This window comes from Apodemus sylvaticus, chromosome X, assembly GCF_947179515.1.
Source record: "Apodemus sylvaticus chromosome X, mApoSyl1.1, whole genome shotgun sequence".
Taxonomy (NCBI): domain Eukaryota; kingdom Metazoa; phylum Chordata; class Mammalia; order Rodentia; family Muridae; genus Apodemus; species Apodemus sylvaticus.
The window spans coordinates 39,170,214-39,458,571 of record NC_067495.1 but is presented as its reverse complement, the minus strand read 5'-3'; the positions used below and the strand labels follow the sequence as shown (position 1 = coordinate 39,458,571).

At 38.2% G+C, this 288,358-nt stretch overlaps 2 protein-coding genes and 1 pseudogene across 3 annotated transcripts; all 3 read left to right on the top strand.

Moving 5' to 3' along the window:
• The first annotated feature begins 29,352 nt into the window (after nt 1-29,352).
• On the top strand, nt 29,353-30,364 carry LOC127675379 (actin, cytoplasmic 2-like; annotated as a pseudogene).
• Nucleotides 30,365-61,975: 31,611 nt separating this feature from the next.
• On the top strand, nt 61,976-62,905 carry LOC127675673 (E3 ubiquitin-protein ligase NRDP1-like). The gene is made up of 2 exons (XM_052171731.1): nt 61,976-62,065; nt 62,126-62,905. The coding sequence occupies exons 1-2, from the start codon at nt 61,976-61,978 to the stop codon at nt 62,903-62,905; spliced, it is 870 nt and encodes a 289-aa protein (XP_052027691.1).
• A 71,748-nt stretch (nt 62,906-134,653) lies between these two features.
• On the top strand, nt 134,654-259,415 carry Prrg1 (proline rich and Gla domain 1). Of its 2 annotated transcripts, none has more exons than XM_052171488.1 (4): nt 134,654-134,829; nt 195,267-195,317; nt 223,242-223,402; nt 255,797-259,415. In XM_052171488.1, the coding sequence occupies exons 2-4, from the start codon at nt 195,308-195,310 to the stop codon at nt 256,280-256,282; spliced, it is 657 nt and encodes a 218-aa protein (XP_052027448.1). In that variant the 5' UTR covers nt 134,654-134,829; nt 195,267-195,307; the 3' UTR covers nt 256,283-259,415. The 2 variants fall into 2 exon arrangements, with proteins under 2 accessions (XP_052027448.1, XP_052027449.1); XM_052171489.1 differs by having other exon boundaries at nt 134,654-134,853.
• Nucleotides 259,416-288,358: the final 28,943 nt, after the last annotated feature.

Below are 288,358 nucleotides of genomic sequence, written 5' to 3'. Positions count from 1 at the left end.
AAAAATACATTAAAATGTAATAATATTTTTAGAAATTATAAAAAAGAAAATTCTAGGATCATTTAAAGATAACTCACAGAACTCTCAGAGATTGACAGAAAGTAGTCATCTATTTTTCCCTCTTGGTCTACAGAATTTAAGTCATCCTCGTGTAACTATTTGATAGCTGGTCTTTTACTGAATTTTTATTGAATACTGCTATCATTTACCTTTCACTGGATGCTGAATGCCTTACAGCAAGGACTGTGTCTCAACCATCTTCAAGTGCCTTATTATACCTAGCAAGAAACATCTGATGAAACTCTACAGTAAAAATACAGCAGAAATGCTATGCAAGAGTAGTGCCAGGGACATGCTAGTGAAGCCCCAAAACCAGACAAGAGCAGATATGATGCAAATCACAACAGGGCCTTTATTTATAAGCTCCAGCTAGGACTCCCCACCTGCCAGCCCTGACACAGCAGAATGGTTTTGATGGAGAGAAGCCAGGAATATCTATGTGGTAAGCTACAAGTGGGGATGGGGGGCTGACAAGCATTTAATTGGAGAGCTACTATGGCCTTTAACATAATTGGCTGGTGTTTGAGTCAAAACTTAAACTTTAATTTCCGTTTCCCTCTACATTGGTAGTAGTTAGGCAGGGGTCAGGTTTGTTAGCAATTAACGAGGAAATGTTGGATTTGTTGGGGTTAGCCTAGAAACTGGAGCTTCGCTCAGGTTTTGTTCTGGGATAACTTTGAAACCAATGTTAGCTACCTCAGTAAGTTTTTAGAACGGAGTCTTAATTTTAAAGGTTTGATCTCTTCCTGCAGTGGCCAACCTCTGGAAGGGATGGCATGCATGAGTGGTGGAGCTTTCGCAGTTAGCAAACATGAAATCTGACTGAGTGCCTAGAAACACATGAAGTCATGGGCAAGAAACAACAGAGACAATGAAGAATGATCATTAGGATCTTATGAAAACTGGAGCCAATGGGGAAATAACATTAGCTGTTTTGGTTACCCTCCAATTGGAATAAACTAGCTTACTTGCCTACTGCCATAGTGAATCTCTTGGAGTCTGTGTTATTGCCTCCATGCCTGGTATTCCCTTCCGCAAAGTGTGGTGGGTCACTGCTACATCCAGTGTGATCTTGTTGGTGCTTTGGGTATTTTTTAATTTTGTACTTTGGCTACTTGTTTTTCTTTTCTGTTGCTGCAACTGTACCTACTGACCACTCTTCTGCAGTGTAGACTCTTTTTGGTGAGTATGCCTTTATGTGTTCTTTGCATCCATGGTGTAAGTATCTGAGGCTGTCTCTCCCTTTTCTCACTGTTTGTCTCCCTGTAGGAACATTATCCATTGACAGGTTCATCCAGTGCCTTCACATAAAGGTTGGCCACCTAGAAGGAAGAAAAGAGAACCTCACTAAGGTTCTCTCTTCTCTGAGCTGTGGCTTAGCAAACTGTGGAAGTCACACACTAAGCATTTACACTGGGTTCCTAAACACTCCTTCTTTTCTATTTCCATTCTATAGCTTGTCTTCTTCTCATGGAGCTCCACTCCACTCCATTTCACTCCACTCCAGAGAAACTACAATCTCTTGCTTGGGACAACTCTCCAAGATTGGCTAAAGGCCCTGTCACTTAAGGTGGAGTCCCTACAGCCCTTTAGAGTGTCTATTCTGATTTACTTCCCTGTAACAAGCCAGTTATGTGATCACCTCATAAGAGCCATTAAAGCAGTGGCCGGTCTCTCAAACTTTCTGCAAGGCTTGTTGTGCTTTCATTTCTTGGAGTCCCAACCCCTGTCACTGGCCCAACCCCTGTCATCTTAAGCAATATTTCTTCACATGAGGCCACTTTTCCTTGAGTTTCACTTTACCCCCTGCCTGGTCATTATGTGATCATGGGAGCCTTCCCTTACACCACTAAAGAACCCCAAATTTGAGCCCTTAAGGCCCTCCACCAGTCTAGAGTCATTAAAGTTAAAACCCCACCAACTAGAAAGATTTTGGCATCTGCAATGATGACAGCCACAAATGGGTTCTCACTAAATGCTATATCAACCTGACTACTGATCCCTCTGTGGCTCTGACTGCCTCCATTTCTGCACTTTTATCTGAGCATGAAAGGGCTTTGCCTGCCACCTCACCCCCTGATAGAACCATGTTAGGGATGCAGAAAAGCTGGGTATCTCAGAAGGGATAGCCATAAGGCCAGGCATAAGATTAAATCCCCCAAATGTCAGAAGGGCTTCCACTGAGCTCATGTTTGACTCAGCCCGCACCCCCTCCCCCTGCTCCTTTAAACTCCCACGGGGCAACCCTCAACCCTGCCAGTAAGAGGGAGCAGGGGAAAGCCCAAAATGTATTCAGACACTGCCCATCTTCCCACACTTTCCCATGATGACTATGTGGATTCTAGACCCATTAAGGGGCTTGTTGACACTGGAGCAGATGCTACCATGATCTCCAGTATAGAAACCTTGAATTTTTCTCATTAAAAAGTTCAAGCCATGTGTCCAATTATATGGTTGATTTTGGAGAAGGTACCATGAGGTGCTGAGAAAAAGGTATATTCTTTTGCTTTAGGGTGAAATGTTCTATAAATATCAGTCAAATCCAATTGGTCCAAAGCTTCAATTATTTTTACTGTGTCCCTGTTTAGTTTCTGTTTTCCTGATCGGTCCATTGAGGAAAGTGGAGTGTTGAAGTCCCCCACAATTATTGTGTTAGGTGCAATGTGTGCTTTGAGCTTTAGTAAGGTTTCTTTTTCGAATGAGGGTGCCCTTGCATTTGGCGCATAGATGTTCAGAATTGAAAGTTCTTCTTGGTGGATTTTTCCTTTGACCAGCAAGAAATGTCCTTCTGTGTCTCTTTTGATGACTTTAGGTTGAAAGTCAATTTTATCTGATATTAGAATAACTACTCCTGCTCATTTCCTGTGACCATTGGCTTGTAAGATTGTCTTCCAGCCTTTTACTCTAAGGTAGTTTTTATCTTTGACACTGAGGTGTGTCTCCTGTATACAGCAAATTGTAGGGTCCTGTTTCCTTATCCAGTCTGTTAGTCTATGTCTTTTTATTGGGGAATTGAGACCATTGATGTTAAGAGATATTAGGGAATATTGATTATTACTTCCTGTCATTTTTGATGTTCTTTTTATATTTGAGTGGTTATCTTCTTTTGGGTTTGATGAAGGAAGGTAACTATCTTGCTTTTTCCAGGGTGTAGTTTCCCTCCTTGTATTGGAGTTTTCCTCGTATTATTCTTTGCAGAGCTGGGTTTGTGGAAAGATATTGTGTGAATTTGGTTTTGTCATGGAATATCTTGGTTTCTCCATCTATGGTAAATGAGAGTTTTGCTGGGTATAGTAGTCTTGGCTGACATTTGTGTTCTCTTAGAGTCTGTATGAGATCTGCCTAGGATCTTCTAGCTTTCATGGTCTCTGGTGAGAAGTCTGGTGTGAATTCATGAAATTCTTAGGCAAATGGATGGAGCTAGAGAACATCATTGTAAGTGAGGTAACCCAGACTCAAAAGGTGAATCATGGTATGCACTCACTAATAAGTGGATATTAACCTAGAAAACTGGAATACCCAAAACATAATCCACACATCAAATGAGGTACAAGAAGAAAGGAGGAGTGGCCCCTGGTTCTGGAAAGACTCAGTGAAGCAGTATTCAACAAAACCAGAACGGGGAAGTGGGAAGGGGTGGGTGGGAGGACAGGGGAAGAGAAGGGGGCTTACGGGACTTTCAGGGAGTGGGGGGCTAGAAAAGGGGAAATCATTTGAAATGTAAATAAATTATATCGAATAAAAAAATTTAAAAAAATAAATAAAACATGAATAAAAAAAAAAGTTCAAGCCAGGACCCACAACCACAGGTGTTGGTGGAGATAAATCTACAAAGATGACCCTTTACCTCATTCACTGGAAGGATTTAGATGGCAGTCGGGGTCGGCTCCACCTCTTTGTGGCTGAAGTGCCACAAACCCTATTGGGGTGCAATATTCTGGATAATATGGGAGCTGTTATCATATCAGACAAAGCCTTTTACAAGAATTTCACCACTCATGAATCCTTAGGCCTTTCAGGTAGGATGATCCAAGAAAAGCAACAACCTCAATCCTAAGGGCCATTGTATTCCCAACCCTATACCACTCACTTGGCTCTCTCATGATCCAGTTTAGGTGGAACAGTAACCTATCACACAACCTAACTGTGAAGCCCTACACTCTCTTGTTCGGGAACAATTGAGATTTGGTCATATTGAAGCTTCTGAATGTATACACAATATTCCTATTTTTGTTATCAAGAAAAATCAGGAAAATATAGATTTCTTCAGGATCTCTGAATAGTCAATGCCCACAGGAAAAACCTGGGATCCTTTCAGTCTGGGCTCCCACATCTGGAGGCCATTCCCCTTAACTATAATGTTACTATCATTGATATTAAAACTTGCTTTTTCATTATTCCACTAGCCCCTCAGGATAGGGAACACTATGCATTCATCATATGGGTGCCTAACCTTCAGAAGGTGGTAGCTTGTTTCCAATGGAGAGTTCTGCAGAAGGGGATGAGTTACTTCCCTCAGGGTGACATTTTCTAGTTCCATCCATTTGTTTGTAAAATTCATGATGTCTTTGTTTTGATAATGTCTTTGTTTTTTGTATTCCATTGTGTAGAGGTACAACATTATCCATTCATCAGCTGAGGAACATCTAGGTTGTTTCCCATTTCGGGCTATTACTAATAAAGCTGCCACGAACAGAATTGAGCAAGTATCTTTGTGGGATGTTGGAGCATCTTCTGGGTATATTCCCCTGAGTGGGTTAGCTGGGTCTGGATGTAGAACTATTTCAAGTTTTCTGAGAAACCATCATATTGATTATCAAAGTGGTTGTACAAGTTTGCTCTTCCAGCAGCCATGGAAGAGTGTTCTCCTTCTTCCATATCCTTGCCAGCATATGCTTGTCCTTGAGGTTTTTATCTCAGCAATTCTGATAAGCATAAGATGGAATCTCAGAGTCATTTTGATTTGCATTTATGTGATAATTAAGGACTTTGAATATTTCATTAATTGTTTTGTGGCCATTCAGGAAACCTCTGTTGAGAATTCTGTTTAGCTCTGTATACCATTTGAGTATTTGAGTTGTTGGTGTTTAAATTGTTGAGTTCTTAATAAATTTTGAATATTAGCCCTCTGCCATATGGGCTAGGAATTGTTGGTGAAGATCTTTTTCCAATCAGTAGGCTGACATTTTGTCCTAATGACAGTATCTGTTGCCTTACAAGAAGCTTTTCATGTTTCATGAGGTCCCATTTATGAATAGTTGATCTTAGAGCTGGAACCATTCCTGTCCTGTTCAGGAAACTGTTTCCTGTATCAATAAGTTCAAAGCTATTCACCACTTTCTGTTCTATTACATTTAGTGTATCTGGTTTTACTTTGAAATCTTTAATCCACTTCTAATTGAGTTTTGTGCAGGGGATATATGTGGATCTATTTGCATTCTTCTACATGCAGACATCCAGTTGGACCAGCACCATTTGTTGAAGATGTTTCCTTTTTTCATTTGTGTGGTTTTGCCTTCTTTGACAAAAATCAAGTGTCTGTTGATGTGTGGGTTTAATTCTGTGACCTTGAATCGATTCTATTATCAACCTGTCTCTTTCTATACAAATGGCATGTAAGTTTTATCACTATTGCTCTATAGTAGAGATTGAAATCAGAAAGAGTGAGGACAGAACAATTTTGGGGGATCAGATTCCATCTTAGAAAACTTGATCTACATTTAAACTCAAGTCACCTAACAGGCCAGTACCTAGCCCCAGTTTCCAGGCTTCCCCCAACAAATCAATCATGTAGCACTGGTTTCCAGGTTATTCCCTAACAAATCCGTAACTCCAGGTTACAAGCCCAGCCCTGCCTAATAACCACCAATTAAAAGGAAAGCAGAAGTTACGAATATTATTTGGCTCCCAGCATGAGCTAATTATGCTAAAGGCCACAGTAGCACACCAATTAGATGTTCGCCAGGCTAGAAACAAACATTCACCCCTTTGCTTGCAATTTTCTATAAAACTTTGTCCCAATGAGTGTTTGGGACTTTTTCTCCACCAGACCCATCCTGAAGTGTGGTGGTGAGTTAAGCCCCAAACTTGAGCTTATAAATAAAGACCGTGTGGTGATTGTATCAGCTTTAGCTCCTTGATGGCCTTTTTTGGGGTTCATGAAAATTTCAGCACAACATTGAAAACTACAGAAGTTCTACTATCGTACAGCATGTTTTAGCTATTCTGGGTTTTTCTGATTCTCCATATGAGGTTGAGAATCGTTCTGTCAAGGTGAGTAAAGTATTGTGTTGGAATTTTGATGGGAATTGCACTAAATCTGTAGATTGCTTTTGGTAAGATGGCCATTTTCACTATGCTAATCCTAATGATTCATGAGCATGGGAGATCATTCCATCTTCTGATATCTCCTTCAATTTATTTCTTTAGCAACTTGAAGTTCTCGTCATATAGGTCTTTGACTTGCCTAGTTAGATTTACAAAAAGATATCTGATATTGTTTGGTACTATTTTAAAGAGTATTGTTTCCCTAATTTCTTTCTCGACCCATTTATCATTTGTACAAAGAAGGAGTACTGATTTCTGTAGTCCTTGAAGTAAGACTCAATTTCATATCTAGCCATGTTCTGAAGGTATTTATCAGCTGGAGGAGTTCTATGGTAGGATTTTAGGGGTCACTTATTTATAGTATAATATCACCTTCAAATAGCAATACTTTGACTTCTTCATTTCATATTAGTATCCCCTTGATCTTCTTTAGTCATCTTAGTGCTATAGCTAGAACTTTGGGTACTATATTAAATACATAAGGAGATAGTGGGAAGCCTTCTCTGATTTTAGTGGAATTGTTTTAAGTTTTTCTTCATTTAGTTTGAGGTTGGCTATCAGTTTGCTGTATATTGCACTGATTATGTTTAGGTATGTGACTTGTATGTCTGATCTCTCCAAGATTTTTAACATGAAGGGGTGTTATATTTTGTAAAAGGCCCTTTTCAGCATCTAATGAAATGAACATGTGAATTTTTTCTTTATGTTTATTTATACGGTGGATGGATTTTCATATATTCAACCATCCCTGAATCATTAGGATGAAGCCTACTTGATCATGGTGGATGATGTATTTGATGTTTTCCAGGATTCGGTTTGAGAGTATTTTATTGAATGTTTTTGCATCAATGTTCACAAGAGAAATTAATCTGAAATTCACTTTTTTGTTGAACCTTGTTTGGTTTAGCTATCAGGGTAACTGTGGCTTCATAGAAAAGGTTTGACAGTGTTTCTTCTGCCTCTGTGTTGTGGAATAGTTTGAGTAGTATTGGTATTAGCTCTTCTTTGAAAGTCTGGTAAAATTCTCCATTAAACCCATCTGGCCCTGGGCATTTTTGGTTGGGAGACTTTTAATAATTCCTTCTATTTTCTTGGAGTTAGAGGGCTATTTAAATAGTTTACCTGATCTTGATTTAAGTGTGTTAAGTAGTATCTAGAAAATCATCCATTTCATTTGCAATTTCCTTTTATTTGGAGTGAAGGCTTTTGAAGTAAGACTTAATGATTTTTTTTTAATTTCCTCAGTTTCTGTGTTATGTCTACCCTTTCATTTCTGATTTGGTTAATTTAGGTTCCTTCTCAGACTTTTGGTTAGTTTGATTGAAGGTTTGTCTATCTTGTTAATTTTCTCAGAACTGGCTCTTGATTTTATTGTTTGTATTGTGTCTTTGTTTCTAATTGATTGATTCAGCCCCCGTATTGATTATTTCCTGCAGTCTACTCCACTTCTGTTTTCTTCTGTCCTTCCTTCCTTCCTTCCTTCCTTCCTTCCTTCCTTCCTTCCTTCTTTCCTTTTTCCTAGAAATTTCAGGTGTACTTTTAAATGTTCATATGATAACTTCTTAATTTCTTTATGAAGGCACTTAATGCTATGAACTTTCCTCTTAACAGTGCTTTCCTTGTGTCCCATAAATTTGAGTATGTTTTGCCTTCATTTTCATTGAATTCTAGAAAGTCTTTAATTTCTTTATTTCTTTTCTGTTACAGAGATCATTGAGTAGTTATTCAATTTCTATCAGTGTGTAGTTTCTGTTGTTTCTGTTTAGAAACTATTGTTTCTGTTGTTGTTAAAGACCACCTTTAATCCTTGATGTCCTGATAGAATACAAGGTGTTATTGCAATCTGCTTTTATCTGTTGACACTAGCTTTATGGCCCACTCTTATGGTGAATTTTGGAGTAGTTTCCATGAAGTGTTGAAGTGTTGAGAAGAAGGTGAAACCTTTTGTGTTTGGGTGAAATGTTCTGTAGATATCTGTTAGGCCTATTTGATTTTATAACCTCTGTTAGTTTCATCATTTCTCTGTTTAGTGCCTGTCTCGATGAACTTTTGATTGGTGAGAGTGTGATATTGAATTCTCCTACTATTGATGTCTAGGGTTTGACATGCAATTTAACTTTAGCAATGTTTCTTTTACAAATGTGGGTACTCTTGTGCCTGGGACATAGTTATTCAGAATTGAGATATCATCTTGGTGGATTTTTCGTTTGATGAGTATTTCTTTTGATTAGTTTTAATTTTTTTACCTGTTGCCTGTATCTTTCAATTGATTTCAATGGAAAGAGAATTTTATTATTTATTATAATGTCTACTCCATCTTGCTTCTTGGATCAGTTTGCTTGGAACCTTTTTCCATCCCTTTACTCTGAAGTAATATCTATCTTTACTGCTGATATGTGTTTCTTATATGCAGGATAGTGTTTGCTTTTTTTTTTTCAATTGTATTCTTTTCTTAAGCTTTCTTTTTTTTATTCCATATATTTTTTATTTGCATTTCAAATGATTTCCCCTTTTCTGCCCCCCTTTTTTGGGAAAAAAGTCACATTAGCCCCCCTTCCCTCCCCCTGTTCTCCCATCCACCCCTTCCCACTTCCCTGTTCTCGGTTTTTCTTATACTGCTACACCGAGTTTCCAGAACCAGGGGCCACTCCTCCGTTCTTCTTGGACATCATTTGATGTGTGGATTTGGTTTTGGGTATTCCATTTTCCAGGCTAATATCCACTTATTAGTGAGTGCATACCATGGGTGATCTTTTGAGACTGGGTTACCTCACTTAGTATGATGTTCACCAGCTCCATCTGGTGAATCCATTTCATGAATTCATTTTTTTCTAATGGCTGAATAGTACTCCATTGTGTAGATATACCACATTTTTTTGCATCCATTCTTCTGTTGAGGGACACCTGGATTCTTTCCAGCTTCTGGCTATTATAAATAAGGCTTCTATGAACATAGTGGAGCATATATCCTTATTACATGCTGGGGAATCCTCTGGGTATATGCCCAGGAGTGGTATAGCAGGATCTTTCAGAAGTGGCATGCCCAGTTTTCTGAGGAACTGCAAGACTGATTTCCAGAGTGGTTGTAACAATTTGCAACACCACCAGCAGTGGAGGAGTGTTCCTATTTCTCCACATCCTCACCAACACCTGCTGTCTCCTGAGTTTTTAATCTTAGCCATTCTGACTGGTGTAAGGTGAAATCTCAGGGTTGTTTTGATTTGCATTTCCCTAATGACTAATGAAGTTGAGCATTTTTTAAGATGTTTCTCTGCCATCTGAAGTTCTTCAGGTGTGAATTCTTTGTTTAACTTTGTACCCCATTTTTAATAGGGTTATTTGGTTTTCTGGGGCCTACCTTCTTCAGTTCTTTGTATATATTGGATATTAGCCCTCTATCTGATGTAGGGTTGCTGAAGATCTTTTCCCAATTTGTTGGTTGCCGGTTTGTCCTTTTGATGGTGTCCTTTGCTTTACAGAAACTTTGTAATTTTATGAGGCCCCATTTGTCAATTCTTAATCTTAGAGCATAAGCTATTGGTATTCTGTTCAGGAAATTCCCCCCTGTACCGATGTCCTCACAGGTCTTCCCCAGTTTCTTTTCTATTAGCTTCAGAGTGTCTGGCTTTATGTGGAGGTCCTTGATCCATTTGGAGTTGAGCTTAGTACAAGAAGACAAGGATGGATCAATTCGCATTCTTCTGCATGCTGACCTCCAGTTGAACAAGCACCATTTGTTGAAAAGGCTATCTTTTTTCCATTGGATGTTTTCAGCCCCATTGTCAAGGATCAAGTGGCCATAAGTGTATGGGTTCATTTCTGGATATTCGATCATCTTCCATTGATCCGCCTGCCTGTCACTTTATCAAAACCATGCAGTTTTTAACAGGATTGCACGGTAGTATTGCTTGAGGTCAGGGATACTGATTCCCCCAGAATTTCTTTTGTTGTTGAGGATAGTTTTAGGTATCCTGGGTTTTTTGTTATTCCAGATGAATTTGAGAATTGCTCTTTCTAAGTCTATGAAGAATTGAGTTTGGATTTTGATGGGTATTGCATTGAATCTGTATATTGCTTTTGGCAAAATGGCCATTTTAACTATATTAATCCTGCCGATCCATGAGCATGGGAGGTTTTTCCATTTTTTGAGGTCTTCTTCTATTTCCTTCTTCAGAGTCTTGAAGTTCTTGTCATACACGTCCCTCACATGTTTGGTAAAAGTAAGTCACCCCAAGGTACTTTATATTGTTTGTGGCTATTGTGAAGGGTTTCACTTCCCTAATTTCTTTCTCGGCCTGCTTATCCTTTGAGTATAGGAAGGCCACTGATTTGCTTGAGTTGATTTTATAACCTGCCACTTTGCTGAAGTTGTTTATCAGATGTAGGAATTCTCTAGTGGAGTTTATTCAGTCACTTAAGTAGACTATCATATCATCTGCAAATAATTGTAGTTTGACTTCTTCCTTTCCAATTTGTATCCCTCTGACCTCCTTATGTTGTCTAATAGCCCTAGCTAGTACATCAAGTACAATATTGAAAAGATAAGGAGAAAGGGGGCAGCCCTGTCTAGACCCTGATTTTAGTGGGATTGCTTCAAGTTTCTCTCCATTTAGTTTGATGCTTGCTACCGGTTTGCTGTATATGGCTTTTACTATGTTCAGGCATGGGCCTTGAATTCCTGTTCTTTCCAAGATTTTAAGCATGAAAGGATGCTGAATTTTGTCAAATGCTATTTTCAGCATCCAAAGAAATGACCATGTGGTTTTTTTCTTTGAGTTTGTATATGTAGTGGATTGCATTGATGGATTTCTGTATATTGAACCAACCCTGCATCCCTGGAATAAAGCCTACTTTGACCATGGTAGATGATCGTTTTTATGTGTTCTTGGATTCAGTTGGCAAGAATTTTATTGAGTATTTTTGCATCGATGTTCATGCAAGAGAAATTGGTCTGAAGTTCTCTTTATTTGTTGGATCTTTGTGTGGTTTTGGTATCAGCGTAACTGTGGCTTTGTAGAAGGAATTGGGTGGAGTTCCTTCTGTTTCTATTTGGTGGAATAGTTTGAAGAGTATTGGTGTTAGGTCTTCTTTGAAGGTCTGATAGAATTCTGCACTGAAGCCATCTGGTTCTGTGCTTTTTTTGGTCGGAGGGCTTTCTATGAGCCCTTCTATTTCTTTAGGGGTTATGGGACTGTTTAGATGATATATTTGGTTGCGATTTAATTTTGGTATTTGGTATCTGTCTAGGAAATTGTCCATTTCCTCCAGATTCTAGAGTTGTGTTGAGTATAGGCTTTTGTAGTAGGATCTGCTGAGTTTTTGAATTTCCTCAGTTTCTGTTGTTATATCCCCTTTTCATTTCTAATTGTGTTAATTTGGATATTTTCTCTGTGCCCTTTGGTCAGTCTGGCTAAGGGTTTATCAATCTTGTTGATTTTCTCAAAAAACCAGCTCCTGGATTCGTTGATTCTTGTTTTGTTCTCTTTGTTTCCACTTGACTAATTTCAGCCCTGAGTTTGATGATTTCCTGTCTTCTACTCCTCCTGTGTGAATTGGCTTCTTTTTGTTCCAGAGTTTTCAGGTGTGTCATTAAGCTGCTAGTGTATGCACTCTCCATTTTCTTTTTGGTGACACTCCGGGCTATGAGTTTTCCTCTTAGCACTGCTTTCATTGTGTCACAAAGGTTTGGGTATGTTATGCCTTCATTTTCATTAAATTCTAAAAAGTCTCTGATTTCTTTCTTTATTTCTTCTTTGACCAAGGTGTCATTGAGTAGAGTATTGTTCAGCCTCCATGTGTATGTGGGCTTTCTGTTGTTTTTGTTGCTATTGAAGACCACTCTTACTCCATAGTGATCGGATAGGAGGTATGGGATTAGTTCGATCTTTTTATATTTGTTGTGGTCTGTCTTGTGTCCAATTATATGGTCGATTTTAGAGAAGATACCATGAGGTACTGAGAAAACGATATATTCTTTTGCTTTAGGGTGAAGTCAAAGTCCAATTGGTCCAAAGCTTCAATTAGTTTTATTGTGTCCCTGTTAATTTCTGTTTTCCTGATCCGTCCATTGAGGAGAGTGGAGTATTGAAGTCACCCACAATTATTGTGTTAGGTGCAATGCGTGCTTTGAGCTTTAGTAAAGTTTCTTTTATGAATGAGGGTGCCCTTGCATTTGGCGCATAGATGTTCAGAATTGAAAGTACTTCTTGGTGGATTTTTCCTTTGACAAGCAAGAAGTGTCCTTCTGTATCTCTTTTGATGACTTTAGGTTGAAAGTCAATTTTATATGATATTAGAATGGCTACTCTGGCTCATTTCCTGAGACCATTGGCTTGTAAAATTGTCTTCCAGCCTTTTACTCTAAGATAGTTTTTGTCTTTGACATTGAGGTGTGTTTCCTGTATGCAGCAAAATGTGGGGTCCTGTTTTCTTATTCAGTCTGTTAGTCTATGTCTTTTTATTGGGGAGTTGAGTCCATTGATATTAAGAGATATTGAGGAATAGTGATTATTACTTCCTGTCATTTTCGATGTTATTTTTTTTTTTTTATTATTCGATATAATTTATTTACATTTCAAATGATTTCCCCTTTTCTAGCCCCCCCCACTCCCCGAAAGTCCCGCAAGCCCCCTTCTCTTCCCCTGTCCTCCCTCCTACCCCTTCCCACTTCCCCGTTCTGGTTTTGCTGAATACTGTTTCACTGAGTCTTTCCAGAACCAGGGGCCACTCCTCCTTTCTTCTTGTACCTCATTTGATGTGTGGATTATGTTTTGGGTATTCCAGTTTTCTAGGTTAATATCCACTTATTAGTGAGTGCATACCATGATTCACCTTTTGAGTCTGGGTTACCTCACTTAGTATGATATTCTCTAGCTCCATCCATTTGCCTAAGAATTTCATGAATTCATTGTTTCTAATGGCTGAATAGTACTCCATTGTGTAGATATACCACATTTTTTGCATCCACTCTTCTGTTGAGGGATACCTGGGTTCTTTCCAGCATCTGGCAATTACAAATAGGGCTGCTATGAACATAGTAGAACATGTATCCTTATTACATGGTGGGGAGTCTTCTGGGTATATGCCCAGGAGTGGTATAGCAGGATCTTCTGGAAGTAAGGTGCCCAGTTTTCGGAGGAACCGCCAGACTGATTTCCAGAGTGGTTGTACCAATTTGCAACCCCACCAGCAGTGGAGGAGTGTTCCTCTTTCTCCACACCCTCTCCAACACCTGCTGTCTCCTGAATTTTTAATCTTAGCCATTCTGACTGGTGTAAGATGAAATCTTAGGGTTGTTTTGATTTGCATTTCCCTAATGACTAATGAAGTTGAGCATTTTTTAAGATGCTTCTCCGCCATCCGAAGTTCTTCAGGTGAGAATTCTTTGTTTAACTCTGTACCCCATTTTTTAATAGGGTTGTTTGGTTTTCTGGAGTCTAACTTCTTGAGTTCTTTATATATATTGGATATTAGCCCTCTATCTGATGTAGGATTGGTGAAGATCTTTTCCCAATTTGTTGGTTGCCGATTTGTCCTCTTGATGGTGTCCTTTGCCTTACAGAAACTTTGTAATTTTATGAGGTCCCATTTGTCAATTCTTGCTCTTAGAGCATACGCTATTGGTGTTCTGTTCAGAAACTTTCTCCCTGTACCGATGTCCTCAAGGGTCTTCCCCAGTTTCTTTTCTATTAGCTTGAGAGTGTCTGGCTTTATGTGGAGGTCCTTGATCCATTTGGATTTGAGCTTAGTACAAGGAGACAAGGATGGATCAATTCGCATTCTTCTGCATGCTGACCTCCAGTTGAACCAGCACCATTTGTTGAAAAGGCTATCTTTTTTCCATTGGATGTTTTCAGCCTCTTTGTCGAGGATCAAGTGGCCATAGGTGTGTGGGTTCATTTCTGGATCTTCAATCCTGTTCCATTGATCCTCCTGTCTGTCACTGTACCAATACCATGCAGTTTTTAACACTATTGCTCTGTAGTATTGCTTGAGGTCAGGGATACTGATTCCCCCAGATTTCCTTTTGTTGCTGAGAATAGTTTTAGCTATCCTGGGTTTTTTGTTGTTCCAGATGAATTTGATAATTGCTCTTTCTAGCTCTGTGAAGAATTGAGTTGGGATTTTGATGGGTATTGCATTGAATCTGTATAGTGCTTTAGGCAAAATGGCCATTTTAACTATATTGATTCTGCCGATCCATGAGCATGGGAGGTTTTCCCATTTTTTGAGGTCTTCTTCCATTTCCTTCTTCAGAGTCTTGAAGTTCTTGTCATACAGATCTTTCACATGTTTGGTGAGAGTCACCCCAAGATACTTTATACTGTTTGTGGCTATTGTGAAGGGGGTCATTTCCCTAATTTCTTTCTCAGCCTGCTTATCCTTTGAGTATAGGAAGGCCACTGATTTGCTTGAGTTGACTTTATAACCTGCCACTTTGCTGAAGTTGTTTATCAGCTGTAGGAGTTCTCTAGTGGAGTTCTTTGGGTCACTTAGGTAGACGATCATGTCGTCTGCAAATAATGATAGTTTGACTTCTTCCTTTCCAATTTGTATCCCTTTGACCTCCTTATGTTGTCGAATTGCCCGAGCTAGTACCTCAAGTACAATATTGAAAAGATAAGGAGAAAGGGGGCAGCCTTGTCTGGTCCCTGATTTCAGTGGGATTGCTTCAAGTTTCTCTCCATTTAGTTTGATACTGGCTACCGGTTTGCTGTATATTGCTTTTACTATGTTTAGGTATGGGCCTTGAATTCCTGTTCTCTCCAAGACTTTAAGCATGAAGGGATGCTGAATTTTGTCAAATGCTTTTTCAGCATCCAATGAAATGACCATGTGGTTTTGTTCTTTGAGTTTGTTTATGTAGTGGATTGTATTGATGGATTTCCGTATATTGAACCAACCCTGCATTCCTGGGATAAAGCCTACTTGATCATGGTGGATGATCGTTTTGATGTGTTCTTGGATTCGGTTGGCAAGAATTTTATTGAGTATTTTTGCATCGATGTTCATAAGGGAAATTGGTCTGAAGTTCTCTTTCTTTGTTGGATCTTTGTGTGGCTTTGGTATCAGCGTAATTGTGGCTTCGTAGAAGGAATTGGGTAGTGTTCCTTCTGTTTCTATTTTGTGGAATAGTTTGAAGAGTATTGGTGTTAACTCTTCTTTGAAGGTCTGGTAGAATTCTGCACTGAAGCCATCTGGTCCTGTGCTTTTTTTGGTTGGAAGACTTTCTATGACTCCTTCTATTTCTTTAGGCATTATGGGACTGTTTAGATGGTCTAGTTGGTCCTGATTTAATTTTGGTATTTGGTATCTGTCAAGGAAATTGTCCATTTCCTCCAGATTCTCCAGTTGTGTTGAGTATAGGCTCTTGTAGTAGGATCTGATGATTTTTTGGATTTCCTCAGTTTCCGTTGTTATATCTCCCTTTTCATTTCTAAGTTTGTTAATTTGGATACTTTCTCTGTGCCCTTTGGTCATTCTGGCTAAGGGTTTATCTATCTTGTTGATTTTCTCAAAGAACCAGCTCCTGGTATTGTTGATTTTTTGTATGGTTCTCTTTGTTTCTACTTGATTGATTTCGGCCCTGAGTTTGATGATTTCCTGCCTTCTACTCCTCCTGGGCGAAATAGCTTCTTTTTGTTCTAGGGCTTTCAGGTGTGTCATTAAGCTGGTAATGTATGCTCTCTCCATTTTCTTTTTGGAGGCACTCAGGGCTATGAGTTTTCCTCTTAGCACTGCTTTCATTGTGTCCCATAGATTTGGGTATGTTGTGTTTTCATTTTCATTGTGTTCTAAAAAGTCTTTAATTTCTTTCTTTATTTCTTCCTTGACCAAGGTATCATTGAGTAGAGTATTGTTCAGTTTCCACGTGTATGTGGGCTTTCTGTTGTTTCTGTTGCTATTGAAGACCACTTTTACTCCATAGTGATCAGATAGGAGGCATGGGATTAGTTCGATCTTCTTATATTTGTTGAGGTCTGTCTTGTGACCAATTATATGGTCGATTTTGGAGAAGGTACCATGAGGTGCTGAGAAAAAGGTATATTCTTTTGTTTTAGGATAGAATGTTCTATATATATCTGTTAAATCTAATTGGTCCAAAGCTTCAATTAGTTTCATTGTGTCCCTGTTTAGTTTCTGTTTTCCTGATCGGTCCATTGAGGAAAGTGCAGTGTTGAAGTCACCCACAATTATTGTGTTAGGTGCAATGTGTGCTTTTAGTTTTAATAAAGTTTCTTTTACAAAAGAGGGTGCCCTTACATTTGGGGCATAGATGTTCAGGATTGTCAGTTCTTCTTTTTGTATTTTTCCTTTGACCAGCAAGAAGTGTCCCTCAGGGTCTCTTTTGATGACTTTGGGTTGAAAGTCAATTTTATCTGATATTAAAATGGCTACTCCAGCTTGTTTCCTGAGACCATTTGCTTGTAAAATTGTCTTCCAGCCTTTTACTCTAAGGTAGTGTTTGTCTTTGACCCTGAGGTGTGTTTCCTGTAAGCAGCAAAATGTAGGGTCCTGTTTACGTATCCATTCAGTTAGTCTGTGTCTTTTTATTGGGGCATTAAGTCCATTGATGTTAAGAGATATTAAGGAATAGTGATTGTTACTTCCTATCATTTTTGACGTTATTTTTTAAATTTGAATGCTTAACTTCTTTTGGGTTTGATGAAAGGTTACTATCTTGCTTTTTCCAGGGTGAAGTTTCCCTCCTTGTATTGGTGTTGTCCTCCTATTATCCTTTTTAGGGCCGGGTTTGTGGATAGATATTGGGTAAACTTGGTTTTGTCATGAAATATCTTAGTTTCTCCATCTATGGTGATTGAGAGTTTTGCTGGATATAGTAGTTTTGGTTGGCATTTGTGTTCTCTTAGAGTCTGCATGAGATCTGCCCAGGACCTTCTAGCCTTCATAGTCTCAGGTGAAAAGTCTGCTGTGATTCTGATAGGTCTTCCTTTATATGTTACTTGGCCTTTTTCTCTTACTGCCTTTAGTATTCTTTCTTTGTTTAGAACATTTGGTGTTTTGATTATTATGTGACGGGAAGTATTTCTGTTCTGGTCCAGTCTGTTTGGAGTTCTGTAGGCTTCTTGTATATTCATGGGCATCTCTCTCTTTAGGTTAGGGAAGTTTTCTTCCATAATTTTATTGAAGATATTTGCTGGCCCTTTAAGTTGTAAATCTTCACTCTCCTCTATGCCTATAATCCTTAGGTTTGGTCTTCTCATTGTGTCCTGGATTTCCTGGATATTTTGGGTTACAAGCTTTTTGCATTTTGCATTTTCTTTAACTGTTGAGTCCATGGTTTCTATGGAATCTTCAGCATCTGAGATTCTTTCTTCTATCTCTTGTATTCTGTTGTTGATATTTGTATCTCTGTCCCCTGATTTCTTCCCAAGGCTTTCTATCTCCAAAGTTGTCTCCCTTTGAGTTTTCTTAGTTGTTTCTACTTCTGATTTTAGATCCTGGATGGTTTTGCTTAGCTCCTTCACTTGCATGTTTGTGTTTTCCTGTAATTCTTTAAGAGATTTTTGTGTTTTCTCATTCATGAGCTCAGCCTGTTGACCAAAGTTCTCCTGTATTTCTTTAAGAGATTTTTGTGTTTCGTCTTTCGTGACCTCAGCCTGTTGAGCAAAGTTCTCCTGTATTTCTTTAAGTGTTTTTTGCATTTCCTCCTTGTTGGCTTTTGTATTCTCCTGGATTTCTTTCAATGATTTTTGTGTTTCCCTTGCAAGGGCTTCTACCTTTTGATCCATTGTCTCCTGAATTTCTTTACGTATGACCTTCATGTGTTCCTGTACCAGCATCATGACCAGTGATTTTAAATCCAAATCTTGTTTTACTGGTGTGATGGGGTATCCAGGACATGTTGGTAGAGGAGAATTGGGTTCAGATGTTGCCATATTGCCTTGATTTCTGTTAGTGACGTTCCTGCGTTTGCCTTTTGCCATCTAGATCTCACTGGTGTTAGTTTATCTTGTCAGTGCTGGACTCACCAGTGCAAGCTGCCCCTTCCCAGTTGGCCTCTGGTGCACAGCTTACCTCCTGCACTGCTTGTAGACAGTGTGCTGCTGCCCAGGCTGTTCAGATCCCAAAGCAGGCACCCGAAGGCTCCCGCTGGGGCCCGCTGGATTCACTGGAGCACACTGACTTCTCCCAGCTGGCCGCCCGGAAGCCCAGCTAGCCACTTGCAGGACTTGGAGATGTAATGCTGCCGCCCAGGCTGATCTGGATCCGGAAGCGGAGAGAGTAGAGCTAAGGCCTTCTGCCTGAGGCCTTGCCCCAGATTGTGTCTGTGGAGCAGATGGAGCCCGTGTGCACTCCCCGGGAGTGCCGACGGTGTATGCTACTGTGACCTCCCCTGAGTTCCGCTCACTCCGCTGGGCAGCCGATCTGCCAACCGGGCTATCGCACACAAGGTTAGCCTGGCCGCCCAGTCCCTGAGTCCAGGCAAAAGCCTGTGAGGCCAAGGTCCGAGCAAAGTTCCCCTATGGCTTTGACTGTTAATTGGGTTTGCCAGGTGACTAGGATGGCGGGCGTGTGCGCCCGCGCTCCCTGAAAGCGCCGGGAGAGTCTGCTTTGCTAACAAACACCTGGGCGGGTTGACTCACAGATGGCCCACCAAGCCGCCCAGTTCTTGGGGTCAGTCCTGTGCCTTTTGGGGCCTGGACCCCCGCTTTGTTAGCCTTAGGCTATGCCTGTTACAGGTCTGCCCGCCTGAGCTCTCTGTCGTCCTGCAGGCAAAATGGCGGCGGCGCGCTCGCAGGCCTGGGCAAAAAACCTCCTGGTTGGGTTGGCACCCCGATGGCCCCCCGACCCGCCCAGGGCCTGGGTGCAGGCCAACGCCCGTCGGGCTCAGACCACCGCGGTGTTGGCCTCGGATTATGTTTGTGTACCTCAGTCTGTCCGATTCCTGGAGTACGGAACCAAGATGGATCCTCCTCTCCTGACTCGATGTTATTTTTATATTTGAATGGTTAATTTCTTTTGGGTTTGATGAAAGAAGGTAACTATCTTGCTTTTTCCAGGGTGTCATTTCCCTCCTTGTATTGGAGTTTTCCTCGTATTATTCTTTGTAGAGCTGGGTTTGTAGAAAGATATTGTGTAAATTTGGTTTTGTCATGGAATATCTTGTTTTCTCCATCTATTTTGATTGAGAGTTTTGCTGGGTATAGTAGTCTTGGCTGATATTTGTGTTCTCTTAGACTCTTCATGAGATCTGCCCAGGATCTTCTAGCTTTTATGGTCTCTGGTGAGAAGTCTGGTGTGATTCTGATAGGTCTTCCTTTATATGGTACTTGGCCTTTTCCTCTTGCTACCTTTAATATTTTTCTTTGTTTAGTACATTTGGGGTTTTGATTATTATGTGATGAGAGGTATTTCTGCTCAGGTCCAGTCTGTTTGGAGTTCTGTAGGCTTCTTGTATATTCATGTGCATCTCTCTCTTTAGGTTGGGAAAGTTTTCTTCAATAATTTTGTTGAAGATATTTGCTGGCCCTTTCAGCTGTAAATCTTCACTCTCATCTATACCTATAATCCTTAGCTTTGGTCTTCTCATTTTGTCCTGGGTTTCCTGGATGTTCTGGGATACAAGCTTTTTGCATTTTGCATTTTCTTTGACTGTTGAGTCAATGGTTTCTATGGTATCTTCAGCATCTGAGATTCTTTCTTCCATCTCTTGTATTCTGTTGTTGATATTTGCATTTGTGGCCCCTGATTTATTCTCAAGGTTTTCTATCTCCAAAATTGTCTCCCTTTGTGCTTTCTTAGTTGTTTCTACTTCTGATTTTAGATCCTGGATGGTTTTGCTTAGCTCCTTCACTTGTTTGTTTGTGTTTTCCTGTAATTCTTTAAGAGATTTTTGTGTTTCCTCTTTCATGACTTCTCCTGTCTGACTCACTTTCTCCTCCATTTCTTAGGTTTTTTTTTTTTTTTTTTTTTTTTTTTTTTTTTTTTTTTTGCATTTCTTCTTTATTGGCTTCTATCTCTTGAGCTTTATTCTTCTGAATTTCTTTAAGTGATTTTTGTGTTTCCATTATATGGGTTTCTAGCTTATTCATGTTCCCCTGTATTTCTTAAGAGATTCATTTATGTCCTTTTTGTGTTCTTCTAGCAGCATCATGAACAGTGATTTTAGATCCAAATCTTGTTTTTCTGGTGTGTTTATGTAACCAGGACTTGCTGATGTTGGAGAGTGTGGTTCAGATGCTGCCATGTTGCCTAAATTTCTGTTATTAGCATTTCTGTGTTTGCCCTTTACCATCTTGTTATCTCTGGAATTAGTTGGTCTTGTTTCTGGCTGGTGTTTGTACCTTCTGTGAGGCTGTAGGGGCTATTTCTGCAACATTGGATGGCTGGGTTTCCCCTGTTACAGATTGCTGATGTGCTGTCCTCCTCTTGGGTGTCCTTGGAGCCCTAGTGTGCCTTGTCCCAGATTGTCTGTGTGAACCAGGTGGTGCCCATTTGCTCCTTCAGGGAGTGTTGATGGTGTATGCTGCTGGACATTTTCCGAGTGATGGTCACTCTGCTGGATAGCCAATCTCCCAACCATGTTGGTGCACACAAGGCTAGCCTAGCTGCTGAGGCCCTGAATCTAGGCAAAAGCCTGGCCAAAGCAAAGTTCCCCTCAGGCTATGACTGTTAATTGGTTCTGTCAGGTGGCCAGGATGGTGGAGTGTGTGCACGCTCCCTGAAAGTGCTGGGAGAGTCTGCCAGGCTAACAACCTCCTGGCTGGGTTGGCACACAGATGGCCCACCAAGCAGCCGAGGGCCTGGGAGCAGTCCAAGGTCTGTCTGCCTTAGACCCCTGCTATGTTAGCCTCGGGCTATGACTCTTAGGTGACTTTGCCTGCTAGAACTCTCTGGTGTCCCTTAGTCAAAATGGAGGCGCGTGCGCACACTCTGGGCCGGGCAAACAACCTCGTGGCCGGGTTGGCACACAGATGGCCCCCGAACAGCCCAGGGCCTGGGTGCAGGCCAATGCCCGTTGGGCTTAGACCCCTGTGATGTTGGCCTAGGGTTATATTTGCGTACCTCAGTCTGATTTCTCTGGCACCCAAGATCCAAGACCCGAGTCTCTAGTAACTGACTGGTGGGAGGTAGAGTTCTGATGTAGCTTCTATGGGGTGAAAGGCACTGTAAATCTGCCACCAATGGTGCTGTAAATCTGCCACTGCTTGCAGCATGGCTGGCCAGCGAAGGTCAGTGGTAGGGGGCACAAGGCCTGCCTGGACCCTGTCACCTTGGTTCCACTGCTGATGGCCCTTCTGCTGGACCAGCTGCTGCTACTGCTGCTGCTGCCACTGCCACCGCCCCCGCCACAGGGTCCAGATACTGCTTTCACATCCATTCTGTTAACCTTTGTCTTTTGGGGGGAATTGAGTCCTTTGATGTTGAGAGATATTAATAACCAGTGATTGTTATTTCCTGTTATTTTGATGTTGGTGATGCTAGTATTTGTGTTTGTGTGTGCTTCTCTTGGTTTTGTTCATATGACATTACTTATTTCCTGTGTTTCCATAAATGTAGTGTTATCCTCTTGCATTGGTGTTTTCCTTCTAGTATTTTTTGTAGGGCTGGATTTGTGTCTAGATAGTGTTTAAATTTGGATTTGTCTTGAAATCTCTTGTTTTCTCTATCTGTGGTGATTGAGAGTTTTGCTGAGTATAGTTGTCTATGTTAGCATCTGTGGTTTTGTAGAGGTTTCATGATATCTATCTAGGCCTTTCTAGCTTTTGGAATTTCTGTTGAGAAGTTGTGTGTAATTCTGATAGGTCCCCCTTTGTATGTCACCTGGACATTTTACCTTGCAGCTTTGAATATTTTTGTTCTGTAGTTTTTGTGTTTGGATTATTATGTGGTGGGAGAATTTTCTTTTCCAGTCCAGTGTAATTGATGTTCTTTAAGCTTCTTGTATGTTTATGGGCATCTCTCTTCGGGTTAATAAAGTTTTCTTCTATGATTTTGTTGATGTTTTCTGTCCCTTTGAGTTGAAAATCTTTTTCTTCTATTCCTGTTATTATTGGGTTTGGTCTTTTGAAAGTGTGCCAGATTTCCTGGATTTTTTGTCATGAATGTTTTAGATTTGTATTTTCTTTGGCTGATATATTGATTTTTTTCTACTGTATCTTCTTCACCTGAGATTCTTTCTTCCATCCCCTATTCTATTGGTGATGATTATGTCTATAGTTCCTGCTCTCCTTCCTAGGTTTTCCATCTCCATGATTGCCTAAGTTTGTGTTTTCTTTATTGCTCCCATTTCACTTTCATGTCTTAGACAGATTTATTCATATCCTTCACCTGTTTGATTTTTTTCTATATTTCTTTATATTTATTTGCTCCTTCTTTTAATACCTCTACATGTTTGAATGCATTTCCTGTATTACCTTAAAGGATTTATTTATTCATATCCTCTTTAAAGTCCTCTATTATCTTTATAAGATTGGATTTAAGATCCTCTACTTGTGCTTCAGTTTCTTTAGGGAATCCAGGGTTTGTATCAAGATATTTGGGCTCTGAGGGCACCTTATTACCTTGGCTCTTATTGATTTTCTTATGCTATCTTTCTGGCTTCTGGTTTTCCCTAATATTGACTGGATAATCCGGATGGCTGGAGGACATCTCAGAAAGGTTGGGTAAGCCATGGGCCAGAAAATGGAGATCAGGGTACACTATTCTGTTGTCTGTGTCTCAAGCTGACCACACTCTGCAGACTATGTCCCACTGAGACCCAGTTGGAGTGGCAGGGAGGTCCAGTGAGGATAGGTGGTCAGGAAGGGTTACAAGCTGTTTAGTTTTGGAGCCCTGGAAGGTTGTCTGGGGGCCAAGATGCTCTTGGGGACCCACAAGGCTCCTTCAGACCATCGATTCAGGCCAGAGTTAGACAATGGGGCTCCAGGTATTGTGTGTGCCACCCACCTCTGTCAGATGTACTAGGTGGGCCAGCTGGGGTGGTAAATAGATCCAACTAGGATGGATGGTTGAGCAGGATTCTAAGCTGGTTAGTTTTGAAGCCCCAGAAGGTTTTCATAGGGGGACAAGATGCTCTTTAGGTCCCAAAACTCTCCTCCAGAACAGGAAGCAAGGCCAGAACTAGACAAAGGGGCTCCAGGGAATGTGTTTGCCTCTATTCACCTTTGCTAGCTGTCATAGATAGACTAGCTGGGGTGGGGATCCAACTAGCCTCTTTTTAACCCTCTAAGTCCACATAATGTTGCCAGTATGTGCATGAGCATGGGGCCACCTCCTAGAACATCGGCAATCTACCAGGGACCAAAATCAGTCTTCGTATGTTTATGATGTTCCTATGTTTTATATTAGATTTTGGCATACCATTCTATAAAAAGCTTTCAACAATAAACACATATTAAGATATATTTCATATGTAGCAAGTTTATTAAAACTACTACATTTAAATGCATTTTCCCCATGATCAGATTTTATTTCAAGAAATTATTTTATAAATTCAACTAGGTTACCAGTATACTATACATACATTTTATAGAATACATATTTGGCCTATATCAGAAATAGTTTTATGTAAAATAAAACTTTCTAACCAGATTATTTTAAATTGTAAAGATTTTTGTCCCCCCTTCTGACAGTAAAGTACAGTTTAATATAAGATCCATTTGTTTTTAACTGTGTGCATAAATATGTATGCCTTGGGGGGAGCAGTATCTTAATCACTCTTTTCTATTTCTCTGGAAAGACACCATAAACACAGAAATGCTTATAAAGGAAAATATTTAACTAGAGCTGGCTTACAGTTCCATCATGACAGGAAGCATAGTGGCACACAGGCAGACATGGTCCTGGATAGGTAGCTAAGAGTTCTATGTCTGGATCAACAGGATGCTGGAAGATAGAAAGAGATACTGGGCCTGGCTTGAGAATATGAAACCCTAAAGCTCACCCCCAATGACACACTTCTTTCAACAAGGCCACAGGTACTCCAGCAAGGCCACATCTCCTAATCTCTGTTAAGTAGTACCACTTTCTCATGACCAAGCATTCAATTATATGAGTCTATGGCATTTGTATTTAAAGTATCAAATTAAACTCCCTGGCCCTAGGCTTGTAGCCCTATCATAATGCAAAATTGCAGTCAGTCCAACTTCAAAAACCCTCATGTATAGTCTATCACTGTCTCAATACTTGTTAAAAGTCTGTTTTGTTTTTTTTTTCTGAGACTCGTGGCAACTTCTTAACTGTAATCTCTTTCAAATTAAAATCAAAGAGTAGATCACCTATTTCCAACATCTAATGGCCCAGAATATCAGAATATATACTACCATTCCAAAAGGCAGGAAAAGGAGGATAGTGAGGAAATAGTGAATGAAAACAAGACCCAAAATTGGTAGGAAAAACTCCAAATTCCTCATCTCCATGTCTGATGTCAAAAGTTTTCAGATCTCCAACTCCTTTCAGCTTTGTCGCCTGCAATCACTTTCATTTGTGCTAGTTCTACATTCAGTCCATAGCTATCTCTGGCAGGTATCCCATGGCTCTGAAATCTCCAACATTTGGGGGACTTCAAGGCAATCCAGGCTTCACCTTCACAGCTTCATACATTGGTCTCCCTGGACCTCCATGTAGAAACACCCCTGACATGCCTTGCCTCAGTGGCTTTCCTTAATCATGGAAGGAGATTCTATAACCACATTCTTCTCACCTTGACTTTCAAACTAGAGCCATGAGGCCAATGTTGCCAAGTTATGCTGATTGTTGGAGCTGGAATATGGCCTTCTTGTTTACTACATCTGCATCAGATGTAATTCTGTTTTCAATTGGTTCCTTCATTGCTTAAGCTTTTCTTTAGTTACTTTTAACAAATTCAAAGTTTAGCGGGGTTGGGATCTTGTCCAGAAGTTACTACTTCCTTTATTCAATTAAGTATCAAGATTTCTTTAAGGTTTTTATTTCCTTGAGCACAGAAGAAATATTACATCCAAAAACTGAGTAAAGAATCAACAAGAATGATAGCAATTTTAAGAATTCTGGGACATGATTAAGAATCCAAACCTAAGAATTTTTGGTACAAAGGAGAAAACTGAACTACACTAACCAACAACAAATAAAATGTAACCAATAAAATTATGAGGAAAATACTCCCAAATGTAGAGACATGAATATCTAAGGACAAAAAAGTATTGGACATGACCAGAGAAGAACTTCCCTATTACACATAGTCAGAATGTCAAAAATGCAAAACAAAATATAGGAAAAACCATGTGAGAAAAGTGATATTTCACATACAAAGCAAAACATCAGTGTAACAGCAGGCCTCTCAGCAAAATTTTTAAAAAGCAAGAAAGTCAAGTTCTGGAACTAAATAACTGCCAACTGTATCTAGAAAGTTAACTTTTAAGACCAATGGAAACAGAGAGACATTCCAAGATAAATATGAATTGAAGGAAGCCATTTCTGTTAAACCATCTCAGTAAAACAGATATTGTATATTTTTCTCATGAAGAGAAATGTTTCTTTGGGAAGAGGAAGGGCCACAGTATAAGAAAGGAAGTAGACAAAAGAGGGTAATGAAGGAAAATAAAAGCAAAATACATGATGTAACTTTAAGAAACATTACCAAAAATTTATTACTTGTACAACCGATATACTTTAATATAATAACATACAGAAAATTATAATTCTAATAATTGAATAATCGCCTAATTTTACTTTAAACATATACAAACACAATCCTTCCAGTTTAGAATAGATTAAGTAAGGGCTGAAGAGTCAACTCAATAGTTAGGAGCACTTGTTTTCTTGCAGAGTACTAAGTTTTCATTCTCCAGCACCTACATGGAGGCTCAGAGCCATCTGTAATTCCAGTTCTAGGAGGTCTTTTGCCTTCTACTAACTTCTAAGGTCACCCACCAGGCATGTATGTGGTACACATACATACATATATATATGCAGACAAACATCTCACAATAAAATAAAATGAATAGCAGAAAATGGTAACACTTGCCTTTAATTCCAACACTGGAGACACAGAGGAAGACAGATCTCTGAGATCAACGGTAATCAGGACAGCCAGTTTAGCTACCAAGAGAAACAAATACTATCTTAAAATTGATTAATTAAGTGAATAAACCTAATTTTAAAAATGACAAAGTTAAAACAAAACAAAAGGACTAATTACACACACACACATACACACACACACACAAACACACACACACACACACCACACTCTTACTCTAGATCAGGGTTGAAAAGTTTTAGACACTAAATATTTTAGTCTTTACAGGACAATAATCTTATCATTACTAAAAGCTCCTGTGGGCAGAAATAATCCTAGAGAATATTTTTTTTTAAAAAAATCAATGTGTTTTAATTCTAGTGAATTTTTTTCTGTGAACATAAATATCTGTTGTTACATTTTCAAGAAAGAATAAGTTCAAATGTTTCTTATAAATAAACCATTAGATTTAGCCAAATACTTTCATACTTAGTCAAAATTGCCAAATCAATAAAACCCTTGTTTCTGAACTTTTAAAATATTCTTATTCTGTGATAAATTCATACTTGCAAAGAATTTTAATCATATTCACTTATTTATTTCCAAACTTTGTAATTTTTATTATCTGTGTTGCTGAAGTGAACATTTGTTTCTAAACTTCAAATTTTTCCCAATTTAATATCAAAATCCTACAGATATTTTCAATTGTTTTAAGAAAACAAGTCAGTTCAATATGTAATGTCTATACTAGATTTATCTGAATCTTCAGTTGCAACTGCTATGAATGCCCTTAAGTAACCCTGGTCAGTTGTCCTTGCATACTTTTCCAGTATAGTATAAATAAACAAAACCATTAGCGTGTTCTGTGAAGTTTTACAACCAGACGTCCAGCACCTCCTGAAATCTTTCAGATTAGATTGAGTAAAACCAGGTACAAGCTGGCAAGCATGAAGCCTGTCCATTCTATAGACATTGTTCTTCTAAGATAAATTGTGGAGATTCACAACTCTGGCTTCTACCATTGACCATGCTTCTGTATGCATGTCTCCAGTAAGTTGAATTATGTGCAAGCCTTGATCTAGCTGCCTTTCTTTGGTCTCTTATCCATCTATAGTGACCAGTTCTTAAACATACTGATACCGTATCCCAGTCCCAAGAAATTTTGATTTATGAAATATAGTACTTGGCCTATTAAAACATTCCTCAGCATGTATTTACTAAACCATGCATGGAGACACTTGCTAATGCTGGAAAACAGTGAAAAGAATGCTATTACTGTGTGCACAAGTTGGATGACTCAACATAATAATGATAGTTTTCTGAAACTGATCTTCAGACTCAATTTCATCCCTAATAAAATCCAGTTAACAACAAAAAAGGTATTTGTATAGTTTGACATTGCATAAATCAAAGAAAATATATATGCTTAAGTTTCATTATTTACATGGAAAAATACTCGATTACTAAAGTACAGGATATACAACAGTAAAGATATAGAAAACAACTATATTGTAACACAACAACACTTCAGTAAAGATTAAACACACTCCAAACAATTCTACATTAAATGAATGCTGAAAGATTGATAATCAGATATGTTTAAAGGTCTTGATCACTGCAGAGGAGGAAGCAATTTGGATGTCACTGAAGAATATACATAAAAATGCTTTTAACCTGAAATATGTAATTTCATATTCCATTTTTATTTTCAATGACAAGGAGAAATCAAGGATCTTCAAGATACTTGGCTAAAGTACAGCCTCCACCACTGTTGTGTTTTTGCTGTTTTGGGCTTTTTTTTTTTTTTTTGTATCTTTAGTATGATTTTCTTAAATTTGCAAACCAGATTACATTGCTCATTCACACATTCAAGGTGTGAAGCTCTAATGTTTTATACAGCATAAACTAATGGTGGTAAATACTTAATTTTTAAGTGTACATTTCCAAAATTAGAATGTATTCACAATGGAAAATAATGGAATTCATTGTGACACATGAATATTATATATCATGTACTTCTCATGTTCACTCCAATCTCCTCTTGTTACTCTCTCTGACTGTTCCTCTTTCCAACTCATCCACTACTGACTTTAATATTTTATGGGGCTAAATACATAGTGGTTCAGTGGTACAGTGCTTCTCATCAGTCTAAGCCTGGAGACCCTGGATTCTAGCCATAGAAATCATGTGGTATAGTGATAGAATCGACTCTCATAGGTTGCCTTCTGATATACACACAAAGGAAGACACACTAAATAGATGAATGCAATACAAACATACATATTCATATAGCATCTGCATATGATAAAATATGCACTATTTACCTTTGTATGATTGGCATATTTTAATTACTATGGTGATTACCAGCTCTGTCTATTTTCCTGCAAATAATGTAAATTTTCCTTTATGTCTGAAAAAAAAATCCATTGTGTGTCTGTGGCATTTTTTTCTGTATCTGGTTTTCTTTTGATGTACATATAGGCTGATTCCATAACAAGGTTAATTATTGTAAATAGTGCCAACAAATTTGTTCTTTCAGGGACCTCAACTTTATGCTGATTTAGATGTCTAAGGCATCTTTTGTATTGAAAATTCTACAACATATTTTACTTAAGACCTTTTCTTTCCTTTGTTCTTTTTAACCTTGTATAATATATGCATGGGAGGAGTTCTATACATGAATTTGGTGCTCAAGGAGTCCAGATAAGAAGTCAAATTTTCTGGAGCTAGAGTTACAGATGATTGTGTTGTCTGATGAGGGTTCTGAAACTAGAACTCAGATTGATCCTCTGGAAGGGCAATACCTACCCTTATCCACCAAGACATCTCTCCAACCCCAAAATGCTTCCTTTTCAAGTAGAGACTGAGTAATGTGCACCCTAAAAACAAAAATGTGCTCACACTCTGCCACTGGCTTACACTGCAATTCTTTCTGTTGCTCTGTCATTGACAATGGCTCTGGCATGTGAAAAGCTGGTTTTGCTGACAACAGGTGCCCCCAATACCAGGGAATCATGGTAGGCATGGGCCAGAAAGACTCCTACATTGAGTTATGAGGCCCAGAGCAAGAGGGGAATCCTGATTCTGAAGTATCTCATCAAGCACAGCACTGTCACCAGCTGAGATGACATGGAGAAGATTTGGCACCACACCATCTACAATGAGCTATGTGTGGCCCCTGAGAAGCACCTGGTGCTTCTGACTGATGCCCCTCTGAACCCCAAAGCTAACAGAGAGAGAAGATGATGTAGATGATGTTTGAAACTTCCAATAACCGAGCCATGTATGTGGCCATTCAGGCAGTGCTGTCCTTGTATGCATCTGGGCACACCACTGGCATTGTCATGGACTCTGGTGACGGGGTCACACACACAGTGCCCATCTACTAGGGCTATGTCCTTTTCCACACCATCTTACACCTAGACCTGGCTGGCCGGGACCTGACTATCTCATAAAGATCGTGACTAAATGGGGCTACAGGTTTACTACCACTGCTGACAGGAACATTGTTCGTGACATAAGGAGAAGCTGTGCTATGTTGCCCTGGATTTTGAGCAAAAAAATTGCTAATTCTGCATCATCTTCCTCATCGGAGAAGAGTAATGAACTGCCTAATGGGCAGGTGATCACCATAAGCAATGAGCAGTTTCGGTGCAATGAGCACTCTTCCAGCTTTCCTTCCTGTCCATGCAGTCCTGTAACATCCATGAGACCACCATCAACTCCATCATGAAGTGTGATGTAAACATCTGAAAACACCTGTATGACAATACAGTGCTGTTTGGTAGTAACACCATGTATCCAGGCATAGCTGACAGGATGCAGAAGGAGATAACAGCCCTAGCACCCGGTACAATAAGAATTAAGATCATTGCTTCCCCTGAATGCACGTACTCAGTCAGGATTGGAGGCTACATCCTGGCCTCACTGTCCAACTTCCAGCAGATGCAGATCCGCAAGCAGGAGTATGATGAGTCGGGTCCCTCCATCATCAACCAAAAATGCTTCTAGATGGACTGAGCAGGTGCCAGGCATCTGCTGAATGAGTTGATTCTGAAGTATCCATTTGCCCTGGCAAATGTACACACCTCATTCTAGCCTCCTGAAACTGGAATAAATATTTGAAAATAAGTTTGTCCTTGAAGCTTGTATCAGATATCAGATATCAGCACTGGATCGTAGAACTTGTTGCTCGTTTTTGACCTTGGTTAACTGTTCCCTTGGTATATGTTTAATATCCTGTGCATATCTTGATTTAGTCCAAAATTCATGTGGCTCTGTCACTTGGTAGCTGGAAAGAACATGCTGTGGAAGAGCCTAGCCTAGTAGATCTCTGTGAGCACCACATAGTGATCTGTGCAGGGTATTAACTGACAGCAGTCTTTCAGGATTTCCTGAGGCTAGCAAGTGTTCCTGAACCAGTTATGACTTCTTTCTTGCCAGTCTAACAGAGTGGGAAAGTCTGAGCCTTAGGACCCAGTGTCTGTTCTGGTTATTTCCCTCCTGACTGCCATGGGTTGTTACTTGCCCTGAGTTGGCAACGTTTGCATTGACAGATATAATTATATTCATACTTATAATTTATGTATTTTTTTTTACTCAATTATTTAAGAAATGACAAATTTTCGTTTTCAGCTGTTCAGTGATAACATTAGGCACCAGCAACACATCATTGTGTAAAGAAAAATAAAAGTGCTTCAGTTAAAAAAAATGTGAAGTATTTCTTTAAAGAATAGTGGAAACCATGAACAAACATGTACAGTGCCTATTAGTCATATTACATAAGTGAAAACCTTTAAGCTTATAAAGACTAGAATCACAATCATTCTTAAACTAAAACACATGATTGGTACCTGGAATAGCTAATTTAAATCTATAGGTGTTAAAGTTGGGATGTGTGTCTGGGATCCTTAATGCCATGACAATATTTGGAGATTAACAAAAATACTAATAGAAGGGATTCATGAGACATCAGGTCCTTGAAAAATTAACAAAAAAAAGAAATTGTGGAGAAAACCCCCAGTAAAGAAATTCTTAACTACAACTCAAAAAAAAAAAAAGATTTATTACATTTTTAAAATTTCTAAATCATAAGGGGAGAAGAGAAAAGGGAGTCTCTTATAATCCATGGTCAGACTTCCTTATACTTGCAGTGTCTCAAAAGCAAGATATAGAACATCGTTTTCCCCACCAACAAAAATGCAGCTATATGCATACAGTATTACTGACCCTGAAGCCCCTTTAGAATTCAATTTAGTATTGTTTGTTTTGGGCAATCCGCACTGACCACCAGCTCATTACATAGCCAAGGATGGTTTGCATTCCTGATGCTCCTGCACCATCAAGCTCTCCTCATCTTAGGTTTTTGCTTTTTAATAGATTTGGTAGCATAACAACTTCCACCTATTATATGCCAAACAGCTCAGACTCACAGAAAGATAACACATTCCAATAGTTTGAGGATATTAACACTTTAATCAACTAAAAAATATGTTAAAATTTTTGCAGGCTTTCCAAGAACCAAGTTTGAATGTTAGCTATCATTCCCAAGAATAGCAGTTTGAAACCTGCTACATTAACTGGTTTTTTCCACATAAACTTTGATTAAGAATTAAGAAAATCTAAACCTTTAGCCAGACTAACCAAAGGGCACAGAGACAGTATCCAAATTAACAGAATCATAAACGAAAAGGGAGAAATAACAACAAAAACTGAGGAAATTAAAAAAATTATAAGATCCTACTTCAAAAGCCTATACTCAGCTGGAAAATGTGGAGGAAATGGACAATTTCCTAGACAGATACCAACTACCAAAATTTAATCAGGATCAGATAGACCATATAAATGGTCCCATAACCCCTAAAGAAATAAAAGTAGTCATTGACAATCTCCCAACCAAGAAAAGTGTAGGACCAGATGGTTTTAGTGCAGAATTTTATCAGACTTTCAAAGGAGAAATAATACCAATAATCTTCAAACTATTCCACAAAATAGAAACAGAAGGAACATTACCCAACTCTTTCTATGAAGCCACAATTTTACTGATACCAAAAGCACAAAGATCCAACAAAAAGGAAACAACAGACCAATTTCCCTTATGAATATCAATGCAAAAATCCTCAATAAAATTCTTGCCAACTGAATCCAAGAATACATCAAAACAATCATTTACCATGATTAAGTATGCTTCATCACAGGGATGCAGGGATGGTTCAATATGCAGAAATCCATCAATGTAATCCACTACCTAAACAAATTCAAAGAAAAAATCCACATGGTCATTTCATGAGATGCTGAAAAACATTTGACAAAATTCAGAATCCTTTGATGCTAAAAGTCTTGGAAAGAAAAGGAATTCAAGGTCCATACCTAACCATAATAAAAGCAATATACAGCAAACCAGTAGCCAACATCAAACTAAATGGAGAAAAACTTGAAGCAATCCCACTAAAATCAGGGACTAGACAAGGCTACCCTCTCTCTCCATATTTATTCAATATAGTACTTGAAGTTCTAGATAGAGCAATTAGACAACATATGGAGGTCAAAGGGATACATATTGGAAAGGAAGAAGTCAAATTATTACTATTTGCAGATGTCATGATGGAATACTTAAGGGACCCAAAAACCTTCACCAGAGAATGCCTACAGCTGATAAACAACTTCAGCAGTGTGGCTGAATATAAAATTAACTCAAGCAAATTAGTAGCCTTCCTATACTCAAAAGATAAGCAGGCTAAAAAAGAAATTAGGGAAATGACACCCTTCACAATAGCCACAAACAATGTAATGTATCTTGGTGTGACTCTAACCAAACAAGTGAAAAATCTGTATGACAGGAAGTTCAAGTCTTTGAAGAAAGAAATCCAAGAAGACCTCAGAAGATGGAAAAATCTTCCATGCTCTTGGATTGGCAGGATTAATATAGTAAAAATGGCCATCCTGCCAAAAACAATATACAGATTCTAAGCAATCCCCATCAAAATCCCAACTCAATTCTTCATAGAGTTAGAAAGAGCAATTCTCAAATTAATCTGGAATAACAAAAAATCCAGGATAGCTAAAACTATCCTCAACAGTAAAAGAATTTCTGTGGGACAGTATCCCTGACCTCAAGCAGTACTACATAGCAATTATTTTAAAAACTGCATGGTGTATCTGCTCTCCACCATCTTCACTCCCAGACGGACCAGACAGGCAACACCAGGTACACAGAGATAGCCTGAGTTTAACATTGCTCAGGACACAGCCTGCCAGGCTTCTGCCGGCACCCAAGGAATGGGCAGCTCTGTGGGTTGTCTTTGTGCCAGCCCTGTTGTGGAATGTTTGCCCTGCAGGGGGACCTGCACTTGGAGGGGGTCCCCGCAGCCTCCATTATCTTGACTCCTGGATGGGCAAGGTGAGCAACACCAGGTACACAGAGACAACCCTAGTATAACATTGCTTGGGACAAGGCACACCAGGGCTACAACAGCACCCAAGAGTAAGGCAGCCCATCAGCAATCTGTGTCAGGGGAAACCCAGTCATCCAGTAGTATGGAAACAGCCTTATAGTCTCACAGGAGGTTCAAACACCAGCAAGTGTCAACAGGATCAACTAACTACAGAGATAACTAGATGGCAAAATGCAAACACAGGAATGTTACTAACAGAAATCAAGACAATATGGCAGCATCTGAACCCAATTCTCTGACAACAGCAACTCCTGGATACCCCGACACACCAGAAAAAGATTGGATTTAAAATCATATCTCATGTTGCTATTAGAGGATTATAAGAAGGACATAAATAAATCTCTTAAAGAAATACAGGAGAACATGAATAAGGAAACGCATAAATCACTTAAAGAAATTCAGGAGAATATGGGTCAATAGATAGAAGCCAAAAAGCAGGAAACAAAAAAAATCACTTAAAGACATGCAGGAGAACTTGGGTCAACATACAGAAGTCATGAAAGAGAAAACACTAAAATCTCTTAAAGAATTATAGGAAAACACAAACAAACAAGTGAAGGAACTGAGCAAAACCATCCAGGATCTAAAAACAAAAGTAGAAATGTAAGACCCAAAAAAAACCAAGGGCACCCCAGCGCCCCACACCGTGGAAGGTGACACCCAAATCACTCTCGAAAAACAGTCTTGATGCAATGGCAAGAGGATTTTTATTCCAGAGCTCTGGGGTCCACAGTCATACTCCATGAAGGGGTAGAGGACTGTGGGACCCCGAGCAACTGATGTCAGGGGTATTTAAAGGGGAAAAATCACAAGGCAGGGGGTGGAGGACAAATCATGCATGGAGCAGAGAAGTACAGAATGAGGAAGTCAGGCAATTGTTTATGAAGGTTAGAGATTATCTGGAGCACACATCCTTGGGGCATTGTATAGTTAAACACTGAGCAGGACACCAGATATGTAAAGAATGTGGTGAGCTAGTTCTTTCTCAAGCTGAAATCAGAAAAACAAGATCTAAAAACATTGAGTTGGGGTCTCTCAGAAACAACTAAGAAATCACAAGCATAAACAACACAGGAGATAGAAAACCTTGGGAAGAAATCAGGGGTAAAAGATGCAAATATCAACAACAGAATACAAGAGATAGAAGTAAGAATCTCAGATGCAGAAGATACCATAGAAATCATGGACACAACAGTCAAAGAAAATGCAAAATGCAAAAAGCTTGTAACCCAAAACATCCAGGAAATCCAGTACACAATGAGAAGACCAAACCTAAGGATAATATGTATATAGGAGAGTGAAGATTTACAACATAAAATGCCAGCAAATATCTTCAACAAAATTGTGAAAGAAAACTTCCCTAACCTAAAGAGAGAGATACCCATGAATATAAAAGAAGCCTATAGAACTCTAAGCAGACTGGACCAGAACAGAAATACCTCCTGTCACATAATAATTAAAACCCCAAATGTACTAAATAAAGAAAGACTATTAAAAGCAGTAAGAGAAAAAGGCCAATAACATATGAAGGAAGACCTATCAGAATTAGACCATACTTCTCACCAGAGGCCATGAAAGCTAGAAGATTCTGGGTAGATCTCATACAGACTCTAAGACAACACAAATGCCAGCCAAGAATACTATACCTAGAAATACTCTCAAAAACCACAGATTGAGAAACCAAGATATTCCATGAGAAAACCAAGTTTACCCAGTAGCTTTCCACAAACCAAGCCCAACAAAGGATAATATGTAGAAAATGCCAATACAAAGATACAATATAATACACCCTGGAAAAAGCAAGATAGTAACCTCTTTCATCAAACGCAAAAGAAGATAACCACTCAAACATAAAAATAACATCAAAAACGACAGGAAGTAATTATCACCATTCCTTAATATTTGTCAACATCAGTGGACTCAATTCCCCCAACAAAACGATATAGACTAACAGACTGGATACATAAAAAGGACCCTACATTTTGCTGCATATAGGAAACACACCTCAGTGTCAAACACAAACACTACCTCAGAGTAAAAGGCTGGAAAACAATTTTACAAGCAAATGGTCTCAGGAAACAAGCCATAGAAGCCATTCTAATATCAGATAAAATTGACTTCAACCTAAAGTCATCAAAAGAGACATGGAAGGACACTTCTTACTGGTCAAAGGAAAAATACACCAAGAAGAACTCTCAATTCTGAACATCTGTGCTCCAAATACAAGGGCACCCTCATTCATAAAAGAAACATTACTAAAGCTCAAAGCACATATTGCACCTAACAAATAATTGTGGGTGACTTCAACAATCCACTCTCCTCAATGGATGATCAGGAAAACAGAAACTATACAGGGACACAGTGAAACTAATTGAAGCTTTGGACAAATTGAATTTAACAAATATATAGAGAACATTTTATGCTAAAGCAAAAGAATATACCTTTTTCTCAGCACCTCATGGTACCTTCTCCAAAATCAATCATATAGTAGGTCACAAGACAGACCTCAACAATTATAAGAAGATTGAACTAATCCCATGCCTCCTATCAGATTACTATGGAGTAAGAGTGGTCTTCATTAGCAGCAGAAACAACAGAAATCCCACATACACACTGAACAATGCTCTACTCAATGATACCTGGGTCAAGGAAGAAATAAAGAATTCAAAGACTTTTTAGAATTTAATGAAAATGAAGGCACAACATACCCAAATTTATGGGACACAGTGAAAGCAGTGCTAAGAGGAAAACTCATAGCCCAGAGTGCCTCCAAACTGGAGAGAGCATACACTAGCAGCTTAGCAGCACACCTGAAATCCCTGGAAGAAAAAGAAGCTATTTGTGCAAGAGGAGTAGAAGACAGGAAATCATCAAACTCAGGGCTGAAATCAACCAAGTAGAAACAAGGAGAACCACACAAAGAATCAACAAAAGCAGGAGTTGTTTTTTTTCAGAAAATCAACAAGATAGAAAAACACTTAGCCAGACTAACCAGAGGGCACAGAGACAGTATCCAAATTAACCAAATTAGAAATGAAAAAGGAGGTATAACAACAGAAACTGAGGAAATTAAAAAAATCATCAGATCCTACTACAAAAGCCTCTACTCAACACAACTAGAGAATCTGGAGGAAATGTACAATTTTGTAGACAGATACCAAATACCAAATTTGAATCAGGATCAAATAGGTCATCTAAACAGTCCCATAACCCCTAAAGAAATAGAAGGGGTCATAGAAAGTCTTTCGACCACAAAAAAAAAAAAAAAAAAAAAAAAAAGCACAGGACCAGATGATTTTAGTGCAGAATTCTATCAGACCTTCAAAGAAAACCTAACTCCAATGCTCTTCAAACTATTCCACAAAAAAAAAAAAAACAAAACAAAACAGAAGGAACACTACCCAATTCGTTCTATGAAGCCACAATTACACTGATACCAAAACCACACAAAGATCCAAGAAAGAGAGAACATCAGACCTATTTCTATTATCAATATTGGTGCAAAAATACTCAATAAAGTTCTTGCCAACTGAATCCAAGAACACATCAATACAATCATTCGCCATGATCAAGTAGGCTTCATCCCAGGGATGCAGGAAAGGGTACAATATATGGAAATCCATCAATGCAATCCACTACATAAACAAACTCAAAGAAAAGAAACCACATGGTCATTTCATTAGATGCTGAAAAAGCATTTGACAAAATTCAGTATTCTTTCATGCTAAAAGTCTTATAAAGAACAGGAATTTAAGGCCTGTACTGAAACATAGTGAAAGCAATATACAGCAAACCAGTAGCCAACATCAAACTAAATCGAGAGAAAAGTAACGCAATTCCACTAAAATCAGGGAATAGACAAGGCTGTCCCTCTCTCCTTATCTTTTCATAATAGTACTTGAAGTTCTTGCTAGAGCAATTAGACAACATAAGGAGGTCAAAGGGATACAAATTGGAAAGGAAGAAGTCAAACTATCACTATTTGCAGATGATATGATAGTATAATTAAGTGACCCAAAAAACTCCACCAGAGAACTACAGCTGATAAACAACTTCAGCAAAGTGTCTGGTTATAAAATCAACTCAAGCATGTCAGTAGCCTTCCTATACTCAAAGGATAAGCAGGCTGAGAAAGAAATTAGGGAAATGACACCCTTCATAATAGCAGCAAACAATATAAAGTATCTTGGTGTGACTCTAACCAAAGAAGTGAAAAATCTATATGACAAGAACTTCAGGTCTCTGAAGAAGAAAATTGAAGAAGACCTCAGAAAATGGAAAAAAAAAAAACTTCCATGTTTTTGGATTGGCAGGATTAATATAGTAAAAATGGCCATCCTGCCAGAAGTAATATACAGATTCACTGTCATCCCCATTAAAATCCCCACTCAGTTCTTCATAGAGTTAGAAAGAGCAATTCTCAAATTCATCTGGAATAAAAAAAATCCCAGGTTATCTAAAACTATTCTCAACAGTAAATGAATTTCTGGGGGAATCAGTATCCTAGACCTCAAGTTGTACTACAGAGCAATAGTGTTAAAAACTGCATGGTATTGGTACAGTGACCAGCAGGTAGATCAATGGAACAGAATTCAAGACCTAGAAATGAACCCACACACCTATGGTCACTTGATCTTCGACAAAGGAGCTAAAACTATCCACTGGAAAAAAAGATAGCCTTTTCAACAAATGGTGCTGGTTCAACTGGAGGTCAGCATGCAGAAGAATGCAAATCAGTCCATGCTTATCTCCTTGTACTAAGCTCAAGTCCATATGGATCAAGACTTTAACATACTACTAGACATTCTGAAAATAATAGAAAAGAAAATGGGGAAGAGCATTCATCACATGGACACAGGGGAAAATTTTCCACAGTGAACACCAATAGCTTATGCTTTAAGATCAAGAATTGACAAATGGGACCTCATAAAATTACAAGGTTTCTGTAAGGTAAAGGACACTGTCAAATGGACAAAATGGCAAGCACAAAATTGGGAGAAGATCTTCACCAACCCTACATCTGACAAAGGGCTAATATCCAATATATACAAAGAACTCAAGAAGTTAGACTCCAGAGAGCCAAATAAAAATGGGGTACAGTGCTAAACAAAGAATTCTCACCTGAAGAATTTCGAATGGTTGAGAAGCATCTTAAGAAATATTCAATATCATTAGTCATTAGGGAAATGCAAATCAAAACAACCCTGAGATTTCACCTTACACCAGTCAGAATGGCTAAGATCAAAAACACAGGAGTAAACAGGTGCTGGCAGGGATGTGGAGAAAGAGGAACACTCCTCCACTGCTGGTGGGGTTGCAAGCTGGTACAACTACTCTGGAAATCAGTCTGGCGGTTCCTCAGAAAACTGGGAGTGACACTTCCAGAGGACCCTGCTATACCACTCCTGGGCATATATCCAGAGGATTCTTCAGCATGCAATAAGAACACATGCTCTACTATGTTTATAGCAGCCCTATTTATAATAGCCAGAAGCTGGAAAGAACCCAGATGTCCCTCAACTGAGGAATAGATACAGAAAAGGTGGTATATATACACAATGGAGTATTGTTCAGCCATTAAAAACAATGAATTCATGAAATTCTTAGACAAATGGATGGAACTGGATAATGTCATCCTAAGTGAGGTAACCCAGTCTCAAAAGAACACTCATGGTATGCATTCACTGATAAGCGGATTTTAGCCTAGAAGCTTGGGATACCCAGGACACAATTCACATATCAAATGGTGCCCAAGAAGAAGGAAGGAGTGGCCCCTGATCCTGGAAAGGCTCAGTGCAGCAGTGTAGGGGAATACCAAGGCAGCGAAGTCGGAAGCGGTGGATTGGGGAACAGGGTTAGGGATGAGGGCTTATCGGACTTTCGGGGAGGGGCGGGTTCCAGGATATGGGAAATCATTTGAAATGTAAATAAAGACTATATCGAATAAAAAAATAAAGAAAGTCAAATCAAAAATGTTAATGAATCCAGGAGGATAAAAAGACTAGGTGAAACCCCCAAGGTGAGTTCTGTTAAGGCAAAGCAGGAGTTTTGCATTAAAGTCCAAAAGACTGATTACTAGCACATGGTTCAATAGACTTAGCTTGACAGCAATTAATGTGAAAAACCCTCAAGGAGTTTATTGCTCAATATCAATTAATAGTGTTAACTGAGCCATCACAAAAGACTAATAAAATCTTACTCTGAATTGAAAGAAGGAAGGAGTGGCCCCTGATCCTGGAAAGGTTCAGTGCAGCAGTATAGGGGAATACCAAGGTGGTATTCATGGGTGGTATGAATACCATTTCCTACCCAAATGAAGTGCCCAATGATTTGCTCCAAAGTTAGGTCAAGGCCAAGCTCAGACTATAGAAGTAGAAAGATTACTGATGGTTAAAGTTCCCTCAGGAACTTGTGAAATGGAATTTCCGCCAGCTGCCCCCTCCTCCAACAAAGGAGTCATTTCTGTTCCCTCCAGCAAAAGGGGACATTTGACTTTTCATTGACATATATCTATGGCAGCTATCAGTACTGTATATAGATCAATAGTGTTAAAACTCTCAATGTAGTATGAAATGCTCAAACATCTTTGGGCAAATATTTGTCTATATAAGGTCATCATTCTGATATAAATAGGAATACATAGTTTATGTAACGTAAGTGGCAAGCGAGGCTGGTCCTGACATCTAACATGTATTTACATTTGTTGAATAAGATTTTAAAGTTTGTCAGTAAATTGTGGTTATTTATTTATTTGGGCTTGATTTGGAAGATTAGGGACCAATACTGAAAGATTTAGAGAAACAACATCAAGACCAATCACTACAGAAACAAATAAAAAAGACCCACTATGAAATTAGCTGATTTGAAGTGGGAAGTTATTTCCCAGTAGTGGACATATATACAAGACTGCATTTATCCTTAGACTGGAAAAGCAAATGAGCACAAACAACTCCAGATTCTCTGTTACTGAAGTTAGAGAAAGCACTCTTTATCGCAAGCCATGTCTGAACACCTGTCCTCAATAAGCCAGTTATCAAAAAAGCCAAAGACGTTCAGTAACACCCCCTAAGTCTGTCTTGTCCTTCTTTCAAATGGATACTCCATTTCCTACCCAAATGACATGCCCAATGGTTTGCTCCAAAGTTAGGTCAAGGCCAAGCTCAGACCATAGAAGTAGAAAGATTACTGATGGTTAAATAATAGTTACCATCCCTCAGAAACTTGTGAAAAGGAATTTCCTCCAGCTGCCCCCTCCTCTAACAAAGGAGTCATTTCTGTTCCCTCCAGCAAAAGGGGACATTTGACTTTTCATTGCCCTATATCTATGGCAGCTATCAGAATATCAAAGTTCATATGAGCCTCCAGGCTTCCTTGATCCCTCTTCACAAGTGCATTTTATGCATTTCAAACTCTGTCCTGGTCTCTTTCCTTACCTCTACCCTAAAACTCCCAGACTGGTTCAGTTCACACCCCTCCCTCCTGATATATCCTTTCTCTTTATAACTCTGGAGATTTTTTTTTCTCATCTCACTTCTCTGCTTTCTCCAAGAGACAACTTTGGCTGTTAGGAATAAACTTTCTCTTTACCACCCATGAAGTACCCATTTCCATTACTTACTGTGCCCTGATCACACATTTCCACAGTGACAAAATTCAATAAATCTCCTTTTTTTGATTTCTACTTTTAATTTGGTTCTTTCAATTCACTTATTAAGGATGGACAGACTTGACTCGGGACACAGGTTGCAAACCAAAGTTTGATAACATAACTTCACAACCCGAAAATCACAAACCTATAAATGTATTAATTTGAGACTTTTTCATTACACCTATCTTCTCTATTGTATCTTATGTATTAATACTCAAAGCAAGAGTGACCTTGGATCAATGTTTCAAAATTTATTGTGAATGTCACATCATGTACTGTAAGAAAGATCACAAATACTGTGAACTTGTTTCACTATATTTCTTCATAAGAAGGGCTCTAGATTTGGACACAAATCTTTTACATTGGTAATAGTCACTCTTGAAGTTCCTAGTAGAATTAAATCTTTAACATTTATTTGTTATGAACATCAAGAACTTCAAGGAAGTTCTTTTTTACATATCTCTTAAAAGGACACCAAGTAGTTCTACAAAATCATTATGTTTTGCAAATATGCTGACTTTCAGGAAACACTATTAAAAGTACATACCATCTCAGAATAGAACTACTTTAGTTACAATCACATAAACTAGGCATCTCTCAAGTTTGTGTGCGGTGTGTATATCAGTGAAATGGTATTTAAATGTGTATCTCCAGTATGTGCCTCTGAATTTATTTACATGTATTTTCAACTTCTTGGACTAATTATCATTAAAATAACTTCAACTACCAGTCACATCCTTCTTTTTGCTTATTTTGCAGGTTTTCTTACTGTAAATTTGAGTTAAAAAAACTAAAACTAAAAACTATGCTGATAACTCTCTTTAAATTCTTGCTATAAACTTCAAATGGGCCAGTTTCCTGTTGCTCGCAACTTTCCTATTTCAATTGCACTGAGATACCCTTAGATTTTGAAAAAGCAATTAACTAGTTCTTAGCACTTCATCTATATACCATAAGCCTCTGGACCACTTATTCTATCACCTAGTCTGTTAATAAATGTTGAAAATACACTTTCCTAAAAGTGAATTCCTGATATTGTCATCAAAATCTCTTCCACCATGTCCTGTTTCCATTTCCACCTATGTTCCTATTGCTGACATCAGAAGCTTTGGAACAGTCCTCACATTTCTTTCTGTATATCCAATAGAGAATTCAACTTGTATTATCTTATAAGCACAGTCTGATCTCCTTTTTTATGATATGGTATTCATATGTTATCACACAGTAATATGATCCAAGATGACTAGGTCATATTAATCATCTATTTGATGTCCTTGTTTCTGTCCTTGTTTCTGGACGTCTATTTTCAACCTACCATTAATAGCAGGGGAATACCAGGTCAGGAAAGTGAGGGAGAGGGGTAAGCAGGGGGAGGTGGAATGTGATAGGGGATTTTCGGAGGGGTAATGAGGAAAGGGGATAACATTGAAATGTAAATAAAGCAAATATCTAATAAAAAAAGAAAGAAAAAGTACCATATATTACTGAACCTAAAAGGTCACCAATTACAAGAAGATCTTGCTATATGCATAATTTATGTTACTGAATTTGGTGTGCCACACCCTGTATCTCAAACCAAGTTCAGGCAGCTATCCTCAGGAAACCAATAAAAATTTGATAAGTCACATCATTTCAACCAAATTATTAGAGGAAAGTAGAAGAGATTTATTCAATGTGACCACAGTAGGAAGAGGGACAAAGAGATTCCCCAAGTCTATCCTCAGGGTCTTAAAGGGAAATTAAGGTTAACTAGGGGCTAAGGATATGCACATCTAAGGGGTCTTGCCTTAAGTGTGTTCCCACACACCACTGACACATCACAGTCTGTGGTTCAGTCTCAGCCTATAAGGTGACCTGACAAATTGTTAGAACTCTGTGAAATCTCCAGGAGAGAAATTCTCTCTTTTGCTGTCAGATTTTCTTTCTCCAAGTCTGAAATTCCTGGAAAAATTCTCATTTTTTTTTTTGGAACCCATTGTTTCCAATAGTCTGATAGTCACTCTGAGATACTTAAGAGTCTCCTTAGATGCTGAGACTGCTTCATTGAATACAAGTGGCTTCCTACGTGGTGAAGGGCATACAATAAATCAGTGTTGGTCCTTTGGACATTCTTGTGAGAAGTGAGGAGAAAAAGGAGAAAAGAACTTTTTAGGATATTTTTTATTCATTGACAATTTCGTATACCTATACAGCTTATCTTTATTATATCCAATCCAATTTGAAACATGTCATTCATGTATGTATATATGTATTATGTAACCTGTTGTGTTCAGTTAGTGCTGCGTGTGCATGAGTCTGGGAGAATGAAAACTTACTAAAAAGCTATTTCAAGTCAGTCAAGATGTCAGGACAGGCTATTTTCCAAAAAGTTAGTTAACTTCAAATCATGTATGAAGCTAAATTATCTACATATTAAAGACTGTGACTGTGAAAAAATAAAATCATAAGGGCATCATAGTAAATTTTTGTGTTTAATAACATAATTGAGAATCATCCCCCCTCTGCCCCATATAAAGTCTGAAATCAGAAACAATAAAGCAAAACTTGATGAAAAGTGATTTAAAGTCTAGAAAGCCAGAGTTAGACACTTAGAACCTGAAACAGTGTATGTCCTAAGTACACAGTGGTCTCTCACAAGTCAGTAAAAGCAGAGACAGAGAGCAAAGCCAGATACCACATATCAAGGCAACCAGAAGATATGGGAGGGGAATTAGTGGGTGTGAGTCAGGGCTTTGTGTCCCTGTCATCCTCAGAGGAGACTGGCTGATTTTCACTGAGTCTTTTATTGGCCAATGTATATATATGTACTCATGTATGTATGTATGTAACCTGTTGAGTCCAGTTAGTGTTTCCAGTCCTCACAACATGCAAACCCTTCACAGATTGTAAACTTCATATTTGTGTATATTGTTGTATGGCAGTTATGCTTTTTAAAAAGTCTCTTGAGTAGTTTTCTTTGCACTCTAGAAAGTGAATCAGAAAACAGGGTTTAAATATCTTGTATTCAAAATTGTCATGCTAAATGAATCTATTTGTGTGTTTAATTGTATTGCCTATGGTAATTATAACCAGCTTGTGAATTGCCATGTACTGTTGTATTGCAGTGTGTTGCTGTATATCCACTGCTCTGTGTGAGTCCCTCAGTGCCTGGCACAGGGCCTTACTTGGAATGGAATATATAGTGTCAATAAATTCTTTTCTTTGAAAAACAAGAATATTTTCATTTCTGCCTTGCAAGTCATGGTAATGTTATCATGAACTAAACTATATTTAATTTGATAACATCCTGTGCAAAACATCATTTCATCACATCAGACTCTGTCTGCGCTCAAAAATACTTCCATCAGAATCAGAATATTTGACAGATTTTACATTGTCAAATTGCATTGTCTGATAGATTTTTTTCATCTATGTATTTGCACATCTGTATTCAGAAGTAAAGAGAAGTTAAGTGCATTTGTTCCAGGTTCTTCTCTTTCTGTCTTTTAAACACTACATTTTTTTTCTTTACATAAAATAATTGACAATGGACAACTCATTTCAGGATTATCACATTTATAATGTTTTGTTGCCTTAAAAACTTTCAATTTAACTTTTAAGTACCAAATAATTTTATATATTTTCAGAAGACCTTAAAAAATGAATTATCCTGGAAAGTAGGGAGCTCGAATTAATCCAAGGAATGAAGAACACCTTTTGTCAAGTTTCTGTATGGTGAAGCAAAACACCTATGTGTAAATCGACACCTAGCAGACAATTATTATAAGGAGGTTTTATGAAGAGATCCTGATAACTAAGATGATATAAAATGTGCAACTTGAAACAGGCAAATTTTGATAAGTCACACCATCTCACTTCTATAATAAAAGCTACCTACTGTCCTTATCATGTTTTATAAGATGCTGTTTGCAACAAGAAGAGTTTTATCATATATTTGGAAGAAGTTAGATTTGGAATCTAGATACAGACACATATTTTGTTGGATTTCTAAGATAGTTTTGTGCTTCATAGTCCTACATGGAGATAAGTTATAAGTTTTCCAAATATATGGAATTATTTCTAAAAATTCTCTCATCCATACTGGTCATGTAATTAGGAAAACAAGGTAGAAAAACCAGCAATGATAGGAATATGTGCTAAGTATTCAGTACCTGTAACTATACAGTTAGAAAGGAAGAAAGAGTTATTGAAATGTGTGATGCCAGAAGCTAGACTGTGAGGAAAGTCTTCTAATCATTAGACATAAATCCTTAAACAGAGTCGTTGGTTCACATCAATTTCTAACTTGAAGTCCTTTCTTATAAGTTAAAGGAACTGAATAATGAGAAAGAGATAATATCTGAGTTGGTAAAAGGTTTGCCTAATATCCAAAAAGCACTGAATTTGTTCTCTAGCATGGTATAAAGTGTTACCCAAATTTATGGGACAAAATGAAAGCAGGGCTAAGAGGAAAACTCATAACCCTGAGTGCCTCCAAAAAGAAACTGGAGAGAGCACACGCTAGCAGCTTAATGGCACAACTGAAAGCTCTGGAACAAAGAGAAGCTAATTCACCCAGGAGGAGTAGAAGACAGGAAATCATCAAACTCAGGGCTGAAATCAATCAAGTAGAAACTAAGAGAACCATACAAAGAATCAACAAAATCAGGAGCTGGTTCTTTGAGAAAATCAACAAGATAGATAAACCCTTACTGAGACTAACCAGAGGGCACAGAGATAGTATCCAAATTAACAAAATTAGAAATGAAAAGGGAGATATAACAACAGAAACTGAGGAAATTCAAAAATCATCAGATCCTACTATAAAAATCTATACTTTACACAACTGGAAAACCTGGAAAAAATGGACAAGTTCCTAGACAGATACCAAATACTAAAATTGAATCAGGATCAAATAGATCATCTAAACAGTCCCATAACCCCTAAAGAAATGGAAGTGTTCATTGAAAGTCTTCCAACCAAAAAAAGCATAGGACCAGATGGATTTAGAACAGAATTCTATCAGACCTTCAAAGAAGACCTAATACCAATACTCTTCAAGTTATTCCACAAAATAGAAACAGAAGGAATACTACCCAACTCATTCTATGAAGCAACAATTGCACTGATACCACAACCACACAAATATCCAACAAAGAAAGAGAACTTCAGGCCAATTTCCCTTATGAATATTGATTCAAAAATACTCAATAAAATTCTTGCCAACCGAATCCAAGAACACATCAAAATGATCATCCACCATGATCATGTAGGCTTTATTCCAGGGATGCAGGGTTGGTTCAATATACATCAATGCAATCCACTACACAAACACACTCAAAGAAAAAAAAAACACATGGTCATTTCATTGGATGCTGAAAAAACATTTGACAAAATTCAGCATCTTTTCATGCTTAAAGTCTTGGAAAGAACAGGAATTCAAGGCCCATACCTAAACATAGTAAAAGCAATATACAACAAACAGGTAGCCAGCCTCAAACTAAATGGAGAGAAACTTGAAGCAATCCCACTAAAATCAGGGACTAGACAGGGCTGCCACCTTTCTCCTTAGCTTTTCAATATTGTACTTGAGGTACTAGCTCTGGCAATTAGACAACATAAGGAGGTCAAAGGGATACAAATTGGAAAGGAAGAAGTCAAACTATCATTATTTGCAGATGATATGATAGTCTACCTCAGTGACCCAAAAAACTCCACTAGAGAAATCCTACAGCTGATAAACAACTTCAGCAAAGTGGCAGGTTATAAAATCAACTCAAGCAAATCAGTGGCCTTCCTATACTCAAAGGATAAGCAAGCTGAGAAAGAAATTAGGGAACTGACACCCTTCACGAGAGCCACAAACAATATAAAGTATCTTGGTGTGACTCTAACCAAATAAGTGAAAGATCTGTATGACAAAAAACTTCAAGTCTCTGAAGAAGGAAATTGAAGAAGACCTCAGATAATGGAAAAACTTTGATGCTCATTGATTGGCAGGATTAATATAGTTAAAATGGCCATCTTGCCAAACGCAATATACAAATTCAATGTGATCCCCATCAAAATCCCAACTCAGTTCTTCATAGAGGTAGAAAGAGCAATTTTCAAATTCATCTGGAATAACAAAATCCAAGGATAGCTAAAACTATTATCAACAGTAAAAGAACTTCTGGGGGAATCAGTATCCCTGACCTCAAGCAATACTTCAGAGCAATAGTGTTAAGAACTTCATGGTATTGGTACAGTGACAGACAGGTAGATCAATGGAATAGAATTGAAGACCCAGAAATGAACCCACACACCTATGGTCACTTGATCTTCGACAAAGGATCTAAAACAATCCAGTTGGGAAAAGATAGCCTTTTCAACAGATGATGCTATTTCAACTGGGGGTTGGCATGCAGAAGAATGCAAATCAATCCATTCTTATATCCTTGTACTACACTCAACTCCAAATGGATCAAGGACCTCCACATAAAACCATACACACTGAAACTATTATAACAGAAACTGGAGAAGAGCATTGAGCATATGGACACGGGAAATTTTCCTGCAGTGAACACCAACAGCTTATGCTTTAAGATCAAGAATTGATAAATGGGAACTCATAAAATTACAAAGTTTCTGTAAGGCAAAGGACACCATCAAAAGGACAATATGGCAACCAACAATTTGGGAAAAGGTCTTCTCCAACCCTACATCCAACAGAGGGCTAATATCCAATATATACAAAGAACTCAAGAAGTTAGACTCTAGAGAGCCAAAAAACCCTATTAAAATTGGGGTACAAAGCTAAACAAAGAATTTTCACCTGAAGAATTTCAAATGGCTAAGAAGCACTTTAAGAAATGTTCAATATCATTAGCCATTAGGGAAATGTCAATCAAAACAACCCTGAAATTTCACCTCACACCAGTCAGAATGGCTAAGATTAAAAATTCAGGAGACAGCAGGTGTTGAAGAGGGTGTGGAGAAAGAGGAACACTCCTCCACTGCTGGTGGGATTATAAACTAGTACAACCACTCTGGAAATCAGTCTGGAGCTTCCTCAGAAAACTGGGCATGACTCTTCCAGAGGACCCTGCTATACCACTCCTGGACATATACCCAGAGGATATCCAGGCATGGAATAAGGACACATGCTCCACTCTGTCCATAGCAACCTTATTTATAATAGCCAGAACCTGGAAAAAACCCAGATGTCCCTGAATGGAGGTCTGGATACAGAAAATGTGGTATATATACACAATGGAATACTACCCGGCAATTAAAAACAATGAATTCATGAAATTCTTAGGCAAAGGATTGGATCTGGAAAATATCATCCTAAGTGAGGTAACCCAGTCACAAAAGAACACACGTGGAACACAATCACTGATAAGTGGATATTAATTAGCCCAGAAGCTCTGAATACTCAAAACACAATTAGCATTTCAAATGATTCCCGTGAAGCAGGAAGGAGTGGGCCCTGGTCCTGGAAAGGCTTGATCCAGCATTGTAGGGAAATACTAGGACAGAGAAATGGGAGGGGCGGTGATTGGGGAATGGATGGAGAGAAGAGGGCTTATGGGACATATGGGGATGGTGGAAATGGGAAAGGGGAAATAATTTGGAATGCAAACAAAGAATATAGAAATTTTTTTAAAAATCAATATCATTTATGATATCCCTTACAAGGACCCACAAGCATGGTGGTTGTCCATATTCTATGAGTTTCTTAGGGGTATCAGGGATGGAAATAATGAGCTATCTCTGTCAGCAGCTTAAGAAGTTCCTTTCTTCTCTGGGGACTTTCACTAAGGAAAGCCTTTGATTCCTACCTTTACTACAAAAAAGAATTTCAGAATGAACCACTATGATTCTGAATTGGAATTTTAAAAAGGCATTTTCAACATGAATTTTAAGTGCAGGGTAAAAATAAAAGTGGTGCTGTCAGGGAACACATAAGATACACCCAACCATAGTTATTGATTTTTTAAGGGAGGATATTAAGACACAGTTAAGTGTCTTTACAATGGATCTGTCTATGTCTATATATATATATATATATATATATATATATATATATATATATATATATATATATATATATATGTATATATATATATACACATACATACATGTTTGTATGTGTGTTTTAATTTTAGTAGACTTTAATTCCATCCTTAAAGGTTTCCAGAAGCCCGTTTATGAAACACTGTTTAATGAGTGTAGTATATATAAATTTAGAAGGTCAGTTTTCCTTTGTAGACAGTTGACAGTGCTATCTAAATTGACAGATGTTAAATGAGTGCCAAAATTTGAGATCGCATGTCATTCTGGCCCTAAGTAAGCAAAGACTGGTTTTCTATGTCACATCTTCTCTTTGGCATTTTCCCTATCAATGTTGTTTGAAGTGATTAGAGGTTCATTACTCTGAGACATAAGCTAAATCAATGTAAAGATCTTGTTACAAATACAACCTTGAAGCTTCTGTATCACAGAAATAAAGAAAATTGATCCAAACTAATCAATCAGATTAAAAAAATAATTAAGCAAAAAAGGAGGTCTATAACAAACCATTTTCAATGTCTGGCCTCTGTTCAATGTTAACAGTATCAGGGCTCTCTGTTGTACTTATTTTTAAAAACTCATCAAAATAATGACCAAAATACTGTACTCTGCTTTTATGTAGTAAGAGGTAAACTTTCGAGAAGCTTCATTGAAAGTCATCTTCTGAGTTTTGCCATGCAGCCATTCAAGTAGAAAAATCTTCCTGTTTTCTATAGTAGGAACCCACAACTGTAGATGTCAATGGAGTATGTCATAGTTGGGGTTTTATTGTTATGAAGAGACACCATGACCAAGGCAACTCTGTTGGATTATGTTTTTCATTCTTTTTCTGTAAATATCAATTTCTTTTATTTCTTTATTTTATTTGATATATTTTTTATTTACATTTCAAATGATTTCCCATTTTCTGGCTTCCCACTCCCCGAAAGTCCCATAAGCCCTCTTCCCTCCCGCTATTCCCCCATTCACCCCTTCCCACTTCCCTGTTCTGGTATTGCCCTATACTGCTACACAGAGTCTTTCTATAACCAGGGGTCACTCCTCCATTCTTCTTGTACATCATTTGATGTGTGGATTATGTTTTGGGTATTCCAATTTTCTAGGCTAATATCCACTTATTAGAGAGTGCATACCATGATTGATCTTTTGAGAATGGGTTACCTCACTTAGTATGATGTTCTCCAACTCTATCCATTTGTCTAAGAATTTCATGAATTCATTGTTTCTAATGGCTGAATAGTATTCCATTGTGTATATATACCACATTGTTTGTATCCATTCCTCCATTGAGGCATACCTAGGTTCTTTTCAGCTTCTGGCTATTATAAATAGGGCTGCTATGAACATAGTGGAGCATGTATCCTCATTACCTGCTGGGGAATCCTCTGGGTATGTGCCCAGTTTTCTGATTTCCAGAGTGGTTGTACCAATTTGCAACCCCACCAGCAGTAGAGGAGTGTTCCTCTTTCTCCACATCCTAGCCAGTACTTGTTTTCTCCTGAGTTTTTAATCTTAGCCATTCTGACTGGTGTAAGCAGTGTTGTTTTGATTTGCATTTCCCTAATGACTAATGATGTTGAGCAATTTTTAAGATGCTTCTCAGTCATCTGAAGGTCATTGGGTGAAAATTCTTTGTTTAGCTCTGTACCCCATTTTTAAAAGGGTTATTTGGTTTTCTGGGGTCTAACTTCTTGAGTTCTTTGTATATATTGGATATTAGCTCTATGTCGGATGTAGGGTTGGTGAAGAACTTTTCCCAATTTGTTGGTTGCTGGTTTGTCCTTTTGATGGTGTTCTTTGCCTTACAGAAACTTTGTAATTTTATGAGGTCCCATTTGTCAATTCTTGATCTTAGAGCATAAGCTATTCTTCTGTTCAGGAACTTTCCCCCTGTACCGATGTCCTCAAGGTTTTTCCCCAGTTTCTTTTCTATTAGCTTCAGAGTGTCTGGCTTTATGTGGAGGTCCTTGATCCATTTGGAGTTGAGCTTAGTCCAAGGAGATAAGAATGGATTAATTCGAATTCTTCTGCATGTTGACCTCCAGTTGAACCAGCATCATTTGTTGAAAAGGCTATCTTTTTTCCACTGGATGTTTTCAGCCCTTTTGTCGAGGATCAAGTGGCCATAGGTGTGTGTAAACCTACTTTAGTAAGGGATCTTAAGTGATTTAACCTCCCTTCTAATCCACCACCCGCCAGAGAGAGTGGAAAAGAAAAGTTATTAGGACATGGGGGAAGTGGACGTATTTAAAAACCATTCCTTTGGGCAATTCTAATATTTGTTGTCAGGATATCAGCAGTTGGGTCTACAAGAAAGCCACCAAATATGAATCAGCAGCTTCAGCCCAGTCCACTTAGGGAACACTGTAGACAAATCAGCAGCAACTCTATGAGAATAAACCACAATGCCAGCATGAGTCCATGGAAGCAGTAAGAAGTCACCAGAATATCACAAGAGTTCTTTGATGAGGTACTCTCTACAAAGTCATGAAAAGGAAAGATCAACAATGCAGTACAAGGCCAAGTAGTGTCAGAATGTCATCTGTCAGCAGAGACGAGCAAGGCAGTGCAAGGCAAATCAAAGCATGAGCTTTGTCCTACTGTCTGTGGTCATATTTACATTTTTTCTAAACATCACATATCATTTCACGTGTCTGTTTTAAGGAAAGATACTCTCACCCGTGTCTGTTTCAGCAAAACATGCTTTCACCTGTCTGCCCCAGAAAAACATCATTTTGAGCTAACTGAGTCTCCAAAGGAACCAGAAATTTCCACTTTAAAACTCTTATAAAGACAAGTAATTGGGGCTGACTTATAGTTTCAGACGTTCAGTCCATTATCATCATGGTGGGAAGCATGGCAGCATACAGGCAGACATAGTGCTGAAGGAGCCAAGATATTTACACGTTGATCTGAAGGTAGCCAGGAAGAGACTGGATTCCACACTGGGCAGCACCTGAGCATATGTATATGTGTCCTCAAAGCCTGCCTCTACTGACACTTCCAACAAGTCCATAACTACTCCAACAAGGCCACACCTCCTAATAGTGTCACTAACTATGGGCCAAGAATTCAAATACATGAATCTATTGGAGGGGGAAGTATATATTAAATCTACCACAGAATAATGGCTTTATCTCACCACCATAAATCTTCCTATAGACTAGGTTGAGCTAATTTTTGGATATTTGAACACTCTGAGCCCTAACAGGCTTTAGGTTTTAAAGTGAATATATTGTGTGTGTGTTTGTGTGTGTGTGTGTGTGTGTGTGTATGTGTGTGTGTATATGTATATGTATATATATACATACATATATATGTAGGTGCAAGTATGAATTTAGGTAGAAATTTAAAATTTTAAACAGAATGGCAACAGTAACTGCAAATTAAGAAACTTCTCCCCCCTCCAGCAATGTGCAGAGATGACTTGTTTTTTTATTGGATATTTTCTTTATTTACATTTCAAGTGTTGTCCCCTTTCCTTGTCCCCCCACAAAGCCTCCCTATCCCTTCCCCCCTCCATCCTCTGCTTCTATGAGGGTGTCTACCCACTCACTCCTGCCTTCCAGCCCTCACATTCCCCTACACTGGGGCATTGAGCCTTCACGGGACCAAGGACCTCTCTTCCCATTGATGCCTGACAAGGTTATCCTCTGCTGCATATGCAGCTGGTGCCATGGGTCACTCCACGTGTACTCTTTGGTTGGTGAGTTTAGCTCCTGGGAGCTCTAGGGGTTCTGGTCGGTTGATATTGTTCTTCCCATGGGGTTGCAAAAACCCTTCAGCTCCTTCTGTTCTTTATTTATCTGCTCCACTGGGGACCCAGTGCTCATCCCAATGTTTGGCTGTGAGCAACCACCTCTGCTTTTGTCAGGCTCTGGCATGTTCTTTCAGGTGATAGTTATATCAGACTCCTGTCAGCCTGTACTTCCTGTCATCCACAATAGTGTCTATGTTTGATGACTGTATATGGGATGGATCCACAGGTGGGGCAGTCTCTGGATGGCCTTTCCTTCATACTCTGCTCCAAACTTTGTCTATTTGCTCCCTTGAGTATTTTGTTCCCCCTCCTAAGAAGGACTGAAGCACTCACACCTTGTTATTCCTTCTTCTTGAGCTTCATGTGGTCTGTGAATTGTGTCTTGGGTATTCAGAACTTCTGGGCTAATAGCCACTTATCAGTGGCTGCATTCCATGTGTGTTCTTTTATGAATGAGTTACCTCACTTAGGATGATATTTTCCAGTTCCAACCATTTGCCTAAGAATTTCACGAATTCATTGTTTTTAATAGCTGAGTACTATTCCATTGTACCACATTTTCTGAATCCACTCCTCCATTGAAGGACATCTGGGTTCTTTCCAGCTTCTGGCTATTATAAATAAGGCTGCTATGAACACTGTAGAGCATGTATCCTTATCACTATCACACACTGGGGAATCCTCTTGGTATATGCCCAGGAGTGGTATATCTGAGTCCTCAGGTAGTACTATGTCCAGTTTTCTGAGGAATCACCAAACTGATTTCCAGAGTAGTTGTACGAGCTTGCAATCCCACCTGCAATAGAGAGTTTTCATTAAATTCTAAAGTCTTTGAATTCTTTATTTCTTCCTTGACCAAGGTATCATTGAGTAGAGCATTGTTCAGCTTCCACGTGTATGTGGGCTTTCTGTTGTTTCTGCTGCTATTGAAGACCACTCTTACTCCATAGTGATCTGATAGGAGGTGTGGAATTAGTTTGATCTTCTATCTGTTGAGGTCTGTCTTGTTACCATTATATGGTCAATTTTGGAGAAGTTACCATGAGGTGCTAAGAAAAAGGTATATTCTTTTGCTTTAGGATGAAATGTTTATATACATATAAATATACATATACATCATATACATATACATCATATACATATATATCATATACACATACACACACATACACATACACATACACATACTCATATACATATACAATGTTAAATCCAATTGGTCCAAAGCTTCAATTAGTTTCACTGTGTCCCCGTTTAGTTTCTGTTTTCCTGATCAGTCCATGAGGAGAGTGGAGCATTAAAGTCACCCACAATTATTGTGTTAGGTGCAATGTGTGCTTTGAGCTTTAGTAGTTTCTATTACGAATGAGGGTGTCTTTGTATTTGGAGACTACATGTTCTGAATTGAGAGTTCTTCTTGGTGGAATTTTCCTTTGACCAATAAGAAGTGTCCTTCTGTGTCTCTTTTGATGACTTTAGGTTGAAAGTCAATTTTTTCTGATATAAGAATGGCTTCTCCGGCTTGTTTCCTGATACAATTTGCTTATAAAATTGTTTTCCAGCCTTTTCTTCTGAGGACGTTTGTCTTTGACACTGAGGTGTGTTTCCAGCATGCAACAAAATAGGTCTGTTTATGTATCCATTCTGTTAGTCTATGTCTTTTTGTTGGGGAATTAAGTCCTTTGATATTAAGAGATATTAAGGAAGTGATTATTACTTCCTGTTATTTCTGATGTTATTTTTATGTTTGAGTGGATATCTTCTTTTGGGTTTGATGAAAGAAGGTTACTATCTTGCTTTTTTCCAGGGTGTAGTTTCCCTTTTGTTTTGGCGTTTTCCACCTATTATCCTTTCTTGGACTTGGTTTGTGGAAGATATTGTGTAAATTTGGTTTTACCGTAGAATATTTTGGTTTTTCTATCTATGGTTATTGAGAGTTTTGCTTGGTATAGTAGTAGTCTTGGCTGGCATTTGTGTTCTCTTAGAGTCTGCATGAAATCTGCCCAGGATCTTCTAGCTTTCATGGTCTCTGGTGAGAAGTCTTCTGTAATTCTGATAGGTTTTCCCTTATATGTCACTTGGCCTTTTTCTCTTACTGCTTTTAATATTCTTTGTTTAGTACAACTGGAGGTTTGATTATTTATGTGGGGAGAGGAGTTTCTGTTCTGGTCCAGTCTGTTTGGAGTTCTGTAGGCTTCTTGTTTATTCATGGGCATCTCTCTCTTTAGGTTAAGGAAGTTTGCTTCCATAATTTTGTTGAAGATATTTGCTGGCCATTTAAGTTGTAAATCTTTACTCTCATCTTTACCTATAATCCTTAGGTTTTGTCTTCTCATTGTGTCCTGGATTTCCTGGATGTTTTGGGTTACAAACTTTTGGCATTTTGCATTATCTTTGACTGTTGAGTCAATGGTTTCTATGGTATCTTCGGCATCTGGGATTCTTTCTTCTATCTCTTGTATTCTGTTGTTGATATTTGCATCTATGACCCCTGATTTCTTCCTAAGGTTTTCTATCTCCAAAGTTGTCTCCCTTTGTGATTTGTTAGTTGCTTCTACTTCTTTTAGATAATGGATTGTTATGCTCAGTTCCTTCACTTTTTTGTGTTTTCCTGTAATTTTTTAAAGAGATTTTTGTGTTTCCTCTTTCACGACTTCTGCCTATTGATCCAAGTTCTCCTGCATTTCTTTAAGTGATTTTTGTGTTTCCTTTGTAAGGGCTTCTACCTTATTCATGTTTTCCTGGATTTCTTTAGGAGATTTATTTATGTCCTTCTTGTAATCCTCTAATAGCTTCATGAGATGTGATTTTAAATCCACTTTTTTTTTTCTGGTGTGTTAGTGTATCCAGGAGTTGCTGTTGTCAGAGAATTGTGTTCAGATGCTGCCATATTGCCTTTATTTCTGTTAGTAATGGTACTAAGTTTGCCTTTTGCCATCTGGTTATCTCTGGAGTTAGTTGGTACTGTTGTCACTTGCTGTTACTTGAACCACTTGTGAGTCTGTAAGGCTATTTCCGCATCTCTGCATGACTGCGTTTCCCCTGGCACAGATTGCTGATGGGCTTTCCTACTCTTGAGTGTTGTTGGAGCCCTTGTATGCCTTGCCCCAAGAAAAGTTATACTCTAGTTGTCTCTGTGTACCTGGTGCTTCCTGCCTGGTCCTTCCAGGAGCAAAGATGGCGGAGGCTGTGTAGACCCCCTCCAAATGCTGATCACTCTGCTGGTCAAACGTCCCATGACAGGGCTGGCACACAGTTGACCCGCAGACCTGCCCAGGCCTTGGGTGCAGGCAGAAGCCTAGCGGCTGTCCTCAGTGATGTTAAACTTGTAATATCTCTAGCGTTGCCTGTCTGGACAGTCCAGGAGCGAATATGGCAGAGCATGATATTGATATTTAAAAAATCATTTTAAAAATGTGATGTGTATGTCGTCTGTCTGTCTGTATATATGTATGTATGTATGTATGTATAAGCAGAGTTTGATACTTCACCTTTCTAGTGCCTTTGTATGCTTAGGAAACCAAAAACTCATGAAAATTCCCAGGTATTCTTTTTTTTAATATTTTTATTTTCTATATTCTTTGTTTACATTCCACATGATTTGCCCTTTACCAGATCCTCCCTCCCCATATGTCCCATACACCTTCTTCTCTCCATCCATTCTCCAATCACCTCCCTCCTTTTTCTCTGTCCTTATATTCCTCTCCAATGCCAGATAAATCCTTTCCAGGATCAGGACCCTCTCCATACTTCTTCATGGGAGTCATTTGTTATGTGATTTGTGCCTTGGGTATTCAGAGCTTCTGGGCTAATTAATATCCACTTATCAGAGATTGCATTCCATGTGTATTCTTTTGTGATTGGGTTACCTCACTTAGAATGATATTTTCCAGATCAAATGATTTGCCTAAAAATTTTGTGAATTCATTGTTTCTAATTGCTGAGTAGTATTCCATTGTGTAAATATACCACATTTTCTGTATCCATTCCTCCTTTGAGGGGCATCTGGGTTCTTTCCAGCTTCTGGCTATTATAAATAAGGCTGCTATGAACATAACAGAGCATGTGTCTTTATTGCATGCCAGGGAATCCTTTGGGTATATGCCCAGGAGAGGTATAGCAGGGTCCTGCGGAAGTGTCATGTCCAGTTTTCTGAGGAACTGCCAGACTGATTTCCAAAGTGGTTGTACCATCTTACAGCTCCACCAGCAGTGGAGGAGTGTTCCTCTTTCTCCACATCCTCGCCAACACCTGCTGTCTCCTGAGTTTTTGACCTTAGCCATTCTGACTGGTGTAAGGTGAAATCTCAGGGTTGTTTTGATTTGCATTTCCCTAATGACTAATGATGTTGAGCACTTAAGGTGCCTCTCGGCTATCCAAATTTCTTCAGGTGAAAATTTGTTGTTTAGATCTGTACCCCATTTTTTAATAGGGTTATTTGGTTCCCTGGGGTCTAACTTCTTGAGTTCTTTGCATATATTGGATATTAGCCCTCTATCAGATGTAGGGTTGGTGAATATCCTTTCCCAAATTGATGGTTGCTGTTTTGTCCTTTTAACAATGTCCTTTGCCTTACAGAAACTTTGCAATTTTATGAGGCCCCATTTGTCAATTCTTGATCTTAGAGCATAAGCTATTGGTGTTCTGTTAATTTATTTACATCCTGTTAACAGCTTCCCTCCACCTTTTCTTTCCAGTCTCACCCTCTTCCCCCACTTCTGCCCTCCTCCCTTTCTCTTCAGTAAAGTTGAGTTCTCCCATGGATGTCAACAAGCCTTAGAATATCAAGTTGCAGTAGACTAGGCACATGTTCTCCTATTAATGCCAGACAAGGCAGCCCAAAGGCTAGGAGAAAGGGATTTAAAGGCAGGCAACAAAGTTAAGGACATTCCCTGCTCTTGGTCTTAGGGGTCCCATGTGAACACCAAGCTGCCTATCTGTTACATATGGCCAAAGGCCTAGATCCATTACAAACAGGATCCCTGTTTGGTGGTTCAGCTTTGCAAGACCCTGTAGACTCAGATTAATAGATTCTGTAGGTTTTCTTGTAGTGTCCTTGTCCTCTCTGGCTCATTCAATCCAATAGATTTCCTGAGCTCTGCCTGATGTTTAGCTGTGGGTCTCTGGATCTGTTTCTATCAGGTGCTAAGTAAAGCCTCTCAGATGACAGTTATGCTAGGCTCCCTTCTGCAAGTATTGCAGAATATAATCAATAGTGTCAGATCTGGGGTTTCTCTCATGGCATGAGTCTTATGTTGGGCCAATAATTGTTTGGCCATTCCCTCAATTTCCATTCCATCTTTATCCCTGCACATCTTATATGCAGGACAGATTTTGAGTCTAAAATTTTGAGGCTTGGTTATTTTCACCATCCATCCATTGAAAGTCTTTTATGTTAGAGGAGGTTGGCATTTCAGGTTCTATATCCCTCACTGCTAGAAATCTTCGCTGATGTCACTCTCATAGATTCCAAAGAGTTTTCATTGTCCTAGGTTTCTAGCTCATCTCAGAAATGCCCCACTAGCACTGATTTCAGTTCTTTCTCACAGTTCTTTCTCCCTTTCTTCTCTCCACAAAGTGACATCATCTAGTGTTAATTCAAATTCCAGTCCTTCTCCTTATCCTAGAGGATAAGTGAGTGAAGCTGAAACCTTCAAACCTTCTAATCATGGGTGACCAATCTCAGTTCATAAGCCAGGCAAAATTCACTTCATTAGAAAAGGATACTCCTCAAAGAATATAGAAAATAAAAATATTTTTAAAAAAGAAAATGATACTCCTTAAATCCAGGAGATTTTAAGAGATTAATAGAGCTAACTTGGGGAATACTATCACAGATCATGTATCAAAACAAGTATAAATGAACTCTAGAGGAGATTTAATTGTTGGAACTACTTGTAACTCTTCCAGAAGACATGACATCTTTTCAAAGAACATAAGGAAGCTTACAACCAGTTATATGTCCAGGCTTCTGTGGATACCACATATTTACATGGTACATATACATGCATGCACTCAAACTTTTTATACTTAGAAAATAAAATGAATAAATCTTTTGTTGATCGAAAACAAAAACAAAAGTGAAACATAAGCTATATATCCAATACACCTATCAGTCAAGAAATGACACATGTTTTAGGAGCTCTAAGATAGGAACTGGAAATATAGAACATATATAGATTTTATTATCAGATAACATCCAACAAAGATCAGTTTTAATGTGAAATGCTCATGATGGCATGATAAGATATTATGCTTTTACATAACATCTATTCATAGGATTGCTTCCTATTTAACTCTGACCATTGATATCAATGAACTATAACTATTTTTTCACAGCATTTTAGATTGGTGAAAATAGTCCTCCAATGAATACAAGATTCATGTAATGTCTTATAGGGTCACAGGAAAACATATATGTACCATATTTCATGGGGCTTCTCTTTAGAGTTTTTTTACTCTGTTCCTCCAAGAGAACAAGATACAACTCTCCCTGATTGCATCCATATACCAAAAGTCTACTGTCAACAGAGCAGTTGCAATGCATCCTAATGAATCCAGAGGCAAATTATGACCACCACAGTGATCCACATACTTCTTACAGTCTGTCTCTCAAAGAAAAAAAGTATTCAAAATGCCCCCATAAAACTCTCGTTGAACTTACTCCTGCCTTTCTCTTACTTGGGGCACACTAGGTTTGTAACTATCCTGTAATAAAAGAAGATATTAAGAGAAAAACATATGCTCTTCCCCTTGGCTATCAGACTATTGAAACAATGGTCCCAAGAATGGAATTTGGGGCTAGAGAAATGTTTCAGTGGTTAAGAGCTTTGCTGCAATCTTTCCCCTTCCCCCTTTGCCCCTTCCCCTTCTTCTCCTACTTCCTCTTCCTCCCCTTCTCCCCCTTCTTCCCTTTCTTCCCCTCTTCTCCTTCGTCCCCTTCTTCCCCTTCCCTTTCTTTTCCTTCTTCCCCTTTCCCCTCCCCCTTCTTCCCTCTTCCCCTTCTTATGCCTTCTCCCTTTTCCACCTTTTCCACCTTTTCCCCTTCTTCCCCTTCTTCCCCTTCTTCCCCTTCTTCCCCTTCTTCCCCTTCTTCCCCTTCTTCCCCTTCTTCCCCTTCTTCCTGTGTCCCCTTTCCCCCTTCTTACCACTTCCCCTTCTTCCCACGTCCCCCTTTTCCACCTTTTCCCCTTCTTCCACTTCTTCCCCTTCCCACTTTTTCCCTTCTTCCCCTTCTTTTCTTCCCCTTCTTCTGCTTCTTCCCCTTCTTCCACTTATTTCCCTTCCCCTTCTTCCCCTTCCCATTCTTCCCCTTCTACTTCTTCCCCTTCTTCCACCTTCCCCTTCTTCCCCTTCCCCTTCTTCCCCTTCCCATTCTTCCCCTTCCCCTCGTTCCCCTTTTCCTTCCTCTTCTTCCCCTCCTTCCCCTCCTTCCTCTCCTTCCCCTCCTTCCCCTCCTTCCCCTTCTTCCCCTTCTTCCCTTCTTCTCCTTCTACTTCCATTTCTCCTCCTTCCACTTCCCTTTCTTTCCCTTCTTCCCCTTCTTCCCCTGCCCCCTTTCCCCTTCTTCCCACTTCCTCTTCTTCCCACTTCCCCCTTTTCCACCTTTTCCCTTTCTTCCACTTCTTCCCCTTCCCCCTTTCCCCCTTCTTTTCTTCCCATTATTCCCCTTTCCCCTTCCCCTTCTTCCCCTTCTTCCCCATTCCCTTCCCCCCTCTCCCCTTCTTCCCCTTCTCCCTTCCCCCTCCTTCCCCTCCTTCCCCTTCTTCCCCTTCTCCCTTCCCCCTCCTTCCCCTCCTTCCCCTTCTTCCCCTTCTTCCCCTTCCTCCCCTTCCTCCCTTTTCCCCTTCCTCCCCTTCTTCCCCCTTTTTCCCCTTCTTCCCCTTATTCACCTTCTTCCCTTTCTCCTTCTTCCCCTTTCCTTCCTTTCCCCTCTTCCCCTTCTTCTCCTTCTTCCCCTTCCCTTCCTTCCCCTTCCACCTTTCCCCTTCTTTCCCCTTCCCCTTCTTCCCTTCTTTCCCTTCCTCCTTTACCACCTTTCCTCCTTCTTACACTCTTCCCCCTTCCCCTTCCCCTTCTTCCCCTTCTTTTCTTTTACATTTTTTTTTCTTTTTTGTTTTTTTCGAGACAGGGTTTCTCTGTGGCATCCTGGCTGTCCTGGAACACACTCTGTGGATCAGGCTGGCCTCGAACTCAGAAATCCACCTGCCTCTGCCTCCCAGGTGCTGAGATCACAGGCGTGTGTCACCACCACCTGGCTCTTCCCCTTCTTTTCTTCCCCTTCATCTGCTTCTTCTCCTTCATCCTTCATCCCCTTCTTCCATGTCCCCTTCTTCCCCTTCCCTTTTCTATTCTTCCCCCTTTCCCCTTTTCTCCTTCCCCTTCCCCTTTTCCCTTTCCCCTTCCCCTTCCTTCCCTTATAGCGAAACACTGAGACCTGGCGCAGGCTGCACTGTAACATCTGTGGTCTCAGCTGCAGTTAGGCCCCATGTTGAGAGAAGCCAGGCCACCAGTCCTGAACTAGCATTCCTGATTATGACATCACACTGCCCCTGAGCATTGAAACTTGTCACTAGGAAGCAAGACTCAGTTGGAGAATAGCCAACAAGATGAGTACTCGTAGCATCTCCTGAGTAGGACTGAGCAGAGGCATCAGAAGGTTGGACCTTTGTAAACAGGGAACCTGCCCCCATCACTTAGAAGAAGCTGGTTTTCAGTGATGAGACATGGGGTATGATGTAACCCGTTTCCAGGGGCACATTGATGAGGACCTTATTTGCCCTATCTGCAATGGAGTCTTGGAGGAGCCAGTGCAGGTGCTTCATTGTGAGCATGCCTTCTGCAAGGCCTGCATCATCCAATGGTTCTCTCGGCAGCAGACATGTCCTGTAGACCATAGCGTTGTCACAGTTGCCCATCTGCGTCCTGTACCTCGGATCATGCGGAACATGTTGTCAAAGCTACAGATTGCCTGTGACAATACTGTATTTGGCTGCAGTGCTCGTGTCAGGCTTGACAGCCTCATGTCCCACCTCAGTGACTGTGAGCACAACCCAAAGCAGCCTGTGACCTGTGAGCAGCACTGTGCCCTGGAGGTGCCCAAAGATGAACTGCCAAACCACAGTTCCATTAAGTACCTGTGCTCCATGGTCCAGCAGCAGCAGACACGCATCTCAGAGCTGGAGAAAACATCTGCTGAACACAAGCACCAGCTGGCAGAACAGAATCAAGACATTCAGCTGATGAAGGTGTATATGCAAGCCATCCACAGTGGCAAACCCAACGTTCAGAACCTGGAGGAGATAATTGAGTACAATGAACCGCCTGCAGGAGTGATCTGCTGTGAAGGGATGATCTCCACTCCTGGCACTGTGCTCCAAACTGTAATCAAGCACTCTCTCGTAGAAAGTGGCTGCCCAGCCTCTACTGTCAATGAGCTGATCGAAAGTACCCATGAATACAGTGGGCCTCAAGGCCTGACCACACTAGAGACAAGACAGATGAACCGGCATAACTATGAGAACTATGTGGCCAAGAGCATCCTTGGCAAGCAGGCTGTATTGGGATTGTCCTCCAAGAACCATCACATGGGTAACTACGTGGTGCAGGACCCAGGGCTCCTCATGATATTTGCACATGGTACAGAGGAGATATAAGAGCGTAACTGGCTATCAGGAAGATGGAGAGTTGGAAAAACCCATTGCTCCAGCAGCTGAACCCTGACTTTTCCCACAACCCCTTATGCCACAGCTTGTACTTGATTCACTTACACCCTGCTTTTCTAGAATGAAGGACCTGGGGCACATTGCTCAGCCTTTCAACAGGGAACCCTTTTGTTGTATTCTTTCCCCCCACAATATAAAATTTTCAGTCAGGGTGGAAAAATCCCCACTTCTGTATTTTTCTGACTATTTTTTCCTTCCTGGTTTTCCTAAGGTCTTTCTCTTGTTCCCAAATATTTTCAAAAAGCACAAAGAAATTTGTTTTCCCTAGAGGATCAGGGAAAACAGATTCCCAAACCAGGGAATCTGAGCAGGCTCACTTACTGACTCCATGCGGCATTGAGAGAGTAGCTCTGGGTCTGAGGATCTAGTTAGCATCCAGCAGAAGGACTAAGGGTGTGACCAAATCCCTCTAACTAGTGAGGCCAGGCCTTGGTCCTCTTTAACAGACCTCGGGGAAGACATTTGTGCCAAGCACATCCCTGTCTAGGCCCCCGGTGAAGGTGCAGGACTTGCTGGGTATACAGGGTGGGTTGCTGAAATGTCTGAACTTTTTCATAATTAGGGAAGGGAAGGAAGGAGTAGGCATTAGACCATTGGTGTTCATACGCTCAGCAGGAAGCTGCTGTCTGGCTCTGCTGAATTAGGATAGGTACTGTCTATTGAGACAAGTCTATATTTCTTCGGTAGGCCCCTCTTCAGCCATGTAATTGTAATTAGTTTGATTTCTTTTGGTGGTGTTTGTTTATATTTCCTGAGTCACAAACCTCATCTATTACGCAGTCTTGGTTGTGTCTGTCCTCTTCTCCAGGTCAGCCACATTGTTGGCAATTTAATATCATTTTTTTTTAAAGAAAGGATAAAAGAAAATAATCTACAAAACTGAAAACCTTTCTTTTGCCCTATCTTTTGCTGTTTCTACTGTGGGATTCTGGGGACATGGGGCTGGGTAACATCTGTTTTATATGTTTCCTTTTCAGCAGGACCTTTAGTCTGATACCTGCACTGACCTTCCCCTCTATTACTCTGTCTTAGCAGGAGCTTTGGCTGTGGCTGTCCAGCATTGATGCCTATGCCCCATGAAGAAATGTATTCCCTACCCCCTCAGGTCTTCTTGTGAAACCCTAGAATTAATTGGCACATGTGTTTTGAAGGTGACTCTTCTATGTTTCCCCGAGGAAAGCTCCTGTTTATCTGGGCTCTAACCTTCACCAGACAAATGGGATACAAATTAGATTTGTCTCCAAAACCAGGCTGAATACACCATCTAACTCAAGTTCACCTAAGGACTTTGGGTTCATTTAAGGTTCTTTGGGTCATTGCTGGGTTCCCTGTGGTGGCTGGTAGAGTGAGCAAGGAGGAATAATAGGTGTGATTACTTTAAAAGCACAGATGGGAGTATGATTGGAGAGGTCTGAGGGCTCTCCCTCACCATATACTAGTTTCTCTCTGGGAGTTCCATTCCAGGCTAGCTTGCTGTTGGTCTCAGTAGTTGAGTCGAGGCTCCTATGTGTTGAATGAAATAATAAAATGGAACTATCATGTTCCTGCACTTGTCAGGTAACTCTGTGCCCTGGCAGCCTGGCTGGCCATGCCCTGGAGATTAGTGGAGATTCACTGGCCTGGAGATCTTGAAACTTCTCCACCCAGCTTGCTAGGTTCACACTGGTGAATCACTACCATGCCAACCCATTGCTTCAAATCCCCCACAGACTTTGTGGAGCACCTGAGGCAAGCCCATGCTTTGCTGTCACACCCTTCTTTCTTGAACCCAGACAAGCTGTTGCATGAAGGAAAATACAACACAAACTTAGTTCAGAAAAAATGGTTACTCAGTCTCTGGGCATAACACCTAAAAACCTAATCTTGTAAGCCTTATTAAAATCTGATCCCTCCAGTAATAAATCCTTGCTGATCTGCCATGATACTAGAAAACTCTAGCAGCTACATCTTACCCCTTTGCTGTCCCAGTTCTAAGAAGAACAAATTCTCTCCTTCCTTCCAACCCAGAAGTCCCACCTACTCGCCCAGTGATTTTCTCATTTATTCATTAGGGGCTTGGTTCATAAGAACAGCACTAGGCTCATCCACAACACCTTTGGGATTAAGATAGAGTGATATAGCTTGAGGATCATAAGAACAGGTTGGGTGTTCCCGCTCCAGGGCATTGTGCTCAGGAATTTGAAAAGGGCTACTTATACTTACTTGGGTTACTGCATTTATTGTTCCTCTTTGCCCCATTTGCCTTGCCTGAGCTCACAATGTCCCAACCTTACTCTGAGAAGATCGATGAGGCAGAAGCTTCCATGCCCTTTGCACTGGTGTCTGCAACTCCCGGATGTGTTTTATGCTGTACATGGTGTTCATTTCACTAATAAATATCTCACTCGACTCTTAAAAAAAGAGCTTTGATGTTCTTGCAGAAGACCCAGGATTAGCTTCCAGCACCCACATGGTAGTTCACAGTCATTAATAACGCCAGTTTCAGAAGAATAGAGGCCCTTTTTGGAGGCTTCTGTGAGCACAGAACACATGGGTGGTGCACAGATGCATGTAAACAAATATTCACACATAGAATACAATTAAATCTAAAAAGGAAAGAATAGAATTTCTCCTTCAATCCCATACTGGGAGAAGGAAAAGTCTGATACCTGATACCAGGCCAAGAAAAGCTTTTTTTTCCTGAAAAAAGATTTCTCATAGTTTTCACAACCTATCATGCCACCTTACATTAGAGTCTGGAGCCAAGACAATGATGGGTCAGCAATGGCCAGGACCATACTTAGACCAGGACTACTTAGTGATGAGTATCTCTTGCCTTGTACTTGAACACAAACTTCATGTCAGTAATCTGAAGATGGACTTGAGGAGGTCTGGTCACTGATCTTTGTTCCTTCTTCTAGTGTGGGCACATTGAAAGAAGTATCTGTTTTCTGCTCCTTGCTATTGTTTATATCTCTAATTGGCCTATCAAAGTTGGGTGGCAGCCTCTGAATCTAACAATTCTGACAACAGATACACTCCCTCTTGTAATACTGTGGATTTTCTCTTCTCTGTTTCTCAAACTTTCTTTTCAAGATTTTCCTGTGTTGTTCTACCATACCATCTACATATCTCTGCTCAGATATGGAGCAACCCACAACTTCTACTCAGTGTGTTGGTATTCCCTATTTTCTTGGCTACTTTGGACTCTGAAGTAAGAGGGCACCTTGAGCCTAAATGTTCCAGTTCTAGTAGGAAAACATGCTGAAAGAACATCTCAATAAAAGAGTAAATTTAGAGACTTTTTAAAATGAGCATATTTTAATTTCACACACACACACACACACACACACAAACACACATACACACAGACAGACAGACATGGGGAAGGGAATCTTTCTCCTTTATGTTTTGTTTTTTTCCATAGCCCTTTAACAGTATTTTAACATTACACGATAGTGTTCTTCATTACCTGTTGACTGTCTGAAATTCCAATGTATTATAAGCTCAAGGGGGGGGGGGTGTCCTGTTTTGTGCATTGCATATGTTTTTTCAGCTCTTACTCAACCTACTGGATTATCATTTGAAATAGAGCCAAGATGGAAATTCTTGCAAACCTGGTAGAACTGTATACTGTATGCTTATTGTCCTGGTGGGATAGTCAGTTACACCATTTAACTATCCAGAGTGTTGGATGATTTATGCTCACCATACAACAACAAAGCCATTCTCAATAAATGTTTTTTTTTTTTTCAGTTGAAAGGCTGTTCCTGCCACAGTAGAGCATTCTTCAGTTTGGTTCAGTCATTGCTAGGAGAGAAACAAAATACTTACCCATATCACACAACCAAGGCTTGGAAGTGTTAGCAAAGAACAGATGTATCTGCAAAGTCAGTCTTTGGACTGTATTTCTGCAATATCCAATAGTCACGTAACAGTTCAAATCTCTAACACAGAGTATAGTAGAGTGACAATCCTGCAAGGAGAATTAAGAGATAGTTAGAATAGTAAAGAAATTCTGAATTAAATTCAAGATATAAATCCAGTTTTATTAGATGATGCTAAAGGAAGAAACAGGTAATCACAAGTTTCATTTGAAATTGAAAGAGAAAGGGGATGAAATCAGGTGGGTGGCTTTCTGAGAGAAGAAAATATGATTACAATATGTGGCATAAACTTTAAAATATAACTTATTTTTCAAAAAATCCTTCTAACAAAATGGATTATTGTACAGCTGTACATATTGCTCAGGAGAATGCTTGGTTAACATACACAAAATCCTAGCCTTGAACTCTAGCACCAAATATAGTTGGACATGCTGACATACACCTATATTCCCAGCATTTGGGAAGTGGAAGCAGGATGGCCAGAACTTTTCAGCTACATAAGGCCATCTTCAGCTACATAATGACTCCAAGTCCAGCTTGGGATATACAAGACCATGCCTAAAATCAGTAAAGTATTAGAAAGGATTCATACTTCTTACTGTCTTGAAAAAATGATTTGAACCTTTTACTTCTTTTCAAAAGCACCCTCTTTTTAAAAATGTCGTGTGTGTGTGTGTGTGTGTGTGTGTGTGTGTGTGTGTGTGGTGCATGCGCGTGCACATGAGCACTCGTGCATCACATGTGTACAAGTGCCCATTGATGACAAAAAAATGACATGATCTCCTGTAGCTGGAGTTAACAGATGGCTATGAGATGCAAACTAAACTTGAGTTATTTGGAAGAACTCTTAACAGATAAGCTATATCTCTCCCCCTTTGGTTCCTTATGCAGCCTAGGACATGTTACCTTGAAATATGAGATTTGGTAATTATAGAAAGCAGCAGAAGTAAGCAATAAATGTTAGAAACTAGAAAGATTTTTTTCTTTCCTACTGTAATCTGAAGGAATCCATAAAACTAGTTGACTTTCTCCTGAATATAAGTTATGAGACTCTCATTCCAAAGAGAATTTACTCTATACCCAGAGGAAAGGAATATCACACAGGGAAGTCAAGAAGAATCACAAGGGCTTTTGCTAACTTAACCATGCTCCACTGTATATCCACTTGACCATTCTCTTATTACACTCAGTCATGTTTTGCCACAATTTTTCATGTCTTCAACAGAAAAGCAGAAAAGGCACAGTTCTCCTTGGGGGTTCTAGGTCTTCAGTTCTGAACACTCTCATGCAACATAACACATTACATACAGTTGGGAACATGGTTTAGTGATGAAGCACTTGCTTAGCATTTATATGATTCTAGATCCAAATACAGTGAGGCACATTATATTAAACAAATGTGCATGCTTTCCTTTTATTTTTTTGTTATAGCACTCTAATTCATGAAAATTGTGAGGTTTTGTTCTTCTTTATACTTCTACTTACCTTGTTAATGTTCCTCAACATATATAAATACAAATATCTTTTGAAATAAGTGTTTCATTTCATTTCTATTTTGGTTTCTATGACTATCTTAAGGAAGTGCTACAAAAGTTGCTGCTACAAACACAAACTGGATATATTACAGTTCTGTAAATCAAAAGCGTAAGATGAGGCTAAAGATACAAAGTCAGTTCATAGAATGCTGGCCTGACATTAACAACCCTGGGTTTGATCCATAGTACTGAAGAGAAAGAGAAAAAGAAAAAGAAAAGAAAAAAGAAAAAGAAAAAAAGAAAAAGGAAACAATTGTACATTAGGTCAGCATGTTTCTCTGGAGCGATACAAAAAAAAAAAAAAAAAATTACCCGTATTGGCTGTCTTGTATATTTCTCTGGATATTTGGGGAATTATTCTCCATCCCAATTTAATCAGATTTTCAACTAAATTCAGTTCTATGTTGTTGTAGGCTTGAGAGCCTTATTTTTATTTATGCTGAGTGTTATCCAGAAATCATTCTCCAATTTTGGAGGCTGCTTGAACCTCATGGTCTGTGGTCCCCTTCATATTTAAAGTCAGTGGGAGTAGGTTGTATTTGTCTAGAACTTTGAATTTCCCCAACTTCCCTCTCTACCATAACTCTCCTCAGCCAGATGTGTATCCTGGCTATGTTTCATGCTTGGCATCTTCCTACCAGACTTTTCTGCTTTCTCTTCTGTTTTTCTGGGGTCATCTTATTCCACCGGACTTGAAGAATATTTTTCTAAAATTAATCAGTTTCTCATTGTAACTATACCTTTGAAGTCCCTTCACAGAAGTACCTATGTGAATATTTGATTGACTAACCAGAAAAAGATATGTTGGAGCTGTGAGGTACCTTTAGATTAGTCTCTACAATATTTCCCTATTTTATAGGATATATACTTTTCAAAATTGCCTTTCAAAATTTTTATAGTCAGATACTTGTTTCTTTCTTTGCTTTTGAGTCTTAAAGTTTTACTGTCTTGCAGCAACCAAATTTAGCATATAAAAGTGAGGGATGGTTGATCAAAGTATTTGGGCTTACTTAAAGAATAAAAGAAGATAAAATATCATAGGATGAAAACTGAGGTATGATTCGTGCTACCAAAAGATCTAATAAATATCAAAATCGTACAGTGGAAAAACAATATCCTAGTCTCTCATTTGTAAGATAGGATAAATTGTTGCATTAGGAGAATCATGCTAAGGAAATGCCAGCACAAGAATATTGCTATCAAATATGTATCAAAACTGTACATCCAAGAAATGAAGCAGGAAAATTCTATGAAGATAAGATCCAATAGGTAAAAATTGCATGAAGGTGAATAAGGATGATCCTCTTGCAGCAACATCTGCATGGAACTAGAAAAGAAGCAGTTCTTCAAGTGAGATTCTTAAAGTATCAGCACCTGAATTACCTGGCCAGTTGTTAAAAAAGAAAAAGCTAGAGCTCCAACATCTGTTAATCGATTCAGAATCTGTCATGTAACCAAGCACACTGTTTCAAGATGCTGTCTAGATTGTCATAATGCAGGTTAATGGGATTACAAAATCATTTCTTTTTGTATATTAGTTATGGAAGAAAAGGGAAACAGATATAATTTGTTTTAGAGTATCTATTAAATCACTATTACACAATAAATTGAGACACCTACACTGAAGAAGATAAAGTTATAATATAAATATATAACATTTCTAGTTCCCTTTTATATATGGACACTATGTGAGTGATTTTTCATGTGTGCCTGTGTATGTATGTCTGTATGTCTCTTTGTGTGTGTATTGTATATGTGTCTGTTTACATATACATATGTATGTGTATATGAAGCCCAGGATAGAATATTGTGTGTCTCTCTACTTTATTACCTTGAGGGAATCTCACTGTGAATCATAGTCTCTTTTTGAATCTTCCTGAAGCCAGTAAGCTTCAGCAATCCCTGTCTCTGCTCCTTCTGTTTCCCTACACCCTAGAACTAGAGTTACAGAATATTTTTTATTTACAGTACAATTTTTTTGTGCGGGTTCTAGAGATTTCAATTGAGGTCCTTATAGTTATTCAATGAGCACACTTACCTGCTGAGCCATATCCCCACCCTTCATTAGTGATTTTTTTTGTTGTTGTTTTGAGGTCTGGATACAGCACTTAAACAAGACATAGTCTTCTTGTATTAAGTGACAATATTTCCTCTAAAACAGGAATGTTTACTACGCAAAAGCCCTGTAAACGTTTTCAAACTACAATGAATTAAGGCTACACTTTATGCCTTGCAGCAGGAACATTTATATTTTAAACCTATCCCTCAAAAGATTCTAATTGAGTTTATCCTTCCACTGTTCTTTGTGAAATGGGCTAGAGTGTTGCCTTTGTCATTCTGTTCTGATTTCCAGTAACATCATTCAACTTCTGAAGTCCTTGAAATTGAAGGAACCCCAGTCTTCTAACTGACTCCAGGTTTGTCTTCCTTTGAGTTCTTTCTTCAGTTTTTCTGACAGTCCAGGAACCTGAGTCTGAGAGATAAACAGTCTGCAAAACACAGATTTTCTTCTTTCATGATCACAGGACTAGGGGATAAACAGTTTGTGAAGCAAATGAAGATTTCAACTTAAACTGCAATAACTTCCTTGGCACCCATAAGACTGTGCCACTCAAGCCTCCTCAATTCTTACCATTTTGTTTTCCTTTTCCACAGACCTCAAATCCACTATTTTTTTTTTATCCATTACTACCCTTAAACTTATACTCTAATGTCACACTGAAACGAAACAATTTTTTTTCCTGTTTATCCTTCACCTTCTATTTCTCTGCTCTCCTCTTCTCTTTTGAAGAGTCTGTGGGCTTAAGCCATTGAGACTTAGAGCTTTTGTCTTAGGAATTCAGTATCATGATCTAACACTATTGCCCTTTGCTGAATCTGGCATGGCCTTCCTAGGGACAGAATGACATGGCTCCTGCCCCTGAGACAGGGCCAGCAGGCATGGAACTCTTCAAGCATAGATGGCTGCTGTGGGCATAAGGCTTGTTTGTGTAATAATGTACATATTTTCACATTCCTCTGAGGAATGTCCTCTCTATTTTTGTTAGTGACTCCATGGTAATCAGATAGCCTGAGTTTGGGAGATGAAGGTGTGGATAATGTCTCAGCAAAATGGTAAACGCTGGAGCCTGCAGGGCAGCTCTTAAGGCTGTTGAAAAGAACTCTTAAAAATATGAGTTTGAAAATATACGATTACTCAACTATGCAAAAAAATTAAGGATGCAATATGAATTGTATAAGGGGCTTCACAGATCTAAAGGAATGAGCTAGATACATTATGAGCCAGTTTGTCTGAAAGGTACAAAGGCTTGCAAACACACATTTAGGCAGATTCCTGAATTCAAGGTCAGCCTGAGACACAAAATATCCAGTTCCAGGAATCTTCAGAATGGTGTCACACCCAGCTAGTTTATAGTCTGTGCTTAGCAGAGGCAGGCAGAACTCTGAATTCTTTTGCAAAATTAAAATAAAATGTGGTTGCTGTCTCCAAAGAATTAAGGGGTTGGAGTCAGTAGATGCTGATGAATAGGATAATCAAAAGGGAACCTGGGATGAATAACTGAATTGATATGTAAACAAAAACTGGGCTTTTGCTCTGCATCAGAAGAATTAGCAGAAAGTGATAGCAGTTCTTTAGAATTTTTTTTCTAGGGAGAGCTGAGCTGTCTGGAGATCTCTGAAGAGTAGAGAGCAAAAACAGCTCTTCAAGAATTTTGTTACCAGAATTTCTGATTTCAGTTGGAAAATCCATGGAGAATGAATACAGCTCTTTTAGAATTTTTCATAGCTCATTTAGAATTTTTTTTAATTCGATATAATTTATTTACATTTCAAATGATTTCCCCTTTTCTAGCCCCCCCCCCACTCCCCGAAAGTCCCGGAAGCCCCCTTCTCTTCCCCTGTCCTCCCTCCCACCCCTTCCCAGTTCCCCGTTCTGGTTTTGCTGAATACTGTTTCACTGAGTCTTTCCAGAACCAGGGGCCACTCCTCCTTTCTTCTTGTACCTCATTTGATGTGTGGATTATGTTTTGGGTATTCCAGTTTTCTAGGTTAATATCCACTTATTAGTGAGTGCATACCATGATTCACCTTTTGAGTCTGGGTTACCTCACTGAGTATGATATTCTCTAGCTCCATCCATTTGCCTAAGAATTTCATGAATTCGTTGTTTCTAATGGCTGAATAGTACTCCATTGTGTAGATATACCACATTTTTTGCATCCACTCTTCTGTTGAGGGATACCTGGGTTCTTTCCAGCATCTGGCAATTATAAATAGGGCTGCTATGAACATAGTAGAACATGTATCCTTATTACATGGTGGGGAGTCTTCTGGGTATATGCCCAGGAGTGGTATAGCAGGATCTTCTGGAAGTGAGGTGCCCAGTTTTCGGAGGAACCACCAGACTGATTTCCAGAGTGGTTGTACCAATTTGCAACCCCACCAGCAGTGGAGGAGTGTTCCTCTTTCTCCACACCCTCTCCAACACCTGCTGTCTCCTGAATTTTTAATCTTAGCCATTCTGACTGGTGTAAGATGAAATCTTAGGGTTGTTTTGATTTGCATTTCCCTAATGACTAATGAAGTTGAGCATTTTTTAAGATGCTTCTCCGCCATCCGAAGTTCTTCAGGTGAGAATTCTTTGTTTAACTCTGTACCCCATTTTTTAATAGGGTTGTTCGGTTTTCTGGAGTCTAACTTCTTGAGTTCTTTATATATATTGGATATTAGCCCTCTATCTGATGTAGGATTGGTGAAGATCTTTTCCCAATTTGTTGGTTGCCGATTTGTCCTCTTGATGGTGTCCTTTGCCTTACAGAAACTTTGTAATTTTATGAGGTCCCATTTGTCAATTCTTGCTCTTAGAGCATACGCTATTGGTGTTCTGTTCAGAAACTTTCTCCCTGTACCGATGTCCTCAAGGGTCTTCCCCAGTTTCTTTTCTATTAGCTTGAGAGTGTCTGGCTTTATGTGGAGGTCCTTGATCCATTTGGATTTGAGCTTAGTACAAGGAGACAAGGATGGATCAATTCGCATTCTTCTGCATGCTGACCTCCAGTTGAACCAGCACCATTTGTTGAAAAGGCTATCTTTTTTCCATTGGATGTTTTCAGCCTCTTTGTCGAGGATCAAGTGGCCATAGGTGTGTGGGTTCATTTCTGGATCTTCAATCCTGTTCCATTGATCCTCCTGCCTGTCACTGTACCAATACCATGCAGTTTTTAACACTTTTGCTCAGTAGTATTGCTTGAGGTCAGGGATACTGATTCCCCCAGATTTTCTTTTGTTGCTGAGAATAGTTTTAGCTATCCTGGGTTTTTTGTTGTTCCAGATGAATTTGATAATTGCTCTTTCAAACTCTGTGAAGAATTGAGTTGGGATTTTGATGGGTATTGCATTGAATCTGTATAGTGCTTTAGGCAAAATGGCCATTTTAACTATATTGATTCTACCGATCTATGAGCATGGGAGGTTTTCCCATTTTTTGAGGTCTTCTTCCATTTCCTTCTTCAGAGTCTTGAAGTTCTTGTCATACAGATCTTTCACATGTTTGGTAAGAGTCACCCCAAGATACTTTATACTGTTTGTGGCTATTGTGAAGGGGGTCATTTCCCTAATTTCTTTCTCAGCCTGCTTATCCTTTGAGTATAGGAAGGCCACTGATTTGCTTGAGTTGATTTTATAACCTGCCACTTTGCTGAAGTTGTTTATCAGCTGTAGAAGCTCTCTAGTGGAGTTTTTTGGGTCACTTAGGTAGACTATCATGTCGTCTGCAAATAATGATAGTTTGACTTCCTCCTTTCCAATTTGTATTCCTTTGACCTCCTTATGTTGTCGAATTGCCCGAGCTAGTACCTCAAGTACAATATTGAAAAGATAAGGAGAAAGGGGCAGCCTTGTCTGGTCCCTGATTTCAGTGGGATTGCTTCAAGTTTCTCTCCATTTAGTTTGATGCTGGCTACCGGTTTGCTGTATATTGCTTTTACTATGTTTAGGTACAGGCCTTGAATTCCTGTTCTCTCCAAGACTTTAAGCATGAAAAGATGCTGAATTTTATCAAATGCTTTTTCAGCATCCAATGAAATGACCATGTGGTTTTGTTCTTTGAGTTTGTTTATGTAGTGGATTGTATTGATGGATTTCCATATATTGAACCAACCCTGCATTCCCGGGATAAAGCCTACTTGATCATGGTGGATGATCGTTTTGATGTGTTCTTGGATTCAGTTGCCAAGAATTTTATTGAGTATTTTTGCATCGATGTTCATAAGGGAAATTGGTCTGAAGTTCTCTTTCTTTGTTGGATCTTTGTGTGGCTTTGGTATCAGCGTTTTAATAGGATTTCTGGCCTATTTCAGAAATGCCAAGAATTAGAGAACCAACTGAGCTCTTTTAGAATGTTTTCTAACAGATATCCAAAGAAAGCTGACTGAAGAGCAAACATAGCTCTTAGATTTTGGGGGGGATGCTTTCTGATTTTGATTTGAAAACCTAAGAATTATTTTTAGAATTTTTCTAACAGGATTTCCGACTTGGTTGGAAGAGCCAAGAATATTTTTTTATATAGCAGCTTTTCTGACTTGTCAGAAAAACCCATGAGCTATCCAAAGAGCATTTAGAATTTTTACTAGTAGTGAGAGCTGTTTCAAGCAAAAAGCTAACTTTTAACTAAAGAATTTTTACAATTGCAAGAAAAAGCTTTCTAGAGCAGCAGAACACAAAGAGAGCAATCTGGACAGCCATCTCAGCAGAACCTAGGCCACCAGCTTGTACCCATGATTTGACTTTGAGTCATTTGTTTTCACTTCTCCCAAACACTCTTTCTTTCAGAACATGGACCTAGCTGAGGATGGTCCTTGGTAGACTTTATAACTCAAAGTATGAAAAATCAGTTTATATATATAATATGTTTGTGTGTGGTGTGATATGTATGTGTATGTGTATATGTATATGTATATAATCAAGTGCAGATTAGAATTAAATGTATACATAAATAAGAGCTGTCTTGGAATACTGAATTATTCTTTTAACTGAATTTGTACGTGAGGCTCACACGCTATTCAGTCTATTAGATTGTGAACAAATTTACTGTGAGTCAATATAGCAAGCAGTGATGGTATGTGTGTGAAGTGGGCTCAAGTGGCCACTAAAAGAAGAGGAATGAAATATGTTTAAAGGGATTGAGGCTTTAATCTCTTTCTCCTTCCTTGATAAATATTGGCATACTTTTCACTAAAACTATATGTCTCTTCTTTGTATTTTGATCTATTGTTGATCTGGAAGTTCTGAGATCAAAAGACATTGATTTTCTTGGAATTTTACAAGCAGTGACTCTGAAATATGTTCATTGAGAGCTGCTTGACCCTTTTACGATATTGCCAAACTATAAGCTTAGAAAGTCACGTATACTCTGAGCATCTCATCTCCAAACTATAGCAATTCTTCTCCCATGGCATTATTTTAACAATTATATGAGTTCACATAGGAAGCATAGGCACACAGCATATGGAAATTAGTATTTCTGATGCAGTAAATGTCTCCTTTGTCTCAATTTTCCATCTCTCACTTTTCCATCTTCACCCAATTCAAACCTCAAGTCTGGAGATTATGATTATAGGAAATGTTAAAGGGTATTTTAAAAAATATATGTATTTATTTTATTTTATATGTAAGTGTTTTGCCCACATGCATATCTATTCACTGCATGTGTGCCTGGTGTCCAAGGAGGTCAGGGAGTGTTGGGTCTCCTGGAATAAGAGTTATGGATGATTGTGAGATACTATCAAGTGTTGGGAATCAAACCTGGTATCTCTGCAAGAACAAAAAGCTTGTTTAAACACTGAGCCATTTCTCCAGCCCTCAGAAGCTGTTGATTGATATAAAATAAATGTTGGTATTCTTTAAACTGATGAACCCCATCTGCATGCACATCACCTCTGTATTCTCTCATTGACCATGACTCCATTAATGAAATGACAGAAAAGAAAAATAGTATCTTAAAATTACTCTAATGGTCCAGAAATTTCTGGTTAGAAGTTATAAATGCAAAAGATAGATATTCCCAAATATAATTGCTAAATAATGTTAAACATTTTATTTATCTGCTAGAGGAGGTATATACCCACTATGATTGGCTTTTGTGGAAGTCAGATGGCAGCTTATGGGAGTTCTTTCTCTCTTTCTTCTATGTGTATCCCAAGACTTTAATTCTAGGCAGCAGATTTGACAGCAAGCACCTTTACACATTGAACCATCTCATTGGATCTTACTTAGATCATTTAAATATATTGTATAGACTATATAAGGTAGAATGGGATTCTTGGGCTAGAGCTCAAGAAATCAGCTCTGAAAAAAATGTTCATGCAGTAACATAGGAGCATGGGAGTATAATGACCTACAGAAATAAAGTCATATATATATATATATACACGTATTTCTTTAATAAACAATTTGTTTATAAATTGTTTTAATTTTAAATATGCTAAGTAAACAAATGAAAGCTACAAACTATTACATCAATACATATAGACAAAAGTTTTTGATACTATGAAATTACTACTTCTTTTTTTAATATTTTAATTTTCTATATTATTTGTTTACATTCCAAATGATTTCCCCTTTCCCGGATCCCCCCACCCCATATATCCCATAAACCTTCTTCTCTCCATCTATTCTCCAATCACCTCCCTCCTTTTTTTCTCTGTCCTTATATTCCCCTCCAATGCTAGATCAATCCTTTCCAGGATCAGGACCTTCACCATACTTCTTCTTGGGAGTCATTTGTTATGCGATTTGTGCCTTGGGTATTCAGGGCTTCTGGGCTAATTAATATCCACTTATCAGAGATTGCATTCCATGTGTATTCTTTTGTGACTGGGTTACCTCACTTTGGATGATATTTTCCAGATCAAACCATTTGCCTAAAAATTTTGTGAATTCATTGTTTCTAATTGCTGAGTAGTATTCCATTGTGTAAATATACCACATTTTCTGTATCCATTCCTCCTTTGAGGGGCATCTGGGTTCTTTCCAGCTTCTGGCTATTATAAGTAAGGCTGATATGAACATAGTGGAGCATGTGTCCTTATTGCATGCCGGGGAATCCTTTGGGTATATGCCCAGGAGAGGTATAGCAGGGTCCTCCAGAAGTGTCATGTCCAGGTTTCTGAGGAACCGCCAGACTGATTTCCAAAGTGGTTGTACCATCTTACAGCCCCAACAGCAGTGGAGGAGTGTTCCTCTTTCTCCATATCCTCACCAACACCTGCTATCTCCTGAGTTTTTTTTAACACCTTTAGTAAAACTGAACAAAGAAAATCTCAATACGCTGAATAACGTCACTGAAAAATGTAGAGCTAATATCATAGATATTGGTGAAAGTTCAAATCCTTTATTCCTGGAAAAGTAACAAGATCTCTCTTTCTCATTGCTTTTATTCATCATTAGGAAAAAACTAAATATGAAATTCAGAAAAGACACAGTGATTTAAAATGGTAATTCTTTATAAAGTACTGATGTTGCAAAATGAATAGATAATGCACAAATAAAAAAACTATAGTTTCTTTAAATGGATGCAGAAAACTGAGGAGATTACCTTATGTCATAAGATGGTAAAATCATAGCAAATGCATTTTATTAACAGAACATAGTTATAGTTAATTAAAAAAATTTAATATAGATTTAAGAATGCATATTTTATCTGAGAAAGGGGCTCTTAGGAAAAGAACAGTACACACTCTTCTGCTGTTCAAGAGACAGTTTTGTTAGAAAATCTACTTTTAATTAACCAAAGCACTGTAGATACAATATCATTTTAACATAATACAAGAAATTCCTTGGGTTGGAGAAATGTCTCAGCAGTTAAGAGCACTGGATGCTCTTCCAGAAGTCCTGAGTTCAAATCCCAGCAACCATACAAAATCAAACTAGAAATGAAGGTGATAATAAAATATGAAATTATGCAATCATTACATTAACTCGTATAACACATATTCCTATCATATACACTATGGTATTTTGAAATATATATACACTGTAGAAAAGTTACATCTATCTAATTAACAAAGCTATGAACTCATGTGCTTAGCTTATCATTTTTATAGTGATAGCACATGCCAAGAATTTCCAAGCATATAATACGCTGCCATTAATTTGGGTTTGTTAGGGATGGTATTGTCTTAGGATTTCCCCTCCCCTCCGCATGACCAAGTTATCAAGCCCAAAGGAGAATTATTTGCCCCAGAAGAACAGAGGGATGGGAATAAGAGACAAAGACAGGAGATAGAAAAAGAGGGAGAAGGGGAAGAGAACAAAGGAGAAGGGAGAAAGTGGGCAAGGGAGTGGAGTAAGTGGTATTTGACCCTGAATGGGATGAAGATTGTTTCTGAGTAGAGAGGAGATTGATGTGGCACATAGAAAAAAATGGAGGTTTGTAAAGGTACAAGGGAAAATTCTGCATTAGGATGAGGTATTTTCATTTTTCTTGAACAGGTTAATTAGGTGAGCCAATGGGAGTTTTTAACTGATGGACTTCAACACGTTGATAGCTGGACCTTGGTAGTCATCCTCAGGAGGAAGAAGTAGCCATATAAAGGGACAGATTTTGGTGGTTATCTTAAGGAATATAATAAATAATATTAACAGTTCTTAGTAAGGCAGAGGGAATTGAGAAGGGCAAGGCCTGCCAGAGCTGAGCCCCTTTATAATTACTTATACAATGAACTTGATGAAATTTATTTATTTATTTATTCTTTTCTGCTCATTTCTTGCTTTTATAACCTGATTCAGGCTTAATCAGGAAAAGTCAGTGGTACTTCAGCCTTCTCACAACAGGTAAGTTTTATATGCATATGTATATGTTACAGTTGCTTTTATTATGGCATATGGAGAAAAATGACACAGGACTATATCCTAGAAACAAGTCACTTCTACTCACATTCCTTTAGCTAAAGCAAGTCAAATGTTTGTACTTAATTTTTTTAGGAGAATGAAAATGCCAATGTTACAAAGTGCTATCAGCCAAGAAAAGAGATATGGAAATAGTGGTAAACTATTCTAAGACTACACAGATAAATCTATATTGCTTCGGTTTGTACTTAGATGGAGACAGATGTCGTACAAGTAATATCATCCTTCCTTGTCCTTTAGGGTAACAGTACTACCTTTCACTCAGTTACATTGAGAAATTAGTAAATGTTGAGATCCCATCCTGAAATACATTAAGCTTATTTTCATTATGAAAGAGATGTATGAATGAGTGTACTTGTGATTAGACTAAAGGTGTTTTAACTTTCCAAGAGAATAGAGCACCTTATTGCTACAATATTCTATTTCCTTCAAAGGAAGAGAAAATGTTTCAATAAAGGGCTGTTGTATAATACTTTCCTCAGATCAAAACACTTCATCCTTTAGGGAAACTCCTTAAGCCAAAGGCAAATAATTCAAAATTAGTTTCAGGAAATCTTGTCAAGCTACCTTCAGGCATGAAATGTGCTCCAAGTTCCCAGATTTTGTGAACTGCTACCTGTGCTGGGGTAGGCCTTGTGCTACAGCTGTCTTTGATATATTTTTGCTCTTGTAAGTACCCCCCTCTCTCATATTCCTGTAAATAACCCCAGTACAAATCATTGGTTCACCAAGTTGGACTTTGGTGTTAGGCCATATTTTGGTCTGTCCCAAGTTCCCTGTGTGGAGTGAGTAAATGTGTTTATGTTATATCTCCCCAAAAAGTGTCCTTACACATAACAAAGCTTGAAAGACTTTTCAATAACTTAGACTTGCTTTAAATTTTGTTATGAATTTACTACAGACACCATATCTTTGACTTCAGTGCATAGAGCCATCAAAGTCAAACTTTGTTTTGTTTTTACAGGCTTCTGGGGTGGAAAGACATAACTAGTTTTACCTAGCACTGGACTTCACATGCTATGATATTTACCTTCCAAGGGAGATGTGCCTCTTGTATGCCTATTATGGGGTAATTTAACTTCTTGCTATTGAGATTTGAGGCCTGCTCCACAGGAGAAAATTCTATGCTTAACATGAGAAATCTGGCCAAAAACCATGCCAAGGGAGGTCATAGGTCTTACTGTAGAACCTGCTTTTGTTATTTTACTGGATGTTCATGTTGTCAAACTACTTTCTAAATCTTTGTATTTGTACTCATCGACAAACTGGCCAACACTCCAGCACGAATGAGGAAGGTGATCACAATTTCTATGCTTCGCTGAGGAGCTAATGGTTGTTAATAGTTGTTGGGAGAGAGGAGAATTATTCTCTTTTGAAGGTGTGGCCACAATGCTCCAGTGGATGGTCCCTCACACAAACATAAATTATCAATATTAATTGGACTTAGTAATTTACAAAAAAAAAAGGTGACATAAATTAAGAAGGGATATACTAGGAGGATTTGGAAGAAATAGACAAGGTTTAATTATATATATGAAATTCTCTAAAAATAGCATAATTAATTTGAGTAGGAGTCAAAAGAAAAACTAATAATATTTAGAATTACTAGAGGAATGGAGAAGTAAAAAAGGAGGAATAAATAGAAGGGTGTATAAGAAAAGAAGAGACATGCAGCTACAGGGAAAACAGAATAAAACAAGTGGGTGGGGAGGTAAAGAAATGCAGTCATATAACCTAAAGTATTCACATCACACAAAGAGCTAAGCTAGAAATAACTCTAAGCCCAGACCAACCTGTGCCCTTTGGTGAGAGAGAGAGAGAGAGAGAGAGAGAGAGAGAGAGAGAGAGAGAGAGAGAGAGAGAGACAGAGACAGACAGAGGGAGACAGAGACAGAGACACAGAGACACAGAGAGATACAGAGAGACACAGAGAGACACAGAGAATTTTAATTAGATACCAAATAGTATTGGGTGCTGTGTTGTCACTCATCTGAGTGCATGTACAGTATGTCTGGATGTGGTCACTTCCATCTATACTGCATCAGACTGTGGTCACTTATGTGGGTTTAGGTACAGACTGTCTCTGAGTCATCACTTGCCTGAACACAAGGTGAAGAGACTATCTTTATGCTTTCATGCTTTTTCTGTCCCAAGTCATATGGGGTGGTGTCTTCTCACAGGGCAGAGACTTTGTAGAATTAAGCTTTGTGTGTTTGTTGGTCTTCATGCTGTTTTCCTTACATCAGAGGATGAGGTTCACAGGCTAGGCAGTGAGTGTTGTATCAAAGTATTTTTCAGTCTGGAAGGGAGTACAGCAAGCTTTCCACTGGAATACATTGAACCCAGCCACATTTGCCACTTTGTTGTTTTTTCCAGGCACTATCACACACCAGTGTAGCCTCTGACTCCCTAAGTAGCCAGCACACTGAGAGAGGAAACCTGGTAAGGCCAAGCTAAAGGCTAGAATCCTGAGAGACCCTGAAGGGACTATAGGAGATTCACCTACTCCAGGCACTAGACCACTATCACATAACCAGAGCACCCCATAGAGAGATTTGTGGCCATCAGTCAGGTAAGTGCCCTTTCCCCAAACCCTTCCACCTGTAGATGAGGCATCCCTAACATCTCAGACCAAGACAATAGGAGATGTTGAGAGATAAGAGATGTGACCACAGTCACATAGGCTGAAAACAGAGTTCTCCATGCTGATAAGGTACCTAGAGACCTGCAGAGCTAAGCCAATAAGCTTTCCCTCCCAGTCATTCCTCCTGCAAAAGGTATTTAATCTCAAGCCTAGTCTGAGAAGTGGGGTATAGAATGGCTTTACATTTCTATTTTCTGCTATGACAATAAACTATTTGGAACCACAGACTCACTTTTCATCAAGATACGATATGGGGAACATGAAGGCCTTTGCCTACAGAGCTGAAGCCTAATCTCCCATAGACGGTCTCCCTGTGCTCCTAGTCACAATCATCACAAAGCCTTCATTCACCAAGCCTTCATCCACCAAGCCTTCATCCACCAAGCTAAGGAAAATCATCTCCCAATTCATGAGACAAGCTCTCCCCTGGCACTGGGCTAGATGATGTCCCCAGTCTGAGGGTTCCCAAGTAAGCTCTTCACAGACTCCTGGCAGCACCTGGATGTCCAAGAGTCTGAGAACTCAGCACTTACCAGCAGCCCAGCACCTGCCCTGGCAGTGGCATGGGGTAAACACAGTCAAACTGCCCACATTTGACCTCCCCAAGTGGCCATGCCCTGTGGCACAGAGGACACAAATCTATAATAGACTAAGTTGCCCTTAAACTTCTGATTCCCCTATATCAACATTCCTAGTGCTGGAGTTAGAGGTGAACACCTTCAAGTGAGTATAAGACTCTAGCACTTTTAAGCACTTGCTAATGGTGTAGCTCTTCTGGAGGGTTAGTGCGTTTCCCATACATAAAGCATTACATGGATCAGACTCAGCATTTTTACCTCTTCATAGAGGTACTGTTCAGGCCATAACTCAGAAAAACAGTCCTTTGAACCTTGCCCTGAATTTCAAGCATGGCTTGTGCATAGGGAGACACCTAGAGAGCTGACAAGATATGTACCCATGTTTTGCCTTCATGTATTTATGTGTTCTCCCTGTTTGCATGGTACCCAAAAAGATTAGAAGAAAGCATCAATTTCCCCTCTGAGTTATGTCTTAATAAACATGTTGGTACCATGAGGTGCTAAGAAAAATGTATATTGTTTTGCTTTAGGATGAAATGTTATATATATATATATATATATATATATATATATATATATATATATATATATATATATACACACACACACACACACACACATATATATATACACACATACACACATACACACGCACACACACACACACACACACACACACACACACACATATATATAATCCAATTGGTCCAAAGCTTCAAATAGTTTCACTGTGTCCCTGTTTAGTTTCTGTTTCCCTGATCGGTCCATTGAGGAGAGTGGAGTGTTGAAGTCACCCACAATTATTGTATTAGGTGCAATGTGTGCTTTGAGCTTTAGTAAATTTTCTTTTATGAAGGTGCCCTTGCATTTGGACCATAGATGTTCAGAATTGAGAGTTCTTCTTGATGGATTTTTCCTTTGACCAGCAAGAAGTGTCCATCTGTGTCTCTTTTGATGACTTCAGGTTGAAAGTCAATTTTATCTGATATTGGAGGGGTTACTCCGGCATGTTTCCTTAGACCATTTGCTTGTAAAATTGTCTTCCAGCCTTTTACCCTATGGTAGTGTTTGTCTTTGACACTAAGGTGTGTTTCCTGTATGCAGTAAAATGTAGGGTCCTGTTTACATATCGGCCTATTAGTCTATGTCATTTTATTGGGGAATTGAGTCCATTGATGTTAAGTGATATTAAGGAATAGTGATTATTACTTCCTGTCATTTTTGATGTTAGTTTTTTACATTTGGTTGATTACCTTCTTTTGGGTTTGATGAAAGAAGGTTACTATCTTGCTTTTTCCAGGGTGTAGTTTCCCTCCTTGTATTGGTGTTTTCCACCTATTATCCTTTGTAGGGCTGGGTTTGTGGAAAGATATTGTATAAATTTGGTTTTGTCATGGAATATCTTTGTTTCTCCAATTATGGTGATTGAGAGTTTTGCTGGGTGTAGTAGTTTTGGATGGTGTTTGTGTTCTCTTAGAGTCTGCATGAGATCCGCCCGGGATCTTCTAGCTTTCATTGTCTCTGGTGAGAAGTCTGGTGCAATTCTGATAGGTCTTCCTTTATATGTTACTTAGCCTTTTTCTCTTACTGCCTTTAATATTCTTTCTTTGTTTAGTACATTTGGGGTTTTGATTATTATATGATGGGAGGTATTTCTGCTCAGGTCCAGTCTGTTTGGAGTTCTGTAGGCTTCTTGTATATTCATGGACATCTCTCTTTTTAGGTTAGGGAAGTTTTCTTCCAGAATTTTGTTGAAGATATTTGCTGGCCCTTTACGTTGTAAATCTTCACTCTCATCAATGCCTATAATCCTTAGGTTTGGTTTTCTCATTGTGTCCTGGATTTCCTGGATGTTCTGGGTTACAAATTTTTTGCATTTTGCATTTTCTTTTGACTGTTGAGTCCATGGTTTCTATGATATATTCGGCATCTGACATTCTTTCTTCTACCTCTTGTATTCTGCTGTTGATATTTGCATCTCTGGCCTCTGATTTCTTCCCAAGGTTTTTATATCCCCAAAGTTGTCACACTTTGCAATTTCTTAGTTGTTTCTACTTCTTTTTTTAGATCCTGGATGGCTTTGCTCAGTTCCTTCACTTGCTTGTTTGCGTTTTCCTGTAATCCTTTAAGAGATTTTTGTGTTTCCTCTTTCATGACTTCTGCCTGTTGACCCAAGTTCCCCTGTATTTCTTTAAGTGATTTTTGCATTTCCTCCTTATTGGCTTCTATCTTTTTACCCATATTCTCCTGAATTTCTTTAAATGATTTTTGTGTTTCCCTTGTAAGGGCTTCTAATATTTGATCCATTTTCTCCTAAAATCGATCATATAATTTGGTCACAAGACAAACCTCAACAAATAAAAGAAGATTGAACTAACCCCATGCCTCCTATCAGATCACTATGGAGTAAAAGTGGTCTTCAATAGCAACAAAAACAACAGAAAGCCCACATATAGATGGAAAATGAACAATACTCTACTCAATGATACCTTGGACAAGGAGGAAATAAAGAAAGAAATCAAAGACATTTTAGAATTTAATGAAAATAAAGACACCACATACACAAATCTGTGGGACATGATGAATGGAATGCTAAGAGGAAAACACATAGCCCAGAGTGCCTCCAAAAAGAAAATGGAGAGAGCATATACTAGCAGTTTGATAGCACACCTGAAAGCCCTGGAAGAAAAAGAAGCTAATTCACCCAGGAGGAGAGGAAGACAAGAAATCATCAAATTCAGGGCTGAAATCAATCAAGTAGGAACAAAGAGAACCATACAAAGAATCAACAAAACTAGGAGCTGGTTCTTTGAGAAAATCAACAAGATAGAAAAACCCTTAGTTAGATTAACCAAAAGGCACAGAGACAGCATCCAAATTAACAAAATTAGAAATAAAAGGGGGGATATAACAACAAAAACTGAAGAAATTGAAAAAAATCATCAGATCCTACTACATAAGCCTATACTCAACACAACTGGAAAATCTGGAGGAAATGGTCAATTTCCTAGACAGATACCAAACACCAAAATTAAATCAGGGTCATATAAATCATTTAAACAGTCCCATAACCCCTAAAGAAATAAAAGGGGTCATAGAAAGTCTCCCAACCAAAAAATTCTTAGGACCAGAATTAGTGCAGAATTATATCAGACCTTCAAAGAAGATCTAACACCAATACTCTTCAAACTATTCCACAAAATAGAAACAGAAAGAACACTACCCAACTCCTTCTACAAAGCCACAATTATGCTGATAACAAAACCACACGAAGATCCAACAAAGAAAGAGAATTTTAGGCCAATTTCCCTTATGAATACCAATGCAAAAATACTAATTAAACTTCTTGCCAACCTAATCCAAGAACACATCAAAATGATCATCCACCATGATCAAGTAGGCTTCATCCCAGGGATGCAGGGATGGTTCAATTTATGGAAATCCATCAATGCAATCCACTACATAAAAATCTCAAAGAAAAAAACCACATGATCATTTCATTAGATGCTGAAAAAGCATTTGACAAAATTCAGCATCCTTTCATGCTAAAAGTCTTAGAAAGAACAGGAATTCAAGGACCATACCTAAACATCGTTGAAGCAATATACAGCAAACCAGTAGCCAAGATCAAACTAAATGGAGAGAAACATGAAGCAATCCCACTAAATCAGGGTCTAGACAAGGCTGCCCTCTCTCTCCATATCTTTCCAATATAGTACTTGAAGTTCTAGCTAGAGCAATTAAACAACATATGGAGGTCAAAGGGATATAAATTGGAAAGGAAGAAGTCAAACTATCACTATTTGCAAGTGATATGATAGTCTACTTAAGTGACCCAAAAAAACTCCACCAAAGAACTCCTACAGCAGATAAACAACTTCAGCAAAGTGGCTGGTTATAAAATCAACTCAAGGAAATCAGTAGCCTTCCTATACTCAAAGGATAAGCAAGTTGAGAAAGAAATTAGGGAAATGTCACCCTTCACAGTGGCCACAAACAATATAAAGGAACTTGGTGTGACTCTAACAAAACAAGTGAAAGATCTGGATGACAAGAACGTCAAGTCTCTGAAGAAGGAAATAGAAGAAGACCTCAGAAAATGGAAAAAGTTCCAAGCTCATCGATTGGCAGGATTAATATAGTTAAATGGCCATCTTGCCAAAAGCAATATAGAGATTCAGTGTGATCCCCATCAAAATCCCAACTCAGTTGTTCATAGACTTAGAAAGAGCAATTCTCAAATTCATCTGGAATAACAAAAAACCCAGGATAGCTAAAACTATTCTCAACATCTAAAGAACTTCATGGGGAATCAGTATCCCTGACCTCAAGCAGTACTACAGAGCAATAGTGTTAAAAACTGCATGGTATTGGTACAGTGACAGGCAAGTGGACCAATGGAATAGGATTGAAGACCTAGAAATGAACCCACACACCTATGGTCATTTGATCTTTGACAAAGGAGCTAAAACCATTCAGTGGAAAAAAGATAGCCTTTTCAACAAACGGGTGCTGGCTCAACTGGAGGTCAGCATGCAGAAGAATGCAAATCAATCCATTCTTATGTGATTGTATTAAGCTCAACTCCAAGTGGATCAAGGACCACCACATAAAACCAGACACGCTGAAACTAATAGAAAAGAAACTGGGGAAGACCCTTGAGGACATTGGCACAGGGGTAATGTACCTGAACAGAACACCAATAGCTTATGCTGTAAAACCAAGAATTGACAAATTGGACTTCATAAAATTACAAAGTTTCTGTAAGGCAAAGGACACTGTAAAAAGGACCAAACTACAACCAACAAATTGGGAAAATATCTTCAATAGCCCTACATCTGACAGAGTGCTAATATCCCATATATACAAAGAACTCAAGAAGTTAGACTCCAGAGATCTAAATAACCCTATTAAAAATGGGGTACAGAACTAAATAAAAAATTTTCACCTGAAGAACTTCCAATGTCTGAGAAGTACCTTAAGAATTGTTCAGCATTATTAGTGATTAGTGAAATGCAAATCAAAACAACCCTGAGATTTCACTTCACATTAGTCAGAATGACTAAGATTAAAAACTCAGTAGACAACAGGTGTTGGCGAGGATGTGGAGAAAGAGGAACACTCCTCCTCTGCTGGTGGGGCTGTAAGATGGTACAACCACTCTAGAAATCAGTCTGGTGGTTCCTCAGAAAACTGGGCATGACACTTCTGGAGGACCCTGCTATACCACTCCTGGGCATATACCCAGAGGATTTCCCAACTTGCAATAAGGACACATGCTCCACTATGTTCATAGCAGCCTTATTTGTAATAGCCAGATGCTGGAAAGAACCCACATGTCCCTCAATGGAGTAATGGATACAGAAAATGTGGTATATTTACACAATGGAACACTCAGCAATTAAAAACAATGAATTCATGAAGTTCTTACACAAATGGTGGGAACTGGAAAATATCATCCTAAGTGATGTAACCCAATCACAAAGAACACAACTGGAATGCAGTCACTGATAATTGGATATTAGCCCAGAAGCTCTGAATACCCAAGACAAAATTTGCATACCAAATGATTCCCAAGAATGAAGGAAGGAGAGGTCCCTGGTCCTGGAAAGGCTTGATCCACCACTGTATAGGAGTACCAGGACAAAGAAGAAGGAGGGGGTTGATTGGAGAATGGACAGAGGGATGAGGGTGTATGGGACTTATGGGGAGGGAGGAACTGCGAAAGGGAAAATCATTTGAATGTAAACAAAGAATATAGAAAATAAAAATAAATAAATAAAGAAAGAAAGAAAGAAATTGTGATAAATGCTGAAATAAATCAGAAGACATTGAAAAATAATAAACTGCTAAATAAACCTTCAAAAAAAGATACATATAACTAATGGAACCTAGATGGGAAGTATTTACATAACAAAAAATGCATGGTATTGGTACAGTGACACGCAGGTGGATCAATGGAATAAGATTGAAGACCCAGAGGATCAATGGAACAGGATTGAAGATCCAGAAATGAACCCACACACCTATGGCCACTTGATCCTCGACAAAGAGGCTGAAAACATCCAATGGAAAAAAGATAGCCTTTTCAACAAATGGTGCTGGTTCAACTGGAGGTCAGCATGCAGAAGAATGCGAATTGATCCATCCTTGTCTCCTTGTACTAAGCTCAAATCCAAATGGATCAAGGACCTCCACATAAAGCCAGACACTCTGAAGCTAATAGAAAAGAAACTGGGGAAGACCCTTGAGGACATCGGTACAGGGAGAAAGTTTCTGAACAGAACACCAATAGGGTATGCTCTAAGAGCAAGAATTGACAAATGGGACCTCATAAAATTACAAAGTTTCTGTAAGGCAAAGGACACCATCAAGAGGACAAATCGGCAACCAACAAATTGGGAAAAGATCTTCACCAATCCTACATCAGATAGAGGGCTAATATCCAATATATATAAAGAACTCAAGAAGTTAGACTCCAGAAAACCGAACAACCCTATTAAAAAATGGGGTACAGAGTTAAACAAAGAATTCTCACCTGAAGAACTTCGGATGGCGGAGAAGCATCTTAAAAAATGCTCAACTTCATTAGTCATTAGGGAAATGCAAATCAAAACAACCCTAAGATTTCATCTTACACCAGTCAGAATGGCTAAGATTAAAAATTCAGGAGACAGCAGGTGTTGGAGAGGGTGTGGAGAAAGAGGAACACTCCTCCACTGCTGGTGGGGTTGCAAATTGGTACAACCACTCTGGAAATCAGTCTGGTGGTTCCTCCGAAAACTGGGCACCTCACTTCCAGAAGATCCTGCTATACCACTCCTGGGCATATACCCAGAAGACTCCCCACCATGTAATAAGGATACATGTTCTACTATGTTCATAGCAGCCCTATTTATAATTGCCAGATGCTGGAAAGAACCCAGGTATCCCTCAACAGAAGAGTGGATGCAAAAAATGTGGTATATCTACACAATGGAGTACTATTCAGCCATTAGAAACAACGAATTCATGAAATTCTTAGGCAAATGGATGGAGCTAGAGAATATCATACTCAGTGAGGTAACCCAGACTCAAAAGGTGAATCATGGTATGCACTCACTAATAAGTGGATATTAACCTAGAAAACTGGAATACCCAAAACATAATCCACACATCAAATGAGGTACATGAAGAAAGGAGGAGTGGCCCCTGGTTCTGGAAAGACTCAGTGAAACAGTATTCAGCAAAACCAGAACGGGGAAGTGGGAAGGGGTGGGTGGGAGGACAGGGGAAGAGAAGAGGGCTTACGGGACTTTCGGGGAGTGGGGGGGCTAGAAAAGGGGAAATCATTTGAAATGTAAATAAATTATATCGAATAAAAAAATTAAAAAAAAAAAGATTGAAGACCCAGAAATGAACCCACACACCTGTGGTCACTTGATCTTCGACAAAGGAGCTACAACCATCCAATGGGGAAAAGATAGCCTTTTCAACAAATGGTGCTGGTTCAATTGGAGGTAAGCATGCAGAAGAATGCGAATTGATTCATCTTTATCTCCTTGTACTAAACTCAACTCCAACTGGATCAAGGACATCCACATAAAGCCAGACACACTGAAACTAATAGAAACGAAACTGGGCAAGACCCTTGAGGACATGGGCACATGGGTAAAGTTCCTGAACAGAACACCAATAGCTTATGTTCTAAGATCAAGAATTGACAAATGGGACCTCATAAAATTACAAAGATTCTGTAACGCAAAGGACACCATCAAAAGGACAAATCGGCAACCAACAAATTGGGAAAAGATCTTCACCAATCCTACATCCAATAGAGGGCTAATATCCAATATATACAAAGAACTCAAGTTAGACCCAAGGGAACCAAATAACCCTATTAAAAATGGGGTACAGACCTAAACAAAGAATTTTCACCTGAAGAAATTCAGATGGCTGAGAAGCACCTTAAGAAATGCTCAACATCATTAGCCATTAGGGAATTGCAAATCAAAACAACCCTGAGATTTCACCTCACACCAGTCAGAATGGCTAAGGTTAAAAACTCAGGAGACAGCAGGTGTTGGCGAGGATGTGGAGAAAGAGGAACACTCCTCCACTGCTGGTGGGAATGCAAGCTGGTACAACTACTCTGGAAATCAGTCTGGCGCTTCCTCAGAAAACTGGGCATGACACTTCCGGAGGACCCTGCTATACCACTCCTGGGCATATACCCAGAGGATTCCCCTGCATATAATAAGGATACATGGTCCACTATGTTCATAGCAGCCCTATTTATAATAGTCAGAAGCTGGAAAGAACCCAGATGTCCATCTATGGAGGAATGGATACAAAAAATGTGGTATATTTACACAATGGAGTACTATTCAGCCATTAGAAACAATGAATTCATGAAATTCTTAAGACAAATGGATGGAACTGCAGAACATCATCCTATGTGAGGTAACCCAGTCTCAAAAGAACACTCATGGTATGCACTCAATAATAAGCAGATATTAGCCTAGAAGCTTGGTATACCCAAGACACAATCCACATATCAAATGATGTCCAAGGAAAAAGGAGTGGCCCCTGGTTCTGGAAAGGCTCAGTGCAGTAGTGTAGGGGAATACCAGAACAGGGAAGTAAGAAGGGGTAGATGAGGGAACAGGGGGAGGGAAGAGGGCTTATGGGACTTGCGGGGAGTGGGGATCAAGGAAAGGGGAAATCATTTGAAATGTAAATAAAGAATAACTTGAATAAAAAAAAGAATTCAGATATGAAAAAAAATGTATCAGTAAAAGTCCTGGGTACTTTCTATACAAAGTTTCTTTGAGCAGAATATCATTGCAAAGACTGCTGTGTGTTTGTTGATGATAGAAGAATATATACTGTGTTAACTCTCTGAGAGAGTGAGGAGGGAGAGGGAGAAGGAAAGAGAGGGAGGAGGGAGGGGAGGGGAAAGGAGAGAAATAGAGCAATGGAGGGAGGGAGAGAGCAAGGGAGAGAGGGAGGGAGGAAGGTAGGGAGGGAGAGGGGAGAACATGAAGATCTGTACACAATTTTGTGATCTACATTCCGTTTTAATTGTGTGCACAGAGTCTTGTGAGCCTTTCAGCTGACTCTTCAGATGTAAGGGTGATTATGGAGACCTTTGCCAGAGCCACTTTTTGCTAGCATGTAACAATTCAATGAGTACCATAAGTGACATTGTGTATTTAATATGCTTCATTACAGAATTATTGAATGAGTTGCATTTGACACCTGTACTGAAGAGATAAATAAAATGCTTCTTTACAGTGTGTGTTTCAGTAACTTTGGAGCAAACATTTTATATAAGAAACTCTGGAAGGAAAGCAGAAAGGCAGCAAATGCACAAAGTACAAACAATGATGCACTTTTAAATCAAATGAAGCACAACTGTCATTGTTCCATTAGCCTTGGGGCACAATTATTCTTTGTTCTGAGAACTGTGAGAAATAATCTAAGAAGCCATGCAAAGATCTGCTGCGAACATGCAAAACTAGCTGTGGAAGGATAAAATGAATAGAAAGAGGGGTCATGTTATTAATGAATGCCATCTTTCAAATCTGGGAAAAAAACATGCTCTGTGTCACAATATTGATGTCATTTTTCAGCTTTTCTTTTTAAATGATTAGTAGCGATTAAATATTTCAGGGGTAAAAACGAAGGGAAAAACTCCATGTGTGTTTTGAATTTTAATTGAAAGCAAAAGAAGAAAGCAAAGTATTCACAGAGATTATCACATTCAATGCTCTTACAATGAGATCAAATTAAAAAGCAAGTCCAATAAACAATGCCCCAAAGAGATATGGTAACATAATAAAAAGTGGTAGAAAGCAATAATCCCCTGAACATCTTCTTTGTAACATCCATTTAAACAATGTGAATTGCTTGTGAAAGCATAAGCTGCAATGTTGTGACAGTTAAACACATTTCAAGTTATTTCCCACTGTTTCCAGAAAATCATTTAAGAGGGAGTAATCATTTGAGAAAGAGAAGGGAAATGAGGTTTGAAAGAAAATGGCAATAATAAAGGATTGGAAGAAGAGAGAAAATATGAATGGTGAATAGTTTGAGAAATCGAGATTATTATCCTAAGTATAAAATAATTGTCATCTATCCCTATGCATATCATATGTCACTAAAATAGAAAGTTTTGATGAGATTTGGAGGCTGGTCACACAGACACATTCCTTTAATCACAGCACTAGGAAGGCAGAGACGTGAGAGGCTTTCTGTGAGTCCAAAGCCAACCTGAACTACATAGTCTCAGGACAGCCATGGCTACATATTGAGACCATGTTTCACAGAAAGCTAATTTTGATATGGTTTTTGTTTTTTGTTGTATTTTTTGATGTTGTTTTTGTTTTCAGTTAGGAGCATGGTGTGATTATCTCAGACTAGTCTAAATATCATGATGTGACAACATTTCAATATTCAGTTCTTTTTCATTGAGCTGTGTTAATTTGTGGTTCAGTAGTTAACTATCAAATTGAAGAACATTTATAGAAAATTAATTGAATTCTTCCTATCTTTCCTTCTTAGTGTCACCTCAATGTAATTCTTTTGCTTTTCAGAACTATGTGCTGTGGGTCTTTAGAGCAGAATGGGTTTTGTGGCAGCTACATGGTGTGTGTCTTCTTTCAGTATACTATTAAGCTACAAAACAAATCCTCCCACTCTGATGCTTCCTTTTGTCTTTTTGGTCTTCAGTATTTAGCTGTTTGTATTTATTCTTCAATGTCTCTAAATTGCAATTTTAGATTATTTACTCACTTTTGAATTATTTTCTCTGTTGGAAATAAAATATACAAATTCTAGAGCTCAACATAATTTCCCGTATTTCAACTTCAAGTGAACTTTGTAAACAAATTTAAAGGTTTCTACATGTCTTTGCTTATGGAATGTTATATAAAACAATTTAAACAATCTCACCAATAAAGATGAACTTACCAAATATCCTCTATAAATAAGTATTGAACATGAAGCAGTTTATGTTATGACTTTGCAAATTAGGTATCAGACTACAATGGCAGGTATGCTCACTGAGGCAGAGAAAAATCTCAATAACGATTTAATACCATCATTTCTGAAACTTCATTCCTTTATATGTTATCAGCGTAACCATGGGGGTGTGTTCTTATTTTTCTCTCTATTGTTTTTGTTTGCCATTCTCTCTAAAAAAAAAAACCTGTATATGTATACTCTATCTCTCTGTTGGCTAGTCTTAGGTCAACTTCACACACAAACTAGAGATACACAAATTTCCTTCCCAACTTGCATTCGGTCATGGTCATTGCAGCAACTGTAACCCTAACTAAGACAGAAGTTAGTACAAGTATAGTGGGGTATTGCTGTGATAGGATAGATATGACCATATTATTTGGAAGGATTATGAAAGTAACTTTGGGCTGGAGAAGCCATTGAGTGCTGAGAGCCCAGTGGGATGTTCTGTGGGAGGATGAGGCCTGACTTGTGAAATTTTAAAGGGAATTTTAAAGACTCTCTCAGGCTGTTTGCTATTTTCATTTAAGATTTTGTTATTCTGGATAGCTGAGGCTGAAGAATCAGCTGTGGTTTACAAGTTACCAGAACTACTAGAGTGAAACCTTTGCTTTGCTGGGATATTTAATGCTGGTCATCAGGAGCTGAATAATTATTGGTGAGTATGAAGAGACCAAAATCATTGACGTGAAGTCTTCTGGGAAGTGTTTCCTGAGAGTCAGTACATGGAAGCTGTGTTCCTGACATGGCCAAGATTGTATTTTGTGCTGGCAGATGAACTTGGTAGAAGGGTTCATGGAAAGCAGCTGAGGCTTGAGAACTATGAGAAAGCAAGAGAGGTTATCAGTGAAGGTTCTGCCTCAGTAGCAGTTGATGACAAAAGACTGAAGGGATCATGCAGAGAAGTTGAAGCTTGGCACTATGAAGAGAGCCTATGATAAAAATGCAACTAGTTGTAGCACAAAACTCCAGAAGTTTGGAAATCCCAATACCCTAGAAAGATCACCAAGAACAGCATCAATAGTGGAGTGGGGCCAGTCAGGGCCTAGAAGGCAAACTATGGGTGCTGCTGAAGGCAGAGCTGGACAAGTGACTCAAGCTCCTTGGAGGAGCCCAGAAGACTATGAGTGAATCCAAGATAATTGAGATATTTACACTGTTGTAGTTTAGTTTTCCCTGATTCAGATTGTGACTGTGCCCTGGCTTTTCCCTCTTAAAGAAGATATTTAATTTAATTTTGACCTTTATTGGAGCCCACAGCTGAAAAACTTTGAAGTCTTAAAAGATTTTGTATTTTTAGAGAGATTGGATAGTTTAAAGAGAGTGAAATTTTAATAAGCTTGAATTTGTAAAGACTGAGGAACTTTTAAAACTATGCTTTTAAAGAGAAATTTAGGTGATTAAGAAAGGAAATTTTATGGGTTAATAACCTTTTTAAAAAGGTGTGTGTGTGTGTGTGTGTGTGTGTGTGTGTGTGTGTGTAGTAGTAGTAGTAGTAGTAGACAAGAGGTTAGTTGTGATAACTAATTTTATTTCAACTTAATACACAAACTAAAGACATCAGAAAGGAGGAAACCTTAATTGACAAAAATGCCTCCATGACGTCCAGCTGTAAGACATTTTCTTAATTAATGATTGATAGGGGAGGAGTAGCTCATTGTGGGTGGTGTCACCCTGAGCTGTTAGCCCTGGATTCTATAAGAAAACAGTCTGAGTATGCAATAGGGAGAAAGCCAGTGTGCAGCATCCCTCTATGTGCTCCTCAAAAGGTTTTGCCTCCAGATTCCTGCCCTGTTAGAGTTCTTGTCATGAATTCATTCAATGATAAATAGTAATATGGAAGTGTAAGCCAAATAAGCATTTTCCTGCCTAGCTTGATTTTTTTGTCATGGTGTTTTGTGGCAGGAATAGTAACCCTAACTAAGACAATGTCTTTAAAACAGTTTACTGGAACGCTTATCAGATTCATGACCTTGTATGAAAGTTTGGCTGTTAGTAATTTTCCAGTATAAATTTAAGATGGAATAGGGTTACCAGAGTAAACACACATAGCCAAACCAGCATTAACAGGAGATAAGTAGGGTTTTTTTGTTGTTGTTGTGTTTTGGTTTTGTTTTTTTCCTTTCTAGCTTGAAGAGGCTCAAGGAAACTTTGGAAATGAGCGATCAAATATTACTTCTAACAATTATCTTTTTCAATTAAGTATGCTTTTCTATTTAGTAATGACAATAAAGAAAATTGTACAACTAGATGCAATTTTTATGATTGAGTCAGAAGCTGAATAAGAAATTATTGCAAAGGCTCAGGAACTTGCATAGAATCATCAATGAATTTATAGGAGAGTATGAATGAGACAAGCAAAGATAGCAAACAGGAAAGGTAAGAACGAAGCATAGGGAAAGTAGATAACAGAAGGATTTTTTGTAAAATTTTATATAAATGTTTTTTTTTAAAGTCAAGGAAACATTTTATTCTTAAATAATATCCAGCTATAATTAACATTTATGATAATGAATGTCCTATACAGCTATTTGTCTACTTTTTCAGAACTTAAGCCAGAGATGTACAAACTGAATATACATTGCCTTCTGTCTCAGTAATACTTTTAAGAGGATAGGTCATCTGTTCTATAAGATTTTCCATTTAGGTCTGTCTGATATCTGATGTCTCTTTGCAATTACCTTTATTTTTTTTTTTTTTTGCTTTTTTTTATTCGATATAATTTATTTACATTTCAAATGATTTCCCCTTTTCTAGACCCCCCCCCACTCCCCGAAAGTCCCGTAAGCCCCCTTCTCTTCCCCTGTCCTCCCACCCACCCCTTCCCACTTCCCCATTCTGGATTTGCCGAATACTGTTTCACTGAGTCTTTCCAGAACCAGGGGCCACTCCTCCTTTCTTCTTGTACCTCATTTGATGTGTGGATTATGTTTTGGGTATTCCAGTTTTCTAGGTTAATAACCACTTATTAGTGAGTGCATACCATTATTCGCCTTTTGAATCTGGGTTATCTCACTTAGTATGATGTTCTCTAGCTCCATCCATTTGCCTAAGAATTTAATGAATTCATTGTTTCTAATGGCTGAATAGTACTCCATTGTGTAGATATACCACATTTTTTGCATCCACTCTTCTGTTGAGGGATACCTGGGTGCTTTCCAGCGTCTGGCAATTATAAATAGGGCTGCTATGACATAGTAGAGCATGTATCCTTATTACATGGTGGGGAATCCTCTGGGTATATGCCCAGGAGTGGTATAGCAGGATCTTCTGGAAGTGAGGTGCCCAGTTTTCGGAGGAACTGCCAGACTGATTTCCAGAGTGGTTGTACCAATTTGCAACCCCACCAGCAGTAGAGGAGATTTCCTCTTTCTCCACACCCTCTCCAACACCTGCTGTCTCCTGAATTTTTAATCTTAGCCATTCTGACTGGTGTAAGATGAAATCTTAGGGTTGTTTTGATTTGCATTTCCCTAATGATTAATGAAGTTGAACATTTTTTAAGATGCTTCTCCGCCATCCGAATTTCTTCAGGTGAGAATTCCTTGTTTAACTCTGTACCCCAATTTTTAATAGGATTGTTCGGTTTTCTGGAGTCTAACTTCTTGAGTTCTTTATATATATTGGATATTAGCCCTCTATCTGATGTAGGATTGGTGAAGATCTTTTCCCAATTTGTTGGTTGCCGATTTGTCCTCTTGATGGTGTCCTTTGCCTTACAGAAACTTTGTAATTTTATGAGGTCCCATTTGTCAATTCTTGCTCTTAGAGCATACCCTATTGGTGTTCTGTTCAGAAACTTTCTCCCTGTACCGATGTCCTCAAGGGTCTTCCCCAGTTTCTTTTCTATTAGCTTGAGAGTGTCTGGCTTTATGTGGAGGTCCTTGATCCATTTGGATTTGAGCTTAGTACAAGGAGACAAGGATGGATCAATTCGCATTCTTCTGCATGCTGACCTCCAGTTGAACCAGCACCATTTGTTGAAAAGGCTATCTTTTTTCCATTGGATGTTTTCAGCCTCTTTGTCGAGGATCAAGTGGCCATAGGTGTGTGGGTTCATTTCTGGATCTTCAATCCTGTTTCATTGATCCTCCTGCCTGTCACTGTACCAATACCATGCAGTTTTTAACACTATTGCTTTGTAGTATTGCTTGAGGTCAGGGATACTGATTGCCCCAGATTTTCTTTTGTTGCTGAGAATAGTTTTAGCTATCCTGGGTTTTTTGTTGTTCCAGATGAATTTGATAATTGCTCTTTCTAACTCTGTGAAGAATTGAGTTGGGATTTTGATGGGTATTGCATTGAATCTGTATATTGCTTTTGGCAAAATGGCCATTTTAACTATATTGATTCTACCGATCCATGAGCATGGGAGGTTTTCCCATTTTTTGAGGTCTTCTTCCATTTCCTTCTTCAGAGTCTTGAAGTTCTTGTCATACAGATCTTTCACATGTTTGGTAAGAGTCACCCCAAGATACTTTATATTGTTTGTGGCTATTGTGAAGGGGGTCATTTCCCTAATTTCTTTCTCAGCCTGCTTATCCTTTGAGTATAGGAAGGCCACTGATTTGCTTGAGTTGATTTTATAACCTGCCACTTTGCTGAAGTTGTTTATCAGCTGTAGGAGCTCTCTAGTGGAGTTTTTTGGGTCACTTAGGTAGACTATCATGTTGTCTGCAAATAATGATAGTTTGACTTCTTCCTTTCCAATTTGTATCCCTTTGACCTCCTTATGTTGTCGAATTGCCCGAGCTAGTACCTCAAGTACAATATTGAAAAGATAAGGAGAAAGGGGGCAGCCTTGTCTGGTCCCTGATTTCAGTGGGATTGCTTCAAGTTTCTCTCCATTTAGTTTGATGCTGGCTACTGGTTAGCTGTATATTGCTTTTACTATGTTTAGGTATGGGCCTTGAATTCCTGTTCTCTCCAAGACTTTAAGCATGAAAGGATGCTGAATTTTGTCAAATGCTTTTTCAGCATCCAATGAAATGACCATGTGGTTTTGTTCTTTGAGTTTGTTTATGTAGTGGATTGTATTGATGGATTTCTGTATATTGAACCAACCCTGCATTCCCGGGATAAAGCCTACTTGATCATGGTGGATGATCGTTTTGATGTGTTCTTGGATTCGGTTGGCGAGAATTTTATTGAGTATTTTTGCATCGATGTTCATAAGGGAAATTGGTCTGAAGTTCTCTTTCTTTGTTGGATCTTTGTGTGGCTTTGGTATCAGCGTAATTGTGGCTTCGTAGAAGGAATTGGGTAGTGTTCCTTCTGTTTCTATTTTGTGGAATAGTTTGAAGAGTATTGGTGTTAACTCTTCTTTGAAGGTCTGATAGAATTCTGCACTGAAACCATCTGGCCCTGTGCTTTTTTTTTTTTTTTTTGGTTGGAAGACTTTCTATGACTCCTTCTATTTCTTTAGGCATTATGGGACTGTTTAGATGGTCTAGTTGGTCCTGATTTAATTTTGGTATTTGGTATCTGTCAAGGAAATTGTCCATTTCCTCCAGATTCTCCAGTTGTGTTGAGTACAGTCTCTTGTAGTAGGATCTGATGATTTTTGGATTTCCTCAGTTTCCGTTGTTATATCTCCCTTTTCATTTCTAAGTTTGTTAATGTGGATACTTTCTCTGTGCCCTTTGGTCAGTATGGCTAAGGGTTTATCTATCTTGTTGATTTTCTCAAAGAACCAGCTCCTGGTTTTGTTGATTTTTTGTACGGTTCTCTTTGTTTCTACTTGATTGATTTCGGCCCTGAGTTTGATGATTTCCTGCCTTCTACTCCTCCTGGGTGAAATAGCTTCTTTTTGTTCCAGGGCTTTCAGGTGTGTCATTAAGCTGGTAATGTATGCTCTCTCCATTTTCTTTTTGGAGGCACTCAGGGCTATGAGTTTTCCTCTTAGCACTGCTTTCATTGTGTCCCATAGATTTGGGTATGTTGTGTTTTCATTTTCATTGTGTTCTAAAAAGTCTTTAATTTCTTTCTTTATTTCTTCCTTGACCAAGGTATCATTGAGTAGAGTATTGTTCAGTTTCCACGTGTATGTGGGTTTTCTGTTGTTTCTGTTGCTATTGAAGACCACTTTTACTCCATAGTGATCAGATAGGAGGCATGTGATTAGTTCGATCTTCTTAAATTTGTTGAGGTCTGTCTTGTGAGCAATTATCTGGTCGATTTTGGAGAAAGTACCGTGAGGTGCTGAGAAAAGGGTATATTCTTTTGTTTTAGGATAGAATGTTCTATATATATATATATCTGTTAAATCTAATTGGTCCAAAGCTTCAATTAGTTTCATTGTGTCCCTGTTTAGTTTCTGTTTTCCTGATAGGTCCATTGAGGAAAGTGCAGTGTTGAAGTCACCCACAATTATTGTGTTAGGTGCAATGTGTGCTTTGAGTTTTAATAAAGTTTCTTTTACGAAAGAGGGTGCCCTTGCATTTGGAGCATAGATGTTCAGGATTGAGAGTTCTTCTTTTTGTATTTTTCCTTTGACCAGCAATAAGTGTCCCTCAGAGTCTCTTTTGATGACTTTGGGTTGAAAGTCAATTTTATCTGATATTAAAATGGCTACTCCAGCTTGTTTCCTGAGACCATTTGCTTGTAAAATTGTCTTTCAGTCTTTTACTCTAAGGCAGTGTTTGCCTTTGACCCTGAGGTGTGTTTCCTGTAAGCAGCAAAATATAGGGTCTTGTTTACGTATCCAGTCAGTTAGTCTGTGTCTTTTTATTGGGGCATTAAGTCCATTGATGTTAAGAGATATTAAGGAATAGTGATTGTTACTTCCTATCATTTTTGACGTTATTTTTTAAATTTGATTGCTTAACTTCTTTTGGGTTTGATGAAAGGTTACTACCTTGCTTTTTCCAGGGTGAAGTTTCCCTCCTTGTATTGGTGTTGTCCTCCTATTATCCTTTGTAGGGCTGGGTTTGTGGATAGATATTGGGTAAACTTGGTTTTGTCATGAAATATCTTAGTTTCCAGCATCTGGCAATTACAAATAGGGCTGCTATGAACATAGTAGAACATGTATCCTTATTACATGGTGGGGAGTCTTCTGGGTATATGCCCAGGAGTGGTATAGCAGGATCTTCTGGAAGTAAGGTGCCCAGTTTTCGGAGGAACCGCCAGACTGATTTCCAGAGTGGTTGTACCAATTTGCAACCCCACCAGCAGTGGAGGAGTGTTCCTCTTTCTCCACACCCTCTCCAACACCTGCTGTCTCCTGAATTTTTAATCTTAGCCATTCTGACTGGTGTAAGATGAAATCTTAGGGTTGTTTTGATTTGCATTTCCCTAATGACTAATGAAGTTGAGCATTTTTTAAGATGCTTCTCCGCCATCCGAAGTTCTTCAGGTGAGAATTCTTTGTTTAACTCTGTACCCCATTTTTTAATAGGGTTGTTTGGTTTTCTGGAGTCTAACTTCTTGAGTTCTTTATATATATTGGATATTAGCCCTCTATCTGATGTAGGATTAGTGAAGATCTTTTCCCAATTTGTTGGTTGCCGATTTGTCCTCTTGATGGTGTCCTTTGCCTTACAGAAACTTTGTAATTTTATGAGGTCCCATTTGTCAATTCTTGCTCTTAGAGCATACGCTATTGGTGTTCTGTTCAGAAACTTTCTCCCTGTACCGATGTCCTCAAGGGTCTTCCCCAGTTTTTTTTCTATTAGCTTGAGAGTGTCTGGCTTTATGTGGAGGTCCTTGATCCATTTGGATTTGAGCTTAGTACAAGGAGACAAGGATGGATCAATTCGCATTCTTCTGCATGCTGCCCTCCAGTTGAACCAGCACCATTTGTTGAAAAGGCTATCTGTTTTCCATTGGATGTTTTCAGCCTCTTTGTCGAGGATCAAGTGGCCATAGGTGTGTGGGTTCATTTCTGGATCTTCAATCGTGTTCCATTGATCCTCCTGCCTGTCACTGTACCAATACCATGCAGTTTTTAACACTATTGCTCTGTAGTATTGCTTGAGGTCAGGGATACTGATTCCCCCAGATTTCCTTTTGTTGCTGAGAATAGTTTTAGCTATCCTGGGTTTTTTGTTGTTCCAGATGAATTTGATAATTGCTCTTTCTAACTCTGTGAAGAATTGAGTTGGGATTTTGATGGGTATTGCATTGAATCTGTATAGTGCTTTAGGCAAAATGGCCATTTTAACTATATTGATTCTACCGATCCATGAGCATGGGAGGTTTTCCCATTTTTTGAGGTCTTCTTCCATTTCCTTCTTCAGAGTCTTGAAGTTCTTGTCATACAGATCTTTCACATGTTTGGTAAGGTGGATGCAAAAAATGTGGTATATCTACACAATGGAGTACTATTCAGCCATTAGAAACAATGAATTCATGAAATTCTTAGGCAAATGGATGGAGCTAGAGAATATCATACTAAGTGAGGTAACCCAGACTCAAAAGGTGAATCATGGTATGCACTCACTAATAAGTGGATATTAACCTAGAAAACTGGAATACCCAAAACATAATCCACACATCAAATGAGGTACATGAAGAAAGGAGGAGTGGCCCCTGGTTCTGGAAAGACTCAGTGAAACAGTATTCAGCAAAACCAGAACGGGGAAGTGGGAAGGGGTGGGGGGGAGGACAGGGGAAGAGAAGGGGGCTTGCGGGACTTTTGGGGAGTGGGGAGGCTAGAAAAGGGGAAATCATTTGAAATGTAAATAAATTATATCGAATAATAAAAAAAAAGGCAAAAAAAAAAAAGAAATATCTTAGTTTCTCCATCTATGGTGATTGAGAGTTTTGCTGGATATAGTAGTTTTGGTTGGCATTTGTGTTCTCTTAGAGTCTGCATGAGATCTGCCCAGGACCTTCTAGCCTTCATAGTCTCAGGTGAAAAGTCTGCTGTGATTCTGATAGGTCTTCCTTTATATGTTACTTGGCCTATTTCTCTTACTGACTTTAATATTCTTTCTTTGTTTAGAACTTTTGGTGTTTTGATTATTATGTGACGGAAAGTATTTCTGTTCTGGTCCAGTCTGTTTGGAGTTCTGTAGGCTTCTTGTATATTCATGGGCATCTCTTTCTTTAGGTTAGGGAAGTTTTCTTCCATAATTTTATTGAAGATATTTGCTGGCCCTTTAAGTTGTAAATCTTCACTCTCATCTATGCCTATAATCCTTAGGTTTGGTCTTCTCATTGTGTCCTGGATTTCCTGAATATTTTGGGTTACAAGCTTTTTGCATTTTGCATTTTCTTTAACTGTTGAGTCCATGGTTTCTATGGAATCTTCAGCATCTGAGATTCTTTCTTCTATCTCTTGTATTCTGTTGTTGATGTTTGCATCTCTGTCCCCTGATTTCTTCCCAAGGCTTTCTATCTCCAAAGTTGTCTCCCTTTGAGTTTTCTTAGTTGTTTCTACTTCTGATTTTAGATCCTGGATGGTTTTGCTTAGCTCCTTCACTTGCTTGTTTGTGCTTTCCTGTAATTCTTTAAGAGATTTTTGTGTTTCCTCTTTCATGACCTCAGCCTGTTGACCAAAGTTCTCCTGTATTTCTTTAAGTTTTTTTTTTTGTGTTTCCTCCTTGTTGGCTTTTGTATTCTCCTGGATTTCTTTCAATGATTTTTGTGTTTCCCTTGCAAGGGCTTCTAACTTTTGATCCATTTTCTCCTGAATTTCTTTAAGTATGTCCTTCATGTGTTCCTGTACCAGCATCATAACCAGTGATTTTAAATCCAAATCTTGTTTTACTGGTGTGTTGGGGTATCCAGGACATGCTGATAGAGGAGAATTGGGTTCAGATGTTGCCATATTGCCTTGATTTCTGTTAGTGACGTTCCTGCGTTTGCCTTTTGCCATCTAGTTCTCACTGGTGTTACTTGGTCTTGTCAGTGCTGGACTCACCAGTGCAAGCTGCCCCTTCCCAGTTGGCCTCTGGTGCACAGCTTACCCCCTGCACTGCCTGTAGACAGGGTGCTGCTGCCCAGGCTGTTCAGATCCCGAAGCAGGTACCCAAAGCCTCCCGCTGGGGCCCGCTGGATTCACTGGAGCACACTGACTTCTCCCTGCTGGCCGCCTGGAATCCCCTCTAGCCTCTTGCAGGACCTGGAGATGTGGTGCGGCCGCCCAGGCTGATCTGGATCCGGAAGCGGAGAGAGTTGAGCTGAGGGCTTCTGCCTGAGGCCTTGCCCCAGATTGTGTCTGTGGACCAGATGGAGCCCGTGTGCACCCCCAGGGAGCACCGAAGGTGTATGCTGCTGTGACCTCCCCTGTGTTCCGCTCACTCCGCTGGGCAGCCGATTTCCCCAACCGTACTGGTGCACACTAGGTTAGCCTTGTCGCCCAGGCCCTGAGTCCAGGCAAAATCCTGGGAGGCCAAGGTCCGAGCCAAATTCCCCTAGGGCTATGACTGTTAATTGGGTCCGCCAGGTGACCAGGGTGGTGGGCGTGCGTGCTCGCGCTCCCTGGAAGCACTGGGAGAGTCTGCTGTGCTAACAACCTCCTGGGCGGGTTGACTCACAGATGGCCCACCAAGCCGCCCAGATCTTGGGGTCAGTCCTGTGCCTTTTGGGGCCTAGCCCCCCGCTTTGTTAGCCTCAGGCTCTGCCCGTTACGGCTCTGCCCGCCAGAGCTCTCTGTCGTCCTGCAGGCAAAATGGCGGCGCGCGCACATGCCTGGGCAAAAAACCTCCTGGCTGGGTTGGCGCCCCGTTGCCCCCCCCCCCCCCGAACAGCCCAGGGCCTGGGTGCAGGCCAACCCCCGTCGGGCTCAGACCCCTGCGGTGTTGGCCTCGGATTATGTTTGTGTACCTCAGACTGTCCGATGTCACTGGAGTTCGAAATCAAGATGGAGAGGCTGAGTTCTGAAGTGGCTTCCATGCAGCGAAAGGCGCTGCAAAACCGCAACTATTTGCAGCCCGGCTGGTCAGCGAAGGTCAGTGGTCGTGGGCGCAGGGCCTAACTGGACCCTGTGTCGCCTTGGTTCCACTGCTGATGGCCCTTCAGCTGGACCAGCCACTGCTGTACTGCCGCCGCTGCCGCCTATATAAATGTTTTTTTATAAAAGCGGAGCATATACAATACAAGGTCTAAAATTCTATTTGAAAAACTATATACTATCAAACCTATAAAATTACCTGTTTAATTTCTCAGTTGGGTGTTCTCAGTACCTTGTTTAAAACATCAACTTCATGGGGACTGGAGAGATGTAGGTTAATAATGGGCCCCCACATCCTGACCAGAGATCATGCTGCTGGGCAAAGTGGCACGGGGAAATTTGACTTGCTTCTGGGTGGGGAAGGCACAGTCTGAGGGGTTGTCATGGCCACATGGAGATTGGGGGGAAATCAATGCAGGGGGGAAAGTGGGCAAGAGAAAGAGCAAGAGAACAAGAGAAGAGAGAGAGAGAGAGAGAGAGAGAGAGAGAGAGAGAGAGAGAGCAGCCCCTTTTATAGTGGGCTCGCCACATGTGTCTGTGTCTGTTGCCAGGTAACTGTGGGGCAGAGCATACATGGCTGTTGCCAGGTGACTGTGGGGGTGGAGTCCAGACAGAATACCAGGCCCTATGTGCCTCATGGCTACAGAATTATGGAGAGCTGAAGGATCATGTCAGGAACCTAGTGTCTGGGAGCATGGCCAACAAGTCTGTCCCTTGCAGAATTATCTGAAGGTTCTCCAGAGTTTAAGCCTAGCTCAACCAGAAAACAGGATGCCTTTCAGCATCACACACAGAGAGAGATGGCTCAACAGTTTAAAGCACTTGTTGCTCTGTTCTTGTAGCTGTCCTACATGGTGGTTCTCAATAATACATAACTACAATTCCAGCAGATCCAATGACCTGTTCTGGTACCTGTCATGCATATGGTGCACATACTTACTTGCAGGCAAAACACTCTTACACATGAAATAAATAAATCTAAAAATATTTAAACTATCAACTTTATGGTAGATACTTCACAGAGATAAATAAATTAAAAGTTATGATGAAACTTAAATGTAATCTCAAGGATTATTATAGAAGGAATGTAAAATATGCAAAAATCTCTAAAAACAGTAAATCAGCAAACAGCCCAATCAAAAAATGAATTGAATAAGCAATATAAATATCCAATAAATAAATCTTCAACATCTTTACCTGTCATGGAAATATAAATTGAACTACTTTGAAATTCCATTTCAATCTTGTCAAAATGGTTACCATTAAGAAAATAATGAGAAATTGGAAAGAGAGTGTATATGATCATAATATATTGTACAGCTTTCTGGAACTTACCAAATAAATTAATTTAAAAAAAACAAGTAAAGGAGCTGGGGAGATGGCTCAGCTGTTGGGGGCACTGGCTGCTCTTCCAGATAACCTGGGTTCAATTCCCAGTAACCATATGGCAGCTCATAACTGTGTAGCTCCAGTTCTCGGGATCAGACACCCTCACACATCCAGGTAAAATACTGATGCAGATAATGTTTAAATGAATTTTAAAATACATTGTATGACATTCTCAAAGAATTAATAAAAATACTTTAAAAAGAAAAAAAGGACACAAAAGTGCTGGTGAGTGTGTCAGTGTTGGTGGGAATATTAACTGATGGAAATAAATGTAGCAGTTTTTCAAAAATCTCAAAGTATAACTACCATATGGCCCATCTACACCACTCATAGACTGATACCCAAAGAATTCTTTATCTGAGCATAGCAATATTAGCTTATCATGTTTAATCTATTACTATTCACAGCAGTGAGGGAAATACTAGTTTATCAGATTTATTACAGTTCACAGTAGTGAGGAATTGGAATCAGTCCTGGTGAAAGTACTGAAGGAGCTGAAGGGGTTGCAGCCCCATAGGAAGAACAAAAATATGAACCAACTAGACCCCCCCAGAGCTCCCAGGGACTAAACCACCAACCAAAGAGTACACATGGAAGGACCCATGACTCCAGATGCATATGTAGCAGAGGATGGCCTTGCTGGGCATCAATGGGAGGAGAGGTCCTTGGTCTTATGAAGGCTCGATGCCCCAGTGTAGGGGAATGCCAGGGTGGGGAGGCAGGAGTTGGGGGGATGAGTGGAGGAGCAACCTCACAGAGGCAGGAAAAGGGAGGATGGGATAGGGGGTTTGTGGAGGGGAAACAGGGAAAGGGGATACCATTTGAAATGAAAATAAATAAAATATCCAATAAAAATGAATGGGTAATGAAATTATGGTACATACACATAATGGATTTTTAAAATGTATTTTTATCACTTTGTTTTCTTTTGTCTTCTTTCATTATTATCTTTAATCATTTTTTTACAGTCCAGTCATTATCTCCCTCCCACTCTGCTTTCTGACTCCTATTTCTTTGAAGCTTTCTTCATCCTATTTCTTCTCCCTGGTCTCCAAAAAAAAAGTCTTCTTTCATTATTATCTTTAATCATTTTTTACAGTCCAGTCATTATCTCCCTCCCACTCTGCTTTCTGACTCCTATTCCTATGAAGCTTTCTTCATCCTATTTCTTCTCCCTGGTCTCCAAAAAACGCCCCCACTCCATCCCCCATCCCTCCACACCTCCCCATCCTCTGTGGCCTCCAGTCTCTCAAGGGTTAGATGCATCTTCTCTCATGTAGGGCAGACCAGACATCCTCTGCCTTAAGTGTGTCAGGGACCTCAGACCAGCTAGTATATGGTTGGTGGTCCAGTATCTGAGAGATCTCAGGAGTCCAGGTTAGTTGACACTGCTGGTCCTCCTACGGGGTCACTCTCCAGCTTTTCCCTAATTCAATCACAGGGGTCCCAGACTTCTGTCCATTGGTTGAGTAATCTGCATCTCTCTTGGTCAGTTGCTTGTTGGGCCTCTCAGAGTGGAGTCAAACTAGGCTCCTGTCTATAAGCACACCATAGCTTCAGTAATAGTGTCAGACCATGGAGCCTTCCCTTGAGCTGGATCCCAATTAGGGCCTGCCACTGGACCTCCTTTCCCTCAGTCTCTTCTCCATTTCTGTCCCTGCAGTTCTTTTAGACAGGAACAATTATGGGTCAGAGTTTTTGACTATAAGATGGCAACCCCATCCCTTTACTTGATGCCCTATCTTTCTTCAGGAGGTGGACTCTTCGAGTTCCCTCTCCCCACTGCAGGGCTTTTCATCTAAGGTCACTTTTCCTTTGAGTACTGAGAATCTCATACTTCCCAGGTTTCACATACAGTTTAAAGACCTCCTCCTTCCTCCTGAGGTGCCTGTTTCTATTCTTTATACTGGCCCTCATGGCTTTACTCCTGTTCCCTGCCCCCCAATACCAGTTGCTTTCTTCTGTCTCCCAAGTGGGATTGAAGCATCCTCACTTGGGCCCTGTGGCTTAACATTCTTGAGTTGTTTGTATTGTACCTGTATGCGCGCTCTGCTGCATATACATCATCAGGCCAGAAGAGGGCACCAGATTCCCATATAGATAGTTGTGAGCCACCATGTGGTTGCTAGGAATTGAACACAGGATCTCTGGAAGAGCAGCCATGCTCTTAACTGCTGAGCCATGTCACCAGCTCATAATGTTTAAACTTAAATCTAGTGTGGTGTGCTGTGTGTGTGTGTGTGTTCATTTTGCCAGATGAACTATCTCATGAGCCTCTCTCCCTATATACATACAGTAGAATTTTACTCAGTCCTAAATTGATTGTAGTCATTTAAATGAAAGTGGCCCCCATAGAATCATAAGCAATGGCAGTATGGACTAGGTGTGGGATTGTTGTAGGAAATGGGTGGCTGGGGAGTTGAGGTACTTTGAGGTTTCAGATACTCAAGTCAAGCCCATTGTTTCATTCCTTTCCTGCTGCTTGCCCATCCAGTTGTAGATTTCTAGGCTCTTTCTCCAGCACCATGTCTGCCTATATACTGCCATGCTTCCTCCCATAATGAAAATGTATTAAACTTTCTTAACTCTAAACCCAGTGAATTGTTTTCTTTTATAAGATTTACTATGGACTTGTGTCTCTTCAAAGCAATAGAACACTGACTAAGACAGAAATAAAAGATAAAATCAATAATTTTTCAAGAAAGCAAATGGGATCAGAAAATAGTAAGTGAATTAACTAATCCTAGGACCAAAAAGACAAATGATCTTACATGTAGATCCTAGCATTCAAATTGTGTCTTTGTCCATGTTTGCACATGTATTTATACAGACTGTGGGTGTATGTCAAGAAACTAGAAAGCATCCCATGAGAATGGAAAAGAAAAGAAGCTTTAAGGTGGAGCAGAATGAACTGTAATATACCACAGATGCTATAAAAGTGAGAGGGGGGGTTCCTGGAGACTGTAGGGTTTAAACAAGAATAAGAGACAGGAAGATGGGAAAAAAGAGCATATAGTCTCAAACACAACCAAGAAATACATTAATGTCACAAAGAAACTTGCTACATTTCATGCTAAATGTTTTTGTAAAAGAAAGAAAGGATAATGATTATCTTTTAACAATAAAATGAAGTCAGAAACAACAGTGGCAATTAGAACAATTTTTGTATACAATGATTTTATTATTCAGTAAATATGCACATTAATATACTTTCTTCATGTGTCTTTAAAATTATTTTTTGGTTTTTAAATTTTGAAAAAAAATTAATCTTTTTTCCTTATTTACTTTACATACCACTCACTGGCCACCTCCTGGTCCCCTCCCATAATCCTTCTCCCATGGCTGAGCAGGTGGCGGTCCCTCCCCATATACCCCCACCTTGGCTTATCAAATCTCTGTAAGGCTAGGAGCACCCTTTCCCACTGAGGCCAGACAAGGAAGCCCAGCTAGGAGAACATATCCCACACATAGGCAACAACTCTTAGGTTACTTCTTGCTCCAGTTATTCAGGACCCACATGAAGAACAAGCTGCACACCTGCTTCATATGTGCAGGAAGGCCCATGTATGTTTTTTGGTTGGTGGTTCAATCTCTGGGCACCCCAAGGTTCCAGGTTAATGGAGTGATTGGGACACCAATCCACCAACAAAACTGTAGACCCAAAATTTATCCTGTCTACAAGAAATGCAGGAATGGGGGATGGGGCCGAGGCTGAGAAAATGGTCAACCAATACCCATTCTAATTTGACACCCATCCCATGGGCAAGCACCAATCCTTAACACTATCAGTGATACTCTATTATGAAGTAGAAACTTCTGGTTTCTTTGGAAAATCAGTTATGTCAAATGATGTTTAGCTGGGGCACACAGGTGAAAGGATGTTTTATAGCAGACATGTGAAAGGACATGTGATATTTAGAAAGTATATCAATAAGACACCATAGACGGTGGAAGCTGGAGTACTGATAGGCCTTGCTCTGCCTCGGTAGTCTTCACTGATGGCACACATGTAATGCTACCCATTACATTGTATTGCTTAGCTTCACTGTGATGACTTCATAAAGACAAACTTGCCAAAGAAAATTTTCTGAGATTCCTGTAGCTTCCTGTCACTTCCAAGGACTCAGGCCATATGATGAGCCTCCTGGTTTCTTCTGGATTGAACTGCCCTTGCTGATTCTTATGTGTTGTCCACTGAGTGGACTGTACTGTACCTGCTGATTCGTGTTTGGTATTTGCTAGTGGACTGAACTGAGAACAACAAAGATTAGAATCACCCCAGAGAACTATTTCTAAATAGATCCACTTCCAGTATATCAAAATAACTTTTCTTTTCCACTATCCCTGGTGGATGATGGGCTAGGGAGAAGGTTAAACCCTTATTAAAGTACGCTGTGAAAAATATGTGCTACACCATTATGCTCGCAGACAGGAGACTAGCATGGCTGTCCTCTGAGACAGCAGCTGACTCAGACAGTTGCACACAGCCAAACAGTGGATGGAGCTTGGGGAGTCTTACTGAAGAAAAGGAAGAAAGATTTCCGGTCCTGAGCTGGATAGGAACTCCTTGGGAAGAGCAACAGTGTCAACTAACCTAAAATCTTTTATTTTTACTAAAAGTTTTCATGTATTATATTTTGATCATATTCTTTTACATTCTCTCAACTCTCCTCAGATCCTTACTTTATTTCCTTCTCCTTCTCACTTTTTGAAATATTTATTTTGTGTGTCTGAGTACTTTGCTTGTTTGTATGTATGTACACCATGTGCATACCTGATACCCACAGAGGTCAGAAGAGAATGTTGAATTCCCTGTCATTTGGTGTTACACACAGTTCTGAGCTGCCACATGAGTGCTTGGAACTGAACCTGGATCCTGCAGTAAGATATCTCTTCAGCCCTTATTTCATGGATCTTTAGGAGAAATAAAACAAAGTTCTAAGTCATTATAAAAGGACAACAAAAGCCTGCTTATGGGAAAAGAGTCTCTCTCTCTCTCTCTCTCTCTCTCTCTCTCTCTCTCTCTCTCTCTCTCTCTCTCTCTCTCTCTCTCCCCCTCTCTCTCTCTTTGTTTTATTCACAAGATAGCTCTTTGGGGCAAACTAGTAGGGAAGAGAAGGAATGACAATGAGAACCTTATGGAATGGTGTTCTAGTAGGAAGGAGAGGGCACAATTTTATATCCATCCTTATTCTGAAGCATATTTCCTGTTGTACAATAACAAGAGAAGGCAATCAATTAGTGCAAATTAGTTTTTAGTATTAATTAATTTAACAATTGCTGTTAAATAAACAATGATGAAAGGAATTAGTTATTACACAGGTGTCTTAGTGTTTTTATTGCTGTGATAAATACCATGACCAAAAGCAATTTTGGGGCAGGTGTTATTTCTGCTTACAGCTTACAGTCTAACATGAAAGGACAGCAGAGCAGGAACTGAAAGCAGGTACCTGACAGTAGGAACTGAAGCAGAGGTCATGGAGGGATAATGCTTACTGGCTTGCTCTCCATGGCTAGCCTTAGGTTGTTTTCTTATAACATCCAAGACCACCTGCCTAGGGGTGGTGCCAACCCACAGTGGGCTGGGCACACCCACATCAGTCATTAAATGAGAAAATGCAGTACAGACTTGCCTAAAGTTCAGTCTTACGAAGGTACTTTCTCAGTTGTGGTGCCCTCAGATAACTCTAGTTGTGTCAAGTTGATAAAATACTAAGCAAAAGAACTATCTTGGTTCCTGCCCTGGATTTCCTCAAAGATGCAATTCAAAATGAAATAAATAATTTCCTACTCAAATTACTTTTGTTCATAGTATTTGTCACAGCAACAATAACAGAAAATGCAACATAATACAGATTTTGTCAAAATATTTGGCACTTTAGGTTGTAAAATTTTTGTCAGTATATTTCAGAGTTAAACAATATTTTGATTTTGTAATTTTTAATACTGAGAATACTGCTTCACACAGTATACAGTGCAGAATGGGGGACAAAGCGGTTTTATAGGACCATCTCAGAAATTGCTACAAATTCCACCCTAATCCCAAGCCAAAATTCATTTCACAGATTTTTTAAAAAAATGATACTCAAGCAAGCATCTTAAATAGCTATTTTAAAACCCATAAATATATTAAATACTTGCAGGGTAAGGGTTCATAGTAGATATATATTAAAAGTTTTTTTTTGTATAACTAAACCATTGTTAGATTATGTCTGTTGTCCCTGTGAAGGGTATCTGCCATGTCTTAAATCCTATCTAGTATTTTTCCTGAGCTGCTAAATCTCTGATATATAACAGCTCCAAGGTAGGGTGGGACAGTAGGGTTGGTTTCCTGATAATAGCTCTAATGTCCATAAAAGTATGAAATTTTCTTTGTTCTACACATTGTTTTTTGATCTGGTGGCTGGAATTATTAGAGGAATTATATAAATAGATTCTTACAGTATCCAATATCAGTAAAGCCCTACAAAACAGATTAATTCAAATGTAACAAAACTTAACTATTCTCTTAAAGGAGGTTGTGGAAAAATTAATAACTTTCATTTGAATAGTGAAACACAGCAACTTTAAGTAGTTGGGCAGTAATATTCAAGCCTACAGCTGACTTTCTCAGTTAAGTGTTCTGTTCTAAGAATGATTGCATTGTTCCCAGAACTATTTATTTCACCTGTTCATGTGTACAATTGAACATAGGACTTTGAGTAGGTAAGCAGTCTACCAATGAGCTGCCTCCACAGTTTTTCAAGCATTTCTTAGATAAAGAGTGTAAAAGAAAGCAGTTTGCATGCAACCTGCAACATTTTGTTTCATTTTGTCTCTGGTCTTCTATATCAATGCCAAATTCCTTTCAAATTGAGATTGCCTTCAGCTTCAGTCCTCCTACAAAACATTTCAATGTACTTATATCTCTGCTAGGACCTTACCTTATAGACTTATATTGAAATATAATTTTATATTGAAATACATGACACTATAGCTACCTCCACACTTATTATCCTACGTCCCGCAGATACACTTAGTTACAGGAAGTGTTGTAAATAGTTGCTACTAGTGACAAAATAAGCAGATCTCTTTTCTTTGAGATATTTGTAACTACTTTTAGTTATAAGATACAGATTTTAGAAATCAGGAATTGATATTTTTCAATTTTTATAAAATATTTGTTTATTTATGTGGTAGTGATGATTGTGGTGATGGCGGCAGCATTGGTGGTAGCAGTGGTGGTGGTGATGGCTACAGTGGTGGTGGCAGTTTGTAAATATTGGAAGACAACTTTCAGGAGTCAGTTCTCACCTTCCACCATATTGAGGCAGGGACCCTTGTGTTTTCCTTGCTATACTGCTTATTCAATACTAGCAAGTTCCAGCATTTCTTGACAATTCTGTGTCTACCTCCATTCTTGAAATAGGAGTACTGCATGCAGGAGAATGAGAATTGATCCATTCTTATCTCCTTGTACTAAGCTCAACTCCAGGTGGATCAAGGACCTCCACATAAAACCAGTCACACTGAAACTAATAGAAAAGAAACTGGAAAAAACCCTTGAGGACATGGGCACAGGGGAAAAGTTCCTGAACAGAACACCAATAGATTATGCTCTAAGATCAAGAATTGACAAATGGGATTTCATAAAATTACAAAGTTTCTGTAAGGCAAAGGACACCATCAAAAGGAAAAAATGGCAACTAACAAATTGGGAAAAGATCTTCACCAATCCTACATCCAATAGAGGGCTAATATCCAATATATACAAAGAAGTCAAGAAGTTAGACCCCAGGGAACCAAATAACGCTATTAAAAATGGGGTACAGACCTAAACAAAGAATTTTCACCTGAAGAAATTCGGATGGCCAAGAAGCACCTTAAGAAATGCTCAACATCATTAGCCATTAGGGAATTGCAAATCAAAACAACCCTGTGATTTCACCTCACACCAGTCAGAATGGCTAAGGTTAAAAACTCAGGAGACAGCAGGTGTTGGATGTCATTCACAGCAACAAAAGAAATTCTGGGGGAATCAGTATCCCTGACTTCAAGCAATACTACAGAGAAATAGTGTTAAAAACTGCATGGTATTGGCACAGTGACAGACAAGTGGACCAATGGAATAGAATTGAAGATCCAGAAATGAATCCACACACCTATGGTCACTTGATCTTTGACAAAGGAGCCGAAAACTTCCAGTGGATAAAAGATAGCCTTTTCAACAAATGGTGCTGGTTCAACTGGAGGTCAGCATGCAGAAGAATGCCAATTGATCCATTCGTATCTCCATGTACTAAATTTCACTCCAAGTGGATCAAGGACCTCCAGATGTGTAAAACCAGACACACTGAAACTAATAGAAAAGAAACTGGGGAAGACCCTTGAGGACATGGGCACAGGGGAAAAGTTCCTGAACAGATCACCAATAGCTTATGCTCTAAGATCAAAATTGACAAATGAGACCTCATAAAATTACCAAGTTTCTGTAAGGCAAAGGACACTGTTAAAAGGACAAACCAGGGCTGGGGAGATGGCTCAATGGTTAAGAGCACCCGACTGTTCTTCCAGAGGTCCTGAGTTCAATTCCCAGCAACCACATGGTGGCTCACAACCATCTGTAATGGAATCTGATGCCCTCTTCTGATGTGTCTGAAGAGAGCAATGGTGTACTCATATAAATAAATAAATAAATCTTAAAAAAAAAAAAAAACAGGACAAACCAGCAACCATCAAATTGGGAAAGGATATTTACCAACCCTACATCTGATTGAGGGCTAGTATTCCAATATATACAAAGAACTCAAGAAGTTATACCCCAGGGAACCAAATAACCCTATTAAAAATGGGGTACAGATCTAAACAAAGAATTTTCACCTGAAGAAATTCAGATGGCCGAGAGAGGCACCTTAAGAAGTGCTCAACATCATTATTCATTAGGGAAATGCAAATCAAAACAACCCTGAGATTTCACCTTACACCAGTCAAAATGGCTAAAGTCAAAAACTCAGGAGACAGTGAGGATGTGGAGAAAGAGGAACACTCCTCCACTGCTGGTGGAGCTGTAAGATGGTACAACCAGTTTGGAAATCAGTCTGGCGGTTCCTCAGAAAACTGGACATGACAATTCCGGAGGACCCTGCTATACCTCTCCTGGGTATATACCCAAAGGATTCCCCGGCATGCAATAAGGTCACATGCTCCACTATGCTCATAGCAGCCTTATTTATAATAGCCAGAAGCTGGAAAGAACCCAGATGCCCCTCAAGGAGGAATGGATACAGAAAATGTGGTATATTTACACAATGGAATACTACTCAGCAATTAGAAACAATGAATTCACAAAATTTTTAGGAAAATGGTTTGATCTGGAAAATATCATCCTAAATGAGGTAACCCAGTCACAAAAGAATACACATGGAATGCAATCTCTGATAAGTGGATATTAATTAGCCCAGAAGCCCTGAATACCCAAGGCACAAATCGCATAACAAATGACTCCCAAGAAGAAGTATGGAGAAGGTCCTGATCCTGGATTGATCTAGCATTGGAGGGGAATATAAGGACAGAGAAAAAAAGGAGGGAGGTGATTGGAGAATGGATGGAGAGAAGAAGATTTATGGGACATATGGGGAGGGGGGATCCGGGAAACGGGAAATCATTTGGAATGTAAACAAAGAATATAGAAAATAAAAATATTTAAAAAAAATGCTCAACATCATTAGTCATTAGAGAAGTGCAAATCAAAACAACCTTGAGATTTAACTTCACACCAGTCAGAATGGCTAAGGTTAAAAACTCAGAAGACAGCAGGTGTTGGCGAGGGTGTGGAGAAAGAGGAACACTCCTTCACTGTTGGTGGGATTGTAAGATGGTACAACCACTATGGAAATCAGCCTGGCAGTTCCTAAGAAACTGGACATGACACTTCCGGAGGACCCTGTTATACCTCTCCTGGGCATATACCCAGAGGATTCCCCAGCATGCAATAAAGACACATGCTCCATTATGTTCATAGTAGCCTTATTTATAATAGCCAGAAGCTGGAAAGAACCCAGATATCCCTCAATGGAGGAATGGATATAGAAAATGTGGTATACATACACAATAGAGTCCTATCCAGCAATTAAAAACAATGAATTCATGAATTTTTTAGGCAAATGGATGAAACTGGAAAATATCCTAAGCAAGGCAAGGCAAGAATACACATGGAATGCAATCATTGATTAGTGAATATTAAATAGCCCTGAAGCTCTGAACACTGAAGATTCAATTAGCATATCAAATGATTCCCATGAAGAAGGAAGAAGAGGGCCCTAATCCTGGAAAGGCTTGGTCCAGCATTGTAGTGGAATACCAGGACAGAGAAAAGGGAGGGCGAAAGATAGGAGAATGGATGGAGAGAAGAGGACTTATGGAACATATGGGGATGGGGGAGCTGGGAAAGGGGAAAGCTTTTGGATTATAAACAAAGAATACAGAATATATATATAGCACATTTTATGTGGATTTCAGAGATTGAAATCAAGTTGTTAAACTTTCATGGCTAGCATCTTCACCCACTGAACCATCTTCCTGGTCCTTTAATGCTTTGTAATTGAAATTTATTTGAGGACAACATTTCCCCATATCTTAGTTTGGGTTTTGCTGTGAAGAAACACCATGACCAAGGCAACTCTTATGAAGGCAAACATTAATTGGGGCTGGCATAAAGGTACAGATGTTCAGTTCATTATCATCATAGTAGGATATATGGCAGCGTCCAAGCAGACATGAAGCTGGAGAAAGAGTTAAGAGTTTTACATCTTGCTTCAAAAGAAACCAAGAGGAGACCACCAGAGGCAGCCAGAAGGGGAATCTCTTCCACACTGGAAAGGGCTTGAGCACTAAGGAGACCTCAAAGCCTGCTTACACAGTAACACATTTTCCTCCAACATTGCCAGGGACACATCTCCTAAGAGTGCCACTTTTCATGGGTGAAGTATATTCAAACCACCACACCCCATTTTGGGAGAATCACAAATCAGAAAACTGGACATGACAATTCTGGAGGACCCTGCTATACCTCTCCTGGGTATATACCCAAAGGATATATGCGCGCGCGCGCGCGCGTGTGTGTGTGTGTGTGTGTGTGTGTGTGTGTGTATAAAATCTATACACACACACATCTATCTTTAATTTAAATGAAGGAGAAATTAGGAAAAAAAGAAATGATCATTAAAATATTTTATGGTTTGTTTCTTTTGAGCATCATAGATGTTAATTAAATAACTTGACTGGTCTTCTACCTGCTTTAATAGATTTAAGAGAATAAACTTGGATTGTGATGTAACTAACAATGCATTTGACCTCAAGACACTGAATGGGCAATAAATTATCTGACCAAGTACAGGGCAAACAGGAAATTTTTCTTCTACTTTTTCTCTGTTTTGTATATAAGATATTTGACTAAAGGAATTTGGGATTCAAACAAATGTCTAACTAAGAATCATAGCTTTTAGCATTAAAAAGTAAATTTATGGTTTAGAGGTAAGAGGATATAGTGATGTATCTGATGAGCTGAATTTTCAACTTGGTTTCAACATACTTTCAAATAGGAAAAATGAAGAATTTTAATCCCTTACAAATGAGCGAGCTGACACCTTACCAGATTCTAATCTAAAACCTTGGATATATTCTAGAACCTTGGATATTTTCCAGCATTTGATTCACTATTTACAAATCAAAGATAATAAAGGAACCTAACCATTATCTACATAAGTTATGATTACATGGAATAATTATATAATTTAAGTTTTAATGGAATATTTAGTAATAATACAAATTGTAATATTCTAATAAATGTTTACATGTATAAAAATTATAGGACTGTATCCAGAATAAATATGCTCAAAATGGATTAGCTAAAATTCATTTTTTAACTTACAGGGTAGAAGATTTAATTGATGGCTGTGAAGGGATGTGTGTCATAATTGGCAGAACTAGCTAATTAAAATGGAATTTGTTTTTTAAAGTTACCTTTTACATTTGTCCACCTCTAAAGAAATTCTGGTATCACCATTGATATTGAGAAATATTAAAGACAGAAACTCCAATGGCTCAGGCACTAAGATCAAGAATTGTTAAATGAGATTTTATGAAACTGAAAAGCTTCTATAGAGCAAAGGACAATGTCAATAGGACAAATTGACAACCTGCAGATTGGGAAAATTTTCACTAACCCCACATCTGATAGAGAGCTAATATCCAAACATATATAAAGAACTCAGGAAGCTAACCACCAAAAAAAACCAAACAACCCAATCCAAAAAAAAAAAAAAAAAAAAAAGGATATAGAACTAAACAGAGAATACACAATAGGAATTCATCAAGGAAATGCAAATCAAAATCCCTGAGATTTCACCTCAGACCAGTCAGAACAGTGTCTTAGGGTTTCTATTCCTGCACAAATATCATGACCAAGAAGCAAGTTGGGGAGGAAAGGGTTTATTGAGCTTACACTTCCAAGTTGCAGTTCATCACTAAAGGAAGTCAGGACTGGAACTCAAGCAGGTCAGGAAGCAGGAGCTGATGCAGAGGCCATGGAGGGATGTTTCTTACTGGCTTGCTTTCCCTGGCTTGCTCAGCCTGCTCTCTTATAGAACCAAAGAGCACCAGCCTGAAGGTGGAACCACCCACAAGGGGCCCTCCCCACTTGATCATTAATTGAGAAAATGCCCCATCCATGCTGGATCTCATGGAGGCACTTCCCCAACTGAAGCTCCTTTCTCTGTGATAACTCCAGCCTGTGTCAAGTTGACATACAAAACTAGCCAATACAATTGACCCCTTGTCAACTTGACACATAAACACATCACTATTAAGCCTCAACCCTTACTTTCTTATTCATCGCCAAGATCTAAATTACTTTAAAAGTCCCACAGTTTTTACATATTAAAAGTTCAATCACCTTATTATGTACAATATCTTTAAAATTCAAAGTCTTTTAAAAATTCAAAGTCTTTTAACTGTGGGCTCCACTAAAATACTTTCTTCCTCCAAGAGGGAAACATATCAGGGCACAGTCACAACCAAAAGCAAAACTCAAACTCCAATGATTCAATGTCTGGGATCCAACTCCCAATCTTCTGGGCTCCTCCAGGGACATGGGTCACTTCTCCAGCTCTGCCCTTTGTAGCACACAGCTTGTCTTATAGGCTCCAGCTACCTGTACTCCACTGCTGCTGCTGTTCTTGGTGGTCATCTCATGGCACTGGCATCTCCAAAACACTGCTATCTTCTACTGTAATTAGGCTTCACCAATAGCCTCTCATAGGCTCTCTTCATGGTGACAAACCTCTGCTCCTATGCATGACCCCTTCAAGTCCAGGGCCATCAATTTCAACTGAGGCTGCACCTTCACCAATGGCCTTCCGAGGCCTCTCATTGTGCCAAGAGCCTCAGCTGCTCTTCATGACCCCTTCATGCCTTCAAAACCAGTACAATCTGGGTGACTCTTACACAGTACCAAGTCCAGCCACAGCACAAAATACAACTGTGGCTATCTCTGGAACACATTGTCTGTGCTCTCAGAAAACACTTCCAAGAAGATTTCATCTCAGTGATGCTGGTATCTTCTTAATCACCGCTCATTTCTTAGCCCCAGCTAACCAGCATCAATAGTCCCAGTAACACAAAGGTTTGCTTTAGTGGTTCTGGTATCTTGTTACTCACAGTTGATTCTTCAACTCCACCTAACCAAAACCACAGAATCTTCACAATCGAAACATGGCCACTATAAGAGTCTTTAATCTTCCCTCTGAAATTTCACAAGCCAGGCCTCCATCTTTTGCACTGTTCTTAACATTGTCTTCCAAGCTCCTACAGAACTTTACACAGAGCTCTTAATATTCTAATGGCTTTTCTAGCTCAAAGTTCCAAAGTCCTTCCACAGTCTTCCCCCAAAACATGGTCAGGTTGTCACAGGAATACCCCACTACACTGGTACTAATTTGTCTTAGTCAGGGTTTCTAGTCCTGAACAAATATCATGACCAAGAAGTAAGTTGGTGAGGAAAGGGTTTATTGAGCACCAGCGGGAAGGTGGTACCACCCACAAGGGGCCCTCCCCACTTGATCACTAATTGAAAATGCCCCACAGCTGGATCTCATGGAGGTACTTCCCCAACTGAAGCTCCTTTCTTTGTGATAACGCCAGCCTGTGTCAAGTTGACACACAAAACTAGCCAGTATAAACCGCTAAGATAAAAAATTCAGGTGACAGCAGATTCTGGTGTGGATGTGGAGAGAAAAGAACACCCCTCCATTGCTGGTGGGATTGCAAGCTGGTACAACCACTATGGAAATCAGTCTGGTGGTTCCTCAGGAAATTGGAAATAGAATTACCTGAAGACCCAGCTATAACCCTCTTGGGCATAGACCCAAAAAATGTCCCACCATGCCACAGGGGCACATGTTCCACTATGGCCTTATTTGGGATAGCTAGAAGCTGGAAACAACCCAGATGTCCCACAATGAAAAAATGGATACAGAAAATGTGGTTCATTTATACAATGGATTACTGTTCAGCTATTAAGAACAAGGACATCCTCCATTTTGCAGGCAAATGGTTGGAACTGGAAAATATCATCCTGAGTGAGGTAACTCAGACCCAAAAAGACATGCATGGTATGTACTCATTAATAAGTGTATATTAGCCAAAAAAGCACAGAATACCCAAGATACAATCCACAGAACTCAAGAAGGTTAACAAGCTGAACGGCCCAAGTGAGGATGTCTCAATCCCACTTGGGAGAGAGAAGAAAGCAACCACAAGGGAAGGAGGGAGGAGAATATGATCAGATATGGGGGTGGGGAGAGGAGTAAAGCCCTGAGGGCCAGCAGCAAGAATGGAAACAGGATACTTCAGGAGGTGTGTGTACCAGGGAGAGGAGTTTCTAGAATGTTCCAGAGAACTGGGAGGTGAGAAAGTCTCTGGATTCAAATGGAGGGACCTTAGAAGAAATGCTCTTCAGTGGGGAGGGGACAGGACCTCAAGCAGAGGGATGTGGTTGCCATCCCACAGTCAAAAACTCTGATCCGGAATTTTTACTAACTGAAGGATCTGCAGGGACAAAAATGGAGAAGAGAAGGAGAGAAAGGAGGAGCAGGGACAGGCCCAAATTGTGATTCAGCTCAAGGGGAGGCTCCAGGGCCTGACACTATTACTGATGCTGTGGTATGCTCACCTCTGAGAGGTCCAAGAAGCAGCTAAAAGAGTCAGATGCAGAAACTAGCACCCAAGCAAAGGGCAGAAGCCAGGGATGGCTGTGGTTAAATTGGGGAAAAGCACTATTGCTCTGTAGTATTGCTTGAGGTCAGGGATACTGATTCCCCCAGATTTTCTTTTGTTGCTGAGAATAGTTTTAGCTATCCTGGGTTTTTTGTTGTTCCAGATGAATTTGATAATTGCTCTTTCTAACTCTGTGAAGAATTGAGTTGGGATTTTGATGGGTATTGCATTGAATCTGTATATTGCTTTTGGCAAAATGGCCATTTTAACTATATTGATTCTACCGATCCATGAGCATGGGAGGTTTTCCCATTTTTTGAGGTCTTCTTCCATTTCCTTCTTCAGAGTCTTGAAGTTCTTGTCATACAGATCTTTCACATGTTTGGTAAGGTGGATGCAAAAAATGTGGTATATCTACACAATGGAGTACTATTCAGCCATTAGAAACAATGAATTCATGAAATTCTTAGGCAAATGGATGGAGCTAGAGAACATCATACTAAGTGAGGTAACCCAGACTCAAAAGGTAAATCATGGTATGCACTCACTAATAAATGGATATTAACCTAGAAAACTGGAATATCAAAACATAATCCACACATCAAATGAGGTACAAGAAGAAAGGAAGAGTGGCCCCTTGTTCTGGAAAGACTCAGTGAAGCAGTATTCAGCAAAACCAGAACGGGGAAGTGGGAAGGGGTGGGTGGGAGGACAGGGGAAGAGAAGGGGGCTTACAGGACTTTCGGGGAGTGGGGGGCTAGAAAAGGGGAAATCATTTGAAATGTAAATAAATTATATCGAATAAAAAAAATTGGGGAAAAGCTGGAGAAAACTGAGGAAGAGGGCGCCCCATGGGAAGACCAGCAGTCTGAACTGATCTGCACCCCTGAGAGATCTCTCAGACACTGAACCACCAATGCCGCAGCATACAATAGCTGACATGATGTCCGGACATATATACAGCATAGGATTGCCTGGTCTGGCTTCAGTGAGAGAAGATGCACCTAACCCTTGAGAGACTTGAGGCCCCAGGCAATAGAGAGGCCTGGTTGAGGTGAAGATGGGGGTGAGGGTGGGGACATCCTCTTGGAGATACTGGTGGAGATATGGAATGAGGAACGGCCAGAGGGCAGACAGTGTGGGAGGGGGAATAACAACTGAACTGCAATTGAAAAATTAAAAAATAATTTTAAAAAATGACATGCTTCTTTCCAAGGACAGATCCTTTCATAGGCCATTAAACCTCTGATCATAAAACTTAGTTTTCTGTATAAAAGTCTAGTGTCTGTTAATATCTGTTACATGGTATCCTTCATGTCTAATCATAAATAATTAGCGTTAGAGTTAGATTACATGTAGAATTATAGATTATATATGTTTTAATTATTTTAGCTTTGTAGTAATATTAGTAATACTGTATTAATATTGTTTACTCTTATTCTGAAAATGGAAAGTATTTAATTACCAAGAAGATGATGCAAATTCAATGAGGATAGGGGTTTAGAGAATATGCCTGTGTGGCTACTTTGGGAAGCAGAAACTGAGACAGTAAGGATTTAAGAGTGAGGTGGAGTTGAAGAATTGATCAGAGAAAATCAGAAATTTGAGGTGTTGATTTGGCATTGAAATGAAAGCTGGAAGAGAGAACTGGGCTTTCATGCTGGAATATGGAATTTAGATTAATCTAAAAGAAACCTGTTTTCCCTGGCCATAATCCTTAAAATAACTCAAAAATAAACCTTTTCACATTATCTCCTTTAAAAAAAGATTTATCTACTTTTAATTTTTAATGCTTTATTTATCTTATTTTTATGTAGATGCACATTTTGCCTGTGTGTATGTCTGTGCAGCATTTGCATGCTTGGTGCCCTCAGTGGTCAGAAGAAAGTCTGGATCTCTGGAACTGGAGCTATGCTTTCTAGGAATCAAACCCGGGCCCCCTGCAAGAATAGCCAGTGTTCCCAACTGTTGAGCCATTTCCCAGTTCCCATTTTTTTCCATGTAAGATCTGAATAATATACCTGAATTTATGTTAAAGAGATTTATAATCATATCTTCTATACATTTGAAAACACAATTTTCCCTTTTCATGCCTATATAAAGTTTTTATAATTTATATCTCTTATATATTTTCTTGACTTTATTTTGCCAAATACTTGATTTGTTAATTTTAAAAAAGAAAGATTAGGTATATGTGTATATATACAGACATATGCTTATATGAAAATTTGATCTTTAAGCAAATCAGTGGCCTTCCTATACTCAAAGGATAAGCAGACTGAGAAAGAAATTAGGGAAATGACACCCTTCACAATAGCCACAAACAGTATAAAGTATCTTGGGGTGACTCTTACCAAACATGTGAAAGATCTGTATGACAAGAACTTCAAGACTCTGAAGAAGGAAATGGAAGAAGACCTCAAAAAAATGGGAAAACCTCCCATGCTCATGGATCGGTAGAATCAATATAGTTAAAATGGCCATTTTGCCAAAAGCAATATACAGATTCAATGCAATACCCATCAAAATCCCAACTCAATTCTTCACAGAGCTAGAAAGAGCAATTATCAAATTCATCTGGAACAACAAAAAACCCAGGATAGCTAAAACAATTCTCAGCAACAAAAGAAAATCTGGGGAAATCAGTATCCCTGACCTCAAGCAATACTACAGAGCAATAGTGTTAAAAACTGCATGGTATTGGTACAGTGACAGACAGGAGGATCAATGGAACAGGATTGAAGATCCAGAAATGAACCCACACACCTATGGCCACTTGATCCTCGACAAAGAGGCTGAAAACATCCAATGGAAAAAAGATAGCCTTTTCAACAAATGGTGCTGGTTCAACTGGAGGTCAGCATGCAGAAGAATGCAAATTGATCCATCCTTGTCTCCTTGTACTAAGCTCAACTCCAAATGGATCAAGGACCTCCACATAAAGCCAGACACTCTGAAGCTAATAGAAAAGAAACTGGGGAAGACCCTTGAGGACATCGGTACAGGGAGAAAGTTTCTGAACAGAACACCAATAGCATATGCTCTAAGAGCAAGAATTGACAAATGGGACCTCATAAAATTACAAAGTTGATCTTTATTTTTTTCTGTCAATTGAATATTCATTTTCTGTTCTTCAAAATGTAACAATGACGTCATTTAAAAAAAACTAACATTTCACTTATGTGTATTCGATTTAAAAATAGTGACTTTGAAATCATGTTTTTGTTACTATAAGCACATGAATAACAAAAAAGCACTCTCTATTAATGTTCAACCTTCAAGTTATTTGAGTAAATAATTTGAATCCATATTGTCAAGTATATTTGAAGAAGATCTGAACTACCTAATTCAATTCACAGAAAATCCATTCACATTTCTGTAATGTGATGAATGGTTATTTAAAATATAACTTTCAAGCTGGGCGGTGGTGGCACACGCCTTTAATCCCAGCACTTGGGAGGCAGAGGCAGGCAGATTTCTGAGTTCGAGGCCAGCCTGGTCTACAGAGTGAGTTCCAAGACAACACCCAGGGCTACCTGTCTCAAATATATATATATATACATATATATCTTTCATATTAGTGAAATAAATCACTCAGTGGGGGTGAAATATGTTTTATAGACATTCTTCTATCTTACTTAATCCTGAATGATAGACTGTAGATTTGGATTTTTGTGATAGAATAAATGGTGTCCTACCAAAACATTAGAGATGAAATACAATGCTCTTATTGTTCATCATGAGAACAAAACAGTGATATTCTCTTACATACATTTTTACAGAGCCATAAGGAATGACAGATTGAATTCTATAAATATATGCTGTAGTTTGTGATTCATTTTAAGATATTTTAAGAAATATGTATATTGAATTCCTGAACAATATGAAGATTTAAGAAATTCAATCTCTATATAAATTACAGTCACAGTTATGTAACAAACCACTGTACTCTGAAACCAAAAGAAACTTTTTACATTCTTCTAATTCAATAAATATGGATAGAAAATGGAAGTCTGTGTATTTATATATATATATATATATATATATATATATATATATATATATATATATATATATATATTTTGCTAAGTGTTTTCTTTAAAAACTTTCATACATACAGAATATTCGGGGAATTGCATAGTGAACTATAGTCCAGATTCTTCCAATACGAAATAAGATCACTTGCCTTATCATATCTGTCGAGCTACCCATTTTTCCTTTCCTTTTTTTTTAAAGTTTTGTATGTGAAATATCCCCCAAAGATTTAAGTACTTGAGTTTTCCCCATTGTGGTAGTATAAGAGGTGGTGAAAGTAACCATTAGTTATTACCTCAGGATGGAGTAATACAGTTCTCCTGAGATCCAGTCTAGTTTTCTAGTGGATTGATATACAGCATGATCTTGGCCCCAGAATGCTTCTAGATTTGTTTCTTATAGCGTGTCAGCTTATTTTCACATATGCTTTCATTATGATGCCATTTGCCAAATTGTGATATAGCCAAAGGGGCCATCAGAGAAGATAAGCTGCTCCTGAACCTTCAGAATGGTGAGATAAAGGAGTCATTTCTTTTTCCTTAGTTTTGCATTTTTCTAGTGATTAATAATGTTGGGGACATTTTCATGCTCCCAGTCATTTCCTTTCATGTCTACAAATATTACTATTTTTGTCAATTTAAAATTGTTCATACTGTGTTTTTCGTTCATTGTTGAATTGCAAATATTATGCATGTGTATTAATACCAGTAGGTTTTCAGATATGTGTCTTTCCAAATGTTTCACCAGCATGGAAATTGTTACTTTTTTTCCCTGAAGTTATTGATGGACAAATGTTTCCTCTTTTTCAATACACTTGCCTGAACAGAAACTAAAATCTGATGATATACACTGACATGACAAGGTGCAAGGTAGAATTATCATATAACTTCACTCTTCAAAGAACTACACCAATCAATGGTTCCTAGAAGAAGGAAAGTTAATCTTTTCCAGGGATGAGCTTCTTGATAGGTTAACCCTCCCCACATATGAGCCACACTAAATGATCTCAGCAGATTATATTTATAATCATTTACACACACACACATAGAATAATGGCAAATAATAAGAAGCCAGGAATTTAAGAAAAAGTGGGAAGAACATGGTAAGAATTAGTAGGGCAAGAGAAAGAGAGGTGAATGCACACAGTATTAATATAGAAAAATAAAATGTAAACGTCTGTTAGGATTATTGCTTTATTTGTTTTGTTTAAGAGGCCCATTCCCTACCCTCATGTAACAAAAATATTGTGTGTTTTCTCCACAGCAAGAATTTTAGTTTTACTTTTATAATTTCTATATGTCTCATCTCACATTAAATTTTACAATACAAAGTAAGAATTGAGTTTCATTTCTTTTTTCCTAATGTTTATTTAAATCATTTGCATTTTGATAATCAGTTTTATTGTTATTTGAGGGAAAATTGTTTTCAGTGCACATTGAATTTCTTTATCCATTTATAAGAACAACAGGAAGTCTAGAATTGGTCCAGTGGTTAAGAGAACTGGATGCTCTTCCAGAGTGACCCTGGTTCCCCAGTACCTGTCTGGCAGCCCAGACTGTAACTCCAGTTCCAGCAGTCCAATGCCGTCTTCTGGCCTCTACATGAACATTGTGCATAGACTATATATGCATACCAAACAGTCATAGGAAAAGGTAAGTATATCACTGGGACAGGCTTTCAAAGCCAAAATTCTCCAGTGACATCCAATTCCTCTTTCTGTTTTGTGCTGGTAGTTGAGAGTCAAGCTCTAAGCTTGTTGCCATGCTGTATCTGCCAGTAAGGACTCTAACCTTTTGGAATCATAAGCCCAAACAACTTTCTTCTACAAGTTGTCTTGGTAATGATATTTTAACAAAGCAATAGAAAAATATTTAATCTATACCAGGTGATTAAAGGCTTTATATACATCCACATATTACCATTAGTCCAATTACACAGACAATATATGTCATCAGTGAATGAAAAATAAATATTTTTTTTTAAAAAGGATATGACTTCTCCTAGGTATGGTGGAAGAGAAGGTTTATCATAGATATGTAGGAGAACATAGCCAAAAGAAGAGACCTTGCAAAAGGCATAGTGTATGTACATGACCAGATTGTGCTGGGCCATGTGGGCAGAATTGGGGAGGGGAGGAAACAAAGTAGAGCAGGGGAATCAGGTGCAGCAGGGAACCAGGTGCAGCCTCCAGAAGTCTCAATAGTACACAGAGCTAGTAACCAAAATTGTTGGATTATATAGGGAAGAACACCCCAGCCCCATGGACTGGAGAGTTCAGGGTAGGGGTGGGGTATGCCAGCCAGGAGGGCCCTGAAACAGGTAGGGAAGACCCTGAAACTTAGGGCTGCAGGGAGAGTATGGTGATCAGGTCTGCTTTGATATGTGAAATAGGCACCTCAGTCATTTTCCAGTTTTGAACCCTAACATCTCAGTCATATCTGTTGATAATAAATAGATAAGGGAAGACGTGCAATCTTCTATATGACAATTTCCTGTTGACATTGAGGCATCTTGTTGCCAGGGTAGGGGAATGGGAGGTGGGGGTTGGCAGGAGAGCTGGAATGCTGTTCTGAGGAGGCTGTTTTGCTTGATGTCCAGGCTCTGTAGGACCTTCAGGGGCTAAGAAACTTCAGGCTGCATTGGAGCAGTTTGTGAGGCTCAACTACTTAGGGTGAAGCTGTCTGGGAACACAGAATTTGAGGGAACACCTGGATTTGGGAAATTAACTCGAGGTCTACTGGAATATATAGACTAAGGAGAGAAGATCAAGTTAATGAACTTAAGGGAAAATGTTTAGCTTGGGTGTACATACTTTTCTTTATCCAGATGACTGGGTGTATATAGATTGGACAGACATCTTTTTCTTTTTCTTCAATGAGAAACAGTTTTAGGTCTATACCTAGAAGACAGCCAAAGGATATGTAAAGTTTTGAACTTGTGAGTATAAAAATATTAATAGTATTTTACCAGTTTATATTAATAACTTATCAGAATTCCACTGATTAATGTTAAAACTCTGAGCATTTGCAACATTAATTTAACAATAGCATAGAGAGGGAAAAAGTCTGAAATATTTTCTTAAGTGCTGAGCCATCTCTCCAGCCCCTGAAACATTTCAAAAACTTACTTTGAAACCTGTTCTGTGAGTTTATCTCCTTTTCAAATCTGGTAGCAAGGTTAACTGTTTGTTTTTCTAGACTGAAGGCTTAAAAGATCTAGGGAATTAAGGCCTGAGCCATGACTTTTACTTAAGAAGAGAATTGAGAAGACAGCTGAAGCCTTTGGGAGAGGATCTGATGTGTTTTCTTGTTTTAAAGCAATAGTCAGTCAATATTATTATTAGAGATCTGAGATGGATAAATTATAGCTAGAAGTATAATCCAAATAGTCTATGTATCAATTAAAATGTGAGATCCACTACCTAGACAGGTTACCTTGAGCTCCTGATATCTCCATAGTTTCTCTGAGGGTAATAGTCTGTAATACACAATAGAATTTAATCTTTAGCTGTTATACAAAGCAGCATAGGCCTTTGGTTTTCAGAAACAGGTCTGAGATTTTTCCTGTCGAGGAATGTGGGAAAAAAGTGATCTTAGTTTGATTAGGAAAAGTAGGGCAATCAACCCAAAAGTGTAGTGTCCACAGTTTGACACTGTGGCAAAGCCCTGGCAACAGGCAAAGCATGGGGCAGTTTTTCCCAGTAGATAGTGTTATCATAATCTAGGTGGACTCTTCATGTCCCAGTGGTCTTCTTTGGAGATGTTAAGGGTTCCGCCTAGGAAGGGATATTCGTATTATGGGAAGGTTAGACATTTTAAATGCCATATTCAGCAGATCTCTGAAGAGATTGAGTATACCTGTTTTAATTTAAGTATACAGAATTTTAGGCTTAACCTTGAAAATGAATATAGAAGGCTAAATAAAACTTGTCGCTAAATAAATGGTTTATTCATTAGTAGCTTAACAAAGGAAGCAAAGACAAAGAAGCTAAAGAATTATTCCTGTGAACCTGAGTAGACCTTAGGAATTTATAAACATCGATTATCAAATACCTCATTTATCAAACATATATTGTTACTTAAATTTTTAGAAACGTAGTGTTGAACAGTTAGCAAAGACATATGCAATTAAACATATATCTTAAACCAGCTTTTATTAATCTGAGTAGACTTTTATAGGTTTGATTTTTACCAGCATACAAAAATTCCTATCAAAATGTTTTAGAAACCTATTGTTTCCTCGATTGAAAAAGAGACACAATGATAAACTAAGAATCTCAGTAGTACTAAGAAGTTTTATAATTGTTGCTATATACCTTGTGGTCATCTTAAGATGATGATTGTTAACCTTAGTAAAATTGGTTGCCAGCCATGTGGTTGCTTACCTCCTGATGGGGTTATCTGCCAATATGGGGGAGAACCACATGGTTACTATTTAAAAATATTTTTAAAAAATGTAAGTTGAATCTAAGTTACATATATAATATATTCTAAAGAGCTGGATCACATATATGGGATGCTGCAGCAAATGAAAATTACTTATATTTTTAACTATAAGGTTTTAACTATAAGTTTTTGTTGTAAGTTTTAAGCCAAATTGTTACAGATTTTATAGATTTTTTTTTAAAACATACACAATGAACAGGTAAGAGTTGACATCATAATCTTAAGAGACTCTTATCTTTTTTATCTTATCTTATTTGGAGAACAGAGTGTAAAAATATAATGGAGATAAAATATTTGTAGGAGGGGGAAGTAAAACCTTAGCAATAAGAGATTTTGTGAAAATTTACTTGTTTGGCATCAGATGTTACAATCTGCATGAGTTTGAAAATGAAGTGCTTTGATTTTTGGCCATTGATCTGTACTGAGACCAAACTGTAGTAATAGAATCTGCGTCCTTGGGGGTAGAAAAAGAGAGGTGGTGTGTAAAGCAGAACACTGAACTTGTGGAAGCAGTGAGTGGGTGGGACATGAGCATGCAAGTAGGTAGCAGAACTGGAGACTGGAGCTAAGACATTGCTTAGTGGTATTGCTGGCAGGCAGTAGTTTCTAGGAGGGAGCAAGGGATTAAGGAGTCAGTCAATGTCTTTACTAGAGAGACCCATATAGATGCAGAAAGCCAGAACCTAGAGAGATCTAAATAGTTGAGGTGGATAAAGTGACAAGAATTTTCTGGGGCCATCCCCAAGTGGAATGGGAAATTTATCAAGAGAAAAATGTTGCAAATCACAGAGGGAAGGCATCTCTTGTCCTTGCCATTGTGTGATTGGACGCCAGGGTAGGGGTGCGGGGAGAGGAGTTTCTTGTAACACCAGGATAGCCTTTTTCGTACAGTAAACTAGGTAATGGAGGAAGACTGGGAAATCGGGAGAAATTGAAGATGTAATAGGCTGCAGGTAGTACCTCTAAAGATAGGAACCCATGTGGAGGCTACAGCAGGCATTTAAGCAGAGCTGTGAGTTGATTATATTTGTGGATTTTAAAGATAATTCTGAAAATTGGGCAAGGTATGTTGGAGTTGGGAAAAACTAAAGACAAGAAAATTAATTGAAGACCATATAGTTCAGATAGCTAAGATGAATCAGAAGGAATGAAAAAAAAAGCAGTACATGGTACATATAGGATGTAAAAATGAATCAAACACAAAGGCTTCAGAATTGAGCATCTGTGAATGTGTGTAGTGGAGTACATGGTGGTTTCACTAACAACGAAAGAATATTCAAGGTAAAAGACATATTAGGGGGCAAAAATTAATCTTTATTTCTTATAACTTGAAGAAAAGTAATTCAATACTTAGTTATATTCTAGATTTTAAAATCAGGAGAGAGTTTAGAGTTAGGTATTTGATTTACAAGTCATTAACATTGAAATCAATCCAGTAGAAGTCTGGATCTATACATAGTTACAGTGTCTGATACTGGAATATTGGAGAAGGAGGCTCCTCAGGGCTTCTGAGTAGAATAATATGAGATAACTGCATTATGGGGTGATAGTGAAACAGGTATTACATCCAGAATGCCAGTTCTAAAAAATGCTTTTGAATGCTGCCTTACTCACTAAACAAGAGACAAATCAGGGGAAAGCAATTTAAGGAAAATAAAGCTGACTGCAAATTATTTTAGAACATTTTGGGTTTAAGCAAGACCGTCCTAAAGAGTCTTCTAAAAGGAACTCCACTCTCACTTCTGGTCTCCAAAAACATAAAAACTGCTTTATTATAGTTGTAAATATATATTTTAAAATGTATGTGTATATGTGTACATATGTGAGTTTATTCTGTGGGCAGGAGCACAAAGGAGTCAGAGGGTACCAGATCCCCTGTGGTTGGAGTTATAAGCAGTTGTGAAACTCCTAATTTAGGTTGTTTCTAACTAAACTTAGAACTTCTGCAAGGACAGTAAGTGCTCTTACCTCCTGATCCACCCTTTCAACTCCAATAAGTTTGTAGTATGGCTTGTTACAGCAGTCATAGACAATGAACACACATTATTGAGAGAGTATAACAGAGGGACAGAAACAGAGAGAATGACAGAGGGACAGAAACACACACACACAGACAAAAACACAGAAACAGAATAAGAAAATATTCAGACTCTCTAGTCTTTAATACAGTTATTGTAATGTGTATATCTTCTTTTTTAAAACAGATTTATTTTATGTGTATGTGTGAGTGTCTGGATATACGTAGGTGTACCATGTGTGTGTCTGGTACCAGTGAAGGCCAGAACAGAGTGTCAGATGCCCTGGCACTGGAATTATAGGCAGTTGTAAGTCACTGTGCAAGATCAGAGAATTGAACCTGGGTCTTCTGCAAGAGCAGCACTCATAACTTGTAAGCCATCTCCCCAGCCCAGTGTTCATTTTGTTTATTTTTTTTGTCGGCCTAATCCTTTTCTCTTCTTCTGTAAACAACATCTGGAGGTTAGAGAGATGGCTCAATAGTTAAGAACACTCTTCTGACCTGGGTTCCATTCCCAGCAGCTAACAACTATCTTGTCATACCAATTCCAGGAGATATGGAGCTCTCTTATGGCCTCTGTGAGCACTGCATGCATGGGGTGCATAGACAGTCATGCAGATGAAATACCACACACATTAAATTTAAAAGTTTAAAAACAAAATACTCTCAAATAAAACCCAGTACTCTGTTATTCTTGAGATCTGAGGGTCAGGGCAAGTCTGAAAACATTTCTCCCTATCTTAAATTTTCATTTAAAATTTTTTCTTTACTTTTAAAAATAATGTGGTTGAATGCATGTATAGGAGTCTCATTATCATCATATCTATAAATTTTCTGTCCAGAAGCAGTTATGATAATCTATCCAATCAAAAGCTTTGGTGGTGCTTAAAAAAAATCTGAACTAAGGTAAGAGAGACATTTTCTGTCTGACCGGATTTGAGAGGCTTGAACCCAGTGTCATTCAGAGGTAGTGATTCCAAGCCTGTAGTAGGTGACTTTGGAAGGTTCTGAAAGAGTGACCCTGTCTGAGAGAGGCTGAGATGGAATTTCAAACATTCTACTTTCTGGTTTCATTTATTCCCAAGGCTAACAACAGACCTACCTTTTCACAGTTTGGGTTACAGAATAACTTTGTCATTTAGCTTAAGCTATTTAACTGTAGTATTTGTTACTTCTACCAAAATAACCTGACACATTAAGGGAAAAAAGAAGCCAGCAATCAAATTAAAAGTGAAATCCTCTACATATCTTTCTCTATTAGAGTTGTAAAAATCAACTTTATTGACCCACGGTATTTTTAAGGCACCTTCTTTATTGGGAATGTTTTACTAATGAAATGAATAGGATAAAGTTACATTTTCAGTCACTTAAATATTCATTGTGCAAAACCTGCCAGCATACCTTTCAGCAAAAAATACTTCCTACAATCTCCCTAAGCTTATTTTTTAAATGCAAAGTAGAAGTGAAATCAAGAATGTCTATTTTGTAAAATACACAGATGGAAGAACCACAAAGCTAATGGGAGGAATTTCAGTATATTTAGATCTTTAGTAACAATGATAAGACTACCCCATAAAATGTTCCAGTCAAGTCGGGCAGTGGTGGCACAAGCCTTTACTCCTAGCACTTGGGAGGAAGAGGCAAGTTGATCTTGAAGTTCTAAGGTAGCCTGGTCTACAGAGCAAGCTCCAGGATAGCCAGGGCTACACCAAGAAATCTTGTCTCCAATAAATAAATAAATAAATAAATAAATAAATAAATAAACCCTAAATAAATAAATCAGGTTCCAACCACAATTGAGTACTGATTGGGAAGGGCCTACTGTTGTGGCTGTAATTCCATTGTGACTAAAGTTAAAGGAAGGAAGGAAGGAAGGAAGGAAGGGAGGGAGGGAAGGAGGGAGGGAGGGAGAGAGAGACAGAGAGAGAGAGAAAGAAAGAAAGAAAGAAAGAAAGAAAGAAAGAAAGAAAGAAAGAAAGAAAGAAAGAAAGAAAGAAAGAAAGAAAGGGAGGGAGGCACAGGGAGGGGAATTAGCTTGGAACAAATAACTTCAAAGCCACACCCTCTCCTCTTTGGGTTCACTGAGGTGTGTTTATTTTAATAGCTGAACTGAAAGCATGAGATGCCAGGCCACAGCTGACCAGAGCCTAAACAGAAAAGCTCAGAACTTAAAACTAAGCATGCATGCAGCATGGGATAATAATCACTTTAGGCTTCTTGAATTGGTAAACACCAGAAGAAAGTGTACCAAACAACATGGCCTTAGATCCTATATCTAAGAGAAACCTTCAGAAGCCTTTTAGTGTTCAAATTATAAACACCCAACAAAGACTTTAAAAATAGGCCTTATTTGACAACTTGTGTTCTCCTGTCCCAAGGCATTTATACGTATTTTACCAAGGTAATAATTCAGAGCAGGGTGCTGTGGCAGACACCTGAAATAGCAGCACTTTGGGAGGCTGAAGCAGGATCTTCACGAGGTAGAGGCTAACCCGGGCTATACCCAGAGTATAAAAACAGCCAGGGCCTCAAATCAAGAGCTACTTTTTTAAAAAAAAATTCTGTTTTGAAGAGTATTCAGGTTGTTGGCCTCAAAAGTTGTTTAGAAGCAATAGGGCAAATTTCCTTCCAGGAAAAGGGCAATTCCCTGAGCTGTAAACACTCATCAGTCCTGGGTATGTATGTATGTATGTATATGTGTGTGTGTGTGTGTGTGTGTGTGTGTGTGTGTGTGTGTGTGACATTTCCTTTCCACTAACTGGAAGAGGGCTGGAGCTGAGGAAAACGTGGATTGAGAATTAATAAAGGAAAAGATGTAATGGAGTCGTGAGTCCAGAGCCCGGCTGCTCCAACAACTGTTTGGTTCTGCTCCAAGCAAGGTTTGCTCGTGGGTGGGTTGGGGGGCACGCATAGATGGGATAATGGCAGCTTTTCTAGCTGGGCTCCAGCTCAATGGCCTAGCACTCAGGGGTGGAAGCGCTACTCTTCCCTTCCCTTCCTGCCTGGCCACTCCCCTTGTTTCCCACTCCCCCTCCCGGCCCCGCCCCTTCTTTCTTAACCCTCCCGGAGTGGGGCTCGCAGCTTCCTATTGCCCTCTGCGGCGGCGGCAGCTGCAGGCTCTCTGTCTGCTCCCTCCTGGCTCGGCAGCAGCCAGAGCGCGCAGGCGCGGCTTGCTGCTCTGCTAGCGTGTAGTAGCGGAGCGGGGCTCACTGTGGAGTGGGACTCACGCAGCGGTGCGCGACTCCTTGGAGAGAACGTGGTTGCAGCCGGAAAGGGACTCGGGTGTGTATAGAAGACTTTGACCCGGTTAGAGAAAACTCGTGCAACTGTTTCAGTGGCGGGGCTGCGGGAGGTTGTCAGGCTCCGGCCGCGAGTAGAGAGGAGTGAGAGGTGGCGGGAGACTGCAAGGTGTGTAAGAGCGGCTGAGTTGGAAGTAGGAAGAAAGACATTTAGAAGCTGGAAGACTACACTTGAGCTTGGCCAGGCCGGGAAGGTTCGCCCGAGGCCCTGGAAGGTGGCCCAGCTTCGAGTTCAGTCCCCTTACTTGGTGCCCCTGAGCAGTGTCCCAGCTTACTCTTTTCCCTCGTGCTGCTTTCCCGGGGTGCCGAGTTGGCAAGAACGTTTCCTGTCGCTGGGGAGAGGATTTGGGGGAGGTGGGTTGTTGGCCCGGGCTGTTGCAATAGAGGGTGTGGCGTCCCTACGACTTTCCTTTCCCCTGGAATGTGTTCCTCTTCTGACACATTGTGCCTGGACATTTTTTTTAACAAAGGGTATAACTGTTTTGTAGGCTGTGGCGGGTGACAGCGGGGGGGGGGGTGCGTGCGCGCACGTGTGTGTGTGTGTGTGTAAGCTGGCGCTTGTGTGTCTGCAAGCAAGCGAGCGCGCGCGAGTTGGCTTGCTCACTTCAGAAGTCCATGTTGCCGCCCTAGGGGGTGGGGATTCTATGAGGGCCTGGAGTTGGGGGAATTTCCTAGCAACTTTCTGCAGAGGCTTTTTTTCTTTTTCCTGGTCCATTGATTTTGAGAGTAAGAATATTCCCCATAGGAATGTACCTGGATACTATCTTGTGTGTTCTTGCTGTGTGTGTGTGTGTGTGTGTGTGGAGGAGAAGGGTGGGAGAGAGAGGGAGAGGGAGAGAGGGAGAGAGGGAGAAAGAGAGAGAGAGAGAGAGAGAGAGAGAGAGAGAGAGAGAGAGAGAGAGAGAAAGAGATGTTTTTACAAGTTTCAACAGAAGAAAACCAAAAACTAATGGTATTTCAGAATAAGTGAGTGTGAATGAAAGGGAGAAGATATGGAATGGCGAAGTAGAGCTAGATAAATCCCTTTTGATAGTCACAATATATGGCCAGACTTGGGAAAATGTGGGGGTGTGCAAATCAGTAATTTTAGCTAGAGTATTGTTCATTGTTTTAATGTTAGGAATATGGTGCTGCCAGATACTTAGGCTGATTCACTTTAGAAACTTTAAAAATGATGTTAATATAAAACATTAGGGAAAGTATTATGACATTGGATAAAGGCCCATAGACTTTCATGTTAAAAATTTATGAACTTTTATGAAAAATGATACATGTGGTCCCAAGCACAGATGTTTATATTTTAACTCATTTGTTTTAACTTAATACATAATAAACTGAGCTTCCTCCTCCTCCACCCCTTTTCCTTTATTAACTCTGATTTATAAACATATACTCTCAGATCTGAAATATGTTCAAGCAGAATTTCTTCATGTTTTCTTGTTATTTAATCTTTTCTCCGATTATTCAAAGGGTTTGGTGATAATATTATCCAACTTGGGATCAGGATGTTAGGATGCCTTTTGCCTTTTCCAAAAGCTCAGTGAACTCTTCATACGTCCAGACTCATCCTTATGAACTTATTGCAAAAAATGTCCAACTCTCGGAAGTAATCATCCTTTAACTGTTTAACTGATAGCACTAGCCTTATTTTCTCTCTTGTTACTCAAATACTAGTGCTGCCTTGCATATGGTAAGTGCCCAATAAATTTATAGTTGCATGTTATTAAATCTCATTAGCAAAATAAGTCATCCTACACAAAGTTCATGAAGTAATATAAGAAATTCCGATGTTTTAATGTTTAAGGAATATTTCTTGGACATGGATAAGTAGTGGGAACATAGATACATTCTCATGTGTTATTGATAGTTTATGCTTATGAGGTGTAAAAATGTGTAGATAAAAGAGGAAATGGGAATCATAAAAGCACACACTTTAGAAGACACCAAGGCTAGAGAATAGTCATTGCACACGCTGAAATGTATAATTTCCCAACGAATCTGTTTGATTTGAGATTCCTATTTAATATCCAGGTATAATTTCTAGGTATTTTTGAGTAGGAAACTCTAGAAATGAATCAAATTATTGTAAATAATGGGTTTTTTTTTTAATGAATAAGCTTTATTTTTAGAGAAGTTTTAGGTTAACAGGTAAATTAAGTAGGAAATAAAGTTTTTGTATGCCTCCTGTTCTTGAACTATGGTGTCCTGTACCATGGCTTCAACCAGTAAGTCTACAATGATAAATGATTATCACCTAAGGTGTGTTGTTTACATAGGCCCTTCTCCTTGGGTTGAACATTCTATAGGTTTGGACAAATTCACAATGACTTACACTCACTATTGGCATACAGAATAGTTTGACTGCCCTACAAATCCTCTTTGCTCAATCTGTTCATCACTTTCTTTTCTTTCTTGTAATTTTTGATTCTTTCACTATTTCCACACTTTCACCTTGTGTAATACACTGTGTACTTAGGATCATATAATATGTACTTTCAGTTTTTCAGATTCTTTTCTTTTATTTAGTGATGTGCATTGACACTTCCTACACATTTTTTCATGATTTGTTACCTTATTTCTCTTAAGTGCCAGGTAATGACTCCTCACTTGGCTATATCTATTTACCTCCTAAAAGAACATGTTTGTCATCTTTAAGTTTTAGTAATAGTAAATAAAACTATTATAAACATCAATATTCTACGCCCTACCCCACTTTCCCCACACTGTAACTTTCCAGTTCCTTTGAGTAAATACCAAGGAGTATGGGTATAGGAGTCTATATTAGGAATAAGTTTGGTTTTGCTAGAAACTGACAACATCCATAGTAGCTGTACTCTGTTTTGAACTGGGAGAAAATGAGAAGCCTGTTCTGCATTCTTGACAGCATTTGGCAGTATAAGTGTTCTCTATTTTGGCTATTTTAATAGATGTATAGTGGTATTTCATTGTTGTTTTATATTGATCTTCACCCAAACACATAACAAAAGATGTTAAACATCTTTTCATGTTTATTTTCCATTTATGTTTCTTCTTTAGTGAGGTATCTCTTCAGATACTTTAACCAGTTTAAAATCAAGTATACCTATATGTGGTATAATAATCTCTTATCTAATATTTGTTTTTCAAGTATTTTCTTACAGTGTGTAGTTTCTCTTTTTGTTGAGAATGTCTTTTGTAGAATATAAGTTTTATGTTTTACTGGTCTATTAAGCATTCTTTTTATAGATCATCATTATACCTGAAGTCTTCTAGATTTCCTTTTATATCATCTTCTAGGAGGTTTAATTTTTTATATTTTACGCATAACACTGTGGTCCATTTTAGATTAACAATGCATTTCAAGTTAATTGCTTGTGGTTTGAAGTTTGTATATAGACATTTTGTCTATTAGTCAAGTTGAACTCAGGGACTCCTATAGGTTAGACACTCTACCAATGGAAACATGTATGCCAGCTCTACATTCATTTTATTTGAGTCAGGGTCTCATTATAAAGTCCTGATTGGCCTCTTAATTAGCTTGTAGACCAAATTGGCCTCTGCCTTTTGAATGCTAGAACTAAAGACATATAGCCATCTAGCTTTCTATTTTCATTTCTGGTTTTGCATGTATATGTCTTATCTGGTGGTGTTTCTTGAAAGATTTATATTTTCTTTGTTAGATTTTCTTTGTTTCTTTGTGAAAGACAAATTAGAATTAATATATATCCCTTTATGAGACCTTATTCTATTATATTGATTAAAGTCTATTATTTTACCAATGGCACATGTTTTATGACGAGATTTATAGAAAGGCTTTGTGATTTCTATAATATATTTTGATCATGGTTTCTCCTTACTCATCTCCTGCTACTTCCTGTGGATTTAGAATCACCACTGAAACAGTCTCTTGGCATGTCTGTGAGGTATTGCCCTGATTAAGTTAATTGAGATAGGAAAAATCAAACTGAATGTGGGCAGTGCCATCCATAGACTGTGGTCCCTGACTGGATAAATAAAAGCAAGACAGTGGGCTAAGCACAGGCATTCACTACACTCTTTCTCTTCACTGTGGTCACAGAGTGATCAGTGGGTTCCTACTTTTGCTGTTGTGCCTTCCTGCTGTGGTGGATTAGATCCCCTGGAACTGTCATAGGAAATACATTCTTCCTTGAGTTGAATTTGTCAGGCATTTTGTCACAGCAATAATACAAGTAATTAATACACTCTCAAAATTTGTAGTAATGTTTGTTATAATTTTCTAATATTGAATTGACTATTTTATATCTTTTGTCTCTCAATATAAATTTCAGAAACAGTTTTATTTATAGTTACAACATAAAGGTTGTTACGGTAATTTTTTTTGAGGGGCGAGGTTATATTAAATTTATTGATCAAGTTGGAAAGAACACCTTGAAACTTTTGGGTCTTTATATCCTTGAATCCAGAAATCATTTCTGTTTGTATAGTGCTTTTATTTATTTCATCAGAGTTTTCTAGTTTTCTTGATAGACATCTTCTATAAATTTTATTAGATTGTTAGCCTTGTTAACATTGAAGATATGCCAATGTAAATTGTAACATGTTTAAAGTTTCAATTTGTGTTTTGGTTTTAGAAGTGGTTTATTGGAAGAATTTGGGGAAAATGGAGATGAGAATTAAGGAAAAACCCCAAAATTATATAACCAGAGCTAAATGGGTGATTTGGTCAGAACCTTTGCTCAGAATACTCAGAGGGATGTGGACAGCAAAGACTGCTCATGAAGATGGAAATGAGGATTCTATTAGTAAATGAACTAGGGATTATTCGTGTTGCATGTAGCAAATAACATTTCCAGATTTTGCCAATTCCCTAAGACTTTATCAGATGTTAAATTTGAAGGTGTTAGACTAATTATTCAGGTAGAAGGTATTTCTACACAATGCAAAATTCATATTACAATATGGGTTATGCTTGCTTCTTTTTTGCCGGATTCCTAGTGAAAACTGGAAGCAAAAAGTTAAGAAAAATAATTGAAAACTTGCAGTTTTCTCAGAAAGTTGAGGCAAGACGAGTGTAGCTTTCATAGAGTTGGGACCAAGAGAGGTTAACCTGACAAAGACACTATGCTTCATAAAAACAAGCCAACTAGGGGTCAGAGAGGTGGTCCAGTGGTTAAAGGTGATTATTCTGAAATCATATCCAGCTTTAAGAGGGAAGAAACTGTACACCTTCTTCTGGTTGCTACATATACAAGCACAGTCAAACACATAGATACAGACACACAGGCAGACGATCCTTCATGCAATACATAAACAATCCAAAAACAAGTGAACTACACGTAGCAGGACAACAGGAAAGTTGCTTTAAGTGTATATCAGGAAATTCCTAACAGCACTTCACATAGGAAGAGCATAAAGATCTAACTAATTTTATATAAATACTTTGCTTTGAGAAGTAACCATTTGTTATTTTTCTTACTGGGGGCTGGAGAGATGGATCAGCAGTTAAGAGCACTTAAGAACAGTTGTTACTCTTAAAAGTAACTTTAGTCCAATTCATTACACAGAAGGCATGGTGTAGAGAACATAAGATATTTAGTCACTTTTTTAAAATAATAAATCAGTTTATTTTGTGTATTCCTTTAAGTTGCTATGAGTTTTTCTTTATTTTTTGCCAACATAATATCCCTATTGATTATTCAGAAAATTCATATACTGCACCCTGATAATGATCACACTCACTTCCCATTCCTCTCAGGTCCACTTTTCACCCATGCAAACTCTCCCCAAAAGAATAAAGTTAAGCCAAGTTCAGTTTGTGTTGCCTGCATATTCATTGGAGAACTGTCCAACTCCCAAGGGTTAGCCCCCTAAAGATAACTGAGTCCTCCCCCAATTCCCACCACCAACATAAGCCATTAATGTGAGAAGCTACAGTTCACTATCTTTGTCACAATGTTTTAGGATTCTCTTCAATAGCTTCCTATTTGGAATGGTTCTTTGTAGTGGGCAGGGAGAGGCTGTGTCTCTCATTCTCAATTGTGTGTCTACAATTACCAGTACCACTGCAAAAGGAGTTTTCTTGCCCATAATAGCCAGTGGCAGCACAACTTCCATATAGACTTCCATATAGTTTCTGAAGGCAACTCAGAACACAACTGGTTCTCAGGGGTAGCACAGATCATGCACCAACATTAACACAGCTTCCTGTTGTAGCCCTAATCATGAATATCAACATGGCCTTAGGCATCTATATAGTCTGTGGACATCAAGGTGGACAGCACATACCATGTATATTCACATGGCCTCCAGTAGTAATATGAACCAAGGCATCGACACAGCCTGTGGTGACATTATGAACTACAGACCACCAGCATGGCTCCTGGCTGCAGCTAGGACTTCAGACATCAATAGCCTTATGGTGGCACCATAAGTCAAGGAGACTTAATACAGATAATGACTATAGTTTATCTTAGATATCTTGTAGTTGCTCAGAGCTAGGGTGATTGTGGGACCAGGCAGCATGTTTGCAGACAGAGCCTGTGCAAGCTGCTATACACCATCCTGCCAACCCTACTTGGCAATGACATGCTCCTTTGTCTGTTGTGGTTCCACTCCCGTACCTGTCACCTCCCCTGTGTCTCTAGTTCTTCCTCTCTACATACCTGGTCTTTTCTGCCATCTTTCCTACATCTGTCACACATTTATTAAAGGGGCATTGCAAACTACTTTATGTCTCTCTCTCTCTCTCTCTATATATATATATATATATATATATATATGTGTGTGTGTGTGTGTGTGTGTGTGTGTGTGTGTGTGTGTGTGTATGTGTATTACCCAGACAGCTATGCATGCACATACTTATTGCAGTGAGTCATTGGTCTGGTTCAAGGTTTCTAGTAAATACTGGACTTAACTCTGAGACTCATTTCAGATATCTTGTTCTCTCCCAGAGTCAGGATGATCTTGTAGCTGGATAGTGCATCCTGTTCTGGTGTAGGATTCTTGAGAGCTCCAGGCCACTGCATACTTCCCTGCCCTTTGTGCTTGCTTCCAGTGGGCCATGCCACCTCACTCTCTTGCTGACACAATGGCAAGCAATGCAAGCATGCTCTGTTGGCTGCTGGAACAGCACTCCTATGCTGTATGTGGCTTCTGCTCCACCATCTTATTTCCACTACCATAAGACCGCTTTTTAAGACCATCTTAAAAGTTTAGGGAATCCTACAGAGAAGTTGGCAGAAGGATTGAGGGACCCAAAGATGACAGGGACTCTGCAGAAAAACCAACAAGAGTCAACTAACCTGGACCCTTTGACGCTTCCAGAAACTGAACCACCAACCAAAAAGTGAGCACAAGGCAGACCTAGGCTGTCTGCACAGATGAGCAGCTTGGTCTTCCATTTGTGGGTTCACCAATAACTAGAACAGGGGCTGTCCCTGAATCTGTTACCTGCCTGCCTGCCTGTGGATTCCTTCTCCTAAGTGGACCTCCTTGTCTGGCCTCAGTGGGAGAGGATATACCAAGTCCCACAGTGACTTGTACCATGGTGGTGGTGGTGGTGGTGGTGGTGGTGGTGTGCGTGTGTTAGTGAGGGCAAATGACAACCAGAGGCAGCTTCCCTTTCTCAAAAGAGAAGAGGAAGGTGGAATGTGGGGAGAACTTGTGTGAGGAGGTACTGGAAAGGGAGGAGGAAGTGATATTGGGTTGTAAATTCTGAATAAATTAAAAACTGATAGCAACTAAGCTATATTAAAAAGAAAATAGAAATAAATATATTTCAAATTTATTTCCTGTAGGACACAGAATATATATATATATATATATATATATATATATATATATATATATATATATATATATATATATATATATTCCATTTGGCACATGTGGGATTATTTTTAAAAATTCACTATTACACAAAAAAGAAACTATACAATAGCATAGCCACATGCTTATATTTAGAAATGAAATAAAAAAATAGTGTCAGGGCTTAGTTCTTGCCCATGGGATGGGTCTCAAGTTGGGCTGGTCATTAGTTGGTAGTTAACTCTGTCTCTGTGTCATCTTTGTCCCCTGTAGGCAGGATAAACTCCATGTCTGAGAAAGATCTACAGGGAAGTGTGCCCAGATCCCTTTAGGCTATGACATCTGGCCTTTAAAGGGTGATCACTGTCTTAAAGAGGCAGCCCTGTATTCTAACAACATATGTCTATTCTGAATTTAAGCTTTATCAAATAAGATTTTTTATTCTTCTTCACTTTCTTGTCCTCTAGTCACTCATATAGCCCATGGGTGGCACTATGTTGTGTATGTGTATGACTAGTGTCTCCTATCCTTTAATTCTAACTTATGGCTCTTTATCTGTTGCCCATTTTTCTTCTTTCTATTTTAATATTTGGTACCTGAGGGATTTGTCAGGTATTATGTTCTTAGTGTGATGGGCAGATGTGAACATGTGCAATCATTGTTGTATCCTGAGTAATGTTAATGTGTTTTACTTTGCCTTTGTATTTCTTGTGAGTACAATGACATGGTTATTATAATTAATTATTTTAAGTTGTCTCTCTCATGTGTGACCCTGATACTAATGATTTGTGAGGTTTCTAATTATTTCCAATGTTGATACAACTGTAGAACATTGCCATTTATTTTATAATTACTCTGTACCCATTTGTGTGAACTTTTGTAGTTGCCCATAAGTCTATGAATATATACATGTTTGCCTATTTATCAATTATGGATTGTCTGGCTGTAAGAAGCACTGCTAGGAGTTTTGTTTATTGTGATAATTGTTAAGTATATTGGTCTCCCCTCCCCCAATACACAAAGTATCTTCCCATAAGACCTGCCCTTTTTGTTTGTTTGTTTTTGTTTTTCTTTCTCTCTTTCTTTTCTTTTTTTCTGGCTGGCCTCAAACTCAGAAATCCTACTGCCTCTGCCTCCCAAGTGCTGGGATTAAAGGTATGCACCACCACTGCCCAGCCTACTTTCGGTTTTCAAGACAGGATTTCTTTGTGTAGCCTTAGCTGTCCTGGAACTTGGTGTGTAGACTAATAAGGCCTGGAACTCCCAGAGATCCTCCTGCCTCAGCCAGCTAAATGCTGGGATTAATAACAGAAATATACCACTATACACAGCTGACTTGCCTTTTCTCTTCTTTTTTTCTTTTTTTCTTTTCTTTTCTTTTCTTTTCTTTTTTTTTTTTTTTTAGTCCCAGAGTTGCTGTATGCTCTGCAGATTCATCTTCTGCAGATGAGCCTCCCCTTGAAGTTTGCTTGGGTCTTTCAGGCTCCTAGGAGCATCTTCTGACACCCTGTGGGTATCAGCTCCTGCTGCCATCTTGAATCCTGCTTTATCTAATCACGTTTTAACTGTAGTCAAGAAGCAGAAAAATGGCCTTTGAAAGATGGTTCAGTGGTTCATTTTCTGCTGTTTTAGAGGACCTGTGTTTCATTCCAAGCAGCTACATGACAGGTGACAGCAATCTGTATCTTTCGTTCTAGGGGATCCAATGGCCTCTTCTGGCCTCCATGGGTATCAGATATATATGTAGGGCACATACATATAACACACAAGCAAAACACTCATACCCGTATAATAATAATAATAATACATCTTAAAATGGAAACAGAAATGAATGTTAGCATCTTCCTTTTTTCTTTTTATTGAACATGAGACATTATTTCATAGAACAGTGCTTTCCATGTTTAGGATACATCTTCTGCACTGTAAATCCTCTTTAGATATGTCCTCAAAGCAAGCCCAGAGATATGCCTCCTATAGTGATAACATTCAGTTATGTTGAGTGTAGATTATCCATCTAAACTGGAGTACCCTGCTTGCACAGGACCAATGAAGGAAGTGATTCTTTGTGTTCTGCCATGTAGATACTCGGAAGCCTTCACAATCATTATCCAAGGGGGCTCAGCCTACTCTGTGAACTGATTGCAAACTTTGCAATAATCCATATGGCATTGACTATGCAGGTCTTCAAGGAGACAAGACTTGGGAGGTCCTGAAAGATTTTACTCACATTTCAAAATAAAAGTGTATATATAGGGGTACAAATAGTGTATGTATGGGAGGGTCAAGATCTCTGTAGTCAGTCCCTAAGAGGATAATGTATGAATATATGAATACAGTGGAGACTCAGAATTTAGAGATGCAAGGAAGGTGGAGTTACTCCCGGAGAAAGCTGCAGGCATTGTACAGTTATTCTAAGAGATGCACACCATCAGGATTGCTGTTTTCAAGACTGTAGGAATCTCAAGCTCTTTGACAATTCATATCAAACCATGTGCCTCATATGCTGGACGAGCACCTACAGGATTCGATGCTTTCTTTGCTTGATTTCAGTCTTCCTTTGTTACCTCTCTCCTTTCATTGCTTTCATTCTTTCATTTCTGAATAACGATGGTTTACTCTGTGCCATTTTATACTGCAAATAGGAGGTCAGACTTAGGAATTATATGTGTGCATACATTGTGGGCAGGATAGGTAGAAGGATGGTTCAGCACTTAAGAACATTTGCTGTTCTTATAGAGGACCTGATTTCAGTTCCCAATGCCCACACAGTGGCTCATAAATTGTCCATTACTCCATTTCAGGTGATTTGATGCCCTCTTCAGATCTCTGTACACATGTTTTGCATACATATCAGCAAACTGTTTATGTAAACATATATATATATATATATATATATATACACATCATTTAAAAATTACATATGATAAACTCTAATTTCACCATTTATTAAGTACCCTTGAAGTATATGGGGTATTCTACAGGCTTTGTCCTTTGTAATTTTTACAGCATAAGTATTACTTAAAAGTGTTGTCAAGTATAATGAAGTAACCAAAGAGCCATGAAATGGATAGGTAAACATAGATCTTAGTTCATAGGTGCTCTACTTTCTCTATATTGTGTGGTAATACTTGGTATAGTTGTTTTTAAGCTCATTCAAAGACCTGTGATGAACTTTTCTTAGTTTGTACTATCTTCTTGAAAGTTAAATAGATAAAAATTGAAATAACAGTTTGAACTCTTAGACACATTTCAGTTTTTCATATTTGGCACCTTGGAATTCTTTGTGAAAATGTGTTATATCTAAAAAACTTGACTCTCTGAATTTTCTGGTTTCTATTCCTTTTCATATTTTAAGACTTTCTTAGAAGGCAAGGTGTGTGTCATTTTCGAGAATCGTGGATAAGCAAATGGCTCCTGTTTCAGAGACAATGTCTTGTTCAAAGCACTTTATAGCCTTTCAATCTCTTCCAATATAGCTCTAATATGCCTGATCTTTATGGTTTGTTTCCTAGTGTTAGGCATTCCAAATCTGTAGAAAATCTATATAAGTATTTTAACCACAGTAATCCACTGTGACATGTGTGATTCTGGGAGAAAGCAAGAAAAGTGAGAAACATAAGCCTAGTTTTAGAATTTGATATCACTGCAAAAAATCAGTTAATGGAACATATGCCAAAGTTCCTTTCTTAATTACTATTTCTTATGGAACTAATAATTAATGTTGGTAAGAATATTTTGACTTTTTAATTGTAATTTTATCCTACTTCAGTTTCAAACTCATTTCTCCCTTACAATTAGCAAGATAGTATTGCTGTAGAAGTAGCAAAAATAGCTTAGGCTCACAGTCTGATAATACAAGTATTTGTTGCTTTACGTATAAGTAATATTTCAGAAAGTTTTCATTGATTTTGAAGTTTATTTTAAAAAGCAAATGGCAATATTTGTAAGAATCATTAATATTTTCTTTATGTTCATTTCCTAAATTCACCAATATGGTTCTGAATAGTCCATTCATATTGTTCTTATCCTAGTTCAGAGATCCTTTTTTTCTGAATATTATATCGTCATGTCATTTTGACTGATATGTCTAGTCCTGTATTACCTATTCTTAATTCCAAATCTGTTCATTCAGAGATATTGAAGCCTTGGATTTGCTGCACCCCCACCCCTTTCACAGAGCTTCTGGGAGGTGTCACCCAGTATCCCTGCAGATCAAATTGCTCACTTTGCCAGGTTTTATGCACCTAACATTTCTGAGTCATTTGTGCACAAACTTTTGTTTTCTATTTTAGTTCTACATTTGTACTTCAAGCCTTAAGTTTTTATTTGGGGCTAATGAGACAGCTCCTGCTTTCCTATGCCTCTGACTGCACTTTCCTACCTCCTGAGCAGTATCCTGGTACTTCCCTACAGCCCAACAACACCTGATGGCATGGGGTAAGCATGGTTAGTGCGGTCAAACTTCCAGTGTCCCAGCTCCCCAAGCAGCCATACCCTGTGGCAGAGTGGACAAGGGACCCACAACCCTACAGTCTGGTTCTTTGCTTAGTTACCATTACAAGAATTTAGAGTGTGATGTACCTATACTATCCTTGCCACTGTATTGGGTGGCTCCTAGTTGACCTCTGAGTTCTTTTTTTTTTTTTTCATTCAATTGAGGGTAAGGGATGTCTGAGTCCTCAGCAGACCAGAAAAGTCAAGTGCCCGGTGAAAAAAAATCTCATATAGGATGAGCTTTTGTATTTTTCTTTGCAACACAAACCCACTCTTTAAAAAAAAAGACAAAACCAAACAACAAGAACAAAAACAGAAAGAAAAACCAAGTTTATTGTTATACCTATTATTAGTATATGGTTGTTTTGCCTTTATGTATATCAATGCCACGTGAATAGTTAGAAGAGCAGGCTCTTTGTGCTTATGTATCTCCTGTTTTTTGAGAATCTCTCACAATGGAGGGAATATGGTGTATGTTTAAAATATTTATGTTGATGTATTCCATTCCATTGTTGAGTTAATGATACCCATTTGACTTGTCTTTTAAAACAGATATGCTAATGATGTAGGTAACATGCCCAGTGTTATGGTGAAAAACAAGATTGATTTTAATATATCAAGAAATGCCTCTCTATCCCTGGCTGGCTTAGATCTCACTATATATACCAGGCTGGCCTGAAACTCAGACATCCACCTGTCTGTGCCTCCCAAAGTGCTAGGATTAAAGGTGTGTGCCAATATGCCAAACTGAGAAAGATAAGTTTTAATGATGTTTTCTTGGTTTGATTTTGGTTAAATCAAAGTATACTTGATTTTATATAATGTTCCCTACTTTTCTGTTTTACTTGATTTTTTCATTATCTTCAAATTCTTCCTCACCATTTGTTCTTTGTTTGAATAATGCAATCAGTTAATATCACGACTCAGACTGATTTTGCATGTAGAAAATTTCCAACATTTATATTTAGCCAGATATTTTTTTCATGAAGTCTCAGGAACATACACATGATTGCCTTCCATAAACTAAAATCACACAGAACAGAATTTCCCCCCTGCCTCCTACCCCACTTGTTGTTTATCTATTTTCCTTCCCTTCCTTCTTTGCTTACTTAAAAAATTAATTTACTGTATAAAGTTCTAGCATTATACAAATATTATAGCATTTTGAACGAAGTGTGTTCTAGTAGATTCTTTTTCCTCAGCTCCCCTGTACTTCCCTAGTCTCTTTTTCATCTTTCATGTCCATGTGTCTTTCATTTCTCATGTTATTAAATGGGAAGACTATATCCAGATGTCTGCATAAGAAATAATCTGAATATAAACAGGAATGTAACCATAAGTGAATGTCAGAAAACAGCTTTGGGATTTGTTTTCTCTTTCTGCCTTTACATGGGTTCTGGGCGTGGATCTCAAATCCTCAGGCTTGCAAGACAAGTACCTTAATCTGATGGGCTACCCTGCTGGTGCCTCACAATCATGTTCCTGGCCCTAGACTTAAAGGCCTTAAATTAGAGAGTTAGCAGCCATCTGTATTACCTTCCCTCAAAGAAATTTCTGTTCTTTACTGCTTTTCTTGACAGTTACCTTCCATTCTTCTTTAGCTATACAAATAAAAACTAAGAAAGGAAGCTGTCTTTCATCACTCTGTCCCTTTTTTTGATCATAACTGAAATGAAGCCATTTAATATATACACTGCTTTCATTCCAAGTGTATATAAAATGCAGATATGATGTTTGAAATTATCATCTTACCTGATATTTAGCATTCCTTTGACTATAATAACCTTAATACCTATTAAATAATTACTTCGCGAGTTCACACTGTATTGAAGGTTTGGCCTGTCCTATTATTTACTCATTTACTTGTAGTCCTTAGTGAAGACTACTATAGTCTCTTAAACTTTCATTGAAGTTTCATGTCTACAAAACCCTCACAAGGATTATGTGGATTTTTTTTTCTTCATTGTCCAGATCTTTCCTAACTGGACAATAGCCACAGGCTGTTTAATGAATTATTTTTCCTGTTACTTTCAGTCCTTAATGAGGGCCTGCCTAGGGACAACACTGTATAGTTAACTCTTACTTGTTCTTCTAGGTCTAGCCAAGGCTTATCTCTTTTGTGGCATTGTTACTGAAATTTAACTAATGTTATTTTTTATCCTGTTAAATTACTGCAAGGACATGTGTTTGTTGTTCTTTTTTAAAAAATTTGTATCATATTGTGGTTAAGCTATTTTTTAAACTACTGTGTGACTCATTTCCCAAAAGCTTTAATTAAATTTGGTGTCTCTGTATAATATTAGCCATGAAGATGAAGTCTTGAAGGCTTCAGGATACTATATTTTTATTTCAAGAACTGTTTAACATATGTGCAGTATTATTGTAAACTATGAGTTATATTAAGATGGCTAGCAGTTAATGTGCTTCTGGCTTTCTTTTTGGCATAGTTAAACCTTATTTTCATGTGACTGTGTATTATCTGTCCGTTGACATCCGTATTTAATGAAATGCAATTCCAATTCATTTTCCTAGACTTTCCCCAGCCAGGCAGAACTCAGGCACAGTGCTCAGAGAGCTTTGATGGGCTTGTTTTATAATCTGAATTTTTCAAAGTATATTGGCATGGATCTTTCTGATAATTAACATAACTGGATATTTTAAAACCATAATCTTTGATTTGATCACAAAACAGTTAACAAGAAAAAATAGTATTAATTCTAGGAAATATTCTCAGACCTTTAGAGTATTCTACCATGGAACCAATACTAAGTGACTCAGGAACTCAGCTGATATAAGTCCCTTATTCACTGTACATAGCACATAACATCCACAAAGAAGCTGCCAAATTTAAGGGTGCCTCTGTTTGAAGTAAATAATTACCTGATTCTCTATGGGGGAGGTATTAGAGAATATTCTATTAGAACCATCAAAATTCACTGAATTTGTTTCTTTTCATCAATTCAGAGTTGAAATACTGAGTGGAAACACTCAGTGTCTCCTCTTAATATGTGCTTAAAATATTTGAATTAATATTTCTGCTTTCCAGAAGGCTGATATATTTAATATGGTGTAGAACAGCAATAACTGCTCAACTTTATATAGGCCATGGAGGCTGTACTTATCTGTAGTCTTTTTTGTTTGTTATTTGGTTAATTGGTTATTGGTTTTTCAAGAGGTTGTCTTTCTATGTAGCCCTTGCTGTTCTCAAACTCACTCTGTAGACCAGGCTGGCCTCAAACTCAGAGATTCAACTGCTTCTGCCTCTGAAGTGCTGGGATTAAAAATATGTGCCACCATGGCCCAGCCTGACACAGGTCCTAAGGGAAGAGCCTCATAATTCTTTCTTGTGCAAGGAAAATAAGAAGCCTGATAAAAAAAAAAACCTTGTCATTAGGAACTTATGTCTTATCTCTGTGATATAGGAAATAACCTTTAGGTCATTCCTCATCTGTTTTCTAGTTTCAATTGAGTGAATGGCTTTCTGATTTGGGAAAATAGTACCACATTGATTTTGTTTTTGCTGTCTATGTAAGTAATAAAACAGCTCAATCAGTGGTGTGTATTTGTTAAGGTAGCATAATGGATAGAGTAGTAATTCACATAGGCCTATTAGCCACAATGTTGTCACATTAGTGATGTTTGTGTGACATAGGAAAACATTCACAGGCCAGACAACTCATCTAGCATGTATGTCTTGGGATATTCCTTGAGCCTTGTGCTTATATTTGGGCAGAATGGGACCCTCAATTTGATAGGTAGACAGAGAGCAGAATTTTCTATTGGAATTAATCTTGATTAATTTTCTTATATTGTTAGACCAAGTTAAAGAATAAGATCTTCTTCATTAGAAATTTTTGTACACAACATTGAAGGAAGTTTGCTTCTGAAGCTACCCTCTCTACAAACATTTATTTGAATATTGGTAGGAAAGGAATAATAGTAACAGTGTGTGGGCTTATTCAGATTAGTACCCTTTAAATATGTTCTTGCCTGTTCATCAACCCAGTAGACTGACTGTTCAATCTACAATACTTTGAATCTCTTAAAAAAAAGCAAGGTTTTACCATATAAGCATCTGCACCTTTCTTATTCTGGTATTATCTTTGGAAAATAATAGAAGGCAACATGAAAAATGTTTTCTAAATTTCATATTTTTGGAAAAAATGTTTCTGTAATACTTGCCTGTAATGGTTTGAATGAAAATAGTTCCCATAGGTTCATATGTTTCACTCTTTGGTCTCATGTTGATTGAAATGTCTGGGAAGGATTAGGTCTTGCCAGAGGAAGTGTGTCACTAGGGATGAGCTTTAATGTTTCAAAACCCACCAGCCATCCTGAGCATAAGCTCTGCTTCCTGATTGCGGATCAGGATGTAAGCTTTTAGCTGCTGCTTCAGTGCCATACCTGCCTGCCTCCTGACATAATCTCCATAATAGTTATGGACTCCTATCCCTCTAGAATTGTTAGATCTGAATAGGCCTTTCCTTCTATAAGTTCCTTGGTTATGGTGTTTTTATGACAATGACAGAAAACCGAATACACTCAATCATCCATTGTATCTATTTTAAACATAGTCATTTGAGAGTTTAAATTTCCTTCTAAGCACTGATAATTGCATTTCACAGATTTTGATGTAGTTTCATTACTATATAGTCCCTAATGTTCATTTCATTTCTCTTCAACTTTATTCTGTGTGCAATATTTACTTAGACTTTTGTGATTTACTTTCCAAATAGGAAATGTTTGCTGGGCTTCTTACTTCCTTTCCCTTTTCTCTATTTCACATTTACACACACACACACACACACACACACACACACACTCACACACACACACACTCACACACACACACACACACAGTCACACTCTCACACGCACACACACACATGCACGCATGCATGCACTTAAGTGCACCCATGCTTTCTCTGTGTCTGTCTCTGTCTCTATCTCTGTCTCTGTCTCTCTGTCTCTCTTTGTCTCTCTGTCTCTCTGTCTCTCTGTCTCTCTGTCTCTCTGTCTCTCTCTCTCTCTCTCACCCACACACACCCACACCAACAGAGTTACTATGACTTTTGAAGTATCTCTTACCTAATTTTTGATTTTGGTTAAAGCCACTAACAGTCTGGTATCTATAAAAGTGTTTCAGGGCTTAGTCAGAAATACCAGTAGTTAGAGATTAAAGTTTCATCCCTTATTTCTTCTTTCTTTTGAATGATCATGATTCCTTGAATTTATTTTCTCTGTTTTTCTAAAGCACAACTGCTAACTTCATTTTCTTTCGCCTTCATATTTGCCATACACATGTTGTTTGTAAGTACCCCTATGCTGAAAGACACACCACACCATCTCCTTTCCACCAAGTGAGTGCACATTCTCCAATGTGTGTCCACCTATTTCTGTGCACATACTGGTAACTTCATTGTAGCAGTTCTGGCCTTAGTTTACAATTATTTTTGCTTTACATCTCTTCAGGAACTTGATCTAGGGCTCAGTTAGAGATGTTGGTAGACAAAAGTTTGGAGACACTCTCTAGCTTTCTTCCTCCTCCTATTCCTACACTGATAAGTATTTTCCAGTAGGGCTTTTCTTGCTCTGTAGACCCGAAAAATGAGAGATTTAGCAGATGTCCTCTCACTGCTCTCTCACCGCTTTCACCATAAGTAGTACTATGTATGTAGCCCTGATAAGAAGCAAAGGTTAAGAGCTCCATGTGTTTTTCATCTCTCCCATCTCTCCCAGAAATTCTTTTTTTGTTGTTTCTTATTTTTTTATTTTTATTTTTTATGAGATTCTGTATTTACATTTTGATTGTTATCCCCTTTCCTGGTCTCCCCCCCCTCCTGCCCCCCCCCCCCAAAAAAATCCCCTAACCCACCCCCTCCTCCTGCCCAACAATCCACCCACTCCTACTTCCCTGTTTTGGCATTCCCCTATACTGGGGTACCTAGCCTTTTCAGGACCAAGGGCCTCTTCTCCCTTTGCTGTCCAACAAGGCCATCCTCTGCTGCATGTGCATCTGGAGCCATGGGTAACTCTATGTATACTCTATGGTTCATGGTTTAGACCCAGGGATCTCGGGGGTACTAGGTGGTTCAAATTGTTGTTCCTTCTATGCTACTGCAAACCTCCTCATCTCCTTGGGTCCTTTCTCTCGCTCTTACATTGGGGACCCAGTGCTCAGTTCACTGGTTGGCTGAGAGTGTCCCCCTCTTTATTTGTCATAGGTGACAAATTTGTCTCCTAGGTGACAGCCATATCAGGCTACTTTCAGCAAGCACTGTGGGCATCCACAATAGTGTCTGGGTTTTGTAACTGTATATGGGATTGATCACTAGGTTGGGATAGTCTCTGGATGGCCTTTCCCTCAGACTCTGCTCCACACTTTGTCTCTGTATCTCCTCCTGTCAGTATTTTGGACCAGAGTATCCATACTTTGTTCTTTCTTCTTGAGTTTCATTTCATCTGTGAATTGTGTCTTGGGTATTCCAAGCTTCTGAGCTAATATCCACTTGTCAGTGAGTGCATACCATGCGTGTTTTTTTGTGATTGGGTTACCTCACTCAGGATGATATTTTCTTGTTCATCCCTTTGCTTAAGAATTTCATGAATTCATTGTTTTTAATTGCTGAGTAGTACTCCATTGTGTAATTATACCACATTTTCTTTATCCATTCCTCCATTGAGGGATATCTGGGTTCTTTCCAGCTTCTGGCTATTATAAATAAGGCTGCTATGAACATAGTGGAGCATGTGTCCTTATTACATGTGGGAGAATCCTCTGGGTATATGCCCAGGAGTGGTATAGCAGGGTCCTCCGGTAGTATTATGCCTGATTTTCTGAGGAATCGCCAAACTGATTTCCAGAGTGGTTGTACTAGCTTGCAATCCCACCAGCAGTGGAGGAGTGTATCTCTTTCTCCACATTCTTGCCAGCACCTGTTTTCTCCAGAGTTTTTAATCTTAGCCATTCTGACTGGTGTGAGGTATAATCTCAGGGTTGTTTTGATTTGCATTTACCTGATGACTAAGGATCTTGAACATTTCTTAAGGTGCTTCTCAGCCATTCGATATTCCTCAGGTGAAAATTCTTTGTTTAGCTCTATTCCCCATTTTTAATAGGGTTATTTGGCTCTCTGGAGTCTAACTTCTTCAGTTCTTTGTATATATTGGATATTAGCCCTTCATAAGATGCAGGGTTGATAAAGATCTTTTCCCAATTTGTTGGTTGCCATTTTGTCTTTTTGACGGTATCCTTTGCCTTACAGAGACTTTGTAATTTTATGAGGTCCCCTTTGTCAATTCTTGATCTTAGAGCATAAGCTATTGGTGTTCTGTTCAGGAACTTTTTCCCTGTGCCCATGTCCTCAAGGGTCTTCCCCAGTTTCTTTTCTATTGGATTCAGTGTGTCTGGTTTCACGTGGAGAACCTTGATCCACTTTTCCCGAGAAATTCTGAGTTCTTTCCCAGATTCTCTATGCTTCTATCCCCTACCTTAAGTTTGTTTTCTTTTTATTGTATTTGGATCATTACATTTGCAATTCTTTTCATGTTTGAATGTGGAGATCCTATAGGAGCTAAGTTTATCATATCTGGAAATGGAAAGATCTCAAGCCTGTTTTTCCCTTAGGATGGAAAGACAAACTAAACCAAGGGAAACACCCACCAATGTTTTGCTGCATCATCTTTTCAAAACCACTTTAGTTACTATTCTTACAGTGTTCAAGACTTGTTTCCATACAACAATGAGTTGGTATAGCAAGTTTTAGAAGTAAAAATAACCCTTAAGAAGCTATGAGCAACCTATATAATTCCCATGTCTCTAATATATGTTGCATTTGAAAATATGTTGCACAGAATCTGCAGATTTGTTTTTTTTAATAAAAATGAAAACTATAGCTGTTTTGAACAAAATGCTTGCTTTTTAGAAATTGCATCTAATATGAAGAGTACTGAGAAATATTTAATGTGTGATAGAAGAGTGCGTAAGTATGAACCCACTGTAATAAATTACTCAGTAAAATAGCTAATGTGTGAACATTAGAGAAAAATAATTTTAACTTTTCTTTTAATAATGTATCTGCACAGCCATGTTTAACACCATCTTAGGTAAAAATTAGCCTATTATGATATGCTTTATTATATAATGCTATATAAATTATCTATTTTGGGTAAATCCATGTAACAATGTTTTCACACTTTTGTCTAACTCACTTATTGGAGGACTGTAGAGAATAGTAAGCAAGGTAATTAAAGTTCATTTTGTAGTTTCTACCTTACAGATAAAAGGCAAAGTAAATGAGATTATTTATTGGTTTTATATAGAAATTAAGACACTTGAAGAAATTATCACAGATTTAAAAGTATAGAATAGCAAAGAATGAGACATTTCTATTTATGATTTGGAGGAGAGCCTTCCATGCTCTGCCTTAGGTAATACAGGTAGACTTGGGAACCCTGAAAATATTTGGGGGTTTCTTAATTCCTTAAGTGGATATCTTGCTGTTGACTCTTGTGACCCACAGGTACTTACCCACTTATAAGCAGCTTCTTTGTCCCTCGGGTATCATGAGTTGAAATCAAATGCTCTAAGCTACTTTCAGGCTTTAATTGAAAAATGATTTAAGACAAGAATAACAGGCAAATTAGGTTAAAGAATGTTTCCATGGACAATCATGAATGTGGCCAATGGTATATTTTCCCCCCAGAGGATTAAAAAAGATTCATTTGTAATTTAGTGCATTTTTTTATTCTTCTAAGGATCCAGTTGTATTCCAGTTGACTTCTAAAAAATACCACATTGATTACTATCACTATCCTTTGACTTACTCTCACATCTGTGGTAGATGAATGAATGCCTCAAATAAGAAGAAACGAGCTATGCTTTCAAGGGTCTTGCTGCCTATCTCCATATTTATGTTATACACACAGAGAAAGTCTATTTTAGAATTAGTAAATTAGAACCCCATTATATGATGGAATTTGGCAAATACTTGTTCAAAGAGAATTTTCTCCTCAAATTAGCAGCAATATTGATATGTAGGATAACTATTCCTAAGACTGATTTTTTTTTTTTTTGTTAGTTAGTGCTGCTGCTAGACGTTTCAGAGGCCGTTTCCAAGGAAATAAATAGATGGTGAGATAATTTCTTAAAGTTCTTGGATGCAGTTAGTCTCTAGAGACTTTGAAGTTGTGAGTTACATAGTAGTCTGATTTGATCTCCTGGGATCTCTGCCAGGTTTGTAATTGCATTGAGAATTTTTAATGATCACAAATAACATCATCATGCTTTTCTCTTTATTCTAGAAGTGAGCTGATTACTTCATAAAAAGGAACAAAAATAGGTTTTAATCAGAAGATTTGGAAGATCAGATGTCAGGTCTGATGCAACAGCATATCTGACACATACTTATGTAGTCACTGAGTTGTGACAAGTTAGTTTGGTGAAGTAGCCTTGATAATTATACCCATTAATATATACACAGTGTGGGACAAGTTTTTATTCATTTCTGTAATCATTGAACCCTGATAGACTACTTGGCTGTGGTACATTTCTTTTAAACTTTTGTTGTAAAGACAAATTATCTTTCATTACAGTATTCCATTTTTTTTTTAGCATGGGAATAGAGGTGGGAGTATTGGGCAGAAAGCAGAATAATGTGTTCTTTCCCTTTTGCTCCTGGCAAACAAGTCTTTATTTTCATATTTTTTTCCAAGTGTAGTCAACCTTATCATTCTTCTCACAGTGTGCCCTCTCATAGAGTTTAAGATGTGTTTGTTGCATCTTTAATGTGTATCTGTCTTTCTTATGCAAGTAGAGAGCTTAATTATTATTCATCTCTCCATCTTTATTACACCCACTTTAAAAAACCAGGAAGTGCAATCAATAAAGTCTTATGTAAATATGTAGCTACTTCAGAGAGTAAACTTGGAATTATCTGGTTCCTAGAGAATGTCTTCAGGTATATGTACCTTTCTATTTTTCTAATTTGACAAACAGCACAAAACTTTCTCTTGTTACTGTTATTGTTCAAATGACTATATTCCATACAAGAAGAAAGAGAGCAAATAGAAGGAGGATTTGGCAGAATTCTTTCTTACAAAGAAGATCTTCTTATATCACTTTAGTAAAAAAAAAAATTAGATCTGTAGTAACAGGCATTTTTGCACATGTTTCATTTATACTAAGGACAAAACCCAGAGATTTGTGCATGCTAGGCAAGTGCTTTACCAGATGAGCTACTCTCCAACCTCTTCCCTGTTTGCAAAACATGGTGATATTATTTGTAGGGAGTTTGTTTAATAGATGCAACAGTGATATGGGGTATTCACCAAATAACACTGCTCAGACCTTGGTTGAAGCCATTAGAAAGTCTTTATTGGCTGGTCAGCAAACTCTACTGGGTATTTAGGATTCCAGTATAGCCCTCAGCCTTTCTCATGGTGAGCTTTTAGGCACAAGAACTATGTTTTGGATTGGCATACTTCAGTTACCAAGAAGTTAGCCAGAAATGGAACTTCAGAAATCCAAAAAATAGTAAGTACATTTAGAGACTTGCCAGAACTATACAGACTTTGATACATTAGTCCATTGTTATTGTTTGTCAGGTGATTCTGTCTATGTGTTGAGTTTTACAGCCTGATTGGTACTTACATCATGGAGTCAGTTGTGCTAAAGTCTGGGATCTACTAAGCTTCTGCTGGGTCCCTGCTACATTCCCCACTGGTCTTAGTGAATGAGTCAATTTATGGGTTCACCTTGTTTTAGTTTAAGTTGCAGGACCTTGCTGCTAATCCAATCAGAATGAGAAATGCCCAGGCAGTGTTGATAACAAAATAGTTAGCCAGGAGGACCAAGAGAACAGAGACTGACATCAATTATTTTCTCAACTATGGCAAGAATCTTTTTCTACTTACTCCTGATCAATTAGCATAGAAACAACTGTTGTTTCCCAAAGCCATATATACTTTCTTTTATCTCATGAGAGGTCTAAGCTTCTCCAATTATGTATGACTCTTTCTGCAAGGGAATTTAGCTGCTGTTTTAATCCAGAAACTGAAACTTTTAATATCTCTAGGACCTGATGAACTTATCTACTTAGTTTAGAAAGCATCAGTAGAGTTGTATTAGTTAAACCATTAGTACATGCCCACCAAGTAGTCTCAGAGGTCCAGTAATATTGCTCTTATCCATATGAATTAACCCATAAGGCAGAATAGTGGGCATGGGCATCAGAATAAGGGGAAATGCCTAGGTTAAAGATTTGGGATAGTAGACAAGTTCTAGCCCCTTATAAGTCCTCTGGCATTAATTTAGTCTTCTCCTAGTCACACTGAGTTTTGTCAGTTAGTAGACAGTCTAGTTAGTTCCTAACATGTATAGTACAGCGGATAGGTATCTTAAGCATAACCAACAATCCTGGCTAATTGGGGACAGGGGGAGCTGGGCCTGAGAAGGATTAACTCTATCCACAGGGACCCTTCCTGAGGCATAGAGTCTGATTCCCCTGTTTTTGTTTGTTTTGTTTTTTTTGTTTGTCTGTTGTTGTTTGTTTGTTTTTAATGTTTTCCAAAGGCCAGAATCATTTAAAGATTTTTTCTTTTAGAAGCCTCAGTTTTACAAACCCAATTTTTGTAAAGGAAACTACCTTGCTGAGGCAATTAGGTGCCCAGTTACAAGGCATGCACAGAATTGTAAACTAAATATTCCTATATCAAAAGATAAATCCCCATCTTTCCTTTCTCCAGTATAACCAGATGTTTAATGTGGACATCAGCAAATAAAAGTTAAGATAGAAAGTCGGTTGCTGGTTTGTAGTCATACTAGCTAATACCTTCTCTGTATCTGTCTTTATCAATTCCCAGGTTCAGGCCAGAGGGCCATAGGGGTTGGACCATAACCCTGTATTCATACTAAACACATGGTTCAGGAGAAAATAGAGGGGGCATGGTATAGAAGTTCCTGGAGCCCAGTGAAACCTAAATTTCAATGGGTCTACAGTATGGAAATAGTTCATTTGGCAGTGTCCATGGCTTCTACTTTCTTAACAGAAATGAGGTAGATCAATGGTGTAATTAATGCCAGCTCTCTTCACAAATATAGGACTGAAGAGAATCACCATTGTAGAGTCCTTTCAAATTTGGTTTCAGTGACCCTTTAGCTACCTGCCTGATACAGACATTATCACTGGACTGGAACAAGGGGAAACTGGTAATGGACTTGGAGGCTGACCGGGTCTCTTGGATAGTCCAATGAATAGCCTTTATGGAGGACTGGAGTACCTGTCCTGACTTGAGAAAGAAACAGAGTTCTGCCAACTGTTCCTCTTAGCCTGGGAAGATCCCTCCCTATATGGGGGATAGCAGGCTGATGTAAATGAAAGGAAGGAGGCCTCTTCATCCTTTGCTGGACTTTAATGAGAGTTTTTCTAAAGTTTCTTTTAATGTCCTATTTATTTTTTTTAGCTAGTTCAGAACTCTTGAGTTCTATATGCACAGTGAAGTTTTCAATCTATGTCTAAAGCTTTAGCTATTAATTGTGAGATTTTGGCTATGAAAACTGGGCCATTGTTTGACCCCATTCCTAGGGGAAGGCTAAATCAGGGGACCAGTTCCTGGAGGAGGTTTTAAGCTACTATTTGAACAATTTTTGTTTGTGTGAGGAACTCTTTTATTCACCTGAAAATGGTATTTTTAAAAATTAGCAAATAATTTTGTCCTTCCCCAGCTGGCTGGATCTTGGTGAAGTCAGTTTTTTTCCTGAGTTTGTGGGGATATTGCTCTCTCATTCTGACCCCTTCTTGGATAAGGGCTCTCTGTTTTGGATTTAGTTGAGGACACACCTGGCATCTGGCTGAGACATCTCATGATAGATAGGCAGTCCAGTCAAGGTATAACATATCTTGGACTAAACAACTCAGAATGTTTTGTGGACTCCAGATAAGTAGCCTGGTGAAGGATGAAGTTTAGTTACCAGAAGTCCTGCCAATTGTTTCTAGGAGTATGATCTTTCCCTCTGATATCCTCCATTGTGGTGGTTTGAATATGCTTGGCTCAGGGAGTGGCACTTTTAGGAGGTGTGGCCTTGTTGGAGTAGGTGTGACCATGTTGGAGGAAATGTGTCACTGTGGGAGTGGGCAATGATCTCCTCCTCTTAGCTATCTGGAAGTCAGTCTTTCTGTTTCCCTTCAGAACAAGATGTAGAACTCTCAGCTCGTCTAGTGCTATGATTGCTTTGATGTTGCCATGCTGCCCACCATGATGATAATGGACTGAACCTTAGAACCTATAAACCATCCCCAATTAAATATTATAAGTGTTGCCTTGGTCACAGTGTCTCTTCATAGCAATGAGAACCGTAACTAAGACATCCATCAACCTGTGGGTTTGAGCTGTTGTAATGGTTTGTATATGCTTGGGCCAGAGAGTGGCACTATCAGGAGGTGTGGCCTTGTTGGAGGAGATGTGTCACTGTGGGTGTGGGCTTTAATATCCTAGTCCTAGCATCTTGGAAGACACTATTCAGCTCTCAGCCTTCAAATGAAGATGTACAACTCTCAGCATCTCCAGCATCATGCCTGCCTAGATGCTGCCATGTTTCTGCCTTGAGGATAATGGACTGATCCTCTGAAACCATAAGCCAGCCCCAGTTCAATATAAGTCCTTACAAGAGTTGTTTTGGTCATTGTCTGTTCATAGCAGTAAAACCCTAAGACAACTGTTCATTTTTTCTTTACCATGGAGTCTCAGGCAGTATGGGGCTGTAATATATCATCAGAATATCAATAGGCCCCACTGGTCTTAGGGTCATTTGTTGGCAGTTAGATCAGCAGCCCAGCAGTGGAGAACAACAATTTGTAGGGTAAACCAAATAGCCTCTAAAAGAGGGCCAAAATTTTATGTTCTATTTTTTTCATCAGTGAGAAGCCCTCTTTCTTTATAAACCACACCATGGACATGGGTGGTTGGAAAAACCATACTGATGGATGGTCCATGAATATGGTGGTGGACTTTTGTTGTCCCTATCTAAGAGTGTGGCTCATATCAATCAGTTCTGCAATTTGAGCCAAGGAAACTGGCATGGGCCCAAATTGTCTTGGTAAAAGTAACTACTGCAGCTCCCACATACTTTGTTTTATCTTTCATCTCCAGACATTCATGGATGAATACCTGTGCCTAACAGAATTGACAATGGCATGTTTTTCAACTGAACTTGAAGCATGGTCTGGAGTAGGGCCTGGTATTGTGTCACACAGCCTTTAGACAGCTAGCAATCTGGTGCTGCTTCTCAGAGAAGGGCCTCAACTTTGCTGTGAGTATACGATCTTGATCCAGAGTTAACTTGTTTGCTTTCCTTCATTAAACTAGCAGTAGCTGCCATAGCTCTTAGGCAGGTGTGGTCTATATCTACAGGGTATGATCATTTTTACAGAAATGTCACAGGACATTTCTGAGACCTCAAAGTTCATGTTGAAACACTTTTTGTTGTTTATTTAGTCTCAGTCCAGGTTAGGGGCTTAGTGCCTATAGCCCTCCCAAACCCCTGATTTCATGCTGGTGAATAGAGGCCTTGTTATTTCCACAAACTCTGGTATTCCGACGCAGCAATTTCCTGCTGCAGCTATCTCTCAAATCTCAAACTCTCATTTCTGTTTCTTAGACTTTGGAGTTGGAATCGGAAGGATGTCAGCAGTGCTACATTGAGACAGGCTCCTGTTGCCTTTCTTAAGCTGGTGGCAAGATAGGTAACCTATATACTGGGCTTTCTTAGCCAACATTTTGTAGCCAAAGATCTGCAACTCTTGCTACAGTCCATCAGTGGTCTTTTTTAAAACTACTTCTCAGGAAACCTGATGATTGGAGAGGAGAAGTCAGCATGTAGTGTCTTTAGCTCCTGGGGCAACTTGATCCAGGTATATTACCTGCTGTAACCTCCCATCATATCTGTCTATTTAAAAGCAAAGATGAATCGACTCACCGCTGCCATTGGGAGACTGAAGAAAACATCTTTCAGCTCCAAGACAATATACACCTGCTTCTCTAGAAGAATCAAATTCATGAGAACCAGAGGTCCCTAAGTTTCTTCACAGGCAGGAGAGGCATATTCCACAGTTACCAGCAGGGTACCAGAATGATTGTCTTCAAGCCAGGCAATAGGGAGAGCAATTTGTTTCCAGGGTCACTTTGGTATTGTTTAATCTGGGTGGAGGTAGCTGAACTGGTTAGTTGAACAAATTATAAGACCTTGGTGTTGGGCCAGTCGTGGGCTGTTGGTTTCTTCTGACAGAGAGTGAGACTTTAATATTTTTGCTCTATATCTGTAAGTCTAACTACCTTTCATCATCGCAGAAGGTGATGGTGTTTTTCAGTTTATGCAGAAGGTCTTGTCCCAATCTGTTCTCTGTTGTTAAACACCCTTATGAGTTATGTACAGTGATTGGTACCTGCTACTACTTTTAATTTTTTAACTTTTTAATTTTTTTCTAGTATCTGGGACTGACTGCATGACAAAGGAATTCTTTTTAACAGCTGGCTCTAATCTTTCTTCAAAATTACCTAGTGAAAATTGCTTAAAGTATCCTTGGTTGTATTGAACAAAAGAGAAATCAATTTGGTCCAGGCTGTGTTGCCAGGCAGCAATCCTTCTGCCCAGCCAAGGGGTGGTATTTTTTGACTCTTTTTAAGACAATGGTGGATTTTACAGATCATTGATTTAAAAGGCGGCATAAATCATAAATAAGAAAGGAATGGAACTTACTCTCTTCTTTTGGGTTCAACCCAGGGGAATGTTTCCTCTTCTCTAGGGCTGCTGAGAACAGGCTTGGAGAGGGAATACTCACCTTGGAGAACTATTTCCCTCTCCCTCTAATGCATTCTTCTTAAAGGCCAGCAGGCCCTGGCTTCTCCCTACCTCCACACAGGGACCAAGCCTGACCATGAGCAGGATGCAGTCAACAAAACAAGCAAGTGTGTTTGCTCTAGGTAGAATTTTTTGTTATTTCTCCGTATGACTTGGCAGAGTCAAAGGATTTAGGTCCCCAACAGAATGGAGCACAGATTATAAGCCACCAGAGGCTTTGAAACATCCCCCTCCATGGTGTCTTGAGGTGTCTCTCTGGGATTTCAGTGGCGCCTCTAGAAATGTTGTGGGCGTATTCACCAAAGAAGACTACTTGGACATGAGTTTAAACTAATAGAATGTCTTTATTAGCTGACAAGTGACTACACTGAGTAGTAAGAATGTTGAACCTTTGTCAAGGTGAGCTTTTAAGCACACACAAAAAAAAAACCCCACAGGTCAATGGGAGAGTTAGAGAAAGGACTATAGGAGCTGAAGGGGTTTGCAACCCCATAGGAAGAATAACAATATCAACCAGCCAGACTCCCCAGAGCTCCCAGGGACTAAACCACCAACCAAGGGATACACATGGCTCCAGCTACATATGTAGCAGAGGATTGCCTTGTCAGGCATCGATGGGAGGAGAGGTCTTGGTCCTATGAAGGTTTGATAGATGCCCCAATGCAGGGGCATCAACGGTGGGGAGGCAGGAATGGGATGGGTGGAGGAACACCCTCATAGAAGTAGGAGGAGGGAGGATGGGATAGGGGATATTGGGGGGGGGACTGGGAAAGGGGATAACATTTGAGATGTAAATGAAGAATAAATCAAAACAACAACAAAAACAAAAACAAAAAAAAAAAAACAAGTTCTGAGTTGACACACTTCAGTTAACAAGAACAGTTAGCCAGAAGCAGGACTTCAGAAGCTAAAATGCAAGGTTAGTACATTTATAAACTTTCCCAAAACTATATGGACTTTAATGAATTGAGCTTTTTTTTAAAAAAAGATTTGTCAGGTGGTTCTGTCTAAATGCTGAGTTTTACAGCCTGAATGGTACTTCTGTCATGGATCAGTTGTGCTAAGGTTTGGGGATCTCTTAAGTTCTGGGGCCCTGTTACAACAGAATCTCTGGTTATTAGTGAATTTTTTTTTTTCAGTCTGGCTGGAATGAGGCTTGGGCCAGCTAGAAACCGTTAGGATCCTTGATTTTTGTTCTGTTTGGTTTCTTTTTGGTCTTTTGTCTTTTTAAATTCTACCTCTCCTTTCATTTTCTATTGTCTTCTTAAGGGCCTCCTTTCTGTTATTTCTGAGTTTACATGTGTTCTTTATTCATTTTCCAAATAGTTGTCAATTATGTATCCTTGTTCTTTCCTCATATGCAAAACATTTGTTTACACATGAATTTCTATTTCTTTGATACATTGACAGGAACTCCATGTTGATATTGATATCTGTTAGTAATCTTTTACCCCAGAGACTGTGGTTCCCTCTACATGTTTTTGGGGAAAAAGGAGCTTTTAGGAATGTTTCTGTATTTTTCATTTTTAGAAAATTTGTGATCAGTTTGGTAATAGAGCATTTTCTTCCTCGTGGAACACTTTGAGGAAAATTGATTGAAAAAGACCCCTGATGTTAGGTTATTTCAGACCAGATTTGGTGCATTCAGGGTGGTATGTAGCCTTAGATGTTATGTCATTTTAAAGAAGACTTATTTAGTTGCAAAACTAAGAGATCTTAACTCTGACCAAAGATTTCAATTCTCCAAAGGATGATATAGTCCCTCAATATTTTATCAGACTTGGAGATTAAAGTCTATGCCTCAAGCCAGGTTGGGACACTCCTTCCTCAATGAAAAGCAACAATAGTGGAAAATAGAAAATAGACATTTATTTAATGGGGCAACGTAGAGGGCCAAGGACATGCTCATCTAAGCAGTACTCTCCAAAGTGTGGTTTTATCCACCATTGACACATCATTGTCTAGGCTTCAGTTTCATGTATACAATGGTCTGCGAAGTTGTTAGAACTACTTGAAATCACTTTACTGGAGAAAAGTGCCCCCCTCCGGTACTTTTTCCTTGTACTAGCACTAGATTCCATTGTGTCTGTGTGTGTGTGTGTGTCTGTGTGTGATTGTTTTATAGTCTGATAGTCAGATTGAGCAACTTAAAATATCTTCATTTATGCCAGACCTTTTATAAACAGGGCTTTGTTTTCTGGAGAGATGTAAAGTAGGTAATGTAGGAAAATAAATATATTTCGTCGATTGATTTATCTGTATGAATTACAGCTTCATGCACATATGTAATGTATTTAGCCCTTTCCCTCTTTCTACTCTGTTTCTGCAGTCCTTCTTAAGAAATGTCCCTTCTACTTCTTTTCGTATGTGGCCCACTGAGTTTAATGGGACTTACTCTGCATTGTGGGAGGTTATTGAGTAGAGCAAGGGCAACTTATCAGAGACTATAGCACCGAAGTATAAAAAGATCATAAATGTAAAAGATTCTAAAAAGGTAGTTCATCTGTGTAGAAGACTTAAGCATTTGAAAAGAAAATACTTAAAAAAAAATCATACCAGTGAGTGTACATACCCATGAGAAAAAGAAACCTTAAGGTTTTATGCAAAAACGGTAAGAGAGATCGTTTTTTTATTCTTTTTTTAATAGATATTTTCTTTTTTTATTGATATATTTTTATTTACATTTCAAATGATTTCCCCTTTTCTGGGTCCCCACTCCCCGCAAGTCCCATAAGCCCTCTTCCGTCCCCCTGTTCTTCCATCCACCCCTTCCCATTTCCCTGTTCTGGAATTCCCCTATACTCTTGCACTGAGTCTTTCCAGAACTCCTCCATTCTTTTTGGACATCATTTAATTTGTGGATTATGTCCTGGGTATTCAAAGTTTCTAGGCTAATATCCACTTATCATGGATATTAGCATACCATGATTAACCTGTGGGACTGGGTTACCTCACTTAGTATGATGTTCTCCAGCTCCATCCATTTGTCTAAGAATTTCATGAATTCATTGTTTCTAATGGGTGAATAGTACTCCATTGTGTAAATATACCACATTTTTTGTATCCATTCCTCCATTGAAGGACATCTAGGTTCTTTCCAGCTTCTGGCTACTACAAATAGGGCTGCTGTGAACATGGTGGAGCATGTGTCCTTATTGCATGCTGAAGAATCCTCTGGTTATATTCCCAGGAGTAGTATAACAGGGTCCTCAGGAAGTGACATGCCCAGTTTTCTGAGGAACCGCCAGACTGATTTCCAAAGTGGTTGCACCATCTTGCAATCCCACCAGCAGTGGAGGAGTGTTCCTCTTTCTCCACATCCTTGCCAACACCTGCTGTCTCCTGAGTTTTTGACCTTAGCCATTCTGACTGGTGTGAGGTGATATCTCAGGGTTGTTTTGATTTGCATTTCCCTAATGATTAATGATGTTGAACATTTCTTAAGGTGTTTCTCAGCTCTCCGGAGTTCTTCATGTGAAAATTCTTTGTTTAGCTCCATACCCCACTTTTTAATGGGGTTATTTGGTTCTCTGGGTTCTACTTTATTGAGTTCTTTGTATATATTAGATATTAGCCCTCTGTCAGATTTAGGGTTGGTAAAGATTCTTTCCCAGTCTGTTGGTTGACGTTTTGTCCTTTTGATGGTGTCCTTTGCCTTACAGAAACTTTGTAGTTTTATGAGGTCCCATTTGTCAATTCTTGATCTTAGAGCATAAGCTATTGGTGTTCTATTCAGGAACTTTTCCCCTGTACCCATGTCCTCCAGGGTCTTCCCCAGTTTCTTTTCGATTAGTTTCAGTGTGTCAGGTTTTATATAGAGGTCCTTGATCCATTTGGAGTTGAGCTTGGTACAAGGAGATAAGAATGGATTGATGCACATTCTTCTGCATGCTGACCTCCAATTGAACCAGCACCATTTGTTGAAAAGGCTATCTTTTTTCCACTGGATGCTTTCAGCTCCTTTGTCAAAGACCAAGTGACCATAGGTGTGTTGGTTCATTTCTGGGTCTTCAATCCTATTCCATTGATCCGCTTGCCTGATATTGTACCAATACCATGCAGTTTTTATCATTATTGCTCTGTAGTAGAGTTTAAAGTCTGGGATACTGAATCCCCCTGAAGTTCTTTTACTGTTGAGAATAGTTTTAGCTATCCTGGGTTTTTTGTTATTCCAGATGAATTTGAGAATTGCTCTTTCTAGCTCTATGAAGACCTGGGTTGGGATTTTTATGGGGATAGCATTGAATCTATAGATTGCCTTTGGCAAGATTGGCCATTTTAACTATATTAATCCTCCCAATCCACGAGCATGGAAGATTTTTCCATTTTCTGAGATCTTCAATTTCCTTCTTCAGAGATCTTAAGTTCTTGTCATATATGTCTTTCACTTGTTTGGTTAGAGTCACCCCAAGATACTTTATACTGTTGGTAGCTATTGTGAAGGGTGTCATTTCCCTAAATTCTTTCTTAGTCTGCTTATCCTTTGAATATATAAAGGCTACTGATTTGCTTGCGTTGATTTTGTAGCCAGCCACTTTGCTGAAGTTGTTTATCAGCTGTAGGAGTTCTCTAGTAGAGTTTTTGGGTCACTTAAGTATACGATCATATCATCTGTAAATAGTGATATGTATCCTTTTGACTTCCTTATGTTGTCTAGTTGCTCTAGCTAGGACTTCAAGAACTCTATTGAAAAGATATGCAGAGAGGGGGCAGCCTTGTCTAGTCCCTGATTTTAGTGGGATTGCTTCAAGTTTCTCTCCATTTAGTTTGATGTTGGCTACTGGTTTGCTGTATATTGATTTTACTATGTTGAGATATGGGCCTTGAATTCCTGTCCTTTCCAAGACTTTTAGCATGAAAGGATGCTGAATTTTGTCAAATTCTTTTTCAGCATCTAATGAAATGACCATGTGGTTTTTTTTCTTTGAGTTTATTTATGTAGTGGATTGCATTTATGGATTTCCTTATATTGAACTATCCCTGCATCCCTGGGATGAAGCCTACTTGATCATGGTGGATGATCATTTTGATGTGTTCTTGGATTCGGTGGGCAAGAATTTTATTTAGTATTTTTGCATCGATATTCATAAGGGAAATTGGCCTGAAATTCTCTTTCTTAGTTGGATCTTTGTGTGGTTTTGGTATCAGCGTAATAGTGGCTTCGAAGAATGAGTTGGGTCATGTTCCTTCTGCATCTAGCCTATATGTTCATGCTACTTGTTCCATGAATGGTCAAGGAATTGTAAACTAATGAAGTGCTATATTTTACCTTATTGGTTCAAAGTTGAAAAACAAAATGCTAATATTCAAAAATGTGTTTATTAGGCAGTGTTTTGAGAAAGAATTTTGTTATTTCTTTGAGACATGGTCTAGCTTTAGAGCCCCCACTTGCCTGGTACTCACTGTGTAGCCTACACTCATCTTGAACTTGAGAAGTTTTCCTGCTTAATGTTCAAAATGCTAGGATAAGAGGCATAGTTTATCTATTAGGACTCAAAAAAAAAAAAAAGCTCCTTCTTTTAAATATAAAAGATGGGCATGGGCCTGCACACTGCAGGGCCTTTTCAGATATCCTGAGTGGCTCACAGGATTCCTTGCAGTAGCTGCCCGAGTGCAGAGTCTGAAGCTGTTAGGGTGCAAGTCATGTCTGGACAAGCTTTTAGGAAATTTCTTCTGCTCTTTGGCAGAGCATTGGTTGAAAGGAGTGCTGCTGAAACTGTAACCAAATATATATATATATATATATATATATATATATATATATATATATATATATATATGTATAAATATATATACATATATTACTTTTACCAAAAAGTGTCCACTCATTTACATCATTTTATTTGGAAATGTTTCTAACAATACAGCAAAACTAAACTTCAGAGAGAAGGTACCCTAAGTAGATGGCCAGTATAGTAGAAAATTCTGCATTTTATAAATATGTTTTCTAAAGTCTTATTTCCCCTAATTGTATTTGCTTTCTTCTGATGCTACTAATCTCCTTACTGCTAATTTGAGTCAACCATTCTGCAATCTAATACTCTTATTACACTAGTAGGTAAATGAAATTCATCACATCCTTCTACATGGTAAGTTAACAAATAATGACTCACCCAAGGAATTTATTATTACAAAATAATAAGTGCATTAAAAAAGAGGCAGTGGTGGCACATACATTTAATCTCAGCACTTAGATGGCAGAGGCAGGTGAATCTCTGAACTCTTGAGTTCAAGTCAAGGCTGGTATATAGAGTAAGTTCCAAGACAGCCAGCCTGGGGTACCCAGAGAAACCTTTGTCTCAAAAAAAAAAAAAATCTATGTTCAATATAGTGTTAACACATGTGGCTTTGTGTTAGGTATAAAGTAGAAAAATAATAGTAAAGGAAAATGGGAAATCAAAGTAAAATGATATACATGTATGAAATATTTTAAGGAAATAAATTGTTTTATATGAAAGTAGAAGTAAAATAAAAAAGCCAAACAACAAAAAGAGCAAAACCAATTATGTGATTATTACACACCTTTCACTGTTTCTTGTTGATAATAAAAGCAATAGTTTATCAACAAGTGAAAATGATTAGTGGAATTTATAGTTAAAGAAAGGCAGTGAGACAGACAACTGGTTTATTTAGACTGCTGAGGAAATTTGGTATCTTAGTTGGGAGCTTGTACTGGCTGGTTTTGTGTGTCAACTTGACACAGGCTGGAGTTATCACAGAGAAAGGAGCTTCAGTTGGGAAAGTGCCTCCATGAGATCCAGCTGTGGGGCATTTTCTCAATTAGTAATCAAGGGAGGAGGGGCCCTTGTGGGTGGTGCCATCCCTGAGCTGGCAGTCTTGGGTTCTATAAGAGAGCAAGCTGAACAAGCCAGGGGAAGCAAGCCAGTAAGAAACATCTCTCCATGGCCTCTGCATCAGCTCCTGCTTCCTGACCTTCTTGAGTTCCAGTCCTGACTTCCTTTTGTGATGAACAGCAATGCAGAATTGTAAGCTGAATAAACCCTTTCCTCCCCAACTTGCTTCTTGGTCATGATGTTTATGCAGGACTAGAAACCCTGACTAAGACAGAGATCCTAAGCATTTTCTGTGCCAGCTGGTTGCTGAATGACACTACTGCAGAGGCCAAGTCAAGTCCTCATCTCTTAAGTAGTTTGCCATCTGAGGGAAATACTAGGCACTGTAAGAAAATCAGTTCATAAGAATGAATCCACTTGATTTGAGTCTTAGAAATTCAGACAGACATGTTCTGGCTAATCAGCATGCTTGCCTAAGGAGGAAGGAAATTGTACTGCTTGTAATAATTTCACAATCAATTAAGTTTTGAAAATGGACTAGAATTTAAATAAAGGCACATAGTATGAACAATGTCTTTGAATGGGGAAGTTATTCAACATTTTTAGAGGTCTGAGATGATTCAATTATAATATTCTTACTATAAAATCTTGGAAGAGCTGATGTCTGGGCTCCATCTCTGAAAGTCTTGCTTTAGGACCTGTGTTTCAGCTTTGTAAACATGGCCTTTTAAATATCAATATCTACTGTAGAATAGAATCTATTTTCAGGCAAAAAAAATACATGGTTGTTTTTTTGTTGTTAGCTTAGTGCTACAATAAGTATAACATTCGAGTATGAATCTGACCTGGGGCATAGTAGTTTTAATCACACAGTCGCTTTATGTCAAGCCAAGATGTGGTTTTCTTATTCCTGAAACAGAAATGTTATTAATCATCTTGGACTCATAGAACTCTGATGCTATGCAGAAGGCTGGTCAGGACAGGAGATATTCTAAAGAAAGATACTTGCTCCCCCTTTAACCCATCAGGCATTCATGTTTACTTGGAAAACTGGTATGTGAGATAGGATTTCAGAAGGTTACAGCTTGAAGCTAGTTTCCAAAGTAATGGACTTGTGGACAAAGGGCTGAATGGGTAAAAGAGCTCCACCAAGAACTGAATTGGTAGGACTGCTCTACACAAACAGGGAGGTCTTTGTCTAGAGGGCTGGGCTGTTTGCAGTACCTGTAGAAGAAGGTTTACTAAGAAGAGGCTGGGTCCTTCCCTGGTGGCTGGAAACACTGAGGTCTGCTCCATGCTTATAAGCAGTGGGTTTTGATAAGATGAGACAGTTTATAGTTTCAATGATTTATTATTAGAAGAGTAGTAAGAGAAAAGGAGATAGAGAAGTACAGAGAGAAAGAGAAGATAGAGAGATGAGAGCTGGCCATGACCATGTGGAAAGAGGGGAAACGGGGAAAGGAGAGAGGGGGAGAGAGGGAGGGAGGGTGGGAGAGAGAAAGAGAGGGAGAGAGGGGAGAGGGAGAGGAGGGGAGAGGACAGAGAGAGAAGAGAGGAGAGGACAGAGAGAAGAGAGAAGAGAGGACAGAGGAGAGGACAGAGAGGAGAGAGGAGAGGGGAGAGGAGGAGAGGAGAGGAGAGGACAGAGAGAGAAGAGAGGAGAGGAGAGAGGACAGAGAGAAGAGAGGAGAGGACAGAGAGAAGAGAGGAGAGATGACAGAGAGAGGAGAGGACAGAGAGGAGAGGAGGAGAGGAGAGGACAGGACAGAGAGAGAAGAGAGGAGAGGAGAGAGGACAGAGAGAAGAGAGAAGACAGAAGAGAGGAGAGGAGAGAGGACAGAGAGAGGAGAGGACAGAGAGGAGAGGAGAGGGGAGGGGAGAGAGAGAAGAGAGGAGAGGACAGAGAAGAGAGGAGAGGAGAGGACAGAGAAGAGAGGAGAGGACAGAGAAGAGAGGAGAGGACAGAGAGAGGAGAGGAGAGCACAGAGAAGAGAGGAGAAGAGAGAGGACAGAGAGGAGAAGAGAGGAGAGGACAGAGAGAAAAGAGGTGAGGAGAGGAGAGGACAGAGAAGAGAGGAGAGGAGAGGACAGAGAGAAGAGAGGAGAGGAGAGAGAGAGAAGAGAGGAGAGGAGAGGAGAGAGGGAGAAGAGAGGAGAGGAGAAAGGAGAGAGACAAGAGAGGAGAGGAGAGAGGACAGAGAGAAGAGAGGAGCAAGAGAGGCCAGAGAGCAAGGAAGGGCGGAGAAAGCCTGGCTGTAGCCAGGTGACTATAGGGGTAGAGTCTAGCCAGAACACTAGGGGCCTGGGTCATTGCCATATGTGACTGATGGCCACAGGATTATGGAGTTGAGTCATCAGTCTGGGAGCATAGCTCACAGGTTCTGCCCCTTGTAGAATGCTTTTTTTTTTTTTTTTTTTTTTTTTTTTTTTTTTTTTGGTGTTTTGGATTTGGTTTTTTCGAGATAGGGTTTCTTTGTGTAGCCCTGGCTGTCCTGGAACTCACACTGTAGACCAGGCTGGCCTTGAACTCAGAAATCCGCCTGCCCAGGATTAAAGGCACACGCCACCACCGCCTGGCTAAAATGTTCTTCTATTGGGTCTCCAGAGTGTCCTTGCTTCAACCCGGGTACAGACTGCCCTACAAGGTCCCACATATTTGTTACCTTTTATTTAAATTTTTATCTTACTTCAGAACCTCTAATATGGATTTGGTGGTGGTGGTAGCTGCAGCACCCACAGCAAGGGCTGTTTGTTGGATCTCTAGTTTCCTCTTCCCAGTGTGGACATATTGAATAAATATCCTTTTTCTGCTTTCCACTGAAAATGTAAGTGTCCTAGCCACCTTTGCCTCATGTATTGATTTCTATAAATTGTAAAATGATCATAGCACAGTGGGCAGAAAGCCATATTTCCCCTATCACCAAATTGTAATTCAATCCATTTTCCTTTGTCCATTTTTATTTCTCTTGGAATTGTATAGAGAAGCTAAACCAAGGAAGTTTATGAACTCAAGCACCTAGAAAATAGAATTATACACTCTTTGAATGCTGGAATTATGAGCTTGTTCTGTTGACTTTACAGGGTTTTTATTGTTTGCATTTTTGTTTGTTTGTTTTTTAGATAGGGTCTCACTATATAGCTCTGACAGGCCTTGAACTCAGAAATCTGTGTGCTTCTGCTTCTAGAGAACTGGGATTAAAGGCATATGCCACCATGTCTGGCTTTATAGAGATCTTAATACATAGATTAAGTGAAATAGTATAATGGCCTTAATGCAGAACGGAGACAGCAAAAGGAGATTTTCAAATCTTCTCAGTACCTGTTTCTTTACTTACAATGAAAAGAAAAAGTATGTATCTAAGAAACAAAGGATTAACAGAAATAATTTCACTCTTTAGAAAGTGGAATACCAAAGTGACAAATTTCCAGGAAAAAAACCTGTAGTACATTATTTCCAGATGGAACAAGATGTAGAGGTTTCTTTTTATCTATGACTCTGTGTTAACAGATATCCTGATTCAGTTTGATTTTTGGCTTCCAGGACAGTACAGATTTGGGGAATCTGTGTGGTAAGCTTTACACAATCTGTTGATGTTGAGTAGTAATTCTTAGGCACCCAAGGCTTCCCCAAATGAACTATAAACTTTGCCCTTAATAGTTTAGAATGGAATGGCATTCTAAAATTTTTTGGCCCATGTGCCTGCTTATCAGCATTTCTTCCAGGGCTGCTTGCTTCCGTCTTTGGGAGAAGGGCCAGTGAGTCAGATCTTTCAGGGTTTGTTTATAGAATGGCCATTGGTCTGAATCAGGTAGATTCAAAGTGTGGCCTTTGTCATGGTCACTTCATTGGCTGCACTTTCTGTTGTATGTCTAGGCAATTTTAGGAAGCATTTTGAGCTAATTTCTAAATATATAAAAAATAGTATATACTATACTTCTGGCTGTATTGCTGTTGCTCTACTTAAAAGGTATAAGACATTTATTATAAGATCTGCTTATGTAAATATTGAAGATATTTTTATTGCTTTTCTTTTGAGAATTACAGAGTAAGCTTTTTTTTTAACCCTTTAGTCTCAAATCATAAATGATGAAGTTTCTGGTCAATGAATTTGTTTTTATCTTAGAGATACCACAGTTCATTTAACTCATGTTTCTTGGCACTGGCTAATAGGGAGAATATCTCTTTCTTTATCAGTGTTACAGATTCTTTCTGCCAGTTGTTTTATACAAACTTCAATCTTTTATATTTTATATTCATAATTTTTCTCTGTCACGTTTTCCTCAAATACTTTATTTTAATAAACTTCATATTATCTTCTTTTATGATATCATTTCACTTATATCTTGTTTAATTTGTCTGAAAACCAAGTGGATAAATTGCATTTGATACTGGAATATTATATTGAATTGTTGTACAGTATTTTTCTTTAATTTGATGAAAGTCTGTGGTACCAAATTTGGTGAGATCAAACATATAATTAGGCCTATAGATAAATATAGCAACAACTAATCATACAACAACCCGTGTAGTGAACACTTGAAGTTTATGTAAATTATATCGAGTCTTCCTTTTCAAGCTTCCCTGAATCTTAGTACCTTTCAGGAGGAAACCTTTTAGTGAGAGAGAAAACAGTGACCTACACATATTTCACAACTGAGTAAGGAACAGAAGACAATGACCTGATTAAAATTGCCTTACTGGTGTCATTTACCTTGTACTTACAATCTGTGGTCTAACTCTGCCACTGTCTTGCTATGCCCATTTCCCATAGGCTAGCTCCAATGATGTTTCAGGTAGGCATCAGTCTATAAATTGGTTAAATCAATTTACTTATATATAAAAATCTAGTAGTATATTTTTACTTATATATAAAAATCTGTTTAATTTCCCCCCCCAAAAAATATGCTTACTGCAAGGGATAAGATAGTTGACCAGAGATTTCCACATATTTAAAAATACTGATATATTGCTGCTGCTGCTGCTGCTGCTGCTGCTGCTGCTACTGCTACTACTACTACTACTACTACTACTACTACTACTACGACTCTGGATGTAGTTTCAATTAGATCTCATTCCTGGCTGGCTTGGAATTATATAGAATAGACTAGTAGAAACTCATAGAGATATGCCTGCCTCTGCTTCTACAATTGCTAGGATTAGAGGCATGCTATATTATGTTTCTTTATTGTATATGAAATTTTAAAAAAACATTTTATTATTTTAAGAATATAAGTGTTTAGCCTGCATATATGTCTGTGTACCACATGTGTACCTGGTACCCGAGGAAGCTAGAAAAGTGTGTCAGATCCCCTAAAATTAGAGTTACAGTTTTGAGCCATCATTTGGGTTTTTGAAATTGAATCCAGATCTCTGTAAGAGTTGCCAGTACTATTAACTGCTGAGTCATTTCTCCAGCCCACTGCTACATTATTGCTAACACCAAAAAATAAACCAAATTGTTAAGGGCTGACAGTTTTAATTGTTTAGATCTACCACACTTTCTCTTTAAGTAATAAAATATTTAAACCATAGTTGAATTATTATATATGAGTATAATGCAGCTATTAACAACAATTCTGAAATTTTAATTTATAGGAAAGTTCTTAGAATGAATCATTCCAAAAAGTAGATCACAAAATAGAATATCATATAAGCTCAACTTGTTAAAACACATTAGTATGTTTAAAATATAATGATAAGTCTATAATATCAAACACAGTATATATGATTTCTGCAGGCATTAAACAAAATAGGACTTGATGAGATTATATTTCCTTTTAGGGATTAGTGATTTTTTAGTTAAATACGATTAAGCTTATTTTCTAAATGATAGAATTTTCTTTGACCTTCAATTCATAGTTCTTTTGCTTTTTCTCTGAGGAGTCATAGCTTTCTAGTTCAATTAGATTGAAAAGAGTTTAAAACCAAAACAGATAATTCAGGCTTACCACTGAATTAGGTTTTAGGTTTTCTTTGTCTTTTGTTAGTGTCACAATAATATAATCTTCAAAGAATGCATCATGAATTTCTGTGAACTGTTTTTGCACAATGAAATAGCACTTCTTCAGGGTTTTTAAATTTTGGTTTTATAAACAAACCTACTCTTGTGTTTTTAGGGGTTGTAAATCTTACTGTTTGTGGAGTAGTAGTTTAATTATTTGGAACAATTTCTCTTAATATATCCTTAAAAGATATTTATGGGACAAAGATCTTTGATAAGAAAAATAATTTCATTATTAAATATTGTTAAGGTGCTTGGGTTTGAACTTAGAGACTTGTGTATGTTAGGTAAACACTCAAAAATGAGCTATAGCTCTAGCCCTCGAATATTATTTTTTCCTGGGAGCTGGGTAGATTTTGAACCCAACAGAAACAATTATTGGAGGAACTATATATAAATATTGTTTATTTAATGATTTCATCATTGAAAATAAACATTCTCTGAAGGTATATAGATTTTTATTTTATATGTCTGCATCAGTACCTGCATATATGTATGTGTATGTGCATCATGTGCATGCCTGGTAGCTAATACAGCCAGAAGAAAGCATCAGATTCCATGGAATTGGAATTACAAGTAGTTGTGAACCACCTGATAATGATTGTTGGGAACCTGAACCTAGGTCCTCTGCAGCAGCACCAATCACTCTTAACTGCAGAGGCATCTTGGCAGCTCCATATTCAATCTTTGGAATTGAGGTTAATGTTTTAATTGTGTAGGCAGGCAATTGAGTTTTCGTTCTTTCAATGACTTTAATGTAATATCCTTAAGTATTTTCATTACAGTGGCATGATTTGTGAGATAGTGATGTAATAGCAATACATAGCTTAGAAAGGACTCTTTCCTTTTAAGGCCTCCAAAACATATCAAATTCCTTTCATATGCTATTTGCAGTGATTATTCAATATCTGTTTTGGTGGCGTACAATATAATAATGGCAGAATTTTAATTGTGGCAATCTATTCTGCTTTTCTAGCTTTTGTTGTGTTGAGCTCTTTACATATGACCTAATTTATTTTTAAACCTCTTATAAGACCATATTTAAAAATAACTTTTTTGCATTTCAGACTAAAATTCTGTGCTGTGATGTGCTTAGTATTTTGGAATCCAAAGCCACAATTTTTCAACTTCTTTTTCACTTACATATGGTGTCCATTAGGCATTGATCTTGTCCAGTAATATTAACTTTCTCTAACTGATTGTTCTGTTATCTGAAGAGTCTTATTAAAATTTAATGAGTAAAGTAAAAATAAGCAGCTATACTATGGTACATTCTGGTAACTCATAAAAGAAAGAAAAAAAAGAAGGAAAGTAAAGTCTAATATTGGCTTCTGAGGTTAAAGATAGGTTAATATACCCTTGCTGGCTAATTCAATAGTATCTGTAAAGGATGGATTTTTGACTCTTGAGGTATATATACCACTTACAGGTAGACAGGTATGATACCTGTGTGTTTATGTAACATTTAGTGTTTTATCCTAAGAGCACTGAACTGCCCTAAATTACACAGTTCTATAAAACAGGCTAAAGACCATCTATGTCCTGTTTTATTCCAAAAAGCCTTTCTGACTGTGACTATGGGTAACATGTTTCTAGTTCTTTCTTTCTTTCTTTCTTTCTTTCTTTCTTTCTTTCTTTCTTTCTTTCTTTCTTTCTTTCTTTCTTTCTTTCTTTCTTTCTTTCTTTCTTTCTTCCTTTTGTGGTTTACTCCAATCTACTAAAAAGATTCAGATTTTACAAGTTTTTGTCTTCATAATATCTCCTGCCCCTTCTTGCTTTGGAGGTTCCTTTTCATTACTACTTTTCTAGTTTTCATCCTCAATCTTTATAAACTGGAAGAGATAACTATTGATATTTCCACTAGATGTTCTTTATCTTTTAAAAATTATTACAGTTTGTGTGTGAGCACATGTACATATGGAGGTCAGAGGACAACTTTTTGAAGTCAGTTTTCTCTTTGTACCTTTACATGGGTTGTAAGGTTTGAAGTAAAGCTGCCAGACTTGAGTGTTAAGTACATGTACCCCTTGAGCCATCTTTCTGGCCCTCTTTGTCTTAATGACTGTGATACTGCTCAAAGCTTCGTTTTCAAAAAGCCATAGAAAATGTTTATACAATTATGCCTGTTTGCTTATTTTAAAAGTATATGCTCTGCCTGGCTTCCTGTCTCGTCTTTGAGAGTTTGAGATAGTATAATCAAGAGTTTGATGCCAACCTGGGCTACATAGTAAGTTTGAAGACAGCGATGATTACATGAGTCCCTGTCTTTAAAAACCAATGAAACAAGGCCAATGAGATGTCAGTGGATAAAGGCACTTGCCATGTATGACTGGTGACCTGACTTTGTTCATTGGAATATGCATAAAGAGAAAGTGGAGTACTATCTCTACAAAGTTGTTTTCTGACCTCTAAATATGTGCTACAACACAAATGGCCACAAATATAGAGCACAGATGCATGTGCACATATATGTGTAGATAAACACAAATAATAAACTAAAACATTTAAAACAGAAACAAAAGTATATACTTCAGTGGGTATGACTTAAAGTAAGTGATGTAAAAAAAAATCTCCAAAAGACCAGTTAACACATATAAGTATGTTAGATTTCTCACTCAATAAAAAAAATGTATAGCATACTACTACTACTTTCTTCTATAAGAGTACTGAACAATTTTTTAAAAAGGTCTTTAAGAATATATAACAACTGGAAGCCTGTTATTTGCACAGAAAAATAGTTTCATACAAATAAAGCTGAATGTAGGCATGTCTATTAATAAGTAATTCCAATTTATAGAAATCGACAGTCATATTTTCAGTTAAAGACAAGAATGTATACAGTACCGCTTATAGCAAACATATCTGAAATAACTTAATGTTCATCAGTAGTAGAAAGTGTAACAATGACCCAACATAGAATCAGTAGTGAAAATGAATGTACTCCAGGTTTATGCAACAATGTGAATGAGTCTCATAAGCACAGGACTGAGCAAACAAAGCTTGACCTAAAGGACTGCACACTGGTGCCATTTTTGTGACATTCAGAAACATGTAAAACTAAGCTAGGCATGTTATCACACACTTGTAATCTTAGCACTGAGCAGAAGGAGGTAGTGTCAAGACAGAAGAATTATGAGTTTGGGGCATGCTCTAGATAGAGTGAATTCAGGACAAAATTAGGGTGTATGGCAAAACCCTGTCTTAACTACCCCTCTAAAAGTCATGAAGAACTCCTCTACTGTGTAAAATGAGCTGAATAAGCCTTGTCACTACCCTTGTTAGAAAGTAAGAATTGGATATATGGAGGACATCTAGGGCTCCTCCATGAAATTTTGTTCTGTGTCTTAATCTGAACATTTTGCTTATATGGGTGTCTTTATTTTGTGAGAATTCAGCAAGTTTTATTGTTCTCTATCTTCTCTGCATATTTTGGTTATAGGAGAGTGTTTATTTTGTGAGAATTTAATAAGGGATATGTTCATGATTTCATGCTTTTCTTTTTGTGTTACCACTCTGCTGGCTGTGATCCTTATGCTCTACCCAGATAAACATTTCAGTAGATGATGAGATGTGTTATCTGTTGTTTGCAGTTGTGAACCTTTAAGTGCTAGTGCTGTGGCTGGGCTACCAGACCCAAAAGCTTATAATCACAGTCCTTAGAACCAGAGATTTATTGTGCCATGTTTTAAACTAAGCAATATACAGTTAAGTACTAATGGCCCTGGCACTCTGAAGATGCTCTAATCCTTGGCTTCCAGCATTAGTGAGTTCCAGCATAATTCAGAATCTACTAGTGTTAAGATCTTTAATGGGTATTGGAAACATCAGCCCCTACAATGGTTAATATTACAGCTCTTGAGCCTAAGGCTTTAGAAGCTTTACTAGTGTTACAGCTGATGGGCCTAGTCTGTTGTGACTCTCAAGCCTTGGTAATATCTAATGTTAATACTCAGGCCTAGAGTGTTAGAGTGCTTGGCAGTTCCTTAAAATGCTTCCAAAGACCATGAGCATTCTTGCACCCATTTACCGACTTCAGTCTTGTCCTGTTCTCTCTCTGGAAGTCTACATCTGTCCCCTTGGCACTGTGGCTGCTACTTCCTTCATCACTGCTGCAGCTCCACTGCTACAGCTATTGTATGCTTATCATGTTACCAGTGCAGCCCATTCTTCTAATGACGATGTTTTAAAGTAGACAGGAACAAAACACTATAGAGAAGCCTTTTAATGGGTTCAATGTTGCAACTCCCAGGAGAAGTAGTCCATTTCCATCACTTCCTCTCTCCTCCAGATTCACTTCCTCTGTTTTCCTTCAGAAAAGAGCAGGCCTTCCATAGATATCCACCAAACACAGCATAACAAATTACAGTAAGACTACACAAATCCTCATATCAAGGCCGGATGAGGCAACCCAGTAGAAGGAAAAAGTGGGCAAAAGAATCAGAAATAGTCCCGAGACCTACTGTTAGGAGCCCTACAAAAATGCTAACCTAACAACCATAACATAAATGCATGCATACCCACATAGGCTCCATGATTGTCACTTCAATCTCTTAGCCCATATGAGCCCTTCTAGGTTGGTTCTGTGGGCTGTGTTCTCAGGCCTTGAAACCCCTGGCTCTGGCAATCTTTCCTCCCTAATCTTCCATGAGGATGGGGAAGTACTAGGAGAAATTCAGGGAGGGAGACTGTGAGCAGAATATATTGTATGAGAGAAGAATAAATAAATACGGTAAAAGAAAAAATAAAAGACCTGTCAAATGCCACCAACTATTGTTATTTTTTAACTTATAAACTTTTAGATTTATGATTTTTTATGTGTTTAAATGTTTTGCCTGCCCATTATGAGTACTACATGCATTACAGGCAAGTCAGGAAGAGGGCCTTGTATCATCAGGGACTAAAGTTACAGGTGGTTGAGTTACCATGTAGGTGCTAAGAATGACCCTCGGTCCTCTGCAAGAGACATCAATTCTCTTAACACTGAGAAACCTGTACCATTGACACTTTTAATTAAAGAAAACATCAGATGGAATATGGCAAATCAATATAAAGTTAGCAAAAATTCAACATAGAGCTAAGATTGCTAATACATGTAACAACAGTTAATACTATTTAACAATGATTAGCAGTGATTGACTCCTTCACTAGGACCCCAAAGAGTTGGATCTTTCTTACCTACATGATATGTATGCTCCATCTAAAACTATTACTTAAAAATGATATATGGTATATTATCTATCTTATCCTGCCCATTAAATTTTGCCAAGACTTAGCAGTTTTAATCAGCAGATGTGTTTTTCTGAGAATCAGTACTCCAGGAGCAGTTTAACTGGGTGGTTTTAGTATAGCATATTCATTTCATATGACCCTCAAGTTGTTGGCCAGGGCTACAGTTATTTGAAAGCTTAAAGGTTTTGAGAATCTGCTTCCAAGATAGTTGACTCATATACCTATTGAGGCAAGCCCAAGTACAAGCTGTTTATATTAACCAAAGCTAAAGCACACACACATTCTACCACACACAGAGGTAACATTTTCTATCAAATCTTATAATGGGATAATACAAAGTGTTAATTGTGACTTGAAAATATTTTAAGTTGAAAATGCATTTAATACATCCAATATATCACATATGCAGCAATATAGTACACCAAGTTTTGCTTGGCTGAATTCTGTCTGTGGCTCATTGCTACTGCCTAACAAAAACAAGAGGATCAGATTATATATTACCAGCCTGGAATGAGATCCAGATTGAAAATTCATGTGCATTTATTTTGAACATATATATCTTTAATATAGTTATGAAGTTGAAAACTAGTAAATTGACCCATTGAATGTCAAGAACCATATATATAATGTTTCACATATATATGTATATATTTATATAGTTAATATGTATATTAAATGGAAGAATATTACAATTATACTATGTAGAAATACTTTTGTAGATTTTTGTGATTGGATTATTTACTGATTTAGTTCAGCTTTTTTGAATCCAATTTTATTGAGGTTTAATTGATGTAAATTGTTAAAATGTTTACATTTGAAGATAAATTTGGAAACATTTTGAATGTATACATCTACCCATAAAATTATTGTCAGTTAAGGTAATAAATAAGCTGTCACACTTCCCTGCCTGCCTTAAAAAAAGCTTTCTTCTTCTCCTTTGTAATCTTTCCTTTCATTATTTATTTTTTGAGGAAACTCCTAATGTAGCCCAAGACTGGCGTTGAAATGGTGCTTTTTTTTTTTTTTCAGTTTCATTTGCTGTTCAAATTAAAGGCATGTACTGCCTTACCTAACCTCATTATTTGTGAATAAATGTTCTCCCTCTTCATATGCATTCACACATACATATGTATGCATAAATACATATATACATATATGATTTTGTATATATGGCTTATTTCTTTCTAATAGAATTTTAATATGGATTGCATTGCATCTGTAGATGCCTTTTGGTAAGATGACCATTTTTACTATATTAATCCTGCCAATCCACAAGCATGGGAGATCTTTCCATCTTCTGAGGTCTTTGATTTCTTTCTTCAGAGATTTGAAGTTCTTGTCATACAGGTCTTTCACTTGCTTAGAGTTATACCAAGATATTTTGTTTTATTTGTAGCTATTATAAAGTGTGTTGTTTCCCTAATTTCTTTCTCTGCCACTTTTTTATTTGTATAAAGGAAGCCTATTGATTACTTTGAGTCAATTTTGTATCCAGCCACTTTGTTGAAGGTGATTATCAGCTGGAGGAGTTCTCTGGTAGAACTTTGGGGTTCACTTATGTATACTAGCATATCATCTGAAAATAGTGATGACTTCTTCCTTTCCACTTTATATCCTCTTAATCTCCTTTTGCTTTCTAGTTGCTCTAGCTAATGGTTCTCTTTTTAAAGTCTGTGGGTCCTGGGATTGAACTTGAGTTGTCAAGCTGTATGATAACTGTCATAATCCACTGATCCCTCTCATTGGTCCTGTTAAATCACAGTTACATATAAATTCATTTCTCTGCCTGATTTAATACTCTAACAGGAGAATGTCATAGCAGGAATCTTTGAAATGTAAATATTTTCACTTGTATATGCTATAGAAAAAGTCTAATGACTTCTGCCGTATGATATATACCAACTATTATGTCATAAAGAAATTAGTAAAAACCAAGTACCAGAAGATCAGAAGTAGGTCTTGCATGATGGTGTACTTTTATAATTCAACTTGGAAGGTTGAGTGAGGCAAATGGATTTCAAATTCTAGATCAGCTGTGGCTTTATAGTAAGACCCTGCCTCAAGCAAACATATAAACAAACATAAAAATATCAGCAATAAAAGCAACAGAAATACTTATCTTACACTATTATTATTTAAATAGTTTATGTTCTTTCCTCCCTAATGTCTTTTTTTGGTATCTACCACTATTGCTCATTATTTAATGTATATTTTACTTATATAACTAAAGTGGCACATACATAATTTTGTATTTTTCTCTGTAGGCTGTAACTTTCATGAGATCAGAGAATTTTTTTTTTTTGCCCGTATTGTATACTGCCACACTCTGAGGGACTAGACATGGTAACAGAGAAGCAATATATATCTTAGTAGACAGGTGTTTGTTGAATTGAAAGATGACTGTGCTGATTATGATTGTCTATTTCTGTGTCCTAAGCTTAGGAAATTGGAAAACAGGAAAGTGCTCTTTGATCCTATAACTTGGCTACTATTTTGCCACAGATTCTCCAAGGTATCTCAAAATTCAGAAATATTTGATGTGATTTTTGGTACTTCTACCTAAAGCAACTACATGTATGCATGTATATATATGATTTGTTACATAATAAATTTAAAGTATCTATAGTGTTAATGATTTTTTAATGTATTGGTTTATGTATTTTAAAGGTAAATATTAATACATATTGTTCACTTATGACATATATCAGAATTTCAATATTTTGTGTGAGTTAGTGCAATCTTTCTTTTCACTGTAGACAATGGTGCTGATGAAGTGTACATTGCTCAGGAAGCAGCTAAATGTTAGTGGGATTTAGAAGAATTCAGCAAGCTTTTAGGGAGTCGGTTGTTTTATGACCACAAGGGCATTGCTTAATGGTTTTCACCGCAGTTAGAACAGATATCTAAATATTGTGCCAACTCATAATGCTTTGTACCATTGATTTTCATCTTTATCTTTCACTCATTTAGTGTGCTAAAGTTGTATTGGACTCTTTGTTTTTCTCTAATTAAGCTCCTTTATTTACATCTTAAAAATATAACACACATACACACACACACACACACACACACACACACACATATCTTCACAAATTCTACCCTTTCCTGTGACAGTGATCATTTGTGTTATTTGCCATTAACTCTCTAATATTCAGGAAAATTACTGAAACATGATATTAAGTCAAAATTTATTTTGGCTTTGAGACACAATTTCATGAATTCCAGACTGGCCTTCAACTTGCTATGTAGCCAAGGATGACACTGATCCTCCTGCCTGCGCAGCCTACTGCTGGAATTAGAAGTACATATCACCATGCTGAGTTTTAAATGGGCCTAGGAATCAAGCACAGAGCCTTGTGCATGCTAGGCAAACAGTCTACCAACTGAACAACATCTCTCACCCTTAAATAACTATTTAATGATTAAAGATTTGACTGAAAAAATGCCAGATTTGATGTAAGAAAATCATGCTAAAATCTTGATCTGTTAGTAACACTAGTGTTGTATTAGTCAGCTTTCCTTCTCTGTGATGAAATACCTAAGAAAATCAACTTAAAGAGGGAAGAATTTATTTTGGTTTCAGAAACTTCAGTCCACAGTCACTTGATTATTGTTTCCCTTCTTGTGGTAAGCCAGTGGATGTGCTGAAAGAGTGCTGCACTTTTATGGCTGCCGGGAAGCAGACAACAATAAAGGGAACAGGGACAGGATGTGTTCTTTTGGGACATCCCTATTTCATGTTTTTTTGGGATCTATTTCATGCCAGTAGTTTCACATTTTAAAGTTTTTGCTACCCTTGAGTAGTATCATTAATTGGTGACCAAGTCTTTAACACATGGCTTTTGTGGTTCATTTTTTACGTTCAGAGTATCACAAGTATCTCCATGAAGATTAGCAAATTACAGTATTTCATTATCAATGTGTTGAGGCATTAACTCAGTCCTGAAATGCTCTTATCTATTAGCTATTTGAACATGAGGAATTTGATTTCTTCAAATTTTATCAATAGGTATTTTTGTTTCTTCTTTATAGAGTTGTTTTGGACCCTGATACGATGGTCCAAGTGAAATTGCCTTAAAACAATGCACATGTATGCAACATACATCAGCTGAACCTTTATTATTTGAAGGATTTGCTATCATCAAAAAAGAAAAGGGGGCGGGCATTGGTGGGGGGATGAGGGGAAATGACACTCCCAGAGGCCTAATGGAACAAACATTTGCAGGTATGGTGATGCAGGTGTTTTGTTACACCACTGAGGGGACAGGGGGATCTCTGAGTTCCAGACTAAACATTGTATAATCATGTCGTAAGACAAAGCCAGACAAGACAGGACAAGATACATCCTTTCTCTTATGGAAGAGCTCTCTGACAACTGAACATATCTATAGCTTAAGGAGATGTCATAAGAATGGAAGGGTTCAAGAGACTATCTTATCTCTAGCATGTGCTATAAGGGTCCTTTGGCCTTCTAAACCTTACATTAGAAGAGCTGTGGGATATGATAAAGAAATTAAACATTAGGACTATAAGCAGAGGGCCAGAGGTTATTGTAAAATGAATCAACATGCAGGGGTGGGCTGAGAAAGTGAGCAGTTTGCCTGATCATTGATGACATCCTTGTAGTTGAAAACTAATGACAGTGTGGATACAGATCTCCACAAATTAAAATATAGCCTGCAGTGTTTTGAAACTAATAGCTAACTCTAATTGAATCTCAGAGGATTATTAAAAGAATAGCTAAAAGGAATTGGAGACTGGGGAAAAGAGGGCAAGTATTTGCAGAAATGACAAAGACCACAGTTAAAGAATTGACATCCCAAAGTTTAATAGTTATTATAGCTGAAAAGAGATCAAAATTCAAAGTTCTGCCTGTAAAATAAATGTCATACTACCCTCTGTCTTAAGCTGTTATTACTAATTCTGAATGCATTGAACCATAGTGACCACATGAAAGCCAAAGGAACCAGATGGAACCAAAGCATTTGGGTAGTAGGTGCTAAACCTAACACCTTCATGATCCTATTACTGATTCCAAGAACTGTTATAGCTTTTTCATTTAAACTTTCCTCAAGGGCTATGGTGCTAGAGATGCTTCAATAATCCCAATATGGTGAAATAAAGGTTTGAAAGTTTAAATGAGTTGCCTAAAATCAGATAGTAGTTAGCAAGCCAGGCATAAATTCTAAAGCCTAAACTGATTTTACCTTTTGTTAGAAGTCTTTATTAAATTGTATATTACCCACTATTTATTCATTTACTTATTTTATCTTTCATAACTTAGATCTTATTGGTTGAAAGTCAGGATACAGACAGTTTAATTCTTATAAAATTCCTAAGATACATATAAATATTCCAAAGAGCCATGCTCCTATTTAAATTTTACTATTTTATGCATATGTTTTGTAATATGTGTATCTGGTGCCTGTGAAAATTAGAAGAGGGAATCTGATTCCCTGGGACTGGAGCCCCCATTTAAGTTTTGAGGGTTAAATCCAGGTTCTCTGCAAGAACAAATGCTCTTAACTTCTAAACCAATTTTATAGCTCTTGTGTTTATTTTAAACAGTTGCTATACTGATGTTCTCATTTTAAATTTGTCCACAGATTTTCCTTGAGAAGATCTCACATGACTATCAAATGTTCATATTCTTTTACTTTCACTGGTTCACAATTTTTTATGACATACATCCCATATCCTCAAATTTTCTTTCTTCTAGAGCGTTATCAAAATTGTTAGGAAAACTGACTACCACAACCAGAATATAGGGTAGACAATTCTAATAGGGAAAGAACCAACAAATGCCTTTGTTGTTGTTTGTTGGGAAATAATTCTGCTAAAACAAAACAAAACAGCAACAACAACAACAACAAAACCAGGAGAAGTAATTCAAACTAATCTAGATGTAAACACATGACTGTGACTCCAAATTATACTGCTTTGTACTGAGGAGTATAAAACTAGTCCTTCTCTGTGGACTAGTTTGCTTGCTGGCCCTGAGACAATGACAGTCTCTCTGATTCAGTATCCTGCTATCTTCTGGTTCTACCTAAGAGTATGCAACCAGCAAATGACTTCACCTCTTAAAAATTATTTACACTTAAAAAATGGGATGAAGTAGGCCCCCTTTTTAAAAATATTGCTAGAGCTCCTAAAAACTCATATTTACAAAATAGTTAATAAGAATATTCCTCTGGCTTGTTGAACCAGGAAGACAGGGAGAACTGAGAGAAAGCATACGTGATCAGTTGGATTTGGTCTCTTTCTCTTTGGCTCTAGAGGCTGGACTCTGCTTTTCACTGTCTTCCTTTTTGACAGGTAAATATTTAGTTTCTTAGTTAGCCACTCCAGCCTGTTTGCTTTTTGCTAACCTTTCCCATTATGTTTGCACTTTTTGTCTGATGCCTTACTCTTACTATGCTGTAAGACCATGTTAACTATCCTGCTACAGTGAATTCTTTGCTCAATATCATACAATGAGTAGCTAGAATGATCAATTTTGAGTTTATCATTTTTGTTTAGGTATGTGCAGAATATTTTCCAATGCTACCTTGGTAGGAGTGCCTTGGCTTAACAAAACTTGGTGGGGATCAGTGCATTTAGGCTCCTTTTTTCCCTTCCATGGTGGACTTCTCCAGGGACATCATGGGATTTGTGAGGCCACCTAGGTGGCTGAAGAACTACATAGAACAGGATTAGAGTTGTATCACTGCCCCTCAGTTTCTTACCCACTAATACTGCACTGGCCAGTTACCCAAGTCTTTGGCAAAAGTGTCCTTGTTATTATTTAAAAGGCAATGCTTTCCTGTAATCATTACTTTATGCATCTATTTATCAAGAAATACATACATATATGTATATGTCAAAACATTGCTCTCTGTCTATTTAGACATAAACAGTTTAAAAAACTATAATAAAAATTCACATGTTGAAAGGTAAGCAGAAAATACAGCATAATTCTCAATATCTTTCTGTTTAAAATTATATAAAATATGAAATAAGATATATAATTGTTTTACCCAATTGAGAATATTTTAACTCACTAGACTATAAAAGAGTCTCACAATTTGCCTGATATTTTGAACTGGTTATTTAATTGGTGTTCAAACTGTTTAGTATAGCAAAATGTTATTTGGTATTTAGTAAATTAAAGCAATAGCAAATCCCTGATATTGATGTAAGATTAGTCTGGATACATGTGCGTGCATGCACACACACACACTCACACACACACACACTCACACACACATACACACACACATACTTTAGCTAACCTAAAGTACTATGTGGGACATGATATTTCTGTAAAGTTGTCATTTTGTTTTTTTTTTTCACTTTTTTTTCATTGAAAAGGAGGTTAAAACATTTTTGATAAAATTAAAGATTTACATGGAAAACATTTCTGACAAAATTGAAGAAATATATAGAAAATACATTAAGATTGACAGTTTTCATCAAAAATTGTACAGATAAAATGGTAGGCATAAAAATATTTCTAAGTTGATTGAAATTGGAATTATAAACATTTTCTGATAAAATTGAAGCTTTACATGGAAAATATTTCTGATAAAAATTGAAGAAATATATAGAAAAGCACATTAAAATTGACACTTTTCATGGAATAATTAAAGAGTAAAATGGTAGGCATAAAACATTGCTAAATTGAAAAAGTAAGTAGAAACATTTTATAATTGAAGATTTATGTGGAAAATATTTTTGATAAAATTATAGAAAAATGTACAATAACATCTTAAAATTGAAGATTATCATGGAAAATTACAGATAAAATAATAGGTATAACAATATTTCTCAGCTGATTTAAAGTGGAATTAAAAACATTTTTTGATAAAATTGAAGATCTACAAGGAAAATATTTCTGATAAAATTCAAGAAATACATATAAAAACACGTTAAAATTGACTATTTCATGGAAAATTATACAGATCAAATGATAGGCATAAAAATATTCCTCAGTTGATTGAAAGAGTTACAAACATTTTCTGATAAAATTGAAGATTTATATGAAAAATATTTGTTAGTCTATGTCTTTTTATTGGGGAATTGATTCCATTGATGTTAAGAGATATTAAGGAATATTGATTGTTGCTTCCTGTTATTTTTGATGTTATTTTTATGTTTATGTGGTTATCTTCTTTTGGGTTTGTTGGAAGAAGACTACTTTCTTGCTTTTTCTAGGGTGTAGTAACCCTCCTTGTGTTGGCATTTTCCATCTATTATCCTTTGTAAAGCTGGATTTGTGGAAAGGTATTGTGTAAATTTGGTTTTATCATCGAATATCTTGGTTTCTCCATCTATGGTGATTGAGAGTTTTGCTGGGTATAGTAGCCTGGGCTGGCATTTGTGTTCTCTTAGGGTCTGTATGAGGTCTGCTCAGGATCTTATAGCTTTCATGGTATCTGGTGAGAAGTCTGGTGTGTCACTTGCCCTTTTTCCCTTACTGCTTTTTATATTCTTTCTTTGTTTAGTGTATTTGGTGTTTTGATTATTATGTGATGGGAGGAATTTCTGGTCTTGTCCAGTCTGTTTGGAGTTCTGTAGGCTTCTTGTATGTTCATGGGAATCTCTTTCTTTGGTTAGGGAAGTTTTCTTCTATAATTTTGTTGAAGATATTTACTGTCCCTTTAAGTTGTAAATCTTCAGTCTCTTCTATACCTATAATCCTTAGGTTTGGTCTTCTAATTGTGTCCTAGATTTCCTGGATGTTTTGGGTTATAAACTTTTTGCATTTTGCATTCTTCGACTGTTGAGTCAATGTTTTCTATGGTATCTTCAGCATCTGAGATTCTTTCTTCTATCTCTTGTATTCTGTTGTTGATGCTTGCATGTATGACTCCTGAATTCTTTCCAAGGTTTTTTATCTCCAGAAATGTCTCACTTTGTGATTTCTTTATTTTTTTTACTTCCATTTTTAAATCTTGGATGGTTTTGTTTAGTTCCTTCACTTGTTTGTTTGTGTTTTCATGAAATTCCTTTAGGGATTTTTGTGTTTCTTCTTTAAGGGCTTTTTCCTGTTGACCCCTTTTCTCCTGTACTTCTTTTTTTTTTTTAATATTAAGATTTATTTATTATGTGTACAACATTCTGCCTGTGGGCCAGAAGAGAGCACGTCTCATTATAGATGGTTAAGAGAGGAGACTATGTTCCTAACCTCTGAGCTCTCTCTCTAGCCCCTTTCCTGTACTTTACAGGAGTTATTTATGTCCTTCTTGAAGTCCTCTATCAACATCATGTGATGATATTTTAAATCCAACTCTTGATTTTCTGGTGTGTTGGGGTATCTGGGACTTGCTGTGGTGGGAGAACTGGGTTCTGATGTTGCCAAGTAGCCTTGGTTTCTGTTGGTAGTGTTCTTGCACTTGCCTTTCGCCATCTGGTTATCTCTGGTGTTAGTTGGTCTTGCTGTTTCTGGCTGGAACTTCTCCTTGCTATGGGCCAGTAAACCTTTTTCTGTACTTCTGTGAGACCAACTCTAGTCTGGCAGGGTCTGTGCACAGAAGGATGTGGAGCCACTTGGCTCCTTGGTGCAAATGGATGCCAGAAGAGAAGACTCCTGTCCCAGGAGCTCCACTATCTGCCCTGTGTGTTCCTGGTTGTTCCCCTCCAGAGAGCAAAGTTGTCATTTCTAAATTATACTAATCTATCAAAGCAATGAAATTTAATAATTTAAAACACAAGTGTAAAGTGAATAAAGGCTGTAGCAAAAATGTAATCTAGTTGAAAAACCATTAACTACGTGTAGGTAGATGAATTTTTCAAAAGAACTTAACATTGGGCACTACCTCAGCAGTTAAAGGCAATTTTTATTCTTGCAAAGGATTCAGTTCTGAACCATCTGAAATGGTAGCTTTAGGGGATTCAATACCCTCTTCTGGTCTTCTTGGGCACCAGACATACATGTGATACACAGACACATACAGGCAAATAACCCATACACATATAAAAATATCTAAAATATAGTCAATTAAATCTTAACCCTTCAAATTAATATGACATATAGATTTATTAGCATTTTTCTTAACTAAGGGTAACTATGGCAAATATTATATATCCTGAACATTATTTGTTAAGCAAACATACCCTAAATCTGTTTGTATAAGCTGTTAGATCTTTCATTGAGAATAATCTTATAGGAACCCCCTTAAATGTATAGTAGAAATATTAAATATTTTGTGATAATTAGTCTGATATACACTATAAAGTAAGTATTTGTATCTAATAGGTACTAAACTTCATACAATGAGTTCAGTGAGACGATTATTACATCTTCATCAAATAATGAAGGAAGGTGTCACTACTTATATTGAAGAATGATTAAATTTTTATAGAGTAGACAATCTAGATAAAACAGAGTTAAAACTGTTTAAAGTATATTTAAAATGGTGACTAGAGGCTGTTTTGACAGGGTCATATCATAGAGGGATAGAGTTCCACATGTGTCTCTGGCTATGTATCCCACACTGGCCACAAACTCACCTGCCTTTGCCTCCCGGGTGCTGAGATTAAAGATATACATCACTATTTCTTGTTGGTAACATTACTTTGCAGGAAGGCAGGATCTAGTTAGAGAGAGAGAACAGTGGGTCTCAATTTTCCTAATGTTTCAAACCTTTAATACAGTTTCTCATGTTGTGATGCCCAGCCATAAAATTATCTCATTGATTCTTCATAACTGTAATTTTGCTACTGTTAGAAATATTAATATAAATATTTGATATGCAGGATATCTGATATGTTACCCCAAAAATGGTAATCACCCACAGCTTGAGAACCATTATTATAGATGTTATTTAATTTTAGGTTATATAAATACATGGAAGACTAATTATTTTTTATTTTGTTTTACTTCATTTGAGACAGGGTCTCACTATGTAACGCTGGCTGGCTTGAAACTCACTATGTAGCCAAGGCTGCCCTTAAATTCACAGAGATCTGACTTTCTTTGCTGGGATTAAACATGTGCCATCACACCTAGCCCTATTTGTAGTTCTTAATATTTTGCTAAAAGGTACTTTGTTAGTTGTTTTTAAGTATATTGTATTATATAGGAAATACTACTTGGCTTTTCCAGGCAAAATGTTTTATTATAAAAAGCTATTAATATCTCTAGTGTATACCTAATTACTTTGGCAGTTAAAATATTTCCTATGGCTAATGTCTTCCCTCAGTTTCTTAGGATGAACAAAATAATGTATTTTATATGGTTAACAAAATGTATAACCAATGGACATAATATCATATATAATTATATATTATTTTTGTATTTACATGACACATTTTAATGATTGCTTAAATAATTAAAAATTAAAAGAAAATTAATAGTTAAATAATTCACAATTATCCAGTGCTTTAAACAAGATATAACTTTTTAAAATGCTTATTTATTTATTTATTTATTTATTTATTTATTTATTTATATCTTAAGTGCTGCCCCCCTCCTGGCCCTCCTTCACTGAGACCTTCCCCCATGCCCCTTCCCCTTTTTCTCTGAGAGGGTTGCCCCCACTTGAATGTACCCCCACCTTTAACTTAAAGACTCTGACAGATTAGGCACAGTCTCTCCTACTGGGGCCAGACAAGGCATCCCTGTTGTTGGGGTACAGATACCATAGTCAGGCTACAGCTTTAGGGAGAGCCTCTGCTCCAGTTGTTGGGGGAGAGTGGGCTGCAAGTCTGCTCTTTAGTTTTAAGAAAGGGACCTGTCTGAGAAACATGATTGAATAGTCTTCATGTTTACAGAAATGTAAACCTTTAAGTGCTCCCCAACCATCACCACCACCACCCCACTCCACACCACCACCCCACTCCACCCTATAACCCCCCCACACCTCTCAAGTGAAAGGAAATTAAAGTTGAAGGAGCATGTTAAACCTTGGCAACAGAAGAGAGCTTGACTTGCGGTGATGTGCATAGTAGGCTATGAACCCTGAATATTTAAAGAAATCATTTTGTTCAAAACAAGCTTCTGATTTTTTGAAGTTTGCCTCTAGATATCTAGATGAGGTTGCTGATGAGCAGGTATTGACTTTTGCTTCCTCGGTTTCATCTTCTCCAGATGACTCTTCTTACCATGCTGACCTCTCAAAACTCCTGGCTATGTCTTATAGTTCTTTCTTTCCTTTGTGGTTCCCACTAAGAGTAGAAATAGGCTTGTTTTTTTTCTAAAGAGATTGATTACATAATAGAGAAGAAAAAGCAAGAAATAAAACAGCAACGACAACAACAACAACAATGAAATCAAGATGTTCTTCCAGATTTTTTAAAGCATCTTTGATATCGTTGTTGCCAGTCAAGCTGTCCTCACCCCTTAATTGTTCCTTCCCCATAGTTGCCAATGGTTGCTTCTTAAAATCCAACTTGAGACACTACCCTGCTTAACTCTTTCAAGTCATCATGTGTGCAAGGATGAATTAGCCTTCACTGTACTTGCTTTTTCCTAAAGCCTTCCCAGAATCATTTCACTTGAAAGGTCAAGAGGCAACTGGGGCTTCAAACTCCCAGTTTCTGATGACAGCATATACAGATCACTTCAAGGACAAATTCCAGTGAGTGGGACAATAGTTCTTACCCTAATTTAACTTAAAGACTCAACCTATTTATTGACTAGTGTTTTTCATAAAAGTTTGTTACACTTTTTATGGCCATATATTAATTATATAATAGTGGATCTTATGACAGTTTTGTTATAATGCATTTTTATTATATCACCCTTCATTACCCTTTCCCTTTCACCTCCCATTTTCTCAGTCCTTCTTCCAAGCTATTAATCATTCATTCATTCATTCATTCATTCATTTTTTTCTGTTTTATTTGCTTGCTGTTGTACTTTTGCTACATTTTCTCATTATCCAATTTTTAAATAGTATATTATTTGTTTTGTGTGCATTTGTGTATGTTCCATGTGCCTGTGGAAGTCAGAAGAGGGAGTATGATCTGGAACTAGAAGTAAGGATGGTTGTGACTATGTGGGTCCTGAGTATCAAACCTAGGTCATTTTTAAGAATAAAAGTTGCTCTTAATCATTGAGCCATCTGTACAGCCCATCATCATTTTTAAATTTGAAAAGTTTGTTGGCAAGGAAATTTGTATAAGTTTATGTCAGCATTTCAGATATTTATTTTATCAAAGAGCCTTCCTTGCTTTTGAATGACATAGTTTTTAATACCTTAAAGGGTATCCAGAGCATGCTTAAATGCATGCACATATATATGACAAAATATATACTATATAATATATAAGAGTATAAGAGTATGTATAACTTGAGTAACCTATGTGTAGCACATTCTTCCATTTTGTGAAGAATTTGAAATAAATATATGATTTGGTGCCCTACACCTAGTTATCAAATTTCAGTCTGGCATTTATTTATTGATTTCCCCTACTGAACTTCAAGTAAGGTTCCTAATGAGCTGATCATAATTTTTTGCACACACACGCACACACACACACACACACACCTACATTCAGATGCTAATCTACACATTGAGAGCCTGACAAGTGACTGGTAAATAATATGTAGATATTAAATAATAAATAGTAAATAATAAATTATGTGTGGAGTTAACTAAAGCAAAAATCATGTGTTTTGGCTTCTGCATATGATGTATATTGATGCTTTTTTCACCTATAAAATAGAATTTCTGTTTTGCTATGTTTACCTTTCTTCCATTTCCACTGCAATTTGTGTGCTTTCTGTACTTCTCTTATGCTGTTGTCAGAAATCCATGATCTTTGATTCATGATATTTATTGGAAATAACTGTAGGCTGCTTTGCCTCATGGATAATTTGATTTGGGGAAACCACTGTTTGACACCATTCAGGAAAATGTTACACTGTAAAGGGTATTGTACTTGTCACAAAGATAATGAAGGCAGTGACAGGAAAGCTAATAACATGGCAGCCTAATTATTAACATTGAGCCTTTGGTATTTTTGCCTGTCATCTTTTATTGATATGGCTATCCTCCTAAAATTTAAGCATGCATCCAAATTGATGAGTTTTATTTGGCAGGAGCAAAAACTATTACCAGATAAAGAAGATCAGAGTAAGTTGATATAGACAGCCTGTGCTTTCCAGAATACTGTTTCTGCCCTCTGAGGTTAGATATCTGAGGTTGGGAACACAGTTTTGTTAGGGAACAAGATTAGAATGCATTGAAATGAAATGCTCACACTGACTACATCAGCTGTAATAGGGCTTATCTGATGTCGTGACTCAGCCACTGTGAATCTGATTGTGTATGTGTTCTGTTTTGTACAGAGAATCCTCATTGAAGACCTTTCAGAAGCTACAAGAGAAAAATGGGGAGGGGTAAGTACTTCTTTCTTCCCTTTTAAAATTATTTAGATTCTCTTAATAATAATTTAGTATAACAGAGAAATTTAGTCTAGAACTATGTTTGTAGATGCTTAAATTATGTTTTTACTTGGTGATAGAAAAAATTGTCTGATTCAACACTGTGTAGAAAAAGACCAATATACTATGTGTTACTCACTGGTTCCTTTTAATTTTTTTTATTAATCATTTTATTTGCTTACATTTCAATGATAACCCCCTTCCCAGTTACCCCTCCACACACATCCCACCTCATCCCCTTTTCTCCCCTCCCCTTCGCTTCTATGAGGGTACTCCTCTACCCACTCACCCACTCCCTCCTCAACCCTCTAGCATCTCCATAGCCTTCCTCCTCTCCCATTGATGTCAGGTAAGGCCATCCTCTGCTCCATATGTATCTGGAGTTCTGGCTTCCTCCATGTATGGTAGAAGCTTTGGTTGGTGGTTTAGTCTCTCGGAGCTCTTTGGTGGTCCAGTTAGTTGATATTGTTCTTTTTATGGGGTTGCAGTCCCCATTAGCTCCTTCAGTCCTTCCCCTAGCTCTTCCATTGGGGTTCCCAGGTTCAGTCCTATGGTTCTCTTATTTTTTCTGATTTTTGATTTTGTTGTTGGAGGTGGTGGTGGTGGTGGTACTGGTGTGGTGGTGGTGGTGGTGGTATTTGTGTGTGTGTGTGTGTGTGTGTGATAGTTCAAATATGATATGATGTAAATCTGCTCAAATTCCAACTTCCTGACAAAATTACCCATATGACTTGATCTTATGTAAGTTTTGTTAATAGTAACACAAATGGGCTGGCTCAGTCATTCAGAACATTCACTGATCTTTCAGAGCACAGGTTTTGGTTCTCTGTATCTACATCAGGCACCTTACAACTGACTTAAACTCTAGTTTTAGGTGTTCTAACACCCTGTGGCCTCTGTAGGCATGTATGTACACATTGTATACACAAACTCATTCAGGTACACATGTATTGATATACATAAAAATAAATCGCAAAATCATTTTTAAAATCTAAAAAAGTAATATAGTAATACAAATCAAAATGTCCTATTATGCAGCCAATGTTTTTAATATTACTTAAAGAGGGAACAATTACATAAATTCTTGGTGCTTATTTTTGGTTTTTCATAATGGTATTATGGATCTTGGACAATAGAACTATTTAAGTTCATTTTGTTACTAATATGGGCCATCTGTCACAATGACTTTATAAATCTAATTCATATACATTATAAAAGCAACGTGCTTAACTCTTAATAAAGAGTATTAAGGGAAATTGCGCTGTGGAGTACTATGTTAAAAGTCATATGAATCCAGTGTTTAAAGGCCTGAATTCAAATTCCATGGCTACTAATTCAGCTAAATCTCAAAGTTTTCCTAAATGGAATTTTTTTTGCCATCTTTGAGGTAGAATTAATGCATCCTGTACTTTCACCTTCAGGAGAATGTGGGTAGCATAATGTGATTAATATATGTGAGTGTTTAGAGCTATAATGTCTAATAGCATAAAGCAGTGGTATCGGCTTATTGCTACCTTCATTGAATAAGTGTATCTTTATTTGTTCTTTTAATGGTCAATTTAATGGTCAAAATAAAGTTATTTGTTCAGAATCTTTAGAAAGCCACAGAGCTTGGGGTGGGGCTCTGAAACTCACTAAGAGCTCTGCCTTAAGATGCTTACTTTACCATCATGTATCTTTACGGGCAGCCTCAACATCACAGCTCACTCATAAGAATTCTTCTTGCACTTTGTTGCTCTTATATGCTCCAGAGCTTCCTTTGGAAGCTGATTTGTTTTAGAGATCCCCATTATTTCCAAACATTCTCCAACCATTTACATTTTTTTTACATAAGTAGTAATTTTAAATACAATAGGATACAATACATTTTAGGATTAATTCATATTTGCTGTATCCTAAAGTCAGCTGCCAATTGAAGCTTCCAGAGTATCTCATTGCTTGGTCCTCACTCAATCCGCAAAGCTATAGGCAGATTTGGAGAATTTCCTAGCTGTTGGCATCTATTATCACCATATGGAAAAGAGCTGCACGAAGTCAAGGGGCCTATTTTTTCTTTTTTCTTTTTTTATTTTCAGACTGATCATTGGTCACCAGCAAAAGGGACTCCTTTAAAAGATGCTAGAGCAAATAGTGATTCAAGGTCAGGCAAATAATAGAACAGAGCGTAGTAATGTAATATAATCTGCAAAGATGGGCATATTTCCAACCTGGAGATTGAAAAAAGGAAGTGCGTCACATAATGCTGTTTTTACAAACACAGGAAGCTTGTGATAGCTGTTATTTTGACTGTTGGTGGTGACCACCATGAAAATATTCTTGCAAATGTCAAAGAGACACCATCTGTTATTTGTAAAGCTTTGTTTAGGTTTGCTTGCTTATATTGGTTAATCGCTGCTACTTTTAGTGGAGAAAACAAAATGTTACTGTGTGTGCTTATGACTTTCTTTTTTGGTGCTGTATAAAGAATTCTGCTGTATTTGGTAAACATTCACACAAATAACTCAATACAACACGATACAACTAAAAAGATGGCACCAGGCTTGTATAAAATAATTAAAATTAAAGTTAATTTATTTTACTATTCTTTAATAAGAACAAATTGATCCTTCATAAATATATGAAACTTTTCTTTTTATTCATGGAATGTGAAAGATCATAAAGTTTAAATCATTGAAAAAAAAAAGAAAAAGGACTATGTAGTTTAGTTGCTAGAGTCCTTACCTAGCAAGTAAAAAGCCCTGGATTTAGTCCCTAGCACTGCATGTACAGTTGCTATTCCTAGCTCTTGGGAGATGAAGGCTATGAGACAAGGGATTCAGATCAACCTTGAATATATAGCAAGTCTGAAGGCACCCTGTAATTCATGAGACCCTATCACAATGATATGAGAGGGCAGGTAAAGAAAAGACATGTATATTTTGGTTCTTATTTGACTATAATCACTGTTTACTGTATGTAGTATTGAAATCACTTTTACTATTTATGAATTAGTTAATTATGGTTTACTATTTAGGACTCAAGAATTTGTAGTTACTTTTATATTAATAAATATTTGCAGTACTTTGTAATTTACAGATGTTTCCTCTGGCATCCATCTTATCCTGAGTTATAAGAAAATCTTTACTACAAAATCAGGATAATAATTTCCATTTATATATTCATATACACACTGAAACTGACTTAGAAAAATTCATTTGTAGTGAATAGCTTACAAATAGTTTTTACATTACAAAGTCAAAATGCAAAACCAAGTCTTAGGTCATTGTAAGTTTTAATTTCTTCTGATAAACTCTGAATATCATAATAATTAATAATGCCGGGACCCTCCTGGCCTGGAGAGGGTAGTGGCACAGGCACAGAGTAGGACTCTTATGGCTTCAAAGTTTGAGGGTCTCCAGACTTTCTAGTTTTCTGTATTGAAATGCTGATGATAGCTTCTAAAAAGTCCTAAAATCTTTCTTTTTCGAGGTTAAAAAGCTGCTGGCTTAGGTGATTGACACCTGTAGCCTCACAGCAGGAGATTAAGTAACATGGCTTTCATTCTTTTTTTTATTTATATATATTTTTATTTTCTATATTTTTTGTTTGCAATCCAAAACATTCCCCTTTCCCAGTTGCCCCCTCCCCATATGTCCCATAAGTCCTCTTCTCTCCATCCATTCTCCTATCATTCCCCCTCCCTTTTCTCTGTCCTGGTACTCCCCTACAATGCTGGATCAAGCCTTTCCAGGATTAGGGCCCTCTTCTTCCTTCTTCATGAGAATCATTTGATATGTGAATTGTATCTTCAGTATTCAGAGCTTCAGGGCTAATTAATATCCATTTATCAATGATTGCATTCCATGTGTGTTCTTTTGTGATTGTGTTACCTTGCTTGGAGGTAAATGGATGATATTTTCCAGTTCCATCCATTTGCCTAAAAAATTCATGCTGGGGAATCCTCTGGGTACATGCCCAGGAGTGGTATAGCAGGATCCTCTGGAAGTATCATGTCCAGTTTTCTGAGGAACGGCCAGACTGATTTCCAAAGTGGTTGTACCATCTTACAGCCGCACCAGCAGTGGAGGAGTGTTCCTCTTTCTCCACATCCTCGCCAACACCTGCTGTCTCCTGAGTTTTTAACCTTAGCCATTCTGACTGGTGTGAGGTGAAATCTCAGGGTTGTTTTGATTTGCATTTCCCCAATGGCTAATGATGTTGAGCATTTCTTAAGGTGCTTCTCGGCCATCCAAATTTCTTCAGGTGAAAATTCTTTGTTTAGGTTTGTATCCCATTTTTTTTAATATTTTTATTTTCTATATTCTTTGTTTACATTCCAAATAATTTCCCCTTTCCCAGATCCCCCCTCCCCACATGTCCCATAAACCTTCTTCTCTCTATCCCTTCTCCAATCACCTCCCTCCTTTTTCTCTGTCCTTATATTCCCTTCCCATGCTAGATCAATCCTTTCCAGGATCAGGACCCTCTCCATACTTCTTCATGGGAGTCATTTGTTATGCAATTTGTGCCTTGGGTATTCAGAGCTTCTGGGCTAATTAATATCCACTTATCAGAGATTGCATTCCATGTGTATTCTTTTGTGATTGGGTTACCTCACTTAGGATGATATTTTCCAGATCAAACCATTTGCCTAAAAATTTTGTGAATTCATTGTTTCTAATTGCTGAGTAATATTCCATTGTGTAAATATACCACATTTTCTGTATCCATTCCTTCTTTGAGGGGCATCTGGGTTCTTTCCAGCTTCTGGCTATTATAAATAAGGCTGCTATGAACATAATGGAGCATGTGTCTTTATTGCATGCCGGGGAATCCTTTGGGTATATGCCCAGGAGAGGTATAGCAGGGTCCTCTGGAAGTCTCATGTCCAGTTTTCTGAGGAACCTCCAGACTGATTTTCACAATGGTTGTACCATCTTACAGCCCCACCAGCAGTGGAAGAGTGTTCCTCTTTCTCCGCATCCTCGCCAACACCTGCTTTCTCCTGAGATTTTGACCTTCGGCATTCTGACTGGTGTAAGGTGAAATCTCAGGATTGTTTTGATCTGCATTTGCCTAATGACTAATGATGTTGAGCACTTCTTAAGGTGCCTCTCGGCCATCTGAATTTCTTCAGGTGAAAATTCTTTGTTAAGATCTGTACCCCATTTTTTAATAGGGTTATTTGGTTCCCTGGGGTTTAACTTCTTGAGTTCTTTGTATGTATTCGATATTAGCTCTCTATCAGATGCGGGGTTGGTGAATATCCTTCTCCAATTTGATGGTTGCCCTTTTGTCCTTTTAACATGGAAAAATCTGCCATGCTCATGGATTGGCAGGATTAATATAGTTAAAATGGTCATCTTGCCAAAAGTGATCTACAGATTCAATGCAATCCCCATCAAAATCCCAACTCAGTTCTTCACAGAGTTAGAAAAAGCAATTCTCAAATTCATCTGGAATAACAAGAAAACCAGGATAGCTAAAAATATTCTCAACAACAAAAGAACTTCTGGGGGAATCAGTATCCCTGACTTCAAGCAATACTACAGAGCAATAGTGTTAAAAACTGCATGGTATGGGCACAGTGACAGACAAGTGGACCAATGGAATAGAATTGAAGATCCAGAAATGAATCCACACACCTATGGTCACTTGATCTTCGACAAAGGAGCCAAAAACATCCAGTGGACAAAAGATAGACTTTTCAACAAATGGTGCTGGATCATTTAGAGGTCAGCATGCAGAAGAATGCAAATTGATCCATTCTTATCTCCATATACTAAACTTTACTCCAAGTGGATCAAGGACCTCCATGTAAAACCAGACACACTGAAACTAATAGAAAAGAAACAGGGGAAGACCCTTGAGGACATGGGCACAGGGGAAAAGTTCCTGAACAGATCACCAATAGCTTATGCTTTAAGATCAAGAATTGACAAATGGGACCTCATAAAATTACAAAGTTTCTGTAAGGCAAATGTACTCCATTTTTAATAGGGTTATTTGGTTCCTTGGTGTCTAACTTCTGGAATAACAAAAAACCCAGGATAGCTAAAACTATTCTCCACAGTAAAAGAACTTTTGGGGGAATTAGTATCCCAGACCTCAAGCAATACTACAGAGCAATAGTGTTAAAAACTGCATGGTATTGGCACAGTGACAGGCAAGTGGACCAATGGAATAGAATTGAAGACCCAGAAATGAATCCATACACCTATGGTCACTTGATCTTTGACAAAGGAGCTGAAAACATCCAGTGGAAATAAGATAGCCTTTTCATCAAATGGTGCTGGCTCAAATAGAGGTCAGCATGCAGAAGAATGCGAATTGATCCATTCTTATCTCCTTGTACTAAGCTCAAATCCAATTGGATCAAGGACCTCCACATAAATCCAGTCACACTGAAACTAATAGAAAAGAAACTGGTGAAAACCCTTGAGGACATGGGCACAGGGGAAAAGTTCCTGAACAGAGCACCAATAGCTTATGCTCTAAGATCAAGAATTGACAAATGGGACCTCATAAAATTACAAAGTTTCTGTAAGGTAAAGGACACCATCAAAAGGACAAATCGGCAACCAACAAATTGAGGAAAGTTCTTCACCAATCCTACATCCGATAGAGGGCTAATATCCAATATATACAAAGAACTCAAGAAGATAGACGTGGCTTTTATTCTATCTCAGCAGGAACTGCTCAGCTCTTTCAATCTGCTAGACAGAAGTAGCTGGAAAAAAAAGGTCCCTTTTTATAATCACCCTGAAAAGTGATTATAATGTTTACTACTAAGTTGTAAAAGATTTTTTATTAAAACTGTCTTAGAAAAAGGGGAAAAACAGAAAGATCCTAAGCAGGGCAAGGGAAATATTCTTCTGTCTGGATAAATGTGGGGGAAAAAACCCTCCTCTTTTCTCTATGTCCTCAGTACTTATATATCTTTTAGAATACATGATAACATCACAGGAGCAAATATGGAGACAATGTGTGGAGCAGAGACTGAAGGAATGGCCATCCAGAGACTGCCCTACCTGGGGATGCATCCCAGATACCAAACTCCTACACTATTGTTGATGCTAAGAAATGCTTGCTGAAATGAACCTGATATAGCTGTCTCCTGGGGGGCCCTGTTAGAGTCTTGCAAATGCAGTCAGACGCTGGAAGCCAACTGTTGCACTCATAGAAGCAGGAGAGGAGGATAGGAAAAGGGGTTTCTGGGTGAAGGGGAAAGCAGGTATGGGGATAACATTTGAAATGTAAATAAATTAAAATAAAAAAGTTCACCACAAGTTCACACAAAAATCAAATCATAAATTGAAATAGAAGTTTACAGCATCTATAAGAAATCATTAGTTCCATTTATGACATTTGGTTAATTGTTTTACAACCTCTTGGAATGTGCTCTGAGTAGGAGAAAGTCTGTTTACTAAGAGGGCAATTGACTGGTTACACATGGGAGACTGTCAGAATTCTCATTGCAGTTTTGACTATCAGAAAAGGACATAATAGCAGTCCCACTATAAAAGAGCTTAATAATCACATATATAATTTTAGGGATTCTTATAGGATCATCCTTAGTCAGAAAGACTAAGATTAAAAAAATAGGAGACAGCAGGTGTTGGCTAGGATGTGGAGAAAGAGGAACACTCCGTCACTGCTGGTGGGGGTTGCAAACTGGTACAACCACTTTGGAAATCAGTCTGGCAATTCCTCAGAAAACTGGGCACATCACTTCCAGAGGATCCTCCTATACCACTCGTAGGCATATATCCAGAAGATTCCCCAGCATGTAATAAGGATACATACTCCACTATGTTCATAGAAGCCCTATTTATAATTGCCAGAAGCTAGAAAGAGCCCAGGTATCCCTCAATGGAAGAATGGATGCAAAAAATATGGTATATATACACAATGGAGCCATTGTATACCATTCTAACTCAGCCATTAGAAACAATGAATTCATGAAATTCTTAGACAAATGGATGGAGTTGGAGAACATCATACTAAGTGAGGTAACCCAGTCTCAAAAGATCAATCATAGTATGCACTCACTAATAAGTGGATATTAACCTAGAAAACTGGAATACCCAAGACACAATCCACACATCAAATGAGGTACAAGAATAACGGAAGAGTGGCCCCTGGTTCTGGAAAGACTCAGTATAGCAGTATAGGGCAAAACCAGAACAGGGAAGTGGGAAGAGGTGGATTGGAGAACAGGGGGAGTGAAGGGGGCTTATGGGACTTTCGAGCAGTGGGGGGGGGGGTCTGAAAAGGGGAAATCATTTGAAATGTAAATAAAAAATATATTGAATATCAAATGATTCCCATGAAGAAGGAAGAAGAGGGTCCTAATCCTGGAAAGGCTTGATCCAGCATTGTAGGGGAGTACCAGGACAGAGAAAAGAGAGGGGGAAAGATAGGAGAATGGATGGAGAGAAGAGGACTTATGGGACATATGAGCAGGGGAGAACTGGGAAAGGGGAAAGCTTTTGGATTTTAAACAAAGAATATATATATAAATATATATATGGTAATTGAAAGAATCTTAGGGAATGCAGTCAATTTCACAGAGTCCCAAAAGGCCACTCTATTCAATTTATACTAGAGGTTCTGCACAATATTGAAAACAAAAATGAGAACGCAAATAATCTGAAAAAAATTCTTGGTTGTATGACACATTATATTCTTTGTTTCATGAAAAACACAAAGATAAAAGGTCTTGAGTCAAAAAGGTAAGCTTTCACATAGGACAATTACATAGTGCTTAGTGTCTTGTCTGGGTACCTTCCCTTGTAGAATGTTCAGAGCAAACCTTGTGAAGTGTATTGACATCTACTATGATCTTTGCTAAACAGTACTACTGACCATTATTCTTACTGCAGGTACAGATCATTGTGGATTACAGGATTTTGATATTTTCATATTTGTGGCACTTTGCTGAAATACACGTGTGCATTAGCTGTCACCAGAAATGTTAGTGGATACTGAGCTATTTCATTTGGAATACCTGTCTATTTCCCCATAATATTAGAATACTACTATAAATCTCAAAAATAAATAATAATCACCCCATACTTTTCTCAGCAACAGAGGGCTCTTATGATAGAATCAACCACATATTATTATGTTAGGAACCATAACTGGACAAGCTAATAACTAGCAGGTGATCTTGAGAAGGCCTGCTTCAGATTTTAATAAAATCTGTGACAGTCACTCCCAATGACAAAGCCTAGGAGAATTCATTTTAGGAAAGATTACTACTATTAATATTCTTTTCCTTTTATTATTTTACTATTAAACATATATAACAATCACTAGGTATTAGCCCACCCCTTTGGAGCAGATCTCTACAAATCTATGAAGATGTACTACTGTCTTAGAGTTATGCTATATAGACAGATGACTACTTAAGGATGATCCTATAAGAATCCCTAAAATTATATATGTGATTATTAAGCTCTTTTATAGTGGGACTGCTATTATGTCCTTTTCTGATAGTCAAAACTGCAATGAGAATTCTGACAGTCTCCCATGTGTAACCAGTCAATTGCCTCTTAGTAAACAGACTTTCTCCTACTCAGAGCACATTCCAAGAGGTTGTAAAACAATTAACCAAATGTCATAAAAATGGAACTAATGATTTCTTATAGATGCTGTAAACTTCTATTTCAATTTATGATTTGATTTTTGTGTGAACTTGTGGTGAACTTTTTTATTTTAATTTATTTACATTTCAAATGTTATCCCCATACCTGCTTTCCCCTTCACCCAGAAACCCCTTTTCCTATCCTCCTCTCCTGCTTCTATGAGTGCAACAGTTGGCTTCCAGCGTCTGACTGCATTTGCAAGACTCTAACAGGGCCCCCCAGGAGACAGCTATATCAGGTTCATTTCAGCAAGCATTTCTTAGCATCAACAATAGTGTAGGAGTTTGGTATCTGGGATGCATCCCCAGGTAGGGCAGTCTCTGGATGGCCATTCCTTCAGTCTCTGCTCCACACATTGTCTCCATATTTGCTCCTGTGATGTTATCATGTATTCTAAAAGATATATAAGTACTGAGGACATAGAGAAAAGAGGAGGGTTTTTTCCCCCACATTTATCCAGACAGAAGAATATTTCCCTTGCCCTGCTTAGGATCTTTCTGTTTTTCCCCTTTTTCTAAGACAGTTTTAATAAAAAATCTTTTACAACTTAGTAGTAAACATTATAATCACTTTTCAGGGTGATTATAAAAAGGGACCTTTTTTTTCCAGCTACTTCTGTCTAGCAGGTTGAAAGAGCTGAGCAGTTCCTGCTGAGATAGAATAAAAGCCACGTCTATCTTCTTGAGTTCTTTGTATATATTGGATATTAGCCCTCTATCGGATGTAGGATTGGTGAAGAACTTTCCTCAATTTGTTGGTTGCCGATTTGTCCTTTTGATGGTGTCCTTTGCCTTACAGAAACTTTGTAATTTTATGAGGTCCCATTTGTCAATTCTTGATCTTAGAGCATAAGCTATTGGTGCTCTGTTCAGGAACTTTTCCCCTGTGCCCATGTCCTCAAGGGTTTTCCCCAGTTTCTTTTCTGTTAGTTTCAGTGTGACTGCATTTATGTGGAGGTCCTTGATCCACTTGGAGTTGAGCTTAGTACAAGGAGATAAGAATGGATCAATTCCCATTCTTCTGCATGCTGACCTCCAGTTGAACCAGCACCATTTGTTGAAAAGGCTGTCTTATTTCCACTGGATGTTTTCAGCTCCTTTGTCAAAGATCAAGTGACCATAGGTGTATGGATTCATTTCTGGGTCTTCAATTCTATTCCATTGGTCCACTTGCCTGTCACTGTGCCAATACCATGCAGTTTTTAACACTATTGCTCTGTAGTATTGCTTGAGGTCTGGGATACTAATTCCCCCAGAAGTTCTTTTACTGTGGAGAATAGTTTTAGCTATCCTGGGTTTTTTGTTATTCCAGAAGTTAGACACCAAGGAACCAAATAACCCTATTAAAAATGGGGTACATTTTCCTTACAGAAGCTTTGTAATTTTATGAGGTCCCATTTGTCAATTCTTGATCTTAAAGCATAAGCTATTGGTGATCTGTTCAGGAACTTTTCCCCTGTGCCCATGTCCTCAAGGGTCTTCCCCTGTTTCTTTTCTATTAGTTTCAGTGTGTCTGGTTTTACATGGAGGTCCTTGATCCACTTGGAGTAAAGTTTAGTACATGGAGATAAGAATGGATCAATTCGCATTCTTCTGCATGCTGACCTCCAAATGATCCAGCACCATTTGTTGAAGGCTGTGTGGATTCATTTCTGGATCTTCAATTCTATTCCATTGGTCCACTTGTCTGTCACTGTGCCCCTACCATGCAGTTTTTAACACTATTGCTCTGTAGTATTGCTTGAAGTCAGGGATACTGATTCCCCCAGAAGTTCTTTTGTTGTTGAGAATAGTTTTAGCTATCCTGGTTTTCTTGTTATTCCAGATGAATTTGAGAATTGCTTTTTCTAACTCTGTGAAGAACTGAGTTGGGATTTTGATGGGGATTGCATTGAATCTGTAGATCACATTGACAAATGGGACCTCATAAAATTACAAAGTTTCTGTAAGGCAAAGGACACCATCAAGAGGACAAATCGGCAACCAACAAATTGGGAAAAGATCTTCACCAATCCTACATCAGATAGAGGGCTAATGTCCAATATGTATAAAGAACTCAAGAAGTTAGACTCCAGAAAACTGAACAACCCTATTAAAAAATGGGGTACAGATTTAAACAAAGAATTCTCACCTGAAGAACTTCGGATGGCGGAGGAGCATCTTAAAAAATGCTCAACTTCATTAGTCATTAGGGAAATGCAAATCAAAACAACCCTGAGATTTCATCTTAAACCAGTCAGAATGGCTAAGATTAAAAATTCAGGAGACAGCAGGTGTTGGAGAGGGTGTGGGGAAAGAGGAACTCTCCTCCACTGTTGGTGGGGTTGCAAATTGGTATAATCACTCTGGAAATCACTCTGTCGGTTCCTCCGAAAATTGGGCACCTCACTTCCAGAAGATCCTGCTATACCACTGCTGGGCATATACCCAGAGGATTCCCCACCATGTAATAAGGATACATGCTCTACAATGTTCATAGCAGCTCTCCTGTATTTCTGTAAGTGATTTTTCCATTTCCTCCTTATTGGCTTTTGTATTCTCCTGAATTTCTTTCAATGATTTTTTGTGTTTCCCTTGTAAGAGCTTCTAACTTTTGATCCATTTTCTCCTGAATTTCTTTAAATATGTCCTTCATGTGTTCCTGTAACAGCATCATGACCAGTGCTTTTAAATCCAAATCTTGTTTTTCTGCTGTGATGGGGTATCCAGGACATGCTGTTAATGGAGAATCGGGTTCAGATGCTGCCATCTTGCTTTTAGACTTTTAAGACTAAGAGCAGCTTTGTATGAGCATAGCTATTAATCCTAATATGAGTTTTTAATAGTTTCTTAATCTCAAAATAATTGACCTTTTTAAATTGAGTCAAAAGTGGCCCAATATCGGTGTGGCCATTTAAAAGTATGTAGGTCAGTTGTATTTATTACATCTACAGTACTGTGCAGCCATGTATTTCTAAACCTTATATGACTTGAAGTTCCCTAATGATATATATTGTAGAGCAGCAGTTATCAATGTGACTCTTTGTGGTGGCACAACCCTTTCACAAGGTTTGCCTAAGTCAGTCAAAAAACACAGTTATTTACACTATGATTCATAGCAGTAGCAAAATCAACGTTATGAGGTAGCAATAAAAATAATTGTATGGTTTAGGGTAACCACACATGAGATACTCTGAAATGGTCACAGCATAAGAAGATTGAGGATCACTGATTGTTCCATAGATTTATTTGACATCTGTATACTTATCTTTGCTGAGGTATTGTTAAGGTCTTCAGCATGTTTGTTAATCCATCTGTTTGGGTTTTTTTTTTTATTCTTGATTTTCAATGTTTATTACTTTAATGAAATGATTTCTTTCTTTCTTTCTTTTTTTTTTTTTTAGAATATTTGTTCTAAAGTCAGAGTATGTAGCCAAGACTATTCTTGAACTTAATAGTCCCTATGCTTTTGTTTTATGGATCTGTCCTTTTTAGCACATTTAATTTGTAAAACTTTTACCCAGGCTGAGATTTGTCTTTCATCCTTATGATTGTGTTTCTTTTGAGTTCAAGAGATAGCAATATGGTTCTAGAACTGTGATATATTCTAACCCTATAATCAAATGTCTGTGTCTTTGCTTTAGTCACTTATCCTGTACATTTCCATTTACTAGTCAGTTAGATGAAGGGGTTGAGATGGATCAGTGGTTTCTATTATACTCAGTGAAGCATTACATTTTTTTTATGATTGGGGGGTTTATTTTTTCATTCAAAAAATGTATACTGAGCACTACTTATGTACCAGTTACATGAGTATTGGACATTACTAAGTAATGATCTAGTACTGATTTCTGTTCTTGAATTTCATTTTTTATTCAATATATTCTTTATTTACATTTCAAGTGATTTTTCCCATTCCTGGATTCTCCCTCTCCAAAAGTCCCATCGTGCCCAAGAAGAAGGAAGGAGTGGCCCCAGGTACTGGAAAAGCTCAGTGCAGCAGTGTCTGGAGAATACCAGGACAGGGAAGTGGGAAGGGGTGGATTGGGGAACAGGGGGAGAGAAGAAGCATTATATTTTTAAAGGTACCCCTGAGGGAAGGGAGAAAAGGAGGGGCTTCAGACAAAAGAACTCTATTTTTTCTGTCTTTATATCCACCTATAGTTTTGATGTGAAGAGAATTCTTTGCTAGTTAACTTTAGGATAGTACCACTGGATTACATGAATCTTAAAAACCACTTTTCATATTTTAGATTGTGTAAGTCCTGAACACTACATTGATTCTACTAAAGTCATTTTAGGATGGAAAGAGCAAAGAAAAACATATTCACAATTCTGGTGATCAATTTGGTTTTAACAATTAATAAGTAGTTTCTTCGTAAGTATTTATAGTATTCATTTTTTTAAAAGAAAACTGGAATAACCAAAACATAATCTACACATCAAATGAGGTACAAGAAGAAAGGAGGAGTGGCCCCTGGTTCTGGAAAGACTCAGTGAAATAGTATTCAGCAAAACCAGAACGGGGAAGTGGTAAGGGGTGGGTGGGAGGACAGGGGAAGAGAAGGGGGCTTACGGGACTTTCGGGGAGTTGGGGGCTAGAAAAGGGGAAATCATTTGAAATGTAAATAAATTATATCGAAGAAAAAAAAAAGAAAAAAAAAAGAGTTTATGAGATGGGCCGTCAAAGTAGCTACTAACCAGGTTATATCTACGATCTTGGACCATATTTTTCTACATGTAGAGTTTTAATGGTAAGAATTCACATAAACAAACTGGAGAGATGGCTCAGCAGTTTAAGAGCACCGACTGGTCTTCCTGGATTTGATTCCAAGCACCTATGTGGTGACTCATAGACAATAACTCTAGTTAAATGAAATCTGTCATCCCCTTCTGGCATCTTTGGACACTAGGAATACATGTGGTACAAGGACATATATGTAGGCAAGAATACATGTACATAGAAAAAAATAAATCTTTTCTTTTTTTAAAACAGAAGGCATATAATTGTTATATGTTCTATTCTGTACACTCCATGAAATCTCATTTTTTTGCCTTTTAGATAGTATCATACTGCCTTAGAGTAATGAAAACTTTATCTGAAATCCATGACAAAATTCTAGCACTGATATTCATCTAAACCCTCTAGTTTGTTAAAAGCAATACTCTCAAGTCAGCAGCTACACACAGGGCATTGTAAGCTCAATACTCACCAGCTTTCTTAAGGGTACAAATTAAAAATACTGTGGTCAAGCCAAACTTTCAATATATCATTCCTAGAGCAAATTAAAATTTAAGAGCTAATTTTACCACTGAAGGCATCCCTGAAATCCATGTTCTAACAAAACAAGAACATATTCACTGTTGAAACGCTGCTTCCCTGATCTGTTAGACTCTATTTGTAAGCTCAAGAGAACATTAGCTGAAAGTTTTTGTGGTAGCTATGAAATATAACATTTTCATTAAAATTATTAGGTGTCTTACTAGGAAAGTTATCCATTATTAGAAATCTAGACTGTTGTTGTCACATAGAATATGTATTATAATGTCTATGGTGATAATAATACAATCACTATAGCATAAATCTACATGTTCAGAACTGTTGCTCATACTAATTGAGTTATATGTCTGCCTTTTTCCCCATTAACTGAAGATTAGTTCTTCCATTTGAGACAGAAAAATAATCAATACAGACAAGACTCATAAATCCAAAATGAAGTTGTGGTGATTTGAATATTCTTATTCTGTGGAAAGTGCTATTATTAGGATGTGTAGCCTTGTCCTAATAGATGCAGACTTGTTGAAGGAAGTGTATCACTGTTGGGGTAGGCTTTGAAGCTCCTCCCAGTGCAGAAGAGACCTTCCTCCTACCTTTGTGAGACAGACTCTTCAGGCTTCCCTGGGATCAAGACTCTCAGCTCTCCAGTCCTATGCCTACCTGCATGCTGCCATGTTCCCACCATGATGATAATGGACTGAAGCTCAGAACCAGTAAGCCAAGGCCAAAAAAATGTTGGCCTTTAAAAGAGTTGCCTTGGTCATGGTTTCTCTTTACAGCAGTGGAAACCCTAACACAGAAGTTTTATTGTAGTAGTCCACGTAAGCACTAACACTACTTATACATTAGCATAATTGAGACATTAGTTACAGGAGAAATAGCCATCATGGGATACTACTGTTTTGATGACTCCACTTCACTCTGTATTTAGTTATTCCCACTGTACTTTTACATTTGATATCTTAGGTAAGCCATTGTCCCTGGTGTAGAAATGTAATGTGCTAACATACCATTCTTTTTTTTCTTTTTTTTTCTTTTCTTTTTTTTTCTTTTTTTTAATTAGATATATTCTTTTTTTATTCGATATAATTTATTTACATTTCAAATGATTTCCCCTTTTCTAGCCCCCCCACTCCCCGAAAGTCCCGTAAGCCCCCTCCTCTTCCCCTGTCCTCCCATCCACCCCTTCCCACTTCCCCGTTCTGGTTTTGCTGAATACTGTTTCACTGAGTCTTTCCAGAACCAGGGGCCACTCCTCCTTTCTTCTTGTACCTCATTTGATGTGTGGATTATGTTTTGGGTATTCCAGTTTTCTAGGTTAATATCCACTTATTAGTGAGTGCATACCATGATTCACCTTTTGAGTCTGGGTTACCTCACTTAGGTACCATACCATTCTTTAAATCAGTTGATCTAATTACTAAAAATTTAACAGAATTGTTAGTATCATCTGCAATTTCATGAGGAGTTGTTTTTGAAAGAGGTTACATATTTTAACACTCCTTCAAAGAAAAGTCACCTATTTACCTTCCTTTGCAGGAAACTATAGTATATAATTTCTTTGTATCTCATTTTTATTTATGCAGCTTAAAATCTATAGACAGGAGACCTCTGAATATAAGAGCTAAATTTTAGCTTTTACAAAACTCTTATCAAAGCAGTGTCAATGCAAAGAACTTTATTTTGCTTTTAAAGAATATCTGCTTTATAAATATCCATTACCTCTTTTGTTTTCTCTGTTATGCAAATCCATTCCTTGCAACATTTTCCAGACTTATTCCAGGAAATTTGCCTGTCATCTGGAATCTTATTGTATGCCTTCTGTATTCCAATGCTGGTTTTGAAGTCTTGTAGTCATCATACTCAGCATATCCTTAGGAAAAAGGTTTGGCACATTAAAGCATTTAATAACAATGATTCCTTCTCTGAAATCTTTAGACTTTCCAGGCTCTCATGCTCCATTCCACAACTTCATGTTAGTTTTTAAATCCCTGAACTCTTGAATAGGTTTATGACAACCTGATTGGGTATAATCATATTAGAAATTTTGAATTATAAATACAGCAGTCAATAAGCACCAACATGTAGTTTTCAGACATAGGTTGTTGTCTTAAAATAATATTGAAAACTATTCTGTTTTTCTACATTCCTAAATAAAGGAACATAGCTAAGAAGCCTTTTATTTATGCAATAAACATTTCTATTTATCTTTTATTTTCATAATTTTATTTTAATAAGCTTTGTTTTCCTAAGGATAACTATTTCTACCAGTCTGATTAGAAGTACTTGTTTAATACCTATGTCAGCATAAAAAATAAACTTGAAGGCATTATATTGTTTGGAGATACAATAAAGTAGCAATATGACTCTGACTTATAAGAAAGAAAATGTGGGATTATGAGAGTGACAGTTTATAAGATCATTCAACACAGGGTTTCTAAGCATAGCCTTGGCTGACCTAGAACTTGCTATGTAGACTAGGCTAGCCTCTAACTCAGAAATCTGCCTGCTTCTGACTCCCAAGGGCTAGGATTCAAAACACTGTACCACCACCATACCTGGCTCCCAACACCATGCCTGACTAATTTATAAAATTAAAAGAAATCTTTTAAATGTAGAATTAGATAGGGATGATATTTTCTTGAGTTTTCTTCTGTGTATGTACATGTGTTGGTTTGTGGGCTAGTGAAGCTTTGGTTGATAAATAGTATGTACATGTTCCCTAAGATTTGCATATTATGCAGTATTCCAATTTTTCAGAATCTTTCCAGTGATGGTGATCTTTACTTTCACAACTTTAAGAAATCACATTCAGCACTTTCACTTCAATAATTAAGAAACAGACTCTGAAGCCAGGCAGTGGGAGCACATGCCTGTAATCCCAGCAATTGGGAGGCAGAGGCAGAGGCAGCGGGATTTCTGAGTTCGAGGCCAGCCTGGTCTGCAGAGTGAGTTCCAGAACAGCCAGGGCTACACAGAGAAACCATGTCTCAAAAAAAAAAAAAAAGAACGAACGAATGACCGAACGAACGAATGAATGAACAAAAGAGAAAGAAAGGGAAAAAAAAGAAAAGAAAAAGAAAAGTAAAAGAAAAAGAAAAAGAAAAAGAAAAGGAGTTCACCAAGGAAAGGAAGTATTAGGTGAAAAATTGTGGAGACCCAAAAGGGCCAGTCTGTAGACTGACGAGATTTGGGTATTTTGTTGTTGTTTATTGTTTTTAGGACAGGGTCTCAACATATAGCTTTGGCTGACCTGGAACTCACAGAAATTTGCCTGCTTCTGCCTTTAGAATGCTGGGATCAAAGATGTACTCCATCTTCCATGTGGATTAGATTTAGTTTGACTGAGGAGAAAGATGCATGGTGAGAGACATGGCCACAGAGATTACTTTGTAATCTTAGCTTTCATTTCTGACCTTTCCTCTCCACTCATTTTGCAGTCGTCATACTAAAGCAATCTTAGTATCTTTTAACCTGACTATATTAAGGGACCTTTCCTAAGCCTCTTTCCCTTTCGATTTTTCCCTTCCATCTTCCCCTACTCTCTTCTGTTGGTATATCTCTGTTTCTAGTATGACATTAACAAACCCTGAATGATTATTAAATATTTCAAATGTGGTAGTTTAAGATGAGGCACCTCCATAAACGGCAATTTGCTAGTATCCTGCATTTCCCAGCTATGTTCTACTTGAGACCTACCTATGAACTCCTGTGTAGCCCTTGTTTTCTCAATTCAAGCTCTTGTTCAATTCTATGTTTTCCCAGTACATCTGTTCCCACCATTTCCCCATGTGCCCATGTCCCCATTCTGTCACTTCTTACAAATCAAATGTAGATCATTTTCATGGGCCCCTCTTCCACCTCCAAAGCATATACACCCAGTTCCAAATGTGCCTGTCTTCTGACCACCAACAAACTCCATTGTGTTCAGTCTTTCTGTAGAATTCTTTGTGTATTTTTTAATCTTTGTCCTTGAGGGCAGAGGTCAGTCTGTTCCTCATCTTGAGTTGTTATGTTCATCATTGTACGTAGTTGTGCTCATTTATTATACCCAAGACAACAAATGTTGTTCACTTTAAAATGTAAACGTTTAATATTGTCTCCTTCAGTGAAATCAGACCCAAGATGAAAAAACCAATGAGATAACTGTAGTAGAGAACTTTCCAGCTTTAGGCTGTTTTTTCTGCTATTGTTTGGCAATGTTGCACATATAATTTTACTTGCTGAAGATTATTTGCTGTTTAAATGCTTAAAATATCAATTTTATTAACCTGTGCATTAAAGTCAACACATTTATATGCTGCTATTTATTGTATATTTTGGCTTAACACAGTAATTTAGATAATCACTTGAAAAACTTTCTTATTTCATTTATTTTTATTTTTTTCTTTTGAAGAGAGACTATGAGTTTATTTTGAAATAATGAAAAGTTATGTTTTTCTCATTAAATTAATATTTTTTGAATATTTGGATATTAGTTGGGATATGAAATATTTTTTAAGTTGGAATTTTTCTTGCTGAATCTGAAAAAAGCACTTGCATTTGTTTGTTTGTTTCCTTTAGAGAGAAAACTGCTTATCTTTATCATCTTAAGCAATTCTGAAAGCTCATTTGTATTCTATATACTGGTACTATCAGGTGATCCATGACTAAGTTATGTATATGGTTTCTGTCAGCTTTGATTTAACTCACACAGCTTAAGGAGAAAGGCAGAAAGACATAATCAGCTCAAGTTTCAAATGACACTGCTTCGGTTTGATTTATTTTTTTTAAACTAAAGATTGAACACACAGCCTTACATATGGAAAGCATTAACATCCTGCTATCCCCTTAACCACTAGGTTTGAATTTTAAATTCCTAATGCAACTCCATATACTTAGGAAAGGTCCCAAAGCAAGCCTTGCAGCCTGAATACTGTACAGTTTTTAGCCCTGTACTAATTGAGAGGGGGGAAGTGGCCATCCCTAACCAAGAAGATAACTACAATTGACATCACTTGCAAAGGAAAACTTATCAAATGAGACCTCACTGGAATATTAAGTACTCCTACATATAGGCCCCCATGCCCAGGTGCAAGATGTCCAACACAAATGAATTTGATGGAATCTTTGTAGGCTTTTTTTTTTCTCCTTGCTTTTTTTTTGAGGATTTATTGTCTTACTGGTATTTTGCTTATATATTATGGTTTCCAATTTTGTGATTTTATGGGCTTTGCTGGTATGTGTGTTTCTTGTGCTTTTTTTTGTTCTAAGTTTGTTTGCCTATTTCTTTTCTAAAGAGAGAGAAAGAAGACATGTAATTGGATGAATGGGGGGATCTGGAGGTCATCCAAGGAAGAAAACCTATAATTAGAATATATTATATGAAAACAACATTTTCAATAAAGAAAAGCACTATGAAAAAGAAACCTTGTGTCTTCATCTGATAGATCATAGCTGCCATATTCTACTCTTGAAAAAAAACTAAAATTCTTGTGTGTGTGTGTGTGTGTGTGTGTTTGTGTGTGTGTGTGTGTGTGTGTGTGTATGCATGCATGCATGCATGCATGTGTGGACCAGTATGGATATAAAGATTCTTACATTCCACTGTGGATTCCAGGGATCAAAATCAGGTAAATAGACTTGGTGGCAAGTACCTAATGAAGTGCCACACAAGCCTCTAATTCTTTTATGCTAATGTAGAGCTTATTAGATTTCCAAACCACTTTTTTTTAAAAAAAAAATCTTGATTTTTTTCTTTCTTAAGATTTATTTATTTATTTATTTAATGTATATGAGTACACTGTTGCTCCTGTCAGCAAGCACTTCTTAACTTCCACATCAGTTTCTGGGTTTGGTGGCTGTTTGTGGGATGGATCCCCAGGTAGGCAGACTCTGCATGGCCTTTCCTTCAGTCTCTGATCCACACTTTTTCTCTGTATTGGATCCCATGAGTATTTTAATCCCCTTTCTAAGAAGGACTGAAGTACCAACAGTTTGGTTTTCATTCTTCTTGAGCTTCAAGTGGTCTTTTTAAAAGGTTGTCAAATGCATTGCTCTCATTACTTGTTTCCTGATATATGGCAGATAAAATTTCCCTATCATACTATTTTTTTATTACTGATCAAGTTTTTACTTCATGTAATGTCTTATAATTAACTGTATTTGGCAAGGAGATAAAGTTTACTTGCCAGCATCTAAAATTCTTAGTATTATGTTACCTTGCGCCTTGGTAGAAGAAATATATTAGAAATGTCTATGTGGAATGCTCCTGGTAATTTGATTAGTCTGATACTAGATATGTGTCCTGATATATCACCTTTCCTGCTAGTTTGATTTCTACATTTAGGAGTTAGCTACTTTAGGAGAGAAGGTTGGTCCAGAAAATCATATACACTTAAATGATAAACAGATGAAGAACTAAAAAATGAAAAAGAAAACTTCATGTAGGAAAAGAGAAGTCTTGGGTAAAAATCGGTATCTTCTATTAATTGAAGGAGACCTCTATGTTATGTTAGAGGATATAAATATGATCAGTGGCTTACTTGTTACAATTTAGTGAAATAAGTCTTGAGAAGAAGGAATATTGTAGTCAAAACAATATCAGACATACATATTTTAAAGAGAATTATAAAATATATATTAAATAGATTTTAAAGATCTTAGTAATCAGTTAAATATGTTTAAATCTACTAATCCAGGATTTTCATAAACATTCAGAACTCGTCTTCTGAGGAATTGATATAAGGGTAGTGATTCACAAACTGTGGCAATATTAGGATTGCATGGGAATTCATTACAAATATAGCTTTTAAAGATGTATTGTGACCAGGAGGGAAGACTGTTTAACTTGAAGTCATACAGTTTTAAAAGTGCCATGTTTGCTTCAAAGGAAATTAATTATCCTGAAAATGATGCACCCATTTTGTCAATATGACTATACATGATGAAGATGATTTTATAACTTGGTTCAGTTTTGGAAAAATTTTCAGTCTTGCTATGTGACTACTTTGAAGAGTACATTTTATGAAATTCAAATACAGATCAAATTTTCTCAATTCAAATTTAGCATCTGTACTGAAGTGAAACATATATGTGAAATATAAGCCAGATTTTAAAAATCTAATTCAATAAGAAAATAAAAATCCAATAAGGACTAAAAAGGAAGTATTGTGTGTGTGTGTGTGTGTGTGTGTGTGTGTGTTTATCTATGTATGTGTTTGTATACATGCATACAGATACCATAGAGGGGTAAAAGGCCAAAAGAGGGAGCAGAATTTGGGTCTTTTGAAAAAAATAGCAACGATTTTGTGCACCAGGAAGCCTGGAGACTCCACAACCTTATGTGCACAGCCCTCCAGGAGAGAGTGATCTCCCAGCAGCACTTTCACTTCTAAGCACAGAGGTGAGATCTCCACCTTCTCTCTGGTGGGGAACAGCTAGGAGCACACAGGGCATAAGATCAGTGGAGCAGCTGGGACAGAAGTCTTCCCACTGCCATTTGCACCAGGGAGCCGGGAAACTCCACAGTCTTCTGTGCACAGCCCACCAGGAGAGAGAGAGATCTCCCAGCAGTGCTTTCACTTCTGAGCTCAGAGGAGTAAACACACAGGTTTACAGGCCCACAGTAGGAACAAACTCCAGCCAGAAACAATACCAACTAACACCAGATATAACCAGATGGTGAAAGGGGCAAGCACAAGAACCCTACCAACAGAAACCAAGGCCACATGGCAACATCAGAACCTAGTTCTCCCACCACAGCAAGTCCCGGATACCCCAACGAACCTGAAAAGCAAAAGTTGGATTTAAAATCATATCCCATGATGCTAATAGAGGGCTTCAAGAAAGACTTAAATAATTCCCTTAAAGAAATACAGGAGAACATTGGTCAACAGGTAAAAGCCCTTAAAGAGGAAACACAAAAATCCGTTAAAGAAATACAGGAGATCATGGGTCAAGAGGCAGAAGCCCTTAAAGAGGAAACACAAAAATCCCTTAAAGATTTACAGGGAAACACAAACAATAAAGTGAGGGAACTGAACAAAACCATCCAGGATCTAAAAGTGGAAGTAGAAACAATAAAGAAATCACAAAGCCAGACATCTCTGGAGACAGAAAACTTTGGAAAGAATTCAGGAGTCATAGATGCAAGCATCAACAACAGAATACAAGAGATAGAAGAAAGAACATCAGGTGCTGAAGATACCATAGAAAATATTGACTCAATAGTCAAAGAAAATGAAAAAATGCTTAAAGCTGGTAACCCAAAACATCTAGGAACTCCAGGACACAATGAGAATACCAAACCTAAGGATTATAGGTATAGCAAGGATTTACATCTTAAAGGTCCAGTAAATATCTTCAACAAAACTGTAGAAGAAAACTACCCTAATCTAGAGAAAGAGATGCCCATGAACATACAAGAAGCCTTCAGAACTCCTAACAGACTGGACCAGAACAGTAAGTCCTTATGGCACATAATAATCAATACACCAAATTCACTAAACAATGAATATTAAAAGTAGTAAGGGGAAAAGGGCAAGTAACTTATAAAGGCAGACCTATCAGAATCACACCTGACTTCTCACCAAAGATGATGAAAGCTAGAAGATCCTGGGCAGACCTTATACAGACCCTAAGAGATAACAATACCAGCCCAGGCTACTATACCCAGCAAAACTCTCAATCATCATAGATGGAGAAAACAAGATATTCCATGATAAAACCAAATTTACACAATATCTGTCCACAAATTCAGCCCTACAAAGGATAATTGATGGAAAATGCCAATACAAGGAGGGAAACTATACCCTAGAAAAAGCAAGAAAGTAATCTTCCAGTAAACACAAAAGAAGATAAAAATCGATAAAAATAACACCAAAAATAACAGGAAGCAACAACCGCTATCCTAATATCTCTTATCAGCAATGGACTCAACTCCCCAATAAAAACACATAGACTAACGAAATATTTCTCATGGAAATCTTCAATTTTATCAGAAAATGTTTGCAATTACCCTTTTAATTAATTTAGTAATTCTTTATGTTTACTATTTTATCTGCATTATTTTTGATGATAATCTTCAAATTTAATATGTCTTTCTACATACTTCCTCTATTTTATCAGAAATGTTTTCAATGTAAATCTTTGATTTTATCACAAATGTTTCTAATTGCACCTTCAATTAATTTAGAGTTTTTATCTACCATTTTTATGTAAAATTTTCCATGAAATAGTCTATTTTAACGTGTTTGTTTATTTATTTCTTAAATTTTGCCAGAAATATTTTCCATGTAAATCTTCAAGATTATCTGAAAATGTTTATAATTCTGCCTTCAATCAACTTAGAATTATCTTGATGCCAATCATTTTACCTATATAATTTCCATGATAATCTTTAATTCTATAATGTTTTTCTATATATTTCTTCAATTTTATCAGAAATATTTTCCATGTAAATCTTCAAGTTTATCAGAAAATGTTTATAATTCCACTTTCAATCAACTTAGGAATACTTTTATACCTACCATTATTATATCTATATAAAATTTTCCTTGATAATCTTCAATTTTAACATGTTTTTCTACATTTTCTACAATTTTATCAGAAATATTTTCCATGTAAGTCTTCAGCTCTATCATAAAATGTTTCTATCCCACATTTCAATTAATTTAGCAATATTTTACATGTCTACCACTTTTTACTCTTTAATTTTCCATGAAAATTGTCAATTTTAACATGTTTATCTGAAAGATTTTCCATGTAAATCTTTAATTTTACCATAAAGTGTTTTTACTTCCCTTAAAAAAATTAAGTGTGAACTGAAACATTTAATTAAATGTAAAAAAAAAATATTAAAAAAATAACAAGCACTCTTAACCACTGAGACACTAATGCAATTTAAAACAATGTTCAAGATATGTGTGTGTGTGTGTGTGTGTGTGTGTGCAAAGACATTTGATCACCTGCAACTGAATTTAAAGATAATTGTAAATTACCATGTGGATTCTTGGAATACAACCTTGTACATCTGCAAGAGCAATAAGTACACTTAACCACTGAGCAATCTCTCCAGTCCACTCTTTCATTTTCTTTTTTAATCCATTATTTATTTACATTTCAAATGTTATCCTCTTTCCAGTTTCCCCTCTGCAACCCCCCATCCCATCCTACCTCCCCATGCTTCTGTGAGGCATCTCTCCCACCCCCCACCCATCACCCTCGCTCCCCCCTACACTGGGGCATTGAGTCTCCACAGGACCATGTTCCTCCCCTCCCATTAATGTCTGACAAGGCCATCCTCTTCTGCATATGCTGCTGGAGTCATGGCTCCCTCCATGTGTTCTCTTTGCTTGTTAGTTTACTCCCTGGGAACTCTGGGGGTACTGGTTGGTTAATATTGTTTTTCTTCCTGTGTGGTTACAGTCCCCTTCAGCTTCTTCTGAACTGACTTCTCCTAACTCCTCCATGTGTGCTCAGTCACAGTGTTGGCTAGGAGAATCTGCATCTGTATTTGTAAGGCTCTGTCAGAGCCTCTCAGGAAACAGCTGTATCAGGCTCCTCTCAGCAAGCACTTCTTGACATCAGCAATAGTGTTTGGTGTTTGAGTTCTGTAGATGGTATAGATCCCTAGGTGGGAGAGCCTCTGAATGGCCTTTCCTTCAGTCTATGTTCCACTCTTTTCCCCTGCATTTCCTTTAGACAAGAACAATTCTGTTTTAATATTTTTGTGATGGATGTGTTGCCCCATCCCTCAACTGGGGGGCATGCCTAACATCTGGATTTGGTCTCTACAGGTTCTCTCTCCCCTTTGTTGGGCATTTCAGCTAATGTCATTCATCCCTGTTGAGTCCTAGGAGCCTCTTGCTTTCCTGGCATCTGGAACTTCCTAGTGGCTACCCCCAGCTCCCCATCCCCCACTACTACATACCTCCATTCAATTTCCTGCCACTTTAAACTTCTCCCCTGTCTCATCCCATACCTGATCTTGCCACCCTTTTCCACTCTCCCTTCCTCTTCCTCTAAGGTTCATCCCTCCCTCTACCTCCCATGATTATTTTGTTTCTGTTCTAAGTAGGACTGAAGGATCCACACTTTGGTCTTCCTTCTTCTTGAGCTTCATATGGTCTGTGAGTTGTATTGTTGGTATTCTGAACTTTGGGGCTAACATCCATTTATTAAGTGAGTATATACCATGTGTGTTCTTTTGTGATTGGGTTACTTCACTCAGGATATTTTCTAGTTCCATCCCTTTGTCTAAGAATTTCATGAATTCATTGTTTTTAATTGCTGAGTAGTACTCCATTGTGTATATATACCACATTTTCTGTATCCATTCCTCTGTTGAGGGACATCTGGGTTCTTTCCAGCTTCTGGCTATTATAAATAAGGCTGCTATGAACATCGTGGAGTATGTGTCCTTATTACATGTTGGAGTATCTTTTGGGTATATGCCCGGGCATGGTATAGCAGGGTCCTCCGGAAGTGTCATGCCCAGTTTTCTGAGGAACCTCCAGACTGATTTCCAGAGTGGTTGTATCAGTTTGTAATCCCACCAGCAGTGGAGGAGTGTTCCTCTTTCTCCACAACCTTGATAGCATCTTTCCAGCCCACTCTTAAGATTTATTTTACAAGTAAGTGTGTGTGTGTGTGTGTGTGTGTGCACGCATGCACGTGCATATGCGTCTATGCCTGTGTGTGTCTGTTTCTGCATCTGTGTCTATGTGTGAAATTTTCCAGAGACCAAGGGGGTGTTGAAATAACTTCCAGATATTTGTGGGCCATCACATGGCTGCTGGAAATGAACTTAAGTTCTCTGCAGAAACAGTGAGTCTTTTTAACCCCTTAACTATATTTCCAACTTCTGTAATGAGTTTTTTCCAGGTTAGACGTCTGTAAAATGGAAATTTTCTAATCTTTTTTTATATTAACAGATCAAATTATGGTTGCATGGTATTTACACACCAGGCAAATGAGACATTTTTAGAAAAAAAGTGGAGCCTAAATGTTCTTTTATATAAAAGTAAATGCATCCCTCCCCCATAAAGGGTCAACAACATAACTATGGTCTAGTCAGTGTCTGCTTTTTAAATTTATCTATTTATTTATTTATTTATTTATTTATTTATTTATTTATTTATTTATTGCAGTGCTGGGAATTGAACCAAGTCTGTAGACACACTAGGCAAGTGTACTACCATTGATCTATATTCCCAACCAACTATCTGTTTATCTTCCAAGATCTGGCCTTACTATGTAGCCCAAAGTGGTATTGAATTTACTGTGATCATTTATTCTACTGGATTTCACAAGTGCAGGTTGAATGTCTCTAAGATATAATTCATGCGAAGTTTCCTTTGTTTTCTTTTCCTTAAGGACAATGAAATGAGATTGAATGCCTTTAAGTACAGCTTCACTATATTTAACTTGCTTATTTAAAGCAAAATTATTATTACTGTTTTCGTGGACTAAGATGTCGATAAATTTATCTTTCATGTCTCATTGATTTTAGAAAGTTCTTTGGAATATACCCTTTATTTTGCTAGTTAGAAACACATGTAATGAGACATTCACTATGTTAAGTCTTTAAGTTATGGTTCGCTAGGTTTATACTATTAGGTCAATTGGATTTGTATTTATTTTTAGGTAGGCAGAGACTGGCTTTTGAATGTGTTTGGGTATCCATTTACAGTAATGGATATAAGTAGTGATATCATTATTGCTATTTTTAAACATCCATTGGTCATCCCGACTGCACTAAAGTCTGAATATTACATGTTTAATTATGTTACTGTTCCTGCCCATGTTGTCTAAAGGGAGATATTCCCATTATGAGGAAGCTATCATATGCTTTGGTTTGAAGTTAAACATTAATTCACTCCTAAGTTACTGAAAGATATTTAGAAGGTTGCTTGTGATTTCTAGGGTGCATCTGGCAGTTTTCTTCTTGCATATCAACTTCCCACATTAGTTTCTTATTGCTTTCTATGTTTATTATTATATCTCTTTTTAGTTTTCCTCACGGGAGAAAAAGCCAACTCAGTACTAAAACGCTACCCAAGAGCCAATGGGATTTTTGAAGAAATAAGACAGGGCAACATTGAGCGTGAGTGCAGAGAAGAAGTCTGCACATATGAAGAAGCCAGAGAGGCTTTTGAAAATCATGAAAAAACAGTAAGTATACTGACAACTTAAAACTTGTTCACAGGATTACTTACCATTTTATATATTCTGAAACCTACATTCCCAAAGAACATGAATTGCTTCTAGCTAAAAATTAATTTGCTGAAGAAGTCTCCATGTAACAGCTAATACTGTTCTTTATAAGAGAAAACTAGGCTTACTTCTCTTTGTATTGGTCTATCTTTGAGGGTCATGTTTCCACAGTGCTCTGCTTAGCTAGCAGTTATGGTGGGGAGGCATCCAGTTCACACAAGGCTTTAATCTATAAAGTAGGTGGAGTCTTTACTTCTCAATGCTTAATCATAGAAAGAGGATGAAAGAAGGTATGGGGAACAGTTACTGTTTTTATGTTTTATATCTCCTGGGCTGGGGGTATATAGCCCCCATCAGTGGTAGGATGCCTTCCGTGTATGCTTGAGACCCTAGGTTCCAACTATAGAACAACAACAACAAAAACAAAAACAACAAACTAACTTTGTTTTAGTTCTCTGTACTTTTGGTCTCCTCTTCCACTTTTCACAAAACTGATTTACTTCACTTTACTCTGACTCTAGGCTATTCAAAGATAACAGGGTTGTAGAAGCAGAAATAAGGATGTAAATTTTCTAGGTCTTCTCTACAGTTATAAATTAAAACACCAGAGTTAGCTGTTGTGTAAAGATCCATGCCTGAGTACCAAGTATATAATACTATATGCTAAATAGGTGGTATGTCACGTGCTATAGGGGCATTCATTCTTTTTGCCACAGGAACATACACATTTTAAAGGAGGGTTTGATCTTTTCTTTGGTAAAGAAGGCACTTAAAATGAGAGACAGGACCTAGAAGAAATTGCTAGATTCTCATGCTCAAAGAAAATACAAAATCTGTTTATAATTAACAAGCTATGATCTTCATAAGCTTTACTGGTTTTACAAGTAGTAGTTTAGTGTCATATATGTACTGAATTACAGGTATAGTTTTCTTTGTATGGCTATGTAGTTCAAACACCACTTAACAAACAGCCCCACTTCACAGTCACTTAGTTATCCTTTATTAGATACTTGGTTTCCATATGTACTACATCTGTTTCTAGATTTTTCTGTTCTAGTTTATCCTTTCTGCTTTTAGAAGATTTGTTTTATATTCTAATATAAATTAGAAGTAGTTCTATGTTGTTATGGTATTCTACAGTAGTCTGTGAAATTTCTTACCTACAAAAGAAACAATGGGCTACCTTTGTCATGGGAATTTTAGTATTAAATGGTCTAGCATAAGAAAAGTATTTTATCAGTATTTTTATTGGGATTTTTTTTCAGTTTGCACTCCTTCCCAAATAATCAGCTCTTGCCTTGGTAAGTAGTAACTTCACCCATGTACTCGTTGCCTCTTTATAGCAAAACCATTTATTATGGTTTGATTCCTAAGTCACTCTACAGGCTCACATATTGAAAGGTTAGTTCCCATCTACTGGGAACATTAGAAGGAAGTGCCTCAGGAAACAAAGTAGATCACTGGGGGTGTATCTTTGAAAGGTACTTATGCTTCCTCCTGTTTGTCTCTGCTGTCTGACCACCATGAGGTGAGTAGACTGCCACAGTTTCCAGTACCATGCTTGCCTCAGACTCAAACCAATATATCCTACCAGCCATACTTTGATACCTCTTAACCAATAAGCAAAATTTAATCCCATTCCTTTAAACTGTTTCTTTCAGGTATTTTCCTGAGCAACAGAATGTATGATTAATACATTACTACTACCATCTTAAGTCTATTTTTTATCCTTACCAGATAATTTAAAATTTACATTTATTTATTAATTCTTTGAGAATTTTATACAATGTTGTCATATTCCCTCTCTTCCCACGCTTTTCCAAGATCCACCTCCACTTCTTTGAGTACTAAAGCTTTTTTTTTTTTGTCCTATTTATTTATTGATTGATTTAGTTATTTTGTAGGAAGAGGGAGGGGTACATGCCAGTAGGTCAGAGGACAATTGCACATGTTAGTTTTCTCTTTCCATCATGTGAGTACTAGGGCTTGCCTGCAGGTCATCAGGCTTGGTGGCAGGTACTTTTACCAACTTAGTCATCTAAGTGATATATGCATAATCTTTAATATGGCAGGCTTGAATGACATTTTAACTTTTCTTTACTATGCATAGTAGTTCATACCTATAAAAGCGATACTCATACTCAGGAGGTAATAAGATTATGAATTAAGCCTAAGCTATGTAGTGAGTTCTAAGTTAGTCTGGCCATATTAGTAAGAACAACTCTCAAAAATAAAACAAAGTAACACACATCTCTGCCAAGGCTTCATATCTCCCCTGTAAAAGCCAAAGAATTCAGAATCACCTAGAGGGTACAGTTGTTTTCACCCTGAACTAGCACTTCCCTACAGAAGAAATCTTATATCTCCGAAGACTCTATCTCCTTAGTGATTACTTAGTAGCTTTCTCTGCTTTCTTACAGTTAATACAACTGAGTCTTGGGGCTTTTCACTTGCAAATGGCATGCAATAATTATATAATTATTTATATAATTAAAATGATGGCATTTATAATAGGGTGTTCCTGGAAGACATTTAGGTCAAAGTAGTAATGCTTCAAGGCAACTATTTCAGAAACATGTTTGTTACATCCTAAGAAGGTACTACAGTAACAGGAAAAAAAGATTAGCTTTTGAAATTTGCTTTCTCATACACTTCTTATATTTTTGCATATTAAAATTTCTTACCTAAAACAGATTTTGTGACATATTGATCATCCTCAAGTATAGATTATGTGAATTTAGTAGGTAGCATTCATGAAATATTTATGTGTAACTCTACCTAATTGAGTGCACACGTTTAATTACAGATTGGGAAAAAGGACATGCTTAGTGGTCCTTCCCTTCACCATGTAAGTGGTTCAGATTTATGTGGATGTTACCTGCTAAATAACTACTATGTAACGTACATAGGATATATAAAAAGTTGAAGTCTGATAGAAGTGACTGACTAGACATGAAAATTCATGTAAAAATTTAGTACATTTTGTTTGGAGGAGGGGAAATGTGGGCCTAATCTAGAGACTTTCAATGCTAGGTCACCATTTTACCACTGACCTACATTCCAACCTGAAATTCACAGCATTATGTTTATGCATGGCACTAAGGGTTAAATTTAGTGGCTTCACACTAGGCAAGTGCTCTACTAAGCCATATTCTATTTCATCTTAAATATGTAGAATTTTTGTCCTTTATATTTCAATAAGATAGAAGGAGAAAAAGCTCTGAATGTTATTTTGAAACATCAGAGAATGAGATAGATCTGATTTGGTGTCTCAACTCTGCCACCTACCCACCTACTGTCTGTAGTATTTTCAATTAAATATTTCACCTTTATAAATTTCAATTATACAAACATTTTTGGGTGTGAGGTGGTACCTATAACAGACAAATCCTAAAATAAATATATTTTATTCACGTTTCAGCTGATGAATTATAGCTATTTTATTTAGGACTCATTTCTTCCTGATAACTTCCCCCACCCCTTTTTGTCTGAAAGTGTGTGTGTGTGTGTGTGTGTGTGTGTGTTTGTAGAGAAAAGATACATTTGGAGGAGTGAGTTCTCACCTTTATTTACTTTGTTTTGTGCTGTCACTATACTGCCATCCCCCTCTTCCATCTTACATTATTACAATAGGAGTGCTAGGGTTACAGATGTGTGCCATTACAAATGGCTTTTTATGTGGGTAGAATCTAGGGCCAAGCTTGGTTTAGAGGGTCTGCTAATGCTTTTACCGATTGAGCCATCTCTCCAGTCTCTACCTGGATATTTAGGGTGTAAAGAATCTCTCTGTGCTGGAATTTTTTAAAATTGAACTATTATGAAGAAAATTCTTGTGATTGTTTCAGAACATTTTTTTCCTCACAAATAATGGAAGGCTTACTTTGCTTGACTCTAGGATAATTGACCTCAAACTTTAAAGGATCTGGAAATACTTTATCAAACTGGTACAATCCTATCTGATGCTTAGTTCTATATTCTTTTTGTGTCTCTCTGTGGAGCTGAAAATTGAATGAAGGGCAGGTAGTTGTTCTATATTGAGCCACTATGTATTCTCAGCCTGGAAAAGAAATCATAATTCTTTGAAGAAATTATTGATTATAGGGATAGCACTTATTATAGTATTAGAAAGTAAGGACATGTCAAAAGAAAAAAATGAAACCAAAGCAAAGGATAAAAACATGATAAATGGACTTGACAGTTAGTTTTAAGGAGCCCCAGTGGCTGAAGCTGAGTACTTGGAGCAAGAGGATAGATAATATAGTGTTAGATTATAACCCAAAACATAAAATATGCAGACTCTCAAAATCTGATTCAGTGACATGCCTCCTCCAGCAAGGTTATACCACCTCCCAAAACATGTGCCACCAAATGGGGGACAGTGTTTAAATACATGAGCCTATGGGAGACCACTACAGATTCCTCAGTCAGACCACTACAATGATCAGTAACATCTTAATGTTATTATCTTTATTTTTACTTTTATTTCTTTACAATGCTTTTTGAATAAATACCCTTTGGGATAGACAAAGTTAATATTTTTCCATCTTTAAACCAGTATTGTGAATGCTAATAATAATACTAGTGTTTGGTTTTTTTCTGGAATTGAAGAAACTTCTGGCTTTTGATTACTATACCACTCCTCAAAAATCAATGTACTATGTTAGATGACACATTCAAAAACAAGGTATGATGTCTAGAAGAAAGAGAAACCCAATAAAACTAGCACAAAAGAAATATAGAAGTTGAGATTCCCTTATATCTGAGAAATGACAACCGGATCTGTTACATAGACACTTACCAGGTGTGATGGTGACATCTTTTTGAGAGAGCTGTTTTTAAATTATGTAAATTAATGAAGTTTCATTATATATCTAGATTACTGTGTAAAGGAACAGAAAAATGATAACCACTTTTATCTAGTTATTGAACTTCCTTCAAGCTACAGAAATTCCTTTTTATTTTTTAGCTCTGGAAAAGAGATTGCATTATAATCCAAGCTGAACACAATGGTGCACACCTTTAATCACAGCACTTGATGGCAGAAGCAGGCAGATCTCTAAGTTTGAGGCCCTTCTGGTCTAGATACTGAGTTTCAGGTCTATTCAGTGAGACAATGTCTCAAAAAAAAAAAAAAAAAAAAAAACAACAAAATTTGTACTGATAAGTAAAATGAGATTAAAAAAATAAAAGTTACAATTACATCCCCAAAAATAGATTTTTAGTAGTATGGGCCTAGCATGTGAATACAAATTACCAATATCAGCAATGAGAAAGAAGGTATTACTACAGATAGAAAAGAATATTCCTTTTTGGGCGGCAGCAGCGTCAGTGGCGGCAGCAGTGGCTGGTCCAGCTGAAGGGCCATCAGAAGTGGAGCCAAGGTAACAGGGTCCAGGCAGGCCCTGCGCCCACGACCACTGGCCATCGCTGGCCAGCCGGGCTGCAAGCAGCAGCGGATTTACAGTGCCTTTCACTGCACAGAAGCCACATCAGAACTCTGCCTCCGGCCAGTCTTGAGAGACTCACTCTATCTTGGTTCTAGGACTCCAAAGAGATCAGACAGACTAAAGTACGCAAACATAACCCCAGGCCAACATCTCGGTATCTATGCCCAACGGGCGTTGGCCTGCAACCAGGACCTGGGCTGTTCGGGGGGCCATCGGGGTGCCAACACAGCCAGGAGGATTTTTGCCCGGGCCCTACAAGCACTCCGCAATTTTGACTACAGGACGCCAGAGAGCTCTAGCAGGCAAAGCCAGCTAACAGACAGAGCCTGAGACTAACGTAGCGGGGGTCTAGGCCCCAACAGGCCCTGGACTGACCCCAAGAACTGGGCTGCCCAGTGGGCTATCTGTGTGTCAACCCGGACAGGAGGTTGTTAGCCCAGCAGACTCTCCCTGCACTTTCAGGGAGCACGCACGTGCACGCCCACCATCCTGGCCAGTTGACTGACTCAATTAACAGTCATAGCCCAAGGTGAACTTTGCTCGGACCTTGGCCTCCCAGGCTATTGCCTAGACTCAGGGCCTGAGCAGCAAAACTAGCCTGTGTGCACCAACCCAGTTGCGAGATCGGCGGCCCAGCAGAGTGATCAGCACACAGAAAAGGTCCCAGCAGCATACACCCTCAGCACTCCTTGAAGGAGCAAACAGGCACCATCTGGTTCACATACACAATCTGTGGCAAAGCACACTAGGGCTGCAAGGACACCCAAGAGGAGGACAGCACATCAGCAATCTGCAACAGGGGAAACCCAGCCATCCAGTGTTGCAGAAATAGCCCCAGAGCACCTCAGGAGGCTCAAACACCAGCCAGAGACAAGACCAACCAACTCCAGAGAACAAGATGGCAAAGGGCAAATGCAGGAACACTACTAACAGAAATCTAGGCAATATGGCAGCATCTGAACCAAACTCTCCAACATCAGCAAGTCCTGGTTATGCCAACACACCAGAGAAACAAGATATGGATTTAAAATCACTGGTCATGATGCTGCTAGAAGAACACAAAAAGGACATAAATGAATCTCTTAAAAAAATACAGGGGAACATGAATAAGCTAGAAACCGTATAAAGGAAACACAAAAATCACTTAAAGAAATGCAGGAAAATAAGGCTCAAGAGATAGAAGACAATAAAGAAGAAAGGCAAAAAAAAAAAAAAAAAAAAAAAAAAAAAACCTTAAAGAAATGCAGGAGAACTTGAGTCAACAGGCAGAAGTCATGAAAGAGGAAACACAAAAGTCTCTTAAAGAATTACAGGAAAACACAAACAAATGATGGATCTGAGCAAAACCATTCTGGATCTAAAAACAGAAGTAGAAACAACTAAGAAATCACAAAGGGAGACAACTTTGGAGATAGAAAACCTTGAGAAGAAATCAGGGGCCATAGATGCAAATATAAACAACAGAATACAAGAGATGGAAGAAAGAATCTCAGATGCTGAAGATACCATAGAAACCATTGACTCAGCTGTCAAAGAAAATGCAAAATGCAAAAAGGTTGTAACCCAGAACATCCAGGAAATCCAGGACACAATGAGAAGACCAAACCTAAGGATTAGAGGCATAGCTGAGAGTGAAGATTTACAACTTAAAGGGCCAGCAAATATCTTCAACAAAATTATGGAAGAAAACTTCCATAACCTAAAGAGAGAGATGCCCATGAATATACAAGAATCCTACAGAACTCCAGACTGGACCAGAACAGCAATACCTCCTGTCACATAATAATCAAACCCCCAAATGTACTAAACAAAGAGAGAATACTTAGGGCAGTAAGAGAAAAAGGGCAAGTAACATATAAAGGAAGACCTATCAGAATCACACCAGACTTCTCACCAGAGACCATAAAAGCTAGAAGATCCTGCACAGATCTCATGCAGACTCTAAGAGAACACAAATGCCAGCCAAGACTACTATACCCAGCAAAACTCTCAATCACAACAGATGGAGAAACCAAGACATTCCATGACAAAACCAAATTTACACAATATCTTTCCACAAACCCAGCTCTGCAAAGAATAATAGGAGGAAAACTCCAATACAAGGAGGGAAACTACACCCTGGAAAAAGCATGATAGTAACCTTCCTTCATCAAACCCAAAAGAAGACAACCACTCAAATATAAAAATAACATCAAAAATGACAGGAAGTAATATTCACTATTCCTTAATATCTCTTAATATCAATGGACTCAATTCCCCAATAAAAAGACATAGACTAACAGACTGGATAAGTAAAAAGGACCCTACATTTTGCTGCATACAGGAAACACACCTAAATTTCCAAGACAAAAGCTACCTTAGAGTAAAAGCTGGAAGACAATTTTACAAGCCAATGGTCTCGGGAAATGAGCTGGAGTAGCCATTCTAATATCACATAAAATTGACTTTCAACTTAAAGTAATCAAAAGAGACACTGAGGGACACTTCTTGCTGGTCAAAGGAAAAATCCACCAAGAAGAACTTTCAATTCTGAACATCTTTGCGCCAAATGCAAGGGCACCCTCATTCATAAAAGAAACTTTACTAAAGCTCAAAGCGCACATTTCACGTACCACAATAATTGTGGGGGACTTCAACACTCCACTCTCCTCAATGGACTGATCAGGAAAACAGAAACTAAACAGGGACACAGTAAAACTAATTGAAGCTTTGGACCAATTGGATTTGACAGATATTTATAGAACATTTCACCCTAAAGCAAAAGAATATACCTTTTTCTCAGCACCTCATGGTACCTTCTCCAAAATCGACCATATAATTGGTCATAAGACAGACAGCAACAAATATAAGAAGATCGAAATAATCCCATGCCTCCTATCAGATCACTATGGTGTAAGAGTAGTCTTCAATAGCAACAAAATCAAAAGAAAGCCCACATACACATGGAAACTGAACAATACTCTACTCAATGACACCTTGGCCAAAGAAGAAATAAAGAAAGAAATCAGAGACTTTTTAGAATTTAATGAAAATGAAGGCACAACATACCCAAATCTTTGGGATACGATGAAAGCAGTGCTAAGAGGAAAACTCATAGCCCTGAGTGCCTCCAAAAAGAAAATGGAAAGAGCACACACTAGCAGCTTAACGACACACCTGAAAGCCCTGAAACAAAAAGAAGCCAATTCTCCCAGGAGGAGTAGAAGACAGGAAATCATCAAACTCAGGGCTGAAATCAATCAAGTGGAAACAAAGAGAACCATACAAAGAATCAACGAATCCAGGAGCTGGTTCTTTGAGAAAATCAACAAGATAGATAAACCCTTAGCCAGACTGACCAAAGGGCAGAGAGAGAAAGTATCGAAATTAACAAAATTAGAAATGAAAAGGGAGATATAACAACAGAAACTGAGGAAATCCAAAAAATCATCAGATCCTACTACAAAAGCCTATACTCAACACAACTGGAGAATCTGGAGGAAATGGAAAATTTCCTTGACAGATACCAAATAGCAAAATTAAATCAGGACCAAATAGATCATCTAAACAGTCCCATAACCCCTAAAGAAATAGAAGGAGTCATAGAAAGTCTTCCAACCAAAAAAAGCACAGGACCAGATGGTTTGAGTGCAGAATTCTATCAGACCTTCAAAGAAGACCTAACACCAATACTCTGCAAACTATTCCACAAAATAGAAACAGAAGGAACACTACCCAATTCCTTCTACAAAGCCACAATTACGCTGATACCAAAACCACACAAAGATCCAACAAAGAAAGAGATCTTCAGACCAATTTCCCTTATGAACATCGATGCAAAAATACTCAATAAAATCCTTACCAACCGAATACAAGAACACATCAAAACGATCATCCACCATGATCAAGTAGGCTTTATCCCAGGGATGCAGGGTTGGTTCAATATACGGAAATCCATCAATGCAATCCACTACATAAACAAACTCAAAGAAAAAAAACCACATGGCCATTTCATTGGATGCTGAAAAAGCATTTGACAAAATTCAGCATCCTTTCATGCTTAAAATCTTGGAAAGAACAGGAATTCAAGGGCCATACCTAAACATAGTAAAAGCAATATACAGCAAACCGGTAGCCAGCATTAAACTAAATGGAGAGAAACTTGAAGCAATCCCACTAAAATCAGGGACCAGACAGGGCTGTCCCCTTTCTCCTTAGCTTTTCAATATTGTACTTGAGGTACTAGCTCGGGCAATTTGACAACATAAGGAGGTCAAAAGGATACAAATTGGAAAGGAAGAAGTCAAACTATCATTATTTGCATATGATATGATAGTCTACCTAAGTGACCCAAAAAACTCCAATAGAGAACTCCTACAGCTGATAAACAACTTCAGCAAACTGGCAGGTTATAAAATCAACTCAAGCAAATCAGTGGCCTTCTTATACTCAAAGGATAAGCAGGCTAAGAAAGAAATTAGGGAAATGACCCCCTTCACAATAGCCACAAACAGTATAAAGTACCTTGGGGTGACACTTACCAAACATGTGAAAGATACGTATGACAAGAACTTCAAGACTATGAAGAAGGAAATGGAAGAAGACGTCAAAAAATGGGAAAACCTCCCATGCTCATGGATCTGCAGGATTAATATAGTTAAAATGGCCATTTTGCCAAAAGCAATATACAGATTCAATGCAATACCCATCAAAATCCCAACTCAATTCTTCACAGAGTTAGAAAGAGCAATCCTCAAATTCATCTGGAATAACAAAAAACCCAGGATAGATAAAACTATTCTCAACAACAAAAGAAATTCTGGGGGAATCAGTATCCCTGACCTCAAGCAATACTACAGAGCAATAGTTAGAGAACATCATACTAAGTGAGGTAACCCAGACTCAAAAGATGAATCATGGTATGCACTCACTAACAAGTGGATATTAACCTAGAAAACTGGAATACCCAAAACATAATCCACACATCAAATGAGGTACAAGAAGAATGGAGGAGTGGCCCCTTGTTCTGGAAAGACTCAGTAAAGCAGTATAGGGCAAAACCCGAACAGGGAAGTGGGAAGGGGTGGATGGGAAACAGGGGGGGGGGGAAGGGGGCTGATGGAACTTTCAGGGAGTGGGGGTCTAGAAGAGGGGAAATCATTTGAAATGTAAATAAAAATATATTGAAGAAAAAAAAAGAAAAAAAAGATACATTAAGAGTATATAAAAAAAGAAAAGAATATTCCCTAATCTAGTTATGTTCTATGCTACTAATTAGATATATTTTTACTCATAAAAATGGGCTCGATTTTTCTATATTTAATATCAAAATTTTGGAGTTTTATTTTGTCTATATTTCACTGAATGCTGCCCCTTTAAAAAGACATTTTCCTTTTTTGGCTTGATTTAGATGTGTATTGATTTGGTACTTAAAGTAGAATTTTAATTTTCTATTTTTTGATGTTATATTTCCCTTTCTAGTGTTATACAATTTGAATCTTTTTGGGGTTATTCATTCAATCATTTGGAGGCTCAGTTATTACTCAAAAAAGGACTTTTGGTAAACATTCCATTTGAGCTTGAGAATATGCTTTTATAAAATATAGGCTAAAGTTTTTCCTATACTTATGTATTATTACTTTCTTTTCATATTCCATCTCATTATGATCATATAAGCAATTGGCATGTGATTGATAGGAGACCCCTGTGGCTTTTAAAGCATCTATCATGGATTTAAGAAATAACATGCACTTCCACAAATGTTTAAAATTATAATGGAATTGTGGCTCAATATATGAAAATCTCTATACACACAGAAAAATTACACAAGTTTATGAAAGGATACCACTATCAGACCACAATTTTGTATGAAGAAATTGTACATTTTGTACTGACTAGTTGTACTCACTTACCTGAGAGTGAAAAAGATACCCTAATTAACAAATAGAATTAATACTGCTGGAAAAACAGACAAAACACAGAAAACAGAAGAGAACATTCAAAAACTTCCATTTCATGTTCTTATAATTGTTAGGACAACAGTTAATATGAAAACTGCCTATGATAATGATCAATAAAGAAGAAAGAGGACTTACATGATACAAATATTATAAAATTAAAATTAATAATGGGAAGACTGTGAAGTCTTATAGAAAGCTGAGGCAACTCAGGGCTTACCTGCCTCCACCTGACCCTGATTCTTGACCTCTTTTAGAGGCATTCCATAGTGGTGAACTCCAGTTCCACACCATCTGACAGTCTCTCACTCCCACCAGGCATGTACATAGTACACATTCATACATATTATATAAATACTTATAATACATTGTATAAATCTAAATTTAAGAAATGTTTTGAAGTTGGTCTTTGAGACTGGAGCAATAGCTCATCGTTAATAGCACTTGCTACTTTTGGCAAGGACCTAGATTGATTCCCAGCACCCAACAGAGTGGCACACATCACATCCCTAAGTCTTGTTCCTGGATATCTGATGGCCTCTGTGTATATTGTGTACATGTGATGCGCAAAATTACATATAGGCAAAAATATGCATATCCATATAATTAATAAAAAAGAAAGTGGAGAGGTATCCAGATGGTTTACTAAACACCATTGTACTTTATTTATAAATGACTTTTAATAAGTAACGCTTTTATGTGCATTAACTCACTTATGCTAGAGTTTTTGTGTGCTATGGCTCACAGCTCTGATAGAAGTCAGAAAACAATTTCTTCCTTTCATCTGTGTCCTGGTAGTTGATCTCAGACTGTCTGACACCCTCCTCACCTGAATCATCTCTCTGGCCCCAATAACTTTTATAATGCTATATATTTATTGATACAGAAAGTAGGACTCACGCCCTAATCTCTGACCCTTCTGCCTCAACATGGACAGTTGACCACTTTTCCAGCTGTTAGACCTCTGACTCTTTCTCCAATCCCACCCCCACACCTCCAGCTCCTCACTCCTTGACCCCCTCCTCCTGCCACCATTCTTCCTTCCTGTGTTGCCTTCCCCTCTCAATCCCCGCCTCCCGATCTGCCTGCTACCATTACTTCCTTCCGGTGTTGCCTCCCCCTCTCAATCCCCGCCTCCCGATCTGCCTGCTACCATTACTTCCTTCCGGTGTTGCCTCCCCCTCTCAATCTCCACCTCCCGATCTGATCTGCCTGTTACCATTACTTCCTTCCGGTGTTGCCTCCCCCTCTCAATCCCCGCCTCCCGATCTGCCTGTTACCATTACTTCCTTCCGGTGTTGCCTCTCCTTCTCGCCTCAGCTGCCATTACTTCCTGTTCTACCTCAGATTTGACTCAAACAAGCCAGGAGTCCTCATTCTCAGGTTATCCCAACATCCATCCAAAATGGGATTTCCGCGTAGGCAACGTCTGCGCCAACGCCGTCGCTGCCCTCTCCGCAATTCCAGTGTGAGCATCGCCTACCCGCTGCTGCTCTTGCCAGCCACCCTGACTGCTGCTTTATCCTCTCAAGTGCGACAGAACTACCATCCTGACTGCGAAGCCGCCTTCAACAACCACATTCAGTTCCAGCTTTATGTCTCCTACATCTACCTGTCCATGGCTGCCTTCTGTGACCGCGGAGGTTTGAAACAGAAGCACTTCACCCGCTTCTTCCTGAGTAAGTCTCATAAATGGTCAGCACTTACTGAGATATTACTGACGCTTCAGAATGAGCGAGGAGGTCGCATCTCCTTCCGTGACATTGAAAAGCTAGACAGTGATGAATGGGTTGATGGCCTCGCATCCATGGAATGTGCCTTCCACCTGGAGATGACTGTCAATGAAAGTTTCCAGGACTTGTATCTGCTGGCTTTTAGCAAAGGAGATGCTCATCTTTGCAGCTTCCTGAAGCACCAGTGTCTGAAGCCTCATTTAAAGGACATGCAGGAGATGTTTATCTGTCTGTCCAACCTGCGCCAGGTAGAGGCTGGGAACGATGACGTTATTGAGTACCTTTTCAGTAAGCTTTGCCTGGATGACGACAGCTCAAAGAATTGACTGGTGATTGTCGCTGGATCACCAGACTGAGACCCATGTTGCCCTTAGAGCAAGTTCACTACTTTTCCAGTTTCAACTGTTTTCTATAAAGTTCTTTTGTTCTCAGCAAAATTAAAAGTGTCCACTTGATTTATTTATGCAAAATTCTCACCTTTAATGAATGAGGTCAGATTCTCTTAGTATCTAATAGTTCCAAATATTTGCGGCTTCATCCTCTTATGGCCTGGATCTTTAAAGGATTGGTAAGGAAGGAGGCATTCTGTGGTCCCTATGATACCAGGTTAACCTTATAAGCCCTGTGAGCATGGGATAGGGTGGATAGGGACATTGGATGTGATTGGATAGTTGAACTTGGCCTTGTTGTCTGGGCCTAGTACATGTATAACTGAGAGATTATCTATGGACTTAAAATAGAGCAAATGAAATGAAACAAAGACTTTTTAAAAAGAACCTTAGGCTTCAAATGTTCACCTGCCATGTGAGTCCCTTGGTTCAATCTCTGGTACCCTCCAAAACTAAAAGAATTTTTTAACTTTCCCTAAATACTTTTAGTTTGAGAAAATTAGTATTTCTCAATTCTAGGTAGCAAGAAAGAAGTCATGAAATTGTATGTGGCCAAAACAAGTATGTGACCAGGTCACACTGGGCCATGGTAATAATGGATTTGAGACTTAGCCTGAATTCTCCAAAAACAAAGGGTGAATTTATTATGGTCATCAATAGGGCATACATAGTGCCTTCATAATGCTTCTGTTACTGTTTCTTAAAAAATACAATATTTATACCACTAAAATCATAACACTGTCCCCTGCCCCAAGAAACATAAAAATCTTACTTCCTCAGAAGGGCTGAAAAATCATGAGGTTAAGCAAAAGGTTGTTATTTAAGCCATTAAATATATAAGCATAAATTTTAAGTAAATGTTAAGTCAGTAAACTGGCTGCTTTAAATAATGTATAGGATGAGGAGGATTAAAGTAGAGAACAGTTGCAGTTACATAATTATGAGAGGGAATAAATTATAAATTTATTTTTAAAAGGCTGGATTTTGCTACAATGTCTGTGTACAGACTGATCAGCCTTGGTAACTCAGTCCAAGAAGTCAGAAACCTATAAAAGAGGATCAGCTAAACTTCCATAACTAGCCTGAACATATAAATAGGAATGTAGGGGGTAAAGAATCTAGTGTCTGATGCAAGTAGACCATCATTGCAGCAAGACAATAAGCATTTTAAGAAAGTAAAGTTTGTACAGACTTGTTAGCTTCCTCTTTTGTCTTTATAATTAAAATTTATTATATATGTATTAGCACTTGAATATATGTCCTTGCTAATAGATTGTACTTCTCATATTTAAATGACCTAATTTTCACCTTGTGTGCTTACTTTCTTGCCAATCACCTTTGGAGTCATTCTCACAGATATATCCAGAACTGGACTTTACCTAATTTGTAGCCTTTTCTTTATTCAGTCATGTTAATAGCCATCAGTCACTGGGTCTAGTCCACGTGAAAAAGTAGTGTTGCTTGAACTTCTGTGCTAACTGAGAATTTATAGAAAAATAGGCATATTCTGGATGGGAGAAGTAAACATGGTTTGTCCACAAATTGGTGGTAATGAATAGGAGATGGTACAATTATAGACTTTGCAGTTTAACTATTGATGATGCTGTCGCTAACTTGAAGATGCTTGCAAGGGGCACACCTGGGCTAAAAGAGTGAATAAAATATGTTTTATAAAATTTTGTATTCCTATTACACATAAAGATAGGAATATTATGGTAGAGTTGGAGACAATGAACATGCACTCTCTTTCAATAGGAGCCAAGATGGATTATCAGGTTTTTAAATAGGCATTTGAGAATGCTCACCAGAAAGAAAACAGAACATGGCAAGTATGGCCAAGCAACTGCTCATTTAGAGGAAGCACCCAAAAAAGATATTCTTCTTACCTTAACCATTACCTTATTCTAGAATTTGCTATGATATTCATCCACAGTGTCCAAACTAACTAAAAGATGGAGAGAGAATATCCAAATTAAAATCAGACTTGTAAAAGAAACATAGACACTGAGGAAATCCAGAGAATCATAAAGACATCATTTAAAAACCTGTACCCCTCCAAATTGGAAAGCTAAAAGAACTGGGTCATTTTTTTCAACAGGTACCATTTACCAAAGTTAACTCAAGATCAGATAAACAATTTAAATAGACTTATAATTCTCAGTAAAATATAAGCAGTCATTAAAAATTTCCCAACCTCTAAAAAAGTAAAATAGAGTAGAATCCCAGGGCCAGAAAGTTTTAGTGCAGAATTCCATCAGACCTTCAAAGCTGAGTTAACACCTGTACTCTTCAAATTATTTCATCAAATAGAAACAAAAGAACATTGCCAAATTCATTTTACAAGGTTCTGATACACAAATCACACAAGGAATCAACAAATAATGAGATTTACAGACCAGTTTCCCTTATGAACATGGATGCTGAAATACTCAGCAAAATACTTACAAACTCAATCTAAGAACACACCAAAATGATCATCTACTATGATCAAGTGGTCTTCATCCCAGAGAAGAAGGAATGGTTCAAGATACAAAAATCAATAAATGTAATTCATCATACAAATGAACTGAAAAGGAAAAAATGCATGATCATTCCATTGAATGCTGAAAAATTTGACAAAATGCAATACCTTTTCATGATAAAAGTCCTAGAGATATTAGGGATACAAGTGACATACCTATACATAATAAAGGCAATTAAAGAAAGCCTATAGCCAACATCAACTTAAAAGGAGAGAAATTCAAAGCAATTTCACTAAAACCAGGAACAAGACAAAGCTGCCTGCTCTGTTCACATATATTCAACACAAAACTTGAAGTTCTAGCCAAGGCAATAAGACAACCAAAGGAGATCAATGGGACATGCAGTGAAAAGGAAGAAGTCAAAGTATCACCATTTGTTTTTGTTTGTTTTTTTATTCAATATATTCTTTATTTACATTTAAAGTGATTTTCCCTTTCCTGGATACCCCCTCCCTGAAAGTCCCATAAGCCCCCTGTTCCCCAATCCACCCTTCCTACTTCCCTGTCCTGGTATTCCCCTACACTGCTGCACTGAGCCTTCTGATCAAGGCTCAAAGTTTACTTTTCAGTTCTGAGTTTATATAGGCAAAGAACCATCCTTAGTTTCAGCAGAGTTTTGTTGCTTTGTTTCTCCTGGATTCTTTTGCAAAGTAAGCAGTCATTTCCTCAAAGCTCTAGCAGGGAAATGCAAATGTGGTGAGGCCAGAAGCTGGCTCCAGCAAGGTGCAAAAACCATCTGGGGTTTTTGCCAAATCAAGGCTGGGGCAGGGCACTTGCATGTGTTTGTGTGCGCGCACACACACACATACACACACACACTCACACCTCATGCTTGTGGATCAGGATGTAAGCTTAGAGCTCTGCCTGCTTGCCTGCTGCCATGCTGTTACAATCATGGACTCACCCTCAGAAACTGTAAGCCCCCAACAAACATTTTTCTGTAAGTTGCCTTGGTTATGTTATCTTAGCATACCAATAGAGAAGTGACTAACACAGTAAATGTGATGATTCTTTTAAATTTATTAAATTCATTCTTTGACAATTTTAGGCTTATATTAAGTAACTTATCATCACCCTCACTCTCTTATGTCCCTGTCATTGTCACTCTCTTATATCCCTCCCATTCCTTTTACCTGTTCCCTCCCTGCAAGTCCTTTCCCCAGATTCTTGCCCTTTTTTTCGCATTAATATATATAGTGTTAAATATCATTATGATAGTTTTGAGCAAATGACAGTTTTGAACAATGCATGTTTGATTTGCATCCCCACATTTCCTCTGATAGCCCTCCTTCTCTTGCAGCCCTCACCTGTCCTCTCCTTTCTTCTTTCTTGTTCTATGTATCCTTTTGCCCATGTCTTTCATCATTATTTACTATTACTCTCTCCTGATCTTCTTTCTCTGTATGTGTTTTGTTTGTTGCTTTACCCACCCCTTAGACTTATTTATATGCATACATGTATATATTATAAGGCTACCATTTGCATATGAGATAAATATATACCTTTTTCTTTTTTTTTTTTTTTTTTTTTTTTTTTTTTTTTTTCCTTGAGTATGGCTAATCTTGCTTAATGTACTTTCCAGGTCCATTTATTTTCCTGCGAAATTCATGATTTCATTTTTTCTTTATAGCTGAATACTATTTTTATATGTACCATATTTTCAGTATCCATTCACCTATTGATAGACATCTTGTCTGTTTCAACAATTTTTGTTAAGTCAGGTAGTGGTGGCGCATGCCTTTAATCCCAGCACTTGGGAGGCAGAGACAGGTGGATTTCTGAGTTCGAGGCCAGCCTGGTCTACTGAGTGAGTTCCAGGACATCCAGGGCTACACAGAGAAACCTTGTCTTGGAAAACACCAAAGACAAAAACAAAAATAATCAAAAAAATAATTTTTGTTATCAGTCTTTATGTGTATGAATAGTTTGGCTGCATATATCTTTGTTCCATGGACATGTGGTACCCAAGAAAGCAAGAAGAAGGTATGGGATACTCTGAAACTGGAATTATGGGTGTTGTAACCTGCTGTAATGTTGGGTACTGGGGATTAACCTTGAGTTCATTAAAAGAGCAGTTAATGCCCTTAACTGCTGAACCATCCCTCTAGTCATATTAATCAAGTTTCCATAAAGTGTTCTTTGTCCTTTGCCATCCCCAGTCTAACATATTCTCCTTACTATCATTCATTAGCTGATTAAGAACCTCTGTCTAGACTTTTCAATTCTGTGACTAAATACTGAACAAAACAAATTTTCATTTTTTTAAATTAATTAATTAATTAATTTTTTTACACTCCATATTTTATGCCCCCTACCCCCATCCACCCTCTAACTGTTCCACATCCTATACCTTCTCCCCGCTCCCCTGTCTCCACATGGATGACCCCATTCCCCACCCCACCTGACCTCTAAACTCCCTGGCGCCACCAGTCTCTTGAGGGATAGGTTCATCATCTCTGAATGAACACAGACCAGGCAGTCCTCTACTCAGTGTGGGCTGGGGGCCTCATATCAGCTGGTGTATGCTGCCTGGTTGGTGGTCTGGTGTTTGAGAGATCCTCGGGTAGGGGGTCATTTAATTGAAATTACTAGTCCTACAGGATTGTCCTTCTCCTCAGCCTCTTCCAGCCTTCTCTAATTCAACAACAGGGGTCAGACACATCTGTCCATTGGTTGGGCACAAACATCCTCATCTGACTCTTTCAGCTGCCTGATGGGTCTTCAGGAGTGCCACCATGCTAGGTCCCTATTTGTGGACATGTGTGGTATGCACTCACTAATAAATGGATGTTAGCCAAGAAAAAAGAAGTACAGAGTACCCAAGATACAGTCCACAGACTCAAAAAAATTCAACAAGTTGACATGCCCAAGTGAGGATGGCTCGGTCCCACAAGTGTCGAGGAAGGGAAGGAAAGTAGACTTGGCTGGGGTGAGTGACCGGAGGGGAGAGGGGAACCTGATCTGGTATTGGGTGAGGGAAAAGGACTGAAGCCCTGAGGGCCAGCAGAAAGAATGGAGAGGAGCCTGAGGAAAAGAAGGTCCGGCGACAGGCCCAACGTGGGATCCAGCTCAAAGGGAGTCCCCAAGACCTGACACTATTACTGAGGCTATGTAGTGCTCACAAAAAGGGGCCTAACATGACAGCACTCCAAAAGACCCAACAAGCAGTGGAGAGTCAGATGCAGATATTTGCACCCAACCAATGGGCAGAAGCTGCTGACCTCTGTGGTTGAATTAGGTAAATGGTGAGAGAAGCTAAGGAGGAAAGGTAACCCTGTAGGAGGACCAGCAGTCTCAATCTGGACCCCAAGATCTCTCAAACACTGGACCACCAACCAGGCAGCACACACCAGCTGATATGAGGGCCCCAACACACATAGAGTAGAGGACTGCTAGGTCTGTGTTCATTCAAAGATGATGCACCTAACCCTCAAGAGACTGGAGGCCCAAGACCTAACACTATTATGAGGCAATAAATGAAACAATTTCCAGGACAAAGAATTTGTTTTGGCTTTCATTTTTAGCTTACTTCACAAGTTGGCCTAAGGTGAGGCAAATGTCAAGGTAAAAAGGCATGGCAGCTATCTGCTTACATTATGGCTACCTGGAGGGCAGAGAGAGAAAAGGACCTAGGAACAAGCTAAAGTTTTCCAGGACATCCCATTTGTAACATATTTCCCACAACTGGGCTCGACCCACCTATCTTTTATCAATTCCCAATAATATCATTATATTTTGAATTAGTGACAAAGGATTAGGACAGAGCCCTCAGGATCCAACCACTTTCTAGAAGCTGTCAACCATATCTCTACTATATGAACCTGAGCCTATTTCATATTCATACTTATGTTTTGTCCCTCCATATGCAATTGTCAATACACTGTTCTCTCCTACAAATGAGAAACAATCATTTTTGTATATTATAAAACTCAGTTCATTGTGAATGATTCTTGTTTCTGTGTTTTAGAGGAACATTTTGCTATTGTGGTCTTTTATCCATAGATTCCTAGAAAGTCTCACTTTAGCTACTTGTCTTAAATAATCTTATGTAATTTCTTTAAGTCTCTGCCTCTATTTTCCTCTTATGTAAGATAAGTATAACAAAAGAATACCTTTTCATTGTGAAGATTATGTATATAAATCATCTAGTACATAACACACTGTACTTCATATATTATATGTCAATCACCATGACAGCCAGTGTCATTTTATATCTAGTTCTAGATTTCTTTCTGGTACTTAGACTTTAGAGAATGGAGTATATTTTGCCACTGGATGTCTCTCTTGTATTACAACTAATAAGATCACTGTACATTTAAAATAGAAAATTCTTAGCTGTTGTTTTGTCAGAAAGATAAATGGCATCCTTGCACTTCTTAAATAAAAGAGCAAAAAGTTGTACTGTTAACCCTGGTCTCCCAGGTATTTGTGCTTATAACAGACAAGAGTAGATGGTCGTGGTTGTGAAATAAATGAACAAAAGAGGCCACCTGCTAATATCAGGTAGACTGTATTGTAGCACACCTTTAATACCAGCACTTGGGAGGCAGGCCGATGTCTGAGTTCTAGGAAAAGCCAGGGCTACACAGAAACCCTGTCTCAAAAAGCAAGGGGGAAAATTTTACTAACATCATCATAAGTAAAGTTGATAATTTACTGTGAGCTTTGACATTGAGATTTCAAGCTATTCTGTAGTATGAGTCACCAAAGAGCTTTACAAATATCATCTAGGTCTCTATCAGACTAAATGTCTTAGCCTCTGGGCTAAGGCATTAGTTTGCAGGCATTGAAAACCATGTGAATCAGAGTGGTCTGTGGCATAGCATTAGCCATCTGGCCTCAAAGCTATTTTGTAATGCAAATTTTAAAACCCCATTTTCCTAAATTAGAATCTACATCTTGACAAGTTACTTTGTAATGAGTATACCTTGGGTTTGTGAAGTAATCTTTATCATGCTGATTGTCCCATGGATACACTTTAAGATAACTTAAGATGCTAAAAAATAACACTGCCCAAATGATTTATATAGTCATGGCCTCATGCATACACTTGACCAATCACTGAAAATGTAATTCAATAACAATTGAAGTAACAAATATCCTAGAAAACTAGAAAATTTCTGCTTTACATTTATGTTTTAGACATACATATATAAACACCAAATATGCATACTTTTAATCATTCTGTTTTATAAACATTATGGCAACTTGCTTGTTATATCAAGAACATGAGCTGGAAAAATATAGCCTAGAAGGCAAATGCAGACAATCTGTTCTTGTAAATAAATTTTAAAAGAACAGATGCATGGCCATTTGTTAACATATTTTACACCACTGTGTTTCTAGAGCAAAGTTAAAGTCAATAGGTAAGACAGAGACATTATGTCCTACAAAGTCTAAAGCATTAACTATGTTAATGGGAAATGTTTGCTGATTCAGACTTTGAAGATTTATTTTTTTATATGTAGTGAATGAGTATTTATATGTAGTGAATGATATGTGTGGTCTGTACATATATCTGTTCATTGCATGCCTGTCAATGTCCTCAAAGGCAGGAAGAGGATGTCAGGTCCTCTGGAACTGCAATTCTAAACAGTTACCTGTCATGAGGGGAAGCTGGGAGGCTAACCCCAAGTCCTGTGTAAGATCAGCAAGTGCTGTTAACTGGCCTGGTAAGTCATTGTTTTTTACCCCTTTATGATACTATTTTATAGTAACATGTAATAGTATATACATTTATCTGGTACTGCCAAATCTCAATTTCTCAACTATTTTTATGACTCCAGTGTTCTCGCAATTATTTGCTCAGTGATTTCTGTAACATAGATATTATCTGGCAGAAAAAAAATGCATTTAGCCTAGAATGATACCACTGAATTTCTTGTCCACAGCCCTTTAGAAATATGGTAGACACTTGGCTGCTTACCTGTATCAGTTACTTTTTCATGAAAATGACAATAAATACCAAACAGAAATAATTTAAAATAGGAAAATTTATTTTGGCTTATGGTTTCAGATTTCTATTTATCATGGCATGAAATATCTTGTTAGAAGAGCTCAGTGTGAACACTATAGTGAGGCTTTTCACAACACAGCACACTAGGAAGCAGAGATTGAATCTAGAAAAAGGGAACTGGTGTAAGTTTCAAAGGCCCATCTCTAATGACTAATGAATCCCAGTTAGGACCCACTTCCTGAAATGTTCCACAAAGTTTCAAATGCAACATTGTCTGGTATATTAGCTACTTTGTTTTTACTGCAACATAACAAGTTTTGCCTAGTGGCATACACCTTTAATCTCATCACTCAGAAACTAGATGTAGGCATCTGAGGCCAGCCTTATCTACAGAGTGATTCCAGAACAACCAGAACAGCACAGTGAAACCCTGTCTCATAAACAACAATAACTTCAAAATAAATAAATACCTTATGAGAAAAAAGTTAAGAGAGGGTTTATTTTTGTGGAAGTATGAGGTATCTTAACACATTGTCAACACAGTCATTAAGCAGAGAGATTAATACTTAGGCTGATTTTATCCTTTCTTTTTATTCAGTCCTAGATCCCAACCCATGAAACAATATCTTCGGCATTCAAGGTGGTTCTTTCCACCCCAGGGAAATATCCCTGAAAAGGGATCTTATAGGCATACCCAAAGGTTGTGTCCTCTGGGTCATTACAAATTCAATCAAGTTGACAACTGAAATTGAGTACCATAGGGGCTATAGAGACTTGACTTAGTGGTTAAGAACTCTTGTTTCTCTTGCAGAGGGCTTGGATTTGGTCCTCAGTCCTCCTGTGGTAGATCAAGTTTCAGTGGTTCTAACACCCTCTTTGACCTTTATGGACAACAGGTTTATATGCCCACAGGCAAAGTTCTCATATATATATATGAAATGGTATAGTGTAATATGGTATAATATAAATAATGATTTTTACCTAACTACTACATTTCTATCCATTCTGCCAAAGACACCACTTTAAATCATAACATCTCACCTTTGACTCTCAAAGTCTCATTGCCAACTTATAATACAAAATTCCAATTTTAGAAATTCTCATAGCATTAACAGTTTAAACATTGCTCAATAATCTCACTTAGCAGTTTAATCAAAGTTCAAAACAATCTCTGAACTTGAGAAAATATTTCCTTAGGTGGCCATTTTGGAGGAGAGAAGTCCTGTAATAGCATTCTCAGTTTCAGACTCACTCTTTCCAAGTAAATTTGCATTTTCAGATGGGTCTTTATATATATATATATATATACACACACACACACATATACTTGGCTGGCCTAGAACTCAATATGGTAAACCAGGCTGGTCTACATTCCAAATGCTAGGATCAAGGAGTGCAAATACACCTGGATCATTTGCATTTATAAATTGTCAAATTCCTGTTGTTTCAGGGCTGAGTAATGGAGTTTAACTTTAGCTGCTTTCTGTACCCCCTATGTCTGTAACCCGTTTTAAATTTCATATCTTGCTTATACTCTGATTTGTTCCTTTTTTTACCAAAGTGGATGTTTCTCTGCTCTCTGTTTTACTGGAAATCTGAATAAAAAAATAGTGAGCAATAACTATATCACAGTTTGGATATTATTTTCTCATGAAATTTCTTCCACAAAATAACTTAGTCTGTTACTTTTGCATTCAGCCTCACACAAATTTTCAGAAAATTGCTAAAATGGCCTGACTTTGCCAGAGTGTAGTATAACATCATACTAAGTGAGGTAAACCAGTCTCAAAAGATCAATCATGGTATGCACTCACTGATAAGTGGATATTAGCCTAGGAACTTGGAATACCCAAGACATAATCAACATATCAAATGATGTCCAAGAAGAACGGAGGAGTGGCCCCTGGTTCTGGAAAGGCTCAGTGCAGCTATATAGGGCAATCCCAGAACAGGGAAGTGGGAAGGGGTAGATGGGGGAACAGGGGGGAAGGAAGAGGACTTATAGGACTTTCGGGGAGTGGGTAGCCAGGAAAGGGGAAATCATTTGAAATGTAAATAAAAATTATATGAAATAAAAAAAAGAATTCATCTTCCCAATGGCATCCTTATTCCCCTCTAGAACCTATGTGCTAAGCCTAAGCCTCCCCTCTCCTTACTTATCTTATTTTGGTGTGTAATTTTATAGACCTCAGATCCATGGCCCATTAATCTCTGCTTATAGCATGCTAAGGTTTATCTATCTATCCCACAACTGCAAACTCTTCCACATTCTTGCCACAAATTTTTCCACATAAACTTTTCACATGGACGGATTTATGACTGTAATTAGCCTACTTCTTAGTACCAGTTCTCCGTATTAATTACTGTCTTATTTCTGCTATCAAATATCTGACAAAAAGCAACATAAGGAAGAAATAGTTTATTTTATTTTATAATGTGTATTGGGAAGGCATGATGGTCACAGTGATTCTATCTGTAGTGACAGGAATATTATGAAGTTGGTCTTATTGCATTTATATCCAGGAAACCGGGAAAGATATTCATTCAATGATGATACCCAGATGACTTTCTCCTTTTTTTATTGAGTCTAGTACTCTCACCAGTGGAATAGTACTCTCAAAAATTAGAGTAGGCCTTTTATCCATAATTAAATCTCCCTGAAAATGCCCTCAGACATACCCTGAAGCATGCCTCCTAGGTAATTCTAAATCTAACCAGCTTGACTTATGTAAAAGTCTAAACCACAAAAGTTAAATATTCAAAATATTATCCATTAGGAAATAGTTCAGATTTAAACTGTTAACATTATAAGGTAGCCATTTTATTCCTTCTTTGCTAAATCAACAATGATTTTGAAGCAGTGGCAATATGTCAAGTTCCAAGAAATAAATCACAATAAGTCTACATTAAGCATGAGAACCATGTCCCTTCATGATATGTTCTTTATTAATTTGCCCTGCTTCTATTATTGTAGTGGGAAATGATTAAAATATAGTAACACCCTACCAGGCCCCTGAGCCTGGCCATCTCTCTCTCCTGCCCAGCACCCACTCCTTCCAAGTATCCGACAAAGCATGACTTTTAAACTTGACTAGTTAACCAAATATATTTATGTATATGAAACTCCCAATTACATAATGCCGAATTACAATGATAAAGTTTTATCCCAATATTTCTAACCTCTCAGCACACCAGAAACACATCTGATGCCTTCTGGATCTGTGTCTCCTCCTCCGCTCCCTCGTGCAGCTCCCAGGCTCCCTCTCTCTCTGCCCCTCCTTCTCTTAGCTCCTCCTCCTCTCTCCCCTCCAATCACTGGCCTCTCACTGCCTCTCTCTCCTCCCCTCCTTCTCTTAGCTCCTCTTCCTCTCTTTCCACCCCTCCTTCTCTTAGCTCCTCCTCCTCTCTCCCCTCCAATCACTGGCCTCTCACTGCCTCTCTCTCTCTCTCTCTCTCTCTCTCTCTCTCTCTCTCTCTCTCTCTCTCTCTCTCTCCTCCCCTCCTTCTCTTAGCTCCTCTTCCTCTCTCTCTGCCCCTCCTTCTCTTAGCTCCTCCTCCTCTCTCCCCTCCAAACACTGGCCTCTCACTGCCTCAATGTGAATGGACAGGGAACATCTTGCATCATATGATGACTGTGCATGACAAAAATGTTAACAACTGAGCCATCCTCACCAGTTCAAACTGACAGGAAACTCACCCACTGCTCTACTTTCCCAAATGGGTTCTGAGATAATTAAATAAAGTAAATTATGAACAATTATGGGGCTAAAGAGTTGGCTCAGTAGTTAACAGTCCTTTCTGCTCTTCCAAAGGACCTGAGTTTGGTTCCCAGCACCTATGTGAGACAGTTGAACTGCCTGTAACTCCATCTCCATGGATTGCAATACAATTTCTGGCCTCCACACATGGGAAATATTCACACATATATTTTTAACTCTTAAAATACATTTTCATGTGGGGCAAATGGAACTGTGTTACCAGACAAAAACTGAGAAGGTTGAGTGGATTCAGAAATACTGGTTAATTGTCATATCTGAAAACAGTAGGCATTTATTTCTTTTCTTCTAAACCCGGTTCCTGTCTTGGAGCATGTGACCACAACACCCCACATGAGGATCCTGACCACTAGTCACACAGCACAGAGCGCAGAGTTCTCTGTGCTAATAAGGCTTCTAGATGGGCCAGCCTAAGTGTTTAGCCAATAAGCTTCCCTTCACAGAGATTCCTTCCCGTAAAGGGTATTTAATCTCTGGTCCACCCAGAGTCAGTCTTATGCTTCATTGTTCATTATCATTAAACAGTTTGGACAAATAAAGACTGTCTCTCTCATCAAGAACCACCATGGGGGTAATTGTTCTTCATACAAAGCCATGCTACCTAAGTCTCCCACAGAAGGCCCCTCTGTCCTCTGGACATGGGCACTCTGGGTGTATAGGAGTTACCCTAGCTTCAGCTCAAGCCTGTGTCATTTCTCACCCAGGCTATGTTCCACCACCACCACACCCCAACAGCAGTGAGGATGGAATGTAGCCTAGAACATTTGTGTTTATTCTGCCCTAGCTGTGTTCACACATCTCAGCATTAAGGTGTAATGAGGATCCACAGCTCTACTCTTTCCAGGTATTTGTAGAGCTGTTAAGGTCTTGCTTGAATCACTCAGATCCTATTCATCAATGGCAGTAAGTAAATTCAAATAGAAAGTCACACATTTATAGAAAGTCAACTATTCTTTTAGAGAATCATTAACTTACTGAATTCTGTTCTGTAATTTCCCTTCTACAATAAAATGCTTGCCCCATGGTCCTCTTCTCTCTGGCATAGTTTTCTAACCTTTCTGATAGATTTAGAATATGTTTTTCATTTCAATTTTAGCTTGTTCTAAAATTTTCAATTTCCCTTTCTTGGGTTGTAGTTCAGTGGTATATAGTGCTTGTCTACTTTGTGCAAGGTCCTGAGTTCAGTCTCCAACAATGCAAATCAAAACAAGACAAAATTAAATAAAACAGGAAAGTATGAATTCCATTTAGTAAGTCTTTCTACCTCTGAATTCCTGGTCTCAAGGACAAAATAATTTTATGTCTCAAAGAAATAATTTTCCAGTACCTAGCTATTTATATCATTTTTACAATAATTGAAAATACTTTTAAGTGTAAAATACATATGCTTGCTTTTAATTATACATTAAACATTAAAGGAACTATTCAGTTTTTTTCTGGAGATGGCCAGATTGGTTTAGAATACACGTTACTACTGCCTCCTGGTTGAAATTCCAGCTGGAATTTACAAGTTAAAAGTCTATTATGTATTTACTTTTGGGCCTTTATTCCTCACTTGAAATACTGGTTCGATAATAGTACCTAGACTGTTGGTTGTAATGAAGAATTTTACAATGTGTAAAGTAAATAAAAAATAGGTTTAGCAAATCTGATTTTGCCTAAAATGTTCTTTCTTTTTTTCCCTCAAAATAAAAGTTTGTTTTTCTCTAACATTTCTTAATCAAACAAGAGGATTAGCTGCTAGATTTTTAAGCTCCTATTATATCAAAGAAACAAAAAATGAATTGTACAAGCTATATATGTAAAAATGACTCATTTTCTTTCTCCACTCTTGCTTACTTTCTAGTAAAGTGAATTTTATTTTACTTGCATATTTATGCCCCCATGTGTGGGCCTTGTAAACATGGAGGCTGGAAAACGGAATTGAATTATCCTGGAACTGAGTCATAGATGGTTATAAGCTAACATGTGTATACTAAGAACTGAACCCAGACCTGTTGTAAGAGTAACAAGTACTCTTAACCACTAAGCTGTCTCTAAAATTCCTTTTCATGCACATTGATAATGCTGAACTATTTGGAATTAATCTGGATTATGTTTTAAAAACACGCATTTTATTGTTTTTATCTAAGGTGACATCTAATTTCTTGAAAGCATATTTGTGTTCATTGATAAGATAAAATGAAAACAGGATGTCATGATCTAAGGGACTAGGAAGATGGTAAAATTTTATGTAAAGATAAAGGAAAACTTAGTCTGAATAGACTCAAAATGTTTCTAAAGTATATGTACCCCAAATATTAATAATGCTGATTTATATCATTGTGATGAAATTGCAACTGATTTGTTTCTCTTCTAGCTTTCTGGATTAATAACACTTCATATAATTAAATTCTGCATTCCAAATGTCATTGTATGTACTGAAAATTACCAGTTGTAAAGTAGGTCATTGTATAAAATATATGTATTATTAAAAGCATAAGATGTTTGTTTGTTTAAAAACACCTATATGAGAACGTAGCTTTCCTAGCATGTGTGAGGTTCTTGAGAGCCTACCCCTAGCACCCAAACCCCAGACTTTATATACACATTTCCTGAGTTTTCATTTGTGATTTATAGTGTTAATAGAAGTGAAGTAAGAATCATTTGATACTATTATAATTGTTTTATCATCCTTAAATAAATAAATAAATGCTACTTCTGGATATATGGAACATTTTTTTCTTTTTTCATTCCTCTTCCTCCCCCATTATTATTTCTTCTTCTTCTTCTTCTTCTTCTTCTTCTTCTTCTTCTTCTTCTTCTTCTTCTTCTTCTTCTTCTTCTTCTTCTTCTTCTTCATCTCCTCCTCCTCCTCCTCCTCCTCCTCCTCCTCCTTCTCCTCCTCCTCCTCCTCCTCCTCTTCCTCCTCCTTCTCCTCCTCCTCCTGCTCCGCCTGCTCCGCCTGCTCCTCCTCCTCCTTCTTTGTTTTTTTTTCTTCCTTTTTTTTTTTTTTTAAAGAAGGTGTCTCTATGTGCTCCTGGTTGTCTTGGAACTCACTTTGTATACCAGGCTGGCCTTGAATTCACAAAAATCTTTCTCCCTCTGTCTCCAGAGTACTGGGACTAAAGGTCTATCTATGTCACCATGTGTAGCTACTGGGACTAAAGGTCTATCTATGTCACCATGTGTAGCTGGCATATTTTTAACTTTGCTTATTCGCTCCTAATTTTCTATTACTTATTTTTGTTTTATGTGTCCTAAGTGTCTTTTCTCCATGTGTACATTTGAAAACCACTTGTGTCACTACCCAAAGAATGTCAGTAGAAGGTGATAGAGCTCCTGGAATTAGAGTTTTGAACTATGGTTAGATGTCATGGATTGCGAGAATTTAAATTCAGGTCCTCTGGAGAAGAGCAAGTGCTCTTAACTGCTGAGCTATGCCTCTTATTCTCCTCCTGAATCCTAAACAAACTGTTTTAGATTTATCCATTTTATTTTATGTGATAAATGTTTTCCTTCTGTGTGTGTGTGTGTGTGTGTGTGTGTGTGTTCCATATGTATGCCTAATTCCCTCAGTGTCCAGATACCCTGAAACTAGATTCAGAGTTGGTTTTGAACCACTTACAGAGGACTAAGAACAAGTCCTCTGTAAGAACAACAAATGCCCTTAACCCTGAGCTTTCTTTCCAGTCTCCTATTTTTTAACTGAAATTAATCATGAAAATTTATATATCATTTAGCAAATAATATAATATTTTTGTAGAGCATCCAATTAATCTTAGAATCACAGACATTTGCAGTAATCATGCATCTTAGAGAGGATATCATTTTGAATCATTGCAATGTCCACAAGTACATTTAATGCTTTATGGGTATAAGATTGTAAATATCCCATTTTAAGGCCTAGAATCTTTCTTTATAACATTTGGTATTTTATGTAAAGGCTTATAAACCTATAGCATATCTGATTTTAAAACCACAGATATGTGTCATATTAGAAACTGAACATGTATGAATTTTAAAAACTCATAGTTTGTACATGAAGCTCATAAGGCTCATATGTTGAACTCTTGAGCCCCAGCTAGTAGAATCAATCATAAAGACATGATTAAGAGGAAGTAAGATAACTCAGTGGTAAAAGTACCAAGCCTCATAATGTGAATTCAATCCCTAGGACTCACATGATAAGGAGAAAACTGACTCTTAAAGGTTGTTCGCTGACTTTACACACATGTTGTACCATAAGTATATACACACACACACATACACACACACACATACACATATACATATGTATGTATGTATATGCATCCTAGAAAATAAACTTTTTAAAGAAGTGATTGTATTAGCTGACTTCTGACCTAATCAATACAATAATTTACTTGGTTAATTTATATTAATGAAAAGTGGTGGAAATTTTAGGAGGTAGAATTCCATATGAGGTAGAAGGTCTCTCCGGCAGGCATATTGTTAAGTGCTCTACTTTGTATTAGGTACATTCCTCAATCCATATTTTCTTCTTGGTGCCATAAAGTGTGAAAGTCTGTACATAATAACCATACCTGTCATTATGTATTGCCTCAGTGCAAGTCCAGACAGAACAGAGGCAGGGACAATGGACTGAAGGCTGTGAAACCAAAAGCCAATAAAACAAAACAAAATGGAAAAACAAACTCTTCCTTCTTTTAAATTCTTTTTCTTCAAACTTCCTCTCAATGATAACACAAAAGTGACTAATACAAAAAAGGAAGAAAATAAGGAAAAGGGAGGATGTGAATGACACTAAAGTTTCCCTGAATCAAGATATAAATTAAGTTAGTCATTTAAAAGCAAAGGCTTAAGAAGAAATGACATTTATTATGAGCGTTACTTTTGAGAGTTTATATACAATACAAGAAACTTAACTAGATGTACTGTATGTGCTATCTGATTTACTTTTTAAACAATTTCTATTAAATATAAAGTAATTTGTAGATGTTTGGGTAATCACACTGTCCAATGTCCATAATAGTGGTATTTCACTTAATTAGAATTCTGGAGTTAGGTCAGATAGCATGACTTATATAAAAACACTTATAGACTTGAGGCCACAGGAAATCAGGGAGGTCTGGTGGTGAAGGCATTATCTCAGAGGCCAGGGGGAGGAGGAATGGGATGAGGAAATGTGGGAGGGGAGACTTAGATTGGGAGAAAGGGCTGGAATGTAAAGAAATAAAATAATTTAAAAAAAGAAAAATCAATTTCTATTGTCCCAATTTACAGGTAAAAAATTAAGGCTCAAAAAGAAATGTGATACCTTATAATTACATGATGTTTCTTTTGTATCTTCTAAATAGTTCCCAACAAACAAGAAAAGTTTTAAATACCCAATATATATTTTTTCATTTGGAATTTAAAATCTACATTTCAGAGTACAGTGACAGAATTTCTACACTACCATAATGCTTCTTGCGGGAAGACAATGTATTGTATTCATCGGTAACATCTGTATATAAAGCATTGCAGTTGATAAAAGGGTTGAGGAGGGGATGTATGTTGGGTCCCCCAAACAAAAGTATTAGGAATTAAGGTGTATATCTGCTGAATGTTTGGTACTAAAAACATATAGCTTTAACCAGCAGATAGTATTAATTATGATGGGGCTTACATAATAAGAATCTCAGATTTGGATATGGAAAGTGACAGTTCTTAACCACATGTCTATATGTGCTTATATTTACTTGCTTCTCTATATTGAAAGTACACTAAAACATGCCCAGCCCTTTGGCTTAAATTTGTAAAGGTAAATGATTTGACATTATTGTTAAAAGAGGAAAACTCAGCTCATAATTGTTTTTTGTTTGGTATATACGTATATACATACGTACATATTCTTTGTGTACACGTGCGATGGGGAGTCAACTCAGGTTCTCATGCTTACATGGCAAACACTTGATCTACTAAAACATCTCCCTACTCTTATAATTTTCACTCTAAAACATGACTATGATTCTCTCCCGAGTGTAAAGCTTTCTCATACTGCTAAAATGTCACAGCTAAAAGTGTAAATAAACCTAACTCTACATCTTAAAGTGCTTTGAGTTATGACTATTGTAGGCAGCATTCAGAATGAACATGACGATCTATAGATAATCCCTAACTAATAATGGTTTCACTTACAATTTCTCAACTTTCCAGGGGTGTAGAAATGATATTCATTTAGTAGATACTGCATTTCAGCTTTTGGATTTTGAGCTTTTCCTTAACTATCAGTAAATAACTCTTTGTAGATACTGGTGAGCACCAACAAATGAACTGCAGCCCATTGCTATCTCTCAGTCAGCCATGTAACCACAAGAGACTTGAAACTTCAGTGTATTGAACCATAAGCTATGATGGTTGATAGTTAGGTTTATTAAGTATAACAAATCAATGATGTTTTTATCTGATAACCAGTTTCTAATTACAGGCTTCTCTATTTGTTATTTACTGGTATGGAAAATACAGCTATGTCAGTTGACCTAATACATCTGATTCTGTTTTTTGTCACTATCTGAATACAAGTATTTGTTCATACTTAGCCATGTTTTGATCATATTGATTTTTTTTACCTATTTGTTTTGCATTTATAGAGGGAGTTTTGGAGCACCTACACAAAAGCAGAACAAGGAGAAACCAACAGAGGAAGTGACTGGTTTCAATTTTATCTTACTTTTCCATTAATATTTGGCCTCTTCATTATTCTCCTTGTCATCTTCTTAATCTGGAGATGCTTTCTAAGAAACAAAACTCGGAGACAGACAGTGACTGAAAACCATATTCCTTTTCCTCAACATCTGAACATCATTACTCCACCTCCTCCACCAGATGAAGTCTTTGACAGCAGTGGATTGTCTCCAGGGTTTTTGGAATATGTTGTTGGGCGCTCAGATTCAGTTTCCACTCGCCTTTCCAACTGTGATCCCCCACCTACCTATGAGGAAGCCACTGGCCAGGTGAACCTGAGAAGGAGTGAAACAGACCCTCATTTAGACCCACCGCCAGAATATGAGGACATAGTCAACTCCAGTTCAGCTAGTGCCATTGCTATGGTGCCTGTGGTCACCACCATCAAATGAAGCTGCAAAACATTTTTTTTACTTTAATCATTTATAAAATACTAATGGAAAAACTTTCTAGCACTTTACTACTACATAAATGTGCATTGACTTATTTTATTAGCCTCTTAGAGCATATCCCTTCGCACTTACTGGTTTGATTTATCTTTACTTTTGTTTCTTATTATAAAATCATTATCTGTATTTGTTTTTGCAAGAGGAAATATGAAGGAATGACATGTCAGTGGCAGTCTTTATGTGCTGTAAGGAATGCATATGTATGCATATAGCCACATGTGTACCATCCAAATTGTGTACAACTAACTTCTACCACACCACCCATAAAGACAGCATTACTCACCAAAATTGAAAAGGCAGGGAGCATAGACAGTGTATGTGATAGACAGCAACATGCATGTTTTCTAATTAAAGACATCAGTTAACTTCCTATTTCTTCTTTCATGAAAGGAAAAAATATGCATGGATTCATCCTCAATTATTGAAATATCTCACAGAGAGACACAGAGAGAGCATGTAGCATTTAGTATATGTACTTGATTGTAGTATATTACAAGGGAATCATTTATCATTAGTGGCATTTAGCTTATTTCATACTAGGGTATTCCTTCTTGGCTGATTACCAAACACCATCCCATTAAAATTTTCTTAGCACCTTTGGATGTTTCATGCCACTCATATTAATTTCTTGATTGCAAGTATTTCTAGGTAATGAAATAGTGTTTGTGTTAATGACAAGGAGTAGGTACTCCCTACTCCATTCCTCATTGTGTGGTTGGCAGTAGTTTTTTACAGTCATTTTTATTCTCATTGCTACTATAGACTCTCCATATCCTCACGAATTTAGCCAAAATCAATTTGTATTATTTCCTTAATGTTTTGCACAGGTTAAAATCCTATTCTCCAAATTATTAGTACACAGTTTTTCATTTAGTTATAAGCTGTGACTTTTGTATTAATGTTCTGTTGATGAAAGAAGATTATACAGTATCTGCTATAGTAGATGTGTACTAAATCTAGTTTAGTCCCACATAGATCTCATCATGTTGTTGTTTTATATTCTATATTTTTTAGCTGTAGTAGTTTTACTTCTTTTTTTTGGAAGAAAGGGAGTAGATTATGAATGAATTGCCAAAATATACTATTTCAGAAAGTATAAAAAAGGTCAAATGAGATGGTATGTGTACAAATAAATTTTCAGTATGAAGAACTGTTTAATTGTAAGGTCTTAGTGCTATTATTGTGCTTCAGGGTAACATTTCTCCCTGTTTCCCTAGAATTCTATCAGAGCTTTTACATAATGAGAAATAGAATAGCCTGCTCCATAGTTAATATTTTCTGACGCTGAGTGTATGGGCTATAATTTACCTTCACACATAATCTGGACTGTACAAAAGCTGTGCCAATTTAAGTACATTTGCCAGTGCTGTATTAGATGAAGAAATGCTGGAATTTACATTAAAGTACATGAATTAGTTAATAGGTCTGATAGGTGAAAAGGTATTTGTATCTGGATAATGGTCTCAACATAACAATATTGCTTTAAATATTTTTCCTTACTCTATGATAGTCGTATGTTTCTAGTTAAATCTGAAGTTTGAGATGTTTGATTCAGTGTACAAGAGAAGATATGTATGGGTTGTTTATAACTGAAAATTAAGGCTGTGTGTGTGTGTGTGTGTGTGTGTGTGCATGCATGTGTGTGTGTGTGTGTGTGTGTGTGTGTGTGTGTGTGTGTGTGTGTGTGTGTTACACTAATATTAGGCTTTAGATGAGAGCAGCAATTTTCAAATTGTGGCCCATAAATCCTAGTAGATTCCGAACAGTCTTCCAGGGAATCTGTGAAATCAAAATATTTTCATCCTATCTGAAACCATTATTTGTCTCTTTATTATAGTTCTCTCAAAACAGAGTTAAACAATGGAGAACAATACAGTCTTCACATGCATCTTTTAAAAAAAACAATATAGCTATTTTCATAAAAATGTAATTTATATTTGCATATTTTTAATTTTTAGCTGAATTGGTGTTTTAATTTTTCAATTCCTTTCTAACAAGTTAAATACTGATATATAAATCTCAAAAACAAAAGTTCTTTGGGGTCTTGATTCCCCTAAGACTTTAAGGAGGGATCCAGAAACAAAAATTATAAGAACTACGGGATTAGACAAAAGAACACGACATCCTCTCACTAAGTTAGATTTTTGTTCTTGTAAAGTTACTTTATATTTTGTAGTCTCAATATTGGATGTAACACTTTTTGAACTGAAGTAGAACAATGAATGATGGTTCTTGAAACAAAAGCTAAAGAAATTGATCAGTAATGACAACTGTTTAGATTGTTGGTCAGAGAAAACACTATGTCATAGTAATTAATAGCTTCACTAACCATAAATTTCATGGCAGCTTTTCTATGATAAGAAGAGTATAATCAAAATACTAGTTTATGAACTTTTATTTTACACTTTTTTGTTGTGTTTGAGTATAGTTTAGGTTTCATACTTTTAAAATTCCCCCCTTTACCCCTTTTGGTTTTATAAACTGAGTTTCTTAACATTTATTATAATTAAGGGGCTTATCTGGAATAATATATATTTTTATGCTTTGCATTTCCTACTTGATTGATACTGCATTTGCCTTTGATCATTTTTAATGAAGATTTATTTTTGCAGAATATACTTAATACCTTTCTAAGCAGTAAATAAATGGAATTAAACAATTTATATTTAAATAAACAGATCTGCTCTAGGTTCTTCCAATGGACTGATTTTCAACCCCCCACCTACATTGCTTGAGTTTGGAATCCTTGAACTGACACTTTTTGCTTTCCTGCTCTAAATGTCACAATAAATTATATATGTTTTAAATAAATAAGCTGATTGCTTTTTTTCCTGTTGACTAATAAAAAGAGAGAGCTGTTATATTTGTTGAATTCTAATGATAACTTCTTCAAGATTGATAATCTGATCCAGTAACTACAGAGGTAGCTTTAACCAAGTTCTGTGTAAATAGCATGCATTTTATTACAATTCTTCACATTTTCAAATGCTTGGTTTACATTAAATTATGATATTTAACTTTTTATGTTTATACTAGATATAATTTTCTTATGTTTCTGTGTTTTTGGTATGCTAAATAAAGCTATTTTTAAACCGAACAGTTGATTTTTCTTATATATTAACATGAATAGATGGTAAAATCACTGAATAAGCTCTTAGTAATTACATTATTTAATTAGTTTAAATGATTGTGTTTTTCTTATGAATTTATAGGATGTAACTATACAGAAATCAGAAATAATCTAGTGAAAACTTCAGTTTTCTCAGCATTAAAAACTTTCTATACTACTTTTTAATCTGTGGACTATATCTTGTATATTCTGTATAGTTTTTGTGTGTTTTTGTTTTTTGTGGGTGTTTTTGGTTTTTGTGTGAATTTGTTGTTGTTTTTTGCTAATATATACTTATTAGTGAGTTCATACCATGCATATCCTTTTGAGTCTGAGTTACCTCACTCAGGATGGCATTTTCTAGTTCCATCCATTTGCCTGTAAAACTTGGGATGCCCTTGTTCTTAATAGCTGAGTAGTATACCATTGTGTAAATGAACCACACTTTCTGTATCCATTCTTTTGTCATGGAATATCTGGGTTGTTTCCAACTTCTGGCTATCACAAATAAGGCAGCTATGAACACAGTGGAACATGTGCCCCTGTGGCGTGGTGGGACATCTTTTGGGTATATCTTCAAGAGTGATATTGCTGGGTCTTCAGGTAGATCTATTCCAAATTTTCTGACGAACCTCCAGATTGATTTCCAGCAAGCTGAAGTGCCTAAGTGAGGACACCTCAGTCCCACTTGGGAGGGAGAAGAAAGCAATCACAAGTGGGGAGAGAGGGATACCCTAGGAGGGAAAGTGGATGGGACGTGGCACGGGGGAGAGGGGAACCTGATATGGCATTGGGAGTGGGAAAAGGACTGAAGGCCCTAGGGCCAGCAGAAAGAATGGAAACAGGCAAATTCTGGAGGTAGGAGGTTGGGGGGACCCTCCAGAATGTAGCAGAGACCTGGGAGATGAGAGACTCTCATGACTCAAAAGGAGGAACCTTAGATGAAATGCCTGACAATAGAGAGAGGGAACTTGTAGAACAGGAAGACAGGGTATCAAGTGAGGGATGGGGTATTCATCCCATAGTCAAAACTCTGACCCATAATTGTTCCTGTCTGAAAGAATTACAGGGATGGAAATGGAGAGGAGCCTGAGGAAAAGAAGGTCCAGCGACAGGTCCCAAGGCCTGACACTATTACTGAGGCTATGGAGTGCTCACAAAAAGGGACCTAATATGACTGCACTCTAAATGACCCAACACCTGAAAGAGTTAGGTGCAGATATTTCCACCCAACTAATGGACAGAAGCAGTTGACCCCTGTGGATGAATTAGAGAAAGGCTGGAAGAAGATGAAGACAGGATCCCTGTAGGAGGACCAGCAGTATCATTTAATCTGGACCCTTGAGATCTCTCAAACACTGGACCACCAACCAGGCAGCATACACCAGATGATATAAGGCCCCCAACACACATACAGTAGAGGACTGCCAGGTCTGTGTTCATTCAGAGATGATGCACCTAACCCTCAAGAGACTGGAGGTCCCAGGGAGGTTAGAAGTCAGGTAGGGTGTGGGGTGGGGAATGATGACATCCTCCTGGAGGCAGGGGTGTGGGGAAGATGTATGGGATATGGAACAGTACTGTACATGTGCCAAAGCAAGATGACAAGTATTTCACAAGATGTTCTTTATACAATATCACTGCGGAGACAAGCAACTTTAATAACTACAAGTCATTTTAAAAAAATTAAATATTTTCACTTCTTCCTGCTCTTTTTCTGGCCCCCTAAGGACTTTTCTGGTTCCAGTTCCCCTATGTCCTGAGCCCTTAAAACCCAGGTCTGAGAATAATTGGAAGCAGGACTCCACTCTCTATGGGAAGTGCCTTTGTTTGCTTTGTTTTTGTATGAGGAAGTGACCTGGGTGAGGGTGGGGAAGGGTTGCCATAACAATAGAGATAGTCCTCAGGAACAGCTCCAGAAAATGTCCCTCTACTCTGCTATGATCAACTCAAAGCCCACATTGTCTCAAGATGCTGGGAAACACAGAATTCTGTGGCACTAGCTGATACTGCCACCTGAGAGGGAGGAGGAAGAAGAGACAGTGCGGACATAAAGAAATAGGACTGTGTATAAATATAAATTCAAAAGATCCACACCTCACCCAACATGGCCAGATGATGCTCCTTCCTACTGGGGTACAGCACCTTCTCTGAGACCAGGGGGCTTGGCACTGCTGTAATGAGGTGGGAGGAGGAGGAAGAGAGGAGCAGGGTAGAGCTCACATTTCTTTTAAAACTGGCTTTTTCCTGCTTAAGATAACTTGCTCTTGACATTTGGCATAAAGATACCATATGATGAAAATGTTGTGACCATATGATATTTTCCCAAATGTAGCTAACTTAAAATAGCAAGTCTGATTTCAGTAACATTAAGGAAGCTTTGTAAAAATGATTTGATGTTTCTGCTATAAATTTTTAAGTTATTTATATGTTTGGAGAAATTTTAAATATAAATTTTAAGTGTATATATATATATATATATATATATATATATATATATATTTAATTTTGGGGAAATATTTTGCTTAATTATGGCAACCATGAATCTCATGGCATCAAGACAAGCACAGCACCTCAGATAATGTCATCATATATCCTCAACACTGTGATCTCAACGATCACACACTTATTCATTTCCTAGTCACTTCAGTACATCTAAGATTCCCTCATAAACTTTTTCCCCAAAAATATTTTATTTAAATATTAAATTAAAAAATAGATCAACTAATCATTTGCCATGTCTTTCACATCAACATGAGAAATGAAACAATTCCATCAAAATCAAAGCAAAACTATATACACCTGAGGTCACATAGTGTCTTTAAATAGGCAATTCCATTACAGTCTAGTACAGGGCTGTGAGGATCTACAAAAACACAACACAAATGCCAAAAAAAAAGCAAGAACTAAAAACGATGATGTTATTGTCCCCCAGAGGGTTGACAGTGACTAGAAGACACAAAAACTGCCAGAAAGTAAAGTGCATGTTGTTTCTGACACAAAGCAATGCCCACGCCTTTGATCTGTGGTATCCAAACAGGAAGTGGAGATGAGGACTAGCTGCCCAGAATACTGGGTACTTCCCTGTATGGTGCTTTCCCATTAGGTCCCAGCAGGAGGGCCACTTTTTGATTTGTTCTATGGAGGGCACCAGTTCTGCCCTTCACCTGTCTTAAGAGTAAGTGCTGTAAGATGGGTCATGGGGCCAACAGGGAGGACCACACTGTGACATCACGATTGGATGCTGCCTCTTCCTGGCCTCAGGTAACTCCATCAATCTTTGGCTTTTGAAAGTGTTTCCTTTCCTCTCCCTTAATGACCTCAGTTTAATACTACAGGCATCTTTAACTTTTATCTGAGACCTCCTGTGTTTTGACTTTGGGATCACTATCTTGTAGATTTCATCTCTGACAATCCTAGTTAGTCCTCACCCTCCTTTTGCTTTTCAGGTTCAACAATTTGAAAGTAGTATATTTTTGGTGTTTTTTTTTCCTTCCATAGGACTGGTTTTTGCTTGCTTTTTTACTACTCAATTCTGATACCATATACTAGATACTTAGACACACATATATACGGACAATTTTAACTTGGTATTTTTGATCTGTAAATAATATAATACTGCCAATTTTTTTATTTCAAAGTATGTTTTAATGGGCTAATATTAAATTTCTTTAATGTTCTAACTTTTTATGTACCATAGTACTACATAGCTTCAATAGTACCTATGAACAAAAGAGATTCATATATATTTTATCGAAGATATACTTTTACACTAATGTTGTGTACCCCATCTATTTCATAAATGGTATCCTCCCACCCTCTGGAGCAGATGACCAAATCCAGGGCTTTGTACTTGCTAGATAAGCTCATTACCACTGAGCTAAATTTACAAACCCTAAACTTGGTTCTTAAGAGGAATTTTTTTGGACAATAATACTATAGCTGTGTCTACTATAAAGTTATATTTTATCTGAGCCTTTTTATATCTCTGATGCTATTTTCTGGTAAGAGTTGTATTTAATCAATTTAATTTCTCCAAACTAATGAAATGTTTAAAAGCAAGGGCCTCATTCTTTTAGTCTATAAATTTACCAAAGTAGCAGTATTTTGCTGGCTGTTATTCTTAAAGTTTATATTTTAGCTATAATTATTATGGGTTGTCTGGGTTTTTTTTGTGTGTGCTTGGGATAGAACTTTGGGCCTTGTGCATGCTTTACTACTAAGATATAAATGACAAGCAAACTTCGACAAAAGTCAAGAAAAAGTGTAAACAGCCATTGAGGAGAAAACACTGGCTTGCAGAACAGATGAAAAATAAGCAATGGAATATGAAGGCTAAAAGTAAACAATATCAACCAACCAGAACCCACCCCCAGTGCTCCCAGGGACTAAACCACCAACCAAAGAGTACACATGGAGGGACCCATGGCTCCAGCTGCCTATGTAGCAGAGGATGGACTTATTTGTCATCAATGGGAGGAGAAGCCCCTGGTCCTGTGAAGGATCCATGCCCCAGTGTAGGGGGAATGCAAGGGCGGGGAGGTGGGAGTGGGTGGGTAGGGAAGCACCCTCATAGAAGTAGGGGGGAAAGGGGATGGGATATAGCATTTTCAGAGGGGAAACTGGGAAGGGGGAGAGCATTTGAAATGAGAATAAATAAAATAACTATTTTTTAAAAAGAAGACTAAAAGTAGAAAGCTAGTTTGATCAGTAGTAGATTTAGCAGACAAAAAAATATAGCCCTACTTCCCTTAGTCCTACTCTTTTTGAATAGTACAAAACAACATCAAGGATCCAGGGATAAGGGAGAGCAAACAGTTGCCTTTGAGAGAATGATCATATAGAGATTTAAATTAAGTGATTCCTTGCTAAGTAACACTCCACCTAACAATGTTGTGTTTTGAGACATTTCTTATTAGCCAATGTGATGGATGTCTAATCTTGGCTTTCAACTTGACCGAGTCTGGAATCAACTAAAACTCAAGCAGCTAGGTACACCTGTGAATTATGTTTTGTGAAAGATTGAGTTCAGAAAGCCAACCCTAATTCTGGTTACACCTTTTGGTGACAGCCTACATAAAAGGACAAAAAAGGAAGATTTTGTCTTTTAACTGTTTACCCTCTCTCTGGAAATATCATCTATCCTGCCTACGAGGCATTCATTTATTGCTTTACATGTGTTAAAGCCTACTTCAGGGTTCCAATGCTGACTACTGATGACCAGCTCTGACATCCCTAAAGGGGGGCTTTTGCCCTACGTTTATTGAAGAGCACAGAAAGCATCACAACATACATTTACAAGGGATTAAATCAGTGATTCCAGCTGACCCAGATTAAAAAAAACCAATACTATGAACTCTCACTTTATCCATCAATAATCAAGCTGTACCCAGTATTTATAATAAATATTAATTTTAGAAAATTGACTTGTACGTCTGCATTTGCTGCTTTCAACATATAATACCTATGCATTGTTCTGGGTGAGCAGCATGAAAGAATAGATTATTTAAGATGACATCTATGCATTAGCTTAGGTTGTAAAAGTTGATCACATGGGATTTTGGTTTTCCCATTTTGGGTCAACTTTTAGATTTCATGGGAAATCCAAGCCAAGTAAGGGTGACTGTTAAATTGGTCTCTTAAAGGCCGGTTAAACAGTGAGTACATACTAGGGTGGCATTCTTAAGCTACCTCAGGGTAGGTGTGTTATTAATTCTGCCTGTGAGGTCCAGCAAAAGTTACAGTCTCTTAGAATCTATAAGCTACTTTTATGACATTGCATAGCCACAAAATTTAAAATTGTGAACATTTTTTAAAATGTTAAAAAAATTAAAACTTGTGAACATTTTGCTTTCTTAGGTCTAGATTCAATTTGTTCATTTTCTACATCAGTGTAAGTACATGTATGAGAGAAAAGCCATCAAGATATTAACATTCTACAAAATGTTCCAAAATGAATAGCTAAGAGTGGAAGAAAGTTAACCTATGTTTATTTTTAAATACTGTGCATTTAAAATTTGGATCCCAGAACTTGAAAGATGGCTTTCTTCTAGCATCCCCATCAGGCAGCTCACCTGCCTAGAACTCCAGCTCCATGGCATCTCAGCCTTCCAAGATTGCATGGGTACCCACATGCATATAGGCATACTCACTGCCCACATACACATAAATAATAAAACTATAGTACAATTTTGATCTGATAATTTTTTCAGTCAAAATTCCCTTAAGTGCTATTCATAACTTAATATAAAGTAATATAAAATATTTATTTAATATTTAACAGTGAAGAACATATTTAAATGAAACTTTAGTCATTATAAAGTGTTAGGAACTCTGAAGACTAACACAAGTATTGCTCCTTCGTTTTATGATACTCCTGTCTTCTGAGCAGAGTAGACAAGTTACATGTAAATTAAGAGGAGCAAAATGGTTCAATGCATTCTTCATTAAAGATATAGACTCTAAGTAGACTGCTAAAGTTTGATTCTAATTTTACTATTTAAAAGTGGAACAACAGAACATAAAATTTTAGCTACCTTTTCTCAGTTTCTTCACCAATAAATGGGGACATTAACAGAACAGGCTTCAAAAGAGTTCTGTAAAAATGACTATTAACAGGAATCAGCAATGAGAACATTTATATCGTATGATTTTCTTGGCACAGTCAACTTGTAAGGACATACAAGATTAGACAAGTTAGAAGGGAAAGAAAGAGCTAGAGTGCATTTCAATGTCAGAGTCAAGTAGACTTAAGGGAGGAAACATTTCCTTTGAGGAAATGTGTTGCTGTTGAATGAAGGAATAGAATTTCACATGCTTTCTTAGTTCTAGTTTCATTCTACCATCTCTTTCTATAAAAAAAAAAATGCTATCCCCACTATCAGTGGCTCAAGACAATGATATATTTTAGTCCCTCACTGTTGTAGGTTTTTGTCACCTTGGTTAGCTATGTCCCACTAAGAAACTCTCATGTGGTCAGTGTCAGAGGCTAGCCAGTATAATTTGAAAGGCTTACATTGGGAGGAATGTGTAACAGGATGCACTTCAAAAGCTAGCAATTAATATTGGGTGGCTGACAGGAATGTAAATAGATCTATTTATAAGGATCTCACAAATTTCCTTATACTACAATTATAGCCTCTCAGGTAATTAACATCACATGGGCTACTCTGTTTACACCCCAGATAAAGCAGATTCTCAAGACCACTTTAACCAAACTAAGAGTCTAGAGTCCTTTGCTGCTGTGGCTGGCATGGCTCTGGATTTGACTTGATTGGGTATGGGAATAAAGAAAGGACAGACACACTGACATACATACAGAAAGTCTGGAATCTGGTTAAATGTACCCTCTAATAGCAATGTATGAGCAGCCCCCAAACTGAGCACACTTATTATTTTATAGCTGAACTAGACAGGTTACTATATATAACTGAAATAGGAGGCTGGTTAATTAATGTCTATAGGGGGTCTCTGTAGTAAGCAGTCTGAAGCTGTAGTCATTCTATGTATTTTAGGCTAACCCTAAACTAGAAATCCTCCCACCTTATGCTCCTAAATGCTGTAATTGTGAGCCATCATTACCATGGTCTCCTTTAGAGTACGTTTAAAGCATTAATTTTTTTATCTAGGTTTTATTAAGGGCCATCAGGATGGTTACAATTTATTTTTTAGGAGGTTATGTGTACACATATTCATTTACCTCAATAATGCATAACCTACAATGATATAGCTTCTGAATCTTCAAATAATTTCTTAATTTCTATTTTAGATAAACATTTTAACCAAAATATTTTGATCAAACTAAATGTTTTGGTCATACCACAGACTTAAAATGGTCTTGTGGGGACTTTCTGTGGCTGGGTATACAGCTCAGCCAGGGAGATTGCCTAATATTTGAAAAAAATAATTTAAAATACCTTTAGCTTGTGACAGAAATTTTTAATTTAGTTGTTTAAGAAATTCCAAAGCAGGTTGGAGGTGGGAATAATGAGGGGAGTGGAATTCTTCCAAGGACATTCAAAGTTCCAAAAGTCTTCCACACTGTAGCTTCCACATTGTAGGATCTCTTCCTTTTCTATATTCAGCATACATATTGCATAGACATTTCCTAATAACCCCTCTTTTCCATTAGGCACAATTTTTATATACTCCCACATAATCATAAGTGTGGTAGTAATATACTAAAGCCATGTGATGAGAAAAAGACACAATATCCCACCTTATTTTTTGCTACCATGATAACTTATTCTGGTAAATAAGGTTTACTCTATTCCATTTGCACAGTTGTAGTGGTAGGTCAAGAGCCCTGTGGAACACAGATTTTTATATTCCTGCAGATCTTGCAGAAAATGGAAGTTAATTCATTCCAGGAAACCCATTGCTGTTGAAAACCTCACATTTATAACCCCTCAGTAACAGAAAACATCTGCAAATTGTTATGTGCCATCCACTCCTGTAACTGCATCATAACTCAATCGTTAGAACCAACGTTTCCAGGATTCATTTTTCTCTACAATTTTATTTAAAATATTTATTTTTCTTACCCTGTCATATTTTTTAGCTGGTGGAAATAGAGAGGTATAAGCCAGTCCATTTGGCTTTAGAGCAAAGACTATCCTTCACTTATCTGAGTTCTTTGTTTATTCATAGGTTTGAAATTGAGGAGAGAAACACAGGGGCTATTATTAGAGCAGTCTAAACAACAGTGCTCAAAGTGAGATAATTTATTGCACATTTGCAAGCTCCATGTGATATACCATCAAAGAATAAAAAGATTCCCTCATTGACACCCCACTCAAGGTGAAGCCTAGTACAACATCCACAGACCACAACTGTGCTTACTGCCTTGTATAATCCAATGGGGCTTTAATTTCGAATTATTAGCAGGAAAAAATAGATCGGTGTTTTAAACAAAGTACAGACATTAGAATGGATAAATATTAGCAAGTCTGAAGAGAATATCTTACAGGAAAAAGAAGGAAACTTAACCAGAAATTATCATAACTTCTCATGACTTTATAGAAGTTAATGGGACTATGAAGTAAGTACTGATTGTTACAATAGGAAAAAAAGAGGACAAGAGAAATTCTGTGAACTTGAAAAATGTTACTGCACAATTTAAAATTCAATAGAAATTTAACATGATAAATTAAAAATAATACAGAAGTACTGACTTGAAAACATAAGCAGACACTAAAAGCAGCTTGTTACTCAAAGTGGAATAGAAATAAAGTGCAATGACATATTGTGTAATTTTGATGTAATCTAATAGTACATATACTTTTTCTGTTATTCCATGATGTAGCTTAGGAAGAGAGCCCTAGGATCTCCTTAGATTGTTAGCTATCTAGGCCAGAACTCAGGGAAGAAAACCCACAAGGGGGCCAAGCACTGCCACTACATTGAAGATATTAACTCTTTTTTACTGTTATGTGCTTAAATAAGCACTGAAGATTTAACTTTCTTCTTGCTTTGTCGTAAAAACTTAAAAATTATTTGTGCTTAAATAAACACTAATATCTGGTGATTAACACATGCTGTTTAACAGCAGGGGGAGTTTAAGTAAAAAGGATGTATTGCTAGGGCTCCTTACTCTGGCAAGTCAGCAAGAGGCCTCTTGCTGGCCAGGAAGCTCTTTAACACATTTTGAATCAGAGAGGAAAAAAAAAGAAAAGATGTCACTCACATAGACACATACACACTGGAAAAATGGCTACACTGTCTTTTTATTGCTATTAGCTTTTGAGAGATTTTAGACAAAAAAGTTCTCTATGTAAGAAAGAATTACCTCATTATAAAAAGATATAGAAAGGGAGAGTTACAGAGGATATCAATAGCGAGTTCAAAGCAGTGTTTCATTCCCTAGGCTCATAAATTCAAAGCAACTGTTTTTACATGGCTTTACTTTATCATAGTGGCTTCAACCTGGCATCTGACCTAGAATGAATGTTTTTCCTTGATTACATATTTGTCCCAAGCTTATTTCCCTTGTGAGTCTTGGGAATCAAACTTAGGTCCTTTATAAGACTAGCCAGTGTTCTTAACTGCTGAGCCATCTCTTTCTCTTGCTTTCTTATATGACCCAGGAAAACCTTCCCAGAACTAACTTTGTGCACCAGCTGGATATAGAAGGCAATGCCCACAATTGTAAAAATACCTGAAGTTTTACCATTTGTAGCAGCAGATTGAAGTTTTGAAAGAGATAAGCAGCTATCTGAACAACCTATGCAAGGTGTATGTGTTGTGGATTTAGTCTAATGTTTGTATTATATTAATTGGCTTCCCAAAATTGCATGAAAATCCACATGACACTGAAGGTCCCTACCCCAGTTGGTCTGATTGTTAAGGTTTCCAGAGGCTAATGGAAGACTTTAGGATCTGTGGGCAAGGGAATCAAGAGGGGAAGAAGAATTAAGAACTGCCATGCAGGGAAAGCAAAAAGATCAGGCCTGAGAAGTGCAGGACAGAGAGAGAGCCAACATGTTAGAGCATGGCCCAGGAGAGCTGCAGGCCTGCATCTAGGATGAAATATAGGTTTTAGTAAGTAATAATTCAGGAATATCAGAAGGGAGAGTGTGCTAACTGCATGGAGGTTTGGAGTGGCCCAACCACTGAGCTTCTTAAGCCATATTGTGCGTGTTTCATTCTGGAAGTCAGAACACTGAGGCAGGCAGTGAGGATCATGAGCTGTTACTACTGGGGTTGATTTGAGTGACATTAATTGCCTACTGCAACATATAGGCCCTAAATTGCTTCAGTTATTGACAGAATCACAGCAGTAGGCATCATAAAGGAGAACTAAGCTGGGACTTTTCTCCACTCTGGTGGAGTGTTCCCAGGTAGCCAAGATAGGTGGTCATATATATTGCACTTTCAACGTGTCCTCTACAATTTACATTTTATTTGATAATAACAAAATTATTTTCTTTCAACAATTTGAAAGTCTCCAGTTACATATTCACAAGTTTTGCCTTTAAAAAATGAAGGCAGATCCCTTGCACAAGTCTCCATGAGCCTTTCCACACACCTTGCAGCTGGGATTGCCAATGGGTAGAGAGCAAAGGTAATTCATGGGATTATGAAAAACACCAAAATTAACTTTCTCTCATTAATTACGTGATTGTAAGGTATGTGATATGGTGGGTTGTTATGTGCTGGGTGGTCTGGTACCTATTGCCTGTTCATGACAGTGTAATTACATGGTGACTCTGGGACAGAAGTAGAGGAAATAAGGTGGATCAGGGTTGAAAAATTAGAGGATCTAAGGTTACAATGTTTAACTCACTCAAAAAGTACTTGCCTAGCTTGTGACTTCCTCAGTTCCATCAAGCCACAATATAGAGTCTTTAAATTTTTAACTAAGATTCTTACTTTAATAAATAGTGAAAGTTTTTTTCCCCAAAATACAGATTCTAAGAAAGAAAGCCTGCAAGAGGGCATGTTGGAGAACTTACCAGGTCACCCTGAATCACAGTGATGATGGAAGTGAGCAATCCCATGCTTTCCTTATAATCCCATAGTGACTTACTGGGGTTACTGGGGTAGTCATATATATTGCCTTTTTGATACATGCATTTCTATTTCATTCCAACCATAGCAATTCCTCATTAAGCATATACCAAAATTCTACATTATATCCTTTTAAGGTCTGAAATATATGGGTGGAATTTATATTTATAATCTTGAACATAAAAGGACAAATTCTTCCTAAATGTTAAGCCAATTAATTCTATGTTTGATTTTAATAATGTACAGGAGTTGGGAAGGTTAGGAGCAATATTGTAATAGCAGAGATTCATGAAGTTTGCTTATAGAACCAGAGTCAGGATATTGCTACAATTGAAATAGAAAAACTGAAGAGCTGGGAATTCCAATGGCTTCTTAGTCCAGGAAGCTGAGAGTCTAAAGAGGTCCAATAACATAGTCCTGGCTCAAAGCTAGCCTGGATGGGTCTCTGTTATAAGTCAAAATTCAAAGGTAGAACCAGGAGCCAGAACCCTACAGGCCAAGTAAATGCTCCCTCTTGGGAAGACTTCAATTTGTGCACAGATGTGAGCTGTCATTTTTGGAGTTTACTTTCACCTATTTGATAGGTTTTTGGTGGTCTTGTGTTTTTGGGGGGGTAGTTTCACCTATTTGATAGTAATGCATCTATTCAGAGTCGGCCTTCCTTACCCAGTTTGTTGAGACTCAGAACAATCCTTTGAGCAAACACATTAGGAAGTGTATTTTACCAATTTTCTAGAATTTACTCCATTGATTCAAGTTGAAAACCAAAACTGACTAACAAAGAAACATATCCAGTTCAGAAAAGAGACAAATATGGCTTGACTGTAGTGGTGACCAAGGAACTGGAAAGGATTTTGGTGGATTTTGGACAAGTCAATAATATTTGCTCTTGGATGGATAAATTGGGACAGAAGAAATAATCTAGGTTCTAGGAATTGATCTTAAACATGTGCATTGATCATATTTGTATAATTGGTTTAATGGAGGCCTAATGTTGGGGTCAAGAGGAAACCACAGTAGCTCAAATTTGAAATTCTTATTACAAAAAAGAAATAGAGATATAGTGCAGGAGGTCTAAAAGATTAATTAACCCTCTCCTTTCTATAGAAAAACACTTAGCCTTCTCCCATAGATGCTAAAGAATCTCTGTGCCTGGAAAACTAATCAGAAATAGTAGATAGTGCATATGGACAATTCTAGTCCCAAGCCAAGGGCATCTGACAATTCCAAGAGAGCTCATATACTGCAATACCCAGAAAGCTGCTGCTCCCATGTTGACTGCTTCCTTCTTTCACACTGGAGCACCAATGACTGCTACAAGGTCATTCTGAAATCAGTTTGTTATTTTTAGTCTTAGAGAGGTCTGTTTTTTTCTCTTTGGAATGTGGAGGAAAGGTGCTCATGACAACCCAAGAAGCATATGAAGCTTTGGTTGCTGTGGACTCCCTTTGTAAACTTTGTATACTTTGTAAACCCTTAAGGCAGAAAGTGGCCAGGCCTGTGGAACTCCTGCAGCCAGATTCTGCTGTGGCAGGATTTTCCCTATCCAATGAGTTTAAATATTAGTGCAGCAGGAGGCCTGTGATTGGACAGAGAAAAGGAAGGCAGAACTAAGAGTTGTAGAGACATGGACTGAGGAGAGAGGAGAGGGAAGCAAGATGGAGGTGGTTGGACAGGACGATCCAGACTCAGTATGGCTATAAATAGCCACAGGTAGATATGTTATCATATAGGGATAGAATAATTGGGGTAACTTGTCTAATCGAGGTGGGCAGCTTGTACCATTATCAATTGGCCCTGAAATTATTGTATGGGAATTTGTTTATATATATATGACTTTAATTATAAGCTTCTAGAATTTTGTTTTACTGGGTTGCTGGAATGTGAGACCACAGACCACTGGGAGTTTATGAGTGAGAAGGAACTAGCAACTCCAGAGACAAGTGAACGGGAGCTGGGAAGATAGAGATCTGTTGCTACTGGGCCTAGCTAGAGACAGAGGTGGCGATAGTGCAGCCTAGGCAGAGAGTTGCAGGCAATTGCAATGGAAGCCTGTTGTTTGACTGCAGGGGTTGGTCTGTAGTTGTTGGGTGGGGCTGGTATGGCAGTGATGGCCCAGAGAGATCACCAAGTTGTGAACACCCCACTAGAGCCATGTGGCTTGCCGGTGCCCGGAGTAATGCGGGAACTTGCCAGTCTTTTTTAATATTTCCCACAATACCCCACTCCCCAGACTTTCTTAACAGTCCCACCCATCCCTTTCTGATAGTTGTAAAGGTCATTCCCAGCACCAGGTGGGAGAATGGCTAGGCCCATCCTACAAGAAAATAATCCCACCAATCCCTGAACAGGAAAAGCCGCCAGTTTCTGATTTTGATACAGAAACATGCCAATCCTTGACCTTCCCCAAGCTCTGGATTTGAGATCTTGCCACTCACCCTGGAAATCTCTCTCTCTCTCTCTCTCTCTCTCTCTCTCTCTCTCTCTCTCTCTCTCTCTCTCTCTCTCTTTCTCTCTCTCTCTCCCTCCCTCTCTCTCCCTCTCTCCCTCTCTCTCTCTTCTTAGTCACAGTAGTTAGAAATTATTTTCCATGATAAAGTGATTCCACAAATAAGTCAAATCTGTTTCTTCATGTAATTTTTCTCTTTAATCATTCTCTATCCTCAATCTACTCAGACTGTAAGCACACGTCATTCCATTTATTATAATCTCTAATCAGTGCAAAGAAAAATCTGAAATATTTTTTGTGCTATATGTATTTCAAAAATAAAAATAAAAATTTGCAGAATTTGTAGAAACAGCTAAGTAATCAAGTCGACTGACTGCTTTTTCAGAGAAGCTATGTTTGATTCCCTGCACCAGCATGTGTTACTACTGATGCCAACTCAAGCTGCAGGGAAAGCTTTGACTGCCTTGGAATCCCTTTGCCAATTTTGTATACATTGTATACTTTGTAAATCCTCAAGGTATGTAAGTGTCTCAGCCCCTGCCTGAGGAGCTCCAGTGGTCAGTCCCCATACCCAGACTTTCTTAATGGCAGTAAAGGGTAAAATATCAGTAACAGTCTTCCATCCCCTCAAGGTGAGAAAATGGCCAGTGCCACCTGCCCCCTACCCTCTGCCCCTGCTCCAGATTTCCATAAAGACTGTAACAGTCCTTTTCTAATGGCTGTAATAGCTGTTCCCAACCGCTGGCAGAGGAATGGCCAGGTCCTACCCTACAGGAAAAAAAATCTCAAAAATCTCCAAGTTTGCCTAAATGATCTGGCCACATTATCTCTCCAGTCCTAGGCCAGCTTGAAAAGCACCCCCATAAGAAACTATTTAAACCCAGTATTCTGCTCAGCTCTCTGCTGTTTCACAGCCAAAGCAGAGGCAATCACTCTCTTGGATTCTTCTTTTATTCTTTGTGAGCTTATATTATGCACCCAAGTCCCATTTATCTCCATATCTCCCCCAAACAAAACACAACAAAAATCTTGTCATAGATGCTTGAGCATGTACTAGTTTGTACCACAGTGCACCCTTTTGTCCACATTTCTTGGAAATGTTCATTACAATGAGTCATTGGTCTTGTTTGAGGCCTCTGGCTTCTGCTAGAACACTAGTAATACTGGATCCTCTCTGGGACTCCTGTCAGATATGTTGTTGCCCTGTGTCACAGAGATCCTGCAGCTTTGAATATGTAGGACTACTCCCTTCACATGCTCTAGTAGACCATAGATGGCATAGATATAAGAGTAAACAAAATCAAAACCCTGAATCTGGGTCTGGGTGCTAGTTGAACTGGTCAGCCTGCACCTACATTACCACAACAAGCCTCTAGCACTGCCCTGGCTACTTCATCTATTGCCACACCTAGGAAGGGGACAAAGCTATCACTCCTACTCTCATGCCCCAGCAGACATTTGCCTATGCCCACCCCAACAGGACAAGCTTTATTGTACTCGTCAGGCAAGGGATGCTTTTCCAAGTACTGTAGCAGACATTTTTGGGGCCAGCTCTCCCATGCTCACAAACTCTAGGCTGGCTCCCCCGTGCCCCTGCCACCAGGGTCAGCTCTACTGTGCTTCCCAGGTAACATACAAGGCCCACACTTCAAGTGTTGCAGCTGCTGCAGGCCAGGACCTGCTCTCCTGTTCTCATGTCCCTGTTGCCAGCACTCTTACTTGCCTCAAATGGCATGAGCAAGGAGGGAGGGAATCTCTTCCTCACCCTTACTACCACATGGCAGATGAGTGGCAGGGCCAGGTGGCCCACGCTCACATCCTTGGAGGCCAGCTCACCTGAAACTCTGACAATTAGGACCAGATTTACTGTGTTTCCTGAGCAAGGTGAAGGGCCCATTGTTCTCACTATTGTAGCTGGTGATGTGCAGGGCCAGCTCTCCCACAATGCCCAGGCAAGGGGCGTGTCCAGCTCTGCACTGTCCTCAGATGTCAACATGGCATATGCCTGGCCTTTCATGGTAACAGAGATTAAGTAAGTTAATGCATGTAAATAATGTGGAAGAGTACCTGGCCTAGTTGAGGGAGGACCTTACATGTTTCCTATTCTTTAATCATCACCATAGCTACTAGCATCTTAGACTAATTTCTAATTTCCTCTGTGAATTTGGTTTAGAAAAGGTTTCACATTCATATTTTGCTACTCCGTGACTTTCTTTTATATTTACTAACCATGCCATCTTACAGACTTTAAAGGGGGAAATTCTTAGCTGTGCCTTTGATTGTCCTCATGCTACTGGAATTGTAGACTACTGTTTCAACTACCCACCACAGTATCAGAACCAAGACTTCAACTTCAGGCAAGTTTTGCAATGTCAGGTTTCCATAGGGATTTTACCTGTTGTGTTTCTCTATGCTTTTCTTCATCACTCTTTGAATGCTTTGTACCCATTCTTCCCAAATTCAAACTTCATGAATTCCCTGATCCTTTCCTTAACTTTTTATCACCACCGCCAACTCTACTTCTCACCACCAAGTGCCTTTCCTTAACTTTTTATCACCACCGCCAACTCTACTTCTCACCACCAAGTGCTTGGATCTGAATCAGAGGATTGGGTTTTAATGGGTGATGGAGAATAAGCAAAATGGAACCATACTAATGATACTGATCAAAAACCTCATGGCTAAAATTAATAATTCCCGAAACTTTACTCAGAGCCTTGTAATCCTTGTTGTATATGTAGTCACCTTTTTAAAACTTTATGGTATGGACTTTTCCAAGACACAACCCATCATCAGTTTCTAGAGCAAGACTGAAACAATAACAGGCATTGAAAACCAGTGCCTTAGACTGTGGCTCAGTTAGTGAACCAGTAGCATCAGTGTCACCTATTTATTGCTAACTCCAAATTTCAATCCCCACCAAAAGAATGAGATTTTGCATTTTTACAAATACCCAGATAACCAATCTTCACACTGAAATTTGCACACCACTACTTTAGTATTCTGATTTTCAAACATGTATGCATTGTACCTTCAGTTCTCTGTTGTCATATACTGAATGCCCCCACAATATCCACCTGTCACAACTCTAATCCCCAATTTGATGGTTAATTGTTTCCTTATCTATTTTGCAAATAACTGTTAAATTTTGGTGTGAAGTATCAAAAAACACAGGTACACTATCCCTCAATATGAAATTAATGCAGAAACACTGCCAATTCAGCCGATTTAGGAAAAAAAAAACAAAATAAGACTTTCAAAACTTTTTTATTTGTTTCTATGAATATGTTAAAGTTATAACTGTAAACAGTTCTTCTCTGCCCCCATGTCCTCTAGCATGAAGGTGAGAACATTAGGAATACCTTGATTGTTTCAGGCATGCAGCTTTGCCTATAACCATGGTAGCCAGATGATCCTGCAGAACCATGCAGGTGGGTATATATTGAGCCTTCTTGGAAGGATTACCAGCAGAGGTATAGAAGTGAAAACCCACAAACAGAACCATTAAAGTGACATTGACACTGAAGAAGGGATGCAGGTCAAAGTGTGGAACCAAAGGGAATTATTGTCACTTCTTAAGACACAATAGAATTTCCTTCCTTTTGGACTTTCTTGGGTACCATCAACCTTCTTTCCTTCCTATTTGCCCTTGCTCTAATGGGAGTGTGTATTCTATTCCAGATTTAGCAGTAGAAACTGTTGTAGTCCAAGGAAGTGTTTGTGAACCGGAAAGACCAGTCAGGAGCCAATCTGATGCAATCACACCAGGGTCTTTATTTAAGCTAGCTCAGGCTTAACTCACCACTGACCCACAGGATGGTTCTGGTGGAGAAAAGCACTGAACATTCATCTAGACAAGATTTTATAGAAAGCAGCAAGCGAGGGGTGAGTGTTTCTAATGATCAGTATCATTAGTATGGTTCCATTTTGCTTATTCTCCATCACCCATTAAAACCTAATCCTCTCTGATTGAGATCCAAGCACTGGGCAAGCAACTAATTGGGGTGCTTCTACTGTGGCCCTTAGCATAATTATCTGGTGATGGGAGCCAAACCATAAACTTAACTTCTTCTTTCCCCCTAATTGGTAGTGGTTAGGCAGGGAGTGGGTTTGTAGCCTAAAGGAGAAGATTTGTTGGTAGTTAACTTGGAAACCAATGCTAAAGGCTGGATTTCTTGGGGGAGAATAACCTGGAGAAGAAGGTCTTGTTGGGAACTAGAGCTAGGCTCAGGTTTTGTTCTGGGGAGAAGGTAACTTGAAAACTGGAGCTATTTACTGGCCTGTTAGTTTATTTGAGTTCAAACTTAGGTTCTTTAAGATGTAGTCGGAACCCCAAAATTTGGTCTCTCGGTTACTTTTCTAAGATAAAATATTTGACAAAAGAAACTAAAGGAAAGAAAGATTTATGTACATTTCAAAGGTTCAATGCATCATGGTAGAGAAGGCATGAAAGCAAGAGTTTCAGGTGGATTGTCACATTGCTTTGAAAATAAGAATGTAGAAAAGGAGATGAACACTGCTAAATAGTTTGCTCTTTTATATTTGGCCCAGGATTTTTGTCCATGAGATGCTATTTCACCTTCTATGGGTTTCCATCCAGATGAGGGATGCTAGAGCACTGCCCGTACCCTGGACAAACTCTCATAGAGCAAGGCAGGAGTCAGGCCTACCCAACCTTATAGAGACAAAGACCATGTTATGAAAGAGCCAGTTAGGCTTCTGTTTCCCCTCCAGAGAACTGTCTCCCTGCCTCCTCTTGTGTGCTTCATATTTGAATTGTTGTGTCATTAATATTTTCCTACTTTCAATCAGGCCCACATATGCAAATTAGGCACATTTTCTCCCTTGTCCTTTTTCATCCCCTCCCCACTGACTCCAGCTACTTAAGCAAGTTTCAATAAATGAGCTATCCTCCTACACACTCTCCCAGGTTGTTTATAGCTCCTGTAATTACTACTGCAGGAGACCCTGATCCCCAGCTCCTCTGAACCCTGAGACCATTAGTGGAAGGCCGAGCAGGGGCATGATAACCACAATCTTCTCACCTGAATTAATCTAATTGAGAAATTTATCATATACTTTTGTCGTATGTTAATTTTGGATAATTTGGGGGTAGTTCTAAATTTTGTCAAGATGACAATCAAGAATATCATAAAAATACTTAAATAGTTTCGGATTTGTCATTGATGCTGTTATTCTCACTCAAGTCCTTTAGCCACCATCAGTATAAACTCCTCATTTCCTCCCTCCTTCTTGACAGATGTAGCCATGTGACATTTTCTTGTCCAACTGGTGTGGGTTCCTTGAATATAGCAGAACTTTACCTAGCTTCTAGTTTAACCCAGGGAACTTGGATACTGAGTAAGAATCATCAATCAAGGCTACCCTTATTTGTATGACCCTTATTTGCATTACATTCATATACATGTAAATTATGTATGTGGTAACTCATAATAGCCTCATAAAGCTACATAACAGCTAATTTGGACTGCCATTCCTTACAAAGCAGAGTAACATGATAGGAAACTACATATGAATAAACTCATCTTAACAAAACAAGTACTTATCCAAATGGAGACCACTATGGCCCTCTATAATCAGTATTGAAGTTATTGTCTAGCTTATCCCGATCCTGCAGTACACTCAACGAACTTTTGTTTTCAGTTGGATACAACAGTGCCAAGCCATTATGAACATTAAGGTAAATAAGGCTCATTAGCCTTAAACACTGTTGCATGATGGTCTGAATAATCAATATAAATTACAGTTATTACATTTTGAAACAAAACTGTGCTTATGTGAAATAATATAAAAGTTGTCTTCTACCTAAATATGTTTCAATTATCTATTGAATAAATGTCATTTCTAATGTACACAAAAGTTGATATAGCAGTATAATAAGTTCTCGTGTTCATGATGAGAAACTGTTATCTCAATTCTTTTGCTAATTTCATTTGGTTTTGAAGAAATAAAACATTCTATTAGTTCATATACCCAAATAAAATATTGCTTGAAAATTAACTTCAATAAATGGAAAAACACAGCAGTCACCTTCAAAAGAATATTTTTTTTCCCAGATAAGCTCTCACCCTTAAGAGTCCATTTTGAGTAAATACCGTTCTAAAGAGCAACTAACTTCAGTAAGCTAAAGGGCCTTTCCCCTCTAACTGAATCAACAAATCTTCAGAGCTATATACCAGCATTCAAGGAGATTTCAATGTGCTTTCTCAAGTCAGTTTTATGTTCTTGGTTTAGATAAAAGAAAAGAAAATGACTTGCAGTTCTGTTTTGTGAATAATAAGTCATCTTGTAAAAAATCTTTTAGTCATATATGTGTCCCAGTTGGACTGGTCCCAGGAATTTCATATTTCTTGTACAAATTCACAAGAGTTCTATAATATTGGTGTTTTGAACATTGATGGATTCCTTTAAAAAATAGTGATGTAAAGAACAAAGCCTCTTTAAAAATTAACGATTATGCATTTAGAAACAATGACTTGTAAAGTCAATTAATAATTTTGGTTTTGTATTTGGTACTAATGTTCTAGAGAAAGTATATAAATACACTACATTTGAATCATAGAATTCATATTCTATGCTATAGAAATATTGGCAGGTTCATAGGACTCAAAATAGATTAGTGAAGAGTTAAAGGAAATTCTGTAAAAGTTTTCTGATGTACCACAATGGGAGATGTGGTTTTATATGCTTAAGACTCTATGCTTAAGACTTTTTTCTGGTAGCAGCAAATCATTATTTAACAATGAACCCATTAATTCTTTCCAAAGAATAGACCTAACAATAGCTTCACAATTAAAAGTTAAAACTGCAAATCATAACTTTAGAATTATAATTTAAATGAGATTTTATAAGCTATCTTATTGCTAACTGAATCCCACTATTTTTTCATCTTCTCTCTACTCAATAGAAGTACTAATAATTATCTGGTGCATATCCAACCAATATAAATATTTGCATCCATGCATTCCTGATGGCTGTTTTGACTAGCTAACTCAGCTCTGACTAATAACATGCAAAGGAAAGTAACTGATTTCTCCTCCCTTCTGTTCTCTCTATAAGTAGTGTACAGTGCACATAAGGTAGTAGTAGAGTATGGGGCTATGTACATAAGGACAACATTCTAGAAGACCAGTAAGATAAAGGGTATGGGACACTTTGTGTGGTTTTGTTGTTTGTTTGGTTTTTTTGGTTCTTTTTAATTTTTTTTTCTTCCGAGACAGAGTTTCTCTGTATAGCCCTGGCTGTCCTGGAACTCACTCTGTAGACCAGGCCTGGCCTCAAACTCAGAAATCCACCTGCCTCTGCCTCCCAGAGTGCTGGGATACAGGCTTGTGCCAGCACTGCCCAGCTGTTTTTTTTAAAGGTCCTCTGCTAGCCCACATTTGTACACAAGAGGGAAATCATTATAAAATAATAGTCCAATGTTCTTAGTGTAGAAGTGACAAAACAAAACCCTGAGACATGAGTCAATATTTACAAGAATTCAAGACAGAGGATAAATGTTTTACTGTCTGGCTTAGGGGTTTTATTGCTGTGATAAAACACCACTACCAAAAGCACTTTAGGGAGGAAAGGGGTTGTTTCATCTTACAACTCTTCTTTTTATTTTTTATATTCTTTGTTTACATTCCAAATGATTTTCCCTTCCCGGTTCCCCCCTCTCAATAAGTCCCATAAATCCTCTTCCCTTCGCCCATTCCCCAATCAACCCCCTCCTACTTCTCCGTCCTGGCAATGATTCTTTGGAATGATTTGATATGTGAGTTGTGTCTTGGGTACTCAGAGCTTCTGGGCTAATATCCACTTATCAGTGACTGCATTCCATGTGTGTACTTTTGTGAATGAGTTACCTCAGTTAAGATGATATTTTCCAGTTCCAACCATTTCCCAATGAATTTCATATATTCATTGTTTTTATTTGCTGAGTAGTATCCCATTGTGTAAACATACCACATTTTCTGTATCCATTCCTCCATTGAGGGACATCTGGGTTCTTTCCAGCTTCTGGCTATTATAAATATGGCTGCTATGAACATAGTGAAGCATGTGTCCTTACAACTCTTAAGATACATTCAATCACTGAGAGAAGACAGGGCATGAATTGACAGCAGGAATATGGTGCAAGAGGCCACGAAGGAATGCTGTTACTGGCTTGCTTCCCATGGTTCGCATGGCCTGCTCACTTATAGAACCTACGTCCAAGGGTGGCCTTGCCCTCTCTGGGCTGGGCCTACACATCAATCATTAATAAAGAAAATGCACTACAGATTTGCTTATGGGCGGTCTGGTGGAGACATTTTTCTCAGTTAATGTTCCTTTTGCCAAATAAATCTACTTTTGTTGCCTTATTGCTCTAGCTAGAACTCTGAGTACTATACAAAATACAGTTACAGTTTGCCTGCTCTTGATTTAACTTTGGTATGTTGTATTTGTCTAGGAAATCATCCATTTCATCTAAATTTTCCAGTTTTGTTGAATATAGGTTTTTATAGTTTGTTTTGATAATTTTTTGAATTTCCTCAGTTTCTGTTGTTGTGTCTCTCTTTTCATTTCAGATTTTGTTAATTTGGATACTGTCTCTTTGCCCTTTCCTTAGTTTGGCTAGGGGGTTTATCTATCTTGTTGATTCTCGCAAAGAACCAACTTTTGGTTTGGTTGATTCTTTGTATAGTTCTCTTGTTTCTATTTGGTTGATTTCTGCCCGATATTGACTATTTCCTGCTGTCTACTCCTCTGCTTCTTTTTGTTCTGGGGTTTTCAGGTGTGCTGTTATGTTGCTAGTGTAGGATCTCTTCAGCTTCTTTACCAGGGCACATAGTGCTGTGAATTTTCCTCTTAGCACTGCTTTCATTGTGTCCCATAATTTTAGTTTGAGTGTTCTGTGTGATAATTTTCATTGAATTCGAGGAAGTAATCTTTCTTCCTTCCTTCCTTCCTTCCTTCCTTCCTTCCTTCCTTCCTTCCTTCCTTCCTTCCTTTCTTTCTATCATTTCTTTCTATTCTTTCTATCCTTTCTTTCTATCCTTTCTATCCCTTTTTCTCTTTCGTTCTTTCCTTCTTTCTTTCTTTCTTTCTTTCTTTTCTTCCTTCCTTCCTTCCTTTCTATATTTTCTTTCTTTCTCTCCTTTCTTCCTTTCTTTCCATCCTTCCTTCCTCTTTCTTTCTTTCTTTCTTTCTTTCTTAACCAAGTTATTATTGAGTAGACACTTGTTCAGTTCCCCATGGCTATGTTGGTTTTCAGTTCTTTCCTTTTGTTATTGTAGTCTAGACATAGTCAATAGTCTAGCCTTAGTCCATGGCGGTCTGATAGGATGCTTGAGATTGTTTAATCTTCTTGTATCTGTTGCAGCTTGTTTTGTGATCGATTATATATAGCCAGTTTTGGAGAAGGTAAAATAAGGTGCTGACAGGAGATCTCCCATGCTCAAGAATTGGTTGGTAGGATTAACATAGTAAAAAAAATGGCCATCCTACCAAAAGCAATCTACAGATTCAATCCAATTCACATCAAAATTCCAACAGAATTCTTTGAAGACATAGAAAGAACAATTTTCATTTTGATATGGGGAAAAAAAAACCAGGATAGCGGAAAAAATTCTTAACAATAAAAGTATTTCTGGCGAAATCACCATCCCTCATCTCAAGCTGTACTTCAGAACAATATTGATAAAAACTACATGCTATTGACACAAAAACAGACAGATCTATCAGTGGAATAGAATTGAAGACCTAGAAATAAAACCACACAATTATGGACACTTGATCTTTGACAAGGAAGCCAAAAATAAACAATGGAAAAAAGAAAGTATCTTCAGTAAATGGAGCTGGTATAATTTGCAGTCAGTATGTAGAAAAATGAAAACAGACCCATATTCATCACTTTGCTCAAAGCTCAAATCCAAGTGGATCAAGTACCTCAATGTACAATATAACGTAGAGGTACACTGAATCTAATTGAAGAGAAAGTAGGAAAGAGCCTCAAACTCATTGGCACCAGTAGGAGGCGTTTGTTAAAGAGAATTCCAATGGTTCAGGCTCTAAGACCAAGAATTGATAAATCAGACCTCACAAAATTGAAAAGCTTCTCTAAGGCAAAGGACATAGTCAACAGGACAAATCAGCAACCACCAGATTGGGAAAAAAAATCTTCACTAACTCCACATCTGATAGAAGGCTAATATCCAAAACATAAAGAAGAACTTAAGAAGCTAATCTCCAAAAAAATCCAAACAACCCAATCCAAAATTGAGGTATAGAGCTAAACAGAGAATTCACAACAGAGGAATCTTGACTGGCCAAAAAACACTTAATTCAACATCCTTAGTCATCAGGGAAATGCAAATCAAAATGACTCAGGGATTCTACCATGGACCAATCAGAATGGCTAAGATCAAAAACTCAGGTGATGGCACATGTTGACAAGGATGATGAGCATGCCTCTATTGCTGGTGGGACTGCAAACTGGTACAATCACTCTGGAAATCAATCCGGAGGTTTCTCAGAAAATTGAAATTAGATCTACCTGAAGATCCAGCTATACCTCTTGGAAATATACACAAAGATGCCCCACCATACCACAGGGGCACATGCTCCATTATTATTATTCATAGCAGCCTTATCTGTGATATGCAGAAGCTAGAAACAACCAAGATACCTCACGACAGAAGAATGCAAACAGAAAATGTGGTTCATTTCCACAACTGAATACTATTCAATTATTAGAAATGAGAACGCCATGACTTTGTAGGCAAATGGATGTTACTAGAAAATATCATCCTGAGTGAGGTAACTCAGACTCAGAAGGACATGAATGGTATGTACTCACTCATAGGTAGATATTAGCCAAAAAAGTACAGAATACCTAGGGTACAATCTACAAAACTTAAGAAGATAACAAGTAGTGAGCCCCAAGTAAGGATGCATCAGACATACTTGGGTGGGAGAAGAAAGCAATCACTAGAGGCAGAGGGAGGGAGGGATCTGGGTGGGAGAAGTGAATGGGAAGATAAAAGGGGAACATGATCAGCTATGGGGGGAGATAAGAGAGAAGCCCTGAAAGCCAGCAGAATGAATGGAAATATGACCTTTAGGGGTGAGTGGAAGGTGGGAGGACCCTCTAGAATGTACCAGAGACCTGGGAGGTAAGAGACTCTCAAGACTCAAAGGGCTGGGCGGCAGCAGCAGCAGCAGCAGCAGCAGCAGCGGCTGGTCCAGAGGAAGGGCCATCAGTAGTAGAACCAAGCGGACAGGGTCTAGGCAGACCCTGCGCCCACGACTACTGGCCATCGCTGGCCAGCCAGGCTGCGAGCAGCGGAGGATTTACGGCGCCTTTCACCACACAGAAGCCACATCAGAACTCTGCCTCCTGCCAGTCAGTTACGAGGCCTCCATATTGGTTCTCGGTCGCCAGAGAAATCAGACTGAGGTACGCAAATATAACCCGAGACCAACATCGCGGGGGTCTAAGCCCGACGGGCGTTGGCCTGCACCGAGGCCCTGGGCTGATCGGGGGGCAACGGGGTGCAAACCTGGCCAGGAGGTTTTTTTCCCCCGGGCCAGCGCGCACACCACCGCCATTTTGCCTAAGGGAAGCCAGAGAGACCTAGCAGGCAAAACCAAACCGGCTAACAGGCATAGCCCGAGGCGGACATAGCAGGGGTCTCAGACGGTCAGGCCCTGGACTGCCCCCAGGCCCTGGGCTACTCGGTGGGCCATCTGTGTGCTGACCCAGCCAGGAGGTTGTTTATCTGGGCCGGTTTGCGCACCACCGCCATTTTGCCTACGGGAAGCCAGAGAGACCTAGCAGGCAAAACCAAACCAACTAACAGGCATAGCCCGAGGCGGACATAGCAGGGGTCTCAGACGTCAGGCCCTGGACTGCCCCCAGGCCCTGGGCTGCTCGGTGGGCCATCTGTGTGCTGACCTGGCCAGGAGGTCGTTAGCCCAGCAGACTCTCCCAGCACTCTCAGGGAGCCCGCCCACGCCACCATCCTAGCCACCTGACAGACCCAATTAACACTCACAGCTGAGGGGAACTTTGCCCCGACATTGGCCTGCCAGGCTTTTGCCTAGACTCAGGGCCTGAGCAGCTAGGCTAGCCTTGTGTGCACCAACCCGGTTGGGAGTCCTGCTGCCCAGCAGAGAGATCAGCACACAGAAAAGGTCCCTGCAGCATACAGCCTCAGTGCTCCCTGAAGGAGCAAACGGGCACCTTCTGGCTCACAGACACAATCTGGGGCAAAGAACACTAGGGCTGCAAGGGCACCCAAGAGGAGGAAAGCATATCAGCAATCTGCAAAAGGGAAAACCCTGCCCTCCAGTGTTGCAGAAATAGCCCTAGAGCCTCTCAGGAGGCTGTAACACCAGCCGGAGACAAGACCAATTAGCTCCAGAGAACAAGATGGCAAAGGGCAAACGCAGGAACGCTACTAACAGAAATCTAGGCAATATGGCAGCATCTGAACCAAACTCTCCAACATCAGCAAGTCCTGGTTATGCCAGCACACCAGAGAAACAAGATTTGGATTTAAAATCACTGTTCATGATGCTGCTAGAAGAACACAAAAAGGACATGAATGAATCTCTTAAAGCAATACAGGGGAACATGAATAAGCTAGAAACCCGTTTAATGGAAACACAAAAAACACTTAAAGAAATGCAGGAGAATAAGGCCCAAGAGATAGAAGCCAATAAAGAAGAAAGGCAAAAAAAACTTAAAGAAAGGCAGGAGAACTTGAGTCAACAGGCAGAAGTCATGAAAGAGGAAACACAAAAATCTCTTAAAGAATTACAGGAAAACACAGACAAACAAATGATGGAAATGAGCAAAACCATCCTGGACCTAAAAACAGAATAGAAACAACTAAGAAATCACAAAGGGAGACAACTTTGGAGATAGAAAACCTTGAGAAAAAATCAGGGGCCATAGATGCAAATATAAACAACAGAATACAAGAGATGGAAGAAAGAATCTCAGATGCCGAAGATACTATAGAAACCATTGACTCAACTGTCAAAGAAAATGCAAAATGCAAAAAGCTTGTATCCCAGAACATCCAGGAAATCCAGGATACAATGAAAAGACCAAACCTAAGGATTATAGGTATAGATGAGAGTGAAGATTTACAACAGAAAGGGCCAGCAAATATCTTCAACAAAATTATGGAAGAAAACTTTCCTAACTTAAAGAGAGAGATGCCTATGAATATACAAGAAGCCTACAGAACTCCAAACAGACTGGACCTGAGCAGAAATAACTCCCGTCACATAATAATCAAAACCCCAAATGCTCTAAACAAAGAAAGAATATTAAAGGCAGTAAGAGAGAAAGGCCAAGTAACATATAAAGGAAGACCTATCAGAATCACACCAGACTTCTCACCAGAGACCATGAAAGCTAGAAGATCCTGAGCAGATCTCATGCAGACTCTAAGAGAACACAAATGTCAGCCAAGACTACTATACCCAGCAAAACTCTCATTCACCATAGATGGAGAAACCAAGATATTCCATGACAAAACCAAATTCACACAATATCTTTCCACAAACCCAGCTCTGCAAAGAATAATAGGAGGAAAACTCCAATACAAGGAGGGAAACTACACACTGGAAAAAGCAAGATAGTTACCTTCCTTCATCAAACCCAAAAGAAGATAACCACTCAAATATAAAAAGAACATCAAAAATGACAGGACAGAGATATTATTCCCTAATATCTCTTAACATCAATGGTATCAATTCCCCAATAAAAAGGCATAGACTAACAGACTGGATAAGGCAACAGGACCCTACAATTTGCTGTATACAGGAGACACACCTCAGTGTCAAAGATAAAAACTACCTCAGAGTAAAAGGCTGGAAGACAATCTTACAAGCCAATGGTCACAGGAAACGAGCAGGAGTAGCCATTCTAATATCAGATAAAATTGACTTTCAACCTAAAGTCATCAAAAGAGACACAGAAGGACATTTCTTGCTGGTCAAAGGAAAAATCCACCAAGAAGAACTTCAAATTCTGAACATCTATGCGCCAAATGCAAGGGCACCCTCATTCGTAAAAGAAACCTTACTAAAGCTCAAAGCACACATTGCACCTAACACAATAATTGTGGGGCACTTCAACACTCCACTTTCCTCAATGGACCGATCGGGAAAACAGAAACTAAACAGGGACACAGTAAAACTAATTGAAGCTTTGGATCAATTGGATTTGACTGATATTTATAGAACATTTCACCCTAAAGCAAAACAATATACCTTTTTCTCAGCACCTCATGGTACCTTCTCCAAAATCGACCATATAATTGGACACAAGGCAGACCTCAACAAATATAAGAAGATCGAACTAATCCCATGCCTCCTATCAGATCACTATGGAGTAAAAGTGATCTTCAATAGCAACAAAAACAACAGAAAACCCACATACACGTGGAAACTGAACAATATTCTACTCAATGATACCTTGGTCAAGGAAGAAATAAAGAAAGAAATTAAAGACTTTTTAGAACACAATGAAAATGAAAACACAACATACCCAAATCTATGGGACACAATGAAAGCAGTGCTAAGAGGAAAACTCATAGCCCTGAGTGCCTCCAAAAAGAAAATGGAGAGAGCACACATTACCAGCTTAATGACACACCTGAAAGCCCTGGAACAAAAAGAAGCTATTTCACCCAGGAGGAGTAGAAGGCAGGAAATCATCAAACTCAGGGCTGAAATCAATCAAGTAGAAACAAAGGGAACCATACAAAAAATCAACAAAACCAGGAGCTGGTACTTTGAGAAAATCAACAAGATAGATAAACCCTTAGCCAGACTGACCAAAGGGCACAGAGAAAGTATCCAAATTAACAAACTTAGAAATGAAAAGGGAGATATAACAACGGAAACTGAGGAAATCCAAAAAATCAACAGATCCTACTACCAGAGC

What these genes read in the sequence shown, in the direction of transcription:
- LOC127675673 (XM_052171731.1), top strand. Translation starts at nt 61,976, where the DNA reads ATGGGGTATGATGTAACCCGTTTCCAGGGGCACATTGATGAGGACCTT. An exon ending in TCTTGGAGGAGCCAGTGCAG is followed by an intron (nt 62,066 to 62,125) that starts GTGCTTCATTGT and finishes TTCTCTCGGCAG; the next exon opens with CAGACATGTCCTGTAGACCA.
- Prrg1 (XM_052171488.1), top strand. An exon ending in TTGAAAATCATGAAAAAACA is followed by an intron (nt 223,403 to 255,796) that starts GTAAGTATACTG and finishes TTGCATTTATAG; the next exon opens with AGGGAGTTTTGGAGCACCTA.